The sequence below is a fragment of the Choloepus didactylus genome, chromosome 9 (genome assembly GCF_015220235.1).
Source record: "Choloepus didactylus isolate mChoDid1 chromosome 9, mChoDid1.pri, whole genome shotgun sequence".
Lineage (NCBI taxonomy): Eukaryota > Metazoa > Chordata > Mammalia > Pilosa > Megalonychidae > Choloepus > Choloepus didactylus.
In genome coordinates, this window is record NC_051315.1 from 5,810,322 (window position 1) to 6,043,976 (window position 233,655).

General features: G+C 39.1%; 2 protein-coding genes and 1 pseudogene across 3 annotated transcripts; all 3 read right to left on the reverse strand.

Moving 5' to 3' along the window:
• Nucleotides 1-15,194: 15,194 nt before the first annotated feature.
• On the reverse strand, nucleotides 15,195-134,796 carry UGGT1 (UDP-glucose glycoprotein glucosyltransferase 1). Of its 2 annotated transcripts, XM_037849087.1 has the most exons (41): nucleotides 134,594-134,796; nucleotides 126,344-126,479; nucleotides 122,063-122,145; nucleotides 120,091-120,221; nucleotides 109,873-109,985; nucleotides 107,968-108,142; nucleotides 106,521-106,617; nucleotides 105,806-105,884; nucleotides 102,641-102,741; nucleotides 101,774-101,873; nucleotides 100,584-100,644; nucleotides 95,635-95,726; nucleotides 93,768-93,918; nucleotides 91,610-91,729; nucleotides 90,466-90,551; nucleotides 84,789-84,924; nucleotides 82,820-82,951; nucleotides 78,871-79,035; nucleotides 58,493-58,613; nucleotides 55,409-55,507; nucleotides 53,402-53,425; nucleotides 52,811-52,905; nucleotides 50,823-51,029; nucleotides 49,913-50,044; nucleotides 48,986-49,116; nucleotides 46,832-46,927; nucleotides 42,553-42,655; nucleotides 41,530-41,609; nucleotides 40,322-40,511; nucleotides 36,925-37,083; nucleotides 36,309-36,394; nucleotides 34,452-34,536; nucleotides 33,467-33,555; nucleotides 32,805-32,909; nucleotides 31,533-31,617; nucleotides 28,868-29,050; nucleotides 27,720-27,880; nucleotides 26,521-26,635; nucleotides 21,752-21,868; nucleotides 21,168-21,336; nucleotides 15,195-19,344 (listed from the first exon to the last, which is right to left on the reverse strand). In XM_037849087.1, the coding sequence occupies exons 1-41, from the start codon at nucleotides 134,667-134,669 to the stop codon at nucleotides 19,319-19,321; spliced, it is 4,692 nt and encodes a 1,563-aa protein (XP_037705015.1). In that variant the 5' UTR covers nucleotides 134,670-134,796; the 3' UTR covers nucleotides 15,195-19,318. The 2 variants fall into 2 exon arrangements, with proteins under 2 accessions (XP_037705015.1, XP_037705016.1); XM_037849088.1 differs by lacking the exon at nucleotides 53,402-53,425.
• A 3,007-nt stretch (nucleotides 134,797-137,803) lies between these two features.
• Nucleotides 137,804-138,795, reverse strand: EEF1D (eukaryotic translation elongation factor 1 delta). Its single transcript, XM_037849574.1, has one exon. The coding sequence runs from the start codon at nucleotides 138,724-138,726 to the stop codon at nucleotides 137,884-137,886; it is 843 nt and encodes a 280-aa protein (XP_037705502.1). The 5' UTR covers nucleotides 138,727-138,795; the 3' UTR covers nucleotides 137,804-137,883.
• Nucleotides 138,796-185,433: 46,638 nt separating this feature from the next.
• Nucleotides 185,434-214,591, reverse strand: LOC119544562 (annotated as a pseudogene).
• Between the last annotated feature and the right edge of the window lie 19,064 nt (nucleotides 214,592-233,655).

The window sequence follows — 233,655 nt, forward strand, 5'->3', positions numbered from 1 at the left end:
GGGCAGGGCTGGAAAGGAGGTGAAGTAGCCTTAAATGGCAATACTGAAGGGAGAGGGGCTAGGATTAGTTCTGAGAGGACGCAGGAGCCGTTGCAGCGGGCGGGAGTTGTTCCGGCCACGGTGCATGCGCGCTGGCGGTGGCAGGAGTTGCCTTGGCACAGGGGAGTGTGCGGGCAAGATAAGGAAGTGGGGAAAGGGCGGTTGGGAGAAAGGCGGTTCCCTCCGGCAAGCCTCCCCTGCCAGTGGCATTTTGGGTGAGGAAAAGGGAGCTGCCCTGACCTCGCTCCCTAGGCTCGGGGGGGCTGCAGAGGGCACTAAACGCCCGTACCCACTACCCTCCCCAGGGGGTGATATCAGGTCCCCTGGCCCAGGCCTGGTAAGTCGAGGTACAAGCTCAGTCACCCGCAGGTGCTCCCTTCATCTCTGCCCTGAGAGTCCCCCACAGCTGCCCTTCCGGCTTCCCGCCTCCTCTCGGACAGCCAGGACCTTCCTCCCCACACCCATCCTCCCGAGCCCCTCGACAGCCCCTGGGGACCCTGTGATGCAGGTGGGCAAGGAAGCCTGGGGAGTTCGGAAAACCCTTTCCTGCTTCAAACCAAAAGCCAAGCCACCAGGCAATGGCCTCTGTGATGACCCCGGGGAGTGGCGTGGAGCTGCGGCTCAGCCACCGCTTCTTTGTTCTAGGTGGGGTCCACCCTGCCCCAGGCTTAGCATCCCCTTTACAACCATAAGTTTCATTTCTCTTGAGCAAGCCTCAATATCGAGAGCTTGACTTATAAAGTAGGGGGTTCCTAAGTTTACATAGCGTATGTCATGTCCATGATAACCCATCCATATCTGCATTATCATCACGTAGTTGTACAATCCTCATCACTCTCCATTTTAAACAATTCTCATGACCCAAAACATCTTGTAGCTCTTGTCAGTCCTTAATTATTTGTCCCAAGTATTTTTTTAGTACTAATATGGTATTCCTATTAATTACAGTCCCTGGTATGCAATAGGTAGATTTTCCCCACATATACTTCTGTTGTCAACTCTCTGTGCTAGTGTCATACCTTAGAAGTATATCTTGCAAGCCCCTATCTATATTTGTGGTGCTGATCTGTGGGATATATGCCTTTAAAAAAATCCTTTCTATCCTATCCACCTTCAATAGAGCTCTGACACTTATAATCCCATTAACAATCATCACATTATCCATTCCCATACCTTTGAATTCACCAACATTAACATATCAAAACATATTAGATTATCATTCCCCCCTCACTAGCTTCTATTTCTGCATCCCCAGTATTCTGCATTATAAGACAATTATTTTACATTGTTCAGGGAGTTCACATTAGTGGTAACACACAATATGTCTCCTTTTGTGTCTGACTTATTTCACTCATCATGTCTTCAAGGTTCATCCATGTTGCCATATGTTTCAGGACTTCGTTCCTTCTTACTGCCATGTAGTATTCCATCGTATGTATATGCCACATTTTGTTTATCCACTCACCTATTGAAGGACACTTGGATTCTTTCCATCTCTTGGCAGTTGTGAACAATGCTGCTGTGAACATCGGTGTACAAATGTCTGTTCATGTCACTGCTTCCAAATCTTCTGAGTATATCCCAAGAAGTGGAATTGCCGGATCATAGGGTAATTCAATATCTAGTTTTCTGAGAAGCCACCGAACTGTCTTCCACAGCACCTGTACATTACACATTCCCAACAGCAATGAATAAGAGTTCCAATTTCTCCACATCCTCTCCAGCATTTATTGTTTCCTGTTTGTTTGATGGCAACCATTCTTATTGGTGTGAGATGGTATCTCATTGCAGTTTCAGTTTGCATTTCCCTAATAGCTACTGAAGATGAACATTTTTTCAAGTGTTTTTTAGCCATTTGTATTTCTACTTCGGAAAAATACCTTTTCACATCTGTTGCCCATTTTATAATTGGGCTGTTTGTAGGATTTCTTTATATATTCAGGGTATCAGTTTCTTATCAGATATGGTTTCCAAATATTTTCTCCCATTGAATTGGCTGCCTCTTCACCTTTTTGATAAAGTTTTTTGAGGCACAGAAACATTTGATTCAGAGGAGTTCCCATTTATCTATTTTTTTCTCTTTCATTGCTTGTGCTTTGGGCATAAGGTCTAAGAAGCTATCTCCTATTACTAGGTCCTGAAGATGTTTCCCTATATTAACTTCTAAGAGTTTTATTGTACTCTCTTATATTGAGGTCTTTGATCCACTTTGAGTTAATTTTTGTATAGAGTGTGAGGTAGGAATCCTTTTTCATTCTTTTGGTTATGGCTATCCAGTTCTCCCAGCCCCATTTGTTGAAGAGATTGTTCTGTCCCATTCAGTGGATTTGGGTGCCTTATCAAAAATCGGTTGACCATTTTCTGGGGGTCTATTTCTGAACTCTCAATTTGATTCCATTGATTAATATGTCTATCTTTGTGGCAATACCATGCTGTTTTGACCACTGTGGCTTTATAATAGGCTTCAAAGTCTAAGTGTAGGTCCTCCCACTTTGCTCTTTTTTTAGGATGTTTATGGCAATTTGACTCCCCTTTCCTTTCCATATAAATTAGATAACTAACTTTACCAAGTGCGGTCGCAGTTGATTCATCTGGGGGGGGGGGGTGGCGGCCGGTTGCTAAATCCTAGGCTCCCAGGCTTGCTCTGAGGGTACCGGCGGCGGGGGCTCTTTCCCGGAGGCGAGGGCGAGGCGGGGGACTTGGCCAGGTCCCCGGCGGGGGGGCGTGCAAGGTGTGGAGGGCGGCGAGAAGGAACAGGCAGGACACGGTTCTTTTAGGGTCATAGAAGAAAACTAAGAGAGAGAGAGAGCTTTATTAGGCGAGAGCACAAGCTTATATTGGGCGATTAGAGGGCGGGGTAGCTGTAGAGGTCGAAGGCTTGGATTGGTTCGGAGAGGGTGCGGAGGTTGATAGACAAGGGGTGGGAGTTGTTCTGGTAACTGCGCATGCGCACTGACGGTGGGGGAGTTGCTCTGGCAATGGGGAGTGTCAGGGGCAAGATAAGGGGGTGGGGAAAAGGCGGTTCCCTCCGGCAAGCCTCCCCTACGGTGGTATTTTGGGTGAGGAAATGGGGCCTGCCTCCGGCTCCACTTTCCCAGGCCTGGGGGGCAGTGGAGGGCGCTGTCGCCCGTGCCCACCACCCTCCCCAGGGGCTGATCAGGTCCCCCAGCCCAGGCCCGCCAAGTCGAAGCACGTGATCAGTATCCCGCAACCAAGTTAGCAAAGTATGTTGTTGTGGATTGGAACTGTATTGAATCTGTAAATCAGTTTGGGTAGAACTGACATCTGTGCCAGTTTGAATGTATTATGTCCCCCAAATGCCATTATCTTTGATGTAATCTTGTGTGGGCAGACCTATCAGTGTTAATTAGATTGTAATTCTTTGAGTGTTTGCATAGAGATGCGCCCCACCTAACTGTGGGTGATGACTCTGATTGGATAATTTCCATGGAGGTATTGGCCCGCCCATTCAGGGTGGGTCTGAATTAAATTTCTGGAGCACTATATAACGTCAGACAGAAGGAGCAAGGAGCTACAGCCAAGAGGGACACTTTGAGGAAAGCACAGGAGCTGCAGATGAGAGACAGTTTGAAGACAGCTGTTGAAAGCAGACTGTTGCTCCAGAGAAGCTAAGAGAGGACAAATACCCCAAGTGCAGCTAAGAGTGACATTTTGAAAAGGAGCTGCAGCCTAGAGAGGAACATCCTGGGAGAAAGCCATTTTGAAACCAGAACTTTGGAGCAGAAGCCAGCCATGTGCCTTCCCAGCTAATAGGTTTTCCGGATGCCATTGGCCATCCTCCAGTGAAGGTACCCGATTGTTGATGGATACTTTATGGTCATAAGACTGTAACTGTGTGACCAAATAAACCCCTTTTATAAAAGCCAATCCATTTCCGGTGTTTTGCATTCCGGCAGCGTTAGCAAACTAGAGCAACATCTTAATGACATTTACTCTTCCTATCCATGAGCATGGAATATTTTCCCACCTATTTAGGTACTTTTTCACTTCTTTTAGTAAAATTTGGCAATTTTCTGTGTGGAGATCTTTTACATCCTTGTTAAGTTTATTCCTAGGTACTTGATTTTTTCTTATATTATGAATGGATTTTTTTTTTGATTGCTTCTTCAATTAGCTCATTACTAGTGTATAGGAACATTACTGACTTATGTGCATTCATCTTATACCCTGCTATTCTGCTGATTTTTTTTATTAGCTCAAGTAGCTTTGTCATCAAATTCTCAGGATTTTCCAAATGTAAGATCATATCATCTGCAATATCTATATATGTCTGTTAAGTTTTACTTCTTCCTTTCCAATTCAGAATCCATTTATTTTTGTCTTGGTGAATTGCTCTGGCTAGCACTTCTAGCACAATATTGAATAACAGAGGTGATAGTAGGCATCCTTGTCTCATTCCCAAAATTACGGGGAAGGCTTTCAGCCTCTCACCACTGAGTACTATGCTGGCTGTGGGTTTTTCATATAGGCCCTTTATCATATTGATGAAGGTTCCCTCAAATCCTATCTTTTAAAGTGCTTTTATCAAAAATGGATGTTGAATTTTGTCATATGCTTTTTCAGGATGTATTGAGATGATCATTTGATTTTTCCCTTTTTGATTTGTTAATGTGTTGAATTACATTAATTGATTTTCTTATGTTGAACCACCCTTGCATGCCATGAATGAACCCTACTTGGTTGTGGTGTATAATTCTTTTAATGTGCCTTTGGATTCAATTTGCAAGTGTTTTGTTTAGGATTTTTGCATCTATTTTCATTAGGGAGATTGGCCTATAGTTTTCCTTTTTGTAGTATCTTTATCTGGTTTTGGTAACAGGGTGATATTAGCTTCATAAAATGAGTTACATAGTGTTCCTTTCTCTTCAATTTTTTGAAAGAGTTTGAGCAGGAATGGTGTCAATTCTTTTTTAAAAATTTGATAAAATTCCCCTGTGAAGCCAGCTTGCCCTGGGCTTTTAAATGTAGGTAAGTTTTGATGACTGACTGGATCTCTTTACTTGTGATTGGTTTGTTGAGGTCTTCTATTTCTTCTTCGGTCAGTCTAGGTTGTTCATGTGTTTCCAGGAAATTGTCCATTGCCTCTAAATTGTCTAGTTTGTTGGCATAGAGTTGTTCATAGTATCGTCATATGATTTTTTTTTTATTTCTTTGGGATCCATAGTTATTATCCCCTTTCAGTTCTGATTCTGTTTATTTGGGTCTTCTCTCTTTTTGACTTTGTCAGTCTAGCTAAGGAGCTGTCAATCTTGCTGATCTCAAAGAACCCAATTTTGGTTTTATTTATTCTATTGCTTTATTGTTCTCCAGCTCATTTATTTCTGCTTTAATCTTTGCTATTTCTTTTCTTCTACTTCATTTAGGGTTAGTTTTCTGATCGTTCTCTAGCCTCTTCAGTTGTTTAGTTAGGTCTTTGGTTTTAGCTTGTCCTTGTATTTTGATGTATGCATTTAGAGCTATAAATTTCCCTCTCACCATTGACTTTGCTGCATCTCATAGGTTTTGATATACTATTGTTCTAGTTTGCTAATGCTGCTGGAATGCAAAACACCAGAGGTAGATTGGCTTTTATAAAAGGGGGTTTATTTGGTTACACAGTTACAGTCTTAAGGTCATAAAGTGTCCAAGGTAACATATCAGCAATCGCGTACCTTCACTGGAGAATGGTCAATGGTGTCTGGAAAACCTCTGTTAGCTGGGAAGGCATGTGGCTGGTGTCTACTCCAAAGTTCTGGTTTCAAAATGGCTTTCTCCCAGGACATTCCTCTCTAGGCTACAGTTCCTCTTCAAAATGTCACTCTCAGCTGCACTTGGGGTATTTGTCCTCTCTTAGCTTCTCTGGAGCAAGAGTCTGCTTTCAATTGCTGTCTTCAAAATGTCTCTCATCTGCAGCTCCTGTGCTTTCTTCAAAGTGTCCCTCTTGGCTGTAGGAAGCTTGCTCCTTCTGTCTGATCTTACACAGTGCTCGAGTAATTTAATTCAGACCCACCCTGAATGGGCGGGCCAACACCTCCATGGAAATTATCCAATCAGAGCCATCACCCACAGTTGGGTGGGGCACATCTCTATGGAAACACTCAAAGGATTCCAATCCAATCAGCACCAAAATGTCTGCCCTACAAGACGGCATCAAAGAACATGGCTTTTTCTAGGGGACATGATACACTCAAACCAGCACAGCTGTGTTCTCCTTTTCATTTGTCTCTAGATACTTACCTATTTCTCTTGCAGTTTCTTCTTTGACTCACTGGTCGTTTAAGAGTATGTTGTTTTAACCTCCATATATTTGTGAAAGATCTGGTAATTTTGTGCTTTTTTACTTCTAGTTGCATTCCATTGTGGTCAGAGGATGTGCTTTGAATAATTTCTATCTTATTAAATTTATTGAGACTTGATTTGTCCCCCAGCATATGTTCTATCCTTAAGAATATTCCATGAGCACTAGAGAAGAATGTATATCCTGGTACTTTGCGATGTAATGATCTATATATGTCTGTTAAGTCTAATTCAATTATCATATTGTTTAGGTTCTCAGTTTCCTTATTTGTCCTCTGTCTAGATGTTCTAGCTATAGAAGAGAGTGGTGTATTCACGTCTCCTGCTATTACAGTTGAAATGGCTATTGCTCCCTTCAGTTTAGCCAATGTTTGTCTCATGTACTTTGGAGCTCCTTGATTGGGTACATAAACATTTATGATTGTTATTTCTTCTTGGTGAATTGTCCCTTTTATTAATATAGTGCCCTTCCTTGTCTCTCTCTTTTTTTTTTTTTCATTTTTATTGAGATTGTTCAGATACCATACAATTATCCAAAGATCCAAAGTGTACAATCACTTGCCCCTGGGTACCCTCATACAGCTGTGCATCCATCACACTTAATTTTTGTTCAATTTTTAGTAACTTTTCATTACTCCAGACAAGAAATAAAGTGAAAGATGGAAAAAAAAAAAAAGATAAGAAAGGAAACTCTAATCCTCCCCTATCCCTAACCAACCCCCCTCAATTGTTGACTCGTAGTATTGATATAGTACGTTTGTTACTGTTTATGAAAAAATGTTGAAATACTACTAACTGTAGTATATAGTTTGTAATAGGTATATAGTTCTTCCCTATATGCCCCTCTATTATTAACTTCTAATTGTATTGTCATACATTTGTTCTGGTTCATGGAAGCGATTTCTAGTATTTGTACAGTTGATCATGGACATTGCCCACCATAGGATTCAGTTTTATACATCCCCATCTTTTGACCTCCAACTTTCCTTCTTGTGACATATATGACTCTGAGCTTCCCCTTTCCACCTCATTCACACACCATTTGGCACTGTTAGTTATTCTCACATCTTGCTAGCCCCTGCTACAGCGTGCTGGTGCCAGGGAGGGCCGTTAGGACCTAGTTCCCCAAAATCTGGAAGTGTGTGGTCCAACCACTTGTTTTATGGCACAGCTTGTCACTAGCAAGCACAAGCCCAGGACAAGAAAGACACAATCCCAGAAGAGACAGGGAGGACCCTGCACTTTACATTTGCTTTGGGCTACCCTTCTTGAGAAGAGGGCTGAGTTCTGAAGGAGAGCACCAGACAATGCAAAGCCAATTTGCAAAGATTGTGAAAGCTGTTTTTGTTTAGGTTTGAGTACTTCACTGCTGCCAGCCCCAAGACGGGATGAGTGATGGTAGCTACTGCATGGAGAGTGCAATTCTTTACCACAATTTACCAGCCTCTTCCTTCCACTCTTCCCTGGATGCTGTATAGTGTTTGGACTCTGGAGTTTCAAAAGTTGATTCAGACAACTCCTGTCTGTGTATTAGATGTTATGGTGGAGGGACTGATTCCTGGAGATTTGTAGCCCACCAACTTCCCACCTATTGGTTTTTAATATAATTTCATTGTGGTCAGAGAACCTATCTGAAATTTTTAGAGACTTTTTATGGCCAAACATATCCTATATCTTGGTGAACATTCCATGTGCACTTGCAAAGAATAAGTATTCTGCAGTTGCTGGGTGTGGTGTTCTACAACTGTCAAGGGGGTAAAGTTAGATGATAACACTATTCAAATCTTCAATACATTTACTGATATTTTGTCTACTTATTCTCTAAGTTACTAGGAAAAATGATGTTAAAATGTCCAACTATGATTATGGGTTAGCATATTTTCATTTTCAGTTGTCAATTATTGCTATATAGATTTTTAACTTATATGACTTATGTAAATTTAAAGCATTCCATTCTAACTCCTCGTCTGGTTTTTGAGTATAATTCTGTATTTTTTTTAAATTATTTATTTATTTATTTTTTAGTTGGTTGCTCTGGGGTTAACACAATACTCCCTTAATTTATAACCATTTATCTTGAAGTAATGTCATACCAATTCACATATAATGTATGAAGCTTACAATTCCCATACCTTGTTGCCATAATTTACTTGCACATGTTCTAAGCCCCACAACACATAGGTATTATTTTTGCCTTAAGAAATCAGCTGTTGTTAAAAAATCTAAAAAAAAGAAAAGGCTTTTTTTTTTTTTTTTTTTACCCACATATTTACTATTTCCAGTGGTTTTCATTTCCTCCTGTAGATATGAATTCCTATCAGGCATCATTTGCATTTTAGCATAAAGAACTTCTATTACTTTTGTAGAACAGGTATAGTGGCAACAAATTCTCTCAACTTTCAGTTACTGTGATAGGATTTCATTTCACTTTCAGTTTTGAGGAAAATTTTCGCTGCACATAGAATGTTAGACAGCCTTTTTTTTTCCTTCCAGCACTTTAAGGATATCATTCCAATGTCATCTGGTCTCCATTTTTTTCTTGATGAGCAGTCAGTTATTATTTTCATTTTGTCCCCTGTAAATTATAGGACTTTTGTTTTGCTTTCTTTTACTGGCTACTTTTTGAAGATTTTCTTTTGCTTTGATTATGATATGCCTTAGGTCTGACCTTCTATTTATTGTTCTCTGGGTTCTCTGAGATTATTGGATCCAGGAATTGATATTTTTAATAAAATTTTGAAAAATTTTGACCAATACATCTCTAAGTATTTTTAAATAATTTTATTTTTCCATATCCACACCAAACATATGCTGCCCACCCCCATCCCTTGGTAACCTCTATTCTACTTTCTGTTTCTGCAGATTTGCTTTCTAGACATCTCTTACAAGTGACATCATATAATATTTGTCCTTATGTGTCTTGTTTATTTCACTGATCACAATGTTTTCAAGTTCTTCCATGTTGCAGCATGACTCAGAACTTCATTCTTTTTTATGGCCAAAAAATATTCCCTTGTGTGAATGTGCCACATTTTGTCTATCCATTCATACACTGATGGACACTTGGGTTGTTTCCATCTTTTGGCTCTTGTGAATAATGCTGCTATGAACCTTGGTGTACAAGTATCTGTTTGAGATCATTTTCACTTCCTTTGTAAAGTGGAATGGGTACCTCATATGGTAATTCTATATTTACCTTTTTGAGGAACTACCATATTGGTTTCCACAGTGGTTGTTGCATTTTACATTCCCATCAACAACGCACTGGAGTTCCAGTTTCTCTGCATCTTCACCAATGCTTCCTAACATTCTTCTGTTTTTTAAGAGTAATCAGCCAAATGGGTATGAAGTGGTGTGTAATTGTGGTTTTGATTTGCATTCTCCTAATGGCTAATGAGTTAAGCATCTTTTCATGTGCTAGCTGGCCATTTGTATGTTTTCTTTGGAGAAATGTCCATTCAAATCTTTTATCCATTTTTAAAACTGGGTTATATTTTTGTTGTTACATTATAAAAATTCCTCAAATATTTTGGATATTAATTCCTTATCTCATATTTACAACTATTTTGATTCCAGAACCACCATTTTGATTACCCTAGCTCTACAGTACAATTTGCAATCGGGAAGTGTGAGTCTTCCAACATTGTTATTCATTTTTCAAAATCATTTTTGCCATTCAGGCATCTCTCAGTTCCATATGAATTTGAGCACTGGCTTATCCATTTCTGCAAAATAGGCTGCTGGAATTTTGACAGAGATTGAATTGAATTTGTAGGTCACTTTGTGTAATACTGACATCTTAAGTTTTCCATTTATTTAGGTCCTCTTTAATCTCTTTTAGCAGTGTTTCATAGTTTTCAGTCTACAAGCTTTTTATATCCTTTTTAAAATTTATTTCTAGATATTTTATTCTTTTAGATGCTGTGCTAGTTTGGATGTTACGTCCCATCAAAAACCATATTCTTTGATGCAATCTTGTGGGGCAGATGTATTAGTGTTGATTAGAGATTGGAATCCTTTGAGTGTTTCCATGGAGATGTGATTCAATCAACTGTGGACAAGACCTTTGATTGGACAATTTCCGTGGCGGTGTTATCCCACCCATTTAGGGTGGGTCTGAATTAAATCACTGGAGCCATATAAATAGCTGACAGAAGGAGCTCAGAGCAACTGAGAGTGACATTTTGAAGAGGAGCTGCAGCTAAGAGAGGACAAACGCCCCAAGAGCAACATTTTGGAGAGCACCATTTTGAAACACAACCTAGGAGGAAGCAGATGCCAGCCACGTGCCTTCCAAGCTAACAGAGGTTTTCCGGATGCCAATGGCCATCCTCCAGTGAAGGTACCCCGTTGTTTATGCTTTACCTTGGACACTTTATGGCCTTAAGACTGTAATTTTGTAACCAAATGAACCTTCTTTATAAAAACCAATCAATTTCCGGTGTTTTGCATAACGGCAGCATTAGCAAACTGGAACAGTTGGAGCGGATTTTTAAATGGATAAGTGGAAGATTCTGGAGGAACTGTGAGGAGCTTGGTAGAAAAAACCTAGACTGCTTTGAAGAGACCGTTCATAAAAATATGGGTCCTAAAGATACTTCTGATGAGGTCTTGAGCAGAAATGATGAATGTGTCATTGCCAACTAGAAGAAAGGCATTCCTTGTTTTAAAGTGGCAGAGAATTTGGCAAAATTGAGTCCTGGTGTTGGATGGAATGCGGAATTTGAAAACGATGACCTGGGATGCTTAGCTGAAGGGATTTCCGACACCAAATATCGAGAGTGTGGTCTGGCTTCGCAGTCCTTGCTGCTTATAGTAAAATGCGAAGAGAGAGAGATAAGCTGAGAAATGAGCTCTTGGGTACAAAGAAACCAGACACCGATAGGTTAGAAAATTCCAGGCATCCAGAAAGTGAGCTCCAGAAACTACAGTCCCATGTGAGGATTTAACCAAACCTGGAAACTGACCACCATTTCAGTGCAAGCCAGGATTGGAGATGGAGTTATCCAGAAAGGATTTGTGGAAAGTCCTACTGTCTGATGGTTTTGACCCCTGTGTGCTTCATGCAAAGCCAATGAGATTTTTGCAACATCTGTATAAACGGAGCAACTGCTGGTCTGGACTGGAGGGGATGGAAAAGGAACAAATTGAAGGAAAAATTTCTTCAAAGACAGAGCCATGGCGATTGAGGTCTGCAGTCCAGAGGTCTCAGGCTGGGAGAGTAGAGCAGCCCATGCACGTGGAAAGGATGTTTGCCCCGGAGGCAGAGAGCAGGCCTTCCGCCGCAATGCTCAGGAAGACTGCTGCCACCCCAGGCCCCAGAGAGGGTGGAGCACATTCACTGGGGATTGGGGAGAGCCTGGCTGCAGAGTCTGGGTGGCACATCATTGTTTGAGGAGGGTGGACCCAAAAAGGTGGTCTCCCCAGTGTGTGGATATGCTGGAGCACTCACCCCAGCGTTTGGAGAGAAAAGGGCTGCTGCATAGGCCCTTGGAAAGGGTTAGACATTTGCCCTCTCAAGCCACAAGGATACAACATCTTTCTGCAAATGACTCTCTGACTTTGAAATCTAACGGAGTTTACCCTGTGGGTTTTAGGAACTCTTTTGGTCCTCTGTTTTTCTTTCAGTTTCTCCTTATGGCAATGGGAATGTTTATCCTATGAATGCCCCTCCTTTGCATACTGGCAGCAAATAACTTGTTCTAAGTTTCACAGATCCAGAGCCAGAGGGGAATTTTGATTTTGGACAGACCACACCTGTGACTGATTTTGATGGACTCTTGTATTTAGTTGTTACTAAAATGATTTAAGTTTTTTTTTTGATATTGTGATGGGATGAATGTATTTTGTGTATGGAAAAATCATGTCATTTTGGGGTCTAGGGGGTGGAATGTGCCAGTTTGAATGCATTGCCCCCAAAACACCATTATCTTTGATGCAATCTTGTGTGGGCAGACATATTAGTGTTGATTAGATTTAATTCTTTGATTGAGTGTTTCCATGGAGATGTGAACCACCCAACTGTAGGTGATAACTCTGATTAATTTCCATGGAGGTGTGGCCCTGCCCATTCAGCGTGGGCCTTGATTTTACTAGAGCACTAAATAAGCTCAGGCAGAGTGAGCTTGCTACAGCCAAGAGGGACACTTTGAAAAACGCACAGGAGCTGAGAGAGGAGCTGCAGCTTACAGAGACATTTTGGCATCAGCCTTTGAAAGCAGTCTTTTGCTCCTGAGAAGCTGAGAGGACGAAATGCCCCAAAAACATCTAAGAGTGACATTTTTGAGGAGCTGCAGTCTAGAGAGGAACGTCTTGGGAGAAAGCCATTTTGAAATCAGAACTCTGGAGCAGACGCCAGCCATGTGCCTTCCCAGCTAACAGAGGTTTTCCGGACACCACTGGCCATCCTCCAGTGAAGGTACCTGACTGTTGACGACTTACCTTGGACACTTTATGCCCTTAAGACTGTAACTTTGTAACTAAATAAACCCCCTTTATAAAAGCTGAACCATTTCTGTTTTGTGAAAAGGAAGAAGACCAAACTGGAACAGATGCTCTTTTAAGTAAAATTGTTTTCTTCATTTCTTCAAGCTTTTCATTGCTAGAATATAGAAAGCAACTATTTTTTGAGTGATCTTATACCCCAACACTTTGCTGAAATTATTTATTAGGTCTAGTGGTTTTCTCATGGATTCTTCTGAACTTTCTATATACAAGATCAGGCCATCTGCAATAGAGATAGTTTTATTATTTCCTCTCCAGTTTGAATACATTTTATTTCTTTTTCTTACCTAACTGTGCTCCAAATACATATATATTTTTTTCTGCCACGTTCTCCTCTCCTCAGACTCCACTTATACATACATTATAATGTTTGATACTCTCATGGATTATTGAGTCTGTATTCATTTATTTTGTCAATCATTTCCCCTTTGTGCATCATTATGGATAATTTCTATTAATCTCTCTTCAAGTTCATTGATCCTTTCTTCTACAGTTTAATCTTTTAACCAATTCCATGAATATTTATTTCAGACACTGAAAAGTTCTAGGAATTTCATTAGTTCTTTTTAAAATTTCATCACTCTCCTGAAATTCCCTCTTCCATTCATCCTTTATATCTAGTGTTTCCTGTAGATTCTTTAACATTTAAAATTATTTTAAAGTTTTTATTCAATAATTCCAACATCTGGGTTGTCTGTGGGTATTTCTTTTTATGTTTTATTCTCTTTGTCACATATTCTTGCTTTTCACGTTTACTAATTTTTGATTGTATACTGAACATTCTGAATGATATGCTGTTGAGACTCTGGATTCAGGTTTGTTTTGTTTACCCATAAAAGATGTTGTTTTGTTCTGGTAGGCAGTTAGGTTACCTAGTAACCTTCATTCTTTGAAGGCTTTGACTCCAGGCTTTATCGGGGTGGGCCTCTTTTTGTTTTGGCTTAGTCCCAGGGCCCTAACCCTAACCCTAACTCTAACCCAACCCTATTCTACACTTTATATGGAAGGCCTGAAGTATTTGCCAGCTCCTTTGAATCCAGGCCTGCTGAACTCTCTGCTTAGCTTTTCCAGCCTTCCAAGTGGTTCTTTCCACTGGACTCCTTGGAATCTTGTTCTGCTCATGCACAGTTTAGCAGTCCACCAGGATTTGAAAGGAATCTATAAGTGAATTTTGGGGCCACGTGGCTCCCTTTTTTCTGGGATTTCTTTCACTTCCAGCTGCTCAGGCAGACCAGCACCCTGGCTTAGCTCCTCAGCCTCATAAGGCTGCCACTTTCTGCTTTACTCCCTGTGGGCTGCATAAGGAGTAGCCACATAAATGTGGACCTTACTCAATGCATTTCTGTTCTCTCATGGGCTGCGTCCCTTGCAGCTCTGCCTGTCTTTGGTCACTCCCAAGTGTCTTTCAGTAGTGTGTAATTATTAACAGGAGGGTTGGTCTGATAAAAGGTTCTCTCACATTACTGGAAGTCAGGCTATCATTTTTCAATGTTATTAAAAATAAAATAAAATCCCAATTCTTTTTGTTTCTTTTTCTGGTAATGATTACACAAGTATGGTCACTTTGTGAAACTCTTTTGTGCTGTATGTTTGTACACTTTTCTAGGTGTATCATATTATAATAAAAAGTTTATTACAAGAAAAAAAACATGCACTGTGTCAGCATCCATTTTAAAACACTTCAGGGACTTAGTCACCCTCTCCTGCCTGTGACTTTGGCCACAAAAGTTCACTTGCAACTCCCTAAATGAGATACAAACTAGCTTAATCCCTTATGGGGGACACGCTTTCCTCCATGATCCCATGTCACCATCTTAGCATGGCTAACCCCTGCTTACCCCTCAGTCTTCAATTTCAGCGTCATCTCCTTGTAGAAGTTTTTTTCCTGACTGCCATGTCCTCCTCTCCTCCTCCTCAGGTGCCCTGCACTGTGCTCTCTCAGGTATGCCCCCTGCCCAAACTCCACCTCAGCCAGAGCTCAGACCACACCAGGAGACAAAGTCCAGTGAGTCCTGCAAGCATAGGAATCACATCCTCAACTTCATATCCACCCCAAGTAAGATCTGAGAACATGCAAAATGAACAAATCCATGTCACCGAGCGACCAGGGCGAGGCTGCTGCCCCATGGCGCCTTCTTGTATTGAGAAGTCCCTCCCAGCCCACCTGCTGTTAGTGCTGCTAGCCGGGCAGCCCACCTGCCAGGTCCTGCCTGGGGCAGCTCCGTCACAGGGCAAGCTTTCAGGCAAAGCCTCCTTCCTGTCAGGACTTGTTGCTTGTCAGATGAGTGGACTGAATTCTGCCCTCAAACAATCTGCCCTTCTATGAGTAAAAGTTGAGTGACCAATGACACGGCTTTACAGAAGAGAAGAAAAAGTTTATTGTATTGAGCAGACCTTATTATCATTACAGTACCAGGAAGTTCATTCTCAATTCAGTTCTGCTGCAGAGGATTCTGCAGACATTTAAAACTCTTACGTTCGTTCCCAAGCAAGGGGCAGCACCTGGGCACTATGTCGCTCTTAACAGGACAGGATTACAGTAAGAGAATATTTATAAAGGTCTTTTGAAGTACGTCATTTCTTTAAAAATGAACATTTCCCTGTTTTTACATTTACTTTCTTATTACCAGGGATAAATGATTGGAAAACATGGTACCTGATAATCTTTTGTCCTCAAATTATCAACCTTAGGTTAATACATTCTGCGACATTTTTTGTATAAAGAAGGAATTACGGCATTTTCTGGAAATCGAAAGGGCAACAAACAAGGTAAAGCATATAGTATAGGTGGGATGAAGGCCTCAGCTCCATACCCTTGCTTATGTCCTACTTAAATCTTCCACATTTGGCATCTGCATTGCTAGGTAGTTGAGAAAGTCACAAGGTGGCCTCTTGCTTGCAAAATCTTTACCACGAAGTTGAAACTTTATGGAGCTGCCTGAAACTGATCTTGCGATTTGTTTTTATAAAGCGGCAGCACTCAATGATGCCCTGAGGGAGAGGGCACCTCTCCTGCAATCACCAACCCACTGCCACTCAGAAGGGGTGAGGGGGCCGCCTGGCCCCTTCCGGGTCAATGAGTAGCAGCGTCTGTATTAGGTACAGAAATCAAACACCAAATAATGAGGGAGGAATCTGTGTCTCCCAGACACTTTGAAATATCAGTAACTATTAATCAAGTCTAATTTGCCTGATTTCAGCCAGATAATTACCAAAGTCCTGATCAAGATTGTTTCCTCACTGAATCAAGATGGAAAGCATGATTTGAATGAAAAGTGTCACCCTACTAGACACATGACAAGCTACATTTAACTCCAATCATCCCACAAAATGCCCCCAAGAAGTCAAGTCCATAAAAAATTCATTAAAACTGCACAACAATGGAATATATATTTAAATAACTGCACATAATTCACCCTCCATTTTTCATTACCAAGGGAAGGTTTCCATCAGGTGGCTTTGTCAATGCTTTTACATATCCATGAAATCTGATACAGTAGTACTAATATTTTATTCAGAAAAATATGCTAGATATTCCCATGTAACTCTTGTGTTTGTTTCTCTTAACCATTCAGACCAAGTTAACCATGGCAACTTTGGAAAAGGACTGCTTTCGAGTACCTAAATTTAGTCAGGGGCAGGGTGGGAGAGAAGAGTCCTTTTATACTCATTGCTATAGGGGTGGCATCTGACCTGTTCCAATAAGGCATGGGGTTTCCTTCCACCCTCTCACCTTGGCCAGCCTCTTCTGAAAATTGCACACACACACACACACACACACACACACACACACACACACACACACACACACACACACACACAGCTCTTTCAGTCTTTGTTCAGTGTCCTGCTGCTCAGGGACTCTCAGACCTAACAGCCAGATAAACGTTAATTCTGGCATAGCCCTAACAAGGTTCATAAACATGAGGACTTAAGGACAGCAGAGTAAATTTAGCTCCATTCATGGAAACTGTCCCTTAATACCCTCAAAATCTTTGCTCTCCCAAGAAATGAGATCCTGAAATGTATGAGTGCAGCACAATGCTTTTGTGCACTTAGTAACCACGCAAACATTCACGGGTTCAGTATGAAATGCAACATTTTGGGAGAGGAGAACCTTTATCAATTATGTGGAGAGCTAACATTGTATTCAGAATGATTTTAAAGCCAAACGCAGACACAGCAGAGCCTGTGGCAGAGGCATGCCCATGGCCCATCAGCAGGCTGTGGGGACAGATCCCGATCCCAATCAAACGCCACTGTTCACAGAACATAAACACAGGCTTACAATGTCTCACTTCATTTTGAGAGACATTATTTCACATCACTCTGCCTTATTCAGACAAAATTTTCTAGTACAGCATAAAAGAACAACAAATCCATTACATATAAATGATGGTTAAAAACTGAACCCAATGCAAACAGTTTCCATAAGGAGAACATTCAGTGCAATCAATTCTTGCTTCTTGGAAAGAAATTTGTCTCACCTACCTCATCTGTCACAATATGCTTTCCTATGTAGAGACGCCATAAAGCTGACCCAGACCAGATTTTAGTGATAACATCATTTCCTAGGGCTTTAGGATGAATTTGGAAGGTGCTTATGCCACATGAACCAAGAGGAGGAGGACTGGCGGGAGGAGGAAGGGCCTAGACCTGCACCCAGGGCGGTGACAGACACTGGAAAGCACACGGCAGAGAACGCGGCGTGCTCCAGACAACCCTTCTGTGGGATATGCACAGGAGAGCTGGTGGAAAGACACGCCCCAAGGACGTATTTCCTACTCTGAAAGCGGCAGCAGCAGAAGGCTCTCTGAAGGCTTAATTAGATCTGAAGCTGAAGCCTGACAAAACGCTCTTCATCTCACTGATGCTCTCCCTCAGGAGGGCAGGGCAGGGGAGTCAGGCTACGGCCTTTGCCAACAGCAGTGCCTCCAAGGGTCACCTGGACCTTCTGCATCTCCGATCAATTCACCTAATTCTCTTTTAAGCTTCCTCCCACCTCTGATTTTTAATGGAACTATGACAGCAAAGTCAAAAGCTCCTTCAGATTGACTGGGAGGCTACTAAGCTAATGCTTGCATTTGAAAATGAGAAAAATAAATTACTTGATATTAGTGATGAGACTTTGAATTTTTAAAAAGATTGCAAATTGGTATCTTATCCAGTTTAAAAGAGCAAGAGCTATCTATTTACACTACCCCCCACCTTGTGTTTTTAAAAACAGGCAAAATATGAAAGAAAAAACTGAGCGTCCCCAAAGGCAGGTGACATTCCACGTTAGTGTCCTGCTGCTCAGGGCACTGACGTGGAAGGATGCCCGAGCTCCAGGCAGCTCAGGAGCACAGCTCACCGGAAGCCTCAGCCGTGGTGGCTGCCCAGCACTGCCCACTCACCAGGAAAGGCTGGTGCAGAACGGGAGACCCCAGGCAATTTTTGCAACCAAAGGCAACCCGAAGCGCTGAATTGAAAGGAACACAGAACCACCTACACAAACATTAATCCCACAGTCAGGATCTTGCCTGATCTTACATCTGAGAGTTACTGTGCAGAGGAACCAAAGCCAACTCTGGTGTCTGAGAGAGTCCTCTAGGGGAGGAGTGAGCAAAGGATCCCAGTGACCTTCCCGAGGGTCACCTTGGAGCACCCACGATGGGCAGATGAGGGGAGCTCAGTGTGGCTGTGTCCAATAAAGAAATCACCAACAGGCATCTCTTAAGAAGGTGGGGGGAAAAGCAAAGGCTTTCCCAAATACAAAACTGTTACCAGTTACCTGAAGAGTTCCCCGGGCTTGGTGGGGAACAGGAATCGGTTTTCCTTTCGAGTTAATCACAATGGAACTGGTGGTTATAGAAGAAAACAGCCGGTTTCTGGTCTTCCCCCATCCCCACTGGCTGAAATATTTTCCCTACCTTCACCCCAACCACTCCCCTTCATCATGTCCCCACGTTAATTTAGCTGAGCTGCTGTGCCGAGCCTACCCTGAAGACACAGGATCAGCTGGTTGCATTTTGACTTGGGAAGAGAACACACGAGGGGCACGAAGGATGTGCTGGCATTGACCTCACAGTTCCTGGAACCTGTGGACAAAGCTTTTGCAGGCTGCAGACCACATTCTGCTGCCAGGTAAAACTGAGGTAAGGAAGGACGCGAAGGCTCCGCTGGCCTGCCTCCCTGACAGGGCAGTGGGAGTGAGCTCCAAGGTACTCACTGTCTTCCACCTGCTGCTGCCACTCTCCTCTCCGGTGAGGAAGTGGCTCTGTGGAGTCCTCCTTGGGGGTACAAACCCACTGGAGCCATGACGCCCCAGCTCAGAGCCCACCGGTGTGCAGAAGTCAAAACCAAACTCTTGGAATCAGAAGGTGTGGCACACCCGCCCGGCAGTTCATCAGCAGTTGTGTAGACAGATCAGAAAAAACTAGCATTTCATATAAAAACCGTTTTTCAAAAGGTGTCATTTCCTATCCTTCTCCAGAGATCATAATTCTTGGTGTTTCTGAGGGCCTGTGGAAAGAGAGAGCAACGGAAGTAGAGCAGAATGTCATCATGTGAAAAGACACACATTGGGCAGGGCCTGGCACTGTCACCTCTGATTTGTGCTCCCACCCTCATTTTACCCCTCTTTTAAAATTTCTGAGTTTTGGTTTGGTGTTTTTGTGTTACATTTTGAAACAAAGTAAAAAAATGAAGGAGACATCTTTGTTTTTAAAAGCATTGAAACTATGCAAATCCCCACAACAACTGAATTTTTTCACCAGGGCAGTATTTACTTCCAGAGAATATACACACATTTTTAGTTAGGATGCTGCTTTTTCACTTAATAGCATATAAACGGTTTTCCTAGTTTTCCTCTCAGTGCAGTTCATTCACCAATCTCTTTTACTGGATGTTTAAATTGTATGTAATGTTTTTGCTTTTAAAATAATGTTAAACTGTGGGGGCCATGTGGCAAGCCTTGTCCTCCATTGTCTGAGGCTGTTTTTCATCTTCCCCGGTAGGGAACAACAGCTTGGGGGGTGTGGAGCTGGGCCGGAGCTGATAAATAAATAAATAAATGACGCTCAAGGCCCGCGGCAGAGCCTGGGGTTCGGGAAATCCCAGGTGGCTGCTTGGGCCCTGTCCCTGCTGCATCCCTTGGTGGTTGAATGTAGCCTTTGAGAGTCTCCTAGGGAACAGAGTGAAGGGAAAAAAAAATAAATAAATAAAAAAAATAAAAAAAAATAAATAAAATAATGTTAAAATAAATTTATTTGTGAATATAACTTTTCCTTGTGTTGAAGTATTTAAGATAAATTCTCAAGAGAGGAATTAGTGAGGTACAAACATTTTAATGGCTGATGATGATTGCTATACTGCTTTTTAAAAAGGTTGTTCTGATACACAAATTGAAAGCAAGGTAAGGCCAGAACAGTTTCATCACCATCTCCCCCAAAAATGACATTATCAATGTGTTTTTTTCTCTGTAGTAGGTATTAAAGATAGCTTGCTTTGATTACTGATTCCTTGAATCTGTTTGTTACTTGTATTTTCCTCTTATTTTCATATTCTTTGCCCATTTATCTATGGAAATCTTTGAAGTTTTACTGGTGCATTTCAATTAATTATTTTTAGGGTGAATACAAACCTTTTAACTCTGAGATTTGATATCATGGTACAGTCTTCAGGATGTTTAGGTAAATCACTCAAGTCCCATGTTCTGCAATTACTCTTTCAGAATTAGCTTTGAGTTGAATAAATTTAAAAACCAGAGCCAAATGAATTAACTAGCCCCACTTATTAACCGTAAACAACAACAGTGTCATTTTTGTATTCTAATGATTTTTTCAAGTGGCCACCATTTGAGAGGTATATACAGCAGGAAAAACATTATGTGAAGTCTTAAATCCTTTTTATTCTTTGCCTAAACTAAATGTAAACATTCTATGCCTGATCCCACCCCAAGAAGCCTGTTTTAAAGAATAATTTTTTTTCAAATCAAGATATATTTTGCTTTGACTCTAAACCTGGCCATTTACTAGTAACCTGACAAACAAAACCAGGGAATCTCACAAGCTCCCCCAAATAACTTCAGGTTTGGCTCATGCATCTAAATAACAAAATAATTAAACAAAGAAGCTATTTTCAAAAAAAAAAAAAAAAAAAAAAAGTGTGGGAGGGGTGGTGGTGGAGGGGAGGAAAATGAAAAACACAACTGTGGTTGACATAAGGCTGGAAGGATTGATGAGTGATTTTCCCTTTCCTTTTCTTTATTATTGCGCTGTTTATGCAACAAAGAGAAATGAGAAAAGCAAACAAGTCCCTCTATAAAGCCAAAGGCTTGTACTCACCTTCTCGGCTTGGTTCTTTTGTCTTCCTCTCTTCATACAGTGCTCCTGACTCCTTCTCCTTCTGAAAGCGGACCTGCAGCTGTTTGATTTCCTGGTCATAGTCCTGCCACTCTGGTACAATTCGCACAGCTGCTTCCAGCTTCGGCTCCTTGGTCATTGGATTATTACACTGAGAAAAAAACAACAACGAACTTCAGCCGAGTTTAGGGAGGAGTACGTGGGCAGAACTCGGAGGTCATTCTGTTCTTGCCGGTTCTATGGGCAGAAAGTTCTGGGGAGCTATCGGAAGACAGGAAAAGTAAGAGTCCATCTGGAAAACGTATGAGGCAAAGGAATGATCTGGAAGCCAAAGAACCAATTTGCTGATTTTAAGTGGTGAGGAGAATCGCTCTGTCTGAGATGACTGGCTTCTGCCATCTCCTGCCACCAGGACAAAAGAGAATCACTGAAATGCTGTAAGATGGTCCACAATCCCTAAGCTATACAATGCCACTGAAAGACCAGGTAAGGATCTACATACTAATAATTATTTTGTCATAAGTCATACCAGATAAAGATGCAGAAGAGAACCACAAATGGCTTACCAAATCGATGGTCTTTGCCCTTTTCTTGGAGGCATCGTCACACCACGTCTCACACCAGAGCCATTCTTGAGGGAGGGATTTAATTGGCACCTGATGGATCATGTTATTGGGCAAATCCTATTTGGTAAACAAAAATAAAACACAAGAATCTCAAGTTCTGAGGGAAATTTAAATAAATGCGCAGTAAATCAGTGCTGTTAGCTTTTCATTACAGATCAGATCACTTGCCAATAACAAATTTTTTTTTGAGTGAAAGGATCCTTATTGAAAGCCTTAGAGAAGCTAAAGAATTTATTTACAGTGTTTTAAAAAACCTCTAAATTTAGAGGATCCATAAAACATTTACCCATAATTAACAACTGAAAAACTTTAGCATAAAATTCGCAAATAGCTGGAACCTAGATATCCCTCTATGGGGGCAATTCTAAGATACTTCCGCCTTTTGGAAGTCATCTATGTAGACAGTACTGGTTCTTGTATTTCAGTTTTGCTTAAACGATATCCTTTAAAGGTCACCTTGTCTAGTAGGGCTTGGTCCCAAAGACTGAGGCCCACATTTTTTTCCAGGCAACTCTACTTTATGCACTGAAGCTTTTTTCTCAGGAGACCTTCTGAGTTTGCCTCAGTAAAATGTTTCCTTGTCCTAAGACTTTCATAGAATAAAACCCTGATTGTGGTGGTGAATGCATAACTCTGTGATTATACTGGGAGCCACTGACAGTACACTTTGCTGTATGGTATATGAAGAAAACTGTTTAAAAAAAAAACCCGACAGAATAAAATGTATAAAAACGATAAACTGAAATATATAAACTTCTTAAAACTTACAAACTTTTTAACTTTTACAAATTGTTGAATTTGCAGCACTAAAGCAAAAGGCTGAATCAAGAAAACAGTATCAGTTCCAACTCTAAACTTTGCTTAAAAAAAAGTTACAACTCTGCTTCTAGTATTAGTGGACTAGGTGAATGAGACTAACGTTCTGCTGAGGACAACTAGAAAAGCTGAATAAATTATGAAAAACATATGCTTGAAGGCATCAGAGCACTAACAAGACAGTGAGGAATTATCAGCCAGAGGAGGACCAAGGCCGGAAGGGGAAACCTGATCTCTGGGGGTGATTCCTCTTGGAGTCACAGGCTGCTTCGGGAGGTTTTCCCACTCGGGCTAATGTAACAAAGCTTGGTACATAAGGCAGAGTCTGCTGAGCTCCACTGGCTTTGCAGTGTGCACTCAGGAATAAGAGTGAACCAGAAACAGGCCTGCCAAGGACTGCCGTTCAACTCCAAATTACCAAATCTTCAAACTGGATTGAAATAATCCTGGACTGCTAAGGCCCCCAAGTTCCTGCCAAAAAAAACAAGCAAATCCTCTTTGTTGTATGATATCATTCTTCTAGACCTCAAATTATTTCCACAAACAATTCTGCAAAAACAATGCCTGGGACACCATACAAAAAATCAGACCTGTGAGAGACAACATGAACAAAAAGACAACACAAATAACACAAAAAGATAACACAATAACCGAACCAGACCCACAGAAGCTCCACAAATTAGAGATACAACGTATGAGACAGAGACTTTAAAGTAACTATATGAACTACATACAAGAAGAAAAAACTAGGATTGAGAATTTCAGCACAGAACTGGCCACTATAAAAATAATGAAATGGATATACAAAACCAAAAAATATGTTAGCAAAAATTAAGGACAAATGGAGGGCTTAACAAATTAGATGAGAAATAACCAGAATGAAGTACAGAGACTAATATGAGGACATATAAAAAAGAGAGTTAGAGAAATACAGGATTCAGGAAAAAGGTCTAACATGGGAATCCCAGGAGGAAGGAGTGAACAGAGCAGAAGCATTATGTCAAGAAAAACGGCAGAGAAGTTTCCAAATCGAACAGAGCCACAGCCATCTAGTAAGAGATTCAAGAAACCCTACAAAGAACAAGCAAGAGAAACAAAAAGAAAACCAAGGTATTGCACAGAAAAATCTGTGGAAAGACGATACAACACAGGACACTTGTATCTAAGTAAATGGGAATTCCTGGGGCCACACACACATGTTCAGGACTCATCTCAGAAAGGATTAACAGTGGTCCTACGCTTTGGCCTGGAGTTCTTCTCTAAACCAATTTTACTAAAACCAATTATACTAAAGTGTTCAGAAAATGGACTGATAAATAAACACACAGATAGATGGACAGATAGGTAGAAAGGAAGGGAGGGAGGGAGGGAAAGAAATGGGAAATGTGGGGAAATGTTAACATTGGTGGATTTGGGTATCTGGGGGGATTAGGGTATGTTGGAGATCTCTGCTATGGAGTTTGTATTTATTTTTGTAACTGTCCTGTAACTTTGAAAGTATTTCAGAATAAGAAAGGCAACTCAGAACTCTCAAAATTAACCAATGGCTTGCAGCAACCTGAGAGCATGTAAGTTCAAAACAAAACAAAACAAAACAAAACAAAAAAGGTGACTCGGTAAAACCACTGACCATTGTGGCTCTGTAGTACTCTAACTTACCTTAGGGTCCCACCTCCACTCCCCAGCTATGAAGCAGCACCTTCCCAGTACTGGAGTAAAACAGCACTGGAGCTCTTTCAAAGCCTTATTCTCCAAGAGCCTTATTCCCTGGAAGACCCCACTCTCAGGGCTTGCCGTTAATTGCCATTAATTGATCTCACCTGACCTTGCCCAGGGTTCATCTTAACAGCATGGCTGCCTGAGGTGATGGACAGTGTGGGTAAACAACAGACCAATGAAACATCCTTAAAGGAAAAGCTGGGGAATGCGATGCCCACGGGGGCTTTGAAAAGCTCCTACACATTCCTGCGAGCCCACGAGGCCCTGTGCATGTCTAGGGCTCACATCTCAAGTTGACCCTTGAGGCTCCCTGAAAGCAACGAGAAGGCTAAGGCAGAGCAGTGACCTGCCCCGCCCAGCTCTGAAAGCGTGCCCCAACACACACCCACCCCCTAGGAAAAGCTGGGAGATTTACTGGTTACAGGTGTTTAAGGAACTCTCTGTCCAGTCACTGGCTGACCACTAAGCTAATCAAGCAGACAAAAAAGACTTTACAGATTTAGTTCCAAAAAGTCACTAACCCAACAAACCAGCAACTACAACAAAGCCCAGGTAAGGGGGAGGTTCTGATTTCCAGAGCTGCCACATTACATTATCTGAAACATCTGGTTTTCAACAAAAATGAAGAGACATGCAAAGAAACTAGGAAGTATGACACATAAATGGGAAAAAAGCAATCAACAGAATTAGCCCGAAGGAAGCCTAGATGTTGGATTTACTGGATTTTCAATCAGCTATTTTAAATATGTTTGAAAAGCTAAAGGAAACTGTCTGAAGAACTAAAAGAAGTATGAGAATGATGATATGGAGATTATCAACAGAGGAAGAAATTTAAAAAGATACCAAATAGAAAATCTATTTGGAGTTGAACACCACAAAAATTGAAATGAAAAAACCACTAGAGGGGCTCAACAAGAGATCTGAACAGGAAAAGAAAGAATCTGCAAACTCGATGGAAGTTCAGTTGAAATTATCCACTCAAGAGCAGAAAGCAAACAGAATAGAGGAGGGGCAAGATGGAGGCATAGAGAGGCGTGGAAGTTAGTGCCCCAGAGCAACTAATAAACAACCAGGAACAACTAGTAAATAATCTCTTTCATGAACTAGAACAAATGTATGACACTATAACTAGAAGCTAATAATAGAGGGGTACATAGGGAAAAAGTATACCTATTATAAACTATGTACCACAGTTAGTAGTATTTTAACATTCCTTCATCAACAATAACAAATGTACTATACCAATACTATGAGTCAATAATGGAGGGGGTGTGGTTAGGCATATGGGAGGAATTGAGTTCTCTTTTTTGTTTTTATTTCTTTTCTGGAGTAATGAAAATGTTCTAAAAATTAAAAAAAAAAATTGTGGTGATGGATGCACAGCTGTATGATGGTACAAGGGCAACTGATTGTGCACTTTGGATAACTGTATGGTATGTGAACAATCTCAATAAAATTGAATTAAAAAAAAAAAAAGAACGAAGAAAGATGAACAGAGCCACGGAGACCAGAGGCACATTATCATGGGAATCCCAGGAGCAAAGGAGAGAGTATTTTGTGAACTCTTCTTTATGGTACAAAATACATAACAATAAAGGTTAAACAATTTTAAGGTAGACTTAGAACAAAACAAAAATTACTTAAGATGTGAAACTATATTTAAAACACTTATACTACAATCTCCTTTCTGAAAAATTGCCTCACTTTACCTAACAGTGATTCAGCGATCCTTCTTGGACAAAATTCTATGGTTTTTGACATAGAAAAAAGAGAAATTGTGATGATATATTTTAAACTGTAAATTCTGAGATAGTTAATTCCTAAAACAGAGACACAAACTAATCCCATCAGGCAGAGAAACAAATGTATCAGGTTAACAAAATTAAAGAATCTGGTAACAGTTGGGAGAGGCAGCACTCTCCGTCCCTCACCATCCCAACCAGCGTCAGGCCTGTGGATTTCTCGCCACTGATCTTTCTCTTGAGGACAGATAAAAATGTCACACAGAAGCACGTACAAAACCCCTTTCCACAAAGCGTCCAGAGAGATGACGCATCTATCCAGAAGACAGCATCCAGAGAGAGACGGGAATTAAAAAGGAAATGACACTTCACTTCAGACAGAACACTGTGAACTCTTCACAGAAACTGCTGACCTTAAATACGGCCACTTACCTGGTCAAGATTAGAAAGGCTATTGGGATCCTGACTCAGACCCTGGTACTGTCCCCTAAGTCTGTCACCAGCAGCTATTTTCCTGAACTTCTTCAGGTCCACGACATACAGTGCACTGAGAAAAGAAACCAGGTGTTACAAGAAGGGAGGTGGCAGAAGAACTCACCCCAATGGACAATGGAGCGGTCACTGGCCACGATCCTGGCCTCTCTCTGCAAAGGGAAACCAGAGTCCAACACAAGTGCTGGAGGTCAGTGTATGCTGCTTCAAATATGTCTAGGGAAGTTATTCCAAAACCCATACTCGGTCGCCACTATCCTATGTCTGTCACTGTTCCTTCTTTAATTGTCTTCAGAAGAAAAGAATCCCTGACCAAAGAAGATTTCTAGAAAATTTCAGCGGATTAGGTAATGGAAGGTAACAGAAACTCATAAATAACCACTAGTTCAAGATAATATCCTGATGATGTCGTAAAGGTTACAGGCAGGAGGGAAAACCCACAGCTCAGCAGTTCTTTAGGACCAGTTTGACACCCAGATCACCATATTCCAACATCTTTCTTTGTACTTGCCACTTCCTATAGTGCTCCCTACCCTCTAAATCTTCCAAATCACACCTTCCCCAGAGAAGATGGCATCGTATTCTTTAGAAATGCAACAAATGCAAGCATGGTTCAAACTGAGGGTCCTAATTCTAGGAATTTATCCTCCAGATATATTTGAAATATGCAAAATAATTTATTTAATAGATTATTCATTGCAACACTGTTTGTCATAGCAAAAGACTAAAAATAACAGTCATACACTGGAATAATATGAGCTGTCAAAAGGAATAAGGCCTCTCTACAAATTGATATAATAAGATCTACAAGAGATGTTAAGTAAAAAAAAAAAAAAAGCAAGGTGCAAAACTGTTTATAGGATGCTGTATTTTGTGTAAAATGCGAGCATGAAAAAAACATACATTCATCATTTAAATAAAAGAAACTCTGGAAAGATAATACAGAAAATTAATTGCTGAGATTACCTGTTGTGTAGGTGGTAACTAAGTAAAAGAGGGAAAGGGTTGGGGAGACTTTTTCACTGCATATTTTAATAACTTTATTTTTGAACCACATTAATGTATTACCTAGTCACAATTTTAAATAAATGAAATTAATTTTAAAGAAAAGAAAACCACACAGCACCATTTTCCAGTACCTGATATGATACTTTCTCCCAGCTAAGTGACTGGCCCAGTACCCTGACTTCCAGAACCTGTAGCCATCCATTTCTCTTCGGCTGTCACAGAAAGGAGTATAACCATAAGGAGCACCCTCCAAATTGAAATCTCGTAACTCTTTTAGATCTGTTCGTACAATCTGGAGAAAAGAAGATCAAAAGTCCTTTTGTAAGCTAATGTGCGGTCAGCTCTAGCGGAGTTTCTCTAAAATGCAGAGCACTACTAGGCAGCACAGCGGTCAACAGCCTGAGCCTGCCCCATTTCTGAGCAGGCCGCCCTCACCGACACGTAAGACACTAAGCCTAGTGCTTGGCATGCAGTATTCTAAGTATTCCAAAAGAGTAGAAGTAAAACAAATACAATTGCTCAGCATCTGCCCTCCCTGTCCTCATCTGTAAAATGGGGATAAAGACCATTGGAAGATTACATGAGTTATATGGACAGACATGGAATAATGCCTGGCACACAGTAAGTGCTCAACAAGATGAACTGTGAATCTATCAGAATCAGGTTGATCCAGCTATGAAGTGAGTCAGAGGAGGCAGGAAATTCCAAAAAGGTGAACGAAGCCTTTGTCCAAATGACTTTTGTACACATTATGTGACTTCCATTCAGACAATTAACTTGGGCTTTAGCCAGGGGAAGGGGAGAGGGCTGCAGGGCAGCAGCATGTTTGTGTCACAACGCACTCCCTTTGATTAGGTCTACTCCTGGAAGAAGATCTGCAGAGCTCCAGACTGCTGAAGCCAAGTAGCCATTTGAGCTTCAGTTATATCACTCATGCTGACAACTCCTTTCCTTTGGGCAAAAATTAGAGATGATGGCAAGCTCTGATAAACTCCAATTTTCTAATTTTTAGTTTTCACATTAAGTGAACTGACACACAGAAAACCGCACATATGATGTATCTATGTACAAAAAGCCTAGGAAAAAGACGAAAAGGAGAGGCACTAAATGAAAAATTTTAAGTGAACACATCTGGGTGATGGATGCCTTTCCATATTTTCTAAAAAGTATAAAATAAACATGTATTATTTCCATAAATGGAAAAATAAAATAATTTCAGAAGAATTAAAAATGCTATTCCCTTTAACAAACTGTTAAAAGCTGCCTTTCAAGGGCTTACCTGATCAGCATCCACAAACAGGAATTTGTCAACAACGAGAGGGAAAAGCACATCCAGGAAGAGGATCTTATAGCCCCAGATGATGCGCTGCTTCTCGGTCTGCTGATGGAGCCACCGGGGCCATTTGTACTGAACAAGCTCATACTGGAAATTATACTCATTTGCCATGTAAGGTATAAACTCCTATTTTTAGAAACAGGGAACAACAAACAAGCATTTATTCTTATAAGACAGCTGATTTCATAATGTGAAGTCAACCACCATGTCTCTGGCACAAGTAAAACACATTTACCAAAGCAGTGGTCTGATAAAGACTTTATGGCACCTGCACTTGGGACCACATAAAGTAATATATATATAGATCTCTGTCATAATCCCAATTTCTAAGTGACTCCTGGTCGCCACATGAAATGACAGGAGCTTTTAGATAACTAACGTACATCTGTATGAGTGCTTTTAAAAGGGGACTGGTGGTTTGATGGGCAGAGCCCTCTACCATGGGACTTGCCCTTGGGAAGACTGTTGCTGCAAAGGACAGGCTAGGCCTGCCTATAATTGTGCCTAAGAGCCTCCTCCTGAATGCCTCTTTGTTCCTCAGATGTGGCCCTCTCTCTCTAGCTAAGCCAACTTGAAAGGTGAAATCACTGCCCTCCCCACTACGTGGGATCTGACACCCAGGGGAGTGAATCTCCCTGGCAACGTGCAATATGACTCCCGGTGATGAATCTGGACCTGGCATCATGGGATGGAGAACATCTTCTTGACCAAAAGGGGGATGTGAAAGGAAACCTAATAAGCTTCAGTACCAGAGAGATTCCAAAAGGAGCTGAGAGGTCACTCTTGGGGGCACTCTTAACGCACAATATAGACAACTTTTTTAGGTTCTAATGAATTGGAATAGCTAGCAGTAAATACCTGAAATTATCAAACTACAACCAAGAACCCTTGAATCTTGAAGACAATTGTACAAAAACGTAGCTTATGAGGGGTAACAATGTGATTGGGAAAGCCATATGGACCACATTCCCCTTTGTCCAGTGTATGGATGGATTGGTAGAAAAATGGGGGCAAAAAAAAAAAAAGGCACCCAGTGCTCTTTTTTACTTTAATTGTTCTTTTTCACTTTAATTTTTATTCTTATTATTTTTGTGTGTGTGGTAATGAAAATGTTCAAAAATTAATTTTGGTGATGAGCACACAGCTATATAATGGTACGGTAAACAACTGATTGTATGCTTTGTATGACTGCATGGTATGTGAATATACCTCAATAAAATTAAATTAAAAAAAAAAAAGAAAAAAGAAACCAGCAAGAGGCTTTTCTGGAATCAAGTTTCCTCAGTTACAGTGAAGTAGTTATCTAGATAATTTATCCCAAACAATCGCTTCCCCCCAAATCATCAGGTACCTGTTTCTTTTTGCCCCTTTCCCTTTGCTTGTGCAACTACAGACATGGGTTAGTGGCTCTGGCTCCTCTACCTATAGGTAACATTCAGTGTCTTACTGTGACATAAAAGGACATTCATGGACTGCCCCCTGCCTAATTTTTAGAATTTTACTTCCTGCCTATTTCCAACATGATCTTTATAATTCGCACATACTGAATTACATATAATTTTCTGCATACCATGTTCTTTCATGCCACTGTGACGTGGAACTTGCTGTTCCCTTTGCTTTTTATGATTTCCACCTGACTTATCATCAGGGACCTTTTTCAAGCACTATTATTATTCCTATTCTATATCTAAACATAAATATTCACAGTACTACCATATAGTTGTGCATCCATCACCAAAATTAATTTTTGAACAATTGATTGCATGCTTTGTATGACTGCATGGTATGTGAATATATCTCAATAAAATTGAATTACTTTAAAAAAGAACTAAATATTCAAGTAGGTTTGTAAAGAAAATTAAAAAAAAAAAAAGAAGTGAACTTTAAGTCCATTTGTGTGAAGTTTATTTCAATAAAACACTTTTTGTGCTTGATTCTAAGCTCTGTCAAGGGTAAGTATTTCAGGGAAAACATGGCAAACCCAAATGCTCTGGACAACCTGTTACCATTAACGAGTAAGTTTTCCAGACTCTAAATACAAGTATCTTCAGGGACCCAGAAGTGATTTACTGATCTAGCAGAGATGTTACTGAATTCATTAAAATAAATAAATAAGAAGGATGCAAACAAATCAACATAGGTGACAAATACTGACTGATATAAAGCAGAAAGGTTTCCAAGGGTATTTTGTTTTGTGCAAATGAAGCATCTCTTTCATACATCAATTGGTAGCTGCTCATGATAAAACAAGGCATCCCCATCAGTGGAAACCGGCCCTGTGCTTTCTAAATTAGTCTAAGACAGGCATGCTGCAGAGGAGGAGAACACTACCTCATCAAACGCTGCTTCTAACAACAGAGGCAGACCATCCCCCTGCCATCCAAGCTGCAAACGGACCCTCATTTTGTGTTTCATTCTATAACAACTGTTCCCCCAAAAGAGACCAGTCTAGAAGAATAATGGACATAGAAATATACAACAGAATTAGGGTATCCTAAAAAAAGGAAAATAAAATACTGATACGGAAAAAACAGAACTAGTAAAAAGTATTATTATACTGGAAGTATCTCATTAGTAAGAATGCTTTCCTTTTCCCTGAGGAACAAACCTTAAACGTAGGGGACAAATAATTCTTCAAGAACCAGAATTTCACAGGAGTCTTGGTATTCTTCAGCACTGAGAGCATCATTATGCTGTCAAACAAAAGGAAATAAGAATTATTTTGCAATGCTTTTTAACCCAGGCGACATGAAGGAGTCAACCAAGAAACCGCTAAGTGCTCTTCATGACAAGGCTAACTGTGGGTTCAAGTAGACAAACAGAGATCCCCAGTAACATAAAATGGATAACTGCACTTATTCCAATTTATGAGGTTACCTCTGAATGGGGAGGTGGGGGATGGTGTTTCTCAACTATGAAAATACACCTAACGGATAAGAGGCAAATTGGTTTTAATTCTCTTACACCTTTAAATAAACTGCTTCAGGTACTGATAAAGCCACAGCAGCAGCTGGGTACTGAATGTGGCTGCCCTGCCACCCCAGCCTATGCAGGAGAACCGTGCTGGGGACAAGAGTGAAGAGCGCTATGGGAATGGTGGGTGCCTACAGGCTCAGGATTCCCGACTTTGAAAACAAAGAAAAAACAAAAGTCAATCAAATTTAGTGATTACTAACATCTGACATTTACTATTTTAGTGAAATATTATTCCTTGGAAACAGAAGGGTTAAAAAAATGAGGAAAATGGCATTTTGATTTTTTGCTATACAAATCTGCGGTAAAAAGTGAAAAGTAAAGAGAACACTGGCCCTTGGAAAGGAGACTCCCCACCGCTCCTCTTAGTCACTGATGCCAGGGCACTCTGAGGGCCTTCTCTGGCCACCACTGTGTCCCCAGCCCTGGAGGGGGGCCTCTCTACCCTTTGGGTCTCAGTTTCCTTCATCTGTAAATAGAGGTGTCCTTTCCCAGGAGAACCACGATCTTTCCTGGCTCTGAACCCCCAAGCATCTTGGGGGGGGGGGGCAGTGAAGTATCACATGGCCCAGTTCCGCTTCTATTCTCTATGCCAACCTTCTAATTTCTGGTCTAAGCAACGCTTGGTGGCCACGTCAACACCACCATTTATAATGTGTGCCTGGTGAGACTAAAGGTTTATAGCCTGTGATATCTACCCAGATGCATTTACTACATAGATGACTTCACGGAGTTGACCTGATCAAAACAAATACAATTACATATGGCAATCTATTCACAATCCTCAGTGGGCTTCAAATAAATAGGGATGCAATGGATACCTGGGCAGAATCCCACAAAACCATCTCTAAATGAGACAACTGGGACAAATTCATTCACATATACTGAAATAATAGACAAGACTAACCGAAGAAATCTTTCATACAGATGACCAGACGCAACGGAGAAAATATTAATTATGTCATCTTTCTCTGGTTTTGCTTCCTCAGTCTTCTGTCCTCCCGTAAAGCCCCTATAACAATAAAGGTAAAAACAAGAACACTTGAAATGCTGGTCCAGACACAGCCCTTTAAGGGGAGAGGCACAGAGAGGCTGCTTTCCCCTTCCCGTACTGTTCCGAGGGCGGGATGCAGAGGGACAGGCAGCAGCCTTCCCCACACCCGGGAGAGTTCAAGGCCGACAACACCAAGCCCTCAGATAACAAGGAGGATGCTGACTGCAGGCATCATGCTGCCTAGGACACAGAATGAACCCAAGCTGTCCTGCAGAACACAACTGGTACAATGGAAATAAACTGAATAATTAGCAGTCAATACTCCAAAGAGCAGGTACAACCCAACTGGAGTCCAGAAGTCTGGAAAACAAGTAGCTTCTCCATGAGCAGACATTAATCTCTTTGAGTTAGTCAAATGGAAAATACTCATCAACTCTAAAGATACATGCAAGATCTGGCTGCACAAAGCAGAATCTGAAAGGCCCAGGTAGGGTTGCTATATTCCAAAGAAAGGAGGGATGGCTCTTATACTGTTTTTCTTCAAAAATATGCCTTTTTTGATGATGCTGACTTACCACCTGAAGGAGTCCCAAAATCCAGATTCATCCTCACTAGTTCCATCACTCAGCAAGTCCTCATTCACCATGTCCGCCTTCTTCTGAACCTGCAACCACACACGGCAACCCTTATTCTCCTACTGTGGCTAACGAATAGGAAACTGATTTTCATGGTACACACTCTGTGAGCACTGTCAACAACAGGGAATAAAGTGCCGGGCCATCAATTAATTCTCCCACCGGAGGGACGACCCACCCCAGAAACCAAGAGTTTAACAGAAGTATCTCCATCATGATGTTCACACTAGAACCTCAAGTGAGGAGACAGCAACCTCTGTTAACCGGACAAGAGCTATTTTCAGCCGGCCAAAGGGCAAAGCACTCCAAGCTCAATGACAGTCTGAGTAAAGGCAGGAGTGTAAGTCACCAAGCTGACACTAGCTGGCAGGGCAGAGAGCAGCCTACAGCATTCCTGGCAGGTAGGCAGGTAAGCATCACCTCGCCTCACACCCCTTGTTCAGGATTTACCAGTATGAAGACACTGCATCTTCTCTACCCCACAGGGAACGCTGTCCTGCCAGCATGTGGCCTGCTATAGATTTTACTGTGGGTTATGATTGTTTATTCATTATACCTTCTACTTGAATTTAAGGCTCTAAGAACAACGAAATTCTTATAACAGAAGAAACGAAACTGGGCTACCATTTTATTATTGTTGTTGGAATTTTCACTGGCATTTTCCAAATTTTCTGAGAATAAAACCATCAATAGTAATGTGAATTGTGGCTAAAGAAGCAACACAGTATCTATGAGAACATTTTATATAAAATGGGACTCAAATTGCTCACTGAAATTACTCAAGAGGTGAAGTCTCTTAGTTGAAGAAAGCTACAGATTCATATTTACCAAAGACATTTTGTATTTAAAGGAGCATTCCCATAAATGCTAAAGTTAAGTCTTGGATTCTTACAAAATAATGGCTGCCTTGTTATGCCAAACTCACCTTCACTTTAATAATTTTGCTCTTGAAGTTGTTGAGGACGACAACCACATCATCAGCGTCAGGAGGAGAATCTGTGCCATCGTGGCTTAGAGAGAAAAGAATATGAGATACTAATGTAAATATTACAAAACATGATCCTCAAAATGCTGTATATGGTCTGAAAATAATCCTACATATTTGTCCACCATTTTTATCAGAAAGGAGTTTTTCAGAAAAAATTACTTTCTCACAACCTGAAGGAAGCGCCAAGCCCCTTCAAGTTGCACAAAACACTTGGGACCTGCCATCAGCCCCAGTTCAAATCTCCTCCCAAGTGCTCCTTCCAATTCCGGGCCAGAGAGGGAGAGGCTCGCGGAGCAGGTGAGCACATCAGGCACACTGACCCAGGTCCGTCCGTGTCCGTGCATCAGGCCTAGTGCCTAGCACAGCACCCTCCAGAAGGGAGCACCGAGGAAGCTGTGCCCACTCCAACTGTCCCTGGAAACAGTCCACTCTCCACACTGTAATTGGTCATGTCAAAACCTGGTTCTGTTTACAGTTTTGTAAAGGAATCTACTCTCCCCTTCTGTGTGGAGGCTCACAATCAGCCCAGTCTAGGCCCTGTACTCAATCCAGTGTCTCGACTGTGTGGGAAGAACTATAATAAGCTCTACTTTCAGGCAGATGGGTAGAGGAGGAAAAAATCAAAACAACATTTCTCTACACACAACAGGAATGCCTAAAATTTCCAAAGTTACCCTAGTTCAAGGTGTGGGTGGCAGAAAGCCATGATAATGTGAATTCACTGTATTTGCTGTCAGAGGGCAGAGAGCAGGATTCTCATGAAAAAGTAAAACTCTGGTGGGGAAGAAGCCTGATGCCTGAAATACTCCAGAGAATGAGAATATCCACACGGAAAGCACGGGGGGGAAGGAAGCCCTGCATGGGTGGGAAGGGAGAATGCCACATTCCAGGGGAGGGTGAAGAGGGGCAAGGAAAGACATTATCGTCTTACGACAGACTACAGTTTTGTAAAACCCTATTTGGGGGAAGCATTATTTGGAGGAAAAACTTCTATTTACAATGAAAACGTTAATGTAATGCAAAATTCTTCCATTTCCCAGATAAGGAATATGCACTAGCTCCACACGGCCTTCATGTGTGCCAGGTAAGAGTCCACACAGTCAAGACGAGGACACAACAAGAGAAGTTTTAAAATAAACTCTAATGGACACAATTCCCTAGATAAATGGATATGAAGTCTTCTCACGTGGCTTACAACTAGTTTAAATTGTGTTAAGCAGAATTTAGACCAGGTTTTTGAAAAGCAGGAAAAACTGTTTCACAACTGACAGTTACTTAAGGGTTTCCGATCAGTAGGAAAGAATACTCTGGGAGTACCTGTATACTAACGCAGCCCAAGAAAGACCAGTTCTTACACCAAGGCTTTATGCCCAACACTTAGGTGTCCTGTGTATTTGCAAATCACTCATGGTCTAGAGATAAACTATCTAGGTGAAAAGTTTGTTTGACCGTTCCTTATTTCTTTTCTCCTTTCTTCAAATGTCTCAATTTCTCACCCGGTTTTCATCACAGTGAGAGAATGATTTGATTCTGGGATACTGTAAACACACACAGAGGAATCATCACAGAGAGAAGTCTCACTATTATTTTTAGTATTTATACCTCTTATTATTCAATTATACCCTGATAATTCTTCCATAAATGATTACCTGGAAAAGCATTGTTTCATTATCATACATACAATGGTAAATTAAATTCCTAGTGCCTGGCTCACTGCCAGTGTAGTATCAAATCTGAGCTTCACTGGCATTTTGAAATGTTCTGGAAAGATGCATCTGCATCACTAAATCCTACCTGTAGATTCTATAAATATCTTCAGAGCGTCCCTTCCTAAGTCTGAGAATCCAAGCTCCTGGGTTGGCTTTTAATTGAAAGTATCCCTAGAACAAGAAGAAATGGCAAATTTTAGTTGTCTTTGAAACATCAAAATGCTGTTTCTGAGGGACAGTTACGTCTTTTCTGTACTATCAGTTATCTATATTTTAAACAAGATAGTTAACAAATCAGTGCTATTCTTAAAAAAAAACAACAACCAAAAAAACAAAAACAAAAAACTACACATGAAGAAGTATAGCAAAACACAGGGCAGACAAGCCAAGAAGCCTGCTCTTCAGCTGTGTCTCAGTGAAGATCACCAAGGCACGGTGTGGGTCAGCTGCAAACCTCCACGGAAAGGAAAAAGGCTGTCGGCTCAAGAGCGATCCATTCTCAAGGGCCAACTGGGCTAGAGCAGCAGCTTTTTACTTCTAAGTTGATGTGTAATGTAACTCTTATTTACGATACAAGTTTAAAGGCACTAATGATTTTTAGATGGACCCCATTCAGTCAATCGTGTCCTGGCTCAGAACCCTAATTGCGCTGTGATAAACTGCAGCATCCACTGAGTGTCCCACCTGGGGCGGCTGCTTACCAGATTGGCCATCACAATGGTGTCAACAACGACTGGGCGGGCTGAGGTCCCTAAGGTAAACTGCAGTCCTCGTGGGGGCTGGCCCGTGGTAACGTCATAGCAGTGACCCTCTAGTAACAGGTACTCCAGCTCATACTCTGCAGCCACTACGCGGTCCACCTGCAACAGCAAAGGTAAATTACTTAACAAATGCTCAGCAGTTAAAAGAAACAAACTATTGATAACTGCAACAACGTGGATCCATTGCCAACGCATTACGCTGTGTGAAAGAAGCCAGGCACAAAGGACTACACACTGTCAATCACATTTATAAGACACTTCAGAAAAGACAAAACTGTAGTGCAGGAAGCAGACTGACTGTTGCTTGGGGATGGGGGTGAGGAGAGGAGACTGCCTGCAAAGAGGCACAGAGACCTTTCTGGAGCGATGGAAATGTACCTTGACAGCAGTGGTGGTTTACCGTACTGGGTACACGCACAGAACGGTACGCTTAGAATGGGTCCATTTCAGTGGATGTAACTTATGCTTCAAAGAAGCTGACTAAAAATCACTTGAAAATTCCCAAACCAATGTATCTTCATTTATGTAATACCTGAATTAATTCCCAAGAAAGCTTAAAAAAGACTGATGTCAGGATTTTGTCAATGAGTAAAGCAACAGATAAATTTACTGAGGACAAAAGACACGTAAGATATACTCTCTGCCCCACAAGATGATTTATACATCAAAAGAAACAACATAAAACAGAGGTGGCAACTGTCCAGTACAGGCAGAGGAAGCAGTACTGTTTTCCAAGTGAAGATAAAAAAACATTACAATGTGACAATGAAATAAGCCTCATGCTAAAAATAACACTACCAACTGCCATTTGACTGATGTCCTATGATATACCAGACTTTTCTCTTACCCTAACTACCAAATTGCAAGGTAGGTATTTAATAGAAGAGGAAACAGATTGGACTAGGACAAGTAGCTGGGATTTGCATATCAAATTCCCACAGATGATGGCAAGTACAAACCTTATTTGATGTTGAGTAAATATACTCCCTATTTTGTGTAGACACAAAAATCCTCAGCAAAATTCTAGCAACCCAAATTGAGACATATAAAAAAATTATACACCATGATCCTAGTGAAATTTATCCCAGGGTTACAAAATACAAAATGGTTCAAAACACTCAAAAAAAAAAAAAAAAAAAAAACAATGTAAAGTACCCTATTGAGAGATAAATGACAGAAATCACCCAATCCTCCCAACAGATACAGAAAAAGCATTTGACAAATCCAACACCCTTTCATGATAAAAACACTCAATAAACTGGGAATAGAAGGGAACTTTTTCGAACTGATCAATGGCAAAGACAAATAACCTCCAACTTTATGATGGAGGAGTGAAAATTTTCTTCCTTAAGATCAGGAACAAGGAGAGGAGATCCACTTTCACCACTTCAATTCAACACTGTATTGAAGGTTCTAACCAAGGAAATTAGGCAAGGCAAAGAAATAAAAGGCATCCAGATTGGAAACGAAGATGCAAAAATATTTCTATTTGCAGATGATAAGATCTCATATAGACCTGTATACAAAAAACTACAAAACATTGTTGAAAGATTTAAAGAAGACCTAAATACATGGGAGGACATCCCTTGTTCATGTATCAGAACACTTAATATTATTAAGATAGAAAGACTACCCAAATCAACAGATTCAAAGCAATCCATATCAAAATCTTGTGACCTTTTCTGCAGAGACTGATGAGCTCATCCTAAAATTCATATGAAAATGCAAAGGACCCAGAACAATCTTGAAAAAGAAGAACAAAATTTGAGAATTCACACTTTCCAATTTCAAAACTTAATACAAAGCGATAACAAATAAGACAGTGTGGTGCTGGCCCAAGAACAAAGAAGGGAATTGAATCGATAGAAGGGAATTGAGAAATAAACCCTCACCCTTATGGTAAACTCCTCTTCAACAAAGTGCTGAGACCACTCAGTGAGGAAAGAATAGCCTCCAACAAGTAGTGCTGGGCAATGGGACGGTCACATGTAAGAAAATGAAGGTGGTCCCTAAGCCCACCCCATTCACAGAAATCAACTCAAAATGGGTCAAAGACCTAAATGTAAGAGTTAAGACCATGAAACTCTTAGAAGAACACATAGGAGTAAATCTGTGACCAGAGATTATACCATGGTTTCTTAGACAAGACTTCAAAAGCACAAGCTACAAAAGAAAAAAGAGAGAAAACTTTGAGATGAAAAACTTTCATGCTTCAAAGGATACTATAAACAGATTCAAAGCAATCCATATCAAAATCCTAGCGACCTTTTCTGCAGAGATTGATGAGTTGAAAAAGATGACCCACACATGAGAGAAAAAGTATTCAAGTCATATACCTGATAAGGAACTAGTATCCAGAATACATAAAAATTCTTACAACTCAATAATAAAATGAGAAATAACCCAATAAAAATATGGTCAAAGGATCTGAATGCACATTTCCCCAAGGATATACGAATGGTCACTAAGCATAAGAAAAGAACCTCAACATCATCAGTCATTAGGAAAATGCAAATTGAACCCACAATGACATACCACTTCACACCCACTAGGATGGCTGTCATCACGTGTTGGCAAGGATGCAGAGAAATCGAAACTCTCACACACTGGTAGTAAGGATATGAAATGGTGCAGTCACTTAGGAAAATAGTTTGGCAGTTCCAACTATTTCTAATAATTAGAAAACGCATGTACCAAAACGCGTTCATGATGAGCACATGAATAGCAGCATTATTCATAATGGCCAAAAAACACGAACAACTTAAATGACTACTGATGAACAGATAAATCAAATGTGGGCTATCCATGCAATGGAATATTTGATGATAAAAAGGAACGAAGTACTGATATATGCCATATGAATGCACCCTGAAAACAATTTGCTAAGTGAAAGAAGTCAGTCACAAAAGACCACACATTGCATGATTCTATTTAGATGAAATGTCAGAATATGCAAATACATAAGGAAAGAAAGTGGATTAGCAGTTGGTTGTCAGGAGCTGGGGGAGGAGAAAATGGGGCCTGGCTGCTAATGGGTATGGGTTTTCTAGGATGAAAATGTCCTAACATTAGATAGTAGTGAGGGTTGCAAAATTCTGGGAAGATACTAAAAACCAGTGAATTGTGCACTTTAAAGGGTCAATTTAACAGTACGTGTATTAAATCTCAATAAAGCTGTTAATTTTAAAAATGCAATTATACCTAAATACCAGTGTCTTAGAAGCCTGCCTAGACTGATTACTCTGTTCAGTCCGAGACTGCCTGGCTTTAGCCCACCCATACATTTTACACAAGCTTTACACGTGTATTGGATATTTGGGAGCAATGGCACTCTTACCTCTTCTAAATAAATATTATCAAGATCATAGGGTGTTCTGACAGATTCCACCATCCAACTCTCAGGTGTGTTCAAATTCAGAGTGAAGAGAGGAGACTGTGGCATATCCAAAAATTTTGCTATTGGACCCTTAGCAAAGCTATTGTCTGAAGTGAAAGAAATCTCTGGTTCTAAGACATAGCGGTAAAAGCTGAAATGGAAGAAGCAAGCTGTTAGATTGTTTCTCTGCAACCACAGTCCTCGGTTTACAAGCATTCATCCAGGTAAACAACTGGCTTAAAACAAACTAGATTTGGAGGGAAATCCTTCCAGACTGGGAAAATTCTGTCCAAAACCGTCTTTTGGCCCAATTTTGTCTCTGTGGTTGTAGCAGATGCCCAAGACAGGAAAGAGGGCCAGGACTGAGAGGCGAGAGAATTCCTTCTTGCACTATCATGAGTAGCTGCGGCTGGGGTCGCAAGCACTTCTTGAGCACTTAACTTCCTTCGTGGGGGGAAACTCATTTTCTTGTAAAATTGAAGTCCTAAGTGGTAACTGTGTTCTCAGTCTAGGCCTGAAAACTCTGTATGTACTAATTTAAACATTTCTCCTGTAAGAAAACAATGGTGGGAGTGGGAACCCTTTTGGCACTGTTTCAATCCGCTTAGAATTAAACCTTCAGCGAGTTAGGAACCTCCTATAGTCCCAAAATGTGCCATATACTATTACTATTAACTGCTTTATATTACTAATTTTCCCATAAATGATCTTTCGAAAGCTCATGACAGTATATAGCTAAATCTGTCCTTTTCAAGATACATGCAAATGAGCCTCAGCAAGCTTTCTCTCACATACATATATTCCAACTTGAAATGACTACTTTTCTTTTAAGATGAAAAAGTATAGACGGTGTCTTTCTGCACCACAAGCACATTTAAACTATGTAAATTTAATAACCACATTGAGAAATTAGAGAATCATAAAATTCTGATGGGAAAGAAAAAGAAAAGAAAATCACAAGTACGACTCTCCCAGATTAGTACCATCTAAATGCTCCCATGCCCACACTAAGTTCTTAGAACTTCCGATTACAGAGCAAATTTGGCAAACACCCAACTTTCAGTAAAAAACCTTTGCAGACATGATATCCACCTATGAAACCATTTGATCCTTTAATAGTCCGTATCAGCTTTTACATTCAGTATCATTTTTCTGACAGTTTGTTTTACCTTTTTAAAGGCATGTCGGAAAGTTTTGATTGACAGTTCATAAATACTCTTAGATTCATATTTATCAGCTGAGTCAAAACCTAAAAAAGCAAACCACATGTCAAAACATAAGATCTTTTCTTTAGAGGAAGTGACTGACATTTGAGAAAAAACATTTAAATTTTCTCTTCAGAGAAAGAGAACATTCTTAATATCTCAAGAAAAGATATAAAGATAATAACTGTCATAAACTTGCACTTGAGAAGTTTCTGGAAATCACAACTCCAATGCAGAATCTAAATCACACACACATGTCTTGGCCAAGAAAATGGGAAGTAGGCTCTTACAGATGATGGCCCCTCACATCAACAAGGTTTAAGGCCCAGTAGTGGTAAAGCAACAGAGAGATCACAGATGTCGGTCTACACAGGACAAGCTATGAGATTCATGAATGCAACTTACATACTACAGTATAAAAAAAAACATATATATATACATACACACATACATACACATACACTACCCCAAAAGGTTAGCTGATTATATTAGAATGAAATATTACCTTAAAAAAGAAAAATTTCAACTCACAAAGAAAAAAAAGTTGAAGCAACTAACCATGGTTTGCGCATACCTGTTAGATGTACTTAAAATGTAACATTTTACACATGTCTAAAACACATGCTCTAACAAAAAAATTCATGCTAGTTATAAAAAAGAAAAACAAAAAGCAAAAGTCTTTTACCTTTTCAACTTCTTTGCTATTAAAATATGCCATAATTGACTTAGTTCAAAGACATTTTGCCCTAAATTCCTTTGTTAATTTTTTTAATTACATGAGGTAACCAACTAAACTTGTACCAATTTTCTGAGGTATGAAGTTGTTTTCAGAGCCATTATCAATCTTTAAAGAGAATCTGCTACTCCCATCATGCCTGCTGCACTTGCCAATACCCTTTTGACCATAACAAAGGGAACAAAGCAAGCTCTGGGAGAGTCACAGGGCCTGTGATGACCACATACGGCAGTCTTGGCGTTTGTCCCTACCAAGAGCAAAGAGGCGAGTCTCTGTGCTTCTCTGGTGACAGGGTCAATGACAGCCACGACATCAAAGTACGTCTCCCCTTCCTTCGGCCTCAGTTTAATTGCACTACCGAGATAAAAAAAAAGACAAACCATTAATGTGTTGAAAACAGGAAATAAAGCCTCTTTTTTTTGGTCTAACACAAGCCACTACCCTCTTAGTATTTCAAAAAAATTTAGATTTAGAACAGCCAGGCTCTGATGGTGGTCAACTATGTGATTATGTCTGCCCCAAGTCTGCAAAACCCAAGTGGCTGAGGAGTACCAGAAAAGGACTACAAAATTAGTGTGAAGACTAGAAAAATAGCTTGAAATAGAATGTAATAAAAAAACTGCTAAGAACTTCTGATGTTAGCTTTTGACAGTTTGCAGAACATTGTGCCAATTTTTTATTTCTTGGCAAGAAGGGTATGAGGAAGGAAGCAACAGATTTTTTAAAAATAATGAAAAGGACAGAAAACATTACAGAAAACTTACAAAGCAGAGAAAAAGGAAAAAAAATAATAACGCTGCCTTACCATCCAATCCAACCACTTTGGTGCATTCCTATTTATTCTTTTTCCAAATTTAGAAGCCTGTATAAAATCAGTTGCAACTATAGAATATTGGCAATTTTATACTTTCCTTCTCCCCACCGCTTATCATAAATTTTTCATGTTGTTGAATCAAGCATTCTGCATAAGTAATATTTTACCAAGTGATCCTGCCGTAGTTTATTTAAGGAACTGCTTATTGCTGGATATTCAGAAGGCCTTCATCACCTAAGAGTCTCCTCCTGAATGCCTCTTTGTTGCTCAGATGTGGCCCTCTCTCTAGCTAAGCTAACTTGGCAGGTGAAATCACTGTCTTCTCCCCATGTGGGATCTGACACCTAGGATTGTAAATCTCCCTGTCAACGTGGAATATGACTCTCAGGGAGGAATCTAGACCCAGCATCATGGGATGAAGAACATTTTCTTGACCAAAAGCAGGACGTGAAATGAAATGAAATAAGCTTCAGTGGCAGAGAGATTCCAAAAGGAGCCAAGAGGTCACTCTGGTGGGCACTCTTATGCACAATATAGACAACCCTTTTTAGGTTCTAATGAATTGGAATAGCTAGTAATAAATACCTAGAACTATCAAACTACAACCCAAAACCCTTAAATCTTGAAGCTGATTGTATAATGTAGCTTATGAGGGGTGACAATGTGATTGGGAAAGCCATGTGGCTCACACTCCCCTTTGTCCAGCGTATGGATGGATGAGTTAAAAAAAAAAAAAAGGCACCCAGTGTTCTTTTTTCACTTTAATTTTTATTCTTATTACTTTTGTGTGTGTGGTAATGAAAATGTTCAAAAATTAATTTTGGTGATGAATGCACAACTACATAATGGCACTGTGAACAACTGATCGCATGCTTTGTATCACTCCATGGTATGTGAATATATCTCAGTAAAATTGAATTAAATAAAAAAAAGTAAAAAAAAAAAAAAAAAAAAAAGAAGGCCTTCACCTTCTGACATCCAGCTTTTCCCACATCTGGAATGTTCTTTAGAGTCAAAGAAGTCCTAGAAGTAGAGACTACTGGGTCACAGAATATTAATATTTTTGTGGCTAATATGTACTTGCCAATCAACTTTCTTGAAGAACTAAACCAATCTACAAAGCCAAGAAATACATTTTGCTACATCACTGTCAGCAAACTGACCGTTGTTAATTAGCGAAACAGGGCAGCTGGTCAGGCTTCCCTTTGCACTGCTGGGGCTTCTGGGGGGACCTTTCCCACGTGGTCTCTGCTGCCTGGCCTCTGAAGTCACACTTAGTGGGGGACACAGACGAGTGGGGACTTCTGACGCACTTTAAAAAGGAATGAACTCGAAAGGATTTAACTTTACCCAATTTTCCAGAAACATATGTTGTTTAAATCAATGCTTATCCTTGTTTGCTTTGAGCAGATATTTTAATACGGTTTGACGCTAACCATCACTCTTTCATGCAAGAACATTTATCCAGTGGAAGGAAAACAAAAGTACAAAACAAAAAAGAACCTAATTAACAATATTAGGTCACTATAGTTTAAATGATGGTTATTTCAAATCTTAACTGCTTTGGAATTAACCACTGGAATAGCTGGGTGACTGTATTGCAGTGAATGCTTTCTATCTTTGATTATATTAATTCCAGAGTCATTCAGCTACCAATGTTTATTCCAATACAGTTTTTCCTTTTTTTTTTTTTTTAACTCTAATACAGCTGTTTCCAAAGTGTGGCCTCCACATCCAGCAGCATCAGCCTCAACTGGGAACTTATTAGAAATGCAAATTGCCAGGCCTCAACCCAGCCTGACTGAACCAGGAACTGAGGGTGAGCCCAGCAATCTGCACTTAACAAGCTCTCTGAGGCAACCTAAAATTTGAGCGCCTCTGCTCTAGTATGATTTGGACTGGGAAGCTACTCTAGAATTCTGGAAGGAGGAACTCCTAAGAGAAGAGCATTATACAAACTCTCACACAGGAATGAAAAGGAACCTGTTACAGCCCTCTCGATTTGGCAAGTATGTTGGTGTGTAGACCTGGAAGAAATTTTTGGGTAGAGTTTGTGTGACCTTTTCATGTTCTGAGCCAGCAGAGTGATCTAACAGACATAACCCCAAAATGACCCTGCAAGGTCCTTTAACCGCTCCCATGTCTCTATCACAAAAAAGGGAACAAGGTAAAAAACAAGAACTGAAGAATATCGGCGTAGCAAATGAGGAATGATTTAAACTAATGATATTACGTTTAAATATACTCACTGTATTGGTCAGAAAGAAAACCAGATTGAGGCCAAAAGTGAGGCAAGAACAAGATTTACTAATTATATACATTTTAGTGGGCTAAGTAGAGCAAATTCAAATAACACAAGACCACCTGGGGGAGACCTTGTTAAAAGGTAAATGCTGAGTCAGTAGATTTGGGGGTTGAGGGGAGACGAAAGAGTGAATTTCCCAAAGGCTCCCAGGCGATGCCCTGCTGCCCATGGACAAGGGCACACAAGGACAAACACTGCCAGTAATTCAGACCTTTCAGTTACTAACATCAATGAAAAAGTCTGACTTAAATCCAACAAACACCCACTTAACTTACATAATCCCAGTAAGGATTTCTCCAATTATAATTAATTCTAAATTTTTATCATGATAGAGTTTGTAAATAGGGCATTTTAATTATGTAAAACAAGAAACTCACGGGGAGAACAAGGCCCTAATAAGGGAAGAGTTCTTTGCCCATGACTCACCCTCCTGGTCATGAAAGGCAAGCAAGATAGCAGGTCAATTAGGAAATGTCTACTGCACTAGGTAACTAGAGGAGGGAGTTACTTCCTGAAAGTAGAGTTTGAGGAAGTAAAATATGGGTCCAAGTGGGCAAAATTCAAGTGGTATTAGAAAGGAGCCACAAAAGTCTCCACTTGCTGCAACATAAGACATTAGGAGACACTGTCAGTGCAAACAGAGAGGGTCTCTATTCTAGTCTTGAACCATCCAACAGTCTAATCACTCAAATTTGATCCCCACAAAGACTGACTGTGAGAAAGCACAGGTCAACAAAATCGATGTCTAATATGCCTGAGACGAATCAAATCAGAATCACAGAGGGCTAGGGTCCAGGCAGCTGCAGGCACAAGCAACATACATATTTGCGAGGTATGGCAAGAGCTGTACACGTCAACTTGTACAGGGTTCTTCCTAAGGATAACTTCTCCTGAATGTAATCGGAAGGAGACAACCCAGACTGCGAGACATTCCACAAAACACCCTGCCTGAACTCTTCAAAACCATCAATGTCATAAAAGACACAAAAAGCAGGGAAATGTTCTGGATGAAAGGAGGCTAAAGAGATTCAACAACTACCTGCAATGTGTGATCTGGACCATCTTCCCCCCAAGAAAAAAAACAAAAAAGAGTGATAACAAGCTCTGTTTATTCCTGAATATCACAAAAATTACAACTGGTCTATTTTATGAAATGCTTTGTTTTCCAAAATATTGTACTCAGAATTACTTAGGATTTATTTAGAAACAAATGTCAACTTCTATGCAACAAAAGCCATATACATACATATATATATATCAGGGTTGAAAACTTCATGCCAAACAAACTTTCCAGTCCTATAAGAACCTTATATAAATTTTGTGTGGAGACACAAAGGAGCTGTTGTAAAGGCCACCTTAAACACAAGTTTACTATTCAACAGAACGTGCAAATTCACCATCAATTCTATACCTGTGTCTGTCTTCAAAGAACTGGTTTTCAACTCGTGCATCTCCTTTCGGCTGGGCTGAGAGGAGGGCACCCACCTTCATCACCAAGTCGCTGGCCCTGAAAGATGCGGTTAGGGAGACGTGGGCATCTCTTCGGCTGAAGGCTTTTCCAGTTATTGCTGAGCATATAATCAGCCCAAACACCAAATGCTGAGATGATGGTTTAAAGAAGGCAGAGACTTTTGACAAGTAAGAGATAAAGCATTGATTTTATACCTGATCAGCTCTACAACCCTGGAGAAGTTACGCACTTTCCCCTATGTGAAATGGGGTTACACACCCTACCTTGCAGGCTTATACATATTGACTCAACCAGCGCAGGGCCATATCGCCCTCTTAGTTAGTAGTATTTACATTCTCCCCACTCACTTTTAAACAACTTTATTACTTGTTATGATTATTAGAGTAATAAATCACTGGAAAACATTCAGAAAAAAGAAAAAGAATATAAAGGAGAAAACTAATATTACATGCAATACCATTAGCAAGAAATAGCCACTGAACACATTTTAATTCATAATTCTCTATTTTTAAATACATAACCAAAAAGAGGATTATACTATTTGGTAAGCTGCTTTTTCACTTAACAATATATTATAAACAACTTTTTGTTGGTTAATAGAACAAGGGTACATTAATATTTTTAATGACTGCATAGTTTGATATTTATGGATACATCATAATCTGTTAAACCAACAGCTATTCGGTTTCACTATTAAAAACACTGTCCAGTTTCACTAAGTAAACAACTTAAAAAAGCATGTCTGCTTTCCCTACCCCTTCTAAAGCTGATTTCTAACCAAAATCTTGAACTGAATCATGAGCCTGAAAGAAATGTTCTAATTTGTGGAAGTGAGGACTGAACCCTAAGAAATAAGTTCTTAATTTGAAAAAGCACTTACTAATATATGCAAATTGTTAAAGAGTCTATACATTTTCTCATTGAACCCAAACCAACTTTATGAAATTACCTCTTTTGGTTCAACTTCTCAACACTAACTCTGAACATGTTTCCTGTGATGTGCCACAACATGGCCACAAAATGTTTCAAAGGACCTTTGGTTATGTGGGCTGGGGCGAGCAGATCCCAAGCCACACTGGTTGGCCAGGGACACGTCTTTTGGGCATAGCTATTGGACAATCCCCAGAGAGTCCGAGGGGCCCCCCCGAGCCTCCACGGAGAGAGGGAGCAGTCCAAGCCTAGCCCTGTGACACGGCTGCTCTAAGTCATGGGTACTCCTGGCCTGTACCAAAGGCCAGAATAAAGGGCGGCACTCAAGAGGTACTCAAGTGGGAGCTCCAGTACTGGCTGAGACGAAAAAGGATTTCCTCCCTCATCATACAAAACTTGGCAAAGTGACTGCTTTGGTAGCTCTCAAAGTCAACACTTCACTGAGACAAAGATCTTGAACTCTACGGCATGATGGTACATAAAGAGATGAAGGGGAAAACCCAGAGGAGCTTTTAAATTTTACATTCTCCAACTATACATTCATCTGATGTTTAATGCAGAAACCAGGTCTAGATGACCGTGACTCATTATTCAGCAGGTATAATGATTTTCTTCCACAAAGAGAAATAACTCATTAAAATACATTGGCTGATAACACTAAAATAATTAAAATTAAAACTAGCAATAACCAACTCATCATCACCTTTGGAGGATGCAAGGGAAACAACTCATTAGTCTGAACTGGTAAATAAAAGAAAAGAAGCATTTCGTCTGCCTTCCCTTTCCTGTACAAAATAAAACTGAAGAGTAACCAAACAGACGATGAGGGGAACTATTCCTGTAGAGGCATTCTGGGTAACATATAACCTAGCCTCTCCACTTTTGTATATATATGGAATTTTCCCAAAATAAAAAGTTTAAAACAAAAAAAGGGAGAACTAATTCACTTCTTTAAATAGCAGTCTATGAAAGAAATCAGCTTGTTTCAACAGAAGCACAAATTAAAACTTGAATTGAAGAGCACATTTTAAACCTGGAAAGAAAGCACGGTGGAATAGGTAGCATAGATGAACAATATACAATCCTAACTTCAACCAATAAGCACAAGTCCAATTAATACAGCCTCGATGACACAAACTAATTAACTTTTATGGCAAAACTTACACATCTTCTTCTACCCGAAGCTGCTGAATATGAGATTTTATTTTCTGTCCTGAAGTTTTTAAGATGACATTTTCCAGGAGGTGGAAATCATCTTGATTAAAGAGCTCATGATCCTCCAGTGGCCCAATGACCTGTGAAGAAAAGAGGTCTCCAGGGTAGTGAGGGCTGCAGGAGTACCTGTAAACAGCAAACAATTACAGAGCCTACAAGGGCCTTGGCTGACATAAAACCGTATCACTCTGAAGACCCCTGACACGAACACATGTAAATAAAATAGATCAAGAAACAAAAATAAAATGCAAATCAACTCATACAGTTATTTACTAAATTACTTCCTCAATTATATAGTCTAGACTTGTACATGTCATCTCATTTTTATAGTAAACGCAAACTTGGAAGGGAAAGAAAATAACAGTGAAGTGATCACTAAGTCTCACAGAATATAAATGACAATGCCAAGATAAAATGTGATAGTAGCTGTTGGCGATTCTGCCCTCAGTGCTAAGAATTTAAGGTTTAGTATGCCCCATTGCCTCATTTCGGCGGCTGCAGACACTTCAGATGTAGTCTGTGGACTGCACAAACTACATGGTAAACCTGAAGGACATGGCTGCACAGCAGCTGAACGCTTTAGGTATCAAAGCCTCGTTGGTTTACGTGCTGCAAGCGGCCACACTCTCACCACCTTATATAATGGCAAGACACAGAGAGAAAGCAGGAAGGCTTCACTCAGTGACTTCTAAGTTAAAAAAGCATATTCCTTTGAAATAAGGGGGCAGAAAACAATTGTCAGCACTTCGTAAGCCCTAATCACCTGTGGAGAAAGTGTGGCTGTTTGAAGAGATTACTAGCTTCAGAGTAGAGTGCTGCAAAGACTGTTCATTGATCTAATTTGAAGTCAAGCTTGTCTCAGGACAAAATCCTCACCCGTCCATTGCTGATCACTGCCCTCTGTCCCTTCTTCAGCTTCAGAACCTCCCTGCAGTACATGGCATGAGACAAAATGAAATCCATTTTGGAAGATTCAAAGACCTCTTTAAAAAGACTGAAATCCATGCCCTGGGAAAGTAATTGTTATTAAGGAAAAGCAATCGTTATTAAGCAAACCATGTAAATGAATGACCATCCTGAATAAATCATAGTGTTCTTTTAGTTGAGAGTAATAACCAATTTTAATGACTAATGACATTATGTCTCAATTTTCCATTCTCCCTACCAATTTCCCCCACCTCCCACTGATCAAGTACCTGCTTATTTCCTTTTCCTTTATTCCTTTATTCTTTTATGTGATTTGATCAAAATGGCAAACTATTCTTTATAAATTTATTCTGCATTTTAAAGTCTTGCTAATTTTGTTTCAAGTGAGAGCCTTTTTTCTGACAGAAACTTTATGTAATCTCAACATTTTACAAGAACTTTTAAAACTACAAAACACTTTGTCAAAAGTGGGCTCCTACCAAAAACACATTCCAAAAGTGGGCTCAAGAACCTATAAGCCACTAACTCGTAAGTGACTCAAATCTGTCGTTTGTTCGGCAAACAAATCAAACACTGTCTGCCTTTTAAAAAACATTCAAAACAAATGTCTCTGTGCTTAAAACATACACAGCCTTATAGAATGCACACCCGGAAACCCAGGAAGGTAAAAGGAATAAAGGGAATGTGACAGAATTGCTGTTGCTTGGAAAGATTCCTCCAAATTAAAACACATCCTCAGAGTCTAAGAACTAAAACCACGGAAGGCTGTGGGGAGACACAGACCAGCCCTGCCCCTGGAGTGTACTGATGCAGGGAATGACAGAAGTGGGTGGCCTCCCACAAAGCATTAGAGACTCACCCCAACAGAGAAGTCTCCGATGCCGGCACCCGCGGCCAGGGCCTCGGCAGTCTCTTCCTTGGCCATTTTGGTGATGAAGTTCTTGGCGGAGTTGGAGGCCTGCGTCTGGAGAGCTGCCCAGATTGCTCTGGAGATCCGAGTGTTCTCATAAGTTATATCTTCATGAGGATTATTGATCATGCTTATCCTAACGTTGTTACTGGATTTCTATTTACAAAATGGGAAGTAAGAGTTATAGGGCTGATGTTTTGAACTGAATAAGCAGCACTAACATGAGTCAAATAATACCTCTTCTAATAGTCTTCAGTAGCTCTCCTCTGCAGACAGAATAAAATTCAGAAACCATAGCCAAGCACTAAAGCCCTACATGAACAGACCCCCAGTCCACCTTTCCAACCTATTTCTTATATCCTGTAAACAGAGCATACATTACAGACCACTGTTGTTCTATCCTTCCTCTGCATGGTTTGTATTCTTCTAACATGGTGGAATGTCCACCTACTCATCTTTACTTCCTAAGTTCAACCACTCTTCAAGACTCAGTTCAAATCCTTCTTCTCCACAAGGCCTTTCCAGACTTCTAGTAAAAACTAATCTTCCCCTGGGTAAAAAGGCAAAAATCCATGTGGGAGAAGACATTCGGAATTCATATAACCAAAAGACGGCTTATATAGAGAACACAAGCAAGAGAAATTCATGCTTGTGTGCATCAAAAAAAACATACACAAGAACTTTCATAGCAGCATTCTTCAAAATAGCCCCAAACTAGAAACAACCTAATAGCCCACAAAATAAAACTCTGTGGGATAGCCATAGGATAGAATGCAACACGATGGAAAAGAACAAACAACCACTACTGGTAAGATCATGGGTAAATCTTACAAAATGATGAGCAAAGGAACCAAACACAAAAGAATACACACAACACAGTAAGATTCCATTTAAATAAAGTTCAAATCAGGCAAACTATTCTATGACGTGAGAACAGGGAAGAGGGAGGGGAATGACTGGGAGCACACGGAGGGGATGGCTTTGGGAATGTGGTAATTCTCTATTCCTTGACTTGTGTGATGGTCCTATGGGTGAGTTCACTCTGTGATACTGGTTTCTGCACTTCTTTTGTGCCTGTATTATACAAAATACTTATTTACAAAATGAACCTCTCCCTCCACGCTCTCCTCATCCATCACGATTCGTGCATTCATCAATGTGAGTCAGAGGGCCTTAAACGTGAGTCCATGTTTCTCCGTGAGAACTACACCTAATTCACCTTGAAATGGCCTCAGCATCTAGCCTGCTGTCTCAGACATTAAAGGTGCTCAGTATGTCAGTGAAAGGGAAACCGCCTGGTATTTCCTTATTTCAAGACGCCTTCCTAGGGACCGGGTGGAAAGGGGACACAAGGAAGGCTGTGACATTTGGATGAAGATCAATCTGAAACAGCTCAGGAAGAAAAATTTTTACGTCATATCCTCTGACAATGATGCCTTCTGGAAGAACTGACTACTCCAAGGTCTTTCACCCAAGTTCTACTATTGACGCGCAGCAGACCTTCCAGAGCATCTCCACGTGTATGCCTCCGGTGCCGAGATCTGCTCCGATTATTGCACACTGATGGGCCTGCATGGTATCCCCCACATCCGACCTTTCTCACTGGAAGGACCCTGTTTCCCCGTAAGCTACCCAAAACCATCTTCCCAAGATCCCTGAAGCAAGGGCAGGAGCAGTGAGGCAAAACCTATGATAACAGTCTCATTATTTTAATGAATCTTTAAAATAATCTATTCCCTAAAATGAAGTCAGAGTGCCGCAGCCTTTTCTCTCTTTGTACTAGCTGGCAGACCTCTGCAGAAACAACACTCCTTTCCCTCAGGACCGAAAGCACAGGACTCCCTTCTCCCCACCAGACCAACCGCATCAGGACACAAACCCCCAAGGGACAACTGGAACTTCAAACCAAAATACAAAATGAAGTTGTAAATACTTGCCTGATGTTTGATGGCATCATACAATAACTGCCTTCCAGAAGGGCTATCAAAATCCCCAACAATCCAAAAAGTAACTGGCCTAATAAAAGAATCATCTGTAGGAAAACAAAAACAATATATTGAGATAGAGAAAAAAGCAAATTCTATGATTCAACATTGTTACTAAGCAAATAATTTCTGAAAAACATGCAGACGATAAGAAAATGACAAGTTTAGTAAAGATACAAAGCAAAAATAGTGAAACTTCTATACAAGAATGAAAGCAGAGTAGCCTTCCATGTGGAAGAATTACAAACTAGGAACATGCACTAGTCAATTCTATTATGGTGTGGGCATCTGTTAGCAAGTAAAATGAAAAAGTCTGAGCATGTGAGTAACATTAAAACTTTAATCATTAATTTGTAACTTGCCGAAATATAATTCCTCTGCAAAAATTTATACCAAATTTATCTGTATTGATATAGCCTATTGTTACCCACAGGTTCCAGAAATATCACAATAAAGCGTCAATAAATTCTGAATTACAATGATCCCTGAAATCACGTAAGATAATGAAGAAAAGGAATAGAACATTCTGAAGTTTTAAGTTACCATAGACTTCCTTGGATGACATTCCTGGACAAAGGTAAAAGAAAAAGAGTAGAAGAAAAGAAAATGTCATTTCTATAATTAATGTCTATTAATTATAAAGGTCAAAATTTTAAATAATACCCAACATGACCCATGGTTCTTTCTGCTCCTCCGTCCTAATACTGAGTCTTGGTGGGTTAAATAAAAACAGAAACTCCGATACCACCATTACTGTTTTAGTTGTTTCAGAACTGGTTACTGAATTGCAATGGAGCAACTGCCTATACAAACACATTGATTTGGGAAACCAGAAATTGCCCTGGGAGAAGGATAAAATAAAGATAAAAATAGCTGCCTTTAAAAGGGGAATAAGTGTGACCAGATTTGGAAAATGATCTGTTCACAATGGAAAGGGCATCATTTTATACCTCTTTACCCAAATGAAAAACACTACATAAAAATCAGTTAAAAGAATACGTTCTGGGAATGCCCAGGAATGACTATGGTCTGTTAATTTCTGATGGGTATGGCAGGAACAAGTTCACAGACATGTTGCTATATTAGGTTATTTTCTTGGGGTAGAGTAGGAACATGTTGGAAGTAAAGTAGTTATCTTAGGTTAGTTGTCTCTTTCTTACTTCCTTGTTATGGTTTGTCTGAAATGTTTTTTTTTACTGTATGTTTCTTTAAATTTTTTTTTGATAGAATTGATTAAAAAAAAAAGTTAATTAAAAAAAATTGAAAAAAATATGCAGAGCCCTCTTGAGGAGCTGGAGAATGCAGGGGTATTGGGCTTCCCCACCTCCATGGTTGCTAATGTGCTCACAGACATAGGGGACGGGTGGTTTGACGTGCTGAGCCCTCTACCACAGGACTTGCCCTTGGGAAGACTGTTGCTGCAAAGGAGAGCCTAGGCCTGCCTATAATTGTGCCTAAGAGCCTCCTCCCAAATGCCTCTTTGTTGCTCAGATGTGGCCCTCTCTCTCTAGCTAAGCCAACTTGGCAGGTGAAATCACTGCCCTCCCCCCTATGTGGGATCTGACACTCAGGGGAGTGACTTTCCCTGGCAACGTGGAATATGACTCCCAGGGAGGAATCCAGACCCAGCATTGTGGGATGGAGAACATCTTCTTGACCAAAAGGGGGATGTGAAACGAAATGAAATAAGCTACAGTGGCAGAGATTCCAAAAGACCAAGAGGTCACTCTGGTGGGTACTCTTATGATAATATAGATAACCCTTTTTAGGTTCTAATGAATTGGAATAGCTAGCAGTAAATACCTGAAACTATCAAACTACAACCCAGAGCCCATGAATCTTGTAGATGATTGTATAAAAATGTATCTTATGAGGGGTGACAATGGGATTGGGAAAGCCATATGGACCACACTCCCCTTTGTCTAGTTTATGGATGGATGAGCAGAAAAATGGGGGAAGGAAAACAAACATACAAACAAACAAAAAAAGGCACCCAGTGTTCTTTTTTACTTTAGTTGCTCTTTTTTCACTTCAATTTTTATTCCTGTTATTTTTGTGTGTGTGGTAATGAAGGTGTCAGGGATTGATTTTGGTGATGAATGCACAACTATGTAATGGTCCTGTGAACAACTGAATGTACTCTTTGTTTTGTATGACTGCATGGTATGTGAATATATCTCAATAAAATGAATTTAAAAAAAAAGAATGCAAGACTTTCTAGAGCTATATTATAATAGTGAAGAAGACAAGCAAACTAATTCTCAATCCATTAACCCATTTAATATCATAAATGTTTTTCTGATTTGAGCCATGACAGATTTTTCTTTTTGACTTTAATATCTCATATCAAACTTATAAAACGAACACTGAATTTTCAGACATATACAAAGAATTAAATTTTAAACAGGTACTTTCTAGACTTGAAACATTATAAGAAATAATTAATGAAAGAAAATTATGGAATCTCTTTCCCCCACACTAAAGACTGAATTATTGTTGCAATTTCTTAAAAAAAAAAGCTGAATAAAGCATAAGCCTAAACCAGATTACCTTTCTTTGTCAAATAGTTCATACTGTTGGCTACAGCAGCAGTCTTGCCTTGGGAATCTAAGACAGTAAACCTAGCATAATCATCCACAAAGAAGTTATCTGAAACAGGAAAAAAAAAAAAAAAAAAATTAAAACAGATTTATAGTTAACATGATCAACATACTTCAATATATTGAAATATATTTCAATCTAATGTTAATATTAAACTGATCACCTAATTTGACCATACTGCAAGATTTATAAAATGCATGTGTATAAAGTATATGAAGATTCATGTTTACGGAACAATTTTACATGTCTCCTGCATAAATCGCGTTTTACATCACGAACAATTTACATATCTCACATAACTCTCACATACGTACATGTCAGTTTCATGGTTTAAATTTACTCTCTTCCCACTTCCATCACTTCCCAACTGGACAACAATCTCTTAAAGAGACCCCTTACCTCCATCTCTCCCTTCCACAGTCTACCCACTGGAATAAGCCCTTCCCTAATCTACTGGGGGGAAGATGGGGAAGAGGGTGAATGGAAAGGAAAATATAAGAAAATTGATTATTTTTTCATGTTTAACAAAATAATGGTTTGGTTTTTTTTTTTTTTATCTTAATAGAAGCAAAAGATCCTTTTCATTGTTTTTAGATATGAGCCTGTTCCACTTAGTGTCCTTGTGCATCATTTCCCTCAGATCACTCTAACTAAAATTCCAGTTCCATCAAGTCTTTCACTTGCTCTGAACCACCCAGTGATTTCTTCCTACCTACAAAATGGTCTCCAGCCTGGCGGCATAAACCCTGGCTCCAGCAACCTCTCCGGCCTTACGTGCTAGTACACCCCGATACCCACGCCGATTCCATGCCCAGCTTGCTTGCCCATGCGTCTATCTATTCCTCTGTCTTCCCATTCACCCATCTATTCTTGCACTCAACAACGCATACCGACTGGCGACAGCCTTTCAGCCTGTTCTCTAGGAAATGGAAAGCCATGGTAAATAAGGCAAATATCCATGACACCATGTGGGAGAGGTTAGAGGGCACTGTGGCCTTAAAACTTAGCATCCATCTACAAAAGTGGCAGGACAGCAAAGGGCAGAGGCCCAGGAGCTGGTGCTGCAGCCACCAGCCAAGGAGGATGCCGGCTGCTCTCCGCTGGTGCCTCCACTGCTTGGCAGACCTGTACCTCTGGCTCTGTGGGCTAGCATTATTTCACAGCTGAGTACAATAAACAATCAGTGGAGAAGGAAATGCACACACACAGAGCTGCTATCATGCTCCTTGCTCATGAGTACTCCAAAGACAGCCCTTCAGTTTAATTTAAAATGATGGGAATAATAAAAACACAGGACAGAGAGTCCTAACACTCTTGCTTTGCTCTTCTAAAACTACTAAGAAGCTAAAACCTGGCTATGAAGAAACAATCTGGCTCACTTCCTGGCTAGTTTGTTTTCAAATATAAGGCTATGTTGCACTGTCTTCTGCCTAAAAGAAAAGAAATTCAAGTTTCAAGCAGGTTAGAGAGAGAGTAGACACATAGCAACACTCATAACTGGATCTATTCTTTTCATTATATACAACCTCTGCAAAACACTTGGTCCGACCCCACCATGACATGGATCCTTCCCCCCAGGGAGCTCTCACAGTCAAGTGATGACGTCTCCACCACATCTCCAGGTATCTGCTCAGGGACCTTCAGAGTCTCCACGGAAGGCATAAGGAGCAAATTGCATCTGGGCTTAACACATGCAGCTCTTAAAAGGTATTTTGTGGAAACAACCCAAATGGTCATCAACTGATGAATGGATAAACAAAATGTGGTACAGCCACAGAACTGGAATATTATTCAGCTGTAAAAAGGAATTCAGTTCTGATTCACGCTACAACATGGATAACCTTAAAAATATGCTAAGTGAAAGAAGCCTATCACAAAAGGCCACATACTGTAAGATTCTGTTTGTATAAAATGTCCAGAATAAGCAAATCCATAGAGATGGAAAGCAGATTAGTGGTTGCCAGAGGCTGGGGGAGGGGGAAATGGGGAGTGGTGTTTTGGAAGGTGATGATAATGTTCTGAAATTAGACAGTGGTGGATGGTTGCACGACTTTGTGGATACACTAAAAACCAGTGAATTGTACACTTTAAGAGGCTGAGTTTTATGGCATATGAATTATCTCAATAGAGCTGTATTTTTTTTCTTAAAGGCATTCTTAGGTTCTCAGTGTAAAACTAGTTAAGATATTGGTCAACATCGTTGCTTACTGACTCTAGAATAAGGATGAAGGAAATGGAGGAGAGGGGTATGGGATGTCTTGGGTGTTCTCTTTACTGTCATTTTTATTCTTATTTTTATTTTTTGGAGTAATGAAAATGTTCAAAAATTGTGGTGATGAATGCACAACTATATGATGATGCTGTGAACAACTGTCTTACACTTTGGATGATTATATGCTATGTGAATATATTCCAACTTAAAATTTTTTTTTTAAATTAATGGGGGAAGAGGGGCATGGGATGTTTTGAGTGTTCTCTTTTACTTTTATTTTTATTCTTATTTTCATTTTTATTTTTTGGAGTAATGAAAATGTTCAAAACTTGATTGTGGTATTGAATTCACAACTATATGCTCTGTGAACAACTGTCGTACACTTTGGATGATTCTATGCTATGTGACTATATTTCAATAAAATTGCACTTATTTAAAAAAAAAAAAAAAGGATGAAGGAAAGAGAGCAGCTTTAACTGCTTCATGATTTGTAAGGAAGCCAGCAATGCAAGTCCACTCTTATTGCCTAATGTCTGTTTAGTCTGGCATGGATATGGCACTGAAAACTTCGAAGATTTTTAACTCCCACCAATCATCTTTTTTCATCCCATACCCTAGGAAGAATTTCACTTCTTTTGGTGGAAACTTGTGAATTTTAAAGCTCATATTATGAACTCAGGGTGCAATGAGTTTAAACATAAAACTCTGTCACAATCTTGGATTATATTCTGAACATTATGATTCAATAGATACAAAGATTGCAAACAAAAATCTAAAAAAGCCAACAAAAACCACAAAATTGTTCCTGAAACGCTCCTTACTAGTTGCTGTTAAATCCAGGTACTCTCGCTCAGCTGTCAATATCCTCGAGTTGATCCGTGGAACAACATTTGGCTGATTCATGATATACTCCACCACATCCTGATCATGGGACAGCTCACCCTATAGGAAGGACAAAAGCAGGGAAGGTTAAGCTCATTCAATTATTAACAATTCTTAGGAACTAAGGTTTATTAGGTCTATAATAGGTTATGCATTGATAACAGCTAGGTACTGAATTTACCATCTCAGGAGTCCCTATCATTGCCAAGAATGTGCTGGGTGTTTCGCTTACAGTATCTCTAATGCTTTCAGAACGTGAGGCAGGTATTATTTGCTTCCACTGTAAAGAAGAGGAGGCTGAAGCACAGAAAGGTTAAATAAGTTAGCCACGGCACTATGATAAGTGAACACGAAACACAAGCCCATTTTATCTGGTCTCTCCACACATCATTCTTTCTCCTCAGAAACAGGCAATTGCTACAAATTAGTTATTAGTTAACACGAGCAGAAATCCACCCTGAGGTCTGCTTATGCTCAGCTCCCTAAGGGAGAAAAACAAAGGCCTTCTCTGAAGCAGTTAATATACCTTATAATAAGTCACCCTGAGCTTTCATCAATCTCAGACATCCAAGTAACCCTGTGTCTCCAGAATCACAATTTACACTGGAGGAGAAATCACTTACAATTGTTCCCTTTTCATACACCTCATATTAAAGAAATAGTTGTAGCTTTTGAAGGTAGACTCAGAGCCAAGTATCAGTGGTTGTGATAACTTGCAAATTTTTCATACTTAAAATATTCCCTCTATACTTTTGCATATTTTAAAGTGATTTTCAAGGTGAAGATAGATATGAACCAAGCATACACATTCAAGTCTGAAAAATTCTAATTAGACATTGTTTGTGGCTGTTACTTTACCTGAGAGCAAACTTAATAGGCAAATTCTCAAATTATAATCTAATAATGAACATATGACCTGACCACACAAGTCCAAAGACTTTCCTACGTACTATCAGCCTCACCGCACACATAAGGCCAGTATACAACTTTGGTCACTATAATAAATGTGCACTGATTTCAATTAGAAGCCTATCTAACTCAGGGAGAGCAATCTGGCAACATCTACCAAAATTTAGAACACACATACCTTTTGATCCAGCTATTCTACACACACACACACACACACACACACACACACACACACACAGAGTGGTTGTTTCTAGAAAGAGAACATGAGTGGCGGGGGGGAGGAGTGAATGAGAAGGAGGGTCTCTTCATTTATACCTCTTTGCACATTTTAAATTTTATACCATGTGCATATCCAATCTTTTACTAGTGAATTTAGTTCAAAATTTAAAATGTATACTAACTACGCTTTAACTTAACAATTCCAGTTCTTGGTATTAGTCTCACAGAAATAATGTACAAAGATACACGCATCAGCATATTCACTCCAGCACTGTTTGTAACCGTGGAAATCTGGCAGTAATGTCCAACACTAGAAGATTAGATAAATGATGGTTCCTTCTCAAAAATGAAATACTGTGCAGCTGTTTAAAAATACTGAGATAGGCGGGGCAAGATGGCAGACTGGTGAGCTGTATGTTTTAGTTACTCCTCCAGGAAAGTAGGTAGAAAGCCAGGAACTGCGTGGACTGGACACCACAGAGCAATCTGTCTTTGGGCATACTTCATACAACACTCATGAAAACGTGGAACTGCTGAGATCAGCGAAATCTGTAAGTTTTTGCGGCCAGGGGACCCGCGCCCCTCCCTGCCAGGCTCAGTCCCGGGGGAGGAGGGGCTGTCAGCTCCGGGAAGGAGAAGGGAGAACTGCAGTGGCAGCCCTTATCGGAAACTCATTCTACTGATTCAAACTCCAACCATAGATAGACTGAGACCAGACACCAGAGAATCTGAGAGCAGCCAGCCCAGCAGAGAGGAGACAGGCATAGAAAAAAAACAACACGAAAAACTTCAAAATAAAAGCGGAGGATTTTTGGAATTCTGGTGAACATAGAAAGGGGAAGGGCCCTGAGGCGCATATGCAAATCCCGAAGAAAAGCTGATCTCTCTGCCCTGTGGACCTTTCCTTAATGGCCCTGGTTGCTTTGTCTCTTAGCATTTCAATAACCCATTAGATCTCTGAAGAGGGCCCGTTTTTTTTGTTTTTTTTGTTTTTAATCCTTTTTTCTTTTTCTAAAACAATTACTCTAAGAAGCCCAATACAGAAAGCTTCAAAGACTTGCTATTTGGGCAGGTCAAGTCAAGAGCAGAACTAGGAGAGCTCTGAGACAAAACGCTATAATCCAGTGGCTGAGAAAATTCACTAAACACCACAACTTCCCAAGAAAAGGGGGGTGTCTGCTCACAGCCATCATCCTGGTGGACAGGAAACACTCCTGCCCATCGCCAGCCCCATAGCCCAGAACTGCCCCAGACAACCCAGTGTGACGGAAGTGCTTCAAATAACAGGCACACACCACAAAACTGGGCGTGGACATTAGCCTTCCCTGCAACCTCAGCTGATTGTCCCAGAGTTGGGAAGGTAGAGCAGTGTGAATTAACAAAGCCCCATTCAGCCATCATTTCAGCAGACTGGGAGCCTCCCTACACAGCCCAGCAGCCCAGAACTGCCCTGGGGGGACGGCACTCACCTGTGACATAGCACAGTCATCCCTCAACAGAGGACCCGGGGTGCACGGCCTGGAAGAGGGGCCCACTTGCAAGTCTCAGGAGCCATACGCCAATACCAAGGACTTGTGGGTCAGTGGCAGAGACAAACTGTGGCAGGACTGAACTGAAGGATTAGACTATTGCAGCAGCTTTAAAACTCTAGGATCACCAGGGAGATTTGATTGTTAGAGCCACCCCCCCCCTCCCTGACTGGAATAAGGAAACTGAAAACCTAAACAATCTGATAAATGAATTAGATTTAACAGACATATACAGGACATTACATCCCAAATCACCAGGATACACATACTTTTCTAGTGCTCATGGAACTTTCTCCAGAATAGATCATATGCTGGGACATAAAACAAGCCTCAATAAATTTAAAAAGATTGAAATTATTCAAAGCACATTCTCTGACCACAATGGAATACAATTAGAAGTCAATAACCATCAGAGACTTAGAAAATTCACAAATACCTGGAGGTTAAACAACACACTCCTAAACAATCAATGGGTTAAAGAAGAAATAGCAAGAGAAATTACTAAATATATAGAGACGAATGAAAATGAGAACACAACATACCAAAACCTATGGGATGCAGCAAAAGCAGTGCTAAGGGGGAAATTTATAGCACTAAACGCATATATTAAAAAGGAACAAAGAGCCAAAATCAAAGAACTAATGGATCAACTGAAGAAGCTAGAAAATGAACAGCAAACCAACCCTAAACCAAGTACAAGAAAAGAAATAACAAGGATTAAAGCAGAAATAAATGACATAGAGAACAAAAAAACGATGGAGAGGATAAATATCACCAAAAGTTGGTTCTTTGAGAAGATCAACAAGATTGACAAGCCCCTAGCTAGACTGACAAAATCAAAAAGAGAGAAGACCCATATCAACAAAATAATGAATGAAAAAGGTGACATAACTGCAGATCCTGAAGAAATTAAAAAAATTATAAGAGGATACTATGAACAACTGTATGGCAACAAACTGGATAATGTAGAGGAAATGGACAATTTCCTGGAAACATATGAACAACCTAGACTGACCAGAGAAGAAATAGAAGACCTCAACCAACCCATCACAAGCAAAGAGATCCAATCAGTCATCAAAAATCTTCCCACAAATAAATGCCCAGGGCCAGATGGCTTCACAGGGGAATTCTACCAAACTTTCCAGAAAGAACTGACACCAATCTTACTCAAACTCTTTCAAAACATTGAAGAAAATGGAACACTACCTAACTCATTTTATGAAGCTAACATCAATCTAATACCAAAACCAGGCAAAGATGCTACAAAAAAGGAAAACTACCGGCCAATCTCCCTAATGAATATAGATGCAAAAATCCTCAACAAAATACTTGCAAATCGAATCCAAAGACACATTAAAAAAATCATACACCATGACCAAGTGGGGTTTATTCCAGGCATGCAAGGATGGTTCAACATAAGAAAATCAATCAATGTATTACAACACATTAACAAGTCAAAAGGGAAAAATCAATTGATCATCTCAATAGATGCTGAAAAAGCATTTGACAAAATCCAACATCCCTTTTTGATAAAAACACTTCAAAAGGTAGGAATTGAAGGAAACTTCCTCAACATGATAAAGAGCACATACGAAAAACCCACAGCCAGCATAGTACTCAATGGTGAGAGACTGAAAGCCTTCCCTCTAAGATCAGGAACAAGACAAGGATGCCCGCTATCACCACTGTTATTCAACATTGTGCTGGAAGTGCTAGCCAGGGCAATACGGCAAGACAAAGAAATAAAAGGCATCCAAATTGGAAAAGAAGAAGTAAAACTATCACTGTTTGCAGATGATATGATCTTATATCTAGAAAACCCTGAGAAATCGACGATACACCTACTAGAGCTAATAAACAAATTTAGCAAAGTAGCGGGATACAAGATTAATGCACATAAGTCAGTAATGTTTCTATATGCTAGAAATGAACAAACTGAAGAGACACTCAAGAAAAAGATACCATTTTCATTAGCAACTAAAAACATCAAGTACCTAGGAATAAACTTAACCAAAGATGTAAAAGACCTATACAAAGAAAACTACATAACTCTACTAAAAGAAATAGAAGGGGACCTTAAAAGATGGAAAAATATTCCATGTTCATGGATAGGAAGGCTAAATGTCATTAAGATGTCAATTCTACCCAAACTCATCTACAGATTCAATGCAATCCCAATCAAAATTCCATCAACCTACTTTGCAGACTTGGAAAAGCCAGTTATCAAATTTATTTGGAAAGGGAAGATGCCTCGAATTGCTAAAGACACTCTAAAAAAGAAAAACGAAGTGGGAGGACTTACACTCCCTGACTTTGAAGCTTATTATAAAGCCACAGTTGCCAAAACAGCATGGTACTGGCACAAAGATAGACATATAGATCAATGGAATCGAATTGAGAATTCGGAGATAGACCCTCAGATCTATGGCCGACTGATCTTTGATAAGGCCCCCAAAGTCACTGAACTGAGTCATAATGGTCTTTTCAGCAAATGGGGCTGGGAGAGTTGGATATCCATATCCAAAAGAATGAAAGAGGACCCCTACCTCACCCCCTACACAAAAATTAACTCAAAATGGACCAAAGATCTCAATATAAAAGAAAGTACCATAAAACTCCTAGAAGATAATGTAGGAAAACATCTTCAAGACCTTGTATTAGGCGGCCACTTCCTAGACTTTACACCCAAAGCACAAGCAACAAAAGAGAAAATAGATAAATGGGAACTCTTCAAGCTTAGAAGTTTCTGCACCTCAAAGGAATTTCTCAAAAAGGTAAAGAGGCAGCCAACTCAATGGGAAAAAATTTTTGGAAACCATGTATCTGACAAAAGACTGATATCTTGCATATATAAAGAAATCCTACAACTCAATGACAATAGTACAGTCGGCCCAATTATAAAATGGGCAAAAGATATGAAAAGACAGTTCTCTGAAGAGGAAATACAAATGGCCAAGAAACACATGAAAAAATGTTCAGCTTCACTAGCTATTAGAGAGATGCAAATTAAGACCACAATGAGATACCATCTAACACCGGTTAGAATGGCTGCCATTAAACAAACAGGAAACTACAAATGCTGGAGGGGATGTGGAGAAATTGGAACTCTTATTCACTGTTGGTGGGACTGTATAATGGTTCAGCCACTCTGGAAGTCAGTCTGGCAGTTCCTTAGAAAACTAGATATAGAGTTACCATTCAATCCAGCGATTGCACTTCTCGGTATATACCCAGAAGATCGGAAAGCAGTGACACGAACAGATATCTGCACGCCAATGTTCATAGCAGCATTATTCACAATTGCCAAAAGATGGAAACAACCCAAATGTCCTTCAACAGATGAGTGGATAAATAAAATGTGGTATATACACACGATGGAATACTACGCGGCAGTAAGAAGGAACGATCTCGTGAAACATATGACAACATGGATGAACCTTGAAGACATAATGCTAAGCGAAATAAGCCAGGCACAAAAAGAGAAATATTATATGCTACCACTAATGTGAACTTTGAAAAATGTAAAACAAATGGCTTATAATGTAGAATGTAGGGGAACTAGCAATAGAGAGCAATTAAGGAAGGGGGAACAATAATCCAAGAAGAACAGATAAGCTATTTAACGTTCTGGGGATGCCCAGGAATGACTATGGTCTGTTAATTTCTGATATAGTAGGAGCAAGTTCACAGAAATGTTGCTATATTAGGTAACTTTCTTGGGGTAAAGTAGGAACATGTTGGAAGTTAAGCAGTTATCTTAGGTTAGTTGTCTTTTTCTTACTCCCTTGTTATGGTCTCTTTGAAATGTTCTTTTATTGTATGTTTGTTTTCTTTTTAACTTTTTTTTCATACAGTTGATTTAAAAAAGAAGGGAAAGTTAAAAAAAAAAAAAAAAGGAAAAAAAAAAAAGATACAGTGCCCCCTTGAGGAGCCTGTGGAGAATGCAGGGGTATTCGCCTACCCCACCTCCATGGTTGCTAACATGACCACAGACATAGGGGACTGGTGGTTTGATGGGTTGAGCCCTCTACCACAGGTTTTACCCTTGGGAAGACAGTTGCTGCAAAGGAGAGGCTAGGCCTCCTTATGGTTGTGCCTAAGAGCCTCCTCTCGAATGCCTCTTTGTTGCTCAGATGTGGCCCTGTCTCTCTAGCTAAGCCAACTTGAAAGGTGAAATCACTGCCCTCCCCCCTACGTGGGATCAGACACCCAGGGGACTGAATCTCCCTGGCAACGTGGAATATGACTCCCGGGGAGGAATGTAGACCTGGCATCGTGGGACGGAGAACATCTTCTTGACCAAAAGGGGGATGTGAAAGGAAATGAAATAAGCTTCAGTGGCAGAGAGAATCCAAAAGGAGCCGAGAGGTCACTCTGGTGGGCACTCTTACGCACACTTTAGACAACCCTTTTTAGGTTCTAAAGAATTGGGGTAGCTGGTGGTGGATACCTGAAACTATCAAACTACAACCCAGAACCCATGAATCTCGAAGACAGTTGTATAAAAATGTAGCTTATGAGGGGTGACAAGGGGATTGGGAAAGCCATAAGGACCACACTCCACTTTGTCTAGTTTATGGATGGATGAGTAGAAAAATAGGGGAAGGAAACAAACAGACAAAGGTACCCGATGTTCTTTTTTACTTCAATTGCTCTTTTTCACTCTAATTATTATTCTTGTTATTCTTGTGTGTGTGCTAATGAAGGTGTCAGGGATTGATTTGGGTGATGAATGTACCACTATGTAATGGTACTGTGAACAATCGCAAGTACGATTTGTTTTGTATGACTGCGTGGTATATGAATATATCTCAATAAAATGAAGATTAAAAAAAAAAAAAAACCATCCAGAGAAAAAAAAAAAAATGCAATTGTATATGCAATGCCCTAATGTTATTTTACTTTTAAAAATATGGGAGCTAGTGTGGAATTTGAAAGAAGTTCCAGCTAGGAAAAACAAAACACTCCTAGTCCCATTAACCACTGGTTAATTTTTTTAATGTATTTGCTTTTTATCAATGTTTCTGTGTATACATTTCTTGAAAAATATATGAGTAGTTTAAAAATAGTTTCTATTTTTTTTAAAAAAGGGAAGTTAGTAGAGATAAAGTTAAACTGCACTTTACTAGGACTCTTAATTCTGATTTTCTTACCTCTACCTGCCCCAAATTAAGTTCTGTAATAAACTTTGTGTACCTTCCTTCTAGTCCATTTTTAAAAATGTTTTGACCTGCGTGTGTATTTAGAATAATCATATATTCTGTATGTATTATTTGACAACCTACTTTTTTCCTTCAATAATATGCTTTTGAGATCTATCCTTGCCTTTATGTATAGAGCTACCATATTTAACTATTATTTTTTGTATCACTAAGAAATAAAAACACTTCTAATTAAACTGAAAAAAAAAAATACTGAGATAGAGTATTATGTTCGAACATTGAATGCCATCTAAGATACATTCAATTAGAAAAATAAGCGTAAAAATGCATTTATAATATATAGATATATATTTATTTGAATACATATGCAGAAACACAGACATATTTCTCTAGGGATTGAAATGAAGAGAACTTTCACATTTTACTCTATTCACTACAGTATTTTCCTCCCATTTCTCCTACATTATTCTTAACACTGGAAGATAGAGCCAAACTTAAATGGAGACTTTGCTTTCAGGTTCTCATTCTAGTAGCTGCCTGAAGAAAGAATTCCTTAACACAACCACAAAGACCTACCTCAATGACGTATTTGGCTGAAGGACATTTTGTTTCTTGAATGCATTAACCCTTAGCACAGAACACAGCTTCTTTTAAAAATGTATTTCTGCTTAAGGTTAACAGTAAATCAATTTTATTTGATATTTAAAATAATATGGAGAATGAAGCAGCAGAAATGGCAGAGAAGGAGCTCTGAAAAATCTCTCTTTTACAAAAGCAACAAGAACAGTAACAAAAATCATCAAAATCAACTTTCTCAACTCTGGAAATTAACCAAAGGCTTGCAAAATCCAAGGAGTTTTCATTCAAGAAAACAAGAACAGCATACACATACAACAACAGCGCACACACCCAACTTTAGGGGAAACTGTTTAATGGAGCAGCTGCCGGAGGTGGTGATAAGAGATGGGGCAAAGTGACCAAAAAATAGAAAAGGAAAATCTAGGGAATGAGATGTCCACAGGGGCCCTGAAAAGTTCTGACAGGGTCCTTGGAATCTAGAAGGCCATGTGCACAATGCCCAGGGCTGTGCATGTGTCTGGGAAAGATCCAACAAGGCCCTGAACTCTCACTGCTGGCTGACCTTGCCTTCTGAGCAAGTAGGAAGTGGAAGTTCAGGCAGAGATGTAAGCTGCCTAGCTGAGTGTGGATGCTGTGCCCCGACACATACACAGCAACCCCCAGGAAAGACAGGAAGACTCGGTTCCATGCATTAGCTGACACCAACCTAACCGAGCAGAGACTTCAGAGGTCACAAATAACCAAGAATACAGACTTGACTGTATTTTCAGGAAAGTCACCAAACAAACAGAAGCAGCATCAATAACAACAAATAGCCAACAGCAAACCCAAGGAGAGGGCAGAATCTGATTTCTAGAGTTGATACACTGTATTATTTAAATGTATGCTTTTCAACAACAAAAAAATCATAAAACATGCACAGAAACAAGAAAGTATGGCCCACAAACAAGGAAAGAAGCAGTTACTACAAACTGTTCCTGAGAAAGCCCAAACGCATTGGACTTACTAGAAAAAGAATGTAAATCAGCTCTCTTAAACATATTGAAAGAACTGAGGGAAACCATGATTAAGGAAGTAAAGGAATATATGAGAACTATATCTCATCAAATATCTAACATCAATAAAGAGAAATTATGAAAAAGAACAAAACAAATTCTAAAGTCGAAAAATACAATAACTGAAGTTAAATATTCACTAAAAAGAAGCTCAATAGCAGAGTTTAGCTGACAGAAGAATCAGTGAACTAAAGATAAATCAATTGAGATTATGCAGTCTAAGAGAACAGAAAAAACAAAAAAAGAAGAAAAATGAACAGAGCCTCAGAGACCTGTAGGATGCAATAAGGAATATCAACAAATATCAAAAAAAAGAGGAAAGAGATGAAGGACCAGAAAGAGTATCTGAAGAAATAACAACTGAAAGTTTTTTGATAACAAACATTAATCTACATGTTACAGACTCTAAGCATAATAAGCTCTAAAAGTTAATTACTTAAACGTATCAAAATTAAACTGTCAAAAGCAAAAGATTCTTGAAAGCAGCACATCATCACTTACAAGGAATCCTCAAAGATGAACTGATTTCTCATCAGAAACCATGAAACTCAAAGGCAGTGGAATGACTTTTTTGAAGTGCTGAAAGCAAAAGGCAGTCGCAGGCAAGAATTCCATATCCAGCCAAACTATCCAAAAATAAATAGATGCCAACATCATCAAAAACAAGAGACATCTTCACAAGCAGACCTATATACAAGAAATACTAAAGGGAGTTCTTCAGGCTTACATGAAAGGACACTAGACAGTAACTCAAATCCACACAAAGAATAAACAGCCCTAGTAAAATTAACTTCATAAGTAAATAGAAAAAGAATATAAATATATTTATTTGTAACTTGCTTTCTGGTTTAAAAGACAACTGTAAAAAGCATTAATTACAAATCTGCATTTTCAGGCATATAATGTATAAAGATATAATTTGTAGGACAAGAATAACATAAAGCAGGGGAGCAAACAGAACGTTACAAGAGGAAAGTTTGTATATACTATTGAAATTAAGTTGGTTTAAAAGGATTTAACAACTATATAATAAGGTCTATATAAGAAGGATTGTACACCATAACCAAGTGGGATTTATCCCAGGAATGCAAGGTTGGTTCAACACACAAAAATCAATCAGCGCTTTCCCTAAATTGTGGATACCCTCTTTCAATATGAACAAGTTAGGGTGCTCACTGCCTAAACACCCCTGAAGATGGACTAAGAGATTAAGTGAGAGGAAGGGTAGCAACAAACAAGATAAGATTTAACAAAAGTCTATGAATACTGGAACTTTATATATATATACATAGATATACATATATATGTATATATATATATACACACACATATACATATTTTTTTTCCCTTGGATGCTGGGGCGGTAGAATAGCTGGAAGGAGGTAAATGACATGGTGGAACTGTAACCTATAACATTCTTTGAAATTTGCTCTATAGCTGCTAGTTGAATTGTGCTTTGAAAGTTGTCACCTTTCTGTATATACCCTATATTTCATAATAAGGAAAGAACTGAAACTGTAACCCATAACAATTTTTGAAATTACCTATATAACTGCTTATTGAGCTACACATCGAAAGCTAACACACCTTTCTATATGTATGTTATATTTCACAATAATGGAAATAGCTGAAGTTGTGGAACTGTGACCCATGACATTCTTTGAAATTTGCTCTCTACTTGTTAAATCGTACTTTGAAAGTTATCACTGTTATGTATATATGTTAAAGTTCACAACAAAAGATGCATTAAAAATCAATCAATATTTTGTTTTGTATGACTGTGTGGTATGAGAATATATCTCAATAAAATGAAGATTTAAAAAAAAAATCAATCAATATAATACACCAAAAGGCAAAAACCACATCATTATTGCAATAAACACAAACAAAGCATTTCACAAAATTCAACATCCTTTCATGATAAAAAAAACCCCTCAGCAAAACAGGAATAGAAGGAAACTTCCTCAACCTGATAAAGGGCATATACAAAAAAAGCACAGCTAACACCTTATTTAGGGGTGAAAAACTGAAAACTTTTCCCCTAGTATCAGAAACAAGACAAAGATGTTTGCTCATCACTTCTACACAGCATTGTACCAAAGGTTCTAATAAGGGCAATTAGGCAAGACAATGAAAGGCAACCAGATCCGAAAGGAAGAAGCACAACCATTTCCATTTGCAGCTGACATCATCTCATATAAAGGAAATCTTAACGAATCAGCAAAAAAGTTTTAAGAACTAACAAACAAGTTCAGCAAGATTGCAGTATACAAGATCAGTATATAAAAATCAATTGTACTTCTATACACTAGCAACGAACCATCCAGAAATGAACTTAAGAAACAGTTCCATTTACTATAGAATCAAAAAGAATAAAACACTTAACAGTAATGTTTTAAAAGATGTGTACATTCTTTTGTACACTTTAAGGTACAAGACTTGTACGCTGAAGATTGCAAAACTGCTGAAAATCATTAAAAGCAACCTAAATAAATGGAAAGACATACCATGACTACACATTGGAAGACTCAATATTATTAAGATGGCAATACTCTGCAATTATCTGTAGATTAAATGCAATCATTTCAAAATCCCAGCTGCCTCTTCTGCACAAACTGACAAGTTGACCTTAAGGGACACAGAAGAGCCAATAAAATCTTGAAAAAGCACAAAGCTGGGGGACTGACATAAAAACAGACATTAGATCAATGGAATAGAATTGAGAGTCCAAAAATAAATCTATACATTTACAGGCAATTGCTTTTTGACAAGGATGCCAAGAAAATTTAATGGGGAGAGAATGATGCTGGGAAACTAGATATCCCAAAAGAAGACAGTTGCATATCTAATTGGATATGCAAGACATGCAAGATAATGAAGGTGGACCCTTACCTCCCACCATATGCAAAAACGAATTCAAAATGGAACAAAGACTTAAATGTAAAAGAGAGAGCTATAGGGAGTTCCAGAAGATGGCGGTTAGGAGAGACAGGGCAAAAAAACACCTCCATGAAAAATACTAGATAAAAGCCAGAAAGTGACCCAGAAACCAGCTGGACAAGGTCTGCTAAATCCACAGGGACTGTGCACTCGGTGAAACCCGGAGTCTGCGTTCTGAAATGAGTAAGCCTGCTGAATATTCAGCAGCCACGCTGTGGTGTGGGGAAACCATGGGCTGGCGTCTGGAGTCTAACTAGTTCTTTTTAAAAACCCAGAAGTGGCTGCGGATACAATTTAACAGTGAATCACGGCAGGAACGGTGTCTCCACAACCTGTGAGTACGCCTCAATATCTGGCGTAGCACCCACTGCTAACTGTCTCAGAGCGAGGAAAGCAGAGGTTAGCCAAAAGGGGAAAAAAAAACACACCGCTTACAGCCATCTTCCTGGCAGGCTGGAAACACTCCTGCCTGGCGCAGGTGCCACAGCCCAGAGCTGTGCCAAAAAACCCAGTGCGATGGAAAGTGTTTCCAGCAACAGGCACACACGCCACAATATCAGGTGTGGATAATAGCCTTTCGTGCACCCACAACTAACTGTCCTGGAGCTAGGAAGGTGGAGCGGTGTGAAAAGGGGGAAGTTTACACACCCCATACAGCAATCCCTTCAGCAGGCTGGGAATGCCTCTACATAGCCTGGCAGCCCAGAACTTCCCATGAGGGATGGCGCACACTTGTGACATAGCACAGCCTTCCCACAGCAGGCGTCCTAGAAGGGCACGGCCTGGAAGAGGGACCCACTTGGAAATCCCAGGGACTATACGCCAGTACCAAGGACTTGTCGGTCAGTGGCAGAGACAATCTGTGGCGAGACTGAACTGAAGGTTTAGACTCGTGCAACAGCCTTAAATCTCCAGGAACACCTGAGAGGTTTGATTATGAAAGCCGCCCTGCCTCCCTAACTGCTCAGACACACACCCCACATTCAGGGCAGACAGCATCAACTACACACGCAAACCTGGTGCACCAATTGGACCCCCACACACCACAAACACAAAGTTGGGGAGAATAGGCTTGAGGGGAATAGGTGCCTTGTGGATGCCACCTGCTGGTTAGTTAGAGAAAGTGTACGCCACCAAGCTGTAGGTCTGACAAATTACAGATAAGTCTTTGAATTAGCCTACATACCCTAAAAGAACCCTATAAAGTTAAGCAAATGCCAAGAGGCCAAAAAAAAAACAGAAAATTTTAAAGCATATGAAAAAACCAGACAATATGGATAACCCAAACGCAAATACCCAAATCAAAAGGTCAGAGGAGACAGAGGACTTGGAACAAATAATCAAAGAACTAAAGACAAACAACGAGAGCATGGCACAGGATATAAAGGATATGAAGAAGACCTCAGAAGATCATGAAGAAGAAATTGCAAGAGTAAATAAAAAAATAGATGAACTTATGGAAATAAACTGTTGAACCAATTAAAAAGATTCTGGATACCCAGAACAAGACTAGAGGAAGCTGAAAAATGAATCAGTGACCTGGAGGACAAGAAAACGGAAAATGAAAGAACAAAAGAAAAAATGGGGAAAAAAAATTGAAAAAATCAAAATGGACTTCAGGGACATGATAGATAATATAAAATGTTCAAATATAAGACTCATTGGTGTCCCAGAGAGGAAGAGAAGGGTTAAGGTCTAGAAAGAATATTCAAAGCAATTGTTGGGGAAAACTTCCCAAACCTCCTACACAATATAAATACACAAAGCATAAATGCCCAGTGAACTCCAAATAGAATAAATCCAAATAAACCCACTCCGAGACATATTCTGATCCGACTCTCAAATATGGAAGAGAAGAAGAAAGTTCTGAAAGCAGCAAGAGAAACGCAATTCACCACATGCAAAGGAAACGGCATAAGACTAAGTAGTGACTACTCAGCAGCTACCACGGAGGCGAGAAGGCAGTGGTATAACATATTTAAAATTCTGAGAGAGAAAAATTGCCAACCAAGAATTCTTTATCCAGCAAAGCTCTCCTTCAAATTTGAGAGACAGCTTAAATTTTTCACAGACAAACAAATGCTGAGAGATTTTGCTAATAAAAGATCTGCTCTACTTGAGATCCTAAGGGAGCCCTACCAACAGAGAAACAAAGAAAGGAGAGAGAGAGATGGAGAAAGGTTCAGTACTAAAGAGATTCAGTCTTGGTTCATTAAAGGACAGTAAGAGAAAGAGGGATAAAATATATCTGACAATCATGAACCAAAGGATAGGATGGCTGATTCAAGAAATGCCTTCACAGCAATAACATTGAATGTAAATGGATTAAACTCCCCAATTAAAAGATACAGATTAGCAGAATGAATAAAAAAAATATGAACCATCAATATGTTGCATACAAGAGACTCATCTTAGACACAGGGACACAAAGAAATTCAAAGTGAAAGGATGGAAAAAAATATTTCATGCAAGCTACAGCCAAAAGAAAGTTAGAGTATCAATATTAATGTCAGATAAAATAGACTTTAAACACAAGGATATTATGAGAGACAGAGAAGGCCACTACATACTAATAAAAGGGGGAATTCAACAAGAATAAATAACAATCATAAATGTTTATGCACTCAATCAAGGTGCCACAAAATACACGAGACAAACACTGGCAAACTAAAGGAAGTAATTGATGTTTCCACAATAACTGTGGGAGACTTCAACACATCACTCTCTCCTATAGATAGATCAACCAGATAGAAGACCAGTAAGGAAACTGAAAACCTAAACAATCTGATAAATGAATTTCATTTAACAGACACATATAGACCATTACATCCCAAGTCACCAGGATATACATTGTTCTCTAGTGCTCATGGAACTTTCTCCAGAATAGACCATATGCTGGGACATAAAACAAGCCTCAATAAATTAAAAAAAATTGAAATTATTCAAAGCACATTCTCTGACCACAATGGAATACAATTAGAAGCCAATAACCATCAGAGACTTAGAAAATTCACAAATACCTGGAGGTTAAACAACACACTCCTAAACAATCAGTGGGTTAAAGAAGAAACAGCAAGAGAAATTGCTAAATATATAGAAACAAATGAAAACGAGAACACAACATATCAAAACCTACGGGATGCAGCAAAAGTGGTACTGAGGGGGAAGTTTATAGCACTAAATGCATACATCAAATAGGAAGAAAGAGCTAAAATCAAAGAATTAATGCAGCAACTGAAGAAGCTAGAAAATGAACAGCAAACCAATCCTAAACCAAGTAGAAGAAAAGAAATAACAAGGATTAAAGCAGAAATAAATGACACAGAGAACAAAAAAAAAATAGTATAAATAACACCAAGAGTTGGTTCTTTAAGCAGATCAACAAGATTGACAAAATCAAAAAGAGAGAAGACCCATATAAACAAAATAATGAATCAGAAAGGTGACATTACTGTGGATCCTGAAGAAATTAAAAAAAATTATAAGAGGATACTACGAACAACTGTATGACAACAAACTGGATAATGTAGAGGAAATGGACAATTTCATGGAAACATATGAACAGCTCAGACGGACCAGAGAAGAAACAGAAGACCTCAACTAACCAATCACAAGCAAAGAGATCCAATCAGTCATCAAAAAACTTTCCACAAACAAATGCCCAGGGCCAGATGGCTTCACAGGGGAATTCTACCAAACTTTCCAAAAAGAACTGACACCAATCTTACTTAAACTCTTTCAAAACATTGAAGAAAACGGAATACTACCTAACACATTTTATGAAGCTAACATCAATCTAATACCAAAACCAGGTAAAGATGCCACAAAAAAGGAAAACTACAGGCCAATCTCTCTAATGAATATAGTTGCAAAAATTCTCAAGAAAATACCTGCAAATTGAATCCAAAGACACAATAAAAAAACCATTTACCATAACAAAGTAGGGTTCATTCCAGGCATGCACAGATGGTTCAACATAAAATCAATCAATGTATTACAACACATTAACAAATCAAAAGAGAAAAATCAAACGATCATCTCAATAGATGCTGAAAAAGCATTCGACAAAGTCCAACATTCCTTTTTGATAAAAACACTTCAAAAGGCAGGAATTGAAGGAAACTTCCTCAATATGATAAAGAGCATATACGAAAACCCCACAGCCAGCATACTACTCAATGGTGAGAGACTGAAAGCCTTCCCTCTAAGATCAGGAAAGAGACAAGGATGCCCGCTGTCATCACTGTTATTCAACATTGTGTTGGAAGTGCTAGCCAGGGCAATCTGGCAAGACAAACAAATAAAAGGCATCCAAATTGGAAAGGAAGAAGTAAAATTGTCATTATTTCCAGATGATACGCTGTTATATCTGAAAAACCCTGAGAAACTGATGATACAGCTAGTAGAGCTAATAAACAAATTTAGCAAAGTAGCAGGATACAAGATTAATGCACTTAAGTCAGTAATGTTTCTATATGCTAGAAATGAATGAAGTGAAGAGACACTCAAGGAAAAGATACCATTTTCATTAGCAACTAAAAACATCAAGTACCTAGGAATAAACTTAACCAAAGATGTAAAAGACCTATACAAAGAAAACTACATAACTCTACTAAAAGAAATAGAAGGGAACCTTAAAAGATGGAAAAATATTCCATGTTCATGGATAGGAAGGCTAAATGTCATTAAGATGTCAATTCTACCCAAACTCATCTATAGATTCAATGCAATCCCCATCAAAATTCCAACAACCTACTTTGCAGACTTGGAAAAGCTAGTTATCAAATTTATTTGGAAAGGGAATTGCTAAAAACACTCTAAAAAAGAAAAACAAAGTGGGAGGACTTACATTCCCTGACTTTGAAGCTTATTATAAAGCCACAGTAGTCAAAACAGCATGGTACAAGCACAAAGACAGATATATTGATCAACAGAATTGAATTGAGAATTTGGAGACAGACCCCCAGATCTAAGGCCAAATGATCTTTGATAAGACCTCCAAAGCCACTGAACTGGGACATAACAGTCTTTTCAACAAATGGGGCTGGGAGAGTTGGATATCCATATCCAAAAGAATGAAAGAGGACCCCTACCACACACCCTACACAAAAATTAACTCAAAGTGGATCAAAGACCTCAATATAAAAGACAGTACCATAAAACTCCTAGAAGATAATGTAGAGAGACATCTTCAAGACCTTGTATTAGGAGGTCACTTCCTAGACCTTACACCCAAAGCACAAACAACAAAGGAAAAAATAGATAAATTGGAACTCCTCAAGCTTAGAAGTTTCTGTACCTCAAAGGAGTATGTCAAAAAGTTGAAGAAGCAGCCAACTCAATGGGAAAAAAATTTTGGAAACCATGTATCTCACAAAAGACTGGTATCTTGCATATACAAAGAAATCGTACAACTCAATGACAATCTTACAGACAGCCCAATTATACAATGGGCAAAAGATATGAAAAGACAGTTCTCTGAAGGGGAAATAGAAATGGCCAAGAAACACATGAAAAAATGTTCAGCTTCACTAGCTATTAGAGAGATGCAAATTAAGACCACAGTGAGATACCATCTCACACCAATTAGAATGGCTGCCATTAAACAAATGGAAAACTACAAATGCTGGAGAGGATGTGGAGAAATTAGAACTCTTATTCACTGTTGGTGGGACTGTATAATGGTTCAGCCACTCTGGAAGACAGTCTGGCAGTTTCTTAGAAAATTAGATATAGAGTTACCCTTTGATCCAGCGATTGCACTTCTTGGTATATACCCGGAAGATCTGAAAGCAATGACACGAACAGATATCTGCACACCAATGTTCATAGCAGCATTATTCACAATTCCCAAGAGATGGAAACAACCCAAATGTCCTTCAACTGATGAGTGGATAAATAAAATGTGGTATATACACACGATGGAATACTATGCAGCACTAAGAAGGAACGATGTCGTGAAACATATGACAACTTGGATGAATCATGAAGACATAATGCTGCGCTAAATAAGCCAGGCACAAGAGAGAAATATTATATGCTACCACTAAAGTGAACATTGCTGGGGGAGAATGCAGGGGTGTTGGGCTTCCCCACCTCAATGGTTGCTGATGTGCTCACAGACATTGGGAACTGGTGGTTTGATGGGCTGAGTCCTCCACCACAGGACTTGCCCTTGGGAAGACTGTTACTGCAAAGGACAGGCTAGGCCTGCTTGTAATTCTGCTTAAGTGTCTCCTCCTGAATGCCTCTTGGTTGCTAAGATGTGGTCCTCTCTCTCTAGCTAAGCCAACTTGGCAGGTGAAATCACTGCCCTCCCCACTATGTGGGATCTGACACCAAATCCCCCTGGCAACGTAGAATATGACTCCCGGAGAGGTACCTGGACCTGGCATCGTGGGATGGAGAACATCTTCTTGCCCAAAAGGGGGATGTGAAATGAAATAAGTTTCAGTGGCTGAGAGATTCCAAAAAGAGCCGAGAGGTCACTCTGGTGGGCACTCTAACGCACAATATAGATAACCCTTTTTAGGTTCTAATGACTTGGAATAGCTAGCAGTAAATACCTGAAACTATCAAATTACAATCCAGAACCCTTGAATCTTGAAGACAATTGTATAACAATGTGGCTTATGAGGGGTGACAATGTAATTGGGAAAAGCCATGTGGATTGCATTCCCCTTTGTGCAGTGTATGGATGGATGAGAAGAAAAACAGGGGCCAAAAAAAAAAAAAAGCTATAAAACACTTAGAAGAAAACAAAGGTGTAAATCTTTGTAACCTGGGATTAAGTAATGGTTTCTTAGATATGACCCCAACAGTACAAGCAACAAAAGAAAAATAAACAAATTGGACTTTTCATCAAAATTAAAAATATTTGTGCCTTAAAGGACACCACAAAATGGAAAATATTTGCTAAGCATATTTATAATAAGGGGCTAGCCTCCAGAATACATAAAGAACTTTTACAACTCAGCAAGAAAAAGACAAAGAATCCAATTCAAAATGGGTGAAGGTTTTGACAGACATTTCTCCAAAGAGGATGTACAAATGGCCAATAAGCATATGAAAAGATGCTCAACATCTTCTGTCATCAGGGAAACGCAAATCTAGACCAAAATGAGATTCTACTTCACATACACTAGGACTAATCAAAGAGACTGACAATAACAAGTGTTGATTAGAATGTGAAAAATTAGAACCCTGAATCATTGCTGGTAAGATTGTAAAATGGTACAGTCACTTTCAGTCTGACAGTTCCTAAAGTTGTTGAACACTGAGTTAGCATATGACCCAGCAATTCCACTCCTAATTATGTACCTAAAGAGAAATAAAAACATATGAATAAGAACTTGTACAGGAAGGTACATAATAGAATTATTCATAATAGCAAAAATTAGAAACAACTCAAATGTCCATTGATGAAGGAATAAAATGTGGTATATTCATACCATGGACTATTATTTGGCAATAAAAAGGAATGAAGTACTGAAACATGCTACAACATGAATGAAGCTTGAAAACAACTTGCTAAGTAAAAGAAGTGAGTCACAAAGGACCATATATTTCATTTATATGTGGCATGTATATGATGTATCCAGAATAGGTAAGTCTAGAAAGTCAGACGGTTGTTTTTGGTTGCCAGAGCCTGTGGGTGGGGAAAATGGGGAGTGATTACTTCTAGGTACCAAGTTTTCTTTATGGAGTGATAACAATGTTCTGAAATTAGACAGCAGTTACAATTGTGCAACCACTAAACTGTATACTTTGAAACTTGGAATGAGTCTGCGAATCAGTTAATAGTTGCATAAGGAAAACAGCGATGCTTAAAGAATTTTATTACCTACTATGGAGACTACAGAGATGACTACATTCAGTCAACCAAACCGTTCTCTTTAAAAATCAGCCTTGAAATGCCACTCACCAAATACACTGCTCTTTGAAAGAAGGTTGTGCTTTCCAGGATTTTGTGCATTGTGATGGTTTCCAGCTCGTCAGGATCCAGCTGCTCCTTTTCAAGTGGCATTCCATTGAACAGAACCACAGGCAGTGGACCAACCCCAGTCTGCTGATGGTAGGCTCTTGCTTCCTAAAACATAAGGGACCACATCAGTATATTTTTGCCATTCATGAGACAAATGCAACAAGGTATATTTTGATTCCATGTCTGTTCTAACAAGAAAAAAGTAAAAATAAAAACAATCACCAGAAGTATGGTCGCCAAAAGAAAAACCTACAGCAATTTCTAAAACTCAAAGGTAACATCATAGTTAATTTCCTACTTGGTAAATATGAGATTGAACTACTGAGTTTTAAAATACCACCAAACCTTGCAAATTAGTAAGGGATTGTATGTGTTGAGTTTAAGCATCCCCGGCTACCAAAACTAAATTACATACATAATAGCCAGCACTGCCCAATAAGCTTTCTGTAATGACAGAAATATTCTCTCTTGTGGTTCAACACAGTAGCCCGTAACCACATGTGGCTGCTGAGCACCTGAAAACTGGATCGTATGACTAAGGAAATGAATTTTTAATTTTAGTTAATTTCAATCAATTTAAATAGTCGCATATGGCAAGGGGCGACCCTAAGGGGCAGCACAGATATAGACTACAATAAATTATTAGTACTTCTGGACAGACAGCCTGAAATACAACAATTACACCCAATTTTAAATTGATAAGGACCTTCATTTTATTATGAAAGAAATAACACCTTTAGAAAACAAAGCAAGGTTTATGGGAAAGCAATGCCTTCAAACTTTGCTCATAATACACTAAACCACATCATTTTCCTTCTCCAGTACAAAAAACATTCCTAGACAGTGAAATGCCAGGGCAACAAATTTTAGCAAATGTATCTGAGATGGATGATATTCCTGGATTGTCAACACAGGCAGTTGCCCCCCAGCTTTCAAACACAGACTCAAGACTAACTTGCAGAGTGTAAAATAAGTTATTATCCAAGATGTAAAGGGAGATATTTTTTTATTATAAAAATTTAAAAAATTCTTGTTAACCACATTGTAACTGATATTTTCTGAAAATAGCAGGATATAATTATCTATACACTTTTTTATATAGGACACATAGAAGAGTACTTCAATTGGGTAACTAAGACCGGCCATCAGTAAAAGACTGCTTAATTTCTAATCAGATCTACCCATAGTAATAAACGAAGGTGAGATTTACCTGGTGGACCATAATATAGCACAGCCAAAAGGCCTTATAGGTAATATCCATCATTTTTATCTGTTATTGTTTAATAATCTTTAATTTCTACTCTCCAAATACCATGCTAGTTCTGTTCTTTGGAATCTCAGCTACTTTATAGAAACTCAATTTTAATATAACACAAGCTCTGAAAACCATCCTTCTACAACCAATTAAAAAACAAAACAAAACAAAAACAACAAAATCTATATAACACTAAGCAACATTAACAAATACATAAAAGTGGATTTCTGTGCCAAGGGAAATAGGTGAAAGGCAGGAGTGGGAGGAAGATGACTGACCATACACAGTCTTTTTTTGCTGCTTGGAAAAAAAGTCTGAAAAGACCAAATAACAGAATGCAGCCTAATTAGCAAAAGGCTAAAGTTAAAAATCACATGTGAAGATTTTCTATCAACTCATCACTAAAAATGCTAAATAATAAATAATTAACAAACATTAATTACAGGGAAAGTCTTATGAATGCGCCACCTTAACAATAACAATTGTAATTAACAAGAATTCAAAGTTAATACGCCAAATGCAAATGTTTCCATGTACAAGACAGAACTCTTACTATGGCTTTGAAAGATTAAAAATATACACCTAACAGACTAAGTTCTCTTCACCTTAAAAGTTCTACTTTAATTGCATTGCCCAGTTTTAGAAATAATCACTACTTTCAGACATAAAGATACTGTAACTTCAGATTTGTTACAAAAGGCAGAGACATTTGTAAGTACAACAACATGTGCTAAAAGCAGTCAGTCTTCCTAATAAACCACTTCAAAAGAATCCCTTCTCTTAGGCTTTTTTTTGTGTGGGGGCATAGCATTTGAGGTTTAAAAAATCTTATTAATTATTACATTCTTAGGGACTTTATCTCAACACCCTTGCCTTGAGAGTACTTCTATTCAAATAGCCAGGAAATTAAACAGCTATACAGATACGATTTGTTTAGATAGGGAAGAGCCTCTCGTCACTGCAGATGAGGAAAATGGCACAGGCTGGGAAACCAAGGAGAAGTCATATTATTCGCCTCCCATTTGAATCTTCAGCAGAATAAAGATTTCAAACCAGATCTACTAGCTCCTGGTATAAACTTACTATTTCAAAAGTGGTAATACAGAGCCAGTATTTTAATTAGTTTTGTACTCATTATGGTCTACACGTACAATAATCCTTTGGATTTTTTTTTTTTTTAAGTATTTCACACCTGTCTCTCTAAAAGGGTTAATTCCCAGAGTAGTCAGGTGTCACCTCCTCTAGGAAGCTTTCAACAATTGTCTTGTCCCCAAGCTGGCAAAGCTGCCCCTCACTACTCCATGTCTCCAGACTGCTAACAGTCATACCCTCCACCCTTCGCTGAAACCTGACTCCCCTCGTTTGTCTCCTCCAACTCCGAGAGAATAGTCGCCACAGCTTGTCGAATTTTCTATCGTCGGAGCTAACACAGAGCAGTCACCCAGTACAATTCCGTGTGTTTAAAATTTTAATATTGTTTCCATTACTTTATTCCTTACGCCAAAGTACTTCAGAAATTTCTCTAATTGTTCTTGTGCTTTCTATTTAGTTCCTCTAAAACTCAGATTGACTTACAGAAGCAGATCTCCTTAACCTGCATTTGACCAAATCACCAGATTACCCAATACTTGTGTGAAAGCCTGGACACTGAGGCTGGGAGCTGCCCTCTGGAATGCTCATCAATTCTGCCCCCCTCAGTTGAGCACATGCTTACCAAGGATCAGCTGTACCTGTTCCCAAATCAACTGCTTTGGGTAGTGAAATTACCTAATTTAGTATTATGTATACCAGTAAAATATGAAAGCAAAAAGAAAAAGTTGTTCTTCCCAAGAAAACAAAGCTGAATGACTGGAAAAATCAAAAAAGGTGAGAGGCTAAAATCAACTGATGCTCAATTAGTGTGGGTAAGACAACGATAAACGGCTTGGGAGGGAAATTTTAAAAATCTAGGATTCTGTATTCAGATGAAAGAGAAATCATAAACAACTCATTATGAGTGTAGTTTATAAAGGAAAGACAGCAAAGAGGAACCAAAGGCCTTGTCTTTCATTAAAAAAAAAAAAGTTGGTAAATAAATACACATTTATATGTTTAAGTTAAAGTGTTTCAGAATCTTAGCATGCATTTTCAATAAAATGGCCTACTGTTTCTGACTGCAGAGAAAAGTCCTTTACTATATTTAAATTTTTAAAATTTTAACAAAAAAGTTACTTTTAAATTAAAAATTCTAAAATATTTCTCTGTACCATTAATACCATACTTTGCCATTCTGTTCATTACATTTCTTAATACATTTCCGTTCTTAAACTAAAAAACCAAAATGATACATATTAAGCTATACTTCCAACAGATTTTATCAAGAACATACTTGATAAATCATTGCCTCATAAAAAATAAACTGTCTTTCAATTTAACAGTTAATACACCAGCTAAAAAGCAATGATATCTTCACAAAACTGAACTATAAATACCCCTTCAAACCCCAAGAAGTGATCTGGTTTCTCAATTGTTTAATGCAAGTACCTAAAACACTTTAGCCACCACCACCATTATCAACAACAACAGCAACAATCAGGAAAGAAGGGAGGTAAGGAAAGAAAATGCTGCAATCAGAGAAGTGCCAACATCATTTACCTTCCGATTCTGGTCATAAGCTGAATCAATCCCCAAAATGCTGTTCACTTCAACGTAGGAATACTTATTCTCCAGGACACTGACCACATGTTCAACTTTCACCGTGTCTCCAGTCCTCACCTTGTTATAGATCTGACAAAAGAAAAGCAACTACACTTTTAAATCCAAATTTCAAGCTGTTTATTACAAAAGATTTCTGAGAGTCGAGGAAAACAGCTATTTTTCTTAAAAGGTCAAGGAAGTAAGCAATTCTCCCATTTCCATAGTCCTCCTTAAGAGGTCTCTCAGGTTAAACTAAATCTTCTTAAAAGGACCCAAACTGCCCATGGGCACATTAAATCCAAAAGGCAAAATTGCATTAATTTAAGGAAAAGGTGAATATGTATAAGTAATCCCTGAAATAATAATTCACGTCCATGATGACTGGAGGGAAAAAAAGTTGCAAAATACATATGGCATAATCTACTTTTAAAAAACAGACCAAAAAATAATAAACAACAAAACTTCCTATCTGTATATGCACAAGCATCTAGAAGGAAAAAAAAAGACAACACTTCAACAGTGGCCACATTTAACAAGTAGAATTAGGGCAGGGAGAAGGGCAAGACAGACTACTACTACTACTCTTTGATTCCTCTGCAGCTAATACCAGGCCAGGGACATGTGGGCTGCCGTTACATGAATAAATAAGGGAGCAGTTTAACAAATAAAAATTGCCGGACTGAAAGTGTAAACAATGAACACAACAAAGAGCAGAGCAAGATCATGATCGGGGCAAAGTGCAAGTGATGAACTGAATGGTGTGCTTGGGAAGGGCTGGGATGGGAAGATAGAACTGGTATATATGTTTCCACAATTTAAAAATTAGAAACTAAAGAAATAATGGCAATTAAATGCAATACCAGATACTGGATGGGTTCTACGAATGGAGGAAAAATAGCTCAAAAGAACATTATTGGGTTATAAGAAAAAAATTGGAATACAGAATGTAAGCTTTACATCAATGCTAACTTTCTTAAACTTGAAGTGATAACTGTACTTAAGGTGATCACCTAAGTGAATATCCTTGTTCTTAGGAAATGTATATGAAGTATCATATGTTTAAGGACTATGATGCATGCAACCTGTCTCAAACGTTCAGACAGATAGATAGATAGATAGATACATGGATGATGGGTTGACAGGCAGATGGATAGACAGAATGATACAGCAAAGGTGGCAAAATATTAAAATTGATGGATCTGGGTATGTGGGGGTGGGGGTATGTTGGAGTTCTCTGTATGGGGTTTGCATTATTTTTGCAACTGTCCTCTATGTTTGAAAAAGTTTAAATTAAAAAATATATAAGGAAAAAATATATATATATAAGGAGTGAAAATAAATTGCTTTAAAGACAGTTTTTAAAATAGGTACTACTGATCCATAACAAAAGAAGTAACTTAGGAAGTTTTTTGTATTCCAAGTGTAAAAAGAAATAAGAAAATAAGGAAAGTTCTTATTTGAACTTGATTAAGTAAACATCTTAAATACACAAACACTACAGGTTTTTCAGAGTTTCCAGTTAAAATGGAGAAACCAGAGAGTTTCTTAGTAAGAACATTACTACTGAATATTAAACTAAATCCTAATCAGAAAAGCAGATGATGGGGCTCAAGTCAAAAACAAAAACAAAAACCACTTCTTTTAAACAAGTAGAAAAAGAACCTCATCATATTTATCAAAAAGCATCAACTAGTGCTTTCAAATTATCAAGCAGCAAAAAACTAAGATACATTAGCAGGACTACTAAGGAATCTTGGCTTAGCTGAAATCACAGTGATCTACTGTTAACAACAAAAGAAAGCTGACCCCAGAAACAGAAAACATAAACTTGGTGTAAAAGAATTTACTTACTTTTCCTCTTATCACATATTGTTTTTTAGAGTAAATTAGACTAAAAAATTACTTGTCATTTTAAACAAAAACATACATTTATCAGAGTCTGGAACGCATGATAATCATCCATTTCTTGGGCGACATAATTATATGCTCTAAGAACAGCCACTCCAGCATCTTGCATCCCATCAACATCTTCAGCATCATTAACCACAAAGATTAAACCAATTCTGGGAGGGAGGAGGAAAAAAAGAAGAAAAAGAAACTTATTCCAAAGAATGCAACCTATTAGAATGAATGACATCCAGCACCCCACCCGAATATTATAGCTGATAAGGGAAAACCACCGTTAGTGGAAAGCAAAGTTCACATCCTCCTAACACAACGGGCAATGGGTATAAACCACACAGAAAACTAAAAAGCAGACTCTCGAAGATGGCTTCGACTTTTGTATTTGCTGTTTCCACATCACAAAAAGATTCTTTTACTGATATGAAGCGTGTTGCTATAGTTTTAAGTGGACGTTTTGTTCTGTTTGTAAACAACAATTAAGACATAAAGCTCTAGAAGAAATGAGAATTTACAGAAGATAAAAAAATATACAGAAAAGGGGAGAAGACAGATGATGGATGGATGATGGACTGACAGATAACAATAGGAAACTCTTAGGTAAACGGGATGCAGAAAAAGATTTACTATTGTTCTTCAGCAAATAGCTCTAACCAAGGTCAAATTCTATTAAATTTAAAATTTTAAATATAGGAATAAATTACGGTGAGATGCCATTGCACATCTACAGACTAGCCAGTATGAGGGGCACTGGGACCTGTGGCTATCGTGCATTGAAATATAGCTAGTCCAAACTGACGTGAGTTCCAAGTTTAAAACACATGACGGATTTTGAAGGATAAAATAACTGATGAATAATTCTGATATTGATTAAAGTGAAAACCGTACTCCTTGGGATATTAACTTAAATAAAATATATTAGAAAAACCGATTTCTCCTGTTTCCCTTAACTCTTTTAATATGGACCCTAGAAGATGTGAAATAACACAGATGGCTTATACTGAACCTAACAACACTGAGTCCTGATGGGAAGTGTGGAGCACACCCTGCTGGTGGGGTCCAGACCAGTACAACCACTTTGGGAAACAACCATGCATCATCCTGTGCATTCCACAGGACCCGGCAAGTTCCCTCCCAGGTACACACCTAAGCTAGCACATATGCCTGGAAAGATGGACATGGATATTTGGAGCAGCACTGCTGTTGGAAACCAAGAACTGGGAAAATAAAGTGTTCAACAGCTGAATGGAAAACTGTGCTAGATTCATGTAACACAATACACTTTGCAGCAGTGAAAAGGAAGAACTATGCACAAACACAGAAGAGTCTCACAAATGTACAACTGAGTGAAAGAAGTCACCAAGAAATAAATGCAGTTCAATTCCGTTCATTTAAAGGTCAAAGCCAGGCAAACTAAACCACAGAAGTATACACAGGTAGGAAAATGATTTTTAAAAAAAAGAAAATGAAGAATAATTGCCACAAAAATCAGGATAGTGGTTACCTTGTATAGAGGGAAAGCAGGAATATGAGATCAGGAAAGGTCACATTTGGGGATTCTCAGGTTATGAAAATGTTCTCTTTCTTAACATGGACAGTAGTTACATGAGTGTTTTCTTTATAATTATTTTTTAACATTTTTAAATGCTTTTAAAATAAAGCATTCGTTTCATATACTCTTCCGTGTCTATGATGTATTTCAAAACATTAAAAGAGACAAGGGAAATAGTTTTGAGTAAAAGATTAAGCAAATATTCTGTGGATGAAACAAAGACCTTACGTGTAATGAATATGGCAAAAATCATATCTGGCCTAAAAACAAAAATTGTCAGGTATGTGATGTAAAAGAAATTTAGTAATTAGGATTTTCTAAATAGCAATACCAGAGCCTTGCATTAGGCTTTCTAACTTCTGGAGCTCTTTCATGACTTCAGAGCACTGTGAAGTTGGGAAACAAAGAAATGAGGTCTGAGAAGTGAATGGCTTTCTTAAGATCACAGCTGTTAGCCTCAGGACTGAATGACAAGCCCAACTCTGGGTGTGGGCAAGCCACTATACTGTTATTGCACTGTTCCCAGAGAAGAAAAAGATAGGAATTTGAAGTCCTCATCTGGCCATGGCTAAATGAGAGCCAATGGCACATGTGTGCAAAGGAAGCTGCTCACGACATAAACTAATTCACTGTGGAATTTGCAAGGGCAACACTGGCATTTTAAAAAAAATAACCTGATACTTAAAAAGGATATTCTCTATGACTCCCGGGGAGGAATGTAGACCTGGCATCGTGGGATGGAGAACATCTTCTTGACCAAAAGGGGGATGTGAATGGAAATGAAATAAACTTCAGTGGCAGAGAGATTCCAAAAGGAGCCGAGAGGTCACTCGGGTGGGCACTCTTACGCACACTTTAGACAACCCTTTTTAGGTTCTAATGAATTGGGGTAGCTGGTGGTGGATACCTGAAACTATCAAACTACAACCCAGAACCCATGAATCTTGAAGACAATTGCATAAAAATGTAGCTTATGAGGGGTGACAATGGGATTGGGAAAGCCATAAAGACCACACTCCCCTTTGTCTAGTTTATGGATGGATGAGTAGAAAAATAGGGGAAGGAAACAAACAAACAAACAGACAGACAAAGGCACCCAGTGTTCTTTTTTACTTTAATTGCTCTTTTTCACTTTAATTATTATTCTTGTTATTTTTGTGTGTGTGGTAATGAAGGTGTCAGGGATTGATTTTGGTGATGAACGTACAACTATGTAATGGTACTGTGAACGATCGAATGTACGATTTGTTTTGTATGACTGTGTGGTATGTGAATATATCTCAATAAAATGAATATTAAAAAAAAGAGAATGCATTGCTTAATTTCCACATATTCATGAATTTTCCAGTTATCCCTCTGTTATAGATTTCCACCTTCTTTCCACTGTGGTCAGAGAAGATACATTGTATGATTCCAGTATTTTTTTAATTTATTGAGACTTGTTTTATGACCTAATGTATAGTCTATGCTGGAGAATAATAAATGTGCACTAGTGGAAAAAAAAAAAAAAGGATATTCTCATGATGCTGAAGAGTTGCCTTATTTTGGGTCCTATTAGGAAATGCTTTCCGTAAGTAGCAGCATCAATCCTGATTTCTCCAACAATGAAAGATACTGCTATTTAGATTTATTACACCAGATGCTGCATTTCTTTCTAACTGAGACATCTCCAACTTTTCTAAACAACTTCTGAAAATGTGAAGGTAATTCAGCAGAGTCACATCATACTTATTTGCTCTTAACTGTATGTGTTCAGGATTACAAAGAAGAAGAGGGGGTGAAAGGACAGAAAGGGAAAAGGAGACCCAGTCTGAACAGAGTAGGGGACGAGTGATCTGAGGCTGCTCTTCTCTCGGCTGCCCTGTTCCTGAGAACATCTCAGCACATGAACGTGGCCATCAAACTCAAAGCAGCTCAAGTTCAACTTGTGCTTGTGTACCTGTTCTGAGTTTCTGCTCGGTGTGGCTTCTGAACACAACTCTAGTACTTTATCTGATACTCCAATGGAGAAACATCAATCTGGAGGTCATGATACATAAATTAAGCCATATGTACTTTATGGATGATTCAAGAGATTTTCAGAAGTAACTGGGGGGTGGGGAGCAGGTGGGGATATTTTTTTAAATTTGTTTTGATTTTTGTTTGTAATGTTTAAAAAACTGAGATATAATTCACATATCATAAAATTCATCCTTTTAAAGTGTACAATTCAGAGGCTTTTAGTATATTCAAAACATTATGCAACAATCACCAATCACTATCTGATTCACAGGACATTTTCATCCCCACCAAAAAGAAACCCTGTACCTGTTCACAGTCAATCCCTATTGCCTCTTCCCCCCCAGCCCTGGGCAACCACTAATCTACTTTCTGTCTCTACGAATTTGCCTTATCTGGTCATCTCATGTAAATGGCATCACACAGTAGGTGTCCTTTTGTATCTGGCTTCTTTCACTTAGCACACTGTTTTCAAGGTTCATCTACGTTGTAGCATCAGAACTTCATTACTTATAATGGCTAAATCATATTCCATTGTATGAATATACCACATTTTGTTTATCCATTCATCAGCTGATGGAAATTTGGGTTCTTTCCACTTTCGGCTATTATGAAAAATGCTACTGTGAACATTTGTGTACAAGTGTTGGTGGAGACATATGTTTTCAATTGTCTTGAGTATATATCTAGCAGTGGATCAGGAGTAATTTTCATTAAACAGATTTTACTTCTCACTTTGAAATAACCCTATAGATACAACTCCACAGTAGAGCTAGTTCCAAATTTTACTAAAAATATTTCAATCTGAACTATAATTTCAAATGAGAGACAGCCCAGATTATACAGTAGCACATGAGGAAATAACCATCATGAAGTTGAATTCAAATTGAAATGCATTTTTCTTCTCCACTACTTCTGCAGAATCACTATATGATGTATATCAAATAGACAAGGATAAAGTCTGCATTATAAGCTTTCATAAAAACCGCAACAAAAAACATGCAATCCATATCGTTATATATACAGGGGAAATTCTTTACCCTGAAATACAATTCAGAGTAAAGTAACAGCCAACCTGCCTCAGGCCTCTCCACCAACTGTTCACATTCCCTCTTCTTGTCCCTGAGTACACTACAATAAATATCTCATTAGTGTCCACCATGTACCATGAGCCAACTTGTTCTGATACTTCCCTTTTCTTTAAGAGATAGTTCTGGTTATAATCCCATAGTTTACTCCCAACCAGGTGGTATTCATGTTTTGTAGGAAAAATTTGTTAGACTCAAAATCTTTGTTGTTCCAGTATTCAAAACAATTTTTTTCTCAAATCCAACTTTTCTAGGAAACTTGGTCCTTCTCTACTATTTCAGTCTGTGACCGTTTCCCTGAAATCCCAAGCACTTACAGAAGAGCAGCTTTTAGCCCAGCACATGATCAAACATCTTCTTAGAGTATTTGCAAGTATGCAGAGTACTGTTTCCAAGAAGGCAGGAATGTGACTTATATATCGTCCACAACACTTAGCTCAGAGCTGGGCATGGAACACACAATCGTATTTGTTGGCTAAAAAGTTCTTTTCTTCTTTATTTTCATGTTTTCTAAAAATTCAAATCTCACCAATATGTAAAATTACCAGATATTATTCAGAATGTAAGCAAAAATATATTAACACTTAAATGTAAAACCTTTAAAAAATTGTTAAGGAACAGTGGAAACCCAGCTACTCAAGTCCCCTCTTGGTCGATTTGGTAATGTGAGTGAAATAAGTGCATTTATTTATATCTACACAAAAGGATGCCTATACATTTAGTTCTTGACAGAAGCTCTGGCAAAACTCTGAATTTCTACTGAAAGTGGAAGAGGTTTTGTGACGTGGACACTCAGGAAAATTCCCTTCCCCTGGGAAACAAGCTGAGACCACGAACTATTTTTACATTGGCTATTTATTAATAATTCAATGGTGGTAAGTTTCTATTCATTGAAAATCAAACATTCTAACCCGACACTTCATACTGAGCAAAAGATAAAACTGCCATTAACAATCCCCACTATTAATTATCCCACAATTCAGAAGCTACCAGACTTGCATTTAAGAATGACAAACAGAACCTCAGCTAAATCAGATAGATCATCAAATCAATACCAGTGTTACCTTAGTGGTATATGATTACTGAGGAACATTTCAGCTGTGTTAATCAGCTCTGCTGTGGTCTCATGAGCGGGATCAACTATGAAAACCTGCGGGGGTGGGGAGTGGAATGGAAAAGAACACATGAAATGACGTTTATTCAAATGTCACGGGGTGAAATAAAAAGCTGTTGCTCTTCGAATCGGCTACTCTCGCATGACATGAAAGAGAAGCTACACAAATAGCAGTGACCCTCACTTTATGTGCAAAGAACATAGTCCTGAAAGGCTGTCATTTTTGCTAATAGTCTGGGAACAGTTTTCCCAACGGCTGACTCCTATCCTTCTACTACACCAAGTTCTAGCAACTCTCTCCCCTTAGAAAATGTTGAGTACCTTTTGGTATATTCATTTCTTAAAGGATCTCTGAACTAAGAATTCATTCAGAACCAAATTCTTAGACCACAAAATAACAGCTATCACTTATTAGGCACTCATTATGTGCTAAGCAATTTCACACATCCCATTTAATAAATTTCAGAACCCTGGTAAGAGAGGAAGCATTGAAATTTTGAAAAAAGTGATCTCAAGAATAAGACGAAAAACATACAGAGGGTAGAGTGTCCCCTGCATGTTTTGAGGAAGTCGATCTTGGCACTAACCTGCCACCTACCTCTTTAGTAGCTACATAAGGGAAGAGAAAGAAATCAGAGGGACACAGAAGGCCAACAAAGCGCACGCACGCTCGCTCGCTCGCACTCCCTCTAGCAGCAAAGTAAGAAATAACAAAAGTTCACAAAATGACTAAGTACTACTCTGAGCTATAAATACAAGGGATTAAGATACTAAGGAAAAACAGGAGCACCATCACCTTGTGAGTAAAAAAGCAAACTGCCTTAGAATGGCAACAACACCGGCTGGACCTTCGTATTAAAGACATTGGCACAACAGAGGCTGTGCTGCTGCGACAGTTCGCAGCCCTAAACACTGATCCGGACAAGTATAAACCCTTCCACTGTGAAATCAGAGCCAGAAAAAAGAGCACATTGGGGGAATGGGGGAGCACAGCCAGTAAAAGGGAGCATTCTAGATATGAGAAAAAATAAGGGAGCAGAGGGGGCAAGGGAGAATGCACAACTGGAGAGCAGGAGAAGTTTTACTTAACTTACCATGTTATGTAAGTTTTTTCTGATCTGCCTGATGACACCAGGAAAAGTGGGCCGAAGCAACTCTTGTAGAGTAGAAGGCCACGAATTGTATCTGCTATCAACTTCCAGGTTGTTGATCCACTAGGGGAAAAAAAACAAAAGAACGCAATTTGGAGCAGACATTTTAGACACCAGCTAGTAAAATCTGCAGTAATAACTTCAAATTACTTTAGAATGCATCACATGGGAAAGGACCATTTTCAAATTCTTTGTGACAAGAGAATTTAAGATACAAAGAGCAAGTGGGAAAATGAGTGGCTAAAAGACAAGCCCAAGAACAGAAGAAGTGCAACCTACAAGACCGAGAAAGGACCAGCATCCAAAATGTATACAGAAGCTAATATATCAATGAGAAAACAACATGCAGTCCCTCAGGAAATGAACTAAGAACATGACTACGAATTTACAGAAGAAACCCAAATGGGCGATGAACACAAGGATGCACACCTTCACTGGTAATCTGAGAAATGTGAACTAAAACCAGAACACAATTTAACACAGTAAACTGAGAAAAAATTTAAAAATCTGTCAATATCCAAGCATGGGCAAAGTTGCAGAGCAGTGGAAACTTACCCAGTGTTGGCATCTGGAAAAATTACTTTCAATATTGAAATCTAATAAAGCTGAAGAAACACATGCCCTACCACTAAGTGCTCCATTTCTAGGTATCTACCCAACATAAATTCTCACATGTATACACAAAGAACAAGCACAGAGAGAGCCATCCCAGCACTGCTCATAACAGAAAAATAATCAGAAACAACTTCATGTCCTTCCAGAAAGAAGACAACAAATAGTATGTGCCATTTGCATGAAAGGGGCAGGGTGGGAATGTGTGTGCATATTTCATCACTCATACATGCATCCGGTAGTTCTGGAAGGATACACAAGAAACTGATAATGCGTGTCACCTCCGAAGAGAAAAACTGGATGGCAAGGTGACAAGACTCACACTATATACTCTTTCATATCTCTTAAATTTTAAACTCTGAATTTATTAATGATTTCTTTAAAATAAATAAAATATGGTATTATAAAATATAATATGATAAACTAGATCTGCAGGTGTCAACCTGAATAAATCTTGAAAAAAAAAAAATGTTAAGGGAAAAAAAGAAAGTTGAAGGACAGAGATAAAAGACATTTATCCAGATTTTTAAAATACACAAGCAGCATTACACATTGTTTTATTTCATTACATAATAAAAGTATAAAATAAGGAGAGGGAGAATGCACACCAACTTCTCTAGAGGAATTATCTGCAGGGAGGAGGGGATGGAACTAGAAAGGGATATAAAGACGGTGTCAGCTGAAGCATTTTTTTTTCTTCTAAGAAAACAAGAGATCTTATACAATATGATAACTGTTAAATTTAGTAAGTATGGTGATGGGGCATATGGTTGTTAACTACGTTAATCTCTTTACTCTTTATAATTAAAAACACTTTATACTAAAAAACAAACGACATAACAGTATTCCTCAAAACAAGTTATATCACCAAGTTAGAAATCAAGAAATGATCACCTACATTCGAAATTATGTCTTGCAATAAAATATCTTTAAGATAAATGTAGTACAAAATCCATAACCCAGGAGAGCGAGCCTGGAGTGCCCTGGGAATGACAGGCCCGTTTCTAACATGTTCTGCAATTTCTGCATCACCTCCAGACGGCGCCTTATTTCCCACAGCTCAGAGAGATCACAGAGCAGGTATTCCACATAAATCCTTCAAAAAATCGAAATATCAAAGTCCTACTAAAAAAGGTTATTAACTAAAGCTTCATAGTTTTAGGAGTGAAATACACATGTTGAAAGCAAATCACACAACCCTGTACGCAAATGAAAAAATACAAATTGAAAAAAAAAAAAAACACTTTTTCACAAGAGTTACTTGGCTGAATCCCAGGGTATACTGAAGGCTACACAACCCAACTTCTGGAAGCATTTAACGGCCTTCCTTATTATTACACATGGGCCCACATAAGCAGCTGCACAGTTTTTTTTCATGCTAACAACAGAGATGGCGGGAAGAGCTTACCTCTCACAAAAGACAAATGAGAGTGCCAGAATAAAGCTCCCTGGCTGAAAGGGCCCTGACCCTGTTACAGGGGACACTTACTGAGATGGCAGGACTCCGGAAGTCCACCGCATAGTCGGCCTCCGAGGGCTGGATGTTCAGCTTCAAAATGTTATGCAGAGAGAGGCCTTCAATTCCCAATCTGTGCAGACCCTCCATGACCCGTGCTTCATTCCTCAGTACATCAAATAAACTGGAAAACGAAAGTAAAAAATTACACACACACACACACACGTTGGTGGTTAAAAAAAAAACCTTCAAAAACTGTTCATGCTGTGATCCCCCCATGAACAAAATTTATCCATTCAAACTCAATACCATATCATCAGACTAGTTCAGATATCAAATTGTCAAAGAACGTAGAACCAAGCAGGTAGGATTTTCTTCTTGGTTCATATTTATTTATACTCATCAACACATATACTGTGTATATAAATTATCTCCAGGTATGTATATGTAATTGGAGGATGAAGTAACTCAAAATCTATATTTTATACTGCATGTTTTCAAACATACACTCCATTAAGCCCTCTGTATTATTTCTTACAACTCCATGTGAATCTACCTCAAAATAAAAAGTTTAAAAAAAAAAAACAAAAAAAGACACTTTTGCTACATATGATTAATATATGTTTAAATCTCAGTCTCAATACCAATATCAATTTACACAGGCACATGCATATGTGAACACAGAAAAAGTCTGGAAGAATTCACACCAAACTTAGAGGTGGGGAGGGTGGGAGATGGAGACGCTGGGGGTGGGGGGACTGGGCTGACATAAGAAGGTGGACTAAGACTTTACTTTTTTAGTTCCCTTATTTCTGTGTTATTTAAAATTGTTTACAATGAGCATGTACTCAGTTTGCAATATTCTGGAAAATAAACAGCAATGAAAACAGATACCGGCAATCTTTGAAGTGTCCACATCCATTTTAGTAGCTTATCACTAGCTCTGTGTGTAACAAATGGACATAAAAACTCAAGTTACAATAATTAATGTGAAAGAGATCTTACCATGGAAGCTGCTGCTTCTGAAGCGTTAGCTACAGTCTTCGTTTTTAACATTATGAAAACCAGTGTCAATTGTGCCCATTTTAATTCCAAGGGAAAAAAAAATCTGAATTCTGACTGCCCACTCTCTCAATCCCAAAAAAATCATGAAGACAACTTAGAGCTACCTAACCCTGAGCCACATTTTATTAGGGTGTGAGGTAGGGGTCCTCTTTCATTCCTTTGGTTATGGCTATCCAGCTCTCCCAGCCCCATCTGTTGAAGAGGCTGTTCTGTCCCATTTAGTTCTGTGGATTTGGGGACCTTATCAAAAATCTGTCGCCCATATATCTGGGGGTCTACTTCCGAACTCTCAACTCAATTCCATTGATCAATGTGTTTATCTTTGTGCTAATACCATGCTGTGTGGTTTTGTAGTAAGCTTCAAAGTCAGGAAGTGTAAGTCCTCCCACTTTTTCTTTCTTGGAATGTTTTTGGCAATTTGAGGCTCCTTTCCCTTCCAACTGAGCCACATTTTAACAACAAAAAGAGGTATTCAAAAGACATGTATATGTAAGAACGCTTTCTGAACACCAGAGACAGCACCTTTGAATAAACCGCCTCTTTCCCAAAGCCAAAAAAGCTGCTCTTTGCACATTTCTCTAGTTAACAGAAAAAAACATAGCAATGAAACAGCACCCCTGAAAAACAAGCAGCCCTTAAATGTACACAGGACTCAGAGAGGAAGGCAACATATCATCCTCCTCATCAGTGAGAAATCGTGTCTGCACACACACTCACTGCGGTGGGGGAGCCATATGCTGTACATCACACTACCAGGAGGAAGAATAAAAATGCAAACGTGTGACAAAGAGCCAAGCATTAGAAAACCTCAGAAAATTGAAAAGATTATCCATACCTGAATATATCTTGTGTATCTAAATCAATATGAAGTCCGTTGATGAACAGAGCTGAATCTCCAGGCTGTAATCCTAAAGTTCCTTTGAAATACTGAAGATTTAAAAAATTATTAGGGAGCAGTAAGAAAATGTTTAAACAGAAAATTTTTAGTGTTTCTAGGCTTTATTACATGTACAAATCTTGACATCTGTTTATTTACTAAGGATGGGCTAGGCTTTCCTTCTATGCGCTCCCACACAGAAGCCGCTACTTAGGATTTACTCACTATAATAAACTGCCTGTTGAGTGACACACACCCCTCCTACCCTCCTTCCAGTAAGGCTTATTACAACCCTGTCCTACAATGTCAGGGGGTGAAATAAGCCTACCAATTTTTAGATGCCTTTTACACTTCTGCTAATCTTCCCCATGTGTGATGTAAATCAAGGCTGTGGCAGCAGAGATCTAACTAAAAGGGCTTCAAAATCGCACACCTGGATCAAGATGACAGCGTGAGATGCTGCAGGGCTCCATACATCCTCAGAAGCTTTGAACAACCAACAATAACTGACAGAAAAATCTTTCTCAAAGCTCCAGAAAACAGAAAAAGAACCGCAGGAACAGGGCATACATTGAATCAAGAAGGCAGCATCTAAAAAGTGGTAGGATCTGGTGGTGCCCTGGCTGGCCCCGCCCCACCACTCACTGGCTTGGCACAGACCAGGCCTAGACTCCCAGTGCTCCTTGGTCCCAGTTCCGGTGGGAGCTGAGTGACCCTTGTGCACACACTGGGAACATGTATGCCTGGCAAACCAGCCTGGTGGTGGCCTGAGGTACTCACCGTCCCAGAACTTGTCCTATGTGTAGAAGGCAGCTCATGAGCTCTCCTACAGAAGGCTGTGGGAGGGTGGTCAAGTTGTGCTGCGTGGGGCAAGGGATTGAGGGCTGTAGGACATAGAGTGCAGTGCCCAGGACCATGAGGAAACTGCTTCCTAGGGGAGAGGGGATATTTGTATCCCTGTAAATGGGGGAATTTCTAGGGTCACTTGGGCATGCCCAAGATGTGACAAGAGCAGAAAGGACCAGGGAGGCCCCTATAGCCTGGCCTGGAGCTGTTGTCCACTAATTGTATGCATAAGTGGATACGTCCTGAAGGAGAGCACCCAATCTTGAAAGACTGGTTTAAGAATATAGTTAATATATGCTATTGGAGTTAAGATGGTATCAAAGCAAATGAGATTGTAATAGATTTAGGATATTAAATTTAAGCCCTATGGTTACTACAAAGAAAATATTAGTGAATACATAAGCTCACAGAGACAGATATTAAAGTAAGGTGGCACCCGGAACAGGGGGTGGAGAGATACATTGCAGTTCTCTGTATGGGGTTTATATTATTTTTGTAACTCTTCTGTAAGTTTGAAATTATTTCAAAATAAAATTTTTTAAAGCCCCGCACTTCCCTGAAACCTTCCATCTAAGGCTCACCCAGCAACTGAGATGGCTGCTGAGGACAGGTGTCCCCGTGCTCTCCATGGCCTGCTCCCCGAGACAGAGGCTGCCCTGGTGCACCCCATAGCCCCTGAGGCAGGCCTGACTCACAGAATGCTTCTTGGACTACATATTGCATCTTCTGCTGTAGTATATTCTCTCTAGTCAATTCCTCTTTCTCTCAAGGGAAACTGGGATTGTTTTTAACAAATTCTACACCTGGGGGAGCTAATCCACACAGCACAGAAAGGAAGAAATTAATCAGATACCAGGGTCAGAACTTCATTCTTTAGTAACCTAAGGCTGGGAGAAGGACAGGGACTGCTGAGTCAGTAGACAGAGGGAAATAAACCTTAAGGTCTAATATAGCACAGGGGAAAAAAAGACAATGACAAAGCCTGTCAGGAACAAGTAAAGAGCAAGATAAGAGGATAAAGAGCTGCATCAGCTGAGAACTGGAATTTCTGATGTGGGAGTGAAGGCTGCCATGTCCCTGTATCCAGTCCTAGGCTGCACACACAGCACCCTTTGACTATAAGGCAAGACCAACCCTGAGCTGGTAATCACAGCTCATATCTACTTCTAGAGTGGAATGCTGGTAACTCACATGGGTACACTTGTGAAAATTCATCACAAAATATTTAAGATTTGTGCACTTTTTTGGATGTATTTGATACCTTCATTTTTTACTAGAAGATATTAAGAACCCAGGAAATACCAATATAGCCTGCATAATTTAATACTTTGTTTTCATTTTAAGCTCCTTGGGTGGGGGCGGAGGACAGGACTAAAATTAAGGTACTATTTGATACTGTTATTCTGGGAATGAATGACTAAATTAACAAAGTTTTCAATTAGGTTTTCATCAATTTAGCAAATATTTGAGAAATATTTGGCTCATTTGTTCCTCAGATCTATTTATAATCATGTATATATTGTACATGAAGATTAAGGAAATCTGGGTGAAGTTAAGAGGATTGAGCACAAGCATTTATTTCCTTTCCTTCCTGAAACACCATTAGAAGGTTAGTAGGGGGACTTTTTAAAATTATAAATCCACAAGGACAAAGAGAATGGAAAAGAAAAAAGGCAGTAAATTTTGGAACAGAACAAACAGATGAATAATAACCGTCTTAGCAGTCCTGAGAAAGTTGAGTGCTAGGCCAACAGTAGGAAAATTGATTAAAAACCCCAAGTCAGCCTGTGGAACACCCCAAAAGGAAGTGATAACACAAGGGACAAATGGATAAGGGGTGAACATGAGACAGAAAACAGGAGCTCTGATTGCAAGCCTTTTCAAGATAGCAGAACCCCCAGATCCCCTGCCGGTTTCACACAGCCAGGTGACATCTGCCACCCTGGCCCCACCCCACTCCAGGAAAAGTGGTTGCACTCCCTGAAAAGGGTAAAGCAGAGACTGTGGACATGGGCAATCAAGAACAACTGAGGGCAGGTATCCCACAGTGAAATATGGGAAAGCAGGGAAAGTTCGGGAATGTTTTTCCCTGTAGGTCTTCTACAGCCCTGCAAGCAGACTCCATCCTCCAGGCAGAAGATGAGAAGATCCTTTTCTGGGAGCTCTGACAGCCCGAGAGGAAAGATTTAAGCCTACTGTCCACGAAGGTTCACCAGGAAACAGCCATACCAGAACACTCTACAGTCAAAAGCCTCATCCTTGGAGTTTCCAATCAGCTTTTCGCACCTCACTTTTATAGATGTGCAGCTAGCCAAAGAGCACCTCAGACACCTGAGAGAAGCCTCTGACATTAACAAGAGACCAAGACAAACAAAAAAGCAACTTCAGAGGAAACAGACTAAGCAGAGGGAAGAAAACGTACATACGCACCACTGATATCTTCAGGGAGAAACGAGAACACCATAGAAAGAAGAACTGGAGACCAACAAAAACCCTTGGAACTTAAAAACTTGACAACCAAAGGAAAAACCTCAAAAAATATGTTGAAACTCCTTTCCAGAAAGTAAGAATTAAAAACAGGAAAGAAAAGACTTTTTTTAAATTAGAGGTCTAGAGCAGACCAGTCAAGCAGATAACAACATCTAAATTAAAAAGATTTCTAGGAAAAGAGAAAACAGAAACCAAAAGGGAAAAAAATTCAAAGAAATAATTCAAGAAAAAAAGTTCCCCAAACTGAGGGACATAATTTTCCAGATTTAAAGGGCCCACTAGCCACCCAACAGAACAGAGACTTAAAAAATAAAAATAAAAAAGGTCACACCAAAAATTGTAAAATTTGAAATTCAATTTACATTTAAACACTGTAATTCAACTTAAATTAAAATTGCAATTTACATTGAAACACTGTAAAATTTCAGATTACAAGCATCAAAGAAAGAAACTTAGAAGATTCCAGAAAGGAAAAAACAGATCTCATACAAAGACTTCAGACTTCCCAATAGCCACAATGGAAGCCAAAATTCCAAGTAGCAGTAACACCTTCAAACTTTTAAACGACTTCTAATCTAGAATTCTATCCTAGCCAAGCTATCAATCAAATTGTCTTTTCAGTTTTTCAAATTTATCTCCAGGCAACTGTTCTCTTGAAACCTCAGAATGATATGCTGCACCAAAATGAGAAAGTAAACCAAAAACAAAGACAGCCTGGCAGCCAGGGAATCGCAGAGCTGACACAGGAAGCTAAAGGAAGGTCCCACGGGGACTGGGGTGCATAATATGGACTCTAATGTGGCCTGAGAGGCACAGAGAGCACCCAGTCCACGTTAGAACAGAGCAGGAAGTGATGGACTCCCTGAGGCATCTGAGTATCTTGAGAGATATTTTGATAATCCAAGGAAAGTTTTACATTGAATTAGTGGAAAATACATAGACAAAGAAGCAAATGGAACAAAATAAGATAATTATTAACTTCAAGGAAAACAAAAAATTGAGCATGAAAAGAAAGTAATCAGAATACACTACATCATTAGCTGTAAATAGCTTTATATAATCACAGTAATGTAATGCGAATCTACATCCAAAATCACAACATAAAAATATCACGAGGACAGAGAGATGGGAAAAATGCCAGTATGGAGTAGTGGTAAGATGCTGGGGTGGAAGTGGTGAGAACGTTAAACCTCAGTTTCCAACCAGAAGGCCAATATCTAACGCCTGCAACTGAAAAATAAAGTACCATTTAAGCATGCTGGAGTGTGGAGATAAATCAGCTAGGAGCTGCAGGTGGTTGCCTCTGGGAAAGGGGGCATGGTAGGAGTGAGACATTGAAGGATTGGACTGCGTTCTAAACAACCAGGTAATACCATTTGACTCTTTAAACTATATTCATATTCAACTTTGAGGAAAACTAAAGATTCAGAAAAGATTACAGAAAGAAATCAACATATCATCATATTCAGTAAAGGAAGAGCAACATTACTAAGTATCACTGACTTAACTCAAGGTCATCTTCAAAGGTATCATATAAAACAGAAAGGCTAGTACTTTCCATTGGTTATTACCTTTTGATTCTCTTCCACTTCAGTTCTCAGTTCCGAACTCACAGATGTTTTTGTTATTGCTCTAAGGAAATAAAAACATTATCAGTGCATTTGATATAAATGCCTTCAGTTTACCTACATTTAAGTGTGAAACAATACAATGTTCAATAAATCACAAAATACTAAATGGAAAAAACTTAAATTTTTATTACTTGATAAATATATTTCTCCTCTCTCAGCTGTACATACATTTTCATTATTGCACAATATAAGACCAAAGAGAAGTAGCAGTTACAGCAGCATTTTAAACAAGTACAGTTGCTTCCAAGTGCTTAGTTTAATACATGAAACCCTATTCCTGTACATGATCTCTTGTGCATACAGGCTAAACAACAATCTTAAACTGGTGAACAGACTGTTCATCCTATGTAAGCACTTATGGTGGAGGCAGAATTCTCCATGTAATTCTCAAGTAGCATGCCAGACTAAATGAGAATTTACCAAATGATTTATAAGTCCTAAGAGTTATTTTCCAAGACTAATAAATAATCAAATTTATATATATACAAAACATCTCACATCAGAAGTCAAAACACTTCATTCAGTGACTCAAGACAAAGACTGGCAACCATTTAAATCATTTAGTTTCTAAAAACTTGACTTTTAAAACAATTTTGCCTTCAACTTATTGAAATGCAGGGAAACATTATACAATTGAAAACAACGTCAGAAAACCTGCATTCAAATATTTATTCTGTCAGTGAATAAGTCCCTGAGCCTCTATGACACAGTTTCTTCCTCAAGACTATAGAAGAAGGTATATATCAAATTCTTCATGAAGAAAAACATGGGGTATCTGTGCCAGACCCTAGATTAGATTAGTTACATTGATGTTAACTCATACAATCCTGAAAGGTAGATACTGTCATTCCCATATTACTCCTGAGGAAAGGGAGGTGACAGAGGTCATTTATTTGCAAAGGACACACAACTAGCAGGTGGCAGTACAAAAACATAACTGACATCTGTCTCTTAAGGCCTTGCCTTCCTCTCAGAATGCTATTTGCAGTCATGGCGATGGTGGCAGTAACAGAAAACATCAACCTTCTAAGTGTTTTCAGATTGTCATTAGCTCATTTTACCTGTAAACATGAAGATGACCAGGTATCATGCTAAGGAGAAGAAAATCTCAAAGCCTTACTCTGTATTACCTGGCTTTGGTAGGAAAATTCTGACTGAGATCCTTCATAACCACCAAAGCCAGCTCCGCGGGAGCAGCCAAGATTCGGGCAGCAGTCTGGAAACTTAGATCTGCAACAATGTCAGATATAATTTCAAGTATTAATCTAATGCAACAAGAGGAAGGAAAAAACAGTAATTTCCCACTACTTCCTTAGTAATTAGGAAAGCCTTAGAATACGTAACTATTAGAGAGGATGACCTTGGTTTAATTGTAGTTTTTATTCACTGCATAGATCCCTAGAGTGTTTACTGAAGCAGTTCTTCAATCTACTACCAGCTGAAAACAACAGGCACATACTAACACTTTTAGCCCAGGCCAAGTTGAGCTCAAATTATTTTCCCTCTTCTGAATTTACAACACACCACAAAGAATAACATTAAGACTTTAAGTAAAATAATGTTGAGGGGAAAAAAACCAACTTGATAAGTAGTTCTTTGGGTCTGAAAAGCACACACACATCTGCTATGTTGCCATGCCTTTCACATCTATAAATATGCAGATTGAGAAAGGTACACATATAGGAACATACTGACAAAGACAAAGATGCTTTTAATATTACAAGCTTATGTAACAAAGACAAGAATGCTTTTACTATTACAAGCTTATGTAAACGGTCACACAGAGAAAGGTTTGGCATCTTTTGTATATATTTCTTTGTCTGTCTACAAAAGGATCCCCCTCTTCTATGATTAATCATAATTAATCACTCCACATTTAAAACTTGGATACATTCAGAATCATGTGACTACATACAATTAAGTTCAAATTCTTCATTTTTTAAAGACCTCAAAATTAAGCCAAAAGTAGGCTGCTGATTCCACTATGTCTTTATTACCTTGCAACTGCCAGACTTTTAGAGGGGCCATTTCATTGGTGCTCTCCACGAGATGTTTTCTGAGTTCTTTCAACTGTCCCTTCAGACCAGGGTGCAGGTCTCTGAAAGAAACACAAAATCAGTCCTTTTCATGTGTCTTTTCTTCCTCAGAGCACACTTAGGCAGAAATTGGCTCTATCTTTATCTTCATGATATTCCCCTCCCAACCCTAGGGAAATTTCTCCAATATAAGAAAGAAATTAAAGCATAATAAACCATAAAATTTATAGATTAAAAAATGAATCACTGAAATGGTGAATCCCTATGGGAGGGCAGGGATGAGAATGGGACTAAGACTGGAGAACAAAGAGGACTTCAACTTTAACTGTAGTGTCCTACTGCCTTTTTGATTTAAGTAAATGAAAGCCTCAGACAAGTATGATCACAACCATCAATTCTGGATGGTGGATACATGGATATATCTTATATCATTCTCTATACTTTAATGACTCTTTCTAATTTCTCAAAATAAAATTGGAGAATAAACTGCTGCCCATCCCAAAATGAATTTCTTTCAGCCCACAAGCTCAATTTCAGTCACACAAAGATAACAGAGACTAACCAAGGTTATTGGGTTTGGTTTGGTTTTGATTTATCTTGAAACACGGGATACTCCATTTAAAGCTAGTAAAATAGTTTAAAGCTAGTAAAACAGAGGCTAACAGAGGCAGAGAGACATCATTTAGAACAGGATGGATAGGCAACTGGTAGATTTTAATTCTGTTCTTCTACGTGCTAGAAACTTACCTTTCTCAAAGGCAATAGGCAGAAGATAAAAGTTTGCTCAAACCCTTTGCCTTCCCAAAGACCCAATTTCAATTAGTTACTACAAAACTCTTCTTCATGATACAAACATCAAAAGATGGTCCAACCGACTCCCAGGGGTGTAAATCTCCCTGGCAACGCAGAGTATGACTCCCGGGGATGAATGTGGACCCGGCATCGTGGGACTGAGAGTATCTTCTTGACCAAAAGGGGGATGCAAAATGAGACGAAAGAGTTTCAGTGGCTGAGAGATTCCAAATGGAGTCGAGAGGGCACTCTGGTGGACATTCTTATGCACTATATAGATAACACCTCTTAGGCTTTAATGTATTGGAATAGCTAGAAGTAAATACCTGAAACTACCAAACTCCAACCCAGCAGTCTGGACTCCTGAAGACAATTATATAATAATGTAGATTACAAGAGGTGACAGTGTGATTGTGAAGACCTTGTGGATCACACCCCCTTTATCTAGTGTATGGATGAGTGGAGGGATGGGGATAAAAACTAAAGGACAAATGGGGTGGGACGGGGGGATGATTTGGGTGTTCTTTTTTCACTTTTATTTTTTATTCTTGTTCTGGTTCTTTCTGATGTAAGGAAAATGTTCAGAGATAGATTGTGGTGATGAACACATAACTATGTTATCATACTGTGGATGGTGCATTGTATATCATGGATGATTGTATGGTGTGTGAATGTATTTCAATAAAACTGAATTTAATTAAAAAATAATAATAATAAAGAATTTTAGGCTGGCAAAAAAAAAAAAAAAAAAAAAAAAAAAAAAAAAAAAAAGATGATCCAATTGTTAGATCCCAGAAGAAGAAAACTAACATGTAGAAGGAGTTTTTAACTCAGGGGCCCCACAGCTTATCTCACAGAAAACAGGTGCCCCATAGACTAAAGAATGAAGGCTGTTCAAAGCTGTTCAAGGCCGTCCCAGTGGCCCCTCAAAGGCGGGTAAGGCGAGGACAGATATGCCCATAAAATAAACAACCAAAAAGGCCTACTCTCCCTAGCTAGATAACGCAGCCGCTTTCCTAAAAAGAATACTGTCTCAGAATTCTAGCAGCCAATCAGCCCAAAAATAGATAGGCACTTACCCAATTGAGGCACAGAACATCACAGCAGACACCCTACCCAACGTGGGTCCCTTTTTTCGTTAAAAAATGCTGCTCTCAGATAGAGAGTGGGAGCCATTATCTTTTTCTTCTTTTCTGCTGGCTCCCACCTGCTTTCTTTCTCTAATAAATCTTAAACTTTATACTTAAACTTTGACTCGCTGCGTTGTGTGAATTCTTGAACGGCTCTGAACCTAACACCAATTACTTTGGATAGTTAAATAACAATTTTGAATGTCCAAACAGGGAAAATATCTTCAGTATTCTACATAATATCTTTATGCAGGGAATGCATAACATCATAGTGCTATCCAAAAAATAAAAAACATGAACAGGAAAAGGGATTCTGGAAACCTGGGCCAAATAAAACTGGAATCTGATTACATACTACTAAGGCCCAAACCGATGTTAGACAAAAAGGAATGTACACTTACAAAGGATAAACTCAACGTGGCAGCAGTCATCCAACACGAACTAAGCCAGCCCAGCTTAGCCCTCTGTCTGGTTAAGTCATTTCACTCTGCCAAATGCTAATGCTAAAGAATATGAAACTGAACCTAGCAAGTACTATTTCTATATAACCCTTTCCTTACAAAAAATAAAATACACTATAGGTATTCTGATTAGAATTTCTAGATAACTCAGAATTCAGGGCTGTAAACAATTGTCAACCCATGACAGAAATAAATGCAACCTTTAAAATAACAGCTAAGAAGCTTGTTCAGATGTAAAATTCTATGATGCTTTCATAAAGTGGTTATGGAATTAAACTTCTCCCCCCATGCAAAAAAAAAAAAAAAATCATTCTTTATCCCCTTTCACATAAAACAAATTCTAATAAAATGTGCTTCAATTTAACATGTACAAAATCTACTATGCCTCTCATCTTCCTGGGAAAAAAAATCAAGTGAACCAATTTGATTTTTCCTATGGCATCAATCTAAAAACAGCCTGCAGCTTTCTTGACATCAGCTGAGAACCCAGAAGAGGAAATCACTTTAAGCCATAGGTAGGCAGCAACAGCTGTATCATCTAGGTAATATGCCTCAGAATAACTGGAAATCATAAAATGATCTATAACTTAAGTGGAAATCTCTTCATTTTAGATTAACTATACAGAGTCCTATTAGGTCTGTAAGTCAGACAAGTAATGAGAAAGATGAACCTTAGAATGCAAGGAAGCCTGGAGGTTTAAAGAGAATACAAGTACTTCCTGAAACAAAAGGAATATACAAACCTTAATTTTCCAAAGAGAAATCCTTGAACTTCATCAATAGGGTCATTTTCACCAATCACTGTGGTATTTACCTCGGTTCCTATGAAAGCACAGTAAATACATGTCTAATTGCTTAGATTAGAAATAAAAAGGTAATTAACACCATAAAATTTGAACATTTTAAAAAAATAAAAAACTCCTGAAATCATAAAATAATTTAAAATGCTGAGTAACCCAATTAACATTTTGCAGGTCTTTAAGTTAATAGAACAAATGGGTTTTAACTTTCCTATTTTCCTGGATAAATTAAGAATGTATTTTTCCCTTAAACTTTGGAAAATTTTACGTTAAAAATTTCAGAATTAGTAACTTTAAAAATGATGAACAACAGATTTTTTCAATGTCAAAATTCTGAAGAATTTGCCCAAATTCATCACTGTGAGCCATTTATTGAACTTTTCTGTGCCAGGAACTGTGCTAAATTTGTTACTTATACATCTTATTTACTCCTTACAAAAACTTGAAGAAGCACATATAATCACTACCTGCATTTTACAGAGATAAATTTGGATCTAGAAAATTCCCTTAAGGTCACTCAACCCACATGTAACAGAACCAGGATTCAAACACAGCACAACCACTCTCCTAAAGCTGTTCTTTCTTCATTATGGAAACAAACCCTCCTGAAACACACCTAAGGAAAAGAAAACACATTGGTCTTATTTTACAAATTCACCTTGCACCTGAGTATCATCCTTGGCCTTGTACTCAGTGCTCTTAATGGCCAATTCCACACCATAGCCGGAGAGGTACACGGGCTCTTCCCTGGGATTCTGCAGGCAGAGCAAGCATCCCGGCATTACCACCCAAACAGCCTGGGTACACAACACTACCATTTTAATGACACATCTAGAAGCCATCATCTAGGATTATGGGCTCAAAATAATAAATATGTGGCCAGGACAGCAAACCAAACGAATTTTTTGAGTACAAAACCTACCAAAAATACCAACAGAAACAAAAGCATTTACTATCACTTAAATAGTAATTTTATTAAAAAAAAAAATCAACTCATGCACAACCATGTGATAATACTGTGAGCCACTGTGTATACACTTTGGATGGATTATATGGAGTATGAATACAGTTCAATAAAATTGCATTAAAAAAAAAAGTCAACTCAGAGTTTATATGTTTCTATCCCTAAAAAATCTAGCCATGGGAATAAAGTCTTTCTTTACTTTGTGTATCCTCCCATGGCTGTGGGAACAGCAGTTCCAAGGTAGGGGCAAAACAAGATGAATGGACAGTTGAAAGGAAAAGTGTCCCAAGCCATATGAAGAAATGAAAAAAGAAATAAAGAAGATCCAGAACCTACAGAGGAGGGGCTGAAAACCGCTGAGGTCTCCAATTCAGAAGGACTTTGATGGGACCATGTGTGGGCATTTTTTATTGGATTTAAATGTCTTTAGGTGGGCTTGTGTCTTTAGGGAGGGCAAATACCACAGGCTCACCACCAGCATGACTAATGATGACCCTTGAGACATCTGAATTTTTAATAGCAGAAACAGTGCAAAGGAGGGGTGTGGGGAACAGGGGGCGTCAAACTAGGCACTAATAAACCTGTTTCTGCTGGTATAAATTTTTTTCTTAAATTTTTCATTTTACTTGCATGAACTTAGCACCCAATATTTACTAAGCTCTCCACAGTATAGAAACACTAAAGGCTAACAGTCTTTACAAACAGATATTTTAAATACTAAATGTTATATGTGGTTTCAAAAGCTCAAAATCAAACCTATTCTGCCTGATTCCCACCTCCTTAGAAATCCTCCCCCTCCAACAAATGAAAAGGTATTAAAAAAAAATAAGTTTTGAAAAGGAACAATGAAAAAAACTGAAGAATCAGTTCCACAGTTCGATGACTATATTAAATTTTAAAATATTATTTACATGGCTCATTTTGAAATAAAATATTAACTTATTACGCCACTCTTTTAGCATAACTGACAAGCAAAGCACCTCCTATGAACAAAAATAATACACATTCAATGAAGGTAATACACTTCTCAAAATGAAGTTCAAATAATTATTTTATAAAGGGTAAAATTATTAGCTTGTGTTCTAAGGTCATACTGGGCAAATTAATATTCAAAACAACTGTAAAATAAGTCAATACTTACAGATATATAATGTCTGAACACATAATTGATTTTGCCTGCATTGCTTTTTGATGTAAGTTGGCGGTGGAAATTAGAAAACTCTTCAGAGCCAATCTCAGAGTAGAAAATCACCACTGGGGTTTCAGGGCTGGCTGAGGGATACCTGTGATCTCCTTTGAACAACAGTGGTTTGGGTCTAGAAGTAAATATTGAAAGCTTCAAATGTTAAACTTAAAAAATTTTTAACTGTAAACTACAGACATGATAATTTCAGTAAAGATTATAAGCATCTTAATATAAAGGGTACCAGTCTTAAACAGTTTTCAGTTATTTACAATAACTGTCAGGTATGAGTATCTTTGTTATAAAGTACATTATATAAATACTAACTATAAAATGAGGACTCTGGATTAGTAATTGTTACCAATTCCTAAAGAGGGAAAAGAAAAGCCAGAAAGAGAGTACATATCCAAATCTCATAGTATTAAAGCTTTAGTTTATTATTCTATTCTATAGATAGAACCTAGGTATCCTTTATTTGAAAAGAATACATGTACAAGTCTCACACAACAAAAAAGATGACTTTAAGCACATTCCTTACCAATTACAATAAGTCTCCCTCCTCCAACATTTTTACTATTACAGTCTTCCTAGTATTTAATTTAAAATTTAAGTTTTCTTATAAATTTAAAAAACTTCTCAAATTAAAAAATGAAAAAAGTCTCTAAGGATGGCATCCAGATACTAACAAAAGTTATGCATAGAACTCAGGACCTATTATACTTTCTTATAATACACTACTCAACAGAAGGTAAAGATATATGAAGAAAGATGTTCCTAGCCTTGTTGTAATAGCAAAAAAAAAAAAAAAAATTAAAAACTATCAGCAAAGAAAAATTAAGGGCCACTTTTACATAGGTTATTATGCATGTGTAAAAATAATGAGGTACACCCACATGTACTAAATGAAAAACAAGTTTATCTATGTATATAAAGTGGTAACCACAGAAAAAGCCTAAAAGGAATATGCCAAATCATTAAAAGCAGTTACCACATCTCAGAAGAGACAAAATCATTTTCTTTATGAATGTCTACATTCATAAATTCATTATTGTAACAAACTAAGCAAAGCATTAATTTTTTTTTTTTTTAAGAATTAAAAAGCAATCAAGAGAACCCCACTTTATCATGCAGCCATTATGGAATGCCCGTGCCTCGAACCTCAGTAGGCTGGAGTGTGCAGTGTGTGTTTTTGGTTGCCACTCTCACGAGAGGCAATGATGGCACTTGGTAGGCAGAGGCCATGTGTTGGGCAGAGAGTCTTGCTAAAGGAGCACCACGTAGCCCAAAATGCCATCAGCACTTTTGATACAGCACAGCAATAACAGAGAGTAAGCCCTGCTAAACATTCGAGGAAGGAGCAAAAGTGGCACCTATTCCATTTGTCCGCCACAGGAGGCCTATCTTTAAGCAAACAGCCAGCCCATTCCCTACCTACTATTCAAATTAAGCTTGCAATTATCTTTTCAATAGTCACCTTTGTCTGAAACTGATAATAACCTGAGATGGCATCATTAACTTCATTAATTTAAGGCATTGGTTTAACACACACAGAATTCCTTCCCAAGCTGATGACTAAGCCTGCGTACTCTTGCAGAAACAGCCACCACCAAGTAATAACAGCATTACTCTTATCATCTCCATTTGAAATGAAATAAGGGGAGAAAGGTTAAATAATTTGCCCAAGTTCACAACACCACTTCGAATGACGGAGCAAGGATTTGAGTCTAGGCAGTCTGGTCCCAGACTCCATACTTTCTCTCTACTCACAGAAAACAAAACAGAAGCAAAATGAGAACGTGCACTATACAGAGAAGAAAGCACAAGGAAATTCGTGATATTTATTTAAAGAAACACACGCTCTACCTTTCCGATGCCGTTAGTACGAGGGTCTCAAGGGTATCAAAATCACAAGTCTTCTTCCCATGCACTGAAAAAAATGAATTACACCCTTCTGGTGGAGGCTCATCAGCAGCTATCTGTCACGCAAGATAAAATACATTTTTAAAAATAATTCCTAACAATAAAACAATGTCAGTAAAAGTAAAAATTAACATCTACTGAATACTCATTATGTCCCAGGCAAGTAATAGCTTTACAACTCGGTGCTTTACTTGTGTTATTTCATTTAGTTCCTCTCAACACACCCCCAGGAGGTAGGCGCTGTTATTATCCCCAAAAGAAAAGTTAGAATTCCCTCTCAGAAAATATCTAAAGCTATCCAGGGAATACAGTATGCAACTTATTTAAAACCAGGCTTACAAACATCAATTTTAAGCACCAAAATTTGACTATAATGTGCTAACCAAATTTATGGCGTCCTAATTTAGTATAATATACAACTTAATGTGAAGTGCCACACTGAAATAGGATCTTAAAAAAATAACCGGGACTTCCAGGGAAGATGGCAGAACAGGAGAGGCAGAACAAATTTCTCCACCATGGAATAATTAGAGAAAAGACAGAAAACAAGGGGTGGGGGAGGAGTACCAGGGTACAAACGGCCAGAGAGGGACTTCTACATTATATAGGGAGAACCTGGATGAAAAAGCGGAGAAATTACGATCGACATGGCAGGAAGAATTTATTTAATCGTGACCCCCTCTGGGGCAGGCTGCTACACCCCAGCCTAGAGCAGATGAGGGAGGAACTGCACTTTCCCATATTTCCATCTCTGTAAACCATTTGGGGAGTCATCTCTCAGCCCCACAGCCAGGAGCTCCTGGGTGGCCCAGTCAGGAATCAACAGGCCTTTGAGGCAGTGCACTGCAGTGCCTACCCCTCAACCCTGAGGCAGGCCATGGTGGGGACCTGGTTTGGGGGAAGACTGGGGGGCCCACCCCTCAGGAGGAGAGGGGCACAAAGCAGAGCAGAACCGATCTGACAATTAGCTGGTGAGAGAGATACTCTATGTTCCGCTGCCCATATCCTTTCTCCACGGAAGTCCGTGGCATTCATGGGGGGAGAGGACAGGACAAGGGAGGGAGCCACAGAGAAGCACCAAGAGCTCCTCTTGCACCCCAGAAGCCTACAGGTGCATAGTGGGCAGGGATTTTGTAGGCTGACAAATAGCAGGGCACTTCCAAGCTGGCTAAGGGCTGGAGAAGGTGAAACTCTCAGTCCCACAGCCCGAGTTCAGTCCACTCAGAAGCCCGGAAATCACCAGACCCATCATGCCCTCAAGTGGATTCTCTGCCTATCCCCACCCCAGGAGCTGGAGGTCTCCAGCACGCACTGAGAGCTGCTGCATTGTCTGGAATTCTACCCCATCTGGACACAGCCTAGCAGGCTGCCACAGTGGGGGAAAAGCAGGCTTGAGGGGAGAGGTGGCCCAAGAATGCCATCTGCTGGGAAGACAGGGGAAGTGCATTTTGGCAAACGACTTTTCTGCCAAATCTTCTACTTGAATCTCCCGTGGGAGGCCTTGGCTTGGTCTGACTGGGAATTACTGACAAACCAAGTACCAAAGGAGACCTTCAATGCAACCCCAAGCAACTATAAAATCTTAGATGAGCAAGGGGAAATCAACTTTCAAAAGAACCTTATCAAGATAATCAAATGCAAAGAAATGAGCAGAAAATAACAAGGTATATGAAGATGCAAGAAGATACAGCCAAGCCAAATGACCAAAGTAAAAAGCTGGAGGAGACACAGAATTTGGAACAACTAATTAAAAAAGTACATACAATCTCCAAAGTAACTTTAGTGGGTTGGCTAAAGACATAAAGGGTATCAAGAAGACACCAGAAGAGCATAAAGAAGAATTTGAAAGAGTAAACAGAAAAATACCAAAACTTAGGGAAATGAAAGATACTGTAGGTCATATTAAAAATATACCTGAGACACACAATGGCAAATTTGAGGTAGCAGAAGAAAGAATAAGTGAACCAGAAGACAGGGCAATTGAACGCAAATGCACAAAGGAACAAATGACGAAAAAGATGGAAAAATTTTAATTGATCTGAGGGAAATGATGGGCAATATGAAGCACACAAATATAAGAATCATTGATGTCCAGAAGGAGAAAAGTAAAGAGCTGGGAAGAATATTGGAGGAGATAATTGGGGAAAACTTATCAACTCTTATAAAAGACATAAATATGCAAATCAAAGAAACCCAATGAACTCCAAAAAGAATAAATCAAAATAGACTCACTCCAAAACACACACTAATCAGACTGTCAAATGCTGAAGAGATAAAAGTCCTGAAAGCAGCAAGAGAGAAGCATCCACCACATAAAAGGGAAACCACATAAGATGCAATACTAACTACTCAACAGGCAGCATGGAGGTGAGAAGGCAGTGGTGTGATGTATTTAAGATTCCAAAAGAGAAAAATTGCCAGCCAAGAATTCTTTATCCAGCAAAGCTCTCCTTCAAACAACAACAAAAGAACAAACAACCCAATTACAAAATGGGCAAAAGATATGAATAGACATTCTTCCAAAGAGGAAATACAAATGGCTAAAAAGCACAGGAAAAGATTTTCATCTTCATTAACTATTAGGGAAATGCAAATCAAAACGATAATGAGATATCATCTCACACCAATAAGAATGTTGCCATTAAACAAACAGTAAACTACAAATGTTGGAGAGGATGTGGAGAAATTGGAACTCTTATTCACTGCTGGCGAGAATGTATAATGGTACAGCTGCTGTGGAGAAGCTATAGAAGGCCCAAAGAAAACAGAAAACTTAGTTACTTCACCATTAGCAACCTATAACCCAAATTAGGCTAATATTCAAGTATACTGGAAAAGAATGAAAAGCAGAGTTCAAATTAGTGGTTTTATATTTCCGTTTCTGTTTTTTTTGTGTGTCTAACTTTCTATTTGTGTCTGTTTGTTCAAAGTATATTTTCCAACCTCCAGATGGTAATACCAAATAAGTGTTTATATGTATAAATTAGCACTCCTGGAGCCCCTGCCCTCCCCCACCACACACACACACACACACACACACACACACACACACACAACCCTCTAGGCACCAGGGTTCAAAGCCTTAGTACTTGTAATTACTATAAACAAACCTGGACATTGGAAAGAAACAGCCATCTAAAATGTCCCTAAGGCAGCAGAAGGCCTTGGGGAAATAGCAAAAACATTTGTACTCCTGGAGTCCCAGAGAAAAAGGAAAAAAAAAAAACACCTCTAGGTACCAGAGTTCAAGGCCTTAGTACTTGGAATTATTATAAACAAACCCGGACATTGGAAAAAACAGCCACCTGGAATTTCCTGAAGGCAATAGAGGGCTGCTTCAGGAAAGGCAGAGACTTTTCCAATTGTTGGGGTCACATCTAATAATCAGAAACAATTAAAAGAAGGGCATAAGAACTTTCATCAATACCATGGCCACCTCATTTAGAACTTTTAAAACCAAATTCAACAGCAGGCCTCCTTCTTTCTGTCTCCCCTATCCCTGCCCCCAGGGCCTAACCAGCTACAAGGCAGCTAAGGGGAAAGGGTTGGGTATGGAAAGATGGGGAAGGGTGGGCTTGCTTTAGAATTATTTCTACTGGGTCTGGGAATGGGAATGGTAGGAAATGCTGTGGAATAGGCCATGTTTGTTCTGAGAGAATTCCCAAGTAAAAAAATTTTTTTCCAAATGATACCTTTGCAATGGCAACTGTAACTCCTGTCTTTATGATGACTTTTGAACCAAACAAATACATTTTCTACTTGGGTAAATTTGTTCTCCCTAAATTTATACAAGTTTACTGAAAAAAAATAAGCTAGAATTTTATCTATTAGATCTTTAAGATGGTGAATAAGTTTGTATTTAATGAAATTAAGTTATTATTTTGACAAATTATTTTTAAAATAATTATGTTTTATAGGATGTTTAAAGAACTATCAAAGATCTGTTTGGTAACTTACTGTGCGAGGTTATGTAAAATATACAAGATGTGCTTTGCTAAGGAAAGATATATAGTTTTGTCTTCCAGAATTGTAGGACAAATCCTGGGTGAATATGGAAAGTTGTGAAAGTTTGTGGAAGTGAATTGTGATTGTCATAGTCAATGCTGACTAAAATCTGGTAAGCTTGTTTTAAGGGAGTATGGTTTTGTCCTAAAGTAAAATGGCTGGTTTTAATATGTAAGGCAAGACCTGAATGAACATAGAAAGTTCTAGAAGTTTGTGGAAGTGAATGCTGTTTGTCAAGTCAATGCTGATGAAAATTTGATAAGCTTGTTTTAAGGGAGTGTGGTTTTGTTCTGAAATAAAATGGCTGGTTTTAAAGCATAAGACAAGACCTGAGTGGGTATGGAGGATTGTAGAGAGTTTGTGAAAATGAATTTTGTTTGTTGTAGACAATACTGAACAAAAATTTGATATGCTTGTTTATATATAATATTTTTAAGAGCTTTTGTGTCAAACTGTGTATTTATACAAAATTGGAGTTTTAACCATCTGAGTATTCTGTCTAGAGAACAAAGATTCTATGTCATATCAGAATAATACCCTTGTTGATGTTTATGTTGATCTTATCATCCTTTATTTCAGAAGGCAAGTTTTCTCACTTTCAAAGGAACTCTTTTTCTTATAATCCTATGAACTCATATTTTACTTTTTGTTGTCACTTTGGTTAAATAAGAAACCAAATATTGTTTCCCAGAAACCCACCTTCCCATTTAAAATAATGTTCAAACCTTGTTTCAAGATTTTGCCCTCCCAAAATCTAACCTTAAAGGATATCTTTTTATTTCAAACTGTTACAAAGGATTTGTTCTTCACTTTGTAAAAGTAAGATACTAAAAATAGTTGGTTTAATATATTACATAAGAAGTGTTATCAAAATTAAAAGGGATTTTCTAACCTTCTGCTGGTTAAATTTGTACGGGTGATATGTTATTCATATTGTATAAAATTCTTAAAAACTTGACAATAGTCTCACTATCCATGTCACATCCTGATACTGATCTGCATGATGTTAGACAACAATATGATGTGGTTGGTCAGGGTTTAAGTTGTCCTGAAAAGTACATTAACTGCCATGGAAACTTGCCCTTATGAAGTTTGTTACTGCAAAGGAGAGGCTGAACCTGCTTATAATTCTGCCTAAGAGTCTCCCCCGAGTGCCTCTTTGTTGCTCAGTTGTGGCCCTCTCTCTCTCTCCAACTAAGCCACCTCAGCAGGTGACCTCATTGCCATTCCCCCTACGTGGGACCTGATTCACAGGGGTATAAATCTCCCTGGCAACGCAGCATATGACTCCCAGGGATGAATCTGGAACCGGCATCACGGGATTGAGAACATCTTCTTGACCAAAAGGCGGATGTGAAATGAAATAAAATAAAGCTTCAGTGGCTGAGAGATTTCTAATGGAGTCGAGAGGTCACTCTGGTGGACACTGTTATGCAATATATAAATAACACTTTTTAGGTTTTAATGTATTGGAATAGCTAGAAACAAATACTTGAAACTATCAAACTCCAACCCTATAGCCTTGACTCTTGAAGGTGATTGTATAACAATGTAGCTTACAAGGGGTGACAGTGTGATTGTGAAAACCTTGTGGATAGCACTCCCTTTATCCACTGAATGGATGGATGAGTAGAAAAATGGAGGCGAAAAATAGGGTGGGATGGGGGGGGATGATTTGGCTGTCCTTTTTTACTTTAATTTCTTATTCTGATTCTGATTCTTTCTGGTGTAAGGAAAATGTTCAAAAATAGACTGGGGTGATGGATGTATAACTATATGATGGTACTGTGAACAGCTGATTGTACACCATGGATGATTGTATGGTACGTGAATATATCGCAATAAAACTGAATTTAATTAAAAACAAAAAAGTTGAGGAAAAGAAAGCCAGAGAGTCAAAAACAAATTCCTCCTCCCATGATCTAAAACTTGTTCCAAAATGCTCTGCCCTAATGCACAAAAAAAAAAAAAAAAAGTCATGGAAACAACCAAATGTACTTGTACGCTAACTACTTTGCTCTAATGCTTCTCTAAAACTACATGTGGTCAGCTATAAGTCAGGAGCTTCATCTTCAACAAAAAGGGACTTTGAAAGAGAAGCAAGGCAAGTACATAAATTACATTCCACCTGTTAGTTAACATAATCCAGGTAAATGTGTAAAGGTGACACAGGACAAAACTTCTGCCATGGTTTGTGGTTGATGACCGCAATATAAGCAATTGTCAAATGTTTTCATTTATAGAAACAGTGTCATTTATAAAACACTTATAAAAATTACAACCTAAATTGTAAGCTGTTACAGCAGTCACACTTATTCCTGAGCTCTGTTATTTCTAAATTCTGAGATGCTAAGCTCTTTGTGTATAACCTGGTGGCTCCCTGGAACTCTGGGTATCTGTGTGACACCTGAGACTCAGACTCCGAGTTCTCCAGCTCTAGCAGTACTCAAGGAGCAACATTACCACATATGGCAACTGTTAAAGATGCTGAAAAAGATCAGGCTTCAATCAGGGATGTGAGTGGGGCTGATGTGGTTAGGACTAAGGTGAATCAGATTGTAGCGTAAAGGATGATACTGTCTGTATTTTAAGACTCTCATTTCTGTGTAAGACCAAAGGAGGAGATTTATTTTGTCAAGAATTTAAATTTTCTGTAGCACATAATCTGATTTAACCTATGTGGTCAGTTTATTTAAACAACCTAATTCAGCTTTTTATTTGACATGGAACCTACAATAGGGAATGAGATCATAGTATTCTGTGCAAGTTGATGTAATACCCTGATGCACTTCAGAGTGTTTGGGGCATACAATAAAAAGGTATTTGCAAGGTCCCTTGAGGAACTGGGGAAAGAAAGCATGGAACTATCAAACTTCCCCACCAAGGGAATTCCTACTATTCTCTCCTAATAAAAGAAAACTTATTTCTGTAATGTCATAATGTCTAAGGGTGACGCCCTGAAAATCTCCATGCTACTCAATTATGGTATCTCTCTCTCTCTCTCTAAGCCAAACTCTGCAAATCAACTCACACCATCCCCCATATTTGGGACATGAATTCCAGGGGTAACCTCCCTGACACTGTGGGATTAACAATGGATTTGTGATCAAAAGGGAGAAAAGAAATAAAAAACAATTTCAATGGCTAAGAAATTTAAATAAGAGTCAGGAGGTTATACCAGAAGTTACTTATGCAGGTCTCAGCCAGATATTGACAACACTATTCCTGAAAACCCTAAGAAACAACCCAGATTCTATCTAAAATCTATAAAATGTTATTTCCCCAATGTAACATAGTTATAGATCGCCTCCTTCTTCTCTTTTTATTTAAACTTATAATTTTCAATTTACCTATTACTGAATCATTATATAGATGCTTTTTCTTTCTGTATTGTAGAACAGCCAACGGTTAATACCTGAAATTACTGAAACTCAACTAGTCCCAGCCCTACTTATACATACTAATGTAATGGTCACTCTAGCCTGGTCCCAGATCTGTGTACTTACTATTGTAATGGTTATTCTAACCAGGTCTCAACCCTATTTAAACTTGATATTGTAATGGTAACTCCATCTTCCCTTAGTTTGAATCCATAAAAATCCTGAACCCCTTAGACCAGGGAGACAAGATTTTTGGGCTGATTGACCATCTGATCTCCAGTTTTGTGCTTAGCAATAACCTCTTTCTCTCTTTGGGGGGGGGGGGGGGTTGCAGAGAACATACTGTTCTAAGAATACTGACTCAGAGCATTCAGCACTTAGGTTTTTCTAATAAAATTATTACTTTGTTATTTAAACAAAAAGAGTAGTGACTTTTAAGGAAAGAAAATTAGATTATCATCACACTTTCTGCAGGAAGGTTTTATGCCAAAATACAATGGAGTAATATGTTTAAGACAGTCAAGGAAAGAAAATGTGAGCCACAGATTTCATATCCAGACTTTCAAGCATAAAGCACAAAGAGAAATATAAACAGGCAAAAACTGAGGAAATCTTATTTCCATGAGCCTTCCTGAGGAATCTACCAGTGAGCATGCATCAGAGGCCCAATTTAGAGACATTTGACAAAAGGAGTGGTGGTGAACATTAAATATATAGTTACAACCTATAATTATAGACTGTAATTATTCATAGATCTAAGACTAACAGGGAGGAGGTTAAAAGTTGAAGTAGCTATGCTCTGACTATCTAGGGAGAATACACTCATTTTAAAAGGTGGGGGAGGGTAGAAATCAAAAGAAAAGTTTTTAACTGTTTTCAGTAAATACAACTTGTGGCAATAGTACAAGTATTGTTACTGAGATGACTGGGACTGTACCATGGATCACACAAATGAGTAATCCCAAGACAGGCTAATTCTGTCATCCCTTGCGTCCCTTAGAAGTGAGATTCTTCACATGGAAGAAAAAAGAGATGTATCAAAGTAGCACTGAATTTCAATATCAGTATGAACTCACAACATATTTTATCTTTATATATGTGTGCATGTGTGTAATTATTTCCTATCTCTGCCCACCTAGAAGGCCTAAATAACAATGATTGACCCATTAGCAACAAATAACCCTAGTGCTTAGACTGTATTCTTTAAATACCATTCCAGGTGATACCAATATCATTTTTAACAGCCTCTAGAGAAATGGCTGATTCCAAATCTAGGATAAGGGATGTATAAGATGAGCATGAAGCTTCATATCATACCAGAGAGCAAGGAAGCAATCCAAGAATAGTAGGGTGGCATCAAAAGAACTCAGGATTCATAATCCACCAGAATGGTTACTATTTAAAAAAAAAAAAAAATGGAAAATAACAAGTGCTGGAGAGGATATGGAGAAATAAGATCACTTACTCATTGTTGGTGGGAATGTAAAATGGCGTAGCCACTGCAACAGTTTGGCGGTTCCTCAGAAAGTTAAGTACAGAACTGCCGTATGACCCAGCAATCCCATTTCTAGATAAATACCTCAAAGAATTGAAAGCATGGACTCAAACAGGTATTTGCCCACCAATATTCACAGCAGCCAAAAGATGGAAGCAACCCAAGTGTCCATCAACAGATGAATGGATAAACAAAATGTGGTATACACATAAATTTTGGACTATAATTTAGCATTAAAAAGGAATGAAGTTCTGAACCATGCAACATGGATGAACCTTGAAGACACATGTTGAGTGAAATAAGCCAGACACAAAAAGACAAATATTGTTTGAGCTCACTGATATGAAATAATTAGAACATGCAAATTCATAGTAAAAAACTAGAATACAAGTTACCAGGGGATGGGGTGGGATAGGGAATAGGGAGTTAATGCTTAATTGGTACAGAGTTTATATTTGGAATGATGGAAAAATTTTGATAATGGATGGTGATGACTGTATCACAACACTGTGACTGTAATCAACACCAGTGAACTGTATATTTAAATGTGGTCTAAAAGGGGAAATTTTAGGTTGTATATATGTTACCAGAATAAAAGTTGTAAAAAACCATAGAACTGTACAACACAAAGAAAGAACCCTATGGACTACAGTTAATAGTATAATAATATTCCTTCATCAATTGTAACAAAGGCACCACACAAATGCAAAGTGTTAACAATAGGGAAAATTTGGCATGTGAGGGGGAATACGGGAACTCTATACTTTCTGCATGATTTTTCTGTACACTTACAACTTCTCTAATAAAAAAAAAAAGAAAGGAAGAAAGAGGACAAAGGAGTAAGATGAACTACCTTAAGAGTATGCAATCAACAAAACAGAGACCATGAAAAAATCTACAGCTCAAACAGCCCAAGTTATTCAATAAGGAAAGAAAGGGGATGGAGGAAGAATCTGTAAATTAAGAGAGATCATCCAATATTATCAAATTTTTAAAAACTGGATAAGACTAAACTCTATCGTGTAGAGATGCCTTCTTGAACAATAAAACCACGAAGAAATGCAGGAAATGATTCCAGCAGAAGTAGAGAGGCTCCTTTAGAAGGGCAAAAGGTGGATGTGACAGAGGAAGGGCACATGGAGGGCCCCCAGGGAACCTGGCTATATCCTATTTCTTGATGTGGGTGATGGTCATGAGGGTGCTCACTTTATAATTCATTAGACTATATATCTGTCATGTGTGGTTTTGCAATATACCATTATCTATAAGCACTTAACTCACCTGCTGGAAAGCTTGAATTGTAGCTGAGTACGAACGAAGAGACAGACAAAATTTCAACAAATTTTGCTGTAGAGGTGACAGAAACTGGAATGCAGCTTCCAATATTGCATGATAATAGGAATAATCAGTATCTGTCAAGGAAAAATAGTAAGGGAAAAACTGTATACAACTGGAGATATCCAAGTAAGATAGGTCATAACAGATAAAGACTTATGTTACAAAAGGTATAGGACTGCAAATATTGTCAGTTTGCTGTGTTGATGTTTGAGAAGAACTGTTGTCAAATGCTTAAAATTTCCATGAATACACAGTACATTTGGCCTCTTCCTCTCTTTTTCTCATTGTTCAAACTAATCCCTCTCCTGAGCAGGGCAAGGGAGCACGACAAGGTATTAAAGTCTACGGGTGAAATTTTAAAATGTGGGAAGAGGCACTTAGACAAAAAGTTCCCATGAGATGATCCAAAAGAGAAAAAAAATAAATAAAATATATATATATATACATTAGCATGAAAAGATCCCTGGGATATGTTGTTAAATGAGAAGCACAAGGTACAAAACAACTTATACAGTAAACTATGTTTTATTACTGTAAGAATGAGAAATAAGAATATATATGTATGTACTGCTTTAAAAAATAACGGTTAAACGAGAAATTAATTGAAAAGCAGGGGAGAAATGGAAGGAGTCGGGGTGGGGTGGGAACAAGAAGCCTCTTTGTATAGCCTCTCATATAGCTTTGACTTCCAAATCACATTCTGAATCTATTAAAAAAAACTGTATTTTAAACTTTTAAAAGAAAAATATTAACATTTTTAAAAGCTGAATACAAAAGGGTCTATACTTCATTGGCATCGTCTAAGTTTCTACTTAGAAGTCCCGGAAGAAATACCTCACGATGGTGTCACATGTCAAAGGTGTCTACCTGTGGGTGGTAGGACTATGAATAAATAATATTTCAAATACATAAACTGTTCAACACACATTTATGAACACTTCCCAGAATTTAAGTATTCCCATAACTTTAAGCATAAACACATATTATTTATATTGAAGAAACTTCATTTTATATGTGAGAATTCAAATTTCATTATAACACGTCGATAAATTTGTTCTATAGAGTCTTAAGCTAAAAGCAAAATGGTTTTTTAATCATGTAAACAATTCTAGTTGACTCTATATAACTAAAATCTAGAGAGGCTTCTTCAAAACCTTTATGTACATAATCACAAAAGAAATTCAGACATGACGTTCTAAATATATATTTTGACAAAAATTAAGAGTTAAAAATCAATACAGTTAAATATTAATAGCAGTCAGACAACTGTCAAACATTTCCTCATGGATAAGGACCTATTCCTATTCAACAAAGACTTATTTTAGGTTGATTATAATAAAGTTTTGGCTATTCATGTATCCCCATCTTTGAATATTGATGTCAAATTTCATAATATCAAATGCTTGCAAAAACGCAACAGAAACTACCAAAGTATTAGCCAGCACATCAATATTTTGATACACTCAAGTTGTAGGTGGCTGGCAGAGAAAATGGAATATATTCTGGATGGCACCAATTTATCAATTGTAACTAACTTAACTGCTAATAGATCAGCTGTAATTAGTTCATAACAAAAGAAAGTGAATGAAACCAGATACTTATTAAGTCAACTACTAAATGATTTAAAATGAAAGTTTACTTCCATGAAATAGTCACATAGCACCTTTAATAAAAGAACACAAAAGAACAAAAACAAGGCAAAAAATCTAAGGTAGTACTTACAGCCAAAGTTACAACCTGCTTCAAAAATAATTATTGGGTTTTGTTAGCCCTGCTGGCCTCCACCAGATCTCCAATAACTTAAGGTGAAAATGTTTTCTCTTAACTGCCACAACATACATACTGTCAAAGAAACCATTCTTTCTAATTATTTTCCCAGATACCAAAGTCAAAGAAGCATTTGCTTCAATTTTACCGTGATCATCCGATGATCCAATATTCTGACTGGCTTCTATAAAATTCCAAAATTTCTCTTCACTGTCTTCTGCTAAAAACTCACTGGGAGAAAAGAGAGAAATGCTGGTCAGGAACAAAAAAACTTGAATCTTTTATTAGCAATATTACTAAAGAGAGTAAAAACAGGTTTTAAATGTCCAAATGCCCATAGTTTGGTTTTAAATTTATAGTAGGTATATTCTATATATAAACATAGTGTGTGTGCGTGTGTGTGTATCTTTAAGGTAAACAAGTCTTAATAGCTTATTAGTTATTAGTCACTGATTAACTTAATAACTTAATAGCTATTCTTAAGAAACCTGGAATAAAAAAATGTAACAGAGAAGTCCCAATATAAAGGTAGCTTATGAAACCCCATTAGTGAAAATGTTGTCTGGTAATCAAAGCAAAATTAGGAACTGATAATTCCATCACCAGTTCTACTTTCTTATTTTCTGAAGGATCTTAGAAAGGACAAAAATATGTTTTGCCTAAAGTTCTCCCACAGGAAAACATGAACCCCTAGATAAATTTCTGAGAGATTCAAAGCAACATGTTGCAATCTGTTTTATACCCATAAGTATAAATTTTCAAGAACACCAAATTTTGGGTTGAAGTTAGTGAGATCTGATCTAATTAAATCAGGTCTTAGAAATTTACGCCATCTTTATTCTTTTTAACTTGACTTTACACCACTAACCTAAAATAATGGCCATCCTGAATTTACCTTCATTCAGGGGCCTAAATTCCTAAAAAGAAAATGCATGTACTAATTGAATGATTAATATAAACTGGTTATCCTCTCCTCCAAGCCATTATACTAATGTAGTAGAGATCTTTCACTGTCTTAAAGCAAACTACAGATCTGAATCTCAGCTTACCTAGCCAAAGGAAGACTTTCCCATTACTTGTCAACACTGGAGTGTACAACTCTCACTCTACTCCACAGCTAGACACAGAAATATGGGAAAAATAAGAAACATTTCCTGGTAATGCACAACTTCTCTAAAAATAGGTCTCTGAAAATAACCAATACCATAATATATTAAATTATTTAGCACCTCCTTGAGCGTGGTATTTTTCTAGGCTTTCTAACAACTGATATAGACACCATACCAACCTTTTAATAGCTTATTGTCTAAGAAAACAGGTAGTAAGGCAGATATGTTATGATATGCAAATCAACACTAATTCATTAATTAAAGCAGCAGTTACAAGATAAGATACTAGATGGGGAAGGATGAGAACCACACTAGTTGCAATGGTAAGAACAAGGATTCACTGGGACTAAGACCCTCCCATATAAAGGCCACATGCAAATAAATACATGCTTTTCATATAATTACAGGAAAACTTCTTGAAACATACATTCTTGTTTTATCCCACTGCATAAATAAAACTTAAAAGGTCTATAGTCTTTGGAACAGTCTTAACAAAATTACTAGACTCACTGAACCCACCCAGGTGAGAAGAGATTACAAGGTATTGTTAAAAGGAACACTTCCATTTTTCCACAGTACATCTGTTTTTGTTTTCTTTTCTTTTTTTTTTTTTTAGCATCTTGTATTTATCCCAGTAAGTAAAAATGTAAAAATGTATGGTTTCACAGACGAGATAAAATGTCTAAGATTTGCTTTAAAATATTCTGGGGGGTTGATAATCACTAATACTGGATGATGAATACAGGGAGAGTACATTATACCATTCTCTCTACTTAGAAACCTTTTAAGTTGTAATAAAAAGTTTTTACTCTATAGCAAAAAACACACAAAGAGAAACAGCCCAAATGTCTACCAGATAGTATAAATCTGGTAGTAACCCTATTTCCTTAGCTTTCCAAAATACTGTGGGAGATCAGAAACAGCTCTCTTTCTATATAGGACTAAAAGGAGAAGGGAAATTAATATTTAAGGAGGGTCTACTATGTGGCAGAGCATTATGTTCAGCACATTTACCCATGTCCTCACAATTCTCACAGCAACCCCAAGTTATAACTGTTTTTTGAATAAAGAAACTGCAATTCGGAGATGTTACTAATGAATGTGCCTAAGGGCACAGAGTTAGTAAATGAAAAAAAGCTGGAACATGCATTCAAGTCTATCTGATTCACCCCTGTATCTTGCTGCATTCTCAGGTGATTATAATATCTAGAACTCAATACATAATTATTGGTTTCAATTTTAATAATACTTTTTTACACAATACTGACTACTACTGCTACTGACTATAGCTGCTTAAAACATATTCAGGGCTTTACTCCCATTAGATACAAACATCACTTCATGAACAACTACAATGCTACAACCCCTTCATAACATCAGGCCCAATCTAAAAATATACAAAGGGATATTTTTACTCCCTAAGTGCCAGACACAAGAAAGGCAAAAGACCCAGCGTTGTGGTATGCCTCAAGGTGTAAAGAAAGATTCTGATCCTCCAACTTCAACGAGATGGACTGTGGGCCTGCTATGGACTTGGAAAGGAAGAACAGTGGCCTCGGCTGCCTAGTGTCCACTATCTTGCCAAAATGTGTGCAAAGAGCAACGCAAGATGTGCAAAGAGCAACACAAGAAGAGGCTTACAAATAGTGACCCAAAATGGCAAATGACTTGGGATGTCATGAAAAGAAGGAAGATGCTTGTCATTGAGAAGTTGGTGAAGGAAACATTATACTCTGCCTATTTCAGTCATCAAACTGAGAAAAGGTGAGAAATTAAGGATGATAATTTTAGCATACTTTTTCAAAGTCCATAGGTATATGTCATAAGAATCTTATAGGACAATACATAAAAGCCAAGAAATGTGTTGGCATAAATAAAAAGTGAGAGTAATGGCATGCAATTCCATTAGTAATGTTAAGCAGACTATCACGAAACATGTCTTAGAGTTAATTGTACAGAATTATTTAGGAAGTGATGGTAAATCTCAATAACTTAAGATTTACACCAGGCAAAACATCCAAAATACGATTAGCAAAAAGAATAAAGAAAAGTTTGGTTTTTAGAGTCCTGGCTCAGACGGTCAAGGACTTCAAAGTGCCTTCAGTCACCTCACCCTTATGACTAACTAGCACTTGATAAGGTCCTGGTATTTGAGGAGCTCAAATCATTTATAAAATTAAGCATCATACATGCAGTGCGTTCTTTTGTTGTTGTTTTGTACGTGCTTTTTGTTTGTTTTGTTTGTGTGTGAGTGTGTCTGTGCACACACACCATTTTATCACACAGAAAAGGAAGGCACAGAAAAGTGATGAAAGAAAGTCTGTTGGGCAGAAAATCTGTGGGATCCTGAGCAATCAAGACCAATGGTCCTCTTAGCCACACTGAATGAGGCTTTTTCCCTAGGAGAAGCAACTATTCATATACACAATAAAAACAAAACTCTTCATTCATATTTTCCAGGGATTAAACAAAAATCACAAAGGTAATTGAGGTAACCTAGCACTAGAACTCTAGTAACCTACTATTCTAGCACTACCTACATGTATCCTATGGAAAGATTTTTTCAGCCCTACTATATTTTATTTAAGATACAGTGAAAATAAGTCTCCACCCATAAACCTATAAAAACTGGCTGCAGAAAGAAGTATCTGGATATAATTATAAACAGTAGCTACAAAGAAGACTTAGAATACAAAATTTCCCAAGAAATCGTTACTATATTGTAGCATATCAATTTTAAAACACTATTTTAAGTTGTACCACTGTTATATGAACCACTGAGAATGAAAAATGCTATCAATTTTAATTGTAAGATATCACTGATTTGATTAAAAATACACCCTGTCTAATAGATACTAAGCTGTAGAAAATGAACATCTTAGTAAAACGTGGTCATTTCCTCAGCTTCCTCCCTGTACTCTGTTATCTTGCAGTCTTCCTCTGAGTTTTTTATGAGGAACATACCCTCTTTCCCTCTCTTGCCAAGCTCTCTTCTGTTCCTTCTATTAAACATCCCTTTAAAATCTTCTTCAAACAAGTACTACCACATTTACCCTTTCCCTGGCAGGTAGCATAATAATGTAATCAACCCCATATAGTTGTTTAAAGAGTAAACATCACTATGAATCAATAGTCCTGTCCTACCAAAGGTGGACTCTGCGTTCTGACAGCCTCTGTAAAGCACAGTCCAGTGCCACGGTGAAAGGTGCTTAGTAAATGCATGTGATGATGATAAGCTCACTCCCTAAAAAGCTCCTGAATATTCCCTCATAGTGCCTACATTTTTACTCAAATGTGAAAGAAAAAAAAAAAAATCTTACCTGGCTTCTAACAACAATGGGGTAGAAAACCATTTTGTCGTAAGAGAGGTCGTAATGGCTTTTGAATCTGCCTTTACTGAGGTGAACAGCCACAGTCCAATGAGTACAATCAGAAGTCCCATTTTACAGCAAACCCCTAAAAGAGGAAAAAGGAAAAACTTTTTGCTACAAGGAAAAGAAACAGAAGTTCAAAATATAACAGCACCTATCATCCAAACTGTTCAACAAATATTTGCAGAGTGACTGACACATAATTAAGGGCATGCAGTTCATCATGTTCTTTCCCACAAAGGTTCCACTTCCTTTCTTTCAAGGCTATATGACACACAGGTAGAAAAGTCCGTTGGTAACACAGCAGGTTGTACATGACCATACATTATAACTGCAAGAGGAAATAAGGTAGGGACAGATGAAAACGTAAATGAGGGGTCTCAAATATAAACTCAAAGACAGGTTCTGGAATGAAGAAATGGAAGAATTCAACGTGTCCTCAGCCTGAATGGCTCCACTGAGAAAATGAGGTGGCTAGGTCATAACAAAGTGGTCTCCTGAAACGGAGACAACAGCTTCTCCACACTCTGACACCCTAGCAGATCATGACCACCCACTATCAGAGGGAGATCAGGTTTTTCATCCCAGAAGAGTGTGCCTAACAGGACCCTAACTGGAATCCCCACTGGGCTATAAATTCTTATAGCCACAAAAGTCCACATCAAGTTCAGCACATTTGAATGAGAATCTAAAAGGGGATGTGAATACGTGGTAACACTAAAACGTATTTGGGCTTCTGAACGTTAGCTCCTGGTGGGCCCATCAGTCTCCACCTAGTTCCCCCTTAGTGGGTATAAAATCTACCGTTGGGGGAACCATCCACAATCGGGCAGACCAGTCAGTATCTTCTCTTTAATAAATGCATTATCTTTGTGCTAATGTCCTGCTTTACATAACACGTAGTATATTCTAAAGAATGGTGGGCCACAGAAAAAGCAATTACACCAAATAGAAAAGGAGCTTTTAGAAGAGTTTTACGTTCAGGCGCTGCCGGCTTCTTTGGAAACAACAACAACAAAAAAACTAATATGAATGTCTCAGTTATAAATAAAGATACTCTAAAGCATTTTAAAAAAATCAACATTTATAAAGACTGCTATAGAAGCTCTGCAGAAGCAAAACAACAGAAACACAGAAATAAAATCTACTGAAAATGAGGTTGATCAAACCAGACCTTTGACAACGAAACTTACTGGCAGTGACTTGTGGCTCTGGGTCATTGTGGGTGCCTTTGAGCATCTACCAAAAGTTACTGACATTTCCCCTAGAACAGCAATCGAGGATCCAACCTTTTACATCCAATTTCAGGGCACTCGAGAACTGATTTAGGGTCCCCCACCTCACTTGTCCAGGAACTTCAGCCTCAGAAACATTCTCTGATGGTCAGAACAAACATGGCTAATTGAAGAGAGAACACCTTTTAAGAGTCAGGGGACATGTGTTCAATTCCTGAGTTTGCTACTTACCATAAATATGCTCCCTAACTACTCTGACCCTAGACTATAATACCGGAGTAACAAATGCCATTGTAATAACCACTTTCAAGAATACAATTCAGTGGCATGAATTAGATTCACAATGCTGTGCTACCATCACCAACATCCATTATCAAAACTTTTTTATCACCTGGAAAATAAACTCTGAACCCACTAAGCAGTAACTCCCCATTCCTCCCTTGCCCTGCCCCTGGAAACCTTAATCCGCCCCTATAAATTTGCATATCCTAAATATTCCATATGAGTGAGATTATGCAATGTTTGTCTTTATTTGTCTGACTTATTTAACTCAACATAATGTCTTCAAGGTTCATCCATGTTCTAGAATGCATAAGAACTTTATTCCTTGTTATGGCTGAATAATTAACAATTGTTTTAATAAAACATCTTACCACAAGGAAAAAAAATCTTCTATACTAGAAAATAGTACATGATTCTTATTACATGGCCTCAAAAATAAGCCTTGGAAATAAATCCTCTATGGCCACACGAAAAAAAATTTTAAATCCTCCCCCAAAGTCAGTGAGTTTCTAAAGTGGAGACAGGGCATATGAAGTATGCTCAAGTTGTGCTATGCTCTGGGCATGCTTATGGTTTTTCCTGAGGGGGCCTAAATGTATAATCCCCGAAGTAGTGATTCCGGGTGAAAAACTGGATGCCTAGGGAAGACAGCATGCAGAATGGAGAGGAGCCTGGGGGCACACAAAAGGCCCCAAAAAGCACCACGTTTGTGACCAAGTGCCCTGGGCTGAGCTCGGTGCTGGGCGCCTCACCTAACCCTGACAGCCAACCCTGACTGCAGCTCCTAGAGGGCAGGACCGTGTCCACTTTGTTCACACATGTGAAGAGCAGAGAGCCTCACCCACAGCAGGTACCACGCAAAGAGGCTGCAGACGTCCAAGAGCCATTATCACCCCCAATTTAAAAATAAGATAATGGATACTCAGAGATGCTAAGTAACTTGCCCAACTGATAAATGGCAATGCGTGGAATCCTTAGCTGACAGTAAAATTCTACAATACCACACTATCTCCCCTGAACCCTGTGGTCATAGAAAGGGTAAGAATTCATACCGTGCAGATGCAGGCTAGGCTAAGTACTCTACTGTGAGAACCAATCGCATCCAAGGCTTTTCAACAGGCAGAGTCCTTGGGACACAAGTGGCTGAGAGGGGAAAGGTTTCAATGTGAGACCAAGGGCATGGTTCTGGAGCCAGGGCCAAAAGAAACCCACCAACCAACCTGACAGAATCCACACTTAGCTAGTTTGGAGGTTGTAGGTAAGCTCCTGGAGAGCAGGGATTTTTGTCTGGTACTTACTGGGAGGCACTCAGTAAGTTCAGGCTGAATGGAAAGAAAGGGATGTGGCAATAAGATCGAAGATTTCACAAAAAGCCTAGAACTGAGAGAAGAGTAAAAATGAAAACCCTCAGAGAGAGAGTTGCTTCAAACTTTCCAAACTAATGAAGTAATATTAATCTACATACCTGTGAATTACCCAGAGATCCCCTTCACTGTTCGAAGTAAAGTACCACTGGGGACAAGAAAGGAGGAAAGCATAAGCTAAAGAAGCACTTTCCCACTCTGACCCCACATTCTTGACTCCACAGGCAATACCAGAGAAGCAGAGGTAAGAACCTTATAGATGTGGCCTTTTGTTAGAGGATGCCTTCATTTTATAAAGGGATCCCCTATCACTTGGACCCTGCTGGTCCTGAAAAGGTTGTTTACAAGGATGAAGAGTCTGAGATACAACAGTGACATGGCACTGCATGATCATGGGCATAACACTTATAGCAGAATGGATAAACAGAAAACACTCAGACAAGTTCTAGGACCAACTATATCAACTTTCTGTAAGATCCTCATCTGTGACCCCGTTTCCTTACTTTTAAGTTGAAGACACTACCTCTTGCTCATTTATCTACAATAAGCTGTAGGGAATATTCATAAAAATAATGTTTAGCGAATACTTTTAACTTTTTAGAAAATAGAAGTATAAAAATTCTAAATCATCAACAACTTTTTCCTCTGTTTTTGAACTGTCAATAACAGCTAACAGACTCAAAAAAAAAAAAAAAAAAACCTGCAACCTGCTAGTTTATAAATGGCAACCTGGAAGTTTATAAATGGCCATCTAAGTTTCAACATACAAATGTAATGACAATAGCAAGGAAAAATATTAGGAAGTATTACCAAACAAAAGTGGTGGGTTCTCAGCCAATCTGAAGGGTTTCAAAGAGAGAAAGCCTTTATTGCCATGGGCAAAGCAGGAGATGAGATGGTCTATCAGCCCCAAAATCTGTCTCCTGGAATCGAAGGAGTTCAGGGTTTTTACAGATTCAAGCAAGAGGGGATGGAGTTGTTACCATTACAACATCAAGGATAAAGAGGGCTGAGACCAGGCTAGAATAACCATTACAATAGTAAGTGCACACAGGCCTGAGACTAGTTGAATTTTAATAATTTCAGGTATTAACTTTTGGCTATTCTACAATATAGAAAGAAAAAAAATCTATATAATGATTCAGTAATCGTAATCATTTGTTAATTCTTAAATTCTTGGTTACACTTGCTGAAATAGTCTCAGCCTTTTTTATATTTACGATTGTGATGGTTATTCTAGCCTAGTCTCAGCCCTTGTTTATACTTGCTATTGTAATGTTAACCACTTTACTTTCCCTTGTTTGAATCCATAAAAAACTCAAAATTCCTTAGACTGGGGAGACATCTTTTTAGGCCAAGAGGTCATTTGATCTCCTGCTTCACACTTAGCAATAAACTCTTTCTCTTTGGAAAAAAAAAAAAAAAATCCTGGTTACAGAAGCATCCTTCTTGAATAACAAATGAACTTCAAATAATGTAAGTTAATATACATTTATACCTACTAGGAAAACTGTTTTCTGTGAACCACATAAATACTTTTCACCAAAAAGTAGTAGTTATGCATGTTATGAAAATGTAAGCAGGTAACTACAGAAAAATTCTTATACAAATTTCTCCATTATGCAATTTATTCCCTCAAAGTCAAAGTGCATTCAAGGCCCCATCCTGTCCAAGATGGGCTCTGTCCCCTCACAGAAGCTTTGAACAACCAGCAAGAACGGGCAGAAACAACTTTCTCAAAGCTCCAGAAAACAGTTAAAGGACTGCAGAAAGAGGGCCAGAACTGAATGAAGAAAAAGAAAAAGGCTACTTAAAAGAAGGCCCCCATGGTGCCCTGGCTGGACCCTTCCCCACCCCTCACCTTGGCACCAGGCCCACCCATACTCCCAGTGCAGATCCCTGGTCCCGGTTCCAGAGAGAGCAGTGTCCCTGGTACAACTACTGGGAGCATGTAAATCTGACACATTTGTCAGGTGGGCTAGGGGGACTTGTCATTTCAGAATTGCCCTGTATGAAAAGGCAGCTCATGAGAGCAGTCAAGTTGTGCTCCCTGGGGAAAGGGATTTCTGGCTGCAAGACACAGAGTGCAGCGCCCAGAATTGTGAGCAAATGTGTTTCGTAGGAAACAGGGACATTTAGGATCAGGTAAAGAGAGGAACTCCTAAGGCCACAAGTGCATGCCCTAGGCAAGAACATGCACAGAAGAATTAGGGAGGCCCCTATGCTTTGGCCTGGAGCTACTACCTACCTAAACCCACTGCATGAATAAGCTCTGAAGGAGAGCACTTGCAAAGACTAGGAAAGGTGTTTTTTTTCTTTCCTTCCTTTGCTTTTCTTTGTTTCCTTTGTTAGTCATAATACTAGCTGGATACAAGCTTAAAGACTAGACATTAAAGAATCTAAATTCCAGCAATAACATATTAAAATATCAAAACGTCCAAGTTTTACAAAAGGTACAACACATACCCAAAAACAACAACAACAAAACCCAGAAAGTGATGGCCCAGGCAAAGAAGCAGATTAAAGCATTAGAAACCATCAATGAGGAAGACCAGACCAAACAAACACTTGAAATAAACAGTCCTAAATATGCTCAAAGAGCTAAAGAAAAACATGAACAAAGAACTAAAAGAAATTCAGGAAAGCAACAGATGAACACAAAGAGAATATCAACAGAGAAATGGAAATTACAAAAAAGAACCAAACAGAGCTGAACACCACAGTAAGAGAAATTAAAATTCCCTACAGGAATTCAACAGCTGATTGGAGCTGACAGACGAATCCGAGAACTTAAAGATAGTACAACTGAAATCACTCAGTCTGAGAAGCAGAAAGAAGAATGAAGAAAAGTAAACAGAGCCTGAAGGACCTGTGGGACACCATCAAGTATGGCAGCTTACGCACTGTGCGAGTCCCAGGAGAAGAAAGAAAGGGGCAGATAGAATATTCAGAGAAATAATGGCTGAGAACTTTCCCAATTCAACAAAAGACAGGAATATACACTTCCAAGACACTCAGGGAACTCCAAACAGGATAAATCCAAACAGACTCACACCATGCCATGTTACTATCAAACTGTCAAATGCCAAAGATAGAGAATTCTGAAAGCCTCAAGAGAAAAGCAATGTGTCACGTACTAGGGACCTTACTGGAAACCTGAACCGGCACAACAAGCAGTGCTAATGAGAGCTGCTGCATGAAGAAGTAAAGATCTCCAATGAGGGTGAGGACTTGGGTAAATATGAATGCTAGTACTATTCTATTTTGGGTTTGTGACTCCACTTTCTTCTGCCTACAGAATCTAAAACACAAATGTATAAAATGTAATGATAAATCAGTGGTTTTGGACTCACAGATAAGACAGACAAGCAGGCAGATGTATGGATAGATGAATGGATGCATGCATGCACTGAAGGTAAAATGTTATAGCAAATGTTGCAAAATGTAAAACTTGGTGGATCTGGATATCTGGGGATGTAGGCAGATGACAACATTCTTTATATGCGGTTTGTATTATTTTTGTAACTCTCCTGTAAGTTTGAAAGCATTGAGAAATAAAAAGTTTAAAAACGTAAAAGAAGTCAAGCTACTGTGCAATGCAATGTTTATTTCCTTTATTAAAAATAAGTTTCAGGTAAAATTTATCAAAAGCCAGCCAAGTTACAAGATCTGTATTTTCTAAACAGTACAACTCTACAGTCGGTTTGTTCAAACACCATAGTTGCATGGAACTTTGAATAGGAAGTGAGATATGGCAGGTTAGTATAGGCTAGAGTGAAATAGTGACACATCCCAAAGTAATTTGGGCAGAAATAAAGAACATATTTACAGCCCCCCCCCCCTCCTCCCAGCCACAAGGAGCTGGGGGAAGGTGCAGAAGTGTTGGACTTCCTCACCTGGACTGGTGTTGATATTGTCACAAACACTGGGACTGGCAGTTTGATGTGCTGAGCCCTTGATCATGGGACTTGACCTTATGAAGCTCATCACTGCAAAGGAGAGGCTAAACTTGCATATAACTGTGCCTAAGAGTCTCCCCGAGTACCCCTTTGTTGCTCAGACATGGCCCTCTCTCTCTCTAACTGAGCCACCTCGACAGGTGAACTCACTGCCCTCCCCACCACGTGGGACCCAACTCTTAGGGGTGTAAATCTCCCTGGCAATGCAGGATATGACTCCCAGGGATGAATCTGGACCCAGCATCGTGGGACTGAGAGTATCTTCTTGACCAAAAAGGGGATGCAAAATGAGACGAAATAGTTTCAGTGGCTGAGAGATTTCAAATGGAGTCGAGAGGGCACTCTGGTGGACATTCTTATGCACTATATAGATAACACCTCTTAGAGTTTTAATGTATTGGAATAGCTAGAAGTAAATACCTGAAACTACCAAACTCCAACCCAGCAGTCTGGACTCCTGAAGACAATTATACAATAATGTAGATTGCAAGGGGTGACAGCTGATTGTACACTTTTGATGACTGTCCAGTATGTGAATATATCTCAATAAAATTGAATAAAAATATTTCATACAAAAAAAAAAAAAAAGCCAACCAAGTGGAAAGGCTACAATCATTCCAAATCTAGCGATGTTGTTAAATAAATATTAAAAGAACGTTGTCAAAGGCCTGTGAGGGTACAAGATACTTTAGGAAAGAAAGCTCTATACACTAAATTCGTTTGTCAACTGCATCCATGACTGTTTCTAAGATATAACTACAGTTAGTGTAGCATAGTAAGGGATAGGATCCCAGGACTGCAAATGAACAAAATATGCTCGCTGTCAAGTCTGGCAAGAAATGCACACCCATCTAGAGATTCTGGCTAAGAAACAAGAACAGCTCCCATCCATAACTTATTGGCCATGTACGCAGATCTTACTCCTCTGGCAGGTACCCACACTAAAAGTGAAACCGGATCATGCAATTTCCAGCCGACAGACCCTAGTATTAAATGCAAAAACCGCAACCAATCTGGACTCATTTTAGGGAAAATAGAAATCCATTAAAGGAGCAAGACGTACTCCAACGGGAGTCCTTGCAAACTGCCGGTTCCCCACCTCCTTAGGGTCAGGCTTGGTCTAAATTCACGTTATGGTACTACCCCTTCTCCCACTGCACTCTAACAATGAAGGGTCGAGACCGCAGAAGAGAGCTCGCGGCCACCCCTGTGGAAGCGATACCTTGCCAGGAAGTCCCCCGAGGGACAACCCGCGACAGTCGCGATAGGGAGGGGAAACTGAGGCAGAACAGCTCTGGCCGCTTGCGCACCAGACCATCTCCCGGTCCATGAGGCCTCCCCACGCCACCTGCTCAGTACCTGTCACAGGCCGCGCAGTCGCGGCACGCGCGCCTCTCGCGTCCTCCTTCCTGCCCAGGCCCGGGCGGCGCTTCATCCACTACGGCGCCTGCGACGAGGCCGGGGCGGGGCGGGACGGCAGCGGCCAAGGCTGCGCCAGTAAGCTGCCGACACGCGCCTTTCCCGAAGCTCTTCTCGCAAGCCGGCCTCGTACAGCAGCTGCCCGGCTGCCGGCCGCCCCTTTACTTCCGCTTCCTGGAGGCGAGGGCCGGAGGACTTCCGGCTACCGAGAGGCGGCCGAGGAACCCAGAGCGCCGCGCGGCTGCCATCCTTCTCTTGGAGGAAGGCCAGCTTACGTCCTTGGCCTCGCACTTTCAGGACGGTGCTGGGCCCGCTCGACTTCAGCGTTCTGAGAGGTGTAGGGCTGGCATCCCAGACCTAGAAGCTTTATGAGGTGGTGAAACCTGATGGCGGTGTCTGCCTTCTTTCCAGCTGGGAATCCAGGGCGCTCCAGTCTTCTCCCTTAAGCCCTTCTGGTAAAAGCACGGTTGTACAATAAAGGGCAAATTGTCTTCCTGTTTCTGAGCAACTGTGACTTTTCCTAAACCCTAACGTGTGATAGCTTCCGTGACAGGGAAGATTTTTTAAACTTTATAAGCCGATTTAGCTTCTCTTCTTTGGTCGGTGGCCAGTTATTTTAAGAGATGGCACTGTCCTTATTTATTTTTTCACAAATACGAACCACTGTTTAAAACTGTTGTACAACATTTGACACTGGGCAGATCATTTCCTTCTTTGGAGGGAATATTTTTAACTATTAAGTCAAGGTAAACTAGAAGAACAAAAACACATAGAAAGTATACAAAAAGCTAAAAATTTTGACTGACTTTTCATAATATGACATAAACAGTCCTTTCCCTGAAAATGCCAGAGAATGATTAAAAAACACTTTCCTTAACCACATAGCCGTATATCTGTACTGTGCTCTAGAATTTGTATAGCTCACTATTAGGTTTTCTTTCCCTTTCTGAAACAAAAGGAGTCAAAAATTTTAAGGAAAATAATTTTAAAATTAGTTACTTGAGGGAGCTTTTGTATTAGCAGCTTTTCCTGGTTGTTTCCCCCTCTTTAAATCACTTCGGATGAGGCTTCCAGAAAAAAGGAGTTGTTTGTTAATTCAACATGCAGCAGAGTTGGTTTTTTACTTTTTCTTTTTCTCTGATCTTGGTCTTCTATCATGTAATTCAATGAAAAACATCAGTGTTTACTTAGCTGTATGATAGTGCAGAACATCTAATGAAAGTTGGGTTCCTCTTTTTCTGAACCACTCCCTGAAAATTCAGTCCTTTCTTATTTGAACAAAAACTGATTTTTACTTTTTTTAATTATGTATTTTGAAATAATTCTAAGTTCACAAGAACTTGGAAAATTGCCACAGAGAGGTTCCATGTACCCTTCACCAGTTTCCCCAATGTTTATATCTTAAACAATTACAATATCAAAACCAACATTTTATATTATGTTTTCTTCTTAAAGTATGATTTTTAAATTTACATTTAAATCTATTATCCATTTTGAGCTAATTTTTATATAAGATGTGAGGTTTAGGTCAAGGTCTGTTTTTCTTTTTGCATCATTTTTCAGCACATTTGTTGAAAAGACTATCTTCCCTCTGTTGAATTACTTTTGTGCCTTTGTCCAAAATCAGTTGGCAGTCCATGTGTGGGGTTATTTCTGAGTTCTGTTTTGTTAATCTAACTGTCTATCCCTCTGCCAATAAAAAAAGACTATTTTTAATTACCAAAAATCATTTACTTTTAGATCTTTCCCCAATGTCATTTCACAGCATATTTCTATCATGGAAGGATCCACAAATCCACCAATGCTGCCATTTAACCCACTTTTACTGGAAACGGTTGGTTCTTTTCTCTAAGGCAGATTTCTCTCCTGACTTCTATTTTTATTGCTAGCCTCTATCTGGAACTTGCATCTTGTGGTCAGTTTTTCACTGGAAAGATCTGATCCTTTTGACAGAATGTTGGTGAAATGAAATTAAGTTTTCTCAGCATATGCAAGAGGATTTACTTTGAGGAGGATTTAGGTGATTGCTGAGAAAGAAAAAAGTCATAGGTTAGGAAGCAGAACATCATAACAAATTTCTCTTTGACAGTTGTGCAGCTGATAAAGTAAAAAAAAATCATGCAGTGTTAAAGATGGAAAGAAACTGAGAGATAACCTAATCCTCCAATCTCATTGTAAAATGGGGAAAACCAAACTCAGACTTTTTAAAAAATAATTAATAGACTTTATTTTTCATTATAGTTTTAGATTTACAGTATAATTGAGTAGATACTATGGAGAGTTCCATGTACCCACCACAATCCCTAACCTGGGGCCCACAGTCTAACCTACTATTAGCGTATTGCATTTCTGTAGAATGTTTTTTGCAAGTAATGACCGAATGTTGATACATTACTATTAAGTATAGCATATAACGTGCATTAAATTTTGCATTGTGTTGTATAGTTCTATGGGTTTAGACAAATGCATAATGTCACGTAATCATGAGTTTCATGAAGAACAGTTGCACCAACCTAACACCCCCTGTGCTTCACCTAATCATGCCTCACCACCCTCTCTTCCCCTTCCCTCCCCCATGCCATGCCAACCACTGATCTTTTTACTGTCTCTACAGTTTTGCCTTTTCCAAAACATTATACAGTTGGAATGATCATGCAATATGTAACCTTTCCAGATTGGCTTCTTTCACTCAGCAAAATGCACTTAAGGTTTCTCCCTGTCTATTTTGTGGCTTGATCACTCATTTCTATTTCTCACTGAAAATATTCTTTTGTAAGCTATACCACAGGTCATTTATCCCTTCACCTATTGAAGAACATCTTAGTTATTCCCAGGTTTTGGTGATTATGAACAAAGCTGCTACAAACATTCATGTGCAGCATTTTGTATGGCCTAAACTTTACAATACATTTGGGAAAATACCTAGGAGAGCAATTGCTAGCTCATATGACAAGACCATGTTTACTTGAAAAGAAACTCAAATTGTCTTCCTGTTGATTCATTGATCTGCCATCAAAAAATGAGTACTCCTGATCTCATCAGCATTTGGCATTGTCAGGGTTTCTTTGGAATTTTGCCATTCTAAAGTTGTGTAGTGGTATCTCACTGTTGTTTTATTTTTTTTTTTTTTTTTTTTTTTTTTTTTTTTTTAGCCAGGAATTGCCATTTATTCCTTGCAGAAGCGCACACATTCTTGCTCGCACACACGCAAACAGGCACACATGGGGGCTTCAAATCTTGTTGAAAGCTGCGATGTCCACACTCTGCACGTGCTCCTCGAACTTGGTGATCTCCTCCTCCAGCAAGTCTGTGCCCACCTTGTCGTCCTCCACCACACACTGGATCTGCAGCTTGCGGATGCCGTAGCCGACGGGCACCAGCTTGGAGCCCCCCCAGGTCAGCCCGTCCAGCTGGATGGAGCGCACGCAGGCCTCCAGCTGACCCATGTCTGTCTCGTCGTCCCAAGGCTTGACGTCCAGGAGGATGGAGGACTTGGCCACCAGGGTGGGCTTCCGGGCCTTCTTCTCCGCATACTGCCGCAGCCGCTCCTCCCGCAGCCGTGCTGCCTCCTTATCCTCCTCCTCGTCGCTGCCAAACAGGTCCAGGTTGTTGTCCTCGTCATCTTCTGCAGGCGTGGCCGCCTTCTGGGTCAGGGGCTCCACTTGGCGCATGGGAGACACGTGCTGGGTCTGAGGAGCTGCTGCCCGGTAGGCAGGGGAGCTCTTTTCCAGGGCGCTCAGCCGGGCCTCCAGCTTAGAGATGGCCTGCTGCAAGTCCTGCACCACGCCTCGCAGGCTCTGGTTCTCTACTTCCAGGCTGGCGAGCCGGACGACGAGCTCGCTGTGGTCCCCGCCAGGCCCGCTGGAGGCCCCAGAGCCTGCACTTCCGGCCAGGGATTTCTGGATGTTCTCTCTGGCTCTGGCAATGTCGCGGAGGATCACGCTGGCGCCATTCTCCTGGTGGGAGGGACCGGCCAGAGGCCCGTTCATCTGCTCGTAGAACTTCCTCTCGGCATCGTCATACTTGAACTTATCGAACCAGATCTTCTCATGTACCAGGAAGTTAGTAGCCATCTTCCTACCGCAGGCCAGGACGCGGCGACCGGGGAGGCGGGCTCGGCGGCGCGGGGCGGCTGCGGAAAGGCTCACTGTTGTTTTAATTCGCAATTCCCTAAGGTCATATGCACTCGAGCAACTTTTCAGATTTGCCATCTGTATATTTTCTTTGGTGAGATCTTCAGATGTTTGACCCATTTTGTAATTGGATTGCTTGTTTTCTTGTTGTTGATTTTAACAGTTCTCTGTATAATTTGGATAGAAGTCATTTATCAGATATGTGTCTTACAAATGTTGTCTCCTGGTTTGTGGCTTGTCTTTTCACTCTCTTGATAATCTTTTGAAAAGCACACATTTTTAATTTTTATGAATACCAATTTAACTTTTGTTTTCTAGGATCATGCTTTTGGTAAGACTCATGATCACCTAGACTTTTCTCCTATGTTATCTTCTAGAAGTTGGGTAGTTTTGCATTTTACATTTGGGTCTATGATCCACATAGAGTTGATTTTTGTAAAAGGTATAGGTCTGGAGCCCTTCCCAACCGAAATGGCAGAGTAAGACACTGCAGGACTCTATCCCCCACAGAAGCTTTGAACAACTAGCAAGAACTGGCAGAAACATCTTTCTCAAAGATCCATTAAAGAGTTATGGGACTATAGTAACAGAGCGAGCGCCATATCCAAAAAAAGGCTACTTAAAAGTGGAAGATCTCATGGCACCCTGGCTGGCCCCTACTCCTCACCATCTTGGCCCAGAGCTCAGCCATACTTGCAGTCCACGTATCCCAAGTACGAGTTCTAGAGGAAGCAGAGTAATCCTAGTGCACACACTGGGAGCAGGTATGTCTGGCCCAATCTCTCTGGTGGAGGCCTGAGGGACCCACTGTCCCAGAACTTGATTTATCTGTAGAAGGAGGTTCACTGAGCTCTACTATAGAAAGCTGTGGGAGAGAAGTCAAGTCGTGGGGCCTGGGGCAATGGATTGATGGCTGTAGGACCTACAATGCAGTGCCCAGGACCATGAGGAAACTGTTTCCAGTAGAAGAAGGACATTTGTATCTGTGTAAATGGGGGGAATTTCCAGCACCACATGTGCATGTCCAATTCAAGATTAATGAGCTGGAAGGATCAGCAAGGTCTCTACAGTTTGGCCTCAAGCTATTCTCTAAACTCTTTGTATGGATAAACTCTGAAAGAGAGCCCTTCCACGGGTCAGTCTGCAAAGTCTAGAAAAGGAGGTGTTTTCTCTTTCTCTTTCCTTTTTTTTTTTTTTTTTTTTGTAAGCTCCTGGCACTCAAGGAAAGCTCCATCATAAAACTAACTGGTTACAAGCTTAAGAACAGATACCTCAGAGTCTAAATTCCAGTGACTAAAATATCAAAACATCTAGGTTTCAACAAAAGGTTACAAAGCATACAAAGAAACAAGAAGTGACGGCCTTGGCAAAGGAGAAGATTAAAGCATTAGGAACCATCAACCAGAAGAGCCATACCTGGGACATACTAATGTTTTAGATTCCTTGCAGCCAAGCAAATACCATGCAATGGGTTGGCTTAAACAATGGAAATTTATTGGCTCACCATTTTGAGGCTAGGAGAAATCAAAATCAAGGTATCAGCAAGGAAATGGTTTCTCCCATACGACTGGGCTGTCCTTGGGCTGGCTGCTGGCAATCCTTTCTCCTTGGCTTTTCTGTCACACGGCCATGCACATGGAGGCCTCTCCTGGCTTCTACCTTCTCTTCCAGGTTCCATTGGTTTTCAGCTTCTTGATGCTCCCTCTCACTCTCTTTCTTTCTGCTGCCTTCCTATAAGGTCTTCGGTAATAGTATTAGGACACATCCTGATTCATTTAGGCAACATCTTAACTGAACTAACCTCATCAAAAGGTACTATGTATGATGGGTTCACATGCACAGGAATGGATTTAGTTTAAGAACATGTTTTTTTTGGAGGACAGAGCTCCAAGCCACCATACCAAATAAGCACTTTTAAATGAATGGCCGTAATTAGGCTCAAAGAGCTAAAGGAAAATATGGACAAAGAACTAAAGGATATCAGGAAAATGATGGTTGAAAGCAAAGATAATATCAATAGAGGGGTAGAAATTATGAAAAGGAACCAAACACTGGTGAAGAACATAGCAAAAGAAATTTAAAATTCTGTAGAGGGGTCCAACAGCAGAATGGAGGTGACAGGAGAAAGAATCAGTGAACTTGAAGATAAGACAGTTAAAATCATCCAGTCCAAGGAACAAAAGGAACAAGTCATGAAGAAAAGTAAACAGAGTATGAGGCATCTGTAAGACACCATCATGTGTGTATTGGGGAAGTCCCAGAAGATGCAGAAAGAGAGAAAGGGTAAGAGAAAACATGAAAAGAAATAATGGATAAAAACTTTTCCAAATTTCATGAAAGACATGAATATACACATCCAAGATGCATAACAAACTCTAAACAGGATAAACCCAAATAGACTTACACCATGGCACATTATAATCAGACTGTTCAATGCCAAAGATAAAAAAAGAATTCTGAAAGATGAAAGAGGGAAGCAAAGTGTTATGTTCAAAGGTACTTCAATAAGATTAAGTACTAATTGTTTCATTGGAAACCATGGAGGCAAGAAGGCAGTGGGAAGACATATTCAAAGTACTGAAAGCAAAAAACTGCCAATCACGAATTCTACAACCAGAAAAACTGCCTTCCAAAAATGAGGGAAGGAGGGTGACATCATCAACATGGCACATAAGACATCTCTTGGAAAAATTTCCCCCCAGAATTAACTAATAAAAGGATGAATTCCACTTGTTTGGAACACTGGAGGATGATAGACACTGGAGAAGGACTCTACAAATACTGAATCAAAGAAAAAGAAAAATAATATCCTAGTTCAGATAAGAAATTTCCATCTCAGAACCACCACTCTGGACTCTTCCCCCTCACTTGGACACATGCAGCTTGGGAGTCACAAAGAGGTAGCATGGTCTGGGTTCCTCCTGCCACAGCTGGATATAGAGCCACTCACAGCAGTTAATTAGAACCCCACACATATCCAAGCACAGGAACCCAAGTCTACAGAGACCCAGGGCAGAACACAAGCAGCTGAGGAGTCCTGTGTAAACAAGGGTCCCCAGGGGAAAACAGAGAAACAACTGTGGAACTGTTGGCAAGAAGTGGACACATTCAATCCAGTCTCTGTTGGCTGGACCACCTAAATGCAAAATTCACTTTTCTGGATTGTCCTACCTTTCTGGATTGACCCCATCTGGATCCCCAGAGTGGGATACTCTCACGGGGAAGAAACTGGAGGTAGAAACCTCCTACAAAAAACAAAAGGAGGGAGGGACTTGACTGTTTTAAGACAGGAGGCTCCCAGAACTAAAGAATATAAGTAATGTGGGGCACTGAGTGAGGGAGAGAATTTAAACAAATCACAGGAGCTGGGGAGAAATTCTGTACACAAACAAACAGACTAGATCAAGATTCCCAGAGAAGGAATAGAGGAAAGGAAAATTTTCCTAGAGGTGAAACAGTTGCACAAATTGTGCTACATATCCAGGGCAAGAATAAGGTGAAGAAGAGCTGAGACAATCTGAACAGTTAAACATGGACCACTGAAAAGGGCCAGAATAAATTGGACCAGGCATCAAAGAAGAGCCTTAACACAAAGCAAATCAACAATAAAACCCTAGACAAGAGGGCGAAACTGACCTTCAGAGTTAACTCATCAATATAATCAGATGCCCAGAAATCAGCAAGAAATTACAAGCCATACTAAGAAACAGGAAGATACAGCTCAGTCAAGGGAACAAATTAAAACTTCAGAGGAGACAAAGAATTTGGAACAACTAATAAAAGTTCAAATAAATCTCGTAAATCAATTCAAGGAAATGAAAAAACATATGGATATAGAACTAAAGGATATTAAGAAGACAATGTGTCAGCACAAAGAAGAATTTAAAAGTTTAAAAAGAAACATAACAGAAATTATGGGGATGAAAGGCATAATAATAGAGATTTAAAATACCCTGGAGTCTTATACAGTGAATTTGAACAGGGAGAAGAAAAAATTAGTCTATTAGTAGACAAAACAATCAAAATCATATGGTCAGAAGAATAGATAGAGAAAAGAATAGAAAAAATTTAGCAGGGTCTCAGGGATTTGAGTGACAGCATGAAGTACACAAATATACATACCATGGGTGTCCCAGAAGGAAAAGGGGCAGAAAGAATATTTGAGAAATAATGGCCAAAAATTTCCTAAGTCTTATGAAAAAATATGAATATACATGTCCAAGAAGCTCAATGTACTCCAAACAGAATAAATCCTAATATATATCTACTCCCAAGACACACACTAATCAGAATGTGAAATGCCAAAGATAAAGAGAGAATTTTGAAAGCAGCAAGAGTAAATCAATTCATCATATACAAGGGACCCTTAATAACACTAAGTGCCAATTTCTCATCAGAAACCATGGAGGTGATGAGGCAATGATATGATATATTTAATGTACCAAAAGAGAAAAACTGCCTGCCAAGAATTATTTATCCAGCAAACTGTCCCTCATAAATGAGAGAGAGTTTAAAGTATTCATAGATAAACAGAAATTGACAGAGTCTGTCAACATAAGACATGCATTTGGGAAAATCCAGCATCCCTTCTTGATAAAAACACTTAGATAAATAGGAATAGAAGGAAACTTCCTCAACATGATAAAGGGCATATATGAAAACCCACAATGAACACGATACTCAGTGGGGAAAGATTGAAAGTTTCCCTCTAAGGTTTGGAACATGAAGGATACTCACTGTCACCACTGCTCTTCAACACTGTACTGGAAGTTGTAGCCAGACCATTTAGGCAAGAAAAAATTAATAAAAGGCATCCAAATTGGAAAGGAAAAAGTAAAACTTTCACTATTTTCAGAAGACATGATCCTATATATGGAAAGTCTTGAAAAATCATCCACAAAGCTACTAGAGCTAAAAAATGAATTCAGCAAAGTGGTGGGATGCAAAATCAACATACAAAAATCAGTAGTGTTTCTATACATGACTCATGGATTGGAAGACTAAATATTGTTAAGATGCCAAAATGATTTACAGATTCAGTGCAATCCCAATCAAAATTCCAACAGCTACTTTGCAGAAATGGAAAAGCTATTGGAAAATTTACTTGGAGGGGGTAAGGGGCCCCAGATGGCCAATTTGGTGGTTCCTCAGAAAGCTAAGTATAGAATTACCATATGACATGAATCCCCTGCTAGGTATATACCCAAAAGAATTGAAAGCAGGGACTCAAACAGACATTTGCACACCAATGTTCATAGCAGCATTATTCACAATTGCAAAAGACAGAAGCAGCCCAATTGTTCATCAACTGATTAATGGATAAACAAAATATGGCATATATATGGAATGGAATGGACTATTATTCAGCATTAAAAAGAATGAAGTTCTGGTTCATCTGATACATTGGCTGAACCTTGAGGACATCATGTTGAATGAAGTAAGCCAGACACTAAAGGACAAATATTGTCTGATCTCACTGATATGAAATAATTAAAATAAACAAGCACATGGAATCAGAGTATGAAATATAGGTTACCAGTGGGTAGGGAATGGGGAGCTGATGCTTAATTTGTCCAGAATTTCTATTTAGGTTTATTGTAAAGTTTTGGAAATAGATAGTGGTGATGGTAGCACGTTGTGAGTGTGTGACAGCACTAAATTTTATATGTGAATGTGGCTAAAAGTGAGAATTTTAGGTAGTATATATGTTACTAGAATAAATATTAGAAGCTAAAACATAGGACTTGTGCTGGTTTGAATCTATTACGTACCCCCATTATGTTCTTCTCATTTAATCTAGTCGAGGCAGACCTGTTTTGGGTGGGAACTTCTGATTAGGTTGTTTCCATGGAGATGTGGCCCCACCCATTCAAGGGGGGTCTTAATCCCCTTGCTGGAGTCCTCTATGAGAGGATAAAAAGCAGAGCCATTTTGGAGAGAACTCAGAGATCCTAAGAGAGACTCTAAGCTAGAAACCCAGAGACATTTTGGAGAAAGCCATGGAAACCAGAAGCTAAACCTGGAAGAGGCCCAGCAGACTCTGGCCATGTGCCTTCCCACGTGACAGAGGAACCCCAGATGCCATCAGCCTTTCTTCAGAGAAGGTATCATCCTGTTGATGCCTTAATTGGGACATTTTCATAGCCTTAGGACTGTAAATTTGTGAACTAATAAACCCACATTGTAAAAGCCAATCCATTTCTGGTATATTGCATTCTGGCAGCTTTACCAAACTGAAACAGGACTGTACAACACAGTAAAACATATTTTAAAAGATGGACTGTAGTTAATAATACAATTATAAAAATGTTCTCTCATGAATTGTAACAAATGTGCCACACTAATGCAAGGTGTTAATAATAGGGTGGTATATGGGAAAAAATACACCCTAATGTAGAAAATGGACTATAGTTCATAGTACAATTTTAAATATTCTTTCATCAGTTATAACAAAGATACCACACTAATGCCAAATGTTAATAATAAGAGGGAGAACATGGGAATGCTGTATTTTTTCCATGGTTTTTCTATAAACCTACAACTTCTTTAATTAAAATTTTTTTTAAAAAATATGAGTTATCAAAAGACTAAAAAAAAAAGAGAGAAAGAGAGGGATTAAAGGGACCTAATCAGAATATAATGCATGAACCTTAATTGAACCCTGGATGGGGAGAAAGAAAACAGCAATAAAGGACATTTTGGTAATAGTTGGAGAAAATAGACTATCAACAATATGTTGGTTGATATTGTGGTGTTATGGTTAATATTTATGATGTAATAATGGTATACAGAAAGTATGTATATATTTAGGAGATGCATGCTGATGTATTTTGGGGTAAACGAGAAAAAAAAAGAAAAGAAAGCAAATATGGCACAATGTTGACAATTGGTGAATCAAGGTTTTGGGTATACCAGTGTTTATGTTATACTACTCTTTTAACTTTCTTGTATATTTTGAAAATCTTCAAACTAAAAAGTTAGGGGGGAACTACCTACAATTAAGTGATAATCAATTAAGATCTGCCTTAATGTCTACATTCTAGTTTACTGCTAACATTATTATCCTGATAGTCTGTCCATTGATTGACAAATATTTAGGTTTATGGAATATATTTATACAGTGATGGATTTATCTTTTGGCAGGTGCCTTGAAGCAGTCTGTTAATTTCATGGATCTGGTAACCAAGAGGCTAGCTTATGGCCTTGCCCTGATACCAGTGTTGTTTTGGTTTGCTAATGCTTCTGTTATGCAAATACCAGAAATGGATTGGCTTTTTTTTTTTTAACTTTTTATTTTGAAATAAATTCAAACTTACAGGAACAGTTGCAAAAATAATACAAACCCCATACCCAGAACTCCAGCATACCCCAACCCCCCTCCACCAATACCCAGATCTACCAACTTTAATATTTTGTCACTTTACCATTTCTTTCTTTCCCTCCCTCCCTCTCTCCCTCCCTATCTATCATAGTGTAGTTAAGAAGTTCAAGAAATTTAACATTGATATAAAACTTACATTCTATATTTCATTTTTTCCTATGTCCCAATTGTGTGCTTTTGAGCCTTTTCTTCTCTATTCTTAGATCTCATCCAGGATCATCTATGGCATTTAATTGTCATTATCTATTCAGACTGTCTTTTTTTTTTTCATTTGTGGAAACATATGTACAGCATAAATCTTCCCATTCCAACCCCTCCCAAGCATTCCATTAGTGGGATTCATCACATTCACAATGTTGCAGTGCCATCAACTTCCCCCATCCATTACTAGAAATTTCCCTACACCCCAAACAAAAACCCTACACTCATTTCTTATTAACTCCCCCTTGGCCCTTCCCCCACTTCTCATAACCCATACTTTACTTTTCATCTCTATGATCATATTCTCTGATACTTTCTTTGTGTTTACCATGGGGCTTAAATTTAATATCCTAAATCTATAACAATCTTGTTTTCTTTGATACCAACTTAACTTCAATAGGACACATAAACTATGTTCCTATATTTCTCCATTCCCCCACCTTTATGTAGTTCTTGTCAAAAATTACATATTTTACATTGAGTCCAATACCACTGATTTATCATTACACTTCATGTATTTTAGATCCTGTAGGAAGTAAATAGCAGAGTTACAAATCAAAAATACAGTAGTATTGGTAGTTATATTTACCACATGATCTTTACTGGAAATCTCTATTTCTTCATGTGGTTTCAGTCAATTGTTTAGTGTCCCTTCCTTTCAGCCTCCACGATTCCCTTTAGCATTTCTTATAGGACTGATCTACTGGTGATGAAGTCCCTCAGCTTTTGATTATCTGGGAATGTTTTCATCTCCCCCTCATTTTTAACCTCCAGGTGCTTGTGAATTTTCTAAGTCTCTGATGGTTATTGACTTCTAATTGTGTTCCATTGTGGTCAGAGAATGTGCTTTAATTTCAATATTTTTTTAATTTATTGAGGCTTGTTTTATGTCCCAGCCTATGGTCTATTCTGGAGAAAGTTCCATGATCACTAGAGAAGAATGTGTATCCTGGTGATTTGGGATGTAATGTTCTATATATGTCTGTTAAATCAAATTCATTTATCCAATTGTTTAGGTTTTCAGTTTCCTTATTGGTCTTCTGTCTGGTTGATCTATCTATAGGAGAGATTGATGGTGTTGAAGTCTCCCACAATTATTGTGGAAACATCCATTGCTTCCTTGAGTTTTGCCAGTGTTTGTCACATGTATTCTGTGGCACCATGATTGGGTACATAAACATTTATGATTGTTATTTCTTCTTGTTGAATTGCTCCTTTTATTAGCATGTAGTGGCCTTCTTTGTCTCTCATAACATCCTTGCATTTAAAGTCTATTTTATCTGAGATTAATATTGCTACTCCTGCTTTCTTTTGGCTGTAGCTTGCATGAAATACTTTTTCCGTCCTTTCACTTTCAATTTCTTTGTGTCCCTGTGTCTACAATGAGTCTTTTGCATGCACCATGTTGATGGTTCATATTTTTAAATCCATTCTGCCAATCTATATCTTTTAATTGGGGAGTTTAATCCATTTACATTCAATGTTATTACTGTGAAGGCATTTCTTGAATCAGCCATCCTATCCTTTGCTTTATGTTTGTCAGATATATTTTCTCCCTTTCTTTCTTATGGTCCTTTAATGAACCAATATTGAATCTCTTTAGTACTGAACCTTTCTCTATATCTCTCTCTCCTTTTTTTGTTTCTCTGTCAGTAGGGCTCCCTTTAGTACTTGAAGTAGGGCAGGTCTTTTATTAGCAAAATCTCTCAGCATTTGTTTGTCTGTGAAAATTTTAAGCTCTCCCTCAAATTTGAAGGAGAGTTTTGCTGGATAAAGTATTCTTGGTTGGAAATTTTTCTCTCTCAGTATTTTAAATATGTCATGCCACTGCCTTCTCACCTCCAAGGTGGCCACTGAATAGCTACTAATTAGTCTTATGCTGTTTCCTTCATATGTGGTGAATTGCTTTTCTCTTGCTGCTTTCAGAACTTGCACCTTCTCTTCAGTATTTGACAGTCTGATCAGAATATGTCTTGGAGTGGGTTTATTTGGATTTATTCTATTTGGAGTTTGCTGGTCATTTATGCTTTGTGTATTTATATTGTGTAGAAGGCTTGGGAAGTTTTCCCCAACAATTTCTTTGAATACTCTTTCTAGACCATTACCCTTCTCTTCCCCTTCTGCAACACCAATGAGTCTTATATTTGGACGTTTTTTTTTTTTTGTTTTTTTTTTTGTTTTTTTTTTTTTAATCATCATTTTATTGAGATATATTCACATACCACGCAGTCATACAAAACAAATTGTACTTTCGATTGTTTACAGTACCATTACATAGTTGTACATTCATCACCTAAATCAATCCCTGACACCTTCATTAGCACACACACAAAAATAACAAGCATAATAATTAGAGTGAAAAAGAGCAATTGAAGTAAAAAAGAACACTGGGTACCTTTGTCTGTTTGTTTGCTTCCCCTACTTTTCTACACATCCATCCATAAACTAGACAAAGTGGAGTGTGGTCCTTATGGCATTCCCAATCCCACTGTCACCCCTCATAAGCTACATTTTTATACAACTGTCTTCGAGATTCATGGGTTCTGGGTTGTAGTTTAATAGTTTCAGGTATCCACCACCAGCTACCCCAATTCTTTAGAACCTAAAAAAGGTTGTCTAAAGTGTGCGTAAGAGTGCCCACCAGAGTGATCTCTCGGCTCGTTTTGGAATCTCTCTGCCACTGAAGCTTATTTCATTTCCTTTCACATCCCCCTTTTGGTCAAGAAGATGTTCTCCATCCCACGATGCCGGGTCTACATTCCTCCCCGGGAGTCATATTCCACGTTGCCAGGGAGATTCACTTCCCTGGGTGTCTGATCCCACGTAGGGGGGAGGGCAGTGATTTCACCTTTCAAGTTGGCTTAGCCAGAGAGAGAGGGCCACATCTGAGCAACAAAGAGGCATTCAGGAGGAGACTCTTAGGCACAAATACAGGGAGGCCTAGCCTCTCCTTTGCAGCAACCGTCTTCCCAAGGGTAAAACTTATGGTAGAGGGCTCAACCCATCAAACCACCAGTCCCCTATGTCTGTGGTCATGTTAGCAACCATGGAGGTGGGGTAGGCGAATACCCCTGCATTCTCCACAGGCTACTCAAGGGGGCACTACATCTTTTTTTTTTTTTTTTTCCTTGTTTGTCTTTTTTCTTTTTTTTTTTAACTTTCCCTTCTTTTTTAAATCAACTGTATGAAAAAAAAAGTTAAAAAGAAAACAAACATACAATAAAAGAACATTTCAAAGAGACCATAACAAGGGAGTAAGAAAAAGACAACTAACCTAAGATAACTGCTTAACTTCCAACATGTTCCTACTTTACCCCAAGAAAGTTACATAATATAGCAACATTTCAGTGAACTTGTTCCTACTACATCCATCAGAAATTAACAGACCATAGTCATTTCTGGGCATCCCCAGAACGTTAAATAGCTTATCTGTTCTTCTTGGATTATTGTTCCCCCTTCCTTAATTGCTCTCTACTGCTAGTTCCCCTACATTCTACATTATAAACCATTTGTTTTACATTTTTCAAAGTTCACATTAGTGGTAGCATATAATATTTCTCTTTTTGTGCCTGGCTTATTTCGCTCAGCATTATGTCTTCAAGGTTCATCCATGTTGTCATATGTTTCACCAGATCGTTCCTTCTTACTGCCGCGTAGTATTCCATCGTGTGTATATACCACATTTTATTTATCCACTCATCTGTTGAAGGACATTTGGGTTGTTTCCATCTCTTGGCAATTGTGAATAATGCTGCTATGAACATTGGCGTGCAGATATCTGTTCGTGTCACTGCTTTCCGACCTTCCGGGTATATACCGAGAAGTGCAATCGCTGGATCGAATGGTAGCTCTATATCTAGTTTTCTAAGGAACTGCCAGACTGACTTCCAGAGTGGCTGAACCATTATACAGTCCCACCAACAATGAATAAGAGTTCCAATTTCTCCACATCCCCTCCAGCATTTGTAGTTTCCTGTTTGTTTAATGGCAGCCATTCTAACCGGTGTTAGATGGTATCTCATTGTGGTCTTAATTTGTATCTCTCTAATAACTAGTGAAGCTGAACATTTTTTCATGTGTTTCTTGGCCATTTGTATTTCCTCTTCAGAGAACTGTCTTTTCATATCTTTTGCCCATTTTATAATTGGGCTGTCTGTACTATTGTCATTGAGTTGTAGGATTTCTTTGTATATGCAAGATATCAGTCTTTTGTCAGATACATGGTTTCCAAAAATTTTTTCCCATTGAGTTGGCTGCCTCTTTACCTTTTTGAGAAATTCCTTTGAGGTGCAGAAACTTCTAAGCTTGAGGAGTTCCCATTTATCTATTTTCTCTTTTGTTGCTTGTGCTTTGGGTGTAAAGTCTAGGAAGTGGCCTCCTAATACAAGGTCTTGAAGATGTTTTCCTACATTATCTTCTAGGAGTTTTATGGTACTTTCTTTTATATTGAGATCTTTGGTCCATTTTGAGTTAATTTTTGTGTAGGGGGTGAGGTAGGGGTCCTCTTTCATTCTTTTGGATATGGATATCCAACTCTCCCAGCCCCATTTGTTGAAAAGACCATTATGACTCAGTTCAGTGACTTTGGGGGCCTTATCAAAGATCAGTCGGCCATAGATCTGAGGGTCTATCTCTGAGTTCTCAATTCGATTCCATTGATCTATATGTCTATCTTTGTGCCAGTACCATGCTGTTTTGGCAACTGTGGCTTTATAATAAGCTTCAAAGTCAGGGAGTGTAAGTCCTCCCACTTCGTTTTTCTTTTTTAGAGTGTCTTTAGCAATTCGAGGCATCTTCCCTTTCCAAATAAATTTGATAACTAGCGTTTCCAAGTCTGCAAAGTAGGTTGTTGGAATTTTGATTGGGATTGCATTGAATCTGTAGATGAGTTTGGGTAGAATTGACATCTTAATGACATTTAGCCTTCCTATCCATGAACATGGAATATTTTTCCATCTTTTAAGGTCCCCTTCTATTTCTTTTAGTAGAGTTATGTAGTTTTCTTTGTATAGGTCTTTTACATCTTTGGTTAAGTTGATTCCTAGGTACTTGATTTTTTAGTTGCTATTGAAAATGGTATCTTTTTCTTGAGTGTCTCTTCAGTTTGTTCATTTCTAGCATATAGAAACATTACTGACTTATGTGCATTAATCTTGTATCCCGCTACTTTGCTAAATTTGTTTATTAGCTCTAGTAGGTGTATCGTTGATTTCTCAGGGTTTTCTAGATATAAGATCATATCATCTGCAAAGAATGACAGTTTTACTTCTTCTTTTCCAATTTGGATGCCTTTTATTTCTTTCTCTTGCCGGATTGCCCTGGCTAGCACTTCCAGCACAATGTTGAATAACAGTGGTGACAGCGGGCATCCTTGTCTTGTTCCTGATCTTAGAGGGAAGGCTTTCAGTCTCTCACCATTGAGTACTATGCTGGCTGTGGGTTTTTCATATATGCTCTTTATCATGTTGAGGAAGTTTCCTTCAATTCCTACCTTTTGAAGTGTTTTTATCAAAAAGGGATGTTGGATTTTGTCAAATGCTTTTTCAGCATCTATTGAGATGATCAATTGATTTTTCCCTTTCGATTTTTTAATGTGTTGTATTACATTGATTGTTTTTCTTATGTTGAACCATCCTTGCATACCTGGAATGAACCCCACTTGGTCATGGTGTATGATTTTTTTAATGTGTCTTTGGATTCGATTTGCAAGTATTTTGTTGAGGATTTTTGCATCTATATTCATTAGGGAGATTCGCCGGTAGTTTTCCTTTTTTGTAGCATCTTTGCCTGGTTTTGGTATTAGATTGATGTTAGCTTCATAAAATGAGTTAGGTAGTGTTCCATTTTTTTCAATGTTTTGAAAGAGTTTGAGTAAGATTGGTGTCAGTTCTTTCTGGAAAGTTTGGTAGAATTCCCCTGTGAAGCCATCTGGCCCTGGACATTTATTTGTGGGAAGATTTTTGATGACTGATTGGATCTCTTTGCTTGTGATGGGTTGGTTGAGGTCTTCTATTTCTTCTCTGGTCAGTCTAGGTTGTTCATATGTTTCCAGGAAATTGTCCATTTCTTCTACATTATCCAGTTTGTTGCCATACAGTTGTTCATAATATCCTCTTATAATTTTTTTAATTTCTTCAGGATCTGCAGTTATGTCACCTTTTTCATTCATTATTTTGTTTATATGGGTCTTCTCTCTTTTTGATTTTGTCAGTCTAGCTAGGGGGTTGTCAATCTTGTTGATCTTTTCAAAGAACCAACTTTTGGTGATATTTATCCTTTCTATTGTTTTTTTGTTCTCTATGTCATTTGTTTCTGCTTTAATCCTTGTTATTTCTTTTCTTGTACTTCGTTTAGGATTGGTTTGCTGTTCATTTTCTAGCTTCTTCAGTTGATCCATTAGTTCTTTGATTTTGGCTCTTTCTTCCTTTTTAATATATGCGTTTAGTGCTATAAATTTCCCCCTTAGCACTGCTTTTGCTGCATCCCATAGGTTTTGGTATGTTGTGTTCTCATTTTCATTCGTCTCTATATATTTAGCAATTTCTCTTGCTATTTCTTCTTTAACCCACTGATTGTTTAGGAGTGTGTTGTTTAACCTCCAGGTATTTGTGAATTTTCTAAGTCTCTGATGGTTATTGACTTCTAATTGTATTCCATTGTCGTCAGAGAATGTGCTTTGAATAATTTCAATCTTTTTAAATTTATTGAGGCTTGTTTTATGTCCCAGCATATGATCTATTCTGGAGAAAGTTCCGTGAGCACTAGAAAAGTATGTGTATCCTGGTGATTTGGGATGTAATGTCCTGTAGATGTCTGTTAAATCTAATTCATTTATCAGATTGTTTAGGTTTTCAATTTCCTTATTGGTCTTCTGTCTGGTTGATCTATCTATAGGAGAGAGTGATGTGTTGAAGTCTCCCACAATTATTGTGGAAACATCAATTGCTTCCTTTAGTTTTGCCAATGTTTCTCTCATGTATTTTGTGGCACCTTGATTGGGTGCATAGACATTTACGATTGTTATTTCTTCTTGCTGAATTGCCCCTTTTATTAGTATGTAGTGGCCTTCTTTGTCTCTCAAAACATCCCTGCATTTGAAGTCTATTTTATCTGAGATTAATATTGCTACACCTGCTTTCTTTTGGCTGTAGCTTGCATGAAATATTTTTTTCCATCCTTTCACTTTCAGTTTCTTTGTGTCCCTGTGTCTAAGATGAGTCTCTTGTATGCAACATATTGATGGTTCATTTTTTTTGATCCATTCTGCGAATCTATATCTTTTAATTGGGGAGTTTAATCCATTTACATTCAACGTTAAAACCGTGAAGGCATTTCTTGAATCGGCCATCTTATCCTTTGGATTATGTTTGCCATATTTTTCCCTCTCTCTATTAATATCCTTTATTGTACCCATACCGAATCTCTTTAGTACTGAACCTTTCTCCAAGTCTCTCTGTCCTGTCTTTGTTTCTCTGTCTGTAGGGCTCCCTTTAGTATCTCCAGTAGGGCAGGTCTCTTGTTAGCAAATTCTCTCAGCATTTCTTTGTCTGTGAAAAATTTAAGCTCTCCCTCAAATTTGAAGGAGAGCTTTGCTGGATAAAGTATTCTTGGCTGGAAATTCCTCTCAGTCAGAATTTTAAATATATCGTGCCACTGCCTTCTTGCCTCCATGGTGGCTGCTTAGTAGTCACTACTTAGTCTTATGCTGTTTCCTTTGTATGTGGTGAATTGCTTTTCTCTTGCTGCTTTCAGAACTTGCTCCTTCTCTTCTATGTTTGACAGTGTGATCAGTATATGTCTCGGAGTGGGTTTTTTTGGATTTATTCTATTTGGAGTTCGCTGAGCATTTATGATTTGTTTATTTATGTTGTTTAGAAGATTTGGGAAGTTTTCCCCAACAATTTCTTTGAATACTCTTCCTAGACCTTTACCCTTTTCTTCCCCTTCTGGGACACCAATGAGTCTTATATTCGGACGTTTCATATTATCTATCATATCCCTGAGGTCCATTTCGAGTTTTTCAATTTTTTTCCCCATTCTTTCTTTTATGCTTTCATTTTCCATTCTGTCATCTTCCAGGTCACTGATTCGTTGTTCAACTTCCTCTAGTCTTGTACTATGAGTGTCCAGAATCTTTTTAATTTGGTCAACAGTTTCTTTAATTTCCATAAGATCATCCATTTTTTATTTAGTCTTGCAATGTCTTCTTTATGCTCTTCTAGGGTCTTCTTGATTTCCTTCATATCCCGTACTATGGTCTCATTGTTCATCTTTAGTTCTTTGAGTAGCTGCTCTAGGTGCTGTGTCTCTTGTGGTCTTTTGATTTGGGTGCTTGGGCTTGGGTTATCCATATCGTCTGGTTTTTTCATATGCTTTATAATTTTCTGTTGTTTTTGGCTTCGTGGCATTTGCTGAACTTGATAGGGTTCTTTTAGGGTTTGTAGACCAGTTGAAGTCCTTATCTCTAATTTATCAGATCTACAGCTTCATGGAGTACACTTTCTCTAACTAACCAGCAGGTGGCGTCCACGAGCCACCTGTTCTCCACAAGCCAGATCTCCCCTGCTTAGCCTTTTTGGTGAGTGGGGGAGTGAGTCTTGTGGGGCCCAATTGGTGTACCAAGCTTGCGTGTGTAGTTGGTGTTGCCTGCCCTGTATGTGGGGCGTGTTTCTGGGCAGTCGGGGAGGGGGGGTGGCCCTAACAATCAAATCTCCCTGATGATCCTAGAGTTTTAAAGCTGCTGCAATAGTCTAATCCTTCAGTTCAGTCCTGCCACAGTTTGTCTCTGCCACTGACCCACAAGTCTTTGGTATTGGCGTATGGCTCCTGAGACTTGCAAGTGGGCCCCTCTTCCAGGCTGTGCACCCCGGGTCCTCTGTTGAGGGATGACTGTGCTATGTCACAGGTGAGTGCCGTCCCCCCAGGGCAGTTCTGGGCTGCTGGGCTGTGTTGGGAGGCTCCCAGTCTGCTCAAATGATGGCTGAATGGGGCTCTGTTAATTCACACTGCTCCCCCTTCCCAGCTCTGGGACATTCAGCTGAGGTTGCAGGGAAGGCTAATGTCCACGCCCAGTTTTGTGGTGTGTGCCTGTTATTTGAAGCACTTCTGTCACCCTGGGTTGTCTGGGGCAGCTCTGGGCTATGGGGCTGGCGATGGGCAGGAGTGTTTCCTGTCCACCAGGATGGTGGCTGTGAGCGGACACCCCCCTTTTCTTGGGAAGTTGTGTTGTTTAGTGAATTTTCTCAGCCACTGGATTATTGCCTTTTGTCTCAGAGCTCTCTTAGTTCTGCTCTTGACTTGACGTGCCCAAATTTCAATTCTTTGAAGCTTTCTGTATTGAGCTTCTTAGAGTAATTGTTTTAGAAAAAGCAAAAAGGATTTAAAAAAAAAAAAAAAAAACAAAAACGGCCCTCCTCAGAGATCTAATGGGTTATTGAAATGCTAATAGACAAAGCAACCAGGACCATTAAGGAAAGGTGCACAGGGCAGAGAGATCAGCTTTGCTTCGGGATTTGCATATGCGCCTCAAGGCCTGATCTCCGCCCTTCCCCTTTCTGTGTTCACCAGAACTCCAAAAATCCTCTGTTTTTATTTTGGAGTTTTTCGTGTTGTTTTTTTTCTATGCCTGTCTCCTCTCTGCTGGGCTGGCTGCTCTCAGAGTCTCTGGTGTCTGGTCTCAGTCTATCTATGGTTGGAGTTTGAATCAGTAGAATGAGTTTCCGATAAGAGCAGCCACTGCAATTCTCCCTTCTCCTTCCCGGAGCTGACAGCCCCTCCTCCCCCGGGACTGAGCCTGGCAGGGAGGGGCGCGGGTCCCCTGGCCACAAAAACTTACAGATTTCGCTGATCTCAGCAGTTCCACGTTTTCATGAGTGTTGTATGAAGTATGCCCAAAGACAGATTGCTCTGTGGTGTCCAGTCCACGCAGTTCCTGGCTTTTTACCTACTTTCCTGGAGGAGTAACTAAAACATACAGCTCACCAGTCTGCCATCTTGCCCCGCCTCTATTTGGACGTTTTATTTTATCTATCATATCCCTCAGGTCCGTTTTGATTTTTTCATTTTTTTTCCCCATTCTTTCTTTTGTTCTTTCATTTTCCATTCTTTGGCCCTCGAGGTTGCTGATTCATTGTTCAGCTTTCTCTAGTCTTGTACTATGAGTATCCAGAATCTTTTTAATTTGGTCAACAGTTTCTTTTATTTCCATAAGATCATCTATTTTTTTTTTATTTGCTCTTGTAATTTCTTCATTATGCTCTTCTAGGGTCTTCTTCATGTCCTTTATATCCTGTGCCATGCTCTTCTTCATGTCCTTTATATCCTGTGCCATGCTCTCATTGTTTGTCTTTAGTTCTTTGATTAATTGCTCCAAGTACTGTTTCTCCTCTGATCTTTTGATTTGGATATTTGGGTTTGGGTTATCCATATCGTCTGGTTTTTTCATATGCTTTAAAATTTTCTGCTTTTTTTGGCCTCTTGGCATTTGCTTTACTTGATTGGGTTCTTTTAGGATATGAAGAATTATTCAAACACTAATTTCTAATTTGTCAGATCTACAGCTTGGTGGCATACACTTTAACTAACCAGCAGATGGCATCTGTGAGTCACCTATTCCCCTCAAGTCACTTCTCCTCACCTTTGTCTTTCTGGTGTGTGGGGGTCTGATTCTTCTGGGGTCCAATTAGTGCACCAAGTTTGAGTGTGTTGTTGGTGCAGTCTGCCCTGAATGTCAGGCTGTGTCTGAGCAGTTAGGGAGGCAGGGCAGCTTTAATAATGAAACCTCCCAGGTGTTCCTGGAGATTTAATGCTGTTGCAACAGTCTAAGCCTTCATTTCAGTCTCACCACAGATTGTCTCTGCTGCTGACCCACAAGTCCTAGTAATGGCTTATGGTCCCTGGGATTTCCTAGTGGGTCCTTCTTCCAAGCTGTGCCCTTCTCGGGCCTCTGTTGAGGGAAGGTTGTGCTACATCATAAGTGTGCACCATAGCCGCCAGGTCATGTAGGTGTGTTCCCAGAGTGCAGTAAGGATGGTTGTATGGGGCATGTTAATTTCCCCTTTTTTGCACATCTCTGCCTTCCCAGCTCCAGGAAAATTAGCTATGGGTGTGCGAAAGGCTATTGTCCACGTCCAGTATTGTGGTGTGTGCTGTGATGCTGGAAACACTTCCTGTCACACTTGGTTTTTTGCCACGGCTCTGGGCTGTGGCGCCTGCACCAGGCAGGTGCGTTCCCAGTCTGCCAGGAAGATGGCTGTAAGGGGCGTTGTTATTTTCCCCTTTTGGCTCACCTCTGCCTTCCTTGCTCTGAGACAATTAGCAGCAGGTGTGCAAAAGGCTATCATCTATGCCAGATATCAAGGTGTTTGCACAGCTCATTCCTGCCGTGCTTCACTGTGCGGCTCTCTCTGCCGTATCTGCAGCCACTTTTGGGTTCTTTTAAAAAAGTACTAGTCCACCTCCAAACACCAACCCACAGTTTTCCCACAACGCAGCGTGGCTGCCTGACATTCAGCAGATTTAACTCACTCGTTTCAGAACACAGACTCCTGGTTTCACCAAGTGCATGGTCCCTGTGGATTTAGCAGATCTTGTCCAGCTGGTGCATCACTGGAACTGGTGTTCTGGGTCACTTTCTGGCTTTTCTCTAGTATTTTTCCCGGAGGTGTTTTTTTACCCTGTCTCTCCTTGCCACCATCTTAGGTTCTCCCGGATTGGCTTTTATAAAGGGTGTTTATCTGGTCACAAATTTACAGTCCTAAGGCTATAAAAGTGTCCAAACTAAGGCATCAGTAAGAGGATACCTTCACTGAAGGAAGGCCAGTGTATCTGGAACACCTCTGTCAGCTGGGAAGGCACATGGCCAGCATCTGCTGGTCCTTTGTTCCTGGGTTGTGTTTCAAAATGGCTTTCTCCAAAATGTCTCTGGGCTTCTGTTTTAGCCCCTGTCTCTCTCAGCCCCTGTTCATCCTTGCTTCTTTCTCCCAGGGCATTTCTCTCTAAGAATCTGGTGGTCCTCTCTTGGCTTCTCTGGGGCAAATTCTGGGCTTTATCTCTCAGCTTAGCATCTCCAAATGTCCTTCTATCTCCATCTCCAAGCATCTCCAAGCATCAGCAAGTGTCTGTGTTGGCTCTTGAGTTCTCTTAACTAGTGCAGTGAACTCATCAAGACCCACCCTGAATGTGTGGGGTCCACACCTCCATGAAATAATTCAGTCAGAGTTCTCACCCTAATCAAAAGACTGATAAATCTGCCCCCACAAGATTGCATTAAACATGGCTTTTCTGGGGGACATAATATATACAAATTGGCACAAATGTGTTTTCATCCTGTTTCTGATACTCATCAGACACCTAATGGTGCTAAAAGGTACAAAAAGTGGCAAATAATTTGGCCTTGGATATGAATAGTCAAAAACCAGCCTTTTTCACTTGGTGTACTAGTTTAGATATATTATGTCCCCTCAGAAGCCATATTCTTTAATGCAGTCTTGTGGAGGCAGGCGTATTAGTGTTGATTAGTTTGGAATTTTTTGATTGAGTGTTTCCATGGAGATGTGACTCAATCAACTGTGGTCGAAACATTCGGTAGAATTATTTTCATGGAGATATGGGCCCAGCCTATTCAGGGTGTGTCTTGATTTAATCACTGAAGTCCTATAAAAGAGCTCACACACAGAAGGAGCAGAGAGCTGCTGAGAGGGACATTTTGGAGAGAAGCTAAGAGCTGATGTTTAGAGATACTTGGAGATGCATCAGAAGGATGTTTAGCTATGAGATGAAGCCCAGAGTTTGCCCTGGGATATGCTAATACAGGACCCCCAGGCACTTAGAGAGAAACGTCCTGGGAGAAAGAAAAAGGACATACAGGAGCTGAGAGAGGAGCTGGAACACAACCTGGGATCAACAGACACCAGCCTTGTGTCTTCCCAGCTGACAGAGGTGTTCTAGAAACCATTGGTCATCTTTCCATGAAGGTAACACCTGTTGATGCCTTAGTTTAGACACTTTTATGGCCTTAGAACTGAAAATCTGTAACTTATTAAATCCACTTTATAAAAGCCAATCCATTTCTGGTATGTTGCATAATGGCAGCATTAGCAAACCAGAACACTTGGGGATAGATTGTATGAATTTCAGAAGAAGTTAACTTTCTGTTATTTCTGATACCTAAAGAATGAGGGAAAAGACTGAAACCTTGCTGGTGTGGTTTACTTCTAAAAGGCCTGCAAGCCAGTGGCTTGATTTCTGGTTATGTCATCAACTTCTGTGGTGGACAAAACTACTATAATAATTACCCTTAATTTAACAGCTGATAGGTAAATTGTGTGTTGGAGGTAATACTTCTGTATAATAAATGAAATTGTATTTGATGCAATAATTTATATTTGTAAGTGGCAGCTACAATAAATCAATAAATACAAATGAAAAAAAAAAAAAAAAGAGGGAAAGATTAAGTACTCCCAAATAAATAAAAGCAGGAGTTAGTCACTATAGACTGGCCCTATCAGAGAAAGAGAGTTGTTACATGAAGAAATAAAGATCTCCAGTAAGGGTAACCACATTGGTAAATATAAATGACAGGCTTTCTCCACTTTTATTTCCTACAGAATCTAAAAGGCAAATGCATAAAATGTAATGACAAATTAGTGGTTTTGGACTTATCATCTGTAAACATGTATTTTGTGACAAAAACTACATAAGGTGGGCGGATGGAGGGGTACAGAAACATAATTTGTGTTTACTATTGAAGTTATGTTGGTAACATAGCAAATGAGATTGTTATAGATTTAGGATGTTAAATTTAAGCTCCCTGGTACCTACAAAAAAAAATACTGGAGAATATGCAAACTCATAGTGACAGAAATGAAAGTATAGGTTGCCAGGGGCAGGGGACAGGGGGACTAGGGAGTTAACTCAAATGGGATGTAGGGTTTCTATTTGGGGAAATGGGAAAGTTTTAGTAAAAGAAAGTGGTGAGGGTATCACAAAATAGTTAATAGGATTGGTCCTACCGAATGGTATGCTTAGAAGTGGTTGAGATGGGAAAGTTTATGTAGTGTATATGGTCCCAAATTAGAAGTAAAATGAAGGAACGAAAGAGACAATGAAAATTAAAGGCAATACATGATTGTGCAGAGGATCTAACAAGCTAACCAGAGAAGAGAGGGGGCTCAAAAAGATATTATTGGGACATATGAAATAATTGGAATATATACTGTAAGCTTAATGTCGATGCTAAATTTCTTGAACTTGGTAACTGCACTTAAGGGAGATGCATAAGTGAATATCCTTGTTCTTAGGTAATGTGTATGGCAGTATCAAGTGCTCAAAGAGCATAATGTATACAACCTATACTCAAGTGTTTATATAATGGAGTTATAAATGGATAGAGATACACATAGATGGATAGATAGATTGATAGACTGATGGATAGATACACTGATAGAATAGATGTGGCAAGATGTTAAAATGGGTATCTGTTGGGATAGGAGTATGTTGGAGTTGTCTGTATGGGGTTTGTTTAACTTTTGTAACTGTCCTGTAAATTTGAAAGATTTCAGAATAAAAAGTTTACATTAAATAAATCTATACACACACACACACACGTATATATCCAGATCTCACAAACATTGAGCACACCTGGCAATTACATACCAGTTTTTCACTAAAAGGAACCAAGAACTCTTGAATAAATTGCAGATTCTTGAGTCTGGCAGGAAAGTACAAAATGAGTCTGAATCTTCTTATTGTGCCAGAAATAAAAAGTGCTCAAAGTATGATAGGGACATGTCAAAAGAATATAGGCGCTAGCTTGAAAAGGGCCCCACTGACCAAATCTAAGATTATTTGAAAATCTAAATAAATAATTATATTAATGTATTATGATCCATTGAATAAAGTAAGACTCTATGTTATTTTTAATTAATTAATAGGTAAGAAGGGAAAGGATTTCCTTTTAGTAGAAAACAAATTAATCAATGTCACAAAATGAGGGAATTACCCCATGTTACAGCACAACCATGCTATTCTTATCACTTGGCTAGAGAGCACTGATGATTATTTGTGTTGATGGAAACCATCTGTTGTTAGTCTCTGACACAAGATGCTCACTTCAAGCAGTGGCTTTGGATTAGATTTGAGGAATCCAGACATTTCTGAAGAGTGGACTCCAGACCAATAGCAAGGAACCGGGCTCTTTCTTGAATCCTGCCAAGAAGCACTAACCACTCATAGAGGCCTTCTCCAGACTAACGTTAGGAGGCACCGATGCCTGTAACCACTGAAGTCAGAAGGGATTGCCAGTTGTCATCTGCTTTAATAGAAAATTCTATTCCCTCTTTGTTACCAATTTCAGACAAGCTCCCGGGATTTCAGTCCCCGTTTTTCACCCTACCAAGTTGGGAGAGATACACTTTCTTCTAGAATGGCAGCACTGGTAACTTCAGGAAATCATTCAAGTTAATGCCTCCACCCAATTTGCTGATGCTGATGCTGAGAGTTCATGTCACTGGTCACACTGAATATTGACCCTGAAAATCGCAGTAGTCACATAAATGGGCCTTGGGACCTTCTCACATTCTCCAGAAGAGAGCACTTTGAGCTCTTTCCTCCAGGACCTATGGTGATGAGAATTTAATGATATGATTTCTCCTCCGCCATAATTTTCTTTATGATGATTACTTATTAAAAACAGACCAGTGAATCTTGTGGCTCCCCTGAAATAAAAGATTCCTTCAAAGCCAGTTCAAGCACAGGGTTTCAACGAGGACTGGCTTTGAGGTTCCCTTCCCTGAGGAGCCCTTTTTAGCCACACTTGTAGCCTCCTCTCTTTATTTGCAAGCCAGACTTTTGCAACTCTTCTTCTTCTTGATTATTAATACAGCAACAAGAGCTTCAAAAACCAGGAAGCACGGCTCTTGCTCATGGCAGATGGCTTCAGTGCAGGTTGTTGTTTTTCTAGGTGGCATTTTCTCTTACTTGTTCAAGCCCAGTCTTTAATCTTATGAACTAATTTTCAGAACATGTTGCGGCTGCTGACTATAATTTTATAAAACCTGACCCATTATGATTTCTGTACTGTTTCAATCAAAGACACAGTGTGATGTTTTAGTCTACTAAATAAATGTGGGTTTGAATTATTTTTTTAAAAAAGGATGTAATTAGAAAGTTCATTATTTGCATTGCAATCATTATTGATTCATGGATGGATGCTAAACTAATGGGTTAAATGAGTAGCAGGGTATTTATTACATAGTTTCAAAGTAACACCTCACAAAATATTTATTAATTAAAAAGGGAAAAATAGTAATTTTACAGTGGAGAAACCTGGTGGATGCCTCCTTAATCAAGAAATGTTAACAGTAACGGGACAAGTTGACATCTGCCTCCTGTTAAGGCATATGGCAAAGGACACGGCATCACTTCTGTGGAATTCCTGTCGACAATGCAAAACCTGAATCTAATCATGAGAAAACACCAGGCCAACCCAAAATTATGAGCATTCTAAATACAAGCAAGGAAGAAAGCAAACGAATAACTACCTTGTGTACTTCAAAAATGTCAGATGGATAGATAGCTAAAATGATGTGGCGAATGGGGCAAAATGTTAAAATTGGTATATCTGTGTAGCAGGGGGATAGGGATATGTTGGAGCTCTCTAGATGGGGTTTGTATTATTTTTGTAACTATAATGAATATTTGAAAATATTTCAAAATAAAAAGTTTTTAAAAGAAACCTGACGACTCTAGCCTGAGCCTGCAGGAAGCTGTCACCCTCATGCCGGGCACGGCTCTCGGCTGCAGCTCCAGCGGCCCGGGTCAGCCTGGAGGGTTGCAGGGCAGGCCTCCTGCACCCTGTCCCGGCCCAGTCCCCACCCCCCCCATCCAATCAGTTCGCTGCTGCTCTCTTGGTCACACAGAGGAGGAGTTTGATGCTCACGGGGCAACATACTTCAGCCAGGCAGCTCTCGATGCCTGGGAATTGGCCAAAGTGGTGAACACGCTTGTTGGCCATCATCTGGCTCCAGAACCCAATTCAGTTATGCAGCTTTGCCAGCACATGGACGGTTACATGATTGTGCAAGTGCACCTTGCATCCTAGAGGTTGGTAAGGACAGTCTACCTCCATGTCATTCAGGAACGTAGACCAACTTTAAACAGAAGGTTAGCAAATCCCTTTTAATTATTATAACACTTCCCAGACACTTCCTATATAATATATTAAATGATTTGAGCACCTCATTTTACAAGGTGAAAGAACAAATCTTTTGCAACAGTTTGAAATAAAAAGATACATTTTAGGGTTCAATTTTGGGAGGGCAAAAGTTGTTAGGTTTGAACATATTTTTAACAGGATAGTGGGTTGTGAAATGATTTGTTTTCTTATTTAAACAAAGTGACAACAAAAAGTGAAATAGGAATTAATATGATTGTAAGGAAAAGACAGTTCCTTTAAAAGTGAGAAGACCTGTCTTCTAAAATAAAGGAAAATAAGGTCAATATAAACAACAACAAGGATATTATTCTAATATGATATAGAATCTTTGTCTTCTAGACAGAATACTCAGATGGTAAAGAAAATCTTTTATAACCCTTCGTTAAAAGCTGAACAACAATCCCCATTATTTTAACAGAGAAAACTAAACTACAGTTTTGTATGGATACAGTTGGACACAAAAGTTCTTTTAAAATATTATGAACAAGCCTATAAAATTTTTGGTCAGCATTGACTACAAAAGACAGAATTCACTATCACAAACCTACAACCCTCCATATCCATTAAGGTCTTGTCTTACATATTAAAACTAGTCATTTTACTTTACAACAAAGCTACACTCTCTTAGACTAGCTTACTGAATCTCAGTCAACATTGACAATAACAAACAAAATTCATTTCCACAAACTTTCTACAACTTTCCATATCTACTCAGGTCTTGTCTTACATATTAAATCTAGCCATTTTACTTCAGGACAAAACTATAGTCCCTTAGACAAGTTTATCAAGTTTTGTCAGCAATGACTACAACAAACAAAATTCACTTCTACAAACATCCACAACTTTCCCTATTCACCCAGGCTTTGTCCTACACATTCTGGAGGACAAAACTACACACCTCCCTTGGGATGACTGTTACTGCAAATGAGAGGCTAGGCCTGCTTATAATTGTGCCTAAGATCTCCTCCTGAATGCCTCTTTGTTGCTCAGATGTGGCCCTTTCTCTCTCTAGCTAAGCCAACTTGGCAGGTGAAATCACTGCCCTCCCCCCTACGTGGGATCTGACACCCAGGGGAGTAAATCTCCTTGGCAACGTGGAATATGACTCCCGGGGAGGAATCTGGACCCGGCATAGTGTAATGGAGAACATCTTGACCTAAAGGGGGATGTGAAATGAAATGCAATAAGCTTCAGTGGCAGAGAGATTCCAAAAGGAGCCGAGAGGTCACTCTGGTGGGCACTCTTATGCACAATATAGACAACACTTCTTAGCTTCTAATGAATTGGAATAGCTAACAGTAAATACCTGAAACTATCAAACTACAATCCAGAACCCTTGAATCTTGAAGATGATTGTATAAAAATGTAGCTTATGAGGGGTGACAATGTGATTGGGAAAGCCATGTGGATCACACTCCCCTTTGTCCAGTGTATGGATGGATTGGTAGAAAAACGGGCAAAAAAAAAAAAAAAAAAAGCACCCAGTGATCTTTTTTACTTTAATTGTTCTTTTTCACTTTAATTTTTATTCTCATTACTTTTGTGTGTGTGGTAATGAAAATGTTCAAACATTAATTTTGGTGATGGACACACAACTATATGGTGGTACTGTGAACAATTGATTGTATGCTTTGTATGACTGTATGGTATGTGAATATATCTCAATAAAGTTGAATTATAAAAAAAAGAGCATGATGTATGCAATCTATTTGCAAAAAAATTATATATATGGAGAGAAAGAGAATGAGAAAGGAAATGTGGCAAAATATTAAAAATTGGTGAATATGACCATATATATATGGAAAGTGTTAAGTGTTAGAGAAGCATGACATATGCAACCTACTCTCAGATGTTTAGATAGATAGATAGATAGATAGATAGGGATAATAAATGTCATAAAATGCTAAAAGTTGGTAAATCTGGGTATCTGGATGAGAAGCGTACATTGGAGTTTTATGTATTGTTTTTGAATTATTCTTGCAACTTTCCTGTAAGTTTGGAGTTAATTCAAAATGAAAAGCTAAAAAAAAAAATAGGTAGATAGGTAGATGATAGATAGATAGATAGATAGATAGATAGATAGATAGATAGATAGATAGATAGGTAGATAGGTAGATAGAGGGAGAGACAGAGAAAATGATATGGCAAATTTGTCAAAATGTTAAAAGCTGGAGGATCTGAGTATCTGAGTGGGGGTATGCTGGAGTTCTCCTGTAATGGTTTTGTGTTATTTTTGCAACTGTCCTATGAGTTTGAAATTGTTTCAAAATAAAAAGTTTAAGGAAAAAAAAAAAACTACACATTTTTCTTTATTTAACAAAGCACATCTTGTATACTTTATATACCTGCATACTTTATCAAAAAGATCTTTGATACTGTCTTTAAACATCCTACAAAACATAATTATTTTAAAAGTAAAGTTTGTCGAAATAATAACTTAATTTCATTAAAATCAAACTTAAATTTTTCACTACCTTAAAGATCTAAAAGATATAATGCTAGCTTATTTTATCAGTAAATGTATAAATCTAGGGAAAACATATCTAACAAGAATAAAATTATATTTGTTTGGTTTAAAAGGCATCATTAAAAACAGGAATGGACTATACTCTGTCACTGCATTGTTTGCAATTGTATTTGCTTTTTTTTCCTTCCTTCTGTTGGAAGTTAAAAAAAAAAAAAAACAAGCCTTTTTGTTTTCATAATAGCCTAAAATTATGAAAAACCACAAAAGCATTTTGACTATCAAGCTCTGGAAAATATTCCACAATTGTTTAATTTGTCCCAAACATAAATCAAGGAAGACTATTCCATAGTTCTCAAGGACATTTTTCTTTGCTTATTGGAGCTTTTAAATTTGGTAATTGGATTTTATTCAATTCACTTCACGCCAAGTTTTAATAATGATTTTTTTCTGCAGCTACTGTTGCAAAGGTATTTTTAGGAAAAAAAATAATTTTAAATTGGGTAATTACAGGACAAACTATGCAAAACATGGCCCATTCCATAACATTCTTTCTGTCCCTATAACCTCTAATCTCCAGGTCCAGAAGAAAGAATTTTTAAGCCAAACCTATATCTTCCCCTTCTCTGCACCCAGACCTTCTTCTATAGCTGTGCCTACTGGTTCATTCATTTGCCACCAAGATTTAAGAGGCCCTGGAAGCAGGGAGAGGTGAGACAGAGAGAAGGAGGCCTGGTCTGTTGAATTCAGTTTTGGAAGAGGTGGAATAGGGAAATGTATGACACCAGAGGTAAAGATAGATGATGAAGACTAGGACTGTATAACTTGACAAAAACTGGTGTGGCCAATAACTATTACTGAATGTACAAATATAAAAATGTTCTCACTTGTGGGAGAACAGATGAATGTCAACCATGCAAAGTGTTGAAAAAGGAATGGTATTTGGGATAAAACATAATCAAAGCAAACTGGAGTCTATGGTCAACAGTAACATTCCAATATGCTTCCACTAAATGTAACAAAGGCAATATACCAAAGCTAAATGTGTATGAGAGGGGGCTATAAGGGAGGGATATGGGATTCTGGGTAGTGGTGTTGTTTTCTGTCCTTACTAATATATTGTATTGTATGACACTTTATTTTTCTTTTTATTATTATCTTTTTTATTATTCACCAAAAAAAAAAAAAAAACAGCAAACTTTTCATAGTAATCACTACGCTCAAGTGCTGACTGTGGTGATAAATGTACAACTATATGATGACACTGTGAACAACTGATTGTACACTGTGGATAATTGTATGTTTTGTGAATATATCTCTATAAAATTGTGGGAAAAAATATAAATTGGGTAAAAGTGCAGGAGAAAACATGGAGAGAGAGATGTACCTATTTACTGTTGAGGAGGCAGAATGGTGTAGCCTTTCTGGAGGTCACTGTGGTGGTTCCACAAGAAGCTAAGTATGTGGGGGCCATAAGGTCCTGTAACCTCATTACGGGGTATGTACTTGGAAGAGCTGAGGGCAGAAACATGAATGGACACTTGCACATCGGTGTTTAAGGAGGCAGTGTTCATGATTTGCAGTGGGTGGAGGTGGCCTAAGGGTACACTGACTGAGGAACAGAATGATGAACTGTGGTGTAGGCATGCAATGGAGTACTGAGCAACTATGAGAAGGAGTGAAGTTGTGAGACCCACAAGGAGGTGAATGGATCCTGTAGACACCGTTTTGAGCGAAGTACGCCAGAAACAAAGGCAAACACTATAATGCCTCACTGATACAGACTAACTACAACGTGTAAACTCAGAATTGAATCTTAGAGCACAGCCTAAAAGGGAAATGATTATTGTAATGGTCCCTAGATTGTAAGCTCTTGCAGGAGCCAAATCTATTCCTGAATTGTAATGGCTATCTCCAAACTCTGAGAGGTTGATCCCTTGGTCTCTGGAACATTGGGTATCTGAAACTCAAGGCTAGAGCTCAGCGGATATAAATGTCAGTATTAACGCATACAGCAACTGTTAAAAAAAAAAAAAAAAAAAAGCTGAAAAAGACCCCAGACTTCAATTAGAGATATGAATGAAGCAGATCTGGTTAAGACTAGGGCAAATTGGGCCAAAGGGTAAAGGTTGAAACTGACTGTGTGTTAAAACTTCAACTTCCATGTGAGATCAAGGGAAGAAATGTTTATTTGGTGTAGGATCTATATTTTCTAAATAATATAACTTCTACAGTCAGTTTATTCAAACACCACAGTTACATGGAACTTTGAATAGGAAGTGAGATATGTTAGGTCTGTTTAGGTTAGAGGGAAATAGCAACACATCCCAAAGTAATTTGGGCAGAGAATACAAGGATGTATTTGGGGCCCCCCTGAGGAGCTGGGGGAGGATGCAGAGGTGTTGGACCTCCTCACCTGGATTGTTGCTGATATTCTTACAACACTGGGGACTGACAGCTTGATATGCTGAGCCCTCTGTCTTGGGGCTTGCCCCTATGAAGCTTGTTGCTGCAAGGAGAGGCTAAACCTGCTTATAATTGTGCCTAAGAGTCTACCCCGAGTGCCTCTTTGTTGCTGAAATGTGACCCTCTCTCTAACTAAGCCACATCAGCAGGGATCTCACTGCCCTCCCCTCTATGTGGGACCTGACTCCCAGGGGTGTAAATCTCCTGGCAATGCAGGATATGACTCCCGGTGATGAATCTGGACCCAGCATCATGGGATTGAGAACGTCTTGACCAAAAGGGAGATGCAAAATGAAACAAAATAAAGCTTCAGTGGCTGAGAGATATCAAATGGAGTCGAGAGGCCACTCGGCATATCTATATGTACTATATAGATAACACTTTTTAGGTTTTAATGTATTGAAATAGCTAGAAGTAAATACCTGAAACTACCAAACTCCAGCCCAGTAGCCTTGACACGTGAAGACGATTGTATAACAATGAAGATTACAAGGAGTGACAGTGTGATTGTGAAAACCTTGTGGATCGCACTCCCTTTATCCAGTGTATGGATGGATGAGTAGAAAAATGGGGACAAAAAAACAAATGAAAAATAAGGGGGGATGGGGGGATTATTAGGGTGTTCTTTTTTATTTTTATTTTTTATTCTGATTCTGATTCTTTCTGGTATAAGGAAAATGTTCAAAAATAGATTGGGGTGATGAATGCACAGCTATATGATGGTACTGTGAACAGTTGATTGTACACCATGGATTACTGTATGGTATGTGAATATATATCAATAAAACTGAATTTTTAAAAAAGACATAGAATGAAAAACAGTATATTGTTTGGTTTTAGTTGTTTTAATTTTATAAAAGAGCTTCTTACATTATAGTGTAAAATATTATACTGTATATAATATTTTAGAATTAAGTCATCCAAAATTTTGAATGTAGCTCATTTATACTGCTGTATAATATTATGTCATGAGACTATACCAAGAATTATTTATTCTCCTGCCAAACAAAAAAGAAAAAAAGTTTTAAATGAGGGCAGTGGAATTTAAGAACCCTAAGGTGGCCATGGTGTTGATGAGAGTTCCTTTGCCCTTCTTTTAATTGTTTCCAATTATTAGATCTTTTTCACCTAAATATGTGACCCCAACAATTGGAAAAGTCTCTGTCTTTCCTGAAGCAGCCCTCTGCTGTCTTCAGGAAATTCCGGGTGGCTGTTTCTTTCCAATGTCCAGGTTTGTTTGTAGTAATTAAAAGTACTTAGGCCTTGAACCCTGGTCCCTAGCGTTTTTTGTGTTCCTTCCTTTTTCTCTGGGACTCCATGAGTGTGTGCACGTATATATATACATATATATACAAAATGTTTCTGGGCTTCTGTGTGTCCTTCATGCTTCTCTGGGTGTTTCTCATCTCCTCTCTCTGGGCTTTTACTGTCTTTTATCCTCTTCACAAAGACTGTAGTAAAGGAGTAAGACCCAATAAAAAAATACCACACACCAGAAGGTCTGCCCCCACAATACCAGATTAAAAGAGCATGGGCTTTTCTGGGGTACATAACAGATTCTATCCAGCACACACCTTTTTTGTTGTACTTGTTACAAATTATATCTTTATACATTTTATGTCCAAAACCATCAATTTATCATTCCTGCTTATGTATTTGTATTTTAGAACTTGTAAGAAGCAAAAAGTGGAGTTACATAAAAATACAATCCAATAGTACTTGGATTTATAATTACCCATATGGCTAACTTTACCAGAGGTCTTTATTTTGTTATGCTGCTTTGAACTACTGTCTAGTGTTGTTCCAGTTTGCTAATGCTGCTGGAATGCAGAACACCAGAAATGGGCTGGCTTTTATAAAGGGGGTTTATTTGATTACACAGTTACAGTCTTAAAGCCATAAAGTGTCCATCAACAAAGGGTACCATCAGTGGAGAAAGACCATTGGCATCTGGAAAACCTCTGTTAGCTGGGAAGGAACATAGCTGGCATCTGCTTGCACCCAGGTTGTGTTTCAAAATGGCATTTTCCAAAATGTCAGTGTCAGCTTCCAATGGCCACCTTCAAAATGTGTCTCTCAGTTGCAGCTACTCTCTCAGCTCCTGTGCTTTCTTCAAAGCATCCCTCTTGGCTGTAGCAAGCTTGTTCCTCCTGTCTGAGCTTATATAGTGCTCTAGTAAACTAATCAAGCCCATACTGAATGGGCAGGGCCATGCCTCCATGGAAATTATCTAATCAGAGTTATCACCTACAGCTGGGTGGGTCACATCTCCATGGAAATACTCAAAGGATTCCAATCTAATCAACACTAATACGTCTGCCCCAACAAGATTGCAAAAAAAAACTATGGCTTTTTCTGGGGGACATAATACATACAAACCAGCACAAGTGTCTTTTCCCTTCAGTCTGAAGAAGTCCCTTTTGCATTGCTTGAAGGACAGGCCTAGTGGTGACGAACTCCCTCAGCTTTTGTTTATCTGAGAATGTCTTAATATCTCCCTCATTTTTTAAAGGCAGCCTTGCCAGACATAAAATTCTTCTTTGGAAATTGTTTTCTTTCAGCACTTGAAATATTTAATTTCACTGCCTTCTTGCCTTCATGGTTTCTGTTCAGAGATAGGCCCTTCATCTTATTGGGACTCCCTTGTAGCTTTCCTCTTTCTGCTTTCAAAACTCTTTTTTCTCCTTGGCACTCAACAGTTTGACTACTATGTGTGGTCATGGTTTTTCTCTCAGCTTATCCTGTTTATCCATTGGGATTTTTGAATGTGTATCTTCATGTCTTCTATTAAATTTAGGAAGTTTCCATCCATTATTTCTTTAAACATTCCTTTTCCCCTTCTCTCTTTCTTCCCCCTTGGAATTCCTGTAATGCATATACTGGTATGCTTGATGGTGTCCCAGAGGTTCCTCATGCTCTGTTCACTTTTTTTCATTCTTTTTTCCTTCTCCTGAGCCTGAATCATTTCAATTGTTGTGCCAGTTTGAATGTATTCTGTCCCCCCAAATGCCATTATCTTTGATGTAATCTTGTGTGGGCAGACGTTATCAGTGTTGATTAGATTGTAATTCTTTGAGTGTTTCTGTGGAGATGCACCACACCCAGCTGTGGGTGATGACTCTGATTGGATAGTTTCCATGGAGGTGTTGGCCCGCCCATTCAGGGTGGGTCTGAATTAAATTACTGGAGCACTATATAAGATCAGACAGAAGGAACAAGCTGCTACAGCCAAGAGGGACACTGAAGAACGCCCAGAAGCTGAGAGAGGAACTGCAGTTTGATGACAGCCGTTAGAAGCAGACTCTTGCTCTGGAGAAGCTGAGAGAGGACAAATACCCCAAGTGCAACTAAGAGTGACATTTTTGAGGAACTGCAGCCTTGAGAGAAACATCCTGGGAGAAAGCCATTTTGAAACCAGAACTTTGGAGCAGACACCAGCCATGTGCCTTCCCAGCTAACAAAGGTTTTCTGGGCACCATTGGCCATCCTCCAGTGAAGGTACCCAATTGCTGATATGTTACCTTGGACAATTTATGGCCTTAAGACTGCAACTGTGTAAGCAAATAAACCCCGTTTTATAAAAGCCAATCCGGAGGCGGGGCAAGATGGCAGACTGGTGAGCTGTATGTTTTAGTTACTCCTCCAGGAAAGTAGGTAGAAAGCCAGGAACTGCGTGGACTGGACACCACAGAGCAATCTGTCTTTGGGCATACTTCATACAACACTCATGAAAACGTGGAACTGCTGAGATCAGCAAAATATGTAAGTTTTTGCGGCCAGGGGACCCGCGCCCCTCCCTGCCAGGCTCAGTCCCAGGGGAGGAGGGGCTGTCAGCTCCGGGAAGGAGAAGAGAGAACTGCAGTGGCAGCCCTTATCGGATACTCATTCTACTGATTCAAACTCCAACCATAGATAGACTGAGACCAGACACCAGAGAATCTGAGAGCAGCCAGCCCAGCAGAGAGGAGACAGGCATAGAAAAAAAACAACACGAAAAACTCCAAAATAAAAGCGGAGGATTTTTGGAGTTCTGGTGAACATAGAAAGGGGAAGGGCCCTGAGGCGCATATGCAAATCCTGAAGAAAAGCTGATCCCTCTGCCCTGTGGACCTTTCCTTAAAGGCCCTGGTTGCTTTGTCTCTTAGCATTTCAATAACCCATTAGATCTCTGAGGAGGGCCCTTTTTTTTTGTTTGTTTGTTTTTTTTTAATCCTTTTTTCTTTTTCTAAAACAATTACTCTAAGAAGCCCAATACACAAAGCTTCAAAGACTTGCTATTTAGGCAGGTCAAGTCAAGAGCAGAACTAGGAGAGCTCTGAGACAAAACGCAACAATCCAGTGGCTGAGAAAATTCACTAAACACCACAACTTCCCAAGAAAAGGGGGGTGTATGCTCACAGCCATCATCCTGGTGGACAGGAAACACTCCTGCCCATCGCCAGCCCCATAGCCCAGAACTGCCCCAGACAACCCAGTGTGACGGAAGTGCTTCAAATAACAGGCACACACCACAAAACTGGGCGTGGACATTAGCCTTCCCTGCAACCTCAGCTGATTGTCCCAGAGTTGGGAAGGTAGAGCAGTGTGAATTAACAAAGCCCCATTCAGCCATCATTTCAGCAGACTGGGAGCCTCCCTACACAGCCCAGCAGCCCAGAACTGCCCTGGGGGGACGGCACTCACCTGTGACATAGCACAGTCATCCCTCAACAGAGGACCCAGGGTGCACGGCCTGGAAGAGGGGCCCACTTGCAAGTCTCAGGAGCCATACGCCAATACCAAGGACTTGTGGGTCAGTGGCAGAGACAAACTGTGGCAGGACTGAACTGAAGGATTAGACTATTGCAGCAGCTTTAAAACTCTAGGATCACCAGGGAGATTTGATTGTTAGAGCCACCCCCCCTCCCTGACTGCCCAGAAACACGCCCCATATACAGGACAGGCAACACCAACTACACACGCAAGCTTGGTACACCAATTGGACCCCACAAGACTCACTCCCCCACTCACCAAAAAGGCTAAGCAGGGGAGAACTGGCTTGTGGAGAACAGGTGGCTCGTGGACGCCACCTGCTGGTTAGTTAGAGAAAGTGTACTCCACGAAGCTGTAGATCTGATAAATTAGAGATAAGGACTTCAATTGGTCTACAAATCCTAAAAGAACCCTATCAAGTTCAGCAAATGCCACGAGGCCAAAAACAACAGAAAATTATAAAGCATATGAAAAAAACAGACGATATGGATAACCCAAGCCCAAGCACCCAAATCAAAAGACCAGAAGAGACACAGCACCTAGAGCAACTACTCAAAGAACTAAAGATGAACAATGAGACCATAGTACGGGAGATAAAGGAAATCAAGAAGACCCTAGAAGAGCATAAAGAAGACATTGCAAGACTAAATAAAAAAATGGATGATCTTATGGAAATTAAAGAAACTGTTGACCAAATTAAAAAGATTCTGGACACTCATAGTACAAGACTAGAGGAAGTTGAACAACGAATCAGTGACCTGGAAGATGACAGAATGGAAAATGAAAGCATAAAAGAAAGAATGGGGAAAAAAATTGAAAAAATGGAAATGGACCTCAGGGATATGATAGATAATATGAAACGTCCAAATATAAGACTCATTGGTGTCCCAGAAGGGGAAGAAAAGGGTAAAGGTCTAGGAAGAGTATTCAAAGAAATTGTTGGGGAAAACTTCCCAAATCTTCTAAACAACATAAATACACAAATCATAAATGCTCAGCGAACTACAAATAGAATAAATCCAAATAAACCCACTCCGAGACATATACTGATCACACTGTCAAACACAGAAGAGAAGCAGCAAGTTCTGAAAGCAGCAAGAGAAAAGCAATTCACCACATACAAAGGAAACAGCATAAGACTAAGTAGTGACTACTCAGCAGCCACCATGGAGGCAAGAAGGCAGTGGCATGATATATTTAAAATTCTGAGTGAGAAAAATTTCCAGCCAAGAATACTTTATCCAGCAAAGCTCTCCTTCAAATTTGAGGGAGAGCTTAAATTTTTCACAGACAAACAAATGCTGAGAGAATTTGCTAACAAGAGACCTGCCCTACTGGAGATACTCAAGGGAGCCCTACAGACAGAGAAACAAAGAAAGGACAGAGAGACTTGGAGAAAGGTTCAGTACTAAAGAGATTCGGTATGGGTACAATAAAGGATATTAATAGACAGAGGGGAAAAATATGACAAACATAAACCAAAGGATAAGATGGCTGATTCAAGAAATGCCTTCACGGTTATAACGTTGAATGTAAATGGATTAAACTCCCCAATTAAAAGATATAGATTCGCAGAATGGATCCAAAAAAATGAACCATCAATATGTTGCATACAAGAGACTCATCTTAGACACAGGGACACAAAGAAACTGAAAGTGAAAGGATGGAAAAAAATATTTCATGCAAGCTACAGCCAAAAGAAAGCAGGTGTAGCAATATTAATCTCAGATAAAATAGACTTCAAATGCAGGGATGTTTTGAGAGACAAAGAAGGCCACTACATACTAATAAAAGGGGCAATTCAGCAAGAAGAAATAACAATCATAAATGTCTATGCACCCAACCAAGGTGCCACAAAATACATGAGAGAAACACTGGCAAAACTAAAGGAAGCAATTGATGTTTCCACAATAATTGTGGGAGACTTCAACACATCACTCTCTCCTATAGATAGATCAACCAGACAGAAGACCAATAAGGAAATTGAAAACCTAAACAATCTGATAAATGAATTAGATTTAACAGACATCTACAGGACATTACATCCCAAATCACCAGGATACACATACTTTTCTAGTGCTCATGGAACTTTCTCCAGAATAGATCATATGCTGGGACATAAAACAAGCCTCAATAAATTTAAAAAGATTGAAATTATTCAAAGCACATTCTCTGACCACAATGGAATACAATTAGAAGTCAATAACCATCAGAGACTTAGAAAATTCACAAATACCTGGAGGTTAAACAACACACTCCTAAACAATCAGTGGGTTAAAGAAGAAATAGCAAGAGAAATTGCTAAATATATAGAGATGAATGAAAATGAGAACACAACATACCAAAACCTATGGGATGCAGCAAAAGCAGTGCTAAGGGGGAAATTTATAGCACTAAACGCATATATTAAAAAGGAAGAAAGAGCCCAAATCAAAGAACTAATGGATCAACTGAAGAAGCTAGAAAATGAACAGCAAACCAATCCTAAACCAAATACAAGAAAAGAAATAACAAGGATTAAAGCAGAAATAAATGACATAGAGAACAAAAAAACAATAGAGAGGATAAATATCACCAAAAGTTGGTTCTTTGAGAAGATCAACAAGATTGACAAGCCCCAACTAGACTGACAAAATCAAAACGAGAGAAGACCCATATAAACAAAATAATGAATGAAAAAGGTGACATAACTGCAGATCCTGAAGAAATTAAAAAAATTATAAGAGGATATTATGAACAACTGTATGGCAACAAACTGGATAATGTAGAGGAAATGGACAATTTCCTGGAAACATATGAACAACCTAGACTGACCAGAGAAGAAATAGAAGACCTCAACCAACCCATCACAAGCAAAGAGATCCAATCAGTCATCAAAAATCTTCCCACAAATAAATGCCCAGGGCCAGAAGGCTTCACAGGGGAATTCTACCAAACTTTCCAGAAAGAACTGACACCAATGTTACTCAAACTCTTTCAAAACATTGAAGAAAATGGAACACTACCTAACTCATTTTATGAAGCTAACATCAATCTAATACCAAAACCAGGCAAAGATACTACAAAAAAGGAAAACTACCAGCCAATCTCCCTAATGAATATAGATGCAAAAATCCTCAACAAAATACTTGCAAATCGAATCCAAAGACACATTAAAAAAATCATACACCATGACCAAGTGGGGTTCATTCCAGGCATGCAAGGATGGTTCAACATAAGAAAAACAATCAATGTATTACAACACATTAACAAGTCAAAAGGGAAAAATCAATTGATCATCTCAATAGATGCTGAAAAAGCATTTGACAAAATCCAACATCCCTTTTTGATAAAAACACTTCAAAAGGTAGGAATTGAAGGAAACTTCCTCAACATGATAAAGAGCATATATGAAAAACCCACAGCCAGCATAGTACTCAATGGTGAGAGACTGAAAGCCTTCCCTCTAAGATCAGGAACAAGACAAGGATGCCCACTGTCACCACTGTTATTCAACATTGTGCTGGAAGTGCTAGCCAGGGCAATCCGGCAAGACAAAGAAATAAAAGGCATCCAAATTGGAAAAGAAGAAGTAAAACTGTCATTGTTTGCAGATGATATGATCTTATATCTAGAAAACCCTGAGAAATCGATGATACAGCTACTAGAGCTAATAAACAAATTTAGCAAAGTAGTGGGATACAAGGTTAATGCACATAAGTCAGTAATGTTTCTATATGCTAGAAATGAACAAACTGAAGAGACACTCAAGAAAAAGATACCATTTTCAATAGCAACTAAAAAAATCAAGTACCTAGGAATCAACTTAACCAAAGATGTAAAAGACCTATACAAAGAAAACTACATAACTCTACTAAAAGAAATAGAAGGGGACCTTAAAAGATGGAAAAATATTCCATGTTCATGGATAGGAAGACTAAATGTCATTAAGATGTCAATTCTACCCAAACTCATCTACAGATTCAATGCAATCCCAATCAAAATTCCAACAACCTACTTTGCAGACTTGGAAAGCTAGTTATCAAATTTATTTGGAAAGGGAAGATGCCTCGAATTGCTAAAGACACTCTAAAAAAGAAAAACGAAGTGGGAGGACTTACACTCCCTGACTTTGAAGCTTATTATAAAGCCACAGTTGCCAAAACAGCATGGTACTGGCACAAAGATAGACATATAGATCAATGGAATCGAATTGAGAATTCGGAGATAGACCCTCAGATCTATGGCCGACTGATCTTTGATAAGGCCCCCAAAGTCACTGAACTGAGTCATAATGGTCTTTTCAACAAATGGGGCTGGGAGAGTTGGATATCCATATCCAAAAGAATGAAAGAGGACCCCTACCTCACCCCCTACACAAAAATTAACTCAAAATGGACCAAAGATCTCAATATAAAAGAAAGTACCATAAAACTCCTAGAAGATAATGTAGGAAAACATCTTCAAGACCTTGTATTAGGCGGCCACTTCCTAGACTTTACACCCAAAGCACAAGCAACAAAAGAGAAAATAGATAAATGGGAACTCCTCAAGCTTAGAAGTTTCTGCACCTCAAAGGAATTTCTCAAAAAGGTAAAGAGGCAGCCAACTCAATGGGAAAAAATTTTTGGAAACCATGTATCTGACAAAAGACTGATATCTTGCATATATAAAGAAATCCTACAACTCAATGACAATAGTACAGTCGGCCCAATTATAAAATGGGCAAAAGATATGAAAAGACAGTTCTCTGAAGAGGAAATACAAATGGCCAAGAAACACATGAAAAATGTTCAGCTTCACTAGCTATTAGAGAGATGCAAATTAAGACCACAATGAGATACCATCTAACACCGGTTAGAATGGCTGCCATTAAACAAACAGGAAACTACAAATGCTGGAGGGGATGTGGAGAAATTGGAACTCTTATTCACTGTTGGTGGGACTGTATAATGGTTCAGCCACTCTGGAAGTCAGTCTGGCAGTTCCTTAGAAAACTAGATATAGAGTTACCATTCGATCCAGCGATTGCACTTCTCGGTATATACCCAGAAGATCGGAAAGCAGTGACACGAACAGATATCTGCACGCCAATGTTCATAGCAGCATTATTCACAATTGCCAAAAGATGGAAACAACCCAAATGTCCTTCAACAGATGAGTGGATAAATAAAATGTGGTATATACACACGATGGAATACTACGCGGCAGTAAGAAGGAACGATCTTGTGAAACATATGACAACATGGATGAACCTTGAGGACATAATGCTAAGCGAAATAAGCCAGGCACAAAAAGAGAAATATTATATGCTACCACTAATGTGAACTTTGAAAAATGTAAAACAAATGGCTTATAATGTAGAATGTAGGGGAACTAGCAATAGAGAGCAATTAAGGAAGGGGGAACAATAATCCAAGAAGAACAGATAAGCTATTTAACGTTCTGGGGATGCCCAGGAATGACTATGGTCTGTTAATTTCTGATGGATATAGTAGGAGCAAGTTCACAGAAATGTTGCTATATTAGGTAACTTTCTTGGGGTAAAGTAGGAACATGTTGGAAGTTAAGCAGATATCTTAGGTTAGTTGTCTTTTTCTTACTCCCTTGTTATGGTCTCTTTGAAATGTTCTTTTATTGTATGTTTGTTTTCTTTTTAACTTTTTTTTCATACAGTTGATTTAAAAAAGAAGGGAAAGTTAAAAAAAAAAAAAAAAACAAGGAAAAAAAAAGATGTAGTGCCCCCTTGAGGAGCCTGTGGAGAATGCAGGGGTATTCGCCTACCCCACCTCCATGATTGCTAACATGACCACAGACATAGGGGACTGGTGGTTTGATGGGTTGGGCCCTCTACCACAGGTTTTACCCTTGGGAAGATGGTTGCTGCAAAGGAGAGGCCAGGCCTCCCTATGGTTGTGCCTAAGAGCCTCCTCCCGAATGCCTCTTTGTTGCTCAGATGTGGCCCTGTCTCTCTAGCTAAGCCAACTTGAAAGGTGAAATCACTGCCCTCCCCCCTACGTGGGATCAGACACCCAGGGGAGTGAATCTCCCTGGCAACGTGGAATATGACTCCCGGGGAGGAATGTAGACCTGGCATCGTGGAACGGAGAACATCTTCTTGACCAAAAGGGGGATGTGAAAGGAAATGAAATAAGCTTCAGTGGCAGAGAGAATCCAAAAGGAGCCCAGAGGTCACTCTGGTGGGCACTCTTAGGCACACTTTAGACCACCCTTTTTAGGTTCTAAAGAATTGGGGTAGCTGGTGGTGGATACCTGAAACTATCAAACTACAACCCAGAACCCATGAATCTCGAAGACAGTTGTATAAAAATGTAGCTTATGAGGGGTGACAAGGGGATTGGGAAAGCCATAAGGACCACACTCCACTTTGTCTAGTTTATGGATGGATGAGTAGAAAAATAGGGGAAGGAAACAAACAGACAAAGGTACCCAGTGTTCTTTTTTACTTCAATTGCTCTTTTTCACTCTAATTATTATTCTTGTTATTCTTGTGTGTGTGCTAATGAAGGTGTCAGGGATTGATTTGGGTGATGAATGTACAACTATGTAATGGTACTGTGAACAATCGAAAGTACGACTTGTTTTGTATGACTGCGTGGTATATGAATATATATCAATAAAATGAATATAAAAAAAAAAAAAAAAAAAGACATAATGCTGAGCAAAATAAGCCAGGCACAAAAAGAGAGATATTGTATGTTACCACTAATGTGAATTCTGTGAAAAATGTACAATGTTTTATACTGTAGAATGTAGGGGACCTAGAGATACCAATTAGTGGAGGGGGAATGATAATCTAATAAGAACAGATAAACTATGGAGGGTAATCTCAATGTTATGGGAATGCTCAGGAATGATTATGGTTTGTAAACTTTCTTGGATATAGTAAGATCATGTTGGAAGCAATAGAGTTATTTTAGGTTTTTTTTTTTCTCTTATTCCTTTGTTTTCTTAGGGGTTGTTAATTTTCTTGTGGTATGGTAGGAACATGTTGGAAGCAATGTAGTTATTTTAGATTATTTGTTTTTCTTACTCCTCTGTTTGGACATGGTTTATTAATTTTCTTGGGGTATGGTAGGAACATATTGGAAGCAAAGTAGTTATTTTAGGTTATTTGTTTTCCTTAATCCATTGCTTTGTTTGAAATGTTGTGGGGTTTTTTTTGGTGGTTGTTTGCCTGTTTGTTTTTAATTTTTTGATAAACAGAGTTAAAAAATTGAAAAAAAATCAGTAGAAAAATGGGAGTAAAAACTAAATGACAAATAGGGTGGGATGGGGGGATGGTTTGGGTATTCTCTTTTCACTTTTATTTTTTATTCTTATTCTGATTCTTTCTGATGTAAGGAAAATGTTCAGAAATAGATTGTGGAGATGAACACATAACTATATGATCATACTGTGAACAGTTGATTGTATACCATGGATGACTGTATGGTTTATGAATATATTTCAATAAAACTGAATTTAAAAAAAAAAAAAAAAAAAAGCCAATCCGTCTCTGGTGTTTTGCATTCTGGCATTAGCAAACTAGAACAATTGTCTTATCTTCAAATTCACTGATTCTTTCTTCTGCCAGTCCCAAAATGCTGCTGTAACTCTCTAGGGAATTTTTCATTTCATTTATTGTGGTTTTCAACTCCAGTACTTCTGTTTGGTTCTGTTTATTTTCCCAGCTTCTAAAACAAATACCATTCAGTGGCTTGGCTTAAACAATGGGAATTTATTGGATCACAGTTTTGAGGATAGGAGAATTCCAATCTAGATGTCAGCAAGGCAATACTATCTCCCCAAAGATTGTGGCTCTTCCTGTTTGCTAGAGCTGGTAGAATGCAATACAACAGAAATGGGTTGGCTTTTACAATGGGGATTTATTAGCTTACAAATTTACAGTTCTCAGGCCTTCAAAATGTCCCAATTAAGGCATCAACAGGACGATAACTTCTCTGAAGACCAGTAACAAGCAAGCTTGGGCTCCTCTGTCAGTTAGCAAGGCACATGGCAACATTTCCTCGTCCTTCTCTCCAAGGTTTCATTGCTTTCAGCTTCTGGCTTCAGTGGCTTCTGCTCAGCTTCTCTGGTTTTTTTTCTGTCTGCTTCTCTTAATTTCATCTCTTTGCTTCTGTTTGTGTTTTATCCTCTTATAAAGGACTGCAGTAAGAGGATTAAGACCTACCTTGGATTGGGTGGGTCACATCTCAATTGAAATAACCTAATCAAGAGATCCCACCCACAATAGGTCTCTAGCTACAGGAATGAATTAAAGGAACATGGCCTTTTCCAGGTTAACTAACAGCCTCAAACTAGCACAGTGGTGTTCTTGGGCTGGCTGCCAGCAATCCTTAGTCCTTGGCTTTTCTGTCTCATGGCAATGCACATGGCAGCATCTTCTTTCTCTTCTGAGTTCCACTGATATCCAGCTTTTGGCTGCTCCCTGTGGCTTCTATTTTTTTGCGTGTGTGTGCCCAATCACCTTGCTTATAAGGACTTCAGCCATATTAGACTAAGGTCCACCCTCATTCACTTTTTTTTCCAATTCAATTTTACTGAGATATATTTACATACCATACAATCTTCCAAAAGTATACAGTCAATTGTTCGCAGTACCATTATATGGTTTTGCATTCATTACCACAATTAATTTTTGAACACTTTCATTACTGCAAAAAAAAAAAACAGAATAAGAATAAAAATTAAAGTAAAAAAGAAGACCCAAAAATCCCATTCCCCCATCCCTCCCTATTATTCATTTACTTTTTGTCCCATTTTTCTACTCATCTATCCATACACTGGATAAAGGCAGTGTGAGCCACAAGGTTTCCACAATCACATGGTCACACCTTATAAGTACAGGCCACTCTCCCTAATGAATATAGATGCAAAATTTCTCAACAAAACACTTTCAAATCAAATCCAAGACGCTTTAAAAGAATCATACACCACAACCATGTGGGGTTCATCCCAGGCATGCAAGGGTGGTTCAACATAAGAAAATCAATCAATGTAATAAAACATTAACAAATCAAAAGGGAAAAATCAAATGATCATCTCAGTTGATGCTGAAAAATAATTTGACAAAGTTCAGCATCCTTTTTTGATAAAATTGCTTCAAAAGGTAGGAATTGAAAGAAACTTCCTCAATATTATAAAAAAAAATCCAGTCACAATAGCAACTAAAAAATCAAGTACCTAGGAATAAACTTAACCAAGGACGTAAAAGACTTCTACACAGAAAATTGTATAACTTTACTAAAAGAAATCAAAGGGGACGTAAAGAGGTGGAAAGATATTCTGTGTTCATGGATAGGAAAGCTGAACATCATTAAGATGTCAATTCTACCCAAACTGATTTACAGATTCAATGCAATTCCAATCAGAATTCCAGCAACCTACTTTACAGGCTTGGAAAATCTAGTTATCAAATTTATTTGGAAGGGAAGGGGGCCTCAAATTGCTAAAAAAAAACATTCTAAAAAAGAAGAATGAAGTAGGAGGACTTACACTTCCTGACTTTAAATCCTATTGTAAAGTCATAGTGGTCAAAACAGCATGGTACTGGCACAAAGATAGACATATTGATCAATGGAATCAAATTGAGAGTTTGGAAATAGATCCCCAGAATCTGTGATCGACTGCATTTTTTTTAAACATTAAGAAGTACATACAGTTTAATTGAGGCTTTACACTGCAGTTTACAGCAAACATATCTCCTTTATATTGTACATTTACGAGTAAAATTAAATCAGGTTTCTTTTTTTCTTCCCTGTCTGGATAAGCCAAATCTGGTATATCATACTGCATTTAAGGTTGTTTTCCAAGCTGGCTTCTGTAAAAGGCCTTTAACATTAATAGGCTTTTAACAGCAAAAAATGATATCCCCATCATAATAACCTGATGAGAGTTCAAAAGTGACTAAAAAAACTGTAAATACTTGCTATCCTTTGGTGGCTTTGAAAAACAACTAGCTAATGATACCAATTCTAAAATACTAAATAAAAAAGAGGATAAGGGAAACAGCTGTTTCTTTTGCCTCATGAATCCATAATAAATACAAATTTCAGGTCACAGATTATGAAACCAAAAAAATTTTGTAGGAATAGCTTAATGTTTCTATTTATGATCCCATGGACTAAAAACTGTTCAGTATGTTAATAGCTAGGTCTATTTTTCTTTTTTTATACAATGAACAAGGGGATGGTGGGAGCTTTTTCTGGAATGTTCAGTGAAAGTAGGGACTGAAATTAGTGAGCAAAGATTGCTCAAAATACCACTTGCTATTGTCTTGGAATGATCAAGACTCAGCTACATCTAAGTCAAGTTCAAAGAATCAGCACTAAAAGAAATCAGAAGGTATAACAAAAAAACCATAGCCGTGCATGCTTTATACTGGTGGCATCTAAAAATTATACAACTGGATTTATTTGCTATATACATAAACTGGAGTTGGAATTTAAAAAAACAAAATCTTACCACATATAAACAGTATCAGAATTATAATCGAATTTGCAAAGGAGGCATAAATCTGTTTACCATGCAACTAGCTTTTTGTAAGATCTGTAGTGGTTAATAGAACAAAATCCTCATGAACACAGTATTAACAAGTAGCAGATTACACCAATTTAAAAAGCAGCTCAAATTTCAAAGAATAAAGACCCAGTATCCCTGAAGTTCTAAGCTTTCACCTTAGTGTTAACATGGTTTCATCCAATTGTTGCCCCATTAGAAGAGAGATTTAAAAACTCCTCTCTCCTCAGTACATCACCATATTTCCAGGGGTGGAAAGGGGACAATTCAATTTCTCTATCATTTTCATCCCTTCTCATGTATCTTGTGGAGTGCAAGTACAGTATTTTGCCTATGGCAGGTGCTCTAGAGTTGATAAATTGAAGCAAACTGAATTTCTAGGGGCCGGGATACTGCTGGTGTTGTACAATAAACCTGACTGTCAAGAAGCCATGTCTCTGACTGACATATATTTCTGGAGCAATGATTGAAAAGTAAATGCCAGGTGCCCAAGGAAGACAGACAATCCCCTAATTGTCACATAAGTTTGACCTTCTCTATTACATTAAAATTTCTTAGTGGATGTAACTAGATCTCATACTTTTCATTAATCTATGGCACCTACTAAAATGCTGGGCAGTGATAAGTGCTCAACGAAATAATCAGTGATGGGGCAGGAAGTGAATCAGGGTGGATGTGGTCATGGTGAAGCTGTATCTTAGTTCATTCAACACTCAATAGGCAGTCAGCACTGTGAATCTCCGATGTTGCCATTGTAACTGACAAACAGACTCTGATCCCCTACTACTGTGACTAAAAGAGAATAAACTACGGGGCCCTTTAATTTCTTTCTCTTACGCAATAAGAGATTATATGTGGGCATGAGCACAACTTTGTAGACAGTACCTGGAAAAAAGGTTTTTCTGCCTCAGAAAAAGCATCAAACCATCACAAGGCACATTTTAACTTCAATCATACAATTTATAGAATCAACAACTTTTTAAATGATGTTAAATGTTATCTATAACTAATAGATACTTAAAATGTTAGGCTATTCTCTCTGATATCACTTAAAATGCATTTTATTTTAAACACTGGCATGAGGTAGAAGGTAAAGAACTTACAAAAGAAAGAAATCTTCAAAAACCTGAGCCTAACAATACAATTCGTCCCCAGATTAAGAAAAGTTATAGCCTTAGGCTGACAACTGTTAAAATATAACCCTTACCTGAAAGAAATTTCTTATATTTGATATTGCTTTTTTTCTCAGTTTAAGGTATAACAGAAAAAAAAAAACAAAACCCACAATACAGATTCTGAAATATTCATAAAGATTGTAAACAACAGCCTCTCTTAGCCATCATTTTTTTCACTTTACCATGTTGTGCTAAACCACCTCAGTTAGGACACAGGTCTTTTACTCTTAAAAAACTGATCAAGTACCAATATGGAGGTTAAAAATCCTTCCAGTGTAAGAAGCAATATAAAAGGGATGACTCGCATTTAAAATAATGTACTTTTCATAAAAACTACCAGGACATATAGACTGGGCTTCACTGACAGGTCAGGGACAAAAGAAAACGTACCTAGGTACAAAAAAAAGCTCCTTATAATGGGTGGTGCACAAGGGCTACAATGAAGAATTTTCTTTAACAACTAACTCCCCCGTTAGGTGGAATGTGAAGCTACTGGAATGTCAACGATCAGATGTATGTGATAAAAGATGACCCAGGCGGGTGGGGAGAGGCGCACGCTACCTGCCTGGAAGAACAGCCGCCCGGCCACCAGGTGGCAGCCTGCGCGATTGACCAGACGCCTGGCCAGCTGGATGCTGGGCGCCGAGGACCCGACGCTGTCGCACATTCCAGTCAGGCAGCGCAGCAGGCACCCTCGCGATCAGGATGCTGAGGGGCGGGGCAAACTGGAGGAGCAGCTGGTCAACGGATGAGGGCCAAGTAGTGTCATACATCAGGCAGCCACTGCTCACGTCGTATCGGGCCCAGTTCACCACAGGCCTGTGTAAACGGTCACATTCTTCTCATTTCTGCTGAATGTGATCAATCTCACTTTTCTCCAGTTGGAAAGCAGATTGTCCTGCCACGGAGGCTGTTCCACACGGGAAGGAGAGAACTGTGGCTGCGTGGACATCCCGACAGTCCGGGGCAGGCAGGCTTGTGCAGCACGGCCAGTCAGACCTTTGAGGTATCTGATAATTCTACGTAACTTTAATGAAATTAGAAGAAATGTGATTGCACATCAGAATTCGCAGTAGAGATGATCTGTTCTGGACCTGGCATTTTAAGAGGTTTCCATGTATCTTTTTAAAGCATTAGCCACTTCCTCTTCAAATATTATATAATTCAAACAGGAAGGATGAGAATGAAAACTTGTAAAGGCCTGGGAGCTTCCTGAATTATGGCATTTACACTAGCCCCATTCAGGTCATTATGCACAATGTTCACAACAGCTTGCTTCTCACATCCAAGGCATTTTACTCGCCCACACCGAGATGCCTCTCAGAGCATCTCCCTCTTAGTGTCCCAGGAAGTGTGTTCCACTGATCTTTGATAAGGCCCCCAAATCTGCTGAACTGGGGCAGAACAGCCTCTTCAACAAAGGGGGCTTGGAGAACTGGATATCCATATTCAAAAGAATGAAAGAGGACCCCTACCTCACATATTGCACAAAAATTAACTCAAAGTGGATCAAAGACCTCAATATAAGAAACAGTACCATAAAACTCCTAGAAGACAATGTAGGGAAACATCTTCAAGAACTATTATTAGGAGGTTGCTTCTTAGACCTTACACCAAAGCACAAGCAATGAAGAAAAAAAAAAAAGATAAATGGGAAAGCTTCCTTACCTCGAATTTGTCAGAAGGTGAAGAGGCAGCCAATGCAATGAGAGAAAATATTTGGAAACCATGTATCTGATAGGAGACTGATATCCTGCATATATAAAGAAATCCTACAACTTAATGACAATAGTACAAACATTATAAAATGGGCAAAAGATATGAAAAGACATTTCACTGAAGAGGAAATACAAATGGCTAAAAAACACGTGAAAAATTGTTCACCTTCACTAGCTATTAGGGAAAGGCATATCAAAACCACAATGAGATATCATCTCACACCAATAAGAATGGTTGCCATTAAACAAACAGGAAACTACAAATGCTGGAGAGGATGTGGAGAAATTGGGACTCTTATTCATTGCTGGTGGGACTGTATAATGGTACAGCCACTGTGGAAGACAGTTTTGCGCTTCCTCAGAAAACTAGATATCGAGTTACCCTACGATCTGGCAATTTCACTTCTCAGTATATACCCTGAAGATCTGAAAGCAGTTACATGAACAGACATTTGCACACTGATGTTCATAGCAGCATTGTTCGCAATTGCCAAGAGTTGGAAATAAACCAAATGTCCTTCAGTAGAAGAGTGGATAAACGAAATGTGGTATATATACATGATGGAATACTGTGCAGCAATAAGAAGGAATAAGGTCCTGAAACATATGACAACACGGATGAACCTTGAAGACATAATGCTGAGTGAAATAAGTCAGACAGAAAAGGAGAGGTATTGTTTGTTACCACTAATGTGAACTCCCTGAACAATGTAAAATAATTGTCTTATAATGTTGACTATTAGGGGACCTAGAGATATATAGAAGCTAGTGAAGAGGGGATGATAATCTAATATGTACAGACATGATAACAAGGGTGAACCTAAAAGTATGGGAATGAACAGGAGTAATGATTGTTCATTAATGGGGTTATAAGTATCAGTGCCATATTGAAGGTGAACATGATTGAAAGTGGTTGTTTAAAGGCATGTATCCCACGATTAGCACTACAAATATAAATAAGTGTTTATCTGGTATACTTCTAAGGTTTGTCACTAGTACAAAGAATTAACAGAATGGTATATAGAAAAACTACCCATTACTTATTATAAACTGTTTTTAATGGGAATACCTTACCAGTACTACACTAATACTAGGGATGAATACTGTTTCGTGATATGATAATTGTTTAAAATTGAGAGTAATGATGATTGTACAACTAAGTGAAGATAATGTGGGATATTATTGTTTATCTTGGGCAGAATATATGCTATGTGAAATTAGGAACCCCCTACTTAATAAGTCAAGCCCTCAATCTTGAGCTTGCTCTTGGGAAACTTAGGGCTGTAAGTGGGAAGCTAAGCCTTCCTACAATTATGCCTAAGAGGCACATCCAGAGAACCTCTTTTATTTCTCAGATATGGTCTTTCTCTTTTTAAGCCCAACTCGGCAAATAGATTCATTAACTTCCCCACTACGTGGGACATGACTCTGAGGGGAATGAATCTCTCTGGCATGCGGGACATGACTCCTAGGAATAAGCCTGGCCCTGGCATTGAGGGATTGAAAATACCTTCTTAACCAGAAAGGGGGAAAGAAAGGTAACAAAATAAGGTTACAGTGGCTAAGAGATTTCAAATAGAGTCGAGAGGCTATCGTGGAGGTTACACTTATGCAAGTTCCAGCCAGACATCCCAAATGGCCACAGTACATAACCAACAGTAGTCCTGAGATACCTAGGTCCCTGTCTGAGACTTTATAAAAATTTCACTCACTAAGTATATTTTTCAGAAACTTAAATCCGCCAGTGTTCCTATGCCAGTCAAGTCCTAAAACTCAGAGGCAACAGCCTCTTTAAGAACAACAACCAGATGCAACCCCCTTCCCCATAATGTTGACACCCCTTTTCAACATGAACAAGTTAGGGTGGTCTCTCCCTAGACACCTCTGAAGATGGAGAAAGTGATTAAACAAGATGAAGGGGTAGCAACAGAGAGGATGGGATTTAACAAAGGATTACAAATACTGAATCTTTATATAAATAAATATATATATATATATATATTTTAGATGCTAGGTTATTATAATAGCTAGAAGGAAATAACTGAAATGGTGAATCTGTAACCCATAACATTCTTTAAAATTTGCTCTATAGCTACTCATTAAATTGTACTTTGAGGGTTATCACCTCTCTGCATATATGTTATATTTCACAATGAGGAAATAACTGAAACTTTGGAAATGTAACCCATAACATTCTTTGAAATTACCTATATAATCACTTGTTAAATCACACTGTGAAAGTTATTGCCTTTCTGTATATATGTTATATATCACAATAAGGAGATAACTGAAATTGGGGAACTGTAACCCATAACATTCTTTGAAATTTGCTCTCTAACTACTTGTTAAATCATGCTTTGAAAGTTATCACTGTTCTGTATATATGTTAAATTTCACAATAAAAAATGTTTTGTTTTGTTTTTTTTAAAAGACACTTTCTTACTAAGACCATGCCAAGAAATCCTCCTGGAAATTACATTTAGCAAGTCCCCTTTCCTCTTTGGTCTTCCCTTATCACTATCCAACATACTATGTATATGAATTATTTTTGTTTGTTTTCTGTTTCTACTCCCTTCTCCCAAGAGTTTAAAGTGCCCAGAGCAAGAATTTTGTCTGATTTGCTTATGGCTGTATCCTGTGCTTAGAACACTTTGACTTGAAGTAGATACAATGAAATATTTGTTGACTGAATAAATCAGCTTAAATATACTTCACCAGAAGGGTTTCTTCATTTGTAAGCATGATAGCAGTCTTGTTTTCATCCATCTGGTATTTGTTTGGGGAGCCCTCATCTTTTTCCTTCAATTTAATAAATGCAATATCTTTGTTGACTTAATTTTCCACCCCCTTCTGTTCTTTTATCAGATTAACTTGCCAATTGAAACTTTGTCTTTGGCAGCTCATGGTGATCAGTTAGCTCAACTGAATTTTTCCAACATTTGTTTACCACTCTCTTGGAGTGTCTTCAGATTGTGGTATATTTTATTATACTCCAATGTAATAAGTATCTTTTACTAAGAGCACTTTATTTTCAAAATTAAGGGAAAAAAAAGAATATGAAGCTGGCTAGGGGTTCCCTAGAATGGTCTGATAGAAGGCAGTAGACACATTCCAGGGCATGTTCAATATTGAGAAATTTCATGGATATTGGAAATTGAGAAACTTCATGGACAAGAGAGCTGAAGCTGTGGGAGTGTCCCCATAAAGGCGTCACCAGGCCCTCAGTGGCTTCTCTGAGCAGATGTCCTTGTCCCTCAGTCTGGTGGGTACCCACAGGTGGCTGTACAGGTCATTATCTGACCTTAGCTGTGTGCTGGTTTTTCAGTGCTCTGCAACTCCAGTATCCCTACAGAACACTTGTAGATTTTACCCAGAATCAAAAAAGACCCCGTCCCTTAATTTGCAGTCATATATTTTTCTTTACTTTCAGATGAGGCAGCATGCCTTCCCTTCACCCCCATTTTTTATTGTCATCAGGAACTATACTGGGGGTGGGATGGGGAGGGTAACACCTGGCCTCTCTGAAGACATCAATCTCCCACAAATCCTCATTCAAGAAGATATAGGTAAGGTGCTAACAACATGCTAATGTATGAGAACCTTGTATGTTATGCATGGTTTTTCTGTAAACCCACAACTTCGATAATAAAAAGGAATTAAAGAAGATGTAGGAGAAGAGTTCCACCAATCTAATCGAGGACCTGAGTCAACCACCCGACACCACTTCCTGTTGAGGAAGGTGGAGGCTGGAGGTCTATGGTGCCGAGCTCGGGTCCAAGCAGGCTGGGCTGGAGACACTCAGCGGAAGATTATTGGAGTGCCTGGAGATGGAAGTCACAGCTTTGATGAGGCTGAGAGCAGTCTCTGAGTTCACAGAAGGGATCACAGATGCCCTCTTAAAGGAAGGCTGGGTCAATCCAGATTCTATCAGGAAAACAGAGACTCCTCTGGATATTCCAAGAAAAAGTTAGTCGCTGATACAACTGGGGCAAGCAGACTCCAAGATGGCCCTTGGTGGCCCCCCTCCTGGTGTTCACACCCTCTTATAGCCCCTTGCCCTGAGTGTGAGCTGTGGAATACGACAAATGCCTGTCATAGTCAAGAACATCAAGGATGTCACCTCAGTGGTAAGGTTGCAGGGACTGTGGCTTCTGTCTTGCTAGCAGATTCTCCCTACAGCCTTTGCTGTTTGCATGTTTCTATGAAACCAGCAGCCATGTTGGAGAGGAGCTGAGGGCAGCCGCCAGCCAACAGCCCGCTGGGAAGTGAGGCCCTCAGTCCAAGAGACCACAAGGAAGTTAATTCTGCCAGCAATTCATAGTGATAATTGTTGCAGGCAAGACTCATGAAAGGATGCCAAAAAATGAAAATGCCAAACCATTGATGATCCAAAAAAAGCATCTCCTCTCAGTACTGTGGGTCAGGAGCCCTGACGGGCACTTAGGAAACAGTCCTGTTTGGTTTTTTGTTTTGTCTAGTTTTTCATTCTTTCTTTATTAGAGAAATTGTAGGTCTTCTTTCACAATCATGCATAAAATACAGGATTCCTATTCACCACCCCATCACCAACACATTGCATTGGTGTGGAACATTTGTGACAATTGATGATAGCACATTTTGATAATTGTACTGTTTGTTAAAGTCCATGGGTTAACTTAGGTTTCACTGTGTAGTGCAGTTCCATGAATTTAAAAAAAAGACTTCTGTTCTATTATCATTTATGCAAACTGACATTTCCCCTTTTGATCATAGTCAGATGAATATTTCAGTGCTATTAATTGTGTTCACAATCTTGTACTACCATCACCACCATCCGTTCCCAAAACATTGCCACCATTCCAAATAGGAACCCTGTACATTTTAAGCCTCAAGTTCCCATTGCCTCTCCCCACCCCATCACCTGGTAATCTATATTCTAGGTTATGACTTTATGAGTCGATTATCCTAATTGTTTCAAATCAGTGACATCATACAATATTTGTCCTTTTGTGTCTGGCTTATTTCACTTAAAATGAGGTCTTCAAGGTTCATCCATGTTGTTGCATGATCAGGACTTCATTCCTTTTATGGCTAAATAATATTCCATTATATGTATATACCATATTTTATTTATCCATTCATCAGTTGAAGGAAATTTGGGTTACTTCCATCTTTTGGCAATTGTGAATAATGTGCTGTGAACAATGGTGTGCAAATGTCTGTTTGAGAACCTGCTTTCAATTCTTTTGGGTATATTTAGTGGGATTGTCGTGTCATATGGTGGTTCTATGCTTAGCTTTCTGAGGAACCGCCAAACTACTTCCACAGCAGCTGCACCATTTTACATTTCCACCAGCAGTGAATAAGTGTTCCTATTTCTCTGCATCCTCTACACTTGTTATTTTCCACTTTTTTAATAGCAGTCATTCTAATGGGTATGAAATGGTGTCTTGCTGTGGTTTTGATTTGCATTTCCCTGATGGTTAATGATGTTGAACATCTTTTCATGTGCTTTCTGGTCATTTGTATATCTTCTTTGGACAGGTGTCTGTTCAAGTCTTTTGCCCATTTTTTAATTGGGTTGTTTGTCTTTTTGTTATTAAGTTGAAGGGTTTCTTTATACATGCTGGATATTAATCCTTTAAAGGGTATGTGGTTTCCGAATATTGTCTCCCATTGTTTAGGTTATCTTTTTACTTCTATGATAAAGTCCTTTGAAAAACAAAAGTTTTTATCTTCATGAGGTCCCACTTATCTACTTTTTCTTTTGTTGCTTGTGTTTTTGGTATAAAGTTTAAGAAACCATTCCTTTACACAAAGCTCTGAGTTTGCTTCCCTCTGTTTTCTTCATGGAGTTTTAGAGTTCTAGCTCTTATATTAAGGTCTTTAATCCAGTTTGAGTTTATTTTTGTGTATGGTGTGAGGTAGGGATCCTCTTCCTCTTTTTTGAGGAGTGGAAATCCAGTTTTCCCAGCACCATTTGTTGAAAAGACTATTTTTCCCAATTGAGTGGTCTTTGCCCTCTTGTTAAAATAAGTTGATTTCTGAGCTCTCAATTCTATTCCATTAGCCTATATGATTGTTCTTGTGCCAGCGCCATGCTATTTTTAATGAAATTTTATTGAGAGATATTCACACACCATACAATCCATCAAAAGTATACAAACAATGGCCCACAGTATCATCACCACAATCAATTTTAGAACATGTTCATTACTCAAAAAAAAAGGAAAAAGAAAAGAAAACCCAAAACATCCCATACCTTTTATCTCTCCCTATTATTGACCCCCAGCATTGATGTTTGTTACTACTGATGAAAGAATACTAATATATTACTTTTGTCTATAGTCCATAGTTTGTCACTCTATTATTAATTCCTTTTAATAGTGATATACATTGTGCTAGTTCAATTACCATGCTATTTTGATTACTATGGCTTTGTAATAAGTTTTAAGATCAGGAAGTGTGAGTCCTCAATCTTCATTCTTCTTTTTCAAGATGGCTTTAGCTATTTGGGGCCCCTTCCCCTCCACATGAATTTGATGATTGGCTTTTCCATTTCTGTAGATAAGGTTGTTGGATTTTTATTGGGATTGTACTGAATCTATAAATTGTTTTGGATACTACTGACATCTTAATGATATTTCATCTTCCAATCCACAAACATGGAATGTCTTTCCATTTATTTAGGTCTTCTTTAATTTCCTTTAGCAATGTTTTTAGTTTTCTGTGCTGCCGTTATGCAAAACACCAGAAATGGATTGGCTTTTATAAAGGGGATTTATTAAGTTACAAATTTACAGTTCTAAGGCCATAAAAGTATTCAAACTAAGGCATCAACAGATGATACCTTCATGGAAGGATGGCCAATGGCATCCAGAAAACCTCTGTCAGCTGGGAAGGAACGTAGCTGGCATCTGTTGATCCCAGTTTGTGGTCCAGCTCCTCTCTCAGCTCCTTTGCATTCTTGGTTCCTTCTCGCAAAACTTTTTAAAATGGCTTTCTCCAAAATGTCTCTGGGCCTGTCTTAGCTTCTTCAGCAACTGTGCAGCTAAGTACCAGGATAATCTCTTAGCTTCTCTGGAGCAAACTCTGGGCTAGCATCTCCGAACATCTCCAAGCATCTCCAAGTGTCAGCATCAACATCAGCTCTTAGCTTCTCTCCAAAATGTTCCTCTCAGCTGCTCTGAGCTCCTTCTGTTTGTGACCTCTTTTGTAGGACTCCAGTGATTAAATCAAGACCCCCTGAATGGGTGGGGTTCATATATCCATGGAAATGATTTAATCAAATGTTTTGCCCACAGTTGATTGAGTCACATCTCCATGGAAACAATCAAAAGATTCCAACCTAACAATCTAATATGTCTGCCCCCATAAGATTGCATTAAACAATGTTTCTTTTTCTGGGGGACATCATATAACCAGCACAATAAGATTTATTCTTAGATATTTGATTCTTTTAGCTGTTATTGTAAGTGAAATTTTTTCTTGATTTCTACTTTTGGTTGCTCATTGCTTGTCTATAGAAACAATACTGATTTGGAGGTTTGATCTTGTGCCCTACCACTTTGCTGAATTTATTTTTTAGCTCCAGGAGATTTGTTGGGGGATTTTACAGGATTTTCTGTATGTGGGATCATATCTCTGCAAATAGAGAAAGTCTTACTTCTTCCTTTCCAATTCTTTTTATTTCTTTATCTTGCCTAATTGCTTTGACAAGAACTTTGGGTACAATGTTGAATAACAGCAGTGAAAGTGGGCATCCTTGTCTAGTCACTGATCTTAGAGGGAAAGATTTCAGTCTTTCACATCAATTAGGATGTTAGTTATAGGTTTTTCATATATTCCTTTTATCATGTTGAAGAAGTTTCCATTTATCCCTAGTGTTCTAAATGTTTTTATCAGGAAAGGATGCTGTATTTTTTCAAATGCCTTTTCTGCATCAATTGAAATGATCATGTTTTATTCCCATGCATTCTGTTAATGTGGGGAAAATCCCACTTAATCATGGTTTATAATTATTTTAATATGCTGTTGGATGCAAGCAGTTTGCTAGTATTTTGTTGAGGGTTTTTGCATCTATGTTCATTAGAGATATTGGTCTATAGTTTTCTTTTCTTGTGGTATGAGGGTTATGCTGGCTTCACAGAACGAATTAGGGAGTGTTCCCTCTTCAGTTTTTTGAAAGAGTTTGAACAGAACTGGAGTTAAGTCTTCTTGTAATGTTTCATAGAATTCCCCTGTGAAACCATCTGGTCCTAGATTTTTCTTTGTTGGGAGGTTTTGGATTTTTTGGTTTTTGTTTTTTGAAAGCATTTTTTTCTTTTTTTAATCATATTTTTTATTGTAGAATATAACATTTATACATAGGAGTGATGACTTTCCAAGTGCAATTTAACAAGTAGTTAGAGAGCAAATTTCAAAGAATGTTATGGGTTAGAGTTCCACAGTTTCAGTTATTTCCTTATTGTAAAATATGCCATATATACAAAAAGATACTATCTTTCAAAGTATGATTTAATAAATAGTTACATATGAAATTTCAAAAAAATGTTATGAGTTATATGCCTATTTGTATATATTATGCCCCCCAGAAAAAAGCCTTATTCTTTAATGCAATCTTGTAGGGGAAGACATACTAGTGTTGGTTAGATTGTAATTCTTTGAGTGTTTCCATGGAGACGCAACCCACCCAACTGTAGGTGATAACTCTGATTGGATGGTTTCCATGGAGATGTGGCCCCACCTATTCAGCATGGGCCTCTGTTGGTTCACTGGAATTCTATAAAGATTCAGACAGAAGGAGCTCAGAGCTTGTGGTAGCTGAAACAGACATTTTGAAGATGGCCATCGGAAGCTGATGCAGACATTTTGGAGAACACCATTTTGAAATGCAACCTGGGAGCAAGTAAAAGCCAGCCACATGCCTTCCCAGCTAACAGAGGTTTTCTGGATGCCAATGGTCTTTCTCCAGTGAAGGTACCCTTTGTTGATGGACACTTTATAGCCTTAAGACTGTAATTGTGTAACCAAATAAACCCCCTTTATAAAAGCCAGTCCATTTCTGGTGTTTTGCATTCTGGCAGCATTAGCAAACTGGAACAAGTTACAACACCATAGTTTCAGTTATTTCCTTATTGTGAAATATAACATATATACAAAAAGGTGATAACTTTCAAATTACAATTTAACAAGTAGCTATAGAACAAATTTCAAAGATGCTATGGGTTACAGTTCCACCATTTCAGTTCTTTCCTTCAATTTATTCCAATACCCTAGCAACCAAGGAAAAGAAAATTCTTTTGAGATTCAATTTTCATAATCCTTTGTTAAATTCCATCTTGTCTGTTCCTATCCCTTCCTCTAGTTTAATCACTTTCCCAAACTTTGGGGATGTCTAGGAAGTGACCACCCTAACTTGTGCATGTTGAAAAGGGGTGTTGACTTTATGTGAAATGGGGACACATCTGGTTGAAGTTCTTGAAGAGGATATTGTCTCTGGATTTTGGGTCTTAGCTGTCATAGGCGTTCTCTGAAGTATTTAAGTTTCTGAAGAATAAACTTAGTGAGTGAAACTTTTTTAGAGTCTCAGATGGGGATCCAGGTATTCTGTAGGGTTTTCAGGACTACTGTTAACTTGGGTTTATCATACTGTGATCATTTGGCATATCTAGGTGAAGCTTTCATAGGAGTAACCTCCCGGATAGCCTCCTGACTCTATTTGAATTATTTTAGCCACTGAACCCCTATTTTGTTGCTCTTCCTTTCCCCTTTTTGGACAAAAAGGCATTCTCACCCCCTTGATGCCAGGGTGAGGCTCATTCCTGGAATCCATATCCCACATCACCAGGGAGGCTCACTTGCCTGGGGGGTCCTGTCTCACGTTGGGGGAAGGGTGATTAATTTATTTGCAGATCTAGGCTCAGGGAGAGAAAGTCCACATTTGAGCAACAAAAGAGGTTCCCTGGAGGTGACTCCTATGCACAATTATAGGTGGGCTTAGCCTCCCCTTTACAAACAGAAGTTTCACCAGAGCAAGACTCAAGATCGTGGGCTTGACTTACAAAGTAGGGTGTTCCTAAGTTCACATAGCATATGTTCTGCCCACAATAATCCATCCATATCTTACATTATCATCACTAGGCTGCACACTCCTCATCACTCTTCACTTTAAACAATTCTCATGATCCAAAACACCTTGTATCCCTTTTCAGCCCTTAATTATTTGTCCTGAAAGCATTTTTTAAACATTTTTATTGTGAAATATACCATGTATACAGAAAAGTCATAAATTTCAAAGTACATTTTAACAAGTAGGTATAGAGCAAATTTAAAGGATAGTATGGATTACAGTTCCACAGCTTCAGGTATTTTCTTCTGGCTGTTCTAATACACTAGAAACTAAAAAGAAACATCTATATAATGATTCAGTAGTCATTATTGTTTGTTAAATCCTACCTTTTCAGTTACAACTACTCCCTCTCATTTGATCCTTCTCCCAATCTTCAGGGACATTTGGACAATAACATTCTAACTTTTTTGCATTGAAAAGGGGTGTTGATCTTACAGGGTAGGGGAATGCAACTGGTTGATGCTCTGGGAGAGACTGTTACCTCTAAGTTTCAGGGCTTATCTGGCATAGAAGCCATCTGAAGGTTTTAAGTTTCCGAAAAATGCACTTAATGAGTGACACATTTATAGGGCCTCAGATAGAGCCCCGGGTATTCTTTAGGGTTTTCAGGAATACTGTTGGCTGAGGCTTGGCATACTGGGGCAATTTGCAACATCTGGCTGAAATTCGCGTAAGAGCAACCTCCAGAATGAACTTTTGACTGTATTTGAAATATATTAGCCACTAAAACCTTATTTTGTTTCATTTCTTTTCTCCCTTTTGGTCAAGAAGGCATTGTCAATCCCAAGATTGACAATCTCAAGACCCCAGGACCAGGCTCATCCCTGGAAGTTATGTCCCACATTGCCAGGGAGACTTACATCCCTGAAAATCATGTCACATATAGGCGGGAGGGTAATGAGTTTATTTGCAGAGTTTGGTTTACAAAGAGAGAGGCTACATTTGAGTAGCAAAAGAGGTTCTCTGGGGGTGACTCTTAGAAGTGTTTATAAGTAGGCTTAGCTTCACCATTACAGAAATAAGTTTCATAAGGGCCAGCCTCAAGATCGAGGACTTGGCTTCTTAAGTTGGGAGCCCCCAATGCCTGAGAGAACATCAGGAATTTCCCGGGTGGGGAAGTTTAATAGTTCTATAGCTTTATCTCCAGTCCCTCAAGGGACTTTGCAAATACTTTCTATTATCTACCTCAAATACTCTGGACTGTATCAGTATATTACTTTAAGTTATACAAAATTACCAGATCTCATTCCCTATTTTAGGAGAGCACAGCATCTCAGAATTTAGAAATAACACTTAAAACTCAGGAATAAATGTGACCACTGTATGAGCTTACAATCTGGACCCTAATTTTTGTTTTTCTTTTTTTTTAATGATTGAAACCTAGATACAAAACTAGGTCTTTATTTTTATTAGAGTACTTGTGGATTTACAAAACAATCATGTCTAAAATATAGGATTCCCATATGCCACTTTATTATTAATGCCTTGATTGGTCTGGTACATTTGTTACAATTGATGAAAGCACATTTTTATTATTAACTATAGTCCATGGTTTAACTTAGGGTTCACTGTGTAGTGCAGTTACAAGAAATTTGTAAAATTTTTTATTCTGTTACCATGTTTACAACATAACATTTCACCTTTTAAACACATTCAAGTTTATATTTCAGTTCTGTTAATTATGTTAAAATGTTGAGAAAGTTCAAACTATAAACAACCACACCACATGCTGCCTGCCTTTAAGAAAATAATGCACATGTTCAGGTGAACTGTAGATGTTTATGATATTGGGAAGTTAAAAATAAATTGGCAGGGACTGTAGAGTTAATGATATTCTTACTTGACCTTGTAACTGTGATCCTTTGTTGCTAATTATAATACCAAATAACAGGATAGATGAGTTGCAAGTTGTAGCCATGATTCTAATAAACACGTGAGTTGTCCACACATATTATTCCATTGAATTTATATATATATATATATTTTTTAACTGAGATTGTTCAGATACCATACAACTATCCAAAGATCCAAAGTGTACAATCAATTGCCCACAGCACCACCATACAGCTGTGCATCCATCAACACAATTATTTTTTTTTCAATTTTTAGAACATTTTCACTACTCCAGAAAAGAAATAAAGACAAAAAAAGGAAACTCAGATCCTCCCATACCCCTAACCATGCCCCCCCCCTCCATTATTGATTCATAGTTTTGGTATAGTACATTTGTTACTGTTGATGAAAGAATGTTAAAATACTACTGACTATAGTTTGCAATATATATTTTTTCCCTATATGCTTCTCTGTTATTAACCTCTAGTTATAGTGACATATATTTGTTCTAGTTTGTGAGAGAGATTTCTAATATTTGTATAGTTAATCATGGACATTGTCCACCACAAGATTCACTGTTTTATACATTGCCATCTTTTAACCTCCAACTTTCCTTCTGGTAACATATGTGACTCTGAGCTTACCCTTTCCACCACATTCACACACCTCTTAGCACTGTTAGTTATTCTCATTACATGCTACCATTACACCTGACCATTTCCAAATATTTAAGTTCACCCTAGTTGAAAATTTTGCTCATAATAAGCAACCGCTCCCCATTCTTTAGCCTCATTCTGTATCCTGGTAACTTGCATTTCATGTCTATGAATTTACATATTGTAATTAGTTCATATCAGTGAGACCCTGCAACATTTGCCTTTAGGTGTCGGTCTTATTTCACTCAATATAGTGCCCTCAGGGTTTCTTCATCAACCCATTTCTTTTAAGATGGTTTTGTTCAAACACTATATATTCTGTCCTAAGTAAACAATCATTGGTTCCCCATATAGTCACATATTTATGTACTGAGCACCATCGCCACTCTCTATATAAGGACATTTGTCAAAGAAGGCAGAGAGGCAAAAGAAAAAGGAAAGAGAAAGAGAGAAAAACAAACAAACAAAAAAACTTGATAGCTGGAAAGCAACAAAAGGAAAGATAGCATTAACCTAAAGTAGAATGGAGTCAGACCAACATCACCAATGCCAGGAGTCCCATACCCTTCCCCTATTCCCCACCCCCCCATATGCATTTAGCTTTGGTATATTGGCTTTGTTACATTAAAGGAAGCACAATACAATGTTTCTGTTAATTATAGCCTCTAGTTTGCATTGATTGTATTTTCCCCCCAATCCCACCCTATTTTTAACACCTTGCAATGTTGACATTCATTTGTTCTACCTCATGTAAAAACATATTTGTACCTTTTATTACAATCATTGAGCACCCTAGGTTTCCCTGAGTTATACAGTCCCAGTCTCTATCCTTCATCTTTTGTTCTGGGGTCCCACATGGTCCCAGCCTTCCTCTTTCAACCCTACTCACAGTCATCTTTGTTCAGTGTACTTGCATTGCTGGGCTACTATCTCCCAAAATTGTTGTCCAAACCTCTCACTCCTGTCTTTTCCTTTCTGTTTGCAGTGCTTCCTTTAGTATTTCCTGTAGAGCAGGTATCTTGTTTACAAACTCTGTCATTGTCTGTTTGTCAGAGAATATTTTAAGCTCTCCCTCATATTTGAAGGATAGTTTTGCCAGATACAGGATTCTTGGTTGGTGGTTCTTCTCTTTCAGTATCTTAAATGCATCACCCCACTTCCTTCTTGCCTCCATGGTTTCTATTGAGAAATCCACACATAGCCTTATCAAGCTTCCTTTGTATGTAATAGATTGCTTCTCTCTTGCTGCTTTCAGGATTCTCTCTTTATCTTTGATGTTTGATAATCTGATTATTAAATGTCTTGGCATAGGCCTATTCAGACCTATTCTTTTTGGAGTACGCTCCGCTTCTTGGATCTGTAATTTTATGTCTTTCATAAGAGATGGGAAATTTTCATTGATTATTTCCTCTATTATTGCTTCTGCCCCTTTTCCCTTCTCTTCTCCTTCTGGGACACCAATGACCCATAAATTCTTGCTTTTCATTTTGTCTTTAAGTTCCCAGAGACGTTGCACGTATTTTTCCATTCTTTTCTTTTTTTTTTTTTTTCTTTTTTTAATCTTCATTTTATTGAGATATATTCATATACCACGCAGTCATACAAAACAAATTGTACTTGCGATTGTTTACAGTACCATTACACAGTTGTACATTCATCACCCAAATCAATCACTGACACCTTCATTAGCATACACACAAGAATAACAAGAATAATAATTAGAGTGAAAAAGAGCAATTGAAGTAAAAAAGAACACTGGGTACTTTGTCTGTTTGTTTCCTTCCCCTATTTTTCTACTCATCCATCCATAAACTAGACAAAGTGGAGTGTGGTCCTTATGGCTTTCCCAATCTCCTTGTCACCCCTCATAAGCTACATTTTTATACAACTGTCTTCGAGATTCATGGGTTCTGGGTTGTAGTTTGATAGTTTCAGGTATCCACCACCAGCTACCCCAATTCTTTAGAACCTAAAAAGGGTTGTCTAAAGTGTGCGTAAGAGCGCCCACCAAAGTGACCTCTGGGCTCCTTTTGGATTCTCTCTGCCACTGAAGCTTATTTCATTTCCTTTCACATCCCCCTTTTGGTCAAGAAGATGTTCTCCGTCCCACGATGCCAGGTCTACATTCCTCCCCGGGAGTCATATTCAACGTTGCCAGGGAGATTCACTCCCCTGGGTGTCTGATCCCACGTAGGGGGGAGGGCAGTGATTTCACCTTTCAAGTTGGCTTAGCTAGAGAGACAGGGCCACATCTGAGCAACAAAGAGGCATTCGGGAGGAGGCTCTTAGGCACAACCATAGGGAGGCCTAGCCTCTCCTTTGCAGCAACCGTCTTCCCAAGGGTAAAACCTCTGGTTGAGGGCTCAACCCATCAAACCACCAGTCCCCTATGTCTGTGGTCATGTTAGCAACCATGGAGGTGGGGTAGGCGAATACCCCTGCATTCTCCACAGGCTCCTCGAGGGGGCACTGCATCTTTTTTTTTTTCCTTGTTTTTTTTTTTTTTTTTTTTTTAACTTTCCCTTCTTTTTTAAATCAACTGTATGAAAAAAAAGTTAAAAAGAAAACAGACATACAATAAAAGAACATTTCAAAGAGACCATAACAAGGGAGTAAGAAAAAGACAACTAACCTAAGATAACTGCTTAACTTCCAACATGTTCCTACTTTACCCCAAGAAAGTTACCTAATATAGCAACATTTCTGTGAACTTGCTCCTACTATATCCATCAGAAATTAACAGACCATAGTCATTCCTGGGCATCCCCAGAACGTTAAATAGCTTATCTGTTCTTCTTGGATTATTGTTCCCGTTCCTTAATTGCTCTCTATTGCTAGTTCCCCTACATTCTACATTATAAGCCATTTGTTTTACATTTTTCAAAGTTCACATTAGTGGTAGCATATAATATTTCTCTTTTTGTGCCTGGCTTATTTCGCTTAGCATTATGTCTTCAAGGTTCATCCATGTTGTCATATGTTTCACGAGATCGTTTCTTCTTACTGCCGTGTAGTATTCCATCATGTGTATATACCACATTTTATTTATCCACTCATCTGTTGAAGTACATTTGGGTTGTTTCCATCTTTTGGCAATTGTGAATAATGCTGCTATGAACACTGGCGTGCAGATATCTGTTCGTGTCACTGCTTTCCGATCTTCCGGGTATATACCAAGAAGTGCAATCGCTGGATCGAATGGTAACTCTATTTCTAGTTTTCTAATGAACTGCCAGACTGACTTCCAGAGTGGCTGAACCATTATACAGTCCCACCAACAATGAATAAGAGTTCCAATTTCTCCACATCCCCTCCAGCATTTGTAGTTTCCTGTTTGTTTAATGGCAGCCATTCTAACTGGTGTTAGATGGTATCTCATTGTGGTCTTAATTTGCATCTCTCTAATAGCTAGTGAAGCTGAACATTTTTTCATGTGTTTCTTGGCCATTTGTATTTCCTCTTCAGAGAACTGTCTTTTCATATCTTTTGCCCATGTTATAATTGGGCTGTCTGTACTACTGTCATTGAGTTGTAGGATTTCTTTATATATGCAAGATATTAGTCTTTTGTCAGATACATGGTTTCCAAAAATTTTTTCCCATTGAGTTGGCTGCCTCTTTACCTTTTTGAGAAATTCCTTTGAGGTGCAGAAACTTCTAAGCTTGAGGAGTTCCCATTTATCTATTTTCTCTTTTGTTGCTTGTGCTTTGGGTGTAAAGTCTAGGAAGTGGCCGCCTAATACAAGGTCTTGAAGACGTTTTCCTACATTATCTTCTAGGAGTTTTATGGTACTTTCTTTTATATTGAGATCTTTGGTCCATTTTGAGTTAATTTTTGTGTAGGGGGTGAGGTAGGGCTCCTCTTTCATTCTTTTGGATATGGATATCCAACTCTCCCAGCCCCATTTGTTGAAAAGACCATTATGACTCAGTTCAGTGACTTTGGGGGCCTTATAAAAGATCAGTCGGCCATAGATCTGAGGGTCTGTCTCCGAATTCTCAATTCGATTCCATTGATCTATATGTCTATCTTTGTGCCAGTACCATGCTGTTTTGGCAACTGTGGCTTTATAATAAGCTTCAAAGTCAGGGAGTGTAAGTCCTCCCACTTCGTTTTTCTTTTTTAGAGTGTCTTTAGCAATTCGAGGCATCTTCCCTTTCCAAATAAATTTGATAACTAGCTTTTCCAAGTCTGCAAAATAGGTTGTTGGAATTTTGATTGGCATTGCATTGAATCTGTAGATGAGTTTGGGTAGAATTGACATCTTAATGACATTTAGTCTTCCTATCCATGAACATGGAATATTTTTCCATCTTTTAAGGTCCCCTTCTATTTCTTTTAGTAGAGTTATGTAGTTTTCTTTGTATAGGTCTTTTACATCTTTGGTTAAGTTTATTCCTAGGTACTTGATTTTTTTAGTTGCTATTGAAAATGGTATCTTTTTCTTGAGTGTCTCTTCAGTTTGTTCATTTCTAGCATATAGAAACATTACTGACTTATGTGCATTAACCTTGTATCCCACTACTTTGCTAAATTTGTTTATTAGCTCTAGTAGCTGTATCGTCGATTTCTCAGGGTTTTCTAGATATAAGATCATATCATCTGCAAACAATGACAGTTTTACTTCTTCCTTTCCAATTTGGATGCCTTTTATTTCTTTGTCTTGCCGGATTGCCCTGGCTAGCACTTCCAGCACAATGTTGAATAACAGTGGTGACAGCGGGCATCCTTGTCTTGTTCCTGATCTTAGAGGGAAGGCTTTCAGTCTCTCACCATTGAGTACTATGCTGGCTGTGGGTTTTTCATATATGCTCTTTATCATGTTGAGGAAGTTTCCTTCAATTCCTACCTTTTGAAGTGTTTTTATCAAAAAGGGATGTTGGATTTTGTCAAATGCTTTTTCAGCATCTATTGAGATGATCAATTGATTTTTCCCTTTCGAGTTTTTAATGTGTTGTAATACATTGATTGTTTTTCTTATGTTGAACCATCCTTGCATGCCTGGAATGAACCCCACTTGGTCATGGTGTATGATTTTTTTAATGTGTCTTTGGATTCGATTTGCAAGTATTTTGTTGAGGATTTTTGCATCTATATTCATTAGGGAGATTGGCCGGTAGTTTTCCTTTTTTGTAGCATCTTTGCCTGGTTTTGGTATTAGATTGATGTTAGCTTCATAAAATGAGTTAGGTAGTGTTCCATTTTTTTCAATGTTTTGAAAGAGTTTGAGTAAGACTGGTGTCAGTTCTTTCTGGAAAGTTTGGTAGAATTCCCCTGTGAAGCCATCTGGCCCTGGGCATTTATTTGTGGGAAGATTTTTGATGACTGATTGGATCTCTTTGCTTGTGATGGGTTGGTTGAGGTCTTCTATTTCTTCTCTGGTCAGTCTAGGTTGTTCATATGTTTCCAGGAAATTGTCCATTTCTTCTACATTGTCCAGTTTTTTGCCATACAGTTGTTCATAATATCCTCTTATAATTTTTTTAATTTCTTCAGGATCTGCAGTTATGTCACCTTTTTCATTCATTATTTTGTTTATATGGGTCTTCTCTCGTTTTGATTTTGTCAGTCTAGCTAGGGGCTTGTCAATCTTGTTGATCTTCTCAAAGAACCAACTTTTGGTGATATTTATCCTCTCTATTGTTTTTTTGTTCTCTATGTCATTTATTTCTGCTTTAATCCTTGTTATTTCTTTTCTTGTACTTGGTTTAGGATTGGTTTGCTGTTCATTTTCTAGCTTCTTCAGTTGATCCATTAGTTCTTTGATTTGGGCTCTTTCTTCCTTTTTAATATATGCGTTTAGTGCTATAAATTTCCCCCTTAGCACTGGTTTTGCTGCATCCCATAGGTTTTGGTATGTTGTGTTCTCATTTTCATTTGTCTCTATATATTTAGCAATTCTCTTGCTATTTCTTCTTTAACCCACTGATTGTTTAGGAGTGTGTTGTTTAACCTCCAGGTATTTGTGAATTTTCTAAGTCTCTGATGGTTATTGACTTCTAATTGTATTCCATTGTGGTCAGAGAATGTGCTTTGAATAATTTCAATCTTTTTAAATTTATTGAGGCTTGTTTTATGTCCCAGCATATGATCTATTCTGGAGAAAGTTCCATGAGCACTAGAAAAGTATGTGTATCCTGGTGATTTGGGATGTAATGTCCTGTATATGTCTGTTAAATCTAATTCATTTATCAGATTGTTTAGGTTTTCAATTCCTTATTGGTCTTCTGTCTGGTTGATCTATCTATAGGAGAGAGTGATGTGTTGAAGTCTCCCACAATTATTGTGGAAACATCAATTGCTTCCTTTAGTTTTGCCAGTGTTTCTCTCATGTATTTTGTGGCACCTTGGTTGGGTGCATAGACATTTACGATTGTTATTTCTTCTTGCTGAATTGCCCCTTTTATTAGTACATAGTGGCCTTCTTTGTCTCTCAAAACATCCCTGCATTTGAAGTCTATTTTATCTGAGATCAATATTGCTACACCTGCTTTCTTTTGGCTGTAGCTTGCATGAAATATTTTTTTCCATCCTTTCACTTTCAGTTTCTTTGTGTCCCTGTGTCTAAGATGAGTCTCTTGTATGCAACATATTGATGGTTCATTTTTTTGGATCCATTCTGCGAATCTATATCTTTTAATTGGGGAGTTTAATCCATTTACATTCAACGTTATAACCGTGAAGGCATTTCTTGAATCAGCCATCTTATCCTTTGGTTTATGTTTGTCATATTTTTCCCCTCTGTCTATTAATATCCTTTATTGTACCCATACCGAATCTCTTTAGTACTGAACCTTTCTCCGAGTGTCTCTGTCCTTTCTTTGTTTCTCTGTCTGTAGGGCTCCCTTGAGTATCTCCAGTAGGGCAGGTCTCTTGTTAGCAAATTCTCTCAGCATTTGTTTGTCTGTGAAAAATTTAAGCTCTCCCTCGAATTTGAAGGAGAGCTTTGCTGGATAAAGTATTCTTGGCTGGAAGTTTTTCTCACTCAGAATTTTAAATATATCGTGCCACTGCCTTCTTGCCTCCATGGTGGCTGCTGAGTAGTCACTACTTAGTCTTATGCTGTTTCCTTTGTATGTGGTGAATTGCTTTTCTCTTGCTGCTTTCAGAACTTGCTCCTTCTCTTCTGTGTTTGATAGTGTGATCAGTATATGTCTCGGAGTGGGTTTATTTGGATTTATTCTATTTGGAGTTTGCTGAGCATTTATGATTTGTGTATTTATGTTGTTTAGAAGATTTGGGAAGTTTTCCCCAACAATTTCTTTGAATACTCTTCCTAGACCTTTACCCTTTTCTTCCCCTTCTGGGACACCAATGAGTCTTATATTTGGACGTTTCAAATTATCTATCATATCCCTGAGGTCCATTTCGAGTTTTTCAATTTTTTTCCCTATTCTTTCTTTTATGCTTTCATTTTCCATTCTGTCATCTTCCAGGTCACTGATTCATTGTTCAACTTCCTCTAGTCTTGTACTATGAGTGTCCAGAATCTTTTTAATTTGGTCAACAGTTTCTTTAATTTCCATAAGATCATCCTTTTTTTTATTTAGTCTTGCAATGTCTTCTTTATGCTCTTCTAGGGTCTTCTTGATTTCCTTTATCTCCTGTACTATGGTCTCATTGTTCATCTTTAGTTCTTTGAGTAGCTGCTCTAGGTGCTGTGTCTCTTCTGGTCTTTTGATTTGGGTGCTTGGGCTTGGGTTATCCATATCATCTGGTTTTTTCATATGCTTTATAATTTTCTGTTGTTTTTGGCCTCGTGGCATTTGCTGAACTTGATAGGGTTCTTTTAGGATTTGTAGACCAATTGAAGTCCTTATCTCTAATTTATCAGATCTACAGCTTCGTGGAGTACACTTTCTCTAACTAACCAGCAGGTGGCGTCCACGAGCCACCTGTTCTCCACAAGCCACTTCTCCCCTGCTTAGCCTTTTTGGTGAGTGGGGGAGTGAGTCTTGTGGGGTACAATTGGTGTACCAAGCTTGCGTGTGTAGTTGGTGTTGCCTGCCCTGTATATGGGGCATGTTTCTGGGCAGTCAGGGAAGGGGGGTGGCTCTAACAATCAAATCTCCCTGGTGATCCTAGAGTTTTAAAGCTGCTGCAATAGTCTAATCCTTCAGTTCAGTCCTGCCACAGTTTGTCTCTGCCACTGACCCACAAGTCCTTGGTATTGGCGTATGGCTCCTGAGACTTGCAAGTGGGCCCCTCTTCCAGACCGTGCACCCCGGGTCCTCTGTTGAGGGATGACTGTGCTATGTCACAGGTGAGTGCCGTCCCCCCAGGGCAGTTCTGGGCTGCTGGTCTGTGTAGGGAGGCTCCCAGTCTGCTGAAATGATGGCTGAATGGGGCTTTGTTAATTCACCCTGCTCTACCTTCCCAACTCTGGGACAATCAGCTGAGGTTGCAGGGAAGGCTAATGTCCACGCCCAGTTTTGTGGTGTGTGCCTGTTATTTGAAGCACTTCCGTCACACTGGGTTGTCTGAGGCAGTTCTGGGCTATGGGGCTGGCGATGGGCAGGAGTGTTTCCTGTCCACCAGGATGATGGCTGTGAGCGGACACCCCCCTTTTCTTGGGAAGTTGTGGTGTTTAGTGAATTTTCTCAGCCACTGGATTATTGCATTTTGTCTCAGAGCTCTCCTAGTTCTGCTCTTGACTTGACCTGCCCAAATAGCAAGTCTTTGAAGCTTTCTGTATTGGGTAATTTTTTAGAAAAAGAAAAAAGGATTAAAACAAAACAAAACAAAACAAACAAACAAACAAACAAAAAAAATGGTCCCTCCTCAGAGATCTAATGGGTTATTGAAATGCTAAGAGACAAAGCAACCAGGGCCATTAAGGAAAGGTCCACAGGGCAGAGAGATCAGCTTTTCTTCGCGATTTGCTTATGCGCCTCAGGGCCCTTCCCCTTTCTATGTTCACCAGAACTCCAAAAATCCTCCGCTTTTATTTTGGAGTTTTTCGTGTTGTTTTTCTTTTTTTTCTATGCCTGTCTCCTCTCTGCTGGGCTGGCTGCTCTCAGATTCTCTGGTGTCTGGTCTCAGTCTATCTATGGTTGGAGTTTGGATCAGCAGAATGAGTTTCCGATAAGGGCTGCCACTGCAGTTCTCCCTTCTCCTTCCCGGAGCTGACAGCCCTTCCTCCCACGGGACTGAGCCTGGCAGGGAGGGGCACGGGTCCCCTGGCCGCAAAAACTTACAGATTTCGCTGATCTCAGCAGTTCCACGTTTTCATGAGTGTTGTATGAAGTATGCCCAAAGTCAGATTGCTCTGTGGTGTCCAGTCCACACAGTTCCTGGCTTTCTACCTACTTTCCTGGAGGAGTAACTAAAACATACAGCTCACCAGTCTGCCATCTTGCCCCACCCCTATGTCCTCTTTTCCATTCTTTTCTTTTGTGTGTAGGCTTTCAGTTGCCTTGTTCTCAAGTTCCTGAGTGTTTTCTTCTGCCTCTTGAGATCTGCTGTTGTATGTTTCCATTGTGTCTTTCATCTCTTGTGTTGTGCCTTTCATTTCCATAGATTCCACCAGTTGGTTTTTTGAACTTTCAATTTCTACCTTATGTACGTCCTGTGTTTTCATTATATGGTTCAGCTCTTTCGCCATATCTTCCCTAAAATTTTTGAATTGACTTATTATTAGTTGTTTCAATTCCTGCATCGCAGTTGAAGTGCAAGTTTGTTCCCCTGACCAGGCCATAACCTCATTTTTCTTGGTGTAGTTTGTAGTTTTCTGTTGTCTAGACATGGTTTCCTTGGTTACCCCAGTCAGGCCTCCCCAGACAAGAATGGGCTAAGTTCCCAGAATGAAGAAATATTCAGTATCTGGTTTCCCTGAGGGTGTGTCTTAGAAAATTGGTGCACCCTGTGATGCCTCTGGTCACTGTGCTTTTCTGCCCAGCAGGTGGTGCCTGTTAGCCTATAATTCTTGACTGGTGTAAGGAGGTGTGGCTCTTTTTCCCCAAGTTCTGAATGAAAGGCAGGTAGTAGAGCTGGGCCCCACCCCTTTTCTCTTAGAGAAGATAGACCCCCCACGCAGAGGTCATTAGCATCTCAGTGGTCTCTCTCTGCCTGTGCTAAACCCTTGTCTGGGTCACAGAACTGGGAACTGAAAATGGCTGAGGCTTTCTCTACTGAGTTGAAAAAGGAACAGAGAGTCCCCTTCAGAGCTAGTCCAAGGCGACCCTCCAGCTCTCCAAGGTCAGTCATCACCCAAAGCCTCTGTCTGCTTTTTGGGGATTTGTACCTTGTAGTGAGCAGTTCACACTCGCTAATTAAAACCCCAGTTGAAGCTCAGCTGAGCTATATTCACTTGATGGGAGAAAGCTTCTCTCTGGCACCACGAGGCTTTGTAGCTCCGGCTGTGGGGGTGGAGGTCTCCCGATTTGGATCTGCAGTTCTTACTTACAGGTTTTATGCTGTGATCTCGGGCATTCCTCCCAATTCAGGTTGATGTGTGATGAGTGGATGGTCATTTTTGTCCCCCTGCAGTTATTCTGGATTATTTACTAGTTGTTTCTGGTTTTTTTCAGTTGTTCCAGGGGGACTACTTAGCTTCCACTCCTCTCTATGCCGCCGTCTTAGATCCCCTAGTTTTCTTTTAAGCATTTTCTAAATGAGACCATACAATAGTTGTCCCTTTGTTTTCAGCTGATTTTGCTCAACATAATGTCCTTAAGATTCATTCACCTTGTTGAATGCCTCACTACTTCATTCCTTTCTGTAATTGCACAATATTCCATCATGTGTATACATCCCAGATTGCCCTTCTGCTCATCAGTCGGTGGACCCTTTGGCCATCTTCATCCATTTGCTATCATGAATAATGCCGCCATAAACATCAGTGTGCAAATGTCTATTCATGTCCCTGCTTTCGGTTCTTTTGAATATATCCCTAATAACAAGATTACATGATCACATGGTGACCCTATATTTAGCCTCCTATGGATCCCCTACATTACCCTCCAGAGAGGCTGTACCATTCTACTTTCCCACCAACATCAAGTAGGTATACCTCTCTCTCCACATTTTCTCCAGCACTTGTATCCTTCTGTCTTATTATTTTTTTTTTGAATCTGTAGTTTTTGTTGAGATATATTAACATACCATATATTCTATCCAAAGTATAGACTCAATGTCTGACAGTATCCTCACTTACTTGTACCATGATCATCACTCTCATTTTTAGACAATTTTCATTGCTCCAAAGAGAAAAATAATAGTAGACACAGCCACACAAAAAAGAAAACCTTGAGCACCCTATATCCCTTATCCCCATCCCTAATATTGGTATGGTACCAGTAAGGTATTACTGTTAAATATAGTACATAGCATGCAATATAGTATATAGTAATTTTCCCCCATATACCACTCTATTATTAGCTCTTTGTACAAGTGTTATATCCTTGAAGTAGTTCATGCAAGAACTTGTGTATATTTTTAGTGCTAATCAGTGAGATACATGACTTTAGACAACCCTCCTTTCAATCATATTCACCTTCAATATGCACTATTACTTATAATTATAATCATATAATTATGATTCAACCTCTTTCCTAGTAATTGGTTTATTGAGATCTTCTGTTTCTTCTTGAATCAATGTAGGTAGTTTGTGGGTTTCTAAGAATTTGTCCATTTCATCTAGGTTATCTAATTTATTGGCATATGGTTGTTCATAGTGTCTTCTTATAGTCCTTTTTATTTCAGTGATGTTAGGAGTAATGTCCCCTTTTCATTTCTGATTTCATTATTTGTATCATTTTTTTTCCTATTCCAGTCTAGCTAAATTTTATAAATTTTATTTATCTTTTCAAAGAAACAACTTTTGGTTTTGTTGATTCTTTCTATTTCTTTTTCTTCCCAAGTCAGACTTTCCAGCTGAAATGGGGCCAGGGATCCATGAAGGGGGCACAGACCAGTTCCAGCTGCCCTGGGGAGGGGATCAGGAAGGGCTCCAAAGCTTCTCTGATGACTCCCCAGCTGAGCTTGCCTGGCCTGCCCAGCAGATGCAGCCCTTCAGCGAGCTGTCCCCTGCAGCCCTAAGGAAGCCTGTATCTTTAAATCTCCACCCTCCCACCCCATTCTTTGTTCAGGGTCTGTTGAAATGATGGCTGCCCTCAGAACCAGGCCCCAGAGACCCTAATCAAAAGCCATGATCAGCAATCAGCAATGCCCACCCCGGTTCTTGGGGTAGGGGATTCTTATATCCCTTTCTCTCAACAGTGAGCTAGCCAGGGGCAGGACCCCACGGTGGCCTGCTGTGAGAGTGGGGGATGGGCACTGGTAGCCCCCACGTGGAGAGAGCAATTTACTGTTCTCCACCATAATTTATCAACCTTTTCCTCCCACTCTTCCCCAGATGTTGTATAGTGTTCTGGCCTCCAGAGTCCCAAAATGCTTGTTTCAGGCAGTTCCTGCCTGTTTAATGATTGTTTGGGTGAAGCACTGAGTCCTGGAGCTCCCTGGAAGTCCAGTCCTTGTTTTTAATGATACTGATTTAATGAGTTGTGCTATGTTTGGATACATTAGATTCATTGACTTTGAATCTAATGTTGCCATATAGTCTTGGGAGTAATTTAGCTCATATCAGTTCAGAATTGGAAAGGCCATCGCAGCTCTTCTGTATACTCCACCTGCAAAAAACATAATTTTAGGTTTAACATTCATTCCAAATGTTATGATAACTGACCCTTTACCATATAACCTGTATGATAGAATTAATTTATAAGTGTATAAGCAAAAAAATTTCCCACATTTTGTTTTGAAAAAGCACTGAATTTGAAGATACAGGTAAATTTTTTACTTTTTGATTCGATTTTTTAAACTTTTACTGCAGTTATGAGTATACAATTCAAAATTTCCCATTTTAACTACATTCAAGTGTACAACTCAGTCGTATCAATTATGTTCACAATATTGTGTTACCATCACCAATATGTTACTTTTTATCTTGCTTGATAAAGCCTTTCTCACTTCACTACAGTATTTTCCAACTGCACACAGTGAGCAGCCCTATATGGGTCTTTTCTGACTCCAATTCTCATCGCCTCTCGGAAGGATCTTCATGGCATGAAGAATGAGGGCTTTATGCTGAAACGGGACTAGCATTTTTATGCTTAGGGTTATCTTGTGAATTTTCCCCAGGCAATTACTTTGGGGATGCTATCCAACGTGTCCGTAATTTTGAGAGAGTTCATGTACAGAATTTTAGCTTTTCTTTGGGTAGAGACAAGTGTGCCAAATATCAAATGATTATGAATTCTATTCTATCATCCCCAAATATTTATATTTCTTGTAACATTATTATTCTCTGATACCAAAGATCCCTTTTTGTTCCATTTGTCCCTTGGGCTTAGCACTGTTACCTGGCCAAGCTTTGTACTCTGCAAAATTTCCTTCTTAGGACACTTGTCAAATTTAAGGAGGCACAACCCATGTTTTCCTCTGAAATATGAATATAAATAAACATTAATTAAAACATATTATATTAATATAATATTAATAAATATAAATATATTTATATTAGAAACATAAACAATATATTAAATTTTATAAGGCTGGTGAATATTATTATTAAATAATAAAATATAAATAAATGTCAATGATGAGGTGGATTCTTGGAGGAACGTCTCCATAGAGAAAAAATAAATGGAGTAGGTGGTCATAGGGTCATGAAACTGGTGACAGAATAGAGATCTGAAATCAATCCTCTCTCTCCAGCACTTCCTCAGTTCCACTTAGGACTACCCGCTGTCTGCCCACTGCATTTTACCATTAACTGACATACTAGAAGAAGTCCTTGTCAACAAGCTCTACACCATGCTGGGAAGAGATCGTGTCCAAACTGTGTTAGCCAGGAATATGTTTGGTTTTAGTTAGGACTGTCTTTCATAGTAGCTGGACTTTGGATTTCTGGAGACAGTGCTTGGTAGGTGTCTCCAGGGGAACCCCCTTTGTAAGAAATCAGGCTTCCTGGGCAACGTTTATGTGGCCGCCAGGAGTGGAAACCTCTAGGGCTTTTGGATATAAAGCTGGCTGTAGAAGCTTGATTACAATTAGAGCTGTTTAAATGTAGGCACTAGCACTGTTTCAAACATAAAATTGTGCTTCTCTTTTAGTTATATATAGATAGATAAGGTGTTGGTGGAAACAGGTGCAGGGCATTGATTATAATATGCTACCACTTCTGTGATGAAAGGGGACCATGCACATACAGATATTTGCTTGTAGATACATAGACAACCTTGAGTGTGATGCGCAAGAAGGTGATGCAATTAGCTGCCTCTAGGGAGGGGCCCTGAGTGTCTGGGGGACTGCATGGGAAGGAGACTCTGCACCATAAACCCTTTTGAAACATGGGCATTCACTTCTTAGCCAAAATGATAAACATCCAAAATGTAAAGTGGAAGGACCAGGGGTTCTTCCATTTGTGCCTGGGAACCCTGAATTTCTGGCATTTCCATCAGATTAAGACGAGGCTGGACCATAAAAGGAGGACTGGATGGCTGGCTTCTGGGGTCCACCCTGCTGAGGCACCTGCCGAGAAAGCTGTTCTCCCCAGTGAACAGCAAGGACTGGGCCCTTTGGGTATCCTGGAGCTCACCTGAGCAACTTTGAGTGTCTTAATATTTTGCAGGAGAAAAGTCTTATTCCTAAAAGATGCATCCTGGAGAATATTAGATGAAGCAGCTTGATGCCCGAACTTTACTTTCCAGTGGTCTAGAAAAACACAGTGGGTGTATGCAAACCACAAATGCACACAGCCCCACACACTTGTGGGGGACAGCTGGGAGCCTAGAGAAAGCAGAAGTGATGAGATGTTAAAAATTGTTGAATCTTTCACTGCTCATTACACGACTCTCCCAACTTTTATGTCTGAAGCACTTCACAATGAAACACTGGGAAAAGAAAAAGATGCTGACGTGCCTCTGATAGCTTAAGTGGAAAAAACAAAACTAAACACCGTGCAGAGCATTGTTTATTCCTAGACAGAAGCCTAGGTGAGGTTGGAGGCAGGCGTTTCCTCCAGACTGGTGGTTTTCTAGACAAACCCATTGCGCTTGTTTGCAAAGTCCAAGGTCTGAATCAAGGACGTACCCAAGTACTGACGAGGAGGCCAGGTGGAGCCTTAGCTGCGTGAAGCATCCGTCTGCATCTTGACCGCTGCACAGTTAAATGCTGGCTGCGGCCGGAATCTGGTGGGAAGACCCGAACCCGGGTTCCCAGGCTCCCAGGCTCCCAATGCCCGGCTGGCTGGAGGCGCTCGTCCGCCCCTTCCTCGCTCGTGGAGCTCCCTCTAGAGGTCAGAGTGCGCATTGACACCCTCTAGGACCGTGACAGCCTGGGAGCGCCGCGTGCCTGGGAAAAGCACAGCGCCCAGACCCTAGTGACTGGGCGCGCCCCGTGAGGCCGGGGACAACGCAACGTCGGCGACGGAGCCCTGGGCATCTTGTGCCCTGAGGGCCTGGAGGGTGCTACGGATTCACGTCTCGAACTGGGGGCTTAAATAAGAAATGACGTGGTCAGGAAAGCCACAGAAGTAGGCAGGAGCTCTTCAGGAGCTGGGAATGAGTCTGGCGCGCCTGGAGCCAAAGGGGCTTCCATTACGTACTGCTGTTTTTCTCAGGACCACCAGCTGTTTGCAGGGCCTTGTGGCCCTGGGTAACTGGTAGACCTCCTGACTGGTTCTCAGGAGACCCGCATTGGGTCAGTTTCCTGGGAGGGCAGGGCAAGTCTGCGACGGCCTTTGGGAAGATGTCAAGTCAAAGCTGGGACCAAATAGGTCCTCATTTTTAAAGAGACTGGTCTGGGGGAGGATGCTGGTTGAGCCAAGGGGGTGGGAACTTGGTATTTTCTGCATGATTTTTCTGTAAGCCTACAACTGCTTTAATTTAAAAAAATTTTTAATTTAAATTTTAATTAAAATTTAAATTAAATTTTTTTTTGATTTTAAAAACCGAATTTAATTAAAAATATGCACATCTATAGAATTGGAAAAGAGCAATGTTGGAAAATATGTTCGACTGAAAAGTGTAGTAAAGGAATGAGAAATGATGGAGTAGTAAATATCACCAGAAAACCTAGATACCTATGCTAATTGGAATCATGACTTTGATACACGGTGAAACTTTGGTATCCAAAGAAATTTTGCCAAATCTCATGGATGCACTGACAATTGCAATGAAAACTGTTAATTTTATTAAAGTAAAGCAAGCTTGCTGTATAGCTAGATTTAGACATGTTCTGTTCAGAGACAGGGGCTGTACCCTGCCCAAGAGAGTTGGCTATCGCTAGGAAAAGTGTAAAGCATGGGGCATGAATGCAAAAGTGAGAGCCACATTTTTCTGGCTGAAAAGCAACCTCATTTGGCAAATATTTTAATGATGCTATTTGGGCAACAAAATTGGCATACGTAACTGGATTTTCTTTCTTTCTTTCTTTTTTTTTTTTTTTTTTGGCATTCTTAATAAACTAAACTTGAAACCACAGGGGAATCAAGATTTCAACACATTCAGAATATTTTAGGCTCAAAAGACGTTAATGTTACAGAAACCAACTCCTCCCCCCAACTTAAAAAAAAATGTGATCGGCTTAGCTACAATATGAAGAGAAGATTGCAATGAAGAGTGTTTAATAAGAGGAAATTAGAGATATTATTACATCTCCCATTCCCTCTCAATCTTTTGCTCATTACTTTCCACCAGAGAAATTGGAAATATTTAGACAAACAATCCACTTGCAAATAATTTAATTAAATTTGCAGCCTGAAGAACAAGCTGAGGTTTTATTTACACTGACGAATGATTGTAACACTTAAGATGAAATAACTTCAGTGGCCATATAGAAAGAATATATGCCTCCCCATACACATCATTTTCCCTATGTAATAGTTTGCATTTGTGTAAACCTTGTTACAATTCATGAAACTAAGGTTCATGCTTGTATTGTATAGTTCTGTCTTTTTTTAAAAAAAAAAACTTTTATTCTGGTCACATTTATACAACTTAAAATTTCCAATTTTATCCACTTTCAAATACACAATTCAGTGGGGTGAATTGCATTCACAATATTGTGCCACCATTACCACCCTCTATTACCAAAACTTCCCCTTACTCCAAACAAAAACTCATATATGATGAAGTATTAATTCCTATTCCCTCCACCACCCAGCCCCTGGTAAACGGTATTTTAGTTTCTGATTCTGAATTTGCATATTCTAAATATTTCATATCAGTGAGATAATTCAATATAAGTTCTTTTGTGTCTGGCTTATTTCACTCAACATGCTTTCTCAAAGGTTCATCCATGATGTAGCATGTTTTAGAATGTCTTTCCTTTTTATGGTCAAATAATATCCCATTGTATGTATACACCACATTGTTTATCCATTCATTGGTTGATGGACACTTGGGTTACCTTCATCTTTTGGCAATTGTGAATAATGCCACTATGTACATCGGTGTGCAAATATTTGTTGAATTTTACCCTACTTTCAATTTTTTTTGGGGGGGGAGCAGTTTATATACCTAGAAGTGGAATTGACAAGTCATATGGAAAGTCTATACTTAACTCTCTGAGGAACCCCCAACTGTCTTCCACAGCAGCTGTACCATTTTACACTCCCACCAACAATGTATGAGGGTTCCTATTTCTCCGCATTCTCCCAAAGCTTGTTATTTTTACATTATTTTAATAGTAGCCATTCTAATGAGTGTGAAGTGGTATCTCATTTCGGTTTTGATTTACATTATCCTAATAGCTAATTATGTTGAGCATCTTTTCATGTGCTTATTGGCCATTTGTATATCTTCTTTGGAGAGAAGTCTATTCAAGTTTTTCGCCCATTTTTAATTGGCTTGTTTAATTAGGTTGATTGACTTTTTGCTGTTGAGTTGTAGGAGTTCTTTCTATTTTCTTTCTATTTTCTGGCTATTAAACCCTTATCAGATATAATGTTTTCAAATATTTTCACCCATTCTGTAGGTTGATCATGGTGTATAATTCTTTTAATGTGTTAGTGAATTAAATTTGCTAGTATTTTGTTGAGGATTTTTGCATCTATTTTCACGAAGAATATTGGTCTGTAATTTCTTTTCTCATGATATCTTTATCTGACTTTGATATTACAGTGATTCTGGCCCCTTAGAATGAGTTAGGAAGTACTCACTCTTTGATTTTTGGGAAGAATTTGAACAAGATTGGTAAAATTCACCAATGAAGACATCTGGTTTTGAGCTTCTCTTTGTTGGGAGATTTTATTTTTATTTTTGATTCAATCTCTTTACTTGTTATTGGTCTGCTGAGATCTTCTGTTGCTTCTTGAGTAAGTTTAGGTACCTTGTATGTTTCTAGGAATGGGTCCATTTCATCCAGGTTATCTAATTTTTTTGCATACAATTGTTAATAGTATCCTCTTGTAATCCTTTTTATTTATGTGGGGTCAATTGTAATATCACCTCTTTCATTTCTGATTATAGTTATTCCCTCTCTCTCTGACAGTCTAGATAAATGTTTTTCAATTTTATTGATCTTTTTGAAGAACCAACTTTTGCTTCATTGATTCTCTCTTTTTTTTAATTCTCTATTTCATTTATCTTCTCTCTAATTCTTGTTGTTTCCTTCCTTCCGCTCACTTTAGTTTTAGTTTGCCCTTCTTTTTCTAGTTCCTCCATGTGACAGCTTAGGTTTCGATTTGAGATCTTTCTTCTTTTGTAATGTAAGCATTTAGAGCTGTAAATTTCCCTCTAGCACTGCCTTTGCTGCATCCCATAAGCTTGGTACATTGTGTTTTAATTTTCATTTACTTCAAGATATTTCCTCATTTCCCTTGTGATTTCTTCTTTGACCATTTGGTTGTTTAAAATTGTATTAAGTTCCACATATTTGTAAGTTTTCCCCTTCTCCCTCTCTTATTGATTTCTGTGTTCATTCACTGTGGTCAGAGAAGATACATTGTATAATTACAGCCTTTTTTAATTTATTGAGACTTATGTTCTATCCTGGAGAATGACCCATGTGCACTAGAAAAAGATATGTATTCTGTTGCTGTTGGGTGAAGTTTTCTATATAGGTATTTTAGGTCTAGTTGGTTTAGCATATCATTCAAGTCTTCTATTTCCTTATTGATCTTCTTTCTAGATGTTCTATCCATTATTGTGTACTGTGTATTGTGGTCTCCTACTCTTAATGTAGAACCGTCTATTTTTCCCTTCAAATATGTCATTATTTGCTTCATATATTTTGGGGCTCTGCTGCTAAGTACATATACATTTATAATTCTTATGTCTTCTTGTCAAAGTAACCCCTTAATTGCTATATATTGTCCTTTTTGTTCCTTATAACAGGTTTTTACTTCAAGTCTATTTCATCTGATATTAGTATAGCTACCCCCAGCTCTCTTTTGGTTATTATTTGCATGGAATATTGTTTTCAACCTTTCACTTTCAACCTACTTATGTCTTTGAATCTAAGGTGAATCGCTGGTAAACAGCATATAGTTGGGTCATGCTTTTTTATCTATTCTGCCAATCTCTGCTTTTGATTGAAGAGTTTAACTCATTTATGTTTAAAGTAACTACTGATAATGCAGGACTTTCTTCTGCCATTTTGCTATTTGATTTTTGTAAGTCTTAAACCATTTTTGTCCCTCAATTCTTCCATTACTCCCTACTTTCAAATTTATTTTATTTTTGATAGTGCACCATTTTGAGTCCCTTCTCATTTCCTACTGTGTATATTTTTTCAGATACTTACTTTGGGGTTAACATGGAGCTTAAATTTAACACCCTAAATCTGTAACAATCATGTTTGATTTGATTCCAACTTAAATGTAATGGCATAGAAAACCATGTTCCCATACCCATCTGTTACCCCATCTTTTTGTTGTACTTGCTATAAATTATACCTTTATACATTGTACAGATTTATACATAGATTTATCATTACTTTTTATGCATTTGTATTTTAGAAACTTTAAGAAGTAAAAAGTGAAGCTACATACCAAAAATACAATACAATGTTATTGGTGTTTATAATTGCCCATATCATTACCTTTTCTGGAGATCTTTATTTCTTTATGATGCTTCAATCTTCTTCTAGTGTCCTTTCCTTTCAGTTTGAAGAACTCTCTTTAGCATTGGGTCTAGTGGTGACAGACTCTCAGCTATTTTTTATATGGGAATGTTACTTAATCTCTCCTTCATTTTTTTGTTGTTGTTGTTTGTTTAAAATTAAATTCAGTTTTATTGGGATAAACCCACATACCATACAATCATCCACAGTGTACAATCAACTGTTCACAGTACCATCATCTCCTTCATTTTTGAAAGAAAGTCTCGCTGGATATAAAATTCTTGACTGGCAATTATTATTTTTTTTTACAGCACTTTAAATATTTCATCCCACTGTCTTCTTGCCTCCAAGGTTTCTGAGGAGAATTCAGTACTTAATCTTATCGAGAACCCCTTGTACATGATGCTTTGTTTTTCACTTACAGGTGTCAGAATTCTCTCTTTGTCTTTGGCATCCAGTAGTTTGATTTTAAGGTGCCTGTACATGGCTCTCTTCAAGTGTATCCTGTTTGGGGGTCCTTGGGATTACTGGATATGTATATTCATGTCTTTCATTAAATTTTGGAAATTTCAAGCCGTTATTTCTTTGAATATTCTTTATGCCATTTTCTCTCTTCCTTCTCCTTTTGGGACTCCCATAATGCATATATTGGTACACTTGATGGTATCCAAAAGGTTTTAGACTTTTCACTTTTTTTCATTATTTTTTCTGTTGCTCAGCCTAAATCATTTTGATTGTCTTATCTTTGAAGACAGTGATTCTTCTGCCAGCTTTAATCTGTTGTTGAAACCCTCTAGGGAAATTTTCACTTCCATTATAGTGACCTTCAACTCCAGTATTTCTGTTTGGTTCCTTTTTTAAAATTTCTGTGTCTTTATTGAGATTCTCATATTGTTCATTCATCATTTTCCTGATCTCTTTTCATTCTTTCTCCATGCTTTCCTTTAGCTCTTTGAGCATATTGAAGATTGTTTGTGTCTTTTTAATGCAATTCTATTGATATATTCACACACCATGCAATCATCCAATGTGTACATTCACAGTATCATCATATAGTTGTACATTCATCACCACAATCAATTTTTTGAACATTTTCATTACTCCAAGAAATGAAACTAAAAATAAGAATAAAAATTAAAATAAAAAGAACACCCAAAATATCTCATACTCCTCCCCCACCCCTGTATTATTCATTTACATTTGTCCCCCTTTGTTCTACTCATCTGTCCACACACTGGCAAAAGGGAGTGTGAGCCACAAGGTTTTTACAATCACACAGTCACACTATATAAGCTATATAGTTATATGATCATTTTCAAGAATAAAGGATACTGGATTGTAGTTCAGCAGTTACAGGTATTTCCTTATAGCTATTCTAATACACTAAAAACTAAAAAGAGATATCTATATAATGCATAAGAATGACCTCCAGAATGACCTCTTGACTCCATTTGAGATCTCTCAGCCACTGAAACTTTATTTCGTTTCATTTCACTTCCTTCTTTTGGTCAGGAAGATTTTCTCAATCCCACGATGCTGGCTCCAGGCTCATCCCCGGGAGTCATGTCCCATATTGCCAGGGAGATTTACACCCCTGTGAGTCATGTCCCACATAGTGGGGAGGACAGTAAATTTATCTGCTGAGTGGGCTTAGAGAGATACAGGCCATATCTGAGCAACAAAAGAGGTTCTCTGGGGGTGACTCTCAGGCACAATTATAAGTAGGCTTAACCTCTCCTTTGCACTAACAAGCTTCATAAGGGCAAGACCGAAGATCAACAACTTGGCCTACTACAATGGTAGTCCCCAAAGCTTGTGACAATATCAGGAATTCCCCAGGTGGAAAGTTTGATGTTTCCACATTTTTCCCCAGGCCCTCAAGGGGGCTTTGCAAATACTTTTTATTCTCTGCCCAGATTACTCTGGGATGTATCGAGGCTTCATGCTAACCTGTACAAACCAACCAATCTCATCCCCTATTTAAGGTTCCATGTAATTATGGTGTTTGAATAAACTGACCATTCAAGTTAACTTATGTAGTGTGCTACAGAAAATATAGATTTTTGCACCAAATAAACATCTCTTCCTTTGGTCTCACACAGAAGTTGAGGTTTTAAAACACAGTCAATATCATCCTTTTTCCTTTAGTCTGGTTTATCTTAGTTCTAATAAAGTCTATTTTGTTCATATCTCTAATTGAAGTCTGATCTCTTTTTCAGCTTTTTTAACATTTGCTATATGGGGTAATGCTGACATTCATAGCTGCTGAACTCTGGCTCTGAGTCTCAGGTATCACACGGATACCTGAAGTTCCAGGGCCCAACCTGGTTATACACAAACAGCTCAGCATCTCAGAATTTAGAGATAACCATTACAGCTCATGAATAGACGTGACCGCTGTAAGAGCTAACAATCTAGGAACCTTTACCATAAGCCTTCCTCTGATAACCTATGCTCTCATATTCAATCCTCAAAAAGAGTTTGCACATTATAGTCCATATTAGTGAGGGGTTATAATGTTTGTCTTTTTGATTCTGGCTTATTTCACAACACACTGTCCTCAAGGTCCTACACCTAGTTGCATACCTCACAACTTCATTTTTTCTTGCCGTTGCTCAGTATTCCACTGTATGTAAACATCACAGTTCACCATTCCATTTATCAATCACTGTACCCTTAGGTCATCTCCATCCATTGTGAGTCATGAATTCTGCTACCATAATCAACAGTGTGCAACATCCACTCATATCCTTGCTCTCAGTTCTTCCAATATATACCCAATAATGGGGTTGCAGGACCATATGGCAACCGCATAGTTAGCTTCCTGTGGATCCACCACCCTGCCCTCCAGCTGGGCAGTGCCATTCGACTTCCCCACCAAGAGGGAATAGGTACATCTCTCTCTCCACATTTTCTCCAGCACTTGTATCCCTCTGTTTATTTTTTAAACAGTTTTATTCACACACCATGCAATCCACCCTAAGTAAACAATCAGTGATTACCAGTATAATCACATAATTACGCATTTGCCACCACAATCTATATGAGGACATTTCCATTTCTTCCCCAAAGAAAGAGGAAAAGGAGAAAAAAGAGAACAAAAATACAAAATATAGAAGAAAAATAAAAATAAAATACAATGAAAAGGTTAGATAACATTACCACCACCAACAATCCCATATCACTCCCTTATATCCCCCTCTTATAGGCATTTACCTTTGGCATATTGCCTTTGTTACAATTAATGGAAGCATCTTTCAGTATTACCATTAACTATAGACATGAGTTTGCATTGACTGTATTTTTTCCCCTATACCTTCCAATTTTCAACATCTTGTAATGTTGACATTCATTTGCTCTCCCTCGTTTAAAAACATTCTTATATTTGTATATTTAATCCCCATCATTGACCACTAAAGGCATCACTAAGTTATACAGTCCCAGTCTTTATCCTCTATCTTTCTTTCTAGTATCATACATGCCCCTAGTCTTCCTCTTTCAACCATACTCACACTCATCTTTGTTCAGAATACTTAAAATATTGTGTTACCATCACACAGTATTGTGCTATCCATTTCTGGATCTATACAATCAATCCTGTTGAACCTTCTGTACTCCCTCAGCATCAAATGCCTGATCTCTACCCTCTTTCTATCTCCTGATAACCTGTGTTCTCAACTCTCAAATTTTGCTCATCAATGTTAGTCCATATTAGTGAGACCATACAGTACCCTTACAGACAGTCTTCATTTCTGCACTCTTCTCCACACCTCTCTCCTGTCTGCCTGTAGTGTTCCCTTCAGTATTTCTTGTAGAGCAAGTATCTTGTTCATGAACGCTCTTAGTTTCTGTTTGCCTGAAAATATTTTAAACTCTCCCTCATTTATGAAGGACTGTTTTGCTGAATATAGAATTCTTGGTTGGCAGTTTTTCTCTTTCAGTATCTTAAATATATCATACCACTGCCTTCTCATCTTCATGGTTTCTGCTGAGAAATCCACACATCATCTCATAGAGCTTCCTTTGTATGTGATGGATTGCTTTTCTCCTGCTGCTTTAAGAATTCTCTCTTTGTCTTTGGCATTTGATAATCTGATTATTAAGTGTCTTGGAGTGGGTCTACTTGGATCCATTCTGTTTGGGGTATGTTGCGCTTCTTGGATCTGTAATTTTATGTCTTTCATAAGACATGGGAAATTTTCAGTGATTTTTTTCCTCCATTATTGTTTCTGCCTCTTTTCCCTTCTCCTCTCCTTCTGGGACACCCATGACTTGTATATTCATGTGTTTCATGTTGTCATTCAATTCCCTGAGACCCTGCTCATATTTTTCCATTCTTTTCCCTATCTGTTCTTTTGTGTGTAGGATTTCAGATGTCCTGTCCTCTAGCTCCTGAATCCTTTCTTCTGCCTCTTCAAATCTGCTGTTGTATGTCTCCATTGTGTTTTCCATCTCTTCTGTTGTGCACTTCATTCCTGTAAGTTCTGCAACAGTTTTTTCAAACTTTCAAGTTTTTCCTTAAGTTTGCCCAATATCTTCTTTTTTTCCCCAATATCTTCTTTATATCCTTCATCTCTTTTGCCATATCTTCCCTCAACTTGTTGATTTGATTTTTGAATTGATTTATCATATTAGTTTGAAGAACTTTAATTAGTTGTTTGAATTCCTGTATCTCATTTGAAGTGTAAGTTTGTTCCTTTGACTGGGTCATATCTTTGTTTTTCCTAGAGTGATTCATGATTTTTTGTTGTCTAGACATCTGGTTTCCTTGATTACCACAATCAGGTCTCAGAAGGAGACTGTATTCAGTATCAGATTTCCTTGACGATGAGACCCAGCAGATTGTCAGACTTTTTTCTGTGAAGACTTTAACTCTGTGCTTTTCCTATCCTGCCCAGCAGGTGGTGCTTGTCAGCCTGCATTTCCCCACTGGCATAAAGAGGTGTGTTGTATTTAATTCTCAGGAGACCTTGTCCCACCCAGGGGCTTAGGGTGTCAGAAGCCAAGCTTACGCTGTTTCTGCCCTTCACCCCCCACTAGGCCCTAGGGTCTGAGTTTTCTGCAGGAGGGCTGTCACTTGATTGGGCCCCAACCCCAACCCCCTTTTCCTAGGGAAGATAAGCCCTTTAGGGAATTATTTTCTACACTTGAGTTTTTCCTTTGAGGCTCTATCTTAACTCTACCCTTGCCTGGGTCAGTACTGACAATTGAAAATGCCTGAGGCTTTCTCTAATGAGCTACTTCTCTAATGAGCTACTTAAAATGAGAGGAAAAAAAAAGGAAAAAAAGTCCCTTTTTCAGAGTCAGTCCCAAGCCCTCCAGTTCACCAGGCAAGAACCGGAGTTGTTACCTGGTTCTGTGTGCCCCTTTTTGGGGGACACAGCCCTTTTCCAGTATTTTGAGCTCAGCAGACTCCAAAAGCCTCTGTTTTTATTCATTTATGTTTTTTTCCATCAGCCCCACCTTCTCTCTGCCAGGAGAAAGCTCTGGGTTCCTTTCCTGCTTGCACTGGGTTTATCTGTCTCACAGCATGTATTCAGTTGTCCAAATTTGTTAATTAAAAGCAAAAGTGGAGCTTGGTTGAGCTACATTCTCTTCCTCCTGAAAGGGACTGCTTCTTTTTCCCATAGTGAAGTTTTCCAACTCAGCCTGCCATGCTGGTGGGGGAGGGGTGCCCACTCCACAGTTTGGGGAGGTTTCCTTACGGTTCTATTCTGTGATCTCAGCTGTTCCACCCATTCCAGACTGGTGTATGATGTGTGTTAGGTATGGATGACCCCCATCAGTTGTTCCAAACTGTTTTCTAGTATTCCTGGCTATTTACTAGTTGCTCTAGGGGACTTACTAAATTCCATACCTCCCTATGTCACCGTCTTGCACCTCCTCAGATCATTTGTTTTTAGAGTCTATCTGATATGTCCAAAGTTCGGTATTCCTCCTTGATGTTTTCTGAAGTTTTATCTTGTTTCTTTGAATGGACCATCATTTCTTGTTTCTTTGTCTTGTATTCTTTTGTTTTACTGTGCATTTTAATATTTTAATGTGCTAACTCTGGAATTTAGTCCCTGAGCTGTCTGTTCCTTAAGTTTGTACCCAGTTATTGATATGACAGAGATTTCTTTGAGTGCCAATTGCTAACAAAAACAAACAAACCAAAGCAAAAACTGTCTTTCACAGTCTGCAAATTGGATGTGCTGGCTGGTGCTCTCCTTCAGAGTGCACCTCTCCTACCAAGAACAGCTTAAGCCAAAAATGAAGAGTCCTCTCTGTCTTTTCTGCACATGAGTCTTGTCCTTGGCATGTGCTGGTGGCCTTGGGCATTCCTCCATGTACAGGGATCTTAATCCTCCCTCTACTCCCTTTGAAATGGACTCCCCCCCCACACACACTACAAGGTGCTCAATTGTATGTCCTCAAGCTGGTAATCCTTTGCCCTGGGCTTCTTCAATTTGATTGTTTTTTTACACTGCTTTAGTTGTCTGCAAGTGCAAGCTGATTCTGCCTTCGCGGCAAGTTCTGGGGAGGGAAGCCAGAGACTAGACTCCTGGTTCCTTTCTTTAGGTTGCCACTCGACAGATTGGCACTGACATACAGACACTCCAGAATATGCATAGGGATTACTCTGCTCTCTCCAGAACAGGGCCAGGGACCCATAGTGAGTGCAGATCTGTTCCATATTGAACTGGTGAGGGGGTGGAGAATGGGCCAGCAGGGGGGCCATGAGCTTCTTCTACCACTTTTATTGTCTTTTCTTGTTTCAGTGCTTGTCCTGTTATTACAACCCTCTAACTCTTCTGAACCTCTGAGGAAGACAGCTCTGCTAGTTGTTCAAAGATTCTGTGGGCAAACTGAACCCTGGGGCATCTTATACCACCTTCTTGTTTGACCAGAAGTCATCTTCCATATTTGAGGTTAATTTTAGACAGCACTAAGATGTATGCAGAGGTCTGTTTTGTTCACTGCTATATACCCAGCACCTGGAATATTGCCTTGCCCATACGAGGCACTCAATACATATGTGATGAACAAATGAACAAATCCTCCATAAAAAAAGTCTTGACACATACATCAGATATCAACTCAAAGGTTTGTACATCTTGTATATTCAGTGCTCACATGAAGTTTATTTAAAAACTTCTAAGTAATCTTTTAAATGTTTGTCAATGGCACACATTGGATAAAATCTATATTATCACTTAGAACTATGTCTTAATTCATTATTTGATTTATCAAAAATCAAATGTTCTATAATACATGCTGGAAGAACATTTTTTTCTTTGTGTTCTTCCTTTGCCACACCCTATCCCTTTAAATAGGACACTCATAAGACATTTCATTAATATTTATATAACAACCAAGAAATCAAAATAATGATGTTATTTCTTTTTTTCTTTCCTTGAACACAGTTTGAAGGACTTTGAGATGGTTTGGTTGTTTTATGCACCCCAGAAAATATCATGTTCTTTTAACCCATTCCTGTGGGGGGTAGACTTATTGTGGGTGGGAACTTTTGATTAGGTTATTTCAGTTTAGGCATGCCCCAGGTGGATCTTAGTCCTCTTACTGGAGTCCTTTATAATAGGAGAAACACAGAGAGAAGCAGCCAGAAGCTGACAGAGAAAAAAATACAAAAGCTGAGAGTGAAGGACACAGATGGAGAAGCCAGAAGCTGAAAGCAACGAAACCTGGGAGAGAAGGGAGAGAGCAACAGACCCACTATGTGCTTTGCCATGTGGTGGAAGAGCTGAGGGTCACTAGCTCCCTGTCTTCAGAGTCCAAGTATCATCTTGATGATGACTTGATTTGCACATTTCACGGCCTCAGAACTGTAAGCTTGTGAGTTAATAAATCCCTGTTGTAAAAGCCAACCCATTTCTGGTATACTGCATTTCAGCAACTTTAGCAAACTAAAATAGGCTTATCCACAAATTCAGCATGAATTAACTTTCATATTGGTTTGGATTAGGGGTCACGTTTCATTTTTATTTCCATAGAAATATCAAGTTGTTCAAGCAACATGTATTAAAAGGATTATTTTATCTACTATAGAAAAATGTGTTCTTAAACTTAATCTATTCCTGTGGGTGTGAACCCATTGTAAGTAGGACCTTTTGATGAGATTCTTTCAGTTAAGGTGCAGCCCAATTCAATCAGGATGTGTCTTAATCCTATTACTGGAGTCCTTTAGAAGCAGAAATTCAGACACAGGGAGAGAAAGTGGGAAGCAAGAAGCTGAAATTCAAGGGAACCAGAAGAGAAGAGAGAAGCCAGGAGAGGCTACCACATGCATTGCCATGTGATAGAAAAGCCAAGTACCAGGTATCACCAGCAGCCATCCCCAGAACACCACAGTCTTCAGGAGAAAGCACTGCCTTGATGATGCCTTGATTTTGAACTTCTCCTAGCCTCAAAACCATGAGCCAACAAATTTCTATTGCTTAAGCCAACCCATTGCCTGGTTTTCACTTTAGCAGCCAGGAAACAAAAACACTTCTTCAGGAATAGCCTTGATTTCACACCCAGGCTCAAGATCCTCTGATGCCTTTGGGTATCTGCCCTGTTCTGTATGCCCTGGACCAAAAGTCCTACCTCAAAGCCAGCCTACATGAGAGGCTTTGCCAACATGGCCTCCCAGGATGTAAACTTGTGTAAGTCTGGTGGCGCAAAGATATGAAGTGACTGGCCTGGGATAAGAGAGTTAACTAGTAGCAGAGTGGGGATGGAAACCAGGTCCCCTAACTCCTAGGGATTAATCAGACATTAATACTGTGTCAGACATAGTAATGTCCCACCAAAATATGCCCACACCTGCATTCCTGGAACCTGTGAAAATGTTACCTTTTTTGGCAAAAGGGACATTGAAGATGTGATTAAAGTTACAGACCTTGAGTTGGGGAGATTATCCTGGATTAACTGGGTGAGCCCAATCTAATCACATGAGTCCTTAAATGAAGAGAACCCTTCCCAGCTGGGTCAGAGAGATAAGAAGGAAGAAGAAAGAGAAGAAGGAGGTGGAGGAGGTAGAGGAGGAGGAAGAAGGAAGAAGAAGGAAAAGGAAGACAGAGGAGAAGGGAGAAGAAGAAGGAGGAAGAAGAAGAGATTTGAAATGTGAGAGAGACTCAGCCAGCCATGGCTGGCTTTGAAGACGGCAAAGGGGGCCATGAGCCAAGGAATGTGGGTTGCCTCTAGAAGCTGGGAAGAGCCCTCAGCTACCAGCAGCAAGAAAACAGGGATCTCAGTCCTATATGCCCAAGGAACTGCATTCTACCAACAACACACATGATCAAGGAAATGGACCCTCCCCTGAGCCTCCAGAAACGAATGCAGCCTTGTGGACACCTTCATTTATCCCAATGAGACTGGCCTTGACATATGACCTACAGAACTTTCATATAATAAATCTGGGTAAAGTTTATGGTAATTTGTTATGGCAGCAATAGAAAACTAATGCAAATACATCCTGGAGAGACATGGAACCAAAGGAAGAGTCCATGGAGCTCTGAAAAAGGCATCTCTGAGATCTTGTGAACAGAACCTTGTGGGGCTGCCATAAGCTGATTCAGCTGCAAACACTTTGTCTCTGCATGTCTCCACTGAAATTTCCAGTTCATGCGAACGAATCCACTATTCTCAGCTGGAGTCACATGCCCATTGGCCAAGGGAGAGGGTCATGTGATTGTCATCTTTACCAAGCCACTTGGGTTTGTGAGAAGAGGAGTTCCTAAAAGGAAGGCCTGCAGATTGGCCAAACACCAGTTGCCCATGACAGTGGTTGATACTAGTTTTTCTATGAAAAACATTTCAACACTTCCTTAACTGGGATTTCCATGGCCAAACAGGGAAGGGAGTACAAATATTGTCATAATAATAGTCACAAGTTAATAGTTCTTTGACTCTGCTCCCACAGGTTTTGTGTGTTTCTGTAATGCTCCCTGAGGGCAGTGGTTGGTCTGTTTTGTCTGACTCTGCAGACCCAGCCTCTCTGTAGTGCTCGCCATGTAGTCTATGTTTGGTAACCATTGATGGAATGAGTGGTTCATTCTTCCTGGCTACGGCATGGAATGTGTTCCATTGTCTTCTGCTCCTCAGGTTGCCCAGGTGATCTCTTCTGTCCCGCAGATCCCACAAACCTACCCTCTGATGTGGGCAGATTCACAGCTCTGCTACCGATGGCCACTCCCGGACACCGGCATTTGTTACCATGGAAATTGCTGACAGCCTTGTTCATGGTTGAACATCTCAACTTCCCACAGAGGCTGGAGTAAAAGAACTCTCTTTCTGCCTTTTGTGTTTCTCTCTATCCTTGGGCAAGTTCTGTGACAAATACCTCCAGCTGTCTACTGAATATCCAATCTTCCTTTCTTTCTTAGAAAGAGTATCTTCAGTCTTTGGCTGTATACACTGCTGTCAAGTCAACAAACTACATTTCCCAACTTCTGCATAGCACAAAGTGTGTTCTAGCCAATGAAATGTAAGTGGAATAATCCCATGCAACTTAGAGGAAGTAGCTCTAAAGGGGAGGGGCGTGGCCTTTGCTCCTTCCTCCTGGCTAGAATGCAGATGTGATGGCTAGAGCTGTGCTGTCAACTTTGATCATGAGGCAGCAGACAAAATGGCAGCACAGCAAGATAGCAATCTGATTGCTGTAGGTTGCACAGCCACCTATCAAAGCTGGACTGCTGCCTTCAAACTTCACACTTTCACTCGACAGCTTTTGACCCTGACAATCAGACTCACTCAGTTGATGTGAATTTTATTAGATGGTCACATGCACGGCTATAAAGGAGATGGGTGTTTACTCTGTCTCATGAAGAGAGGGCTGTATGTGAAGATCCAGGAGGCTCCAGGCACTGGGTCAGCTGGTTGCTTTGCTTTAGTGAGAGGTGTTTGTTCATCAGCCAGCCATGGCCTGGTGACTTGGTCCCTCTCTGTTTCTGCTCCTTCTGGCTGCCCTGCCTGCCAGTAGTCCCTGGGAATCTCCCCACTGTGCTTTAGCTTTCTCATGGCTCTCCTGGGGCTCAGGCTTTTCAGCTTCTGCTCCTTTTATACTTCTCTCTCCATCATTTTCAAATTCCAGAGAGAGTCTGAAAAGGTTGGTCAATTGCTTTCCTGCCACTTTGGGTAGAACTTTCCTTCCAGATAGCCTACAAAATAGCTTCCCTAGGATAGATGCCATCCTGCTCCTGGTGTCTCAGTTATCTGTTGCTGCATAACAAACTACCACCACTTAGCAGCTTAGAACAACACATACGTATTACCACAGTTTCCATGGGTCAGGCATGGCTTAGACGGGTCCCCTGCTGTGGGTCTCAGGGGGTGCATTCTTATCTGGAGGCTCAACTAAGGAAGAATCTGCCTCCAAGTTCACTCAGGTTGTTGGCTGAATTCATTTCCTTACAGCAGCAGGACTGAGGGCTGTGCTTCTTGCTGGCTTTGGGCTAGAGGCTGCCTTCAACTCTAAGGTCACCTGCAGTTCCTGGAGGCCTCTCGTGGTTCCTTGCCACGTGGGTCACACGGCTGCTTACTTCATCAAGCCAGCAAGGGGAGCCTTTCAAGCATGTCTGCTAGCAAGACAAAGTCTTATATAACACGGAAGTGATGTCCCATCATCTTGGCCATATTCTATTGGTTAGGAGAATGTCATGTTATTTACAGGTCATGTTACATGTAAGGAAAAGGAAATACACCAGGGAGTGGACACCAGGAGGTGGAGACCATGGGGGAGCCCCCTGGAGTCTGTCCATGGCACAGAGTACAGGTGCAGTTGGTTGGGGGCAGCGGTGGCGGGGTGGGGATAGTTGTACAGGATGTGGGGCCAGAAGGAGACAAATGCTGAGTCTGGCCTGGGTAATAAATCAATGGTTACATAAACAGTGGAGGTGAGTAAGTTCAAAAGCTTCACATCCTTTATATGTATGGCTCATTTAATCTATACAATGAGATGGAGAAAAGTGAAGGTATTCTCATCTACAGATGAGGAATCTGGAAGGTTCTAGGCTTTCCCTGGCTGGGAATTTGGGCCAGGGGGGATATCTGAACTTAGAGAACTTACAAGGACCCAGAACATTAGCCTGCCAGGTGCTGCCAGAGAACCAGCTGGGTCCAGCGGCAGAGAAGCCCATGACTACATGCTGACATTTGTTTGGCTACCATAAGTCACTCGCATTTGAGAATTTGTCCTCCTTGTTGGCAGAAGGCCCTTTTCTAGAAAACTCCCCAGCAGGTGGGGTACATATTATTGTCTGCTCAATCCTTCCATATTATCTTGTGTAGATGTTATTTTCAAGAATCCAAGATACTAATAAGCTCCTGAAACTTTGGCAGGTGGTTTGGATACCTGAGTGTGGAAAGGACAGCCTGGTTGGGACACAAGAAGAACATCTTCAACCTCAACTAGCATACCAAGCTCAGGGGATGGGAGTTGTAAACCCAGTAACACAACTCTGGGTAAAGCAGCTATTTGAGGGACTGGAGATAGGACTGCATAAAGCAGCAGAGACTCCCTAGTAACTAAGGACAACTCAGATTTCATTCATGTACTATGGATGTGTTCGATTATACTGAGCAAACATTTATTGAATGCCTCCTGGACATAAAGTCCCATAGATGGAAGACACAAAGATACAAATATGAATAATTTCTCTCTCCTCCTACTCCAGGAGGAATAAAGGATAGGCACAGATTAGTGCTGTAATAGAGGACCTGAGGAAGTTCCATGGAGCTATCCTAGAGAGTGGGAGAAGGAGAAGAATTTGAGGAAGGCTTCTTGGAGAATATTTTTTTGTTTGTTTGTTTCTGTTAGGAATTATAGAATTGGCAGAACTCTAGTAGATGATTACAGAAGGTTGAGGCCTGTAGAGAGTATTTCAGGCTTGAGCAAAGCCTTGGAAGCCAAACTGTGTGGAAAACTGACAGGAACTGTTGTTGAAAAGTGTATCCAGTGTTTGGAGAGGTAGGATGGGCTGAATTATTAAGGCTTTTGACTATTGGCTTAGGGGTTGGAATGTATTCTGAAGTTATTGGATATCATGGAAAGCACAGACAGACTCGGATGAGGGATTCAGAAAAAGACCTCTGTGGAGGACAGAGGGGGGTTAGGAAGAGATTAGAAAGGGGGCCGTATTACTGTGATCCAGACAAGAAATAGTGGAGGCTTGGGCCAAGGCTATGGAAGGGATTGGAAACGATGTAGACAAGTACATAATCAACACAATATGGTGACTTTGGGAGATGGAAGAGTGAGAAACAGGAAGTCTGAAACCAAAGACCCAAAAGATGGTGATGGCCAGGAATTCAGGGAGCAGAATAGATAGGTGAGGCAAATAAATATAACTTTTTAATACTTTAAGTGTGAGGGGCTTGTAAGACAGTGATGTGGACTGGGACAGCACCTGGATGTATAGGTGTGTAACTCAAGAGAGGTCACTCTATAGACAAAAATTTTAACCATTCGCAAAGATGCCATTTGAAACTGTGGGACTGCAATAAACCATTTAGGAAGCTAATGTAGCATTAAAAGAGAGTTGGGGCCTTGGAGAATGCCATATTTATAAGCAAGAGAAGGTGTAATGAAGCTTGATGGGGGTGGGGAGCAGACCCAGAAGAGAGTGTGATTCTGGGGCCAATAGAAGATCGTTTTAAGGAGGAATTCTTGGTAAGTAAGCTAAACAAGATGAGAACTAAGCAAGACCAACAGATTTGAAATTGAGTAGGTTACTGGCAACTTTTGGGAAGCAGTTTGATAAGGGTGGCAGGAGCAGAATCCAACAAAGGGGTAGGGAGAGGAAGCTAAAGTACATTATGTGAGTTACTTTTGGAAGATGTTTGGGAATGAAGGGAAGGAAGTGAGAAAGGAAAGAAGTGTGAGAGAGGAGGGCTGGTATCTGAGATTCACCCTTGTTAGCCCTGAGCTACTCTCTTCCGCACAGCAAGCAGTTGTCTTAGCTGTGCAATGATAGAAAGAAGGGATCTGACCCCGGTTTGTATCTTAACTCGTCACAGCACACCCAGGCCTAAATTACCACCAGGGGAGGGACGATGAAGGCGAAGTTTTGCTATCAGATCCTTATTTTGCCTCAGTGGCTTTGGCTATGGCTTTCACCAAAGCATAAAATGCAACGCTCCGCCCCGGACAACACGAAACAGAACGAGCCCATGCCCCTTCGCTGTCTTATGGGTCGGCCAATGCACGCAGGGACGCCGTGACCGAGCTCTCCGCCAGGGGCCCCACTCCGAGCTCGCCTGCTACGCCGAGGCGCTGGGTCCCCCACGAGCTCTCCGCCAGGGGCCCCTCTCTGAGCCCGCCTGCC

Excerpts from the sequence above, each read along its gene's own strand:
- UGGT1 (XM_037849087.1), bottom strand. The coding sequence starts at position 134,669 with ATGAAGCGCCGCCCGGGCCTGGGCAGGAAGGAGGACGCGAGAGGCGCG. Across the intron at positions 108,143-109,872 it reads GTACTAACGGCATCGGAAAG|ACCCAAACCACTGTTGTTCA; the intron begins GTAGAGCGTGTG and ends ATTTACTTCTAG. Across the intron at positions 27,881-28,867 it reads TGTTTGTGGATGCTGATCAG|ATTGTACGAACAGATCTAAA; the intron begins GTAAGCCCTTGA and ends TCTTTTCTCCAG.
- EEF1D (XM_037849574.1), bottom strand. The coding sequence starts at position 138,726 with ATGGCTACTAACTTCCTGGTACATGAGAAGATCTGGTTCGATAAGTTC.